Source organism: Anser cygnoides, chromosome 17 (genome assembly GCF_040182565.1).
Source record: "Anser cygnoides isolate HZ-2024a breed goose chromosome 17, Taihu_goose_T2T_genome, whole genome shotgun sequence".
Taxonomy (NCBI): Eukaryota; Metazoa; Chordata; class Aves; order Anseriformes; family Anatidae; genus Anser; species Anser cygnoides.
The window spans coordinates 48,584-292,376 of NC_089889.1; the positions used below are offsets into that span (position 1 = coordinate 48,584).

A 243,793-nucleotide genomic window follows, 5' to 3' on the forward strand; every position below is an offset into this window, starting at 1 on the left:
TCCTGCAAGCTATGCTAATTCCTCCAGGCTTTTTAAATATATGCTAGAAACTTCACTGTTTTATCTTAATGACCATCTCGGTGGAAGTCTCCGAGCTGCTATCTTTGATTCTGCTGTCTTCACAAATACAAATAAAACAGTACTTCAGCAACAATCTATGACAAACTAGGCAATACATGCATCTACCTCTTACATAAGAAAGGAAAGAATTTGTAGACAACATCCAGAAAGTATTACCTTGTTAGATATCAGAGTGGTGGGGCAGAATGACAATGCTACACAAGACTGTACTTACACTCCTGGGATTGCACAGGTTTGCTGGAATACAAAAAAAATAAAGTAAGGTCACTATGCGAACAAGTTCACTCACTCCATTATTACTGTGAATGACAAGAATATTTCAGTAAGCGTTCTTTTAAACCCATGGAAATTTTCAGATTTATGTCAATTTGGCTTCATGAAAACTGAAACTTGCAGTGCAAAGATCATTTATAAAAGCTGTAGCAGGTGAGCTTTTTAGGCACGGATTTTGTCACCTTTTTGGGTAATGTTCGTCTCTCTCCCCCATTACCCCCTTCCCTCCCCTCCCCCCCCCAAAAAAAACAAGAAAAAAGATTAAAGACCACAAACTGGGACTTCTCGGAGGTATGACTCCATTTTTCACCTTATACACACAGTTTCTTCGCTATGCTAAACTTTCACAATGACTGTATAATAGAATCTTACTAATATTGTTTCTGTCTGTGAGTTTGATACTACTTCCCCAGGTTGGATGAAACAAGCATTTTTCATTGTGACGGACATCAAAACAAATAATGTCTCTCGTCAGCTATGGAGTCCTGCTGGCAGTATTACCAGCTCACACAGAATCCCATCTAGTTTTTGGGGTCCACCCCATCTATCCTCAGCAGTGGGAAGTTCTTCCAGAAGCAAACAGACTGTTATTCGTTCCTCAATGGAGCTGAGGCTCTGTAAGGCTTTGCTTTTTTCTTCCCTCACTCCCTCTTCTATTTCCAAGCTTTAACTTAAAAGCTAAGCTTGTGGGGCTGGGGGGAATCCCCAAATCAAATCCCAGCCCCAACATCCCATAGTCCCCTACTCTCGGGCCCAGCAATCTACAAATGCACACAATGCTACAGACTGTGGTGGGCAGGTCCTTCAGGGCAGGGATGTTGTCATCTTTTCAGGTGACGTTCAGCTCCCTGAAAGGGCTGAAATACCACATCCATACTCACTTCCCCTACTTGATTCGCACAGGTGTAGTCAGAGGAACAGGGCCACACCAGCACTCCCTGCTCACAAAGCTCACTGCCTACCTCCAGGTTTGCATCGTTTCCTTGTATTACTGTTAATTCTGACACATTTCTGCTATAAAAGCATATCTCAGTGGCATTAAACAACCAAACGCGTGGACTGTGCTGTCTGCAGTATTTTATCCCACACACTCCAATTATTTAATCAGCTGTTGAGCCCGTGCCTCGAGCAAGCATTTTGCTGGGTAACCATCTCCTAGTCTTGAGGGGACACGTGAGAATAATTTTTTCTTGGATAGTATTTACTTCAAATACTCCTGCCAGGCCAGTTTAAGGAATCCACAAATTCCACGGGAGAGAGGCTTGCCTAAATTGATTCTGTCTTTCTGATAATTTGCTCAATGGAGCATTTCTCCCTTCGGTATTTCTGGGGTAATGACAACGACTTGGATTCCAGAGAAGCAAGGTTTGAAAGGATAGGTAGTATCTTGAAATAGATCAGATTTCAGGAGTACAATCTCAATACATTCCAAAACCTAAATTCCACAATGCTGCTTCTGCAATCTGAGGGACAAACTCTTCTGCCACAGATGGGCAGAGATATCAGACCAGCGCATAGGAACACTTCAGGAGTCAGCAGAAGTGGTAACGAGAGCTGCATCACTCTGTGATAGATACCTGTGTCCGAACAAGCTTTCCTTCTGCTCACAGAGGAAAAGAGCTGGCGTCCTACAAAACGTCTCGCGTCTACCACTTTGGAGTGTTCTCAGTCAGCTTGTCTGTACTTCAACTTCCCTTTGAAGGAAGTAGCAAAGTACATAAAAACCTCCTTCCGGTAGCTTGGCACTGACCTGCAAGCCAGCACCAGGAGAAGGGCTGTGTCACACTTCGGCCCGGAGAAGAGAAGGCTCTGGGGAGACCTCATTACTACCTTTAAACACGTATAGTGGACTTACAAAAGAGACAGGCAAGGACTTTTTACCAGGGCCTGTAGCGACAAGGCAAGACAAGTTTTAAACTGAAGGAAGATAGATTTAGATTGAACAAAAGGAAGAAGTTCTTCTCAATGAGGGTAGTAAGACACTGAAACAGGCTGCCCAGAGAAGTTGTAGAGGCCTCATTACTGGAGGTACTCAAAGCTGGGCTGGATGGGGCTTTGAGCAACCTGACCTAGTGCAAGACGCCACTGATCGAGGCAGGGGGGATGGACTAGATGATCTTTAAGCGTCCCTTCCAACCCAAACCACTCTACGATTACGTGAAAGGAATTGCCTCCCAAGTCATTCTTGACTGACTACAATTAGCATTCTGGAAAGCCCTGCAAGCACTTGTTCATTATTTCTAGGATAATTCTTAAAGCTGAAGCAGGACAAAGTTTTGTCAACAAAAGCCTTTCGGGAGACTACTGAAAGGAAAACCAAGCCAAACCAAAAAAACAGAAACAGCAAGTGGCTATTACATCAGTTTTGTTAACAAAGTAACATTAACGTACTAGGAATTTCCACGTTCTTTACCCTCCACCTTTAAAAAGTCACCCAATTCTGTCAGTGTTCACCATTAGCATTCTTTAAAACTTTCACATGGACATCTGAGAAAAACATTTCAAGTCCCTGTCATCGAGGGAGAAGAGGAAAAAAAATAGGGATGAGGGGGGAAGAAGCACAGCCATTCCTTTCCTCGGTAAGGTGAGCAAAAAGCTCAGGCGCTCAGCAAGAACATTCTTTGAAAGATAAAACAGAAGAAACTGCAGGTTATTTAACCTCAGCTTGTCCTGGTTTCAGCTAATATAGAGTTAATTTTCCTCCTAGTAGCTGGTAGGGTGCTATGTTTTGGATTAGGCTGAGAAAAGTGTTGATAACATGCTGATGTTTTAATTGTTGCAGAGCAGTGTTTACACCAGGCCAAGGACTTTCCAGCTTCTCTTTCTGTCCTGCCAGTGGGCAGGCTGGGGGTGCAGCAGGAGCTGGGAGGGGATAGACCCAGGGCAGCTGACCCAAACTGGCCAAAGGGGTATTCCATACCATCTGGCGTCATGCTAAACAATATATAGGGGTGGCTAGCAGGACTGGGGGGACCAGCTGCTTGCGGACAGGCTGGGCATCGGTCAGCAGGTGGTGAGCAATTGCATTGCGCATCACTTGTTTGTGCACATTATTATTAGTAGTACTATTATCATTATTATTATTATTTTCCTGTTTTTATAAGCTGTCTTTATCTCAACCCACAGGCTTCACTTTCCCATTTCTCTCCCCCATCCCAGAGAGGGAGAGGGGAGGACAAGCCAACGGCTATGTGGTGCTTAGCTGCCAGCTACGTTAAACCACAACATGGCTATAGAGTCACATGTATTTGTGCCTGCTCATTTATTCATCTGCCAGTTTATTTTGCTACAGACCGTAGAAACTGCAAGGTTACCACCTTCTGTAACCGATGGGATCTTCAGTAGGAATAGCTGTCTAAAAGAGCCAACAAAATCCCCTTCATCGACAGCCATTTGAACTTTCGTTGTCTAAAAATAGTCCTACAAACATTCCCCGGGATGCTCAACTTCAGCATCTTTCCATTCAACTTGAGGCAGAACAAGCCCTTACCCTGAACATCTTCATCTGGCTCTCCTCTGCTAGCAGAGTAGTACTCTGATACTGACCAGTACGTGCTGCAGCCTACTCGCTTACGTGTATTTACTGCAATCTGGTTCGATATGCTCACAGAGAAACCAATGAAAAATCCGCCCTTTCTTTCAGAAAAAAAATAATAATAAAATAACTATGACACGGTAAGGAAAAAAAGCTGAACATGCGGTCCTTTACCAACGGGCAGATCCAACATCAGCACAAGGAGTTTTTGGTCATGTGAGCAATCACCTACACCAGCCATCAGGACAAGCCAAACGCACGCACATGAGACTCCATTTAAAAAACATGTAAAGTTCCTTTATAGCTTATGGAAGTAACAACCTACATCTTAGATGCAGTTAGACTGCATCGGTTTAGGGACTGCCTCCTTCCAAAAAAAAAAAAATCCTCCAATCTGTTCATCCGTTCACAGTTCTGCAAATTCAATCAGGCCTTTGAGCCTGAGGTGCAGGAAAATTACTAGAGCACACCTGGATTTCACCCGGAGGTCGCTGCGACTTACCCGGACAGCTGGGACAGACGGGCTGCTCTTTCTCCCGGGAAACCTGCGACTGCAGCACGCCAGCTGCAGCTTTCCTCCCTTCAGCTGCTGCGCCACCTTCGCTCGGCGACAAACCCCGCGGGGGTCCCAGCGGCGGGGAGCTGCTTCTGCCCTGGTGAGCCGCAGGGAAAGGAGAGAGCCGGCCGTCAGCACGCGGGGGGAGGAAAACCTCCGAGGCGCAGCCCGACGATCGAGCGCAGCGAGGACCCGCGCCCGGCCGCCGCAGCCCCCACCCCTCCCGGCCCGACGCTCCGGGGAAGCGCCCCCGAAGGCTCTCGCTCGCCTCACCGCCTGCAGCCGCGCTCGCAGCCAGCGGCAACCTGCGCCTCCCGGCGCGCACGGCCCGGCCCCGGCCCCGGCCCCGGCTCGAGGAAAGACCGGCCGCGCACCACAGAACTACAGCTCCCAGCATGCCGCGGGACGGAGCAGTCCATCCGACGCAGAGGGGAGTCGGCCAAGCGCACGCAACCGCCCCCCCCCCGCCGCTTCGCCCCCTTCCCCCCCAGCCCTCCGAAGCCCCGCGCAGTGCAGACGCCGCCGCACGCCCGGTCCGCTCCGCTCCGCTCCGGCGCGGCGCCGCCCCCGCCCCGCACAAGGGCCGTTTCCGCAGAAGCTGCCGACCGCGTGGCGCCCCAACCGCCCGCCGCCTCGTCCCCTCCCGGCCCGGCCCGGCCCGGGGCGGCACCGACCACCAACCTCGTTGCGGCACCGCGCCTCGGCGGCCCGGCCCGAGCTGAGCCCAGCGCGGCCCGGCCCGACAGCTTCTGCCCATAGCGCCGGCAAGCCCTGCACGGCACCTCCGCCCTGCGTTCCTCCGAGCCAATCACGGAGCGTTTCCGCCCTGAGTTAAGGCTAGCCGTGACGCCACTTCCGCCCTCACGGTCCAGCCAATCACGGCGCCGCTTCCCTGTGGGAAGGCGACCTTCAGGCTGCTCCTGTGCTGCCTTTTATTTATTTATTTATTTATTTATTTATTTTAAAGAAGGCGCGGGTGTTCTTGGTCCTCCCTCGTCAACTATATCTGCGAGAAACGTCTCAAATAATTTTCTTGACACACGAACTTCTCTGAGGCTATTTTATTCGCGGTTGCAGTGGCGGGCGTCCTGCCGATCAGGAGCGCATTGCAGTAAGCACAGCATCAACTTTTATTCCCTATTCCCCGACGCCTGATCCCCTCCCCTGTGTCCTCATTGGCCGAGTACTGCAGGTTCACAAGCTACTCGACGCTCCTCTATACCATGTATGTACAATTTTACTTCTTTTTCAACCCTTTAATTGCTCCCTTCTTATTTCCTTTTTTTTTTTTTTTTCCCCTTTCTTATGTTTCAGGAACCTGTGATCTTTGTTTTACCGTTCCCAGCCTGCTCAACCTGTTTTTCCTCAAGCTTCTGCCTTATTTCGGAACAGTGAGGCCGCCTACTGTCCGCTTACCCACGTAGCGTTTCTCCTTATTATGACTGCACAGCTACCTCGGAATACAGAAAATTAGTTCTCTACTGCAAAAACACAACTTAGTTTCTCACAGTTCCCTCCTCTTCTTTCCTTACTCCTACTGTTGTTTTTGCACCTCTTCACGTACCGCGCTCTTGAGTTTCTCCAACGTTAAGGCGCAATAGTCTTCTTCGGATGTCACGGGGGATGGTAGGCGTACAATGCCATTATTTTTACAATACCAACAAATAGTGGTTTGAGCCAATTCTGTTCAGGTAACCACGAAGTTAGTTTCTCCCAAATGTTTCTAAATGCCCAGGAACTGTCATCTTGAGCTACTCTATGTAGGATCTTTCCTCCCCACGCCCCCCCAGTATACTTTTTTCCCCCCAAATATCAGTCAAATCCGTCCCATTTGATCTACATCTATACAGCAACTAGCATTAATTACAGTGCACGCTCCTCCTTATGAGGTTATTAATGAATCGAATACTATTCGATTCTACAGTCCTATTTTTGCAAACTTATCAAACTTATTTTCTAGTTCTTCAGTTATAGCGGAGATATTTACAATCGCTTTTTCTAATTCACCCACCCCTAACCAAGGTAAAAACCACCTTGCAAAGCTGTGAAATACTAGAGAATTTTACTAGAGAATTGTCTGGAGTCCGCTTAATCCTGCGTGTGGTCTCAAGGGGCCTTTGGCTTTGTGGGTCTTCAATAATAGTTACGTTTGGAATTATTGCCTCCAGGGTGCAAGCTCCCTTCCATCCCAGGGGCAACACCTTCCTGGCTTTATTGCCACGTAGCCAGTACCACCTCTCGCCATTTGGGACAGGCCATCCAGTTGCAGGATTCTCACGTTGCATCTGGCGTGCGCTATGTATATTGGCGTTCCTGTGGCTACCATATTTGGTGCAGCGTGGATTATTCCCTGCGTGGATAGTTCCACACCCAGGGTCAGTACTATCGCCCCCTGAGTTTCTATCAATGTTGTTTAAAAGGCACCTTCGATAACGCGGTATATTGTAGCCAGGATTACGCGCAGGGAGTTTGAGAAACACTCCGTAGCCAGTAGCTTAGGCTCAGGCGAGGATCTCAGTGAAGTAGTAATTTATTCGCGATCGCAATGGCACGCGTCCCACAAGCAGGAGCGCGCCTACTAGTCACACAGTACGGTTTATGTACTTTCTTTCTCGACAACCGGGACCCTCCCCTGTTTCCCCATTGACTGGGTATTCCGGGTTCACAACCTATCCGACGCTTCACAGACACTACGTGGCCTTCAGTTGCCGGCCTGTTCAATTTCAAATTTCTTTTGACTTTTTTACTGTTTGAAGTGGTAATGTTTCTTCACTGATCTGACTTGACACCGTGATTTTCACCTAGCTGCTCTGAGGAGTCCGGTTGTCTGCATTTTACAAGGTTGTCCGTTAAGCTTTCTTATCACTGCGAGCCTCAACACTGCATTACTTCCCTCTAAACAACGTAACTCTGCAAAAACAACATTTTTATTCCCACAATTCCCCCCTTTTCTTCTTTATAAATTGTTGATTTTTGCAAAACCTTTCTCTGCGGTGTAATTTGGTAGATCTCTTCCTCTTCTTCACCTTCTTTGCTTTCCATCCCCTCTAATATCATCACCTTACGGGAGTAAGGTGGTGGCTCCACGGTCATTTCTTTCGATAGTGCAGTTTCAGTGAATCGCTGTACTAGTCCTTTTACACAGGGGATAATGCAACAACCAAGGGTCGTCAAAACTCCTGCGATACGCACGCCAGGATCCCTTTCCATTTACCAAACCAAAATTCCGAACATCCCGCGAAGCAACAGCCGGTTTCTAATTACTCTGCCAATCCACCGGCAGAGGCGGGAAGCCCCTGCAACCCTCCACTTACAGCGCCACCCTCCAAACCACTACTGCTGGGCACTAAAGTGCAACACCCAAACATTCGCCCTCACACACACACACCCGATCCCGCGCCCACCACCCCTACGTCACGGCCGCTGCTCCACCGCCCGTCCCCGCCCTCCCGGGGCTCAAACCGCCGCCCTCGCCCACTCTCGGGCGCTCCGGTCGCAGCCGCGACCCCCGAACGCCCCGCCGCCGCGTCGCCGGGGCCTCCCAGCGGCCCCTTCGGGCCCCCGCGCGCCCGATTCGCTCGGCCCCGCGCGAAATTTGCATGCCCCGCCCCCGGCACCGCCTCTCCACCCCGCGGCTCGCCGGCCGCCTGCCCCGCCCACCGAGCCCCTGCGCCCGACCTCCGCTCCGCGCTGATTGGCGCAGCTCGGCCTCCTCCGAGCGTTCGCCCCGCCCCTTCGCCCGCTTTCCCTCCCCTCCCCTCCGGCGTGATTTGCATGCCCCGCCCATCTCCCCGGAGCCGCGCCGCCGCCTGCCGCCTCATTGGCCGGGGCCCCGAGCCGCCCGCCCCAGCGGCACCGAGCAGCGCCGCGGGACCTGCGCGCGGCCGACCGGGCCGGGCCGGGCCGGGGGGCTCTCGCCGGCAAGGAAGGCCCGGCAGAAGGCTGCCGCCGGCGGGGGTCCTCCGACCCTCCGTTCAGCGCCTGCGGACGCCTCCGGAGCGAGGCACGGGGCCGCGGGGCTCGGCCCGGCGCGGCGACCGGGGGAGCGGAGCCGCCGCACGAGGAGGGGCTGCGAGCGCTGAGCGCGCTCGAGCCGGAGGGGAGACGCTTTGTCTGCTCCGGGAGCCGGGAGGAGGCGCGACCGGGACGGCGACCCGAGCTGGCCGCGAAGGGGTGTCCGGAACCGGGAAGGACGGCCGGGGGGCGGCTGCTGCTCAGGAACCGGCCGGGCAACCGGACACGCGTGCGGCGAGCACTTGCGGCGTGCGGCGGTAGCTTTGCGTGTGCGTACACGTTGGTGTCGTTACTTTCTCTTAATTTGCTGTCCTATTAAACTGTCTTTATCTCAACCCGCACGCTTTACCCACCCCACCCCACCCCCTATTCTCTCGCCTTTCCCGGAGGGGGGGGACTGAGGCAGCGAGGAAACGGCTGCGCGGCGCTGAGCTGAGCTGTGCGGCAGGTTGAAGCTCGGCAGCCGGAGAGGCTCCCGCTGCCCCGGCATCGCGGCCAGACCCCGTCGCCTTCCCCTCCCCCGACAGCTGAAGCTGTTATGTGTTATGTAGCCCCGCTACATAACCTGCTCCCGTAAAGCTGGCAAGCGCCGTGTGCCCGGGGTGCACGCTACTCCGTGCCCGGGTCGGCACCGACCACCAACTTCGTTGCGGCAGCGCGCCTCGGCGCCCCGACCCGGCCGCTGCCGCCCACAGTGCCGGCAAGCCCTGCACGGCACCTCCGCCCTGGGTTCCTCCGAGCCAATCACGGAGCGTTTCCGCCCTGAGTGAAGGCTAGCCGTGACGCCACTTCCGTCCTGGGTTCCCAGCCAATCATGGAATGCTCCTGCCCTCAATGACGGCTCGCTCGGACACCGCATCCGCCCTCACGGTTCAGCCAATCACGGAGCCGTTTTGGCCCTCGGTGAGGGCATGCCCTGACGTCACTTACGCCCCCGGTTCCCTCCCACGTAATGGGTCTCAAGGCAGTTCGTTCCCTTAAAGCGCGGCTGTGCTTCAGAACGATTGCATTTCTTGAAATCCATAGGAAGCAGTCCGTGAAATATGATCTCGGAACCTCGCCTTTTAAGCATCAGAGGCAAACGTGCTATTTGTATATGCTCCTTAGAAGCTAAACTGTCAGTCTGCAATTGTTTTACCTTTACTGCGACTCAGGACTGCACTCGGAGCACTGACTCAATGCCGTGTGTGCTGTCTCCAGCTAGCTGTCAGGCACACACTGCTCCACGGAGAAGTCAAATTTCCTCTGAAATTGCTTACCCAAACCAGTATGAGACGCAATAGGAAACTACGGAGGAAGCAACCTCTCCTCTGCACTCAGAGTCCGTCCTGCCGTCAGCTACAGCATGGGACAGAAACCGTATTATTCAGATGCGGAGGTATCAAAGATGATCCTCTGAAGTCGCATCGGAGAACTTGAGGCTGGGGGCTGGCAGGAAGAAAAGTAACTAACAAGACGAGCCATCCTAAGTCTGTAAAAAAAAAATAGAAAAAAGGAAAAAATAGAAAAAGGTCGGGGGGTGGGGGTGGGAAGCCAGTAAGAATCAGCCTGATAAAAGGTTTACAAATGAGATGAAGAAGAGGAGAAGGGGAGAGATTGTCTATGCAAGGCAAGAGACCCAGGAGGCAAAGGCTGAAGTCTAGGAAGGCAGACTAGAATGTGACGAGGAAACATACTGGCTTTCTATGAAGAAAGCTAGCAGCAAGGAAGCTAGCAGCAAGGAAGTAATAATGGCAGACGAGGGAGACTAGTGCCTTTTCCTTTCACGTGAACATACTCCCTTCACTAGAGCATACTCCCCTTCAGTATGAAACGAGGACCAACGCTCACAAAATTCAGTTATAAAATAGGAAGCTGCCCTTTGGCAGTCTCTTTCTAAGTGCCCATACCCATCACTTGCTCCTCAAACACTTGCTCATATGTTAGAGAAATGCTCAATCCGTCTTGCTAAAAATACTAGCAGTGAGAGCCTAGACTCATCGCTCCACAAGTGAGTGAAAGCAATCATTCTGCCTCAGTGCAAACATGCAGTATCAGTATGGGACAGACCACTCACAGCCTAGAGCTTCTACTTTCTGTGCTTATTTTTTTTAGCATATATTCTTAACAGCTGCGATTTGTTATTAACAATCTATATTAAACATTTGATGTTTAATGGTAGCCTGCAACTCAGCTGCGTTCGGCATGGACAGGAAAGTGCTCATTGGTAGGAACCTCATAAATTGCAAGTTAAGCAGGGAACCTACGTTATAAGACACGTGCAGAAACCGCAGCACCTGAATGTAAGCTAACTCCTTCTCTACGCTGGGTATCAAAAACCAACCCTGCATAACTCTCGACATTGCAGAAGTCCCAAGAATGTGCCCGTAGAAAAAAAAAATTGGGATGGCAACAGAATTCATTTCAGAAGAGTCTTTTGAGGCAAGACTTCTTGCAGCCTTCCAGTAACTCACCAACAGAAATACGCTTTTGTTATCAAAGATCTCTCTGCATTACAGTTTGTGACGTGCCAGTTTCACACATTTTCTAACCCAAGACCAGCTTCTCGATGCACCACTCGAACACAAAAGAACGGATTTAGTCTATGCTGCCTGAACTGTACTTTCCTCGGTCAGAAGGTAATATGGTTCGTTCTGGAAAGCATCATTTTTAAGTAACAACCTTCCCCACAGGGGCCAAACATTACGTTAACCAGCCCAGGAGATACTCATGCTATTTCATACATGACGATAACAGGGCAGATACTTGCTATATTCAATTTCTAAAGCGAGCCTCCTTTGGCAAAAGAAAACGCTATTTATTTATTTATTTAGATTTTTATTTTTTTTTAAACAATGCCGTGGGTTGCTGTTTTCAAAGGCCTCTCTGTCTTCTCTGATGAAGACATCTCTCATGTAATTATGGAAGCTGCAGCTGTTTCCACTGACAAGCTCTCAAAGTCCTGGGCTCACTAACCTGTGACAGCCATAATATCCAATTGCAGGTGACAGAATATTCTAGTTCTGCTCATTTCCTTTGAGGCCCAGAAAAGCTCATGACAACAGGAGTACCATGAAAGGACCCATAATATTACCTTTATTTTCAGCTTCTTCTAAGTCCTTCTCGTTTGCCAAGAGAATTTCTTCTCTGTGATCAGGTAATAAGTCAGCAAGACGATAAATAATCTCCGCTCTCCGAAAGAGAAAAGCTTCTGAACTGCATCCTTATATGAAGTCCATGGTGTTTGACATCTGGCTCACTTCAGCTCATTTCTGCTGACACATCTTCTCACTGTCTTGACTCCCTGAATGCTTGGAGCCAGCTGATTTTTTCCAGGACCCATTTGTGTTATAAACCTGTATTTTAAGACTTGCCACGTGTTCCCAACCTTAAAGAGTGAGCACATACTGTTCTCTCACCTGCTCAGGCTGCAGAGCTGCCAGGGTCCTGCCACCAGCTCGAGACCTTTCACCCTGCTGCTCTGCTGGAGGGCCTGCCAAAACAAACAAACAAACAAACAAACAAAACACAACCACAAGACATGCAGACAAAGGTTACAGCCCATGTGGGAGGAAAGGAACGCTAACCTTTCATCTTCCAACTCCTTACTCAAAGCAGGAAAACAGGTACGGTCCTAATAGACATATCAAAGAAATTCACTGTATGCCAGAACAGGAAAATCTGTATCAGATACCAAAATGCTGCCACGGTCCCCGAGCACAGCCCTTTTCAAGGCATCACGGAGATTCAGCAAGATCATCCAGGTCATAGGGGACAAAAAAGCTTGTATCAAAGCTGCACACAGCTTGTATCAAAAAGACTTGACAAAGAGCAAAAGAATAGAAGGACGGCTAAATCTCAGGGCGTAGGAGAAAACTGAAAACAGGGAGGCATCCTTTGAAAAAGTTTAGTTAGACAACTAACGAAAAGAGAAAAGATTGCAAAACAACACGGGAATGTACAAACAGCACTGGAAGCCAAAAGCGGCCTGAGTAACAGCTTGCAGAATAGCTGCTCTCTCCACGCCTCTCCCTGTGCACACTGAAGGGTTCTTACAGAAGAAAGGTTTTCTTCGTGGCATGGATATCAAAGAACCTGTCTCAAACTGAAACGATACAGAACAAGTTTTGAAACAGAAGCAGAAGTAACAAGTCAAAAGGCTCACGCAGCATTTCACTAAGGAGTTCTCAAGTAGCTCACGGATAAGCTACGTTTTCATTTTTAACTCTCTTGAAATTGTCTGTAGGACAGATGACTTGAAATGTGACTAATAGGCCCGGACTTCTATTTCAGAAGCGTCCTACAGAAATTGCCAGAGCAGGAATTCCCACGTTAAGGAAAATAACAGGAGTTAAGAAAAGAACTAGCGGACACTTGATTAAGAAGACTTAATTAAGGAGTGTTAAAACAGCTTTTTAAAGCGAGGTCATACTTTATAAAGTAGAGCGTATTTTCGTGTTCTTTGAAAAAGAGTGACACACGCGAGGAGATAAGAGTTCATTTTAAAAAGTTACCTGAATATTTAAAGTGTGTTTTGGAAGACAGAAGACTAAAGAAAGAATGGGAGTAACCACGTTCCATGGTAGAGGAAGGGTCGCAGTAAGATTTCACCTTTACTTTTGCTGTTCACCATATTTGTAATTGTCTGAGACGTGGGGTTACAAGATGAAAAGCTTTATAGCTGATACAAATTTATTGCAGTAGGACAAAGTGAAAAGCGCTGATATCGCACTTTTTCCCAGAAAGGAACTTCTCGGAAAAGGAGCTAAGTTTCCTGGTGGACGCCAACTTGAACACGAAACAGCAATGTGCCTTTGCTGCAAAAGCAGCTGAGGGTATCCTGGGTGGCATTAGGCAAAGTATTGCCAGCAGGTCAAGAAAGGCGATCCTCCCCCTCTGCTCAGGAACGGTGAGGCCGCACCTGGAGTGCTGGGCCTGGGCCTCCCAGTACAAGAGAGACCTGGACACACTGCAAAGAGTCCAACGGAGGGCCACGAGGATGGTAAGGGACTGAAGCACCTTTCCTATGAGGACAGGCTGGGAGAGCTGGGACCGTTCGGCCTGGAGAAGAGGAGGCTTGGAGGGGATCTCATCGATGTCTGTAAATACACGAAGGGAGGGTGGAAGGAAGACAAAGCCAGACTTTTCTAACTGGTACCCAAGGAACAAAAAAGGAGGCAACAGACACAGGCCGAAACATAGGATGTTCCCCTCCTGTGGTTTCCTGAACATCAGTAAATACTTTTTCGCTGTGAGGGTGACTGAGCACTAGCGTAGGCTGCCCAGGGAGGTCGTGGAGTCACAGTCTTTGTGAGGTTTCAAAACCTGTTTGGACGTGGTCCTGGAAAACCAGATCTGGGTGGCTCTGCTTGAGCAGGGGTGTTGGACTAGGTGACCTCTGGAGGTCCTTCCGACCTCAACCAGCCTGTGATTCCTTTGCAGCCGCTATGCAACCAAATAGCAAGTACAATTCAAAGCAGATAAACGTGAAGAAATGCAGAGGCAAAAGGGGAAATCGGGCCTTGGTACTGCACATAATCCTATGAAAACATCACCTCAATGCTCATCAGCATCGAAGAGCAACTTACACGTTTAAGCTTTTGGAAAAGGCCAAGGAAAGGCAAGAAGAAACATCACCAGTCCGATCAAAACTCAAAGTTAGCCTTGCTATCTCATAAACTGAGGGTTCATTTGCATCTTGGATGCTACACAGAATTTTATTTTTGCCTATCTTAAAAAGGTCACAGTAGAATAAAAACAGTTTCAGCCAAGAGAAACAGGGATCGCCAAACTTTTGGAACAGTTTCTGTAGAAAAGGACTAAGAAAAAACCTTTTTCATGTGACAAAGAGACGATGAGGGAAAAGACGATGTCTCATATCATAGAAGTTGAACAGAGATCGATCACCCATGTTCTCTTTCCATACAGAAGGCGGGGGCATCAAAAGCTAGCAGGAAGCAAACTTCAACGCTCCTCCTGCCCACAAACGCACACAAAATAAAGGAAGCAGTTCTCCACATAGTGCTAGCTCCAGAGTTTACGCACAATACCTAGTTAAGGCTCGTGACTGCTGTGACCCACGGATGCTAAGTGTTTACATGGGTTCAAAGGATATGGCCGATTTTTACAAGAAACACATTAAGCGTTTTTATACTCAAAGGCATTGGCTTGTCTTAAAGTGCAAGTCACAAGTATCGCTCTATACTCGTTCCATTCTGCTAAGATCACTGATCTTTGGTCTGACTTTCTGCGGCCCTTGTTACATTGTCACAGCAACACAGAGGCAGGAAAACATTCCTACATACGGTAACAAAAGACCGAGTCATTAAAAGAACTTACGACAAAAACCCAAACTACACACTATCTTAGTTCAGCCGTACATTCTATATGCACGCTTTCACCCTGAAATCTTCAATAATAGATGATAACCTCTAAGACTAAAAGCAATACAAATTCTACCTAGTTCTTTGAATGCAAGTCTGATGCAGCAAGTCATCAGCTGGAAGGAACCCGAGCAGAGGATTCAAGATGTTCTATTCCAACATTAAAAATTACCTTTCAAAAGCCGTTTGTCAAGCAGAGCGTAGTTTCCCATTTGTTGAACAGGCAGGCCTAGCCAAATTTCGACCCTAAACTTCCAGGAAATCTCTACAGCTCCCAATGTACATGTTACTTCCGTACTCACCTGCAGGTTTTACCTCTGAAAAAAAAGTTCCAACTTTCTTCCCTTCCACAACATCTGTGATGACATGACCCGAGATCTTTGGGTGGGTTCCACTTGCAATCACTGCAGGGGTGCCTCCTTGGAGGGCCCGCAGAGCTGCTTTCACCTGCGATGAAGGATAGAGCCAGTTCCCGAAAATGCACTTGTTATTTGAATCCCCATGCTCAACACGAATTCTTGCTCCACTTTGATCGCTTACGTTTCCCACCTGGGATTTGGTTCCAAATGTCACAGATTGTTGGTCTCCTGGGTAGGATATGTCAGTGAGCTTTGCATCATCGGATCCTGGAGGGCTGTCAAAGAGTCCTGAAATGAATAATAAAAAACTGTTAATGTTACATATCTTCTGTTCCAAAGCTCACCAGGGAAAAAGAACTAAAGCCTTTGAGGCTAAAAACCTGTATTCCACTCTACAGGATTCAAAACTTCCACTGAACCCTCCTTTTGTGGAACTGAAAGGATGAAACACTAACATGCAGGCTCAAGATGTGTAACTTCACCGGAATTGTAGCTAGTGTGAGGAAACAGAATATCCACATGCTGAATAGTATCACGTACCCTGGGAAGTACCCACACTTCAGTGAGGTTAGAGAGAAAACCGGAAAGAAGTTTCCAGCTTTTATACGGTTCAGAATCAGGGCTGACACACAAGAGTGCACAACTGAACAAAGGACCGTCCTCTTCACCTAAAATCTCAGATGATATTCCCAAATGCTGTGTTGTACACTGATAAACCGGGCAACTTAGAAATATGTATAAAGGCTAACTATTGAGTTCTGCAAAGAAAGGACACAAGACTATAGACACACACTTATTCATTTTAAATAAATATTGTACTTTTATTTAACTATGTTCTGAGTTGAGCGATACTTCTGTTTACCTAACATGTAAACCCTAAACTCTACCGCCAAACTTCCCAGAAGTTCTATGCGAACAAACACGTCACAGATTAAAGCGCACAAGTGAAGAGTACCTGAACTCTTCCTTTACAGCTTGGGAAGGAAAGGACACTTCTTTCCATAAAGAAGATACCACAGCAAATGAATAAGCTGTGAGGAAATGGGAGCGGTGTTTTCGTTTGTTTTTTATTTTTATTTTTTTTTAAGTTGTTTGGACTATCATTTTTGTTATTTTTTTTCCTGAGGCAGTCATTTCAACTAGAATCAACCATGAAATCCATCTGAAACAGCTGGAAGAAACTGTGGTTATGAAAAGCCAACCTCCTTCCTTCTCGGGGCCTACAATATGGACCAAAGTCCAGAAGCCACCGAAGGAAACACGTCTGGAGATGATAAAAAGAGTACGTGATTTTGTTGATGTCCTGGTGTGAAACTGTACCTACCACCTTCCTCTTTCTAGAAAAGTACCTTCAGCATCAACAGGTGACAGACTTCACGGCAGCACAGCTCACAAGACTAGACCACTACCAGCCACACGTCTGGGAGACAGAAAAGCTAGCAAGCTCCAGGTATCTGGAAAGCAATATCCAGGACACGTAAAGTACCCATAAATCACTGAAAGACAGAATCCACTGCCAGAAGAAGCAAACGATTGTAGAATAGCGTTCGGCTTACATGCAGGGAAAGACTATGTATTTAGAATCAGGAGCGTTACTCGTGACTATATACAATTCCGAGGAGCTAGCAGAAGTACCGTAGCGTCCACACAGGGCGTGCCTTCCAATCCTTTTACCGGCTTTGTTGCCCTCCTCTGTACGCTTTCAGGGATCTTAACGTTCTTTTTATATTGTAGAGCCCAGAATCGCACACAATATTGAAGGAGAGGCTTCGCCAACGCTAAATACAGTGGGAGAATCACCTCTTTTGACCAGCTGGCTACGCTGTGTTTAATATATCCCAAAATGCTAGACGATAACCCGTGCTTCTGAATCCTTTAGCTATCTTCCCAGGGCCCTGAAATTTATTTTGATTGAACACAGACTTCTTGCTGCAACTTTGTTGGTACCCACGTGAAAGAGCAGGAGTAGGAAATAATCTGAAGTTTGAACTAAGCTCGTAAGCTCGCTAGCAATGTCCCTGATCCAAGCCCCAGGCTGGTAGAAAAGCTCTCGGTAGAGATGGTCTGGTCTGCAGATGGGAGCCTCTGTTCCCTTCAGAAGGCAGTCACCTGTGACTATAACTTGGCACTATTTCTTCACAACGCTGGCCTTGATCTCTCGATCACTCTGCAATTCCACGAAAGGAATTGCCTCCCAAGTCGTTCTTGACTGACCACAACTAGCGTTCCGGAAAGCCCTGCAAGCACTTGTTCATTATTTCTAGGATAATTCTTAAAGCTGAAGCGGGACAAAGTTTTGTCCACAAAGGCCTTCGGGGAGACTTCTGAAAGGAAAACCAGGCCAAACCAAAAAACTAGGAACAGCAAGCGGCGTGTACGTCGGTTTTGCTAACAGAGTAACACTAACGTACTAGAAATTTCCACGTTCTTTGCCCTCTACCTTGAAAGTGTCACCCAATTCTGTCAGTGTTCACCATCAGCTTCTTTTTTTTTTTTTTTTAAATTTTCACATGGACATCTGAGAAAAACATTTTGAGTCCCCGTCATCGAGGGAGAAGAGGAGAGGAAAAAAAAAGAAAAAGAGAGGGGGGTGGGGAAGAAGCACAGCCATTCCTTTCCTCAGTAATGTGAGCAAAAAGCTCAGGCGCTCGGCAACAACAGAATCATAGAATATCCTGAGTTGGAAGGGACCACCGAGGATCATCGTTAAGGATCACCGAGTCAAACAACGCGCTTTGAAAGACAAAACGCAGAAGAACCTGCACGTTATTTAATCTCAGCGATGGAGTCACGTGTATTTGTACCCGCTCATTTCTTCACCTGCCAGTTTATTGTGCTACAGATGTTACAGAACACGGAAACTACAAGGTTACTACTACTTTTCGTAACCGATGCGATCTTTGGTAGGACTAGCTGTGTAAGAGAGCCACCAAAATCCCCTTCACGCCTGGATTTCACCCGGAGGTCGCTGCGACTTACCCGGACAGCTGGGACAGATGGGCTGCTCTTTCTCCTGGGAAACCTGCGACTGCAGCACGCCAGCTGCAGCTTTCCTCCCTTCAGCTGCTGCGCCACCTTCGCTCGGCGACAAACCCCGCGGGGGTCCCAGCGGCGGGGAGCTGCTTCTGCCCTGGTGAGCCGCAGGGAAAGGAGAGAGCCGGCCGTCAGCACGCGGGGGGAGGAAAACCTCCGAGGCGCAGCCCGACGATCGAGCGCAGCGAGGACCCGCGCCCGGCCGCCGCAGCCCCCACCCCTCCCGGCCCGACGCTCCGGGGAAGCGCCCCCGAAGGCTCTCGCTCGCCTCACCGCCGGCAGCCGCGCTCGCAGCCAGCGGCAACCTGCGCCTCCCGGCGCGCACGGCCCGGCCCCGGCCCCGGCTCGGGGAAAGACCGGCCGCGCACCACAGAACTACAGCTCCCAGCATGCCGCGGGACGGAGCAGTCCATCCGACGCAGAGGGGAGTCGGCCAAGCGCACGCAACCGCCCCCCCCCCCCGCCGCACTCCCTGCGCCCGCCCGCCCGCCCCCCCCCCCTCCCCCCCGCGCCGCTTCGCCCCCCTCTCCCCCAGCCCTCAGAAGCCCCGCGCAGTGCAGACCCCGCCGCACGCCCGGTCCGCTCCGCTCCGCTCCGGCGCGGCGCCGCCCCCGCCCCGCACAAGGGTCGTTTCCGCAGAAGCCGCCGCGTTGCACCGCGTTGCGCCCCAACCGCCCGCCGCCTCGTCCCCTCCCGGCCCGGCCCGGCCCGGGGCGGCACCGACCACCAACCTCGTTGCGGCACCGCGCCTCGGCGGCCCGGCCCGAGCTGAGCCCAGCGCGGCCCGGCCCGACAGCTTCTGCCCATAGCGCCGGCAAGCCCTGCACGGCACCTCCGCCCTGCGTTCCTCCGAGCCAATCACGGAGCGCTTCCGCCCTGAGTTAAGGCTAGCCGTGACGCCACTTCCGCCCTCACGGTCCAGGCAATCACGGCGCCGCTTCCCTGTGGGAAGGCGACCCTCAGGCTGCCCCTGTGATGACTTTTTTTAATTAATTAATTTTTTTTTTTTTTAAAGAAGGGCGGGGTGTTCTTGGTCCTCCCTCGTCAAGTATATCTGCGAGAAACATCTCAAATAATTTTCTTGACACACGATCTTCTCTGAGGCTATTTTATTCGCGGTTGCAGTGGCGGGCGTCCTGCCGATCAGGAGCGCATTGCAGTAAGCACAGCATCAACTTTTATTCCCTATTCCCCGACGCCTGATCCCCTCCCCTGTGTCCTCATTGGCCGAGTACTGCAGGTTCACAAGCTGCTCGACGCTCCTCTATACCATGTATGTACAATTTTACTTCTTTTTCAACCCTTTAATTTCTCCCTTCTTACTTCCTTTTTTTTTTCCCCTTTCTTATGTTTCAGGAACCTGCGATCTTTGTTTTACCGTTCCCAGCCTGCTCAACCTGTTTTTCCTCAAGCTTCTGCCTTATTTCGGAACAGTGAGGCCGCCTACTGTCCGCTTACCCACGTAGCGTTTCTCCTCATTATGACTGCACAACTACCTCGGAATACAGAAAATTAGTTCTCTACTGCAAAAACACAACTTAGTTTCTCACAGTTCCCTCCTCTCCTTTCCTTACTCCTACTGTTGTTTTTGCACCTCTTCACGTACCGCGCTCTTGAGTTTCTCCAACGTTAAGGCGCAATAGTCTTCTTCGGATGTCACGGGGGATGGTAGGCGTACAATGCCATTATTTTTACAATACCAACAAATAGTGGTTTGAGCCAATTCTGTTCAGGTAACCACGAAGTTAGTTTCTCCCAAATGTTTCTAAATGCCCAGGAACTGTCATCTTGAGCTACTCTATGTAGGATCTTTCCCCCCCACGCCCCCCCAGTATACTTTTTTTTCCCCCCAAATATCAGTCAAATTCGTCCCGTTTGATCTACATCTATACAGCAACTAGCATTAATTACAGTGCACGCTCCTCCTTATGAGGTTATTAATGAATCGAATACTATTCGATTCTACAGTCCTATTTTTGCAAACTTATCAAACTTATTTTCTAGTTCTTCAGTTATAGCGGAGATATTTACAATCGCTTTTTCTAATTCACCCACCCCTAACCAAGGTAAAAACCACCTTGCAAAGCTGTGAAATACTAGAGAATTTTACTAGAGAATTGTCTGGAGTCCGCTTAATCCTGCGTGTGGTCTCAAGGGGCCTTTGGCTTTGTGGGTCTTCAATAATAGTTACGTTTGGAATTATTGCCTCCAGGGTGCAAGCTCCCTTCCATCCCAGGGGCAACACCTTCCTGGCTTTATTGCCACGTAGCCAGTACCACCTCTCGCCATTTGGGACAGGCCATCCAGTTGCAGGATTCTCACGTTGCATCTGGCGTGCGCTATGTATATTGGCGTTCCTGTGGCTACCATATTTGGTGCAGCGTGGATTATTCCCTGCGTGGATAGTTCCACACCCAGGGTCAGTACTATCGCCCCCTGAGTTTCTATCAATGTTGTTTAAAAGGCACCTTCGATAACGCGGTATATTGTAGCCAGGATTACGCGCAGGGAGTTTGAGAAACACTCCGTAGCCAGTAGCTTAGGCTCAGGCGAGGATCTCAGTGAAGTAGTAATTTATTCGCGATCGCAATGGCACGCGTCCCACAAGCAGGAGCGCGCCTACTAGTCACACAGTACGGTTTATGTACTTTCTTTCTCGACAACCGGGACCCTCCCCTGTTTCCCCATTGACTGGGTATTCCGGGTTCACAACCTATCCGACGCTTCACAGACACTACGTGGCCTTCAGTTGCCGGCCTGTTCAATTTCAAATTTCTTTTGACTTTTTTACTGTTTGAAGTGGTAATGTTTCTTCACTGATCTGACTTGACACCGTGATTTTCACCTAGCTGCTCTGAGGAGTCCGGTTGTCTGCATTTTACAAGGTTGTCCGTTAAGCTTTCTTATCACTGCGAGCCTATCTCAACACCGCATTCCTTCCCTCTAAACAACGTAACTCTGCAAAAACAACATTTTTATTCCCACAATTCCCCCCTTTTCTTCTTTATAAATTGTTGATTTTTGCAAAACTTTTCTCTGCGGTGTAATTTGGTAGATCTCTTCCTCTTCTTCACCTTCTTTGCTTTCCATTCCCTGTAATATCATCACCTTACGGGAGTAAGGTGGTGGCTCCACGGTCATTTCTTTCGATAGTGCAGTTTCAGTGAACCGCTGTACTAGTCCTTTTACACAGGGGATAATGCAACAACCAAGGGTCGTCAAAACTCCTGCTACTACGATCAAGGATGCAGATACGGACGCTAGGACCCCTTTCCATTTACCAAACCAAGATTCCGAACATCCTGTGATGGAAGTGCCTGTTCCTAATCATTCTGCCAATTCACTGGCAAGGGTGGTAAGCCCTTGCAACGCTCTAGTTACTGTGCCATCTGGGGCAGTATTGTTGGGTATAAAAGTGCAACAATGGTTGCTCAGTATCACACACACACACACACACCCACACCCACCTCCTTTCTCCGCGATCAACATATCTAATCTATTCTGTTTTCCCAAGCCATTTTGCTGGTGGCATCTAGTTGTTCAGCGATTTCTCTTATCGCATCCCTTGTATGATTTATGAATATCTGCTGACTATAATAAATACTCTTATTGATTGTTACCCACCAGAACAGCGACTCAAACCCTGCAGCAATTTGATTCCTGGCTTTCTGTTCATCGGGAACTCCTCTAGGCACCCCAAGAGAATCTATGTACCCTCTATCATCAAATGATATTCCTAAGCCTCTTTTACTTCTTCTGGGTATTTGTGATGTTTCTCTTTCAAATGCCAGGGTGAAGGGTATAGCTAATTGAACAAGTGCAAAAATGCTTCCCGAATTAGATGGTAGGGTGGACCATAAGATCTTCCCTCCGCAGTACCACCACAGATCTGCCCTGGGGATCTCAAGTCTTGAGCAGTTTCCCATCAGGTCCTTGGTAGCATTCAAGGTCCTCGTGCACAAGGCAAATTCTCCCAGATGCCGGGTAGCGCTCACACCCTGCCCTGAGAGGCAAGCTGCATGGTCACCTTTAGCTGTAGAGAATGCAGGGGGAACCCTGATATTGCTATCATGCAAGGAAGGGAACAGCAAAGAGAGAGACCTACAGGCCCCAGGCAGTCTTTTCTTGGTACAATGCAATCATACATCGCATCCCCTGGGAATCCCTGGTCCACCCCAATGGGAAGGGCACTATCCGGGCAGTCGGTCGTCCCAAGGCACAAGCATAGCAAGTGCTACGGTTGAGACTCTGGACAGCATATTTGACCCATTCTATCCAGGCATTCACATCCCCATACCCTGTTTCAATCTCAAATGTTTGAACTGCCACATTTCAAAGAGAGCCTCCTGTTTTCTCTCCTGTTTTCTCCTTGAGTTTCTCCCTTTCTCTGATGGCAATAGAGGATCGTTTCCATACAGCTGTTCTCAATCTGGCTGTTGGGTCTCTCCCAGTTACTTGTTCTCTCTGCTCAGTTGTCATTGGGCATTTAAATCTCCACAAGCTAACACCTCACAAGCATCAAACATGACAGATTGTGGTACATAACCCTCTGTCACATTCACCCCTATTTTGACGGGGTATCCCATCTTACTATTATCTGGTCATGCCTTTTCCAAGTTGCCAATTGACCAAGCCCTTCTCTGAGGCCTACAGTCACTAGAAACAAAATTAATAGTTGATTTTTCCCGGTCATTATTTTTAACCCTTAGGTTTCCAAATAATTACCAATACAAAGAGTAAGATATATGTACCCTACTACTAGAACAAAAACCCCTTGGGAGCACTTTGATTCGCTATAGGCCAGTCCTTTCTCTCAATCACAAGTCACACTCATTAGTTACCTGTGAAAATAAAAGGTTAGTTTACAACTGTAAGCTTTTATCCTGCTCACAGTCCACTACGAGACTTTTCTCTTCGATTTCAACTTCCAACAAGTCTTCTGTAGGAACAGCTTCCCAGGTACTAGGGTCGACGGATGCCTTCACTCGAGTATAGTGAGTCCAGCCTTTTTGTACAGTTCTTACGGCTGTTTCAGTGGTTAGTAGTACTTGGAATAGTCCTTCCCATTCAGGCCGGAGTTTTGATTCTTTCCAGGTCCGAATCAGGACCCAATTTCCTGGTTGATGGTGGAGAATGGGGAATTCCAAAGGTGGGGTTTGAGCCAACAACCCACGGGTCCTGAGAGATGACAAAGAAGAGGACAACCCCAGAATACAGTTCTTAGGAAACTTCTCTTGTTTCGAATTGTGGTATCTCATCCCTTCTGCCCAGATAGGGGAATCTGAACAGCATCTCATACGGTGAAATTCCTATATCGTTTCTTGGTGCTGTTTGAACCTGGAGGAGTGCTAAAGGTAATCATTCTACCCAAGGAAGTTGGGCTTCTAACACTAATTTAGTTAATTGCTTCTTTAACGTCTGGTTCATTCGCTCTACCTTCCCAGAAGAGGAGGGGTGCCAGGGGGTGTGAAAATTCCATTGAATCTCTAAGGCCTGCATTAGCCCTTGCAGTACTCGTGAAGCGAGATGACTTCCGTGACCTGAATCAATGTTTTCAACTATCCCATATCTAGGGACTATTTGCTCCGGTGATACCTTAGCCACCGTGTTTGCAGTGGCAGATACCGAGGGGAAAGCTTACACCCATCCGGTCAACTAGGACAAACAAGTACTTTAGTCTCCCTACTTTAGGTAACTCGGTAAAGTCTACCTGTATGCTTTGGAAAGGTCAAATCCCTGGCTCCCGTCCCCCTCTAGATGGGTTACGGATGACCTTTTTATTTACCTTTTGACATACGGTACATCCTCTGCATATTTGCTTTGCTACAGTGTATACTCCTACACAGACATACTTTCTTAGCACAACATCACACATTGCTTGCACCTCCCAGTGACTCTCTTGATGTAAAACAGTTAATATTTGCCTCATTGGTGCTTTATTCAGCATTTTTCTCCCATCAGGGAGTATCCGTTTTCCCTCAGACTTCGTGGTGCCTGATTCCTTAAAAAAAAAAAAAATCTCTCAAAACTTTTTAATTCTTTCTTAATTTTCAACAATTCCCTGAATCCTCTCTGGATTTATTCTTTGTTTTCCCTCAGACATTAGATGCCTTAAATACCTGACTTCTCCTTCTACATATTGTAATTTCTTTTTCAATACTCCCGAGCCGAATAGCTTGTCGAATAGCTTGTCAGTAGCTTCCTTCACAACTCTTTTCTCCTGTCCTGACAATAAATGATCATCTACATATTTGTAACAGTAATACCTCCTCGGGAGGTTGTAATTGCTCCAAAATCTGTTCTAGAACTTGCCCAAATAAATTGGTGGCCCTGTAAACCCCTGAGGTAAAACTGTCCATCTGTATTGTTGCTTCCGCCCCCATTTCAGGGTCTTTCCAGTCAGAGGTGAATAGATCTTTGCTCTCAGGGCCTGAGAGCACTCCATTAATAACACTGTTATTCCAGTCTAACAATTTGCTATTTGAATGCCCAATTTCATCATCAAATCCCTTCCTAACAAGTTAGTCCCTGCCTTTGGTACATACAGTAATTGCCCAGTAATCATTTTATCCCCTACTCTCAGCCTGGTATCCCCCAAAAGTGGGGCTGTTATCCCAGCCCCTTCTACCCCCATCACTTTTAGGGTTTCATTAGTTAATTTAATCCCTGATACTTTACAAGCCAGTAATGATCTAGCTGCCCCAGTGTATTAGGTTCACATACCAAGGTTTGGGGGGGGGAGAGGGGGGGTGGAGCAGGCTGCCCCCCTCCCCCCCCCCATACTTGGGAAACTGACCAAACACCACAGCAAATATACCAAAACTTCTAGACTGTTACTTAGATAATGCCTTCATCCTCTTTCCCTGCTCATTCAACTTCAAACAGCTCTGTCAAACACTACATACCCCACCTTTAACACCTTCAATAACCCTTTTTAACACTTCTATCTTTCTCCAGCCTGTACTTTCCCATTTTCCTTCTCTCCTCCTTCTTCCACTCTGGATATTCCTATTTGAAATGGCCAGCCTGGCCACACTTCAAAGCCTGTCTTTCCTTGCCTGCTATTCCTTCATCTCTCTTCCTCTCCTTTCCATCCTGGCCCTGACTCCCCCAGACGATTTTCTTCCTCTCTCTCCAACCCTCTGCCTCACTACCTGCTACGCTGTCAATACCATTAGTTTCGCTCTCTGCTTTTCCTTCTCATCTCCCCTCCCGATATACACCTCCAGGGCCTCCCGCAGGAGGGCCCCCCACAGTGACTGTTCACTACATCCCCCCACCTTCTGGAGCTTTTTCTGTGTATCTTGCCAGGCTTTAATCACAAAATGAACTTTCAAGAGACCTTGGGATACCAGGTCCTTGGGATTCATCCACGAGTACTTTCCCATTCTGACCCCAAATCTCTCATATGATTTCTGTGTTGTGCATTATTATTATTCCAGCCAGGATCAGCAAGGATCCTACTAGTTGTTACCTCACAAAGAAGGACGTACCTATCTCTACTTGGAAACGCATCAGTCCGTAGACTCTGACCCACCTAAAGACCCCTGCAACTGACTGAAGCAAAAACAAAGCACTTACCCCAAACTGCAGCCCAGGCAGAATGAGCTCTCTGATGGGATGCCTGTGACTCAATTACCATTAGGCCCTGCCTGGAACCCAAAGCCAATCACCTGGGAAAGGGGAGGGGCAAAGCACAAGAAAGTAGAAAGCAGAAAGAGAGCAGGAGAAGCAGCAGCTGTTTTTCTTTTATTTTTTTCTAGCTTATCTGAACAGCATGCAGAGTGCAGACCAGAGAACTAGCGTCTCTCTAGAAGCAACAATACCAATGCTTTTGCTTCAGCTTTGAATATTGAAATGACAATATGAGAAAGCAAGTTACTGAAGCTAACTGGAATTAGCTCAACCTTTCTTCTACACAAAAAGAAAAATCTAGCAGCATAACAGATTACACCCCAAAACCAAAATCAATGTAGTAACATCACTCGCGGGAAAAAAAGTAGTAAAAGATGTAGTAAAATCACTCGCAGCCCCGAGGCGCCTGCAGTACCCACTTTTCGCCACCAGGCGGCGGCAGAGGGCGCCAGGGGGCGCCACCGCGCATGCGCGGCCCCGGGGCGCCTGCAGTACCCACTTTTGGCCAGCAGGCGGCGGCAGAGGGCGCCAGGGGGCGCCACCGCGCATGCGCGGCCCCGGGGCGCCTGCAGTACCCACTTTTGGCCAGCAGGCGGCGGCAGAGGGCGCCAGGGGGCGCCACCGCGCATGCGCGGCCCCGGGGCGCCTGCAGTACCCACTTTTGGCCAGCAGGCGGCGGCAGAGGGCGCCAGGGGGCGCCACCGCGCATGCGCGGCCCCGGGGCGCCTGCAGTACCCACTTTTGGCCAGCAGGCGGCGGCAGAGGGCGCCAGGGGGCGCCACCGCGCATGCGCGGCCCCGGGGCGCCTGCAGTGCCCACTTTTGGCCACCAGGCGGCGGCAGAGGGCGCCAGGGGGCGCCACCGCGCATGCGCGGCCCCGGGGCGCCTGCAGTACCCACTTTTGGCCATGAGGCGGCGGCAGAGGGCGCCAGGGGGCGCCACCGCGCATGCGCGGCCCCGGGGCGCCTGCAGTACCCACTTTTGGCCACCAGGCGGCGGCAGAGGGCGCCAGGGGGCGCCACCGCGCATGCGCGGCCCCGGGGCGCCTGCAGTACCCACTTTTGGCCACCAGGCGGCGGCAGAGGGCGCCAGGGGGCGCCACCGCGCATGCGCGGCCCCGCGGCGCCTGCAGTACCCACTTTTGGCCACCAGGCGGCGGCAGAGGGCGCCAGGGGGCGCCACCGCGCATGCGCGGCCCCGGGGCGCCTGCAGTACCCACTTTTGGCCACCAGGCGGCGGCAGAGGGCGCCAGGGGGCGCCACCGCGCATGCGCGGCCCCGGGGCGCCTGCAGTACCCACTTTTGGCCAGCAGGCGGCGGCAGAGGGCGCCAGGGGGCGCCACCGCGCATGCGCGGCCCCGGGGCGCCTGCAGTACCCACTTTTGGCCACCAGGCGGCGGCAGAGGGCGCCAGGGGGCGCCACCGCGCATGCGCGGCCCCGGGGCGCCTGCTGTACCCACTTTTGGCCAGCAGGCGGCGGCAGAGGGCGCCAGGGTGCGACACCGCGCATGCGCGGCCCCGGGGCGCCTGCAGTACCCACTTTTGTCCACCAGGCGGCGGCAGAGGGCGCCAGGGGGCGCCACCGCGCATGCGCGGCCCCGGGGCGCCTGCAGTACCCACTTTTGGCCACAAGGCGGCGGCAGAGGGCGCCAGGGGGCGCCACCGCGCATGCGCGGCCCCGGGGCGCCTGCAGTACCCACTTTTGGTCACCAGGCGGCGGCAGAGGGCGCCAGGGGGCGCCACCGCGCATGCGCGGCCCCGGGGCGCCTGCAGTACCCACTTTTGGCCACCAGGCGGCGGCAGAGGGCGCCAGGGGGCGCCACCGCGCATGCGCGGCCCCGGGGCGCCTGCAGTACCCACTTTTCGCCAGCAGGCGGCGGCAGAGGGCGCCAGGGGGCGCCACCGCGCATGCGCGGCCCCGGGGCGCCTGCAGTACCCACTATTGGCCAGCAGGCGGCGGCAGAGGGCGCCAGGGGGCGCCACCGCGCATGCGCGGCCCCGGGGCGCCTGCAGTACCCACTCTTGGCCACCAGGCGGCGGCAGAGGGCGCCAGGGGGCGCCACCGCGCATGCGCGGCCCCGGGGCGCCTGCAGTGCCCACTTTTGGCCACCAGGCGGCGGCAGAGGGCGCCAGGGGGCGCCACCGCGCATGCGCGGCCCCGCAGCGCCTGCAGTGCCCACTTTTCGCCAGCAGGCGGCGGCAGAGGGCGCCAGGGGGCGCCACCGCGCATGCGCGGCCCCGGGGCGCCTGCAGTACCCACTTTTGGCCACCAGGCGGCGGCAGAGGGCGCCAGGGGGCGCCAACGCGCATGCGCGGCCCCGGGGCGCCTGCAGTACCCACTTTTGGCCAGCAGGCGGCGGCAGAGGGCGCCAGGGGGCGCCACCGCGCATGCGCGGCCCCGGGGCGCCTGCAGTACCCACTTTTGGCCACCAGGCGGCGGCAGAGGGCGCCAGGGGGCGCCACCGCGCATGCGCGGCCCCGGGGCGCCTGCAGTACCCACTTTTGGCCACCAGGCGGCGGCAGAGGGCGCCAGGGGGCGCCACCGCGCATGCGCGGCCCCGGGGCGCCTGCAGTACCCACTTTTGGCCAGCAGGCGGCGGCAGAGGGCGCCAGGGGGCGCCACCGCGCATGCGCGGCCCCGGGGCGCCTGCAGTACCCACTTTTGGCCACCAGGCGGCGGCAGAGGGCGCCAGGGGGCGCCACCGCGCATGCGCGGCCCCGGGGCGCCTGCAGTACCCACTTTTGGCCAGCAGGCGGCGGCAGAGGGCGCCAGGGGGCGCCTCCGCGCATGCGCGGCCCCGGGGCGCCTGCAGTACCCACTTTTCGCCAGCAGGCGGCGGCAGAGGGCGCCAGGGGGCGCCACCGCGCATGCGCGGCCCCGGGGCGCCTGCAGTACCCACTTTTGGCCAGCAGGCGGCGGCAGAGGGCGCCAGGGTGCGACACCGCGCATGCGCGGCCCCGGGGCGCCTGCAGTACCCACTTTTGTCCACCAGGCGGCGGCAGAGGGCGCCAGGGGGCGCCACCGCGCATGCGCGGCCCCGGGGCGCCTGCAGTACCCACTTTTGGCCAGCAGGCGGCGGCAGAGGGCGCCAGGGGGCGCCACCGCGCATGCGCGGCCCCGCGGCGCCTGCAGTACCCACTTTTGGCCAGCAGGCGGCGGCAGAGGGCGCCAGGGGGCGCCACCGCGCATGCGCGGCCCCGGGGCGCCTGCAGTACCCACTTTTGGCCAGCAGGCGGCGGCAGAGGGCGCCAGGGGGCGCCACCGCGCATGCGCGGCCCCGGGGCGCCTGCAGTGCCCACTTTTGGCCACCAGGCGGCGGCAGAGGGCGCCAGGGGGCGCCACCGCGCATGCGCGGCCCCGGGGCGCCTGCAGTACCCACTTTTGGCCATGAGGCGGCGGCAGAGGGCGCCAGGGGGCGCCACCGCGCATGCGCGGCCCCGGGGCGCCTGCAGTACCCACTTTTGGCCACCAGGCGGCGGCAGAGGGCGCCAGGGGGCGCCACCGCGCATGCGCGGCCCCGGGGCGCCTGCAGTACCCACTTTTGGCCACCAGGCGGCGGCAGAGGGCGCCAGGGGGCGCCACCGCGCATGCGCGGCCCCGCGGCGCCTGCAGTACCCACTTTTGGCCACCAGGCGGCGGCAGAGGGCGCCAGGGGGCGCCACCGCGCATGCGCGGCCCCGGGGCGCCTGCAGTACCCACTTTTGGCCACCAGGCGGCGGCAGAGGGCGCCAGGGGGCGCCACCGCGCATGCGCGGCCCCGGGGCGCCTGCAGTACCCACTTTTGGCCAGCAGGCGGCGGCAGAGGGCGCCAGGGGGCGCCACCGCGCATGCGCGGCCCCGGGGCGCCTGCAGTACCCACTTTTGGCCACCAGGCGGCGGCAGAGGGCGCCAGGGGGCGCCACCGCGCATGCGCGGCCCCGGGGCGCCTGCTGTACCCACTTTTGGCCAGCAGGCGGCGGCAGAGGGCGCCAGGGTGCGACACCGCGCATGCGCGGCCCCGGGGCGCCTGCAGTACCCACTTTTGTCCACCAGGCGGCGGCAGAGGGCGCCAGGGGGCGCCACCGCGCATGCGCGGCCCCGGGGCGCCTGCAGTACCCACTTTTGGCCACAAGGCGGCGGCAGAGGGCGCCAGGGGGCGCCACCGCGCATGCGCGGCCCCGGGGCGCCTGCAGTACCCACTTTTGGTCACCAGGCGGCGGCAGAGGGCGCCAGGGGGCGCCACCGCGCATGCGCGGCCCCGGGGCGCCTGCAGTACCCACTTTTGGCCACCAGGCGGCGGCAGAGGGCGCCAGGGGGCGCCACCGCGCATGCGCGGCCCCGGGGCGCCTGCAGTACCCACTTTTCGCCAGCAGGCGGCGGCAGAGGGCGCCAGGGGGCGCCACCGCGCATGCGCGGCCCCGGGGCGCCTGCAGTACCCACTATTGGCCAGCAGGCGGCGGCAGAGGGCGCCAGGGGGCGCCACCGCGCATGCGCGGCCCCGGGGCGCCTGCAGTACCCACTCTTGGCCACCAGGCGGCGGCAGAGGGCGCCAGGGGGCGCCACCGCGCATGCGCGGCCCCGGGGCGCCTGCAGTGCCCACTTTTGGCCACCAGGCGGCGGCAGAGGGCGCCAGGGGGCGCCACCGCGCATGCGCGGCCCCGCAGCGCCTGCAGTGCCCACTTTTCGCCAGCAGGCGGCGGCAGAGGGCGCCAGGGGGCGCCACCGCGCATGCGCGGCCCCGGGGCGCCTGCAGTACCCACTTTTGGCCACCAGGCGGCGGCAGAGGGCGCCAGGGGGCGCCAACGCGCATGCGCGGCCCCGGGGCGCCTGCAGTACCCACTTTTGGCCAGCAGGCGGCGGCAGAGGGCGCCAGGGGGCGCCACCGCGCATGCGCGGCCCCGGGGCGCCTGCAGTACCCACTTTTGGCCACCAGGCGGCGGCAGAGGGCGCCAGGGGGCGCCACCGCGCATGCGCGGCCCCGGGGCGCCTGCAGTACCCACTTTTGGCCACCAGGCGGCGGCAGAGGGCGCCAGGGGGCGCCACCGCGCATGCGCGGCCCCGGGGCGCCTGCAGTACCCACTTTTGGCCAGCAGGCGGCGGCAGAGGGCGCCAGGGGGCGCCACCGCGCATGCGCGGCCCCGGGGCGCCTGCAGTACCCACTTTTGGCCACCAGGCGGCGGCAGAGGGCGCCAGGGGGCGCCACCGCGCATGCGCGGCCCCGGGGCGCCTGCAGTACCCACTTTTGGCCAGCAGGCGGCGGCAGAGGGCGCCAGGGGGCGCCTCCGCGCATGCGCGGCCCCGGGGCGCCTGCAGTACCCACTTTTCGCCAGCAGGCGGCGGCAGAGGGCGCCAGGGGGCGCCACCGCGCATGCGCGGCCCCGGGGCGCCTGCAGTACCCACTTTTGGCCAGCAGGCGGCGGCAGAGGGCGCCAGGGTGCGACACCGCGCATGCGCGGCCCCGGGGCGCCTGCAGTACCCACTTTTGTCCACCAGGCGGCGGCAGAGGGCGCCAGGGGGCGCCACCGCGCATGCGCGGCCCCGGGGCGCCTGCAGTACCCACTTTTGGCCACCAGGCGGCGGCAGAGGGCGCCAGGGGGCGCCACCGCGCATGCGCGGCCCCGCGGCGCCTGCAGTACCCACTTTTGGCCACCAGGCGGCGGCAGAGGGCGCCAGGGGGCGCCACCGCGCATGCGCGGCCCCGGGGCGCCTGCAGTACCCACTTTTGGCCAGCAGGCGGCGGCAGAGGGCGCCAGGGGGCGCCACCGCGCATGCGCGGCCCCGGGGCGCCTGCAGTACCCACTTTTGGCCAGCAGGCGGCGGCAGAGGGCGCCAGGGGGCGCCACCGCGCATGCGCGGCCCCGGGGCGCCTGCAGTGCCCACTTTTGGCCACCAGGCGGCGGCAGAGGGCGCCAGGGGGCGCCACCGCGCATGCGCGGCCCCGGGGCGCCTGCAGTACCCACTTTTGGCCATGAGGCGGCGGCAGAGGGCGCCAGGGGGCGCCACCGCGCATGCGCGGCCCCGGGGCGCCTGCAGTACCCACTTTTGGCCACCAGGCGGCGGCAGAGGGCGCCAGGGGGCGCCACCGCGCATGCGCGGCCCCGGGGCGCCTGCAGTACCCACTTTTGGCCACCAGGCGGCGGCAGAGGGCGCCAGGGGGCGCCACCGCGCATGCGCGGCCCCGCGGCGCCTGCAGTACCCACTTTTGGCCACCAGGCGGCGGCAGAGGGCGCCAGGGGGCGCCACCGCGCATGCGCGGCCCCGGGGCGCCTGCAGTACCCACTTTTGGCCACCAGGCGGCGGCAGAGGGCGCCAGGGGGCGCCACCGCGCATGCGCGGCCCCGGGGCGCCTGCAGTACCCAATTTTGGCCAGCAGGCGGCGGCAGAGGGCGCCAGGGGGCGCCACCGCGCATGCGCGGCCCCGGGGCGCCTGCAGTACCCACTTTTGGCCACCAGGCGGCGGCAGAGGGCGCCAGGGGGCGCCACCGCGCATGCGCGGCCCCGGGGCGCCTGCTGTACCCACTTTTGGCCAGCAGGCGGCGGCAGAGGGCGCCAGGGTGCGACACCGCGCATGCGCGGCCCCGGGGCGCCTGCAGTACCCACTTTTGTCCACCAGGCGGCGGCAGAGGGCGCCAGGGGGCGCCACCGCGCATGCGCGGCCCCGGGGCGCCTGCAGTACCCACTTTTGGCCACAAGGCGGCGGCAGAGGGCGCCAGGGGGCGCCACCGCGCATGCGCGGCCCCGGGGCGCCTGCAGTACCCACTTTTGGTCACCAGGCGGCGGCAGAGGGCGCCAGGGGGCGCCACCGCGCATGCGCGGCCCCGGGGCGCCTGCAGTACCCACTTTTGGCCACCAGGCGGCGGCAGAGGGCGCCAGGGGGCGCCACCGCGCATGCGCGGCCCCGGGGCGCCTGCTGTACCCACTTTTGGCCAGCAGGCGGCGGCAGAGGGCGCCAGGGTGCGACACCGCGCATGCGCGGCCCCGGGGCGCCTGCAGTACCCACTTTTGTCCACCAGGCGGCGGCAGAGGGCGCCAGGGGGCGCCACCGCGCATGCGCGGCCCCGGGGCGCCTGCAGTACCCACTTTTGGCCACAAGGCGGCGGCAGAGGGCGCCAGGGGGCGCCACCGCGCATGCGCGGCCCCGGGGCGCCTGCAGTACCCACTTTTGGTCACCAGGCGGCGGCAGAGGGCGCCAGGGGGCGCCACCGCGCATGCGCGGCCCCGGGGCGCCTGCAGTACCCACTTTTGGCCACCAGGCGGCGGCAGAGGGCGCCAGGGGGCGCCACCGCGCATGCGCGGCCCCGCGGCGCCTGCAGTACCCACTTTTCGCCAGCAGGCGGCGGCAGAGGGCGCCAGGGGGCGCCACCGCGCATGCGCGGCCCCGGGGCGCCTGCAGTACCCACTATTGGCCAGCAGGCGGCGGCAGAGGGCGCCAGGGGGCGCCACCGCGCATGCGCGGCCCCGGGGCGCCTGCAGTACCCACTCTTGGCCACCAGGCGGCGGCAGAGGGCGCCAGGGGGCGCCACCGCGCATGCGCGGCCCCGGGGCGCCTGCAGTGCCCACTTTTGGCCACCAGGCGGCGGCAGAGGGCGCCAGGGGGCGCCACCGCGCATGCGCGGCCCCGCAGCGCCTGCAGTGCCCACTTTTCGCCAGCAGGCGGCGGCAGAGGGCGCCAGGGGGCGCCACCGCGCATGCGCGGCCCCGGGGCGCCTGCAGTACCCACTTTTGGCCACCAGGCGGCGGCAGAGGGCGCCAGGGGGCGCCAACGCGCATGCGCGGCCCCGGGGCGCCTGCAGTACCCACTTTTGGCCAGCAGGCGGCGGCAGAGGGCGCCAGGGGGCGCCACCGCGCATGCGCGGCCCCGGGGCGCCTGCAGTACCCACTTTTGGTCACCAGGCGGCGGCAGAGGGCGCCAGGGGGCGCCACCGCGCATGCGCGGCCCCGGGGCGCCTGCAGTACCCACTTTTGGCCACCAGGCGGCGGCAGAGGGCGCCAGGGGGCGCCACCGCGCATGCGCGGCCCCGGGGCGCCTGCAGTACCCACTTTTGGCCAGCAGGCGGCGGCAGAGGGCGCCAGGGGGCGCCACCGCGCATGCGCGGCCCCGGGGCGCCTGCAGTACCCACTTTTGGCCACCAGGCGGCGGCAGAGGGCGCCAGGGGGCGCCACCGCGCATGCGCGGCCCCGGGGCGCCTGCAGTACCCACTTTTGGCCAGCAGGCGGCGGCAGAGGGCGCCAGGGGGCGCCTCCGCGCATGCGCGGCCCCGGGGCGCCTGCAGTACCCACTTTTCGCCAGCAGGCGGCGGCAGAGGGCGCCAGGGGGCGCCACCGCGCATGCGCGGCCCCGGGGCGCCTGCAGTACCCACTTTTGGCCAGCAGGCGGCGGCAGAGGGCGCCAGGGTGCGACACCGCGCATGCGCGGCCCCGGGGCGCCTGCAGTACCCACTTTTGTCCACCAGGCGGCGGCAGAGGGCGCCAGGGGGCGCCACCGCGCATGCGCGGCCCCGGGGCGCCTGCAGTACCCACTTTTGGCCACCAGGCGGCGGCAGAGGGCGCCAGGGGGCGCCACCGCGCATGCGCGGCCCCGCGGCGCCTGCAGTACCCACTTTTGGCCACCAGGCGGCGGCAGAGGGCGCCAGGGGGCGCCACCGCGCATGCGCGGCCCCGCGGCGCCTGCAGTACCCACTTTTGGCCACCAGGCGGCGGCAGAGGGCGCCAGGGGGCGCCACCGCGCATGCGCGGCCCCGGGGCGCCTGCAGTACCCACTTTTGGCCACCAGGCGGCGGCAGAGGGCGCCAGGGGGCGCCACCGCGCATGCGCGGCCCCGGGGCGCCTGCAGTGCCCACTTTTGGCCACCAGGCGGCGGCAGAGGGCGCCAGGGGGCGCCACCGCGCATGCGCGGCCCCGCGGCGCCTGCAGTGCCCACTTTTCGCCAGCAGGCGGCGGCAGAGGGCGCCAGGGGGCGCCACCGCGCATGCGCGGCCCCGGGGCGCCTGCAGTACCCACTTTTGGCCACCAGGCGGCGGCAGAGGGCGCCAGGGGGCGCCTCCGCGCATGCGCGGCCCCGGGGCGCCTGCAGTACCCACTTTTCGCCAGCAGGCGGCGGCAGAGGGCGCCAGGGGGCGCCACCGCGCATGCGCGGCCCCGGGGCGCCTGCAGTACCCACTTTTGGCCAGCAGGCGGCGGCAGAGGGCGCCAGGGGGCGCCACCGCGCATGCGCGGCCCCGGGGCGCCTGCAGTACCCACTTTTGGCCACCAGGCGGCGGCAGAGGGCGCCAGGGGGCGCCAACGCGCATGCGCGGCCCCGGGGCGCCTGCAGTACCCACTTTTGGCCAGCAGGCGGCGGCAGAGGGCGCCAGGGGGCGCCACCGCGCATGCGCGGCCCCGCGGCGCCTGCAGTACCCACTTTTGGCCACCAGGCGGCGGCAGAGGGCGCCAGGGGGCGCCACCGCGCATGCGCGGCCCCGGGGCGCCTGCAGTACCCACTTTTGGCCAGCAGGCGGCGGCAGAGGGCGCCAGGGGGGGCCACCGCGCATGCGCGGCCCCGGGGCGCCTGCAGTACCCACTTTTGGCCACCAGGCGGCGGCAGAGGGCGCCAGGGGGCGCCACCGCGCATGCGCGGCCCCGGGGCGCCTGCAGTACCCACTTTTGTCCACCAGGCGGCGGCAGAGGGCGCCAGGGGGCGCCACCGCGCATGCGCGGCCCCGGGGCGCCTGCAGTACACACTTTTGGCCAGCAGGCGGCGGCAGAGGGCGCCAGGGGGCGCCACCGCGCATGCGCGGCCCCGGGGCGCCTGCAGTACCCACTTTTCGCCAGCAGGCGGCGGCAGAGGGCGCCAGGGGGCGCCACCGCGCATGCGCGGCCCCGGGGCGCCTGCAGTACCCACTTTTCGCCAGCAGGCGGCGGCAGAGGGCGCCAGGGGACGCCACCGCGCATGCGCGGCCCCGCGGCGCCTGCAGTACCCACTTTTGGCCAGCAGGCGGCGGCAGAGGGCGCCAGGGGGCGCCACCGCGCATGCGCGGCCCCGGGGCGCCTGCAGTACCCACTTTTGGCCAGCAGGCGGCGGCAGAGGGCGCCAGGGGGCGCCACCGCGCATGCGCGGCCCCGGGGCGCCTGCAGTACCCACTTTTGGCCACCAGGCGGCGGCAGAGGGCGCCAGGGGGCGCCACCGCGCATGCGTGGCCCCGGGGCGCCTGCAGTATCCACTTTTGGCCAGCAGGCGGCGGCAGAGGGCGCCAGGGGGCGCCACCGCGCATGCGCGGCCCCGGGGCGCCTGCAGTACCCACTTTTGGCCACCAGGCGGCGGCAGAGGGCGCCAGGGGGCGCCACCGCGCATGCGCGGCCCCGGGGCGCATGCAGTACCCACTTTTGGCCACCAGGCGGCGGCAGAGGGCGCCAGGGGGCGCCACCGCGCATGCGCGGCCCCGCGGCGCATGCAGTACCCACTTTTGGCCAGCAGGCGGCGGCAGAGGGCGCCACAGCGTATGCGCGGTCCCGAGACGCCTGCAGTACCCACTTTTTGCCACCTGGTGGCGCAGAGGGCGCCACAGCGTATGCGCGGCCCCGGGGCGCCTGCAGTACCCACTTTTGGCCACCAGGCGGCGGCAGAGGGCGCCAGGGGGCGCCACCGCGCATGCGCGGCCCCGGGGCGCATGCAGTACCCACTTTTGGCCACCAGGCGGCGGCAGAGGGCGCCAGGGGGCGCCACCGCGCATGCGCGGCCCCGCGGCGCATGCAGTACCCACTTTTGGCCAGCAGGCGGCGGCAGAGGGCGCCACAGCGTATGCGCGGTCCCGAGACGCCTGCAGTACCCACTTTTTGCCACCTGGTGGCGGAGAGGGCGCCACAGCGTATGCGCGGCCCCGGGGCGCCTGCAGTACCCACTTTTTGCCACCTGGTGGCGCAGAGGGCGCCACAGCGTATGCGCGGCCCCGGGGCGCCTGCAGTACCCACTTTTGGCCAGCAGGCGGCGGCAGAGGGCGCCACAGCGTATGCGCGGTCCCGAGACGCCTGCAGTACCCACTTTTTGCCACCTGGTGGCGCAGAGGGCGCCACAGCGTATGCGCGGCCCCGGGGCGCCTGCAGTACCCACTTTTCGCCAGCAGGCGGCGGCAGAGGGCGCCAGGGGGCGCCACCGCGCATGCGCGGCCCCGGGGCGCCTGCAGTACCCACTTTTGGCCAGCAGGCGGCGGCAGAGGGCGCCAGGGGGCGCCACCGCGCATGCGCGGCCCCGGGGCGCATGCAGTACCCACTTTTGGCCACCAGGCGGCGGCAGAGGGCGCCAGGGGGCGCCACCGCGCATGCGCGGCCCCGCGGCGCATGCAGTACCCACTTTTGGCCAGCAGGCGGCGGCAGAGGGCGCCACAGCGTATGCGCGGTCCCGAGACGCCTGCAGTACCCACTTTTTGCCACCTGGTGGCGCAGAGGGCGCCACAGCGTATGCGCGGCCCCGGGGCGCCTGCAGTACCCACTTTTTGCCACCTGGTGGCGCAGAGGGCGCCACAGCGTATGCGCGGCCCCGGGGCGCCTGCAGTACCCACTTTTGGCCAGCAGGCGGCGGCAGAGGGCGCCACAGCGTATGCGCGGTCCCGAGACGCCTGCAGTACCCACTTTTTGCCACCTGGTGGCGCAGAGGGCGCCACAGCGTATGCGCGGCCCCGGGGCGCCTGCAGTACCCACTTTTGGCCAGCAGGCGGCGGCAGAGGGCGCCACAGCGTATGCGCGGCCCCGGGGCGCCTGCAGTACCCACTTTTGGCCAGCAGGCGGCGGCAGAGGGCGCCACAGCGTATGCGCGGCCCCGGGGCGCCTGCAGTACCCACTTTTGGCCAGCAGGCGGCGGCAGAGGGCGCCACAGCGTATGCACGGTCCCGAGACGCCTGCAGTATCCACTTTTCGCCACCTGGTGGCGCAGAGGGCGCCACAGCGTATGCGCGGACCCGAGGCGCCTGCAGTACCCACTTTTCGCCACCAGGCGGCGGCAGAGGGCGCCACAGCGTATGCGGGACCCCGAGGCGCCTGCAGTACCCACTTTTCGCCACCTGGTGGCGCAGAAGGCCCCAGGGGGCACCACAGCATATGCGCTGACCCAAGGCGCCTGCAGTACCGGATTTTTACCAGCAGGTGGCGGAAGGGAGCATTCAAAGGCGCCACCGCGCATGCGTGGCCCCTCGCTGCCTGCAGTACCCGCTTCTCGCCGGCAGGATGCGTCCTGAGGTCAGCAGGGACGGCTTCCCAGACCATTTTCTCAGAGAAAGCACAAACGAAAACAGCAGAAATTTGCACCCCGCGCCGCCTCAGGGAGGAAGGGTCTGCCTTGAGAAACGTGCCGCTCACGGCTGGGAAGCTGAGCGGCGGCAAGCTGAAACAGTACATTTTTTATCAGGACAAAAAAGGCAGGGAGATAATAACAACGAACCCAACATGGGCAACGGGATGCTCTGAGCCCAATGACCACAACTCCCGGCTTGCTGGGGAAATGGTGCTCCTGGCGGCTTGACACTGCAAACACCACAGAGCCAGCCCCAGGCTTCCCCACCTGCAGCCCAGCACCCGCAGACCTGCGCCTGCCACCCCATGCCACCCCTGCCTGGGCTTTCCTTGCCCCAGCCGCCAATCCCCCGGGACCCGGCCTCCACAACGCCATCCCCTGCCCTGGGGGTCCTGCCGGGAACCCCCAGCCCCCTCCCCACTTGCGCCTCTGCAAGCAGCCCCCGCCACACAGAGCAGTCCCCCCAGCCCAGGGAGCAAAGACAGCAGCGAGCTGCCCCCCCCACCCGGCAGGGCTGGCCCCGCACTCCGAGGGGTCGTCAGCATCCTGCGGCCGGTGGACACGGGGCCACCCCCCCCCTCCACACCCACCCCGCTACGGAACCTGCACCCACACACAGACGGCGACAGCCACTTCCCCCGATGGCAACCACCAAAGGGGGCATGGGCCAGAAAGCAAACTTTATTGAACTGCTGTGCAGGACTCCCGGGAGGGGGTTGCGGTGGGGCTCCCTGCCCAGTCGTTCTCCCCTTCCCCTGGCGGGCAAGGCAAAGAGCGGCGTCCGTCTGTCCGTCCGTCCATCCCTGCGTGGGGAGCGGATGCTGGAAGTGGGCTTCTCACTGTCGCTGCTTTGGGCAGTTGCGGAGTAATTGCCTTAAGTAACAAGGCAAATTAAACTCATATTCACCTTTTAAAGAAAGTGTACAGCATCGAAGAAGCTTTCAGGGTGGAGGGCAGCTGCGCCACCTAAGCGTTCCCTAGGCCTCCAACTTTACGTGCTATCGCACTAGGGGAACTTGGTGTGCTGACTCTAAGGAAGGGGACGGAGCGTAAAGCGGAGTGGAAACACCACGGATAGGCTCTGCGACCAGATGGGGACCAGATGCTCTTGTGCACACTGAGACCGATAAGCTGCACGTTTGCTACCCTGAGCCAACGACCTGTCATGTTTTTAACAAAACACTGCACTCTAGGGAACTTTTGCTCATTCTAGTATCATCATAATACCAAAACTCCATCCCAAAAGCTCCGTATCTCCAAGGTGCGACCACCCCTCACTGAGGGCATGCTCTGAGTTTCTCAGACCCCTCTACCTTTAAACGAAAGCAAGAAAACTTTACACCAAACATAACCAAGGTATGCCTGACTAGAGTCACTCAAGCCCCACCTAAAGGAGAGAAAATAAATGTAAACTGTCTTAAGTGAAAGGGGGTGTTAGGGAAGATACCATCACCAAGGATACCTTTCTGACTTCCAGGATCAGTCGACTGGCTGAGCCTCTCTTCCCCCCGCACTGGGACGCCGTGGGGTAATATTTGAACGCTTGGTTGTACCAGGTGTCTCCTTGGAAACTTAGAAATCTCTAGAGCCTTTGTGCCTTTTAATGCGTTAACAGCCAGGACGAGTACCTGTGTATTTCATGCGTGCTCGCTTGCTTTCGCGGACAGTGAATTTATCGCTGGCGATCCAAAGAACCTGTGTCCTTGTTGCTGTAATAAATTGCTGTTCATTGCATTGTTCCTAGCCGTGACAGTTCTCATTGAACGCGACTAGAGCGAGGGCGTGCTACGTTATTGGTGAATCCATGACCGTGATAGTTCAGTAACCTGAATCCGACCAGACCCGTAACAGTTAGTCAGCTACGCCCCTTAGCGCGACAGTATTTCATAGGGAAAAACATTAAGCCTAAGATTTCCCATGCCTAAGGCCCTGGGGGTCAGGCAGAGAAGGAACCCGAGACTCTTAGCCATGCGACTCCTGAGAATCGCAGCTTACAGTTAGTCACTCACCGTCTTCCGGTCTCACAGGATGAGGCAGAGGTATAATCAATTCCTTCTCCATCTCTCTGGAAAGAGCTTTTCTCCTATCTATGACAAAGGAAAAAAAAAAAGTTGTGATCATGGGAGTCAGTACACAAAGCCACACGCTGTGAATTCACTACTACAGTTAAGATCATTTTTAGTCAAAAAACACCTCGGCAGCAATGTTACCACTGCAAACATAGCGTGGCAAGAAAAATTCCACTCAAGGTAAAGTAAAGGGCAAGCTAAAAGGACGAATGACGTGACCAAAGGCAACTGCAACAACCATCTACCAGATGGTTCCACAGCCCTCGTCCACAGCCCTCAGATTTCACGGTCGTCTTTCCTGACGAATGAATCCTGGAAGAACAGAAAAGATACACAAGGTGTCCTTTGTGGAGCCTTTGGGGAGACTACTGAAAGGAAAACCAAACCAAAAAACTAGGAACAGCAAGCGGCGTGTACGTTGGTTCTGTTAACAGAGTAACGCTAATGTACTAGAAATTTCCACGTTCTTTGCCCTCTACCTTGAAAAAGTCACCCAATTCTGTCAGTGTTCACCATCGCCTTTTTTTTTTTTTTTTTTTTTAAATTTTCACGTGGACATCTGAGGAAAACATTTCGAGTCCCCGTCATCAAGGGAGAGGAGGAGAAAAAAAAAAAAGAGAGGGATGAGGGGGGAAGAAGCGCAGCCATTCCTTGCCTCGGTAACGCGAGCAAAAAGCTCAGGCGCTCGGCAACAATGTGCTTTGAAAGACAAAACACAGAAGAAACTGCATGTTATTTTATCTCAGCTGTAGAGTCACGTGTATTTGTACCTGCTCATTTACTCATCTGCCAGTTTATTTTGCTACAGACGCTACAGAACATAGAGACTGCGAGGTTACTACAACCTTTTGTAACCGATGCGATCTTTGGTAGGAATAGCTATCTAAAAGAGCCAACAAAATCCCCTTTGTCGACAGCCATCTGAACTTTTATCGTCTAACAACAGTCCTACAAACATCCCCCGGGATGCTCAACTTCAGAAACTTTCCGTTCAACCTGAGGCAGAACAAGCCCTTACCCTGGACACCTTCACCTGGCTCTCCACTGCTAGCAGGGTAGCACTCCGATACTGCCCAGTACGCGCTGCAGCCTACTCGCTTACGCGTATTTACTGCGGCCTGGTTCAATACGCTCACAGAGAGACCCATGAAAAATCCACCCTTTATTTCAGAAAAGTAAATAAAGACATACATACATATGACACAGTAAGGAAGAAAAGCTGAACACACGGGATGCCGTCCTTTACCGAGGGGCAGATCCAACATCAGCACAGGGAGCTTTGGGGCACGTGAGCGATCATCTACACCAGCCATCGGAACAAGCCAAACGCACGCACACGAGCCTCGATTTAAAAAAAAAAAAAAACAAAAACAAACAAACAAAAAAAAGTTAAGTTCCTTTATAACTTATGGAAGTAACAACCTACAGCTTAGATGCAGTTGGATTGCATCAGCTTAGGGACTGCCTCCTTCAAAATGCGCGGGGGGGTGGGAAAACCAGTCTCGAAAACCTGTTGCCTAACAGGAGACTGTTGCCTGCTCCTCCATAGGTTACGTTCCTCCAAGCATCGTCCTGTTCCTGGATTTTACCAGCCACAACGGGATGGTCCCACTGGCATGATTCGGGGACGCTTCGCACGGGGTTTATTTGACGCTGAAGTAAGTCTTCTGTGGGTATAAGTAATGCAGCACAAGATGGAAAGTAAGCTAAGGCACCGTCTGCGGCACAACGCTTGTGCGATATTGGACCTGAGGGGACCAGTCGAAGCCTGCAATAATCACTGAACGGGTGGGTAAGTAGGGAGCCCTACGGGAAACAGAGCTCATGTTCTGCGAAGCTCTTTTCCCGTCAAGAAGAGGACCTTTTCTATTCAGCGTCTTTACCGAACTTTAGGCTACTTCCTATTCGCTTTGGCAAGTTAGCCTCCGTAGAAGCCAAGAGATTTTAAACTGCCAAGCACCATTTATAGTTCCTGTTCTCCAACGACAGGGAATTTCAATCGCGGCGCTAGTTAATAGGAAAGTCTGGCTCTGTTTCACGCAAATCAAGTACCTAAACCACAGACAGGAGTCTGCAGAAAGAATACTTTAAAAGGTGAATTTAAAGAGAGTGATAATACTCACTTTTCCAACATTTCTGCAATGACTGTGGCAAAAAAGGCTGAACCAGGGACGTCTCTATCATCCACTCTAGGATTTAGCAACTCCATACAGTTATGGGTCAAATACCACAGCTTCAACGCAAGGCAGACAGGGACCTCGAAGGTCACGTTTCTGTCTGCGTACTGAGTTCCACTGGAAAGCCCCCAGCCGCTCAATTCCCAAGCAACTTTGCCACGGCCAGCGCTTACCTGGAGTTTTGCTTTCTCTCGCTGCTCAGTACAGGCTCTTTTGTTGCACACAGGTCAAGCAAAACTCTCGGGACATAACCAGTAGACAGACAGACAGGCAGAAATTGCCTCTCACGTCTGTCTTGACCGACCACAACCAGCGTTCCGGAAAGCCCTGCAAGCACCGGTTTATTTCTAGGACAACTCTGAAAGCTGAGGCGGGACAAAGGTTAGCCTCTCGTACCAAAGACTGAGCAACAAAGAGACAGAGCTCAACAGGCCAATTCATTCTAGGTCTAAGAAGCTACTACAGCTTGGCAGGCACTACGAGGCTTTCCTTTGCGCTTCCCCGCGCCGAGCGGTTCGCGCTTCTGCAAATTCGATTAAGCCTTTGAGCCTGGGCTGTAGGAAGTTTACGAGCACGCCTCAGTTTCTCCCAAAGGTTGCTGCGACTTACCTGGACAGACGGACTGCTCTTTCTCCTGGGAAACCTGCGACTGCAGCACGCCAGCTGCAGCTTTTCTCCCTTCAGCTGCTGTGCCACCTTCGCTCGGCGACAAACCCCGCGGGGGTCCCAGCGGCGGGGAGCTGCTTCTGCCCTGGTGAGCCGCAGGGAAAGGAGAGAGCCGGCCGTCAGCACGCGGGGGGAGGAAAACCTCCGAGGCGCAGCCCAACGATCGAGCGCAGCGAGGACCCGCGCCCGGCCGCCGCAGCCCCCACCCCTCCCGGCCCGACGCTCCGGGGAAGCGCCCCCGAAGGCTCTCGCTCGCCTCACCGCCGGCAGCCGCGCTCGCAGCCAGCGGCAACCTGCGCCTCCCGGCGCGCACGGCCCGGCCCCGGCCCCGGCTCGGGGAAAGACCGGCCGCGCACCACAGAACTACAGCTCCCAGCATGCCGCGGGACGGAGCAGTCCATCCAACCCAGAGGGGAGTCGGCCAAGCGCACACAACCGCCCCCCCCCCGCCGCCCTCTCTGCGCCCGCCCGCCCCCCTCCCCCCCCCCGCGCCGCTTCGCCCCTCTCTCCCCAGCCCTCCGAAGCCCCGTGCAGTGCAGACCCCGCCGCACGCCCGGTCCGCTCCGCTCCGGCGCGGCGCCGCCCCCGCCCCGCACAAGGGCCGTTTCCGCAGAAGCCGCCGACCGCGTGGCGCCCCAACCGCCCGCCGCCTTGCCCCCTCCCGGCCCGGCGCAGCACCGACCACCAACCTCATTGCGGCACCGCGCCTCGGCGGCCCGGCCCGGCCCGACAGCTTCCGCCCATAGTGTCGGCAAGCCCCGCACGGCACCTCCGCCCTGGGTTCCTCCGAGCCAATCACGGAGCGTTTCCGCCCTCAGTAAAGGCTAGCCGTGACGCCACTTCCGCCCTCATTGTCCAGCTAATCACGGCGCCGCTTCCCTGTGGGAAGGCGATCCTGAGGCTGCCCCTGTGCTGCCTTTTTTTTTTTTTTTCTTAAAGAAGGGCGGGGTGTTCTTGGTCCTCCCTCGTCAAGTATATCTGCGAGAAACATCTCAAATAATTTTCTTGACACACGATCTTCTCTGAGGCTATTTTATTCGCGGTTGCAGTGGCGGGCGTCCTGCCGATCAGGAGCGCATTGCAGTAAGCACAGCATCAACTTTTATTCCCTATTCCCCGACGCCTGATCCCCTCCCCTGTGTCCTCATTGGCCGAATACTACAGGTTCACAAGCTACTCGACGCTCCTCTATACCATATATGTACAATTTTACTTCTTTTTCAACCCTTTAATTTCTCCCTTCGTATTTCCTTTTTTTTTTTCCCCTTTCTTATGTTTCAGGAACCTGTGATCTTTGTTTTACCGTTCCCACGCTGCTCGACCTGTTTTTCCTCAAGCTTCTGCCTTATTTCGGAACAGTGAGGCCGCCTACTGTCCGCTTACCCACGTAGCGTTTCTCCTCATTATGACTGCACAACTACCTTGGAATACAGAAAATTAGTTCTCTACTGCAAAAACACAACTTAGTTTCTCACTATTCCCCCCTCTTCTTTCCTTACTCCTACTGTGGTTTTTGCACCTCTTCACATACTGCACTCTTGAGCTTTTCCGACATTAAGGCGCAATAGTCTTCTTCGGATGTCATGGGGGCTGGTAGGTGTACGATGCCGTTATTTTTACAATACCAACAAACAGTTGTTTGAGCCAATTCTGTTCAGGTAACCACGAAGTTAGTTTCTCCCAAATATTTCTAAATGCCCAGGAACTGTCATCTTGAGCTACTCTATGTAGGATCTTTCCCCCACACAACCCCCCATATACTTTTTTTTCCCCCCAAATATCAGTCAAATTTGTCCCATTTCATCTACATATATACAGCAACTAGCATCTACATATATACAGCAAATAGCATCCCCCCCTGAACCTTGGTATGTGAACCCAATACACTGGGGCAGCTAAGTCACTGCTCGCCCATAAAGTATCAGGGCTTAAATTAACTAATTAAACCCTAAAGGTGATGGGGGTAGAAGGGACTGGGATAACAGTGCTACTTTTTGGGGACACCAAGTTGAGACTAGGGGATAAAATGATCACTGGGCAAATACTGTATGCACCCAAGGCAGGGACTAACTTGTTTGAAAGGGATTTGATGATGAAATTGGGCATTCGAATAGTAAGTTGTTAGACTGGAATAACAGTGTTATTATCGGGGTGCTCTCAGACACTGAGAGCAAAGATGTATTCGCCTTCAAGCGGAAAGACCCTAAAATGGGGCAGAAGCAACAATACAGATGGACAGTTTTACCTCAGGGGTTTACAGGGCCACCAGTTTATTTGGGCAAGTTCTAGAGCAGATTTTGAAGCAATTCCAACCTCCGGAGGGCGTGTTACCGTTACAATATGTGGATGATCTTTTATTGTCCGGACAGGATAAAACAGTTGTGAAGGAAGCCACTAACAAGCTATTAAACTTTCTGGGAAAACAGGGCTTGAGAGTATCAAAAAATAAAATACAGTATGTGGAAAGAGAAGACAAGTATTTAGGGCAGTACTGTGAGCAAATGAAGAATAAACCCAGAGAGGATTCGTGGAATTGTTGAGCTACCCCTACCCAACACTAAGAGAGAACTAAGAAAGTTTTGGGGGTTAATGGGATATTGTTGATTATGGATAGAAGCGTACAGAAAACATAAGGGTTTCATCTTACATTATTAGAGTAGGAGCCTAATATACTTGAATGGACCAAAGAGGAAAAGGAGTTAATAGAAAAATTGAAGCAGTGCTTAATCACAGCACCAGTCTTAGCTCTTCCCACATTAAATAAGCCTTTTTATCTATTCCCTACTGTGGATCGGGAAGCAGCACTGGGAGTATTGACCCAGGAGTGGGGGGATAAGCGGCAACCAGTGACTTATTTGTCTAAACTGCTGCACCCAGTTTCCAGAGGATGGCCTGAATGTGTTCAAGCTGTAGCAGCAACTGCTATTCTGGTAGAAGAAAGCAAGAAATTAACCTTTGGGGGTCTTCTGATAGTTACTACTCCACACCAGGTTAAGACGATCTTGACTCGGAGAGCTGGGTGCTGGCTGACTGATTCTAGGATTTTGAAACACGAGGCAATACTGATTGAAAAGGATGATTTAGTGTTAACCACAAAATCATGCTTGAATCCAACTGCCTTCCTATGGAGAGGATATAGAACATAACTGCCTAGATTTAATCGAGTATCAGACTAAAGTGAGACCTCATTTCCCCTCGAGGAAGGAGATAATCTATTTATTGATGGATCCTCAATGGTAGTACAGGGAAAGAGGTATAATGGATATGCTATAATTGATGAATTTAGTGAAGAAATAAAAGATATGGGCCAATTGCCAAATAACTGGTCAGCCCAAACACGTGAATGATACGCCTTGAATCAGGCACTCAAACTTATTGAAGGAAAAGAGGGAACCATCTAAACTAATTTGAGTGATGCATATGGGGTGGTTCATAAGTTCGGTAAAATCTGGGAGAAGAGTGGGTTGATCAATAGTAAGGGGAAGGAATTGGTCCACAAAGAGCTTGTAAAGTAAGTCCTAGATAATTTATTATTACCTACTGGAATTGCAATAGTTCATACATATCTAGATAATTTATTATTACCTTACAGAAGTGCAATAATGCATGCATACCTAGATAATTTATTATTACCTACAGGATTTGCAGTAGTGCATGCATACTTTACTGAGTGCACACATGCATACTTCATCCTCGCTTGAGCCTGTGTTATTGGCTGCAGATTGTTTCTAACAAACCAATATAGACAAGCCCTAAAGTGTAGGCAAAGGCCCCAAACACTACAACCAGGTGCCAAACCCTAGACACAGGCCACAAACACTACAGACAGCCCTAGACAAAGGCCCAAAAGCCTAGATGTAGGTCCCGAAGCCTAGACACAGGCCCCAAATGCTACAGGCAGGCCCCGAAGTCTCGACACAGGCCCTGAATCCTATAGAAAGGCCCCAAAGTGGGGTCTGTGTTTAGTGTCTGGGGACTGCATCTAGGGTGTTGGGCCTGTGTCTAGGGTTTGGGGCCTGTCTTTAGGGGTTGGGACCTGTGTACATTATCTCTGTCCCTCTCTGGATGATCAGCCGGGTGTCAGGTTTTTATGCCTTAGGCATCTCTAATAGGACTGTGGGTGACAAAATTATTCTGATAACATGAAGTGAAATGTAAACACCCCCTCCTTGCACTGAGAGTTCTTACATTGCTTCCTGGTACATTTACACCATATCCTTTATGTATTTATTTATTTTTGAGTCCTCTGAGCCAAATGACGCCTTTGTCCATATTGTCTCTAGTTCTGCCCAACCTGTAATCATGATTTTTGCGATGGGAAGAAGGTTTGTGCTTTTTCTCCTACCTCAAAATATAGCCACCAGAATAGCATAGCACTGCTACATTAAGGATAGCTTTAAAGAAGATTAGATATTAAGGAAATTATTTTGATGGCAATTAATCAAAAGAAGAGCATCATTTAAAAAAGGTCATCTCGCTGGGGAATTAATCTCTAAGCCAAACCTGAATCCAAACCCAAAGAGCAACCCGAACCCAAACCCTAAAATGGACCTTAACCATCATATCTCATAAATCTGCATTGCTCTCGGGAGGTGCGGTGCCAGAAAACTGCGGTTCCGTACGTGCCCTACATACCAGTACGGACACCTGGAAGTCCAGTACTTGAAAACTGCGCCTCCCGGTGTGCTGCACAAACCAGCGTGTCCTCCCGGCATCTTCGTGTCGGAACTACACCTCCCAGCATGCATCGCGCAGCAGCACAGTCACCAGGAAGTCCGGTACCGGAAGACTGCACCTCCTGGCATGCCCTGCAGAGGAGCACGGCTACCCGGAAGTTCGGTGCCGGAAGACTTAAATTCCCGCCTTGCCGTGCAGACGAGTATGCGGGAGCCGGCAGCCCACGCCGAACGCAGAGCTCCACCCCGGGGACGGACGGGAGAATTGCCTCGCGAGCAGCGCCTGCTCGGTTCTGTCGCTGCTACAGCCGATATACATGCTTACCCCCTCCCTGTCTGGTCCCACCCCACTCCTCTGGCACGGTCCCGACCTGCCGTAGTTCCCCTTGCACACGCTTCATGACACCCCCACCCGACGCATCCCACGGCCTGACCAAGGGTGCCTTGTGGCACTACTGTGTCCCTGCATCACCAACATCCCGACCAGGATCTGGCCAGTCCCAGCATCCAGGCAACCCTGCACCACTTGATGGTAAGGTAACAATGATGATATGATGTCTGATAAAGAGAATAAGAACTGGAGCCAGTTCTCTTTAATATCTTTATCGATGATCTGGATGAGGGGATCGAGTGCACCATCAGTAAGTTTGCAGACAACACCAAGTTAGGTGCGTGTGTCGATCTGCTCGAGGGTAGGAAGGCTCTGCAGGAGGATCTGGATAGGCTGGACCGATGGGCTGAGGCCAACTGTATGAAGTTCAACAAGGCCAAGTGCCAGGTCCTGCACTTGGGGCACGACAACCCCAAGCAGTGCTACAGGCTGGGAGATGGGTGGTTGGAAAGCTGCCTGGCAGAGAAGGACCTGGGAGTACTGGTTGATAGTCAGCTGAATATGAGCCAGCAGTGTGCTCAGGTGGCCAAGAAGGCCAACAGCATCCTGGCTTGCATAAGAAACTGTGGCCAGCAGGGCTAGGGAAGCGACTGTCCCCCTGTACTCGGCTCTGGTGAGGCTGCACCTCGAGTACTGCGTTAAGTTTTGGGCCCCTCGCTACAAGAAGGACATCAAGGTGCTCGAGCGAGTCCAGAGAAGGGCAACGAAGCTGGTGAGGGGTCTGGAGAACAAGTCTTACAAGGAGCGGCTGAGGGAGCTGGGATTGTTCAGTCTGGAGAAGAGGAGGCTCAGGGGCAACCTTATCGCACTCTACAGGTACCTTAAAGGAGGCTGTAGCGAGGTGGGGGTTGGTCTATTCTCCCATGTGCCTGGTGACCAGACGAGGGGGAATGGGCTAAAGTTGCACCAGGGGAGGTTTAGGTTGGATATTAGGAAGAACTTCTTTACTGAAAGGGTTGCTAGGCATTGAAGTGGGCTGCCCAGGGAAGTGGTTCAGTCACCATCCCTGGAGGTCTTTAAAAGGCATTTAGATTTAGAGCTTAGTGATACGGTTTAGTGGAGGACTTGTTAGTGTTAGGTCAGAGGTTGGACTAGATGATCTTGGAGGTCTCTTCCAACCTAGATGATGGTGTGGTTCTGTAAAACAGAATGAGGAGGAAGAGGATGCACAGCTTTTGGTATCTGATGAAAGAGATTTAGATCAGGGAAGTGTTGTGAATGAAAGACAGGGAAATGAGGAGTAGAAGGGGGCAGAAGGATTTAGTCCGACAGCAGAAAGAACGAGGCCTGACTGGAAAGATATGCAGGTTTTGTTGAATGTCAGAAGAGAAATGGTTGGTGTTAGAGAAGGGAAATGAGAAAAATTGAAGGATTAATGTAAGGGAAGGACCAGAGAGGTTCATGCCAGATCTGGAACCTACCTGGGATCCGAATACAGGCAGAGGTAAAATGCTTGTAAAACAATATCAGCAGTTAATTCTGTACAGAGTTAAGCATGGGCTACCAAAAACTAAGAATGCATCTAAGTTGTATCAAGTGACTCAGGGAGCAAATGAGAACCTTTCAGCATTCTATGAAAGACTATATGAAATAGCCAGAAAACAGACGGATTTAAAACCTGATGATGAAGCAAATAAAGTAACATTTAACATCCTGTTCATAGGACAGTCAGCCTTCGGTATCTGGAAGAAGTTGCAGAAAGTGCATGGTTTTTCACGAATGTCTATTTCCCTACTAATTCAGATAGCGTATAAAGTATATAATAATGGAGATGAACTGGAAAGGGAGAAAAGACAGAAAGAGAAACAGAAGAATGCAAAAATGCAAGCAAGTCTGCTTGCAACAGCTGCGGTTCAAGCTCACAGATTGTCACATAGTAGGGGATTTTAAAAAAGGGGAAAGAGGCAGTATAATGGGGAATTGAGGCAGAGGAAGAGGACAAGGGACAGGTACAATATCTACCCCCTGTCCAACTGACCCATTAGGGTTAAATCAGTGTGCATATTTTTGGGAGGATGGGCACTGGAAGAAGGAATACCCAAAAGTGAAACCAGAGAGCCAAAATTAACAAGTATTTCTGAAGTGGACTTGTTAATGATTGACATGGAAGAATCAGACTGAAGGGGATCGGGCACAGAATTATCCAGTACTCCAGCAGAGCCCCTGGTTCCAGTAAAGCTGGGGAATGAAACTGTAATTTTTTTAGTAGACACAGGAGCCACTTACTCAATAGTAAACAGCTGTTAAACACCATTGAGTAAATCTTCTATGCCAGTGGTTGGGGCCATTGGAAAGTGAGAAGTTAAGACCTTTTTGTAACCAATTAAGTGTGAAATTGGGAAGCGAGTTTTTACTCACAGATTTTTATACTTAACAGAATGTCCACTACCTCTGTTAGGATGAGACTTATAACGTAAACTGGGAGCCCAAATAACTTTCAAGAAAGGAAAAATCCAAGTACATGTTCCTGAAAATAATGCTTGGCAGGTGCAAGGATGTTTGTTATAGCAAAATTTTGAAGACGCTTCGGGAGAGGAACAGGATCCAAGTACTGACTGAAATTAAGGATGCAATGGTACCATTTGTATGGGCAGCTGAGAAATCTGGGAGAGCAAGATCAGCAGAACCAGTAAAGTAAGAGCTCAAGGCAGAGGCAAAACTGGTAAGGAAAAATGATACTCAATGAAGTTAGATACAAGAAAAGGATTGGAGCAAGTAATTGATATAAGAGGTGTGAAAATTAGCAATGGGACAGAAAATAACAGTACATGTGCCTCGTGCAGTAACTGCAGTTTTAGGTAATACCAGATACTGCTGCTAGAGCAAGATGATATTCAATTAAAAGCACATAGTAATTTGAATCCTGCTTCATTATTGCCATTAGACCAAGAGGAGGAAATTAACCATGATTGCTTTCAAGTTATTGAACAGGTAAATGCCACCCCACTAGATCTGAGAGAGAGACTCACAGCCCTTAAGAATCCGGATGAAGAATTCTACGCGGATGGAAACAGTTACATGGTGCATAAAGAGAGAAAAGCATGGTATGCAATGGTGACAATAACCAAAGAAAAAGAGGTAGGAACATTGTCATCTAATACTTCTTCACAGAATGCTAAATTAGTAGCACTCACAAGAGCCTTGGAGTTGGCAAAAGAAAAACAAGTTAATATTTATACAGATTGAAAGTTTACTTTTGGAGTGATACATGTATATGGTGCTTTTTGGAGAGAGAAGGGACTGTTGTTGCAAGGCAGCACGCTTAAAAACAGGAATGAGATTTTGAAAATACCTGAGGCAGTCCACCAGCCATTATTTGGCTTTCACCCCTAATATTAGGGTTCTTCCGCCCGCATGCTCTGTGCACCCAACATAGCCGCCCGGAAACGTAGTGCCCGAGAACGACACCTCCCAGCAATCTCCGGAATCCCAAAATGGCCACCTGGAAAGTGACTTCCTGAGAACTACACCTCCCAGCATTCCTCGGAATCCCAACAAGGCTGCATGCAGGCTCACTGTTCGAGAACTACATTTCCCAGTATTCCCTGCACTCTCAACACGGCCGTCCGGTAAGCAGCTTCTCGAGAGCTACACCTCCCGCAATGCTCTGGGAAGCCAACATGGCTTCCCGGAAAGCTAGTGTCCAAGAACTACATTTCCCAGCGTTCCCCGGAAAATTGAGCCTAGGTGCTGGCTGCAGGATGCCATTATTCGCCACCTTACATGACCCCTTCTGTGCCCCCCCAGTTTTGGGGGTTTCCCCTCAATTTTGGGGTTTCACCTCTCCATTTCAGGGTTCTCCCCACAATTTTGGGGTTTCTTCGCCTAACTTAGGGCTTCGTGCCGCCAAATTTGGGGGTCCCCCCCAATTTTGGGGTCCACCACCCTCCTATTTTGGCCTTCCCCCCTAATATTAGGCCTAACCCGTATTAACCCAAACCCCTAACTCTAACCCTTACACTAAGCCTAACCTTAACCCTAACACTAAACGTAACCCTAACACTAACCCTAACCCTAAATCTAACCCTAACCCGTAGCTAATCCTAACCCTAACCAAACCCTAATCCAAACCATAAACCCAATGGTGGATCTAACCCTAACCTTAACCCTAATTGTAGTCCTAACCCTAATGTCGGAGCTAGCCTGGAGATAACCCTAACCATAAACCCAACTTTAAAGCTAAACCTAAGCCCTAACCCTAACCGGCCCCGCGAAGCTCACCTTAACTGTAACCCTTACCGTAACCTTAAGCCTAACCCTAGCGCAAACCCTGACCCTAATCCTGACCCTAACCCTAATGGCAGAGCTCACCCTAACCCTAATGGAGGATCTAACCCTAACCAAAAAAAAAGAAAAAAGGGCTTCTACTGTAAAAGACTGTATCTGCCTTTTTGTTGTGATTGCACATATCAGAAATATAAAAGGTAGTTAAGTTTGTTTTTATTATGACAAATGCAGGCCTTTCTTTTAAGCTGTAAAATGCATTTGAGGTCGTTGGGGGCTATTTTGGATAGCAGTTGACCAAAATCTGTAGTGCTACTTGCAGCAGAAGCATAATGCTTTAGTTTTCTGTCTAACAAAGTATGTTTTTTTTTTTTTTTGTTTTTATCTAGCCTACCTATAGGTGGTGGGTTGGCTTGGCTGGTTGCTAGATTCTCATTATGCTTCTCTTTCATTCTCTCTCCTCAGCAGTCATGGGAGAAACAGACTTGGCTTGGGGAATGTTAATTTAATCTTTTGCTAATGAATAATAGTAGATCAGTGAGAACTAAACACAAACTAAAACCTTCTTCCTCTCATACTCCTTAGATCTTCTTCTAAGCAATGTAGGGGGATGGGGAATGGGGGTTGCAGTCAGTTCATAACAGTTTGTCTCCGATGTTTCTTCATCCTCATGTTCTTCCCCTACTCCAGTGTGGGGTTGCTCGAACAGGATGCAGTCCTGATCTGGTTCAATGTGGGCCCTTCCAAAGTGCTGCAGTTCAAGAACCATCCCAGCGTGGATCTATACCATGGGGTACAGTCCTTCAGTAACAGACAGCTCCAGTTTAGGTTGCCCACAGTCTGCACTTCCTGACAGACAAACTGATCTAGATTGGGCTTCTCTCTATGGACTGCAGTTCTGTCCCAGAGTCTGTGGACTAGGTCCTAGTGGAACTAGGCCAAAACAGGTGTGTCACATGGGGTAGAAGGCAAACAGTTCTCTGGAGCACAAGGAAAATGGGTTGTGAGGAAACTAGAAAATGAGTCCAAAGGGCAAAAGAAGGCTTGGGAACACAATGAGAAACTTTGGGGGGGATCCTTGCAGAGTACAGATGGCCTTAGTAAGTAAGGGACTGAATGAATAGAGTCATTCTAGACAGCAAGGGGGACCAAAGACTTCTCTGGGGCACAAAGAAGACCTCAGGAGATGTTCTGAGGGAACAAGAGGGGCCCAACTATGACCTACATAGATAAAAGGGAGCTGCAGGGCACGAGGATGTCCTCAGCAGGCATTATGACAGGAGCAGGGAAGTCCTGAGGAGGCCAGAGGGCAAAAAGAAAATTCAGGAAAAAATATGGGCCTCAGATGAGGGTCTGAGAGAATATGAGATGAAAGGGGAATGAAGAAGCCACAGAGTTGATGGAAAAAGTCCTAGAGATCTTGAAACAGACTCACCCACTGTAACCGTGATGGCACCAAGACCAGTGACACAGCATCGGCACACACACAATGGAGACCTAGACATGGATTTGGATTGGTGTTGTCTCAAACACATAGTGTCACCAGCTGGTCAGTGAAAACTTTTCTTTGGCCAAAGCAGTGCTAATCACACTCACATCCCTGAAAATGCTGCAGTCTTTGTAGGCTCTGTACTGCTTCTCCATGACAGCAGGCAGAGTGCCTCTTGGGCACTGACCTCTACCCTTTCTTGCAGGAGTGGGAATCAGGATGCTTGCTGCAGGGACAGTGTATTATGAGGAACTGGTTTCTGCTTTCAGTTGCCCATCCTTCTACTGGAAAATACTTATGTATTCTGAGGACTTCAAAGTAGCAAAGTGCCAGTTCGGATCATCCAGTTTCAGTAAAGAGTCCAACATAGAGTAGTATTTCTGCAGACAACAAACGAGAAGGGGAAAGAAGGAGAGAACATCCAAAACTCAAAGTTCTATAAATAGTTATTATATTCTCTTTCTACTCATCCTGAACCTAGCTGCTTGTAAGCTTTACTTGAAGAATTCTAACATGGTCTCTACTGCCTGCAGTGTTCCTCGCTGAATGTGAATCAGGTGGTCTAAATTTTGTACTTTTTCACTAACTACAGCTCAGGCTTATCTTAAATTTCAGTCATGAACAGGCACTGTTCCAACTCCCATAATCCCAGTGGGATTTTTTTAGACCAGCAAGGTCTAAAGGGATGAGACTGTGAAGAGCACTCCTATATCGCAAACTTCAGATGCAACTCTTTTGCCATGCCACGTGGCAGCAATGCCTTCCAAACAAAATTGCACATTTCATTAGGAACTGGTAGGCTACCTTGACTCTACCATAGCCCCTCTGTTACTGCAGATGCAATAGGCCTCAGTTATTCCTGGTGAAAATCTTCACTCTACAAAGTCAGCAAAAGAGCTGTTCCCAAGCTTTCAAGCAGTGTGAAGATTCAAAAAACAACCAACCAGCCTCTCTCCATCATAAAGTTTCTGTTTTGCTATTGTAGCATACAGTTACACAGTAGTGTCCACCGCATCAGCTCTGCCCTACTTTGCTGCCAGAATATCCTTGTGTTTCTGTCATAAGACTTCTGTAGTCCATTTCATTGTGCTAACACCATGCCGCTATTTTCAGTTAGAGCTGCTTTTGAATGTCTTTTTATCTTTTATGACTCCCATGCCAACAAATATTGTGCAGTAAACATGCTTTCTCAATGTCACATTATCTCCTCAGCAAAACTGTACTGTCAGCATCTGTTCTTTGTTTTTTCTTACTGATAGCCATTTTCAGTTTCTTTAGTAAAATTAAAACATAACACCACATGTCACAGACTCCGTGGTCCTGAACTTTGGAGCATAAGTGCTTGTAAAAAAAAATGCATTTCCTTTCATTTTAGAAAAAAAAGTGACTAATAAAATAATGTGTAGGAGTTCTTCTGACTACCTCTTGCACTCCCTTCATCTTTTCCTGAATGAGAGATGACCTCTGAAAAGGAGCATTTCCTTCAGTTTGTTTTGCTTCAGTAATTTACAACAAACCTTTGAACAGTGAGAATCTTGATCATTTCTGGACACGTGTTTCTATAAAAGGCTTTTCCCTGACGGGCACAAAGGCTATCACAATCAGCCGTCCTGAATCATCTGGACAAAATATGAAATTTGTTGGTGTAGATGTTTCTTTCTTCATTCTCTTCTCCCTCAGTGCCCTTTGGAATACAGGTGAGTGGCTTTCAAATTTTTTTTCTGCGTTAAACTACAAACTTTTTTGACTTCTGAACTTCAGATATATACTCAGTAATAAATTACTGATACCATTTGTACAAACTAAAGCAAGGGCACACAAGCTTGCGCTTATCAGTACCATGTAATTTTCAACCCCTTCCTCTGTTATTTCCAGTAGGATAGTGGATCATTTTTGTAAGTAAACAGACAATCTGGAGAACACTATTTTTAAAGACATAGGTGAAATTTCTAGTTCCCTTTATTGAACAAACATTTCTACTTCCGTGACAGGTAGTTGTTCTAGTAGAGAAAGAAGGATGACCTTTATTTCTGTTGTGGTTTAACCCGGCTGGCAGCTAAACACCACACAGCCGTTCGCTCACCCTCCCCCCTCCCTCTCTGGGATGGGGGAGAGAAACGGGAAAGTGAAGCCGGTGAGTTGAGATAAAGACAGTTTATTAAGACAGGAATATAATAATAACAATAATAATAATAATAGTGATAATGATAATGGTATTAATAATAATAATGTGTAAGAAAACAAGTATCACAGTATCACAGATTTCTAGGTTGGAAGAGACCTCAAGATCATCGAGTCCAACCTTCGACCTAACACTAAGTACTCCACTAAACCATATCGCTAAGCTCTACATCTAAACGTCTTTTAAAGACCTCCAGGGATGGTGACTCCACCACCTCCCTGGGCAGCCCGTTCCAATGCTTAATAACCCTTTCAGTAAAGAAGTACTTCCTAACATCCAACCTAAAACTCCCCTGTCGCAACTTTCGCCCATTCCCCCTCGTCCTGTCACCAGGCACGTAGGAGAACAGGCCAACCCCCACCTCTCTACAGCCTCCTTTAAGGTAACTGTAGAGAGCGATAAGGTTGCCCCTGAGCCTCCTCTTCTCCAGGCTGAACAAGCCCAGTTCCCTCAGCCGCTCCTCGTAAGACTTGTTCTCCAGACCCCTCACCAGCTTGGTCGCCCTTCTCTGGACTCGCTCGAGCACGTCCATGTCCTTCCTGTAGCGAGGGGCCCAAAACTGAACACAGTACTCAAGGTGCGGCCTCACCAGAGCCGAAGTGATGCACAATGCAATTGCTCACCACCCGCTGACCGATGCCCAGCCTATCCCCGAGCAGCCGGCCCCCCACCCCGGCCAGCCACCCCTATATATTGTTTAGCATGACGTCAGATGGTATGGAATACCCCTTTGGCCCGTTTGGGTCAGCTGTCCTGGGTCTGTCCCCTCCCAGCTCCTGCTGCACCCCTAGCCTGCTCGCTGGCAGGACAGAGCGAGAAGCCGAAAAGTCCTTGGCCTGGTGTAAACACTGCTCTGCAACAATTAAAACATCAGCATGTTATCAGCGCTCTTCTCATCCTAATCCAAAACATAGCACCCTACCAGCTACTAGGAGGGAAAATTAACTCTGTCCTAACTGGAACCAGGACAATTTCTGACTTCTATTCCTGTTCTCTGACCTATACTCACATATTATGTTAGCATGAAGGAGGCAGGCTGGCAGAGAGGGAGATGGGGGGGCGGGGGGGAGTTGGGGGGAGATTTTACTGCCTTTTCATTTTCTTGCTCTCTTCACCTTACTGAAAAACAAACAGTCTTCCCTGACATTCCCTGCCCCCTCCCTGCCTTCACCCCCCATACACAAACCAAAAATCTTTGGCATTTTCTCCTCCTTTTGACAGAAACTGTCCTATCTGAAACTGGAAGCAATTGCACTTCAGCTCCATCAGGTGTGACCATAATTCTTTCTTCCTCTCCTAGTCTTGTTCATACATCGTTGATGACCTTTGGGAAGTAGGTCAATCCAGTGGATTTTGGAATGAAGTAGATTTCTCCTCCTCAGTCCACTACAGCCAGATCTTCTGTACTTCCACATTCAGGAAATTCCTTATATGCCAGTCCCACATACGGGGTTACTGCTGTTCCTGTTTGTTGGTCCAGCCAGTACCAAGGATATTTCCCCCATTCCAAGGTGGCAGATACACATACTACATTCACCACGTTAACACAGCCAACCACGCAGACTAACACAGTCCTAGATTACCTAGGTCATGTCAGCCTGTATTATTGATATAGTAACCCAAGCAGTGTGGGTCTTGCAAGATTCCGCTCTTGAAAGGTCCACACAGATAATGCTCACAATTATCTGTGCAGTTTGTCCACCTCACTCGACTCCTGCTGGACAGTCTCTGAAATCCATCCGTTTCTTACAATGTTACTGTAACTTCTGTCAACTTCTCACTGCTTTATTTGTTGTGTTCAGCAGTTTTTCACGTCATGTCCAGTAGTTACTTCTGGTCTGTTCAGATAGGCCTCATTCGAGGGCGTAGTCATCTGTTCGCCTACCTAGTCATTTTAACATCTACATTGTTAAGGTTAGACTCATTTAAAATGCACAGAAGGATGACATTCCAGAAGCTTTTCATAATTTCATGTTGTAACACACTTTGTCTCTAATGCTAGCTTTTCATTCATCCAAGAGCACTAGCTTTCTGTTCTCATTGATCCCTGTGTAGGGTTGACAACAATAGGACCCCTTTCTGGTTTGCTCAGGAACTGTTTATAGAAATAACTATTAATGACCTATTAATGAACTATTATTTTCTGATTAATGACAGTATCTGGGAGGCTGCTTTGGAGATTTATCTTTCTACTAGTTATAAAAATACCCATGGGGTTGGTGAATTATATGTGGTCTGGGAGGTAAATAAGTGTATTTTTCTAATCAAAATGAAAGGTAATCATGTAATGCACAGGTGATTATTGCCATCATCTAAATACATTCTAAAATAATGTTCATCTGACATAAACAGCCTATTTCATTTACAGTAGTTCTTTAGATGTTTAGATGTTGTTTCAGAGAACATCTAGAGGAGCTCAGTGACATTCCTATGTTTTTTTTTGTTTGTTTGTTTTTCTTCCTTGTCTTGTTCTTTAATAAGGGGCTCAAGACTCTTGCTCACATCAATGTGGAGAGCTTCTTGGTACCTGTTCTTGCCAAGTGACGTGCCAGTCCTTGGGGATTTGTTGTCGTGATTATAATGAATTTTGTCTTCAAATTTCTCCGTACTCAGGATCTCTGATGGGAGGCAAAGACATTTTGATTGAAAATACAGCTTTTAATACCTCTGTGATAATGTGCAGGTGGGCCATGATTTTATATTCCTCTACCAAAGGGAGGTTACCCTTTCTAATCTCACTTTTTGACAATAGGTAATTACCACAAAACAAGACTTGTCTATGCACGAGTGAAAAATGTATCTTCTAGAGTTGTCAAAATTATGAAACATGCAAAGGTTCTTTTAACAGTCACCCTCAAAGATACATGTTGTCTGTATTTCTACACAGGATCATTTCCTGTAGGTCAGGTTATTGTGAGATATTGTGAGATAACATTGCTCTGTTAGTCCTTCTCTGAACATATCACAACAGTGACTTTTCTAAAAGGACTTCCTTTCAGAGCTCTTTGATGCTAGTATTTTTTTAACATTCAATATTGAGAAACAGAAATATTAATTTATTAAACCATAACAAGACTCAAGCAACAAGAAAAGAATGTATACAGGGCACTTTATCTTTTTCCTGTAAGACAAACCCTTGATCCTAAGCATGTCAGCCTTAGGTACACATCACACATGCCACATATATGGCACACTGAATTTTACCAGCCCTGATGTCCTGGCATTTTTTCCACAGAATGTTCTGTGTCAGATTTTAGTTCTTCCAATCTGCATAGCAGCACTTGAAAAGGTTTTTACTTCTTCATCAGGAAAACCTTTAACTTGGGTATTTGTTCTGTAAAATACAACCCTGTAATTCTGTTAATCTTATAACATCACCTTTGTCTTCCTGCTATCCCTTTGTTGTTTGTTACTAATTTATCATGTCCCTCCCATAATTAAATAGTAAATCTAAGGTTAGCAGTTTGCTCTGTATTTGTGCAGTGCACAGCAGAATCCCCACTGCTGTAATAAGCACAAAGTACACATGAGCTTTACCGGTTTATATTCACTGCAACGAGGAAAATAGCCACGGGACTTGGAATGATCAGCACATGACACAAGGTTACGTAACGAAACATAACTGAGACATTCAGAATTCTTCTCTCAGCAGGGGCTCTGAGAAATGTTTTCAATATCAACAGGTTCAAGAAGAAAATCAAAACCAGTGGCTATGTTGGTAAGGATGGAAAAGCCCACTGTATCTCCCCATTGCTGTATGAAACTGGTTTCATCCACTTTGAAGTTTCTACAGATGACGGGCTGACATTTCCGTACTCTGGAACTTGGTTATCAGGTTACTAAAATCTATGATAACACTCTTCTATCTGTATTCTCGCTCCACAAATGCAAGATTACATGAGCCTTTCCCTTTTGATCACTTCTCTTCTTCCTTAATGTTTGACCTCTAAAAAGTCATTCTTGCTCCTCTCATGGTGATTCATATTTTGAGAGATGAACTTTACAGTGAGTGAGTTCTGCTGCTACTCAGCATCAGCAGCATTAAGTCAGAAAAGGTCCTGCTCAAAAGTGAGGCTGACCAAACCAGTTTCCTTTTAGTAGGTATTTCTGTTAGAAAAGAATTGCACCCTGGTGTTGTAATCCGAGGACTATGTCACACGTTAGTAGGGGTTGTATTCTCTCACCTTCAGTTTGCTCTTTTTGTATCATTCACCATGTTAGAAAATATGCACAGAAGAAATACTGCTAAATCTTAGATACTAAGTGGCACCTTTTCATTGCTATGCAGATCAAAAATTTCATTAATTTTGTCCTTTTTCTTGTCATTAATTTTGACTGTGTGTGTGTGTGTTCTGTAAACCAGTACATCACAGCAAGGTTCCGGATGGAGAAAAATGCACGTTGGTAAATGAGACAAAATGGCAATACTATGGCACCCACAACATTGATGGAAACTTAACTCTCACCTGGACACACCAGGCACTTACAGCAACCCATATCAACATAGAAGTCTGGGGTTACCAGGAAACAGGTAAAGTGATACTTTTCCTATCTGTGCACAAGCAGTTGTCAGTTGTCAGCTTCTGTGCAGAGCTCTGTGCATCATGCTGTCACTTTCTCTGAAGATTCAAGAAGAGATCTGCAAGTATAGATAACTCATGCCAGTAATGCCAGCTTTTCTCTTAATTTGCATATGGGTGAAGGCATCTAATTTCAATCATGTAGCTAACTATTCTTTTACAGCATCCAAAAAGATTTTTTTCCTTTATGTGGCAGGTGACAGTTACTCAGAAAACTGGTTTGCCAAGTGGGAATATCTTTATACTTTGGCAAGAGAAACCCCTAATACTGGGACATTTTCTTTCATTCCCGTACCTGCTAAAGCAAATTACAGTACTTGGGACTTTGGAATTTTGAGAATTACACCCAGCACCTATTCTGATGGGCAGAGGCAAGTACATCATGGCATTCATTTATCATAGGTACCTTATTGCTTCCGATAATTAAACTGCTGCCTCCTTTGACTTTTAAAACAAGGATTCAGGCTCTGTTTCTCATGAAAAAAAAATAGTGTATCTCTTCAAAGATTATGCCAATTAACTTTTCAGGCATAGACCTTATCTAAAGATAAACGTGATTATGCAATTACGTACATTAATCATCAAAACCTAAAAATTAATAACCAACACACTATTGAAGATATCTAATAGGAGATACCAAAGTTCATTGCTCATTTTAGGTATGTTTTCTTTATCTTCTTATTTCTAATAGGAGTAATTTCTCTGAGGCTTAGTGTTGCCTTGTTGCAATTCTATTTACTATATTTAGCTTTGGTTAATTTTGATTTTATTTAATGCCAGGTTATTTTGTATTTATTTTTGCTAACAGAAATGATTTGCTTTCTATGCACTACTTGAACTATTAGCTTCCTATATTCTACTTATTGTTGTTAAATTTTTTTAATGACATCATGATCACTCCTTCAAATACAGTCAAATTAAATTATCTCCACAAATCTTCTGCTAGCAAAGACTTAGACTGCATGTTAGACTTATTCATTCCTTGTCATTGTTGCTAGGTGGAACTTTACAAACCATTTTCCCATTCTTTTGTATCAAGTTGATTTCACATACACATTTTAGTCCTCTGAGATCGCTGCTTGATTACTTAGTTTAATATACTTTTCTTGTTTTCAGTGTGGTGGGTTGAATACAGCTCACGCGTAATCCCTCAGTCACTCACTTCTTCCCTCCTAGGAGGATGGGGAGAGAATCAAACAGGCGTAAGTGCGAAAAACTCTTGGGTTGAGATAGAGACAGTTTAATTATTAAAGATGAAAAAAAAAAAAACACGCGAAGGCAATCAACCTCACAAGCACACGAGACCAATGCCTAGTCAGTCTCCCAGCAACGCCTGCTTTGGGACAGCCCCCCATTTTTATTGCAGAACATGGCATTCTGTAACACAGAATATCTCTCTGGTCAGTTGGGTTAAGCTGTCCTGGCCATGTTCCTTCCCAGCCTCTTGCCAACCCCTATCCTACTCCTCTGGGGGCAGAACGAGAAAGAGAAGGCCTTGATGTTGTGCAAGCGCTGCTCAACCGTAGCCAAAACATCAGTGTTTTACCAGCACTGTTTTGTCACAAGTCTAAAACACCGCACTGTTCACGCTGCTATGAAGAAAACTCTCTCCCAGCCAAAACCAATACACTCAGTGAACTAGGACATGCTGATTCTTGTTACAACTGTAAAGGAGGCCTTAACTGCAGATTTTTTTGTAAGATTTTTTATTTTCCCACAGCAGCAACAGGTTCTTCTCTGCATGTATTTTTTTCTATTTTGTATGTAAACCTTTGCATTCCTACAAATGATAAGTCCACTTCCTTTTATTTCATTAACTATTTCCTTATGATATTTGGTGAAATATCTCTGCAAGTGCTTCATACATATCCTGAGTTTGGGCAGATGCTCCTTCATAATTCTTCCATGTGTCTACAGTTCTTGATGTAGATAGTGTGGCACCTGTAAATACATGAAGTTCATGATCCTCAGTGTTAGACCATATTACTAATACATCAGAAACTATTTTACCATTTAGGAGCTGCTAACTACACCAGGGTTACTTTTTCTGGAGAGTTTATTACGACATTTTTGGAAACTATTGTTTTCAGGTATAGTTTCATGAGTGGATAGCAGAGTAGCCTTGGAACATTTCGAGGATTCTGAATGTTTCTTTCCCAATCTGTTGCTATTGGGCCTGTTAGTTCTGAGGCACAGAATTAGGTTCTGATAGAGAATCCAGATTTTCTTTGTTCTGGCCGAAAGGAAATATGATGTGAAAAGGCATGAAGAGAATATCTGTCTCTAAAAAAGTTTCATGTAAGCCAGAATCACAAATGCTAAAATATATTCCTGATTATAGCATACTTGCTGCATGCTGTCATGTCACCCTTTAAATGAGGAAAATTTTGTTTTACTGTAAATTTTTGCAGGAAAAAGAAAACAGCGACCTTCATAATCAAAAACAAAAACTAAACAAAACAAAGAAACCTTACAAGTTGTAAGATTATACATAATTCTAGTTAGTTATTAAGACAGTATGGCTGAAAAAACAGTGCTTGTATAACTATCAAATCTATTTTTTTGGCTCTTTTTTCTCCAGCAACACGCCATCAATCTGGAGCTCAGAGCATGCATTGGCTTGGCACCTTGGGGAAGACTTCAGAAATGACCCAATTGCATGGGCAACTGCAAAATGTCTAGAATGGGACAGGAAAGAGGAGAAGCTTCCAAATTTCTTGGAAGAAATTATAGATTGCCCTTGCACCTTGTCACAGGCAAGAGCTGACACTGGAAGGTTCCATGTAAGTTATTAATCCATCACTCTGGCCTATTACAGTTCCAAGTAGAAGTTTAGGGACTGACATACTCTTCTCCATAGCTCTGTTCCCTCTCTAAATGTCATTACAAGGAAATTAAATTATACTTAAATTTGCACAAGTAGCATGACAAATAGCAGAGGCAGATATAGTTTATTCAGGCAGTCTAAATAACAAAAATCCTGTAGGACAGCCAACAAAAACCACCTTCAAACAGTATTAAGACAATACTTCCAGTGGTAGACGGAAAACGCTCAGAGAGGGCAGTGAACCATGTAGAGCTGGGAGCACAGATGACTTCTTCAAGGTCCTACAAGATGGCAGTCTGTGTCAGTAGGTAATATATCCCATTCTGGAAGAAGCAGCTATGTTTCTACCTAGTATATCATAACTTGCTGTAAACCTTTGCATCTTACATTTTGGAGCTCAAGTCCACAGCTATAAACCATTATTTCCTGTCTCCTTCCTTCCTCCTTCTCAACTTGACTGTTAACAAAGGACTGGTAAAAGCCAAGAAATCAGTTGCCGTTTAATTTATGCTTTCAGACCTACACTACTGAGCTGAAGACCAAATAGGGTAACTTTCTCACCTGTATACAATACCAATGATGGCAGTGTGCTTATGCATATTAAAATACATATATAAGGTGGTTTTAGTTACCGTCATTTCCTGGTTATTAAACTCCAAACATTATGTGTATTTTAGATCATACACAAAAAAAGCACATGAAGAAAAAAGAATAGATACACTGCACTGCCACTGTCTAAAAGCATAAGACATAAGTTAATCACTGTGGCATATTCTATGTTTATTACAATTATAGCTGAGTTCTCCATTTAGCTCCATCTGTTCTTCAAGGTCTGTTGTAATAGACTGCAAAATGCTGAAGTTAGACTAACATGTTGATCCAATCACTTCAGTACTAAATTCACTGTTTTTCCTATATTCTGTGATACTCAGCACACAGCTGCAACCAGTTTGTTTAGACTTTACATATAACTGAGAAATAAAGGGTTGGGAGGGGACCTAAAAATAGAAAAGACAAAATGGAAGCTCCATTAAGCAGAACATTGATCTTTTTCAGACAGATTATGGCTGTGACATTGAAAAAGGGAGCGTGTGTACTTATCACCCTGGTGCTGTGCATTGTGTAAGAGCCATTCAAGCCAGGTAAAGAAAAATTTTTGAAACTTCATTTTTTTTAATGATCTATTCTGTCTCAGAGATAGCAGTGTCGCAGAAGTCACAGAGGTGTCTGGTCTCTCAGCTCTCAGGTTCATAGCAATCACTGTTTCCCTCTTATTAGTCTTCATTGCTGATATTACGTTATGGCCTTAGATTTACTAAGTCATTAATTACACAGTGCTGGATATCAGGAAACCTAAACAAGCGCTGATGCCTAAAAATAATTTGATTAGACTTAATTAAGCCTTTTTTATATGGGTCTACTTTAGTTCAACAAGTTATTCTTTGCACTCGTTCTATCAGAACAATTGTAAACAGTACTGTGTTTGTGTGGCTTTAAGTCCTACAGAACTTTCTTTCTGCCTTGGTTAAAGCTCCCTCCCTCATAATCCCTGATCCGGTCTATTTTATAAGAGCTGGGAAAAAAAAATATTTACTGACATATCATTTCTGGATGTCACATAGAGCTTAGTAACCAAAACATTTAGCCATAAAAAGAAAACAGGTAACCTGTAAGCACAAATAGACTTCGCAGGGCTGAATGATGACATTTTTCTCTCTTCATTTCTCAACCAGTCCTGTGTATGCAGCAGGCCAGCAGTGTTGCTATGACTCCACAGGGGCTCAAATCCTCACACAAGACTCCACAGGAGGCAGCACACCTGATCGAGGCCATGACTGGGGTTCACCACCTTTCATGAAGCCTCCCCGGATACCTGGCTTTTCCCATTGGCTTTATGATGTCATCAGCTTCTACTATTGTTGTCTGTGGTCTGATAATTGTCACTTCTATATGAAAAACCGTCCCTCCAGTGACTGCAGGACATATCGCCCGCCTCAAGCTGGTAACACCTTCAGAATTCCATTATGGATTATAGATTTTTTATACAGTTTTGTCTTTTAGAATGTTTGTGTATGTATGTGTTGTATCAGTTAAGAATGCGGAGGGCACAATATCCTGTAGAAAATTTCCATGGAAGGTTTCAATTGATCTGTCAGTAGCAAAATCTGTGTTTTTTAGCTGTCCTGCAAAATGTTCAGCTTGAGTACATCATTAACCCCTGAAACTTAAATAGCTGAGGTTTTGTAGTCAATGTCCATGGCTTCCTATCATCAGTGGGCTCTTTCTCAAAAATAAGTTAGGGATGGTTAATGACAGCTTAGCAGTAGCTAGAAAAAACTGTAATGCTGAAAAATGCTACTCGTATCAGACATGGAAATTTTAGTATTTGCTAGTGTCTATTTTTCCTCCCCATAGCTCTTAGGAAGTATTCCTTGAGTCTTGCCATGGCTATATTGCTGCCACATCTCTTGCTTTCTTCTATGTTGCTGGTGTGCTGTGGTGTCTGGTAGGATTGTGTCCTCTCTTAAAGAAGGAAAGAGCAAGGAGTCTTTGGTCTGCTTCAAGCAAAGAGGAGAAAATTGCAGAGGGCACTGAAAGTGAAAGTCTCTTCTGATAGTCCCCCATCAAATTTTCCTGTCTGGAAGCAGCAAAGGCTGGCTTGTCCCTAAGGAACATGGAGCTGAGAGCCAAGTGTGATAACAAAGCTGGCAGGGCAGGGTCCTTGCCAGCGTGAGGTCCACTCCAGCTGTACCCAAGCAAGGTGGGCAGGGTGGACACAAGGAAGGCAGCAGCGATCAGCTGAGAATCCAGATCTCCATAGAAGTTTGTGGTGTCAGGACAGGTCCAAAGTTAAGCTGAGAAGTCTGTCTGCCAGAGGGTCCAATATCCAGTCCAGAGATTGTTGGGCAAGTCTATAGTAACAAGACATATCTGAGGACAAGCCAGAAAGTCACTCTGCAGTCTGGGTCCAGTTCAACAGGGTTCATGGCCAGGCACAGGCATGGCTGTGTTGGAGATGGAGACAGGTACACCTACCTATGAGGTAGCTCAGTCAGGGACTCACGGTCCAGACTGATAGAAGCACTGATAACAAAATACTCACCAACCAAGCAGTTAAGGACCTACCCGTCATATGCGTGTCCTTACACAGAGATTCATACCTCAGATAGGATGGAACAACTTTATCGTTTTTTGCTGTGGGGGAGAGGGACCTTCCAACCTCTTTACTATTCTGGTAGGCAAAACCAAGGATATCTGCTGAGTTCTGTAGAGGCTTTAGGGCTGAGGATCACAGTCATCTCTCTCTCTTCTGGCCAGATGAGACTTCAAAGTCCCATTCCATTTCTCCTATTGTCACTCCCAGCTACATGTGAAAGCTTCCTTCCCTGGTGAGCTGCATCTGGAGTAGTCCTGCATTTGTGTCTAAGTCCTCCCGTACATTGTGTGGGAATCAGGCTTCTAGCTTGAGAGTGAGGATTGTGGTAGGGGGTCCACCAGGTAAACATTGCTGCACATAAAAGCATTTTAAACTGCAGTTCTAAGTGTTGGCTGATGAAGATGAGTAACCGGAATGACAATTGCTGTTCCTACAGTGCTGTTCAAGGTATGTTACAGCACTGCTCGAGTCACATTTACATGGATCAGACCTGTGTTTATTCCTTTGTTTAAATACCATTCTTTGGATCACCGCAATGGCTATTTTTTTTTCCTCATGTGAGCCTAAGAAAAGGAGTAATGGATTGCAGTCTTCACTTGTTCTTATGTCTCTTTTTGCTTTTAAAAAACAGCATCTGCCTTTGGGGATCCCCACTTCCTCACATTTGATGGTCTGAACTTCACTTTTAAAGGACAAGGGGAATACATGTTGGTAGAGTCTGATCTCACATCCCTAAGGGTGCAAGGAAGGACCCAGCAGGCACACTTTCCCAATGGTAAGTTGGTAAGAGGGAAAGTAGTGATGACAAATAATAGCTTCTGAGGTTGTTTGATTTTCTCTTTACAGCATTCCTCTGGGCTTTCCGAGTCTTCTTTTTCCTCTAAATATTTCCCAAACTATGACTACTATCTCTCTGGGCTGTAACAGTGTTCTTCCTCCATTCCCAGACAGATTAACACCTTACAGTGATGTTCTTATGAGTGGAAACAACTTTTTTTTGTCAATGTACATTTGTGTGTTCTGGCATTCTGCTGCTTTATTGTATAAATATGGACATTTCACTGTAAAATAACTGACAAAATAATGAGCTGAGTTAGTTGCACCATGTTTAAAAATGAATTTTAAAATGTAGCTGTGAAACACAGCATTTCCTCATATGCATGCAGAGTAGGGCCAGTATTATCAGTTTAACTCTATTTATTGACTCAAGACAGAAAGTAAAAACACAGGAAATCAGTAGTCAAAAGAGAGCTGATTATAAGTCAAACATTAAAATCTTCCAAAAGCATATTTCCTGCTGTAAATAAACAGATGAATCCTGGATCAATCACAGATTTCAAACTGAAGTCGGTAATACAGAGTACTAATTGAGAACAAATTCAAGCATTTACAAGATTCTTCTGTAATGATTACAGGATGCTGATATATCTTAGGCAAGTCAATAAGAGCAAGCTGAAAAGAATCACCTGTGAGACAATGTAAATAATTCCAGAACTAAGTAACAAGAAATAATTTGTTGGAGAATGGTTACTGATGAGTTGCAGAAGTTACTTACTGTTAGGATCTATTTTATGTAGTATAATATGACATGTTAAAGAGAGGTGGCTAGACATGGACAAGTTAATTCTGGTGTGATCTGAAGGAAAGGAGGCCTCTGAGAAATACTGAAGTGCAAATGAAGCAGTCAACTTCAGCCGTTGGAGCAGTCGTCTCTTTTTGGCCCAACACATATGCATGCAAGGAAATTAAAATAAATTTTTGGGTATGCAAGTGCAAAAGTACTTTAAAAGTATATAACAATACATAAAAAATAAACACTTCTCTGAGCTTTTCAGACAGTCTTTTTAGATACCCCAAACTAGCAGAAAAGTTCGGAATGTCTGATGAGAAGTTGATTAAGGGTGTCATTCTGTTTTTTTTTTTGTTGTTTTCAAAGGGCCTGCTTGTCCTGTTCTTTTGGCTTATTTGTAAACCAAAACCTAGGGCAGAAGAAACCGTCTGGAGGTACCTTTGTCACTTGAATGGGCAGATTGCAAAGGAGCCTGTAAGAAGGAGATGATCTTTTACCTGCATTTTGAAATGAGGGAAAAATAGGGCGTGGAACAGGAGAATGCTGTCCTGCTTCTCAGGACAATCTGAAAAGCTTCATATCAGATACTTTCATTTATGCTGTTCCTGGATCTAATGGTACAGATGGTGCATAAAATAGCCGGCTTGCCTCAGGAAAGAGTATTTCAGCTGAGCTCAGGGATCACAGAATCACAGAATTGTAGGGGTTGGAAGGGACCTCGAGAGATCAGCGGGTCCAGCCCCCCTGCCAAAGCAGTTTCCCTAGAGCAAATTGCACAGGTAGGCATCCAGACAGGTCTTGAATTACCTCTAGAGAAGGAGACTCCACAACCTCCCTGGGCAGCCTGTCCCAGTGCTCCGTCACCCTCACTGTGAAGTTCTTTCTCATATTGGTGTGGAACTTCCTGTGCTTCTTTTCGTGGCCATTGCCCCTTGTCCTGTCCCCACAAACCACTGAAAAGAGGCTGGCCATATCTCTTTGTTTCCCACACTTCAGGTATTTATAAACATTGATGAGGTCCCCACTCAGTCTTCTTTTCTCAAGGCTGAACAGACCCATGTCTCTCAGCCTTTCCTCATAGGGGAGATGCTCCAGGCCCCATATCATCTTTGTGGCCCTTTTCTGGACTCTTTCCGGGAGATCCCTGTCTTTTTTGTACTGGGGAGCCCAGAACTGGATATAGTACTCCAGGTGAGGCCTGACTAGGGCAGAGTAGAGGGGGATGCAACTGAAGGATTTGGAATGTCTGGTAGAATTATGAGGATGAATCAAAAAGTGTGGGTTTCAGCACCCACATAGACATGACTGCTTATACTGAATACAACATTGGATAGGATGGAATGTATCAAGGAAATATTTTGCCGTGGATACATTTTAATGTGCTTGTAGTAGAAGTGTCATGAGTCACTGAGAAGTTCATTCTGGAGATAATTTTTTTTTAATTTGTGTGCATCCCTTCTCTTGTCTGTTTCACTCTGTTTCCTTTTTGTGTCTCATCTTCCCTGAAAATTGGGTTTTCCCAGGCCCTACTCACAGGACTTAGTGTGCAAGAAGGAGATCAACTGGTCTTCTTACGTATCTCTGCCACCATCTCTGCCACCACCACTGGGATTTAGAATTTAGAATCTCCAGACCCTTTTTTAGCAGTAAACATTCTGCTTTCAATATACTACATTAGCAGGAGACTTATACCATGGGCTTCAATGCAATGTGATTTATATGCTTAGCAATTTCCTGAAATATAAATAATCATATTTAATTACTTTTAAGAAATGTCTGGTTTTTTTTGTTTTCTTATTGTGTTATTGTCTGTATCGTTATAACATTCCATATTTATTTTATATGATGTGAGGTATCTTGAGGGATTTTTTGTTTGTTTGTTTGGAAGGAACTGAAGCTCAGGTGACAGGCTTGTCTGCAGTGGCCATGCAGGAGAACAACTCTGATGTGATTGAAGTGCGCTACTCAGAGGATTTGAATCTGGAGGTCCTGTTGAACCAAAAGGTGGTCAACTTCTCTGAGCAAAGGTGGATGGACCTGAAAGGTTAATTACACATATCAGCCTTGAAACCTATTTTATTCCTGTGAAACCCCTGTATAATTAAAAACATCTCTAGATGCATGTATTTTGATTCTATTTTCAGTGTACTTTTGAGAAACAGAATGCAGGTCACTCCAAAAATAAAGTGGGAAATAAAACAAAGGGCAAGCGGTATCCCCGATAATTAAATCTTACTTTATTATTATCATCTGCCTTTCTTCAGTTTAGTTGCTGCCAGATTGAGGCAGAATCAGTGGTAATGCACAATTTGCATGGGCCTTGGTGAACAAAATGGAGAGCATAGGGAAGAATGTGATTTCCATCCAATCTGCCTTGCTGGCCCTATTTTTATACTAACCCAGTGCAGGGATTCCTCTTGCCTTTGAGACTGATTACAGCTAGGCTGTGGACAGGAATATAAATGCCAGAATTATGGGCTATGAATCTCCTTCCTAATAGCCATAGATCAAGTGTGCTACAGAGAAGCATAATGTGGCTAAGTTCCCATGGAGAGATGTAGCAGTGAGAACATCAGATCCTGAGACCTTCCTGCTTCTCGTCAGCATTTCTGGTAGTTAGCCTAGCAGTGACACCAACTGCTGGAACTCCGACACTGACTGGGAAGAGGCAGAGTCATCAGATTTCTCAGTAGTCTGGACTGGCACGTTCTTTTCTCTCAGAACGTACAAATAACATAAATGACAGCCTTTACCAACACATGGTGCCTTCCTGAACTTTCTGGGGTGTGTAGTGTATGAAGGGAATGCATGCAATCCTGGCAACGATACAGAGATATTTAACAGGTGGCTTCAATGCCCACTTCTTCCATGTCATCCTACAGTGGTTTGTGGAGTAATTGTTTTCCTTCTCATTCCATGGAGGATGAATAGAATTAAAAACTCTTTACTCATTCTGCTTTGAGCCTAGTGTATTTAATGCAAAGAAACCTACCAATCAAAATGAATGATAGCGAAATACAACCAATGTATACTAAAATATAGCTGAATTTCACAATCACCTATCAGGAGCTCTCTGGGTTGGTCAGATGTTACCCCTCTATTCTTCTGCCTGAAAAGACTATGAAAAGTTGCTTTTTCTTTTTTTTTTTTTTTCTTTTCCTCCAGGGGTGTGATCATTTGATTACACATTATAAAAATTTTAATAGTGAGCCTTCTGCTCAGCAGAGGAATTTTTCTGTGGCTCTCACATATTATTCCCCAAATGGCTGGAAAACGTATTGAAGAGCAGAGGGAAGGAAAAAAGTGGGACAGTGATGGAGCTTGGATAAAGAGCTGTAATAGGAAAGTTTTGACAAGATGATCAAGAAGCAGAGGAAACCTGTGACCACTGAGAGCAGTGTTCCCAGCTCACAGCAGCTCTGTGATGTAATTGTCTCATGTCGTGAAGTTTCTGCTCTGGGACACTGTCAGAAGGACATGCAACTTATATCAAACGTGGGCCCTTTTTGCTACTGCTCTGTAGTAGCCATCTTAACACATTTGTAGGTGTATGTGTTGGTCCTGTCTCAGCAAATTTTTAGGGCTGAATTCCTCTTGTCTTCCAAAAACAGATGGTATGGAGGTGTGGCCTCCTTTTAAATGCTTCTCAGAATGTAGCACAGAGAGGAAGGAAGGAAATGCTTTATAAAAAATGTTTAAAACTGATGACACATCAACCTGTTCACTTTAGATGATTAGTTGTTTTGTCCTCTTCCTCTCATTGTTTTAGGTCTCTTTCTCCATTCTACAGCTGATCAGAAGATTACAGTGATGTTCTCTTCTGGGTCTGGAGTACAGATAAGGGGAAGTGGAGGATTCTTGACCCTGACAGTTTTGCTCCCAGATAAGTTTATGAATCACACACAGGGTCTCTTTGGAGTGATGAATGGTAATACAGAAGATGAGTATACCTTTAAGAATAAAACAACCATATCAGTTAATGCAAGTCCTCAGCAGTTGTTTGAGTTTGGAGCTAACTGTAAGTGATTTATCTGGTCTATTATTACGTTTGTTTTTATAAATTCAAAGCCATTTCTGATTTACAGGTCAGAAAATTGTCTGTGCTAAGCAACCTATGCGGGGGGGTGGGGTGGGGTGGGGGTGGGGGTGGGGGGGGAGAAAAGTGAGTGAGAGAAGTATGCTCTTCCTTACCCAAGTGGGTAACATATCTAGCCACAATGGATTAAGACAGTACCACGATGGAGATTTCTGCACTTTGTTCCATCAACAGTGAGAGCTCATATTTCACCGCTTACACTTTCAGAATTCCATCTACAATGGTCGTTGGAACACAACATCGTGAGACTGAAGTGTTACAGAAGTCCAAAAATAGTCAGGGTCAGCCACCTTTTTCCAGAATATTACTAATGTTTCCATTAAGTACCTGACAGTTTTAAAAATCAAGTATTAAAATAAAAATTAACAATTGTCCTTGTCCTAACAATTTTCTTAAAAAAAGGCAAGGTGTGTAAAAGAATAGTTGCTTTCATTCAATGAAAGTGATTCAGCTGCTATATCTAGCCTGCAGACTAGACTAGATTGGTCTGCATTCCTCCTGATGTTAGGTTAGAAGATGGATCAGAAGAAACAAGGTACAAAATACCCTCTGGCTACCATTTGCTCTCTGTGTCAAGCACAGTAGCTGTATGCCACCATTCAGATCATACTCAAAAGTTTCACTGCTCTTACTTCAGGAATTTTCCAGTTCGTCTGAATGAAAATGAAAAACAGTGCCATGGCAGAAACAATACATTTAGGGATACATAGGATCAGGATTTGTGTTGCTTGTAACGTTTGGTTTAGCTAGCTCTGTCTGAGGTACTTTTTATCATCAATTTTCCAGCAGGCATCTAAAATCATCATTACGTAAAGTTGTAGCTACACATTTATTTGGATCCAGTTTTAACAAATTGATCAAAGACTAACTTTAGTATGAGGTTAAGATACTGCATGTAAAAAGGAAAATAATCTTGAACTGTCAGGAAGAGGTACTAGATATGACTTCATGGATCTGTTCCAGCTGTATATACATTTATGTAAATAAACACCTAGATTAGTAAGTAGCAGGAGGTGGTGTAGGTCTGTAAGCAATGTTACCTATGAATCTCTCTTGCTTTCTGTCTCCCAAGGGGCTGTTGAAAATGGAACTTCTCTCTTTACTTATGACACAGAGTTTTTATTGAACAATTTCTTTTATGGGGAAAAGCACAATACTTCCTTTCTGCCAGTGTTCTTTCCTTATGAAGACCCTGCTGATCCCTTGGTGAAAGAGATGGTCTTGGTCTGTGAGTCTGACCCATTCTGCAGATTCGATGTCCTGACAACAAGAAGTCTTCAAGTGGGAAATTTCACAAGATTATCTCATCAGAATCACAAGCAGTTGGTAGAAAATCTAAAGCCAGGTGAGATAGCATTAAACAAACTATCCCTTTCTGCAAGGCATCTAAATAGTTAAGACCATGTGAGGAGGCTTTGCTGAACTGTAAGTTCATACATCTGTGAACGCTTTTATCAGGCGTAAACATCCTTGTACTAGAAAAATTTTAACACGTAGGTTACTTAGACAAACACAGAATACATTTTTTTCCATTTCTTTCACTACTGAACCACTGTGTAGAACTCTTCATTTTCTGTGACTTCAACTTGGAATTAAAAAAAAATAAATCTGAAACTATTTTTGTTAGCCTAGAAATCTTTGTCGTTCTTTGAGTTGCCACTCAAATGCCATTTGAATAATTGTAATTGAGATTTGCTAGTTCAAACCCTGACTACTTCAACCAGATATTTCTCTTTTACTAGTGATTTCTTGTGGCTGGCTGGATCATCCAACCAACGGAAGAAAAGATGGAACAAACTACCTGCTGGGCTCAACCATCCATTTCATCTGCAATCAGGGCTATGAACTCATTGGATCAAAAGAAATAATCTGTCAAGTGACAGGAGTCTGGTCTGGAGACATACCTAATTGTATCCTGAGAACAGGTCTGCTTCCTTTTAAGTGTTACAAATTTTCATCAGAAATCATTTTCATTAACCAGGCAATCTCAGTATACAATGTTGGCCCTTGACAAAAGCAACTTCTTTTATTTGGGAAGACATTGGACATGAGATTCCTTAGCTTCTAGAAAGACTAATATTTAAATCTAAATAACAGTTTTGCTTTTTTATTATTATTATTTTTAATCTACTCATTCCTAGGGCTTGGGGCTATATGCTTCTGTTTCTCCAGTTTTGGCCTAAAGGAACTGTTTCTCAAGTGGACAATCTAAAATAATTTACAAACTCAGTCTTAGAAAATGGGAAAGCATAATTACTTAGCTAAAATTATTCCATAACATAGAAATACATAGGCTATAAAATGGATCTTATTTATAGCATTATTTTAATGTATTTTTCTTCTGTAAATAATATGATATTTTAGAAGTTCTGAAAATATGTAATCTATATATACATATACACAGAGAGCCAGAGATTATTGAAATCATCTAGTATCAACATAATTTGAACTGTTTTTCAAGAACAAATGATGGTACAGCCCCCAAGCATTTATTGTCATCCTTGGTTCTGTCATTGCTAATTTAATTTTAACTTTCTTTGGAACTGGGGCAAACGTAGATCCAGTCTAAGCCATCTGAGGGGTGGTTTATAATTTCACACATTATAAAATGAGCCCTTTAAGAGAAACTTTGCAGAGCAGGACCTGGGGATCTTGGTGGATGCAAGCTGAGTATTAGCCAGCAGTGTGTCCTTGCAGCAAAGAAGCCTAGTGGTATCCTGGGCTGCATTAGGCAAAGTATTGCCAGATGGTTCGAGAGAGTTGATCATTCCCCTCTACTCAGCAGTGGTGAGGTCACGCCTGGAGTGCTGGGGACAGTTCTGGGTTCCCCAGTACAAGAGACATGGATGTACTGGAGAGAGTCCAGTGAAGGGCCACAAAGATGATGAAAGAACTGGAGTATCTCTCCTATGTAGAGAGGCTGAGAGAGATGGAACTCCTCCACCTGGACAAGAGAAGGCTCAAGGAGGGATCTCATCAATATCTATAAATACATGAAGGGAAGGTGCAAAGAGAATGGCCCAAAGTTCTTTTCATTGATGCCCAGTGCCAGGACAAGAAGCAATGGGAACAAATTGAAACAAAGGAGGTGCCTTCTGACATCAGGAAATACTTTTTTGCTGTCATGGTGACTGCGCTCTGGCAGAGGTTGCCCATAAAAGTTGTAGCGTCTCTGTTGTTGGAGACATCCAGAAGCTGTCTGGGTATAGTGCTGGGCAAATGGCTGTAGGTGATCCTGCTTGAGTGGAGGGACTGGGCAAGATAACCTCCAGAGATCCCTTCCAACCTCATTCTGTGAAATTCGTTACTAAACAGCCTGTGATAACAGAGGGCAGAGAGCAGACATAGCATCCTTGTCTCTCCCCAAGCTTCCCCTTCAACACTTGTTGAAGGCTTCCACTCTTTATGGTTCCAAAGGACTATGTTATCTCAACACAAAATGTGTTACTCTATAACAGTAAAATTATTGTGAATCGTATAGAATAATATTTATTATAAACAAAAATTCATTACCCCTCTTGTGTCAGTACTATTAGATTATCAATTAGCCTGGAATTTTTAGACTTAGTACCAGTTCGTCTGTCTCTATAATTTTCAGAAAATTGCCTAATATTTACTAAGTTTCAGCTTTGATTTGTTCCTACACCATGTATACTCCAAACATCCTCAAGATGGCAGTGTTTCAAAGCACCACTGTGATGCAAGGCCATACAGCATGCTGAAACACTTTTAATGCTGACTTAATTGTTCCTGAAAGTACTCATCAGATAAATCCTATCAACGGATTCTCCATTCTGATCACCTTCCAAAAATCTGGAAAGTGCACAATACATCAGCAGTGAATTCTTGGCCAGCAGAAACATTTAATCTGCTTTTGAAGGCCTGCACCAGTTGCTTATTTCCAACACAATGTCTCATATTTAGTGTTATTAGTGAGATGATCCACAAATGAGTTTGAGCAACAGACTGTGGACTGTAGCATAGAAAATAATCATTGAACATTTGCACAGAACAAGTGTAAAATATACAGTGTTGCTAAATTTTAAATAGATGAGTGAACATTTTTGGAATTTTTTTTGGACCAGCTAGTGTTAGTAATCAGTACACAACTGATTCTATTCACAAGAGCCAATCTCAGTATTGAAGCTATTTTGTAAAGAGTGAAACTAGAAGTATTTCAAAACATTTCTATTTAATATGATAGACCGGAGTATACAGAGTACTTCAGTTAACTGTTGAAAATATGTAAGAAATTTAGAAGATAATTTAGCATCCTTCATAGTTCACGGTAATAATAGATCATTTGTAAAAAGACTAAGGAGAATTAAATCTTTACAAAGTAAAGCCAGATCTTAAACAGAGTCAGTGGCAGAACATTTTGCCAAGCTGAAAGCTAAGAACATTTTTACATTGCTGCCATCAACTGCGTACATACTGGATAGGAGCCAGTCAGTCTCAATAAGCAAACTGGATGCTAACATTTACACTAGAATAAAAGGGACAAAAAGCCAGCCTTGAGAGATCAGAGCAAAAGAGCTGGAAGATACACAGAAATTAACAGCATTCAGAATGAGGGAGACATGCCACTGTTTTATGGCTAAGCAGATAAAAAACTGAATGTTTTCCAGCACATGGGCTCCTGAGAGATGGCAAAGAACAACAAGGTGTAAAATTCTTTTTATCCAATTGTAAAAATAGCATTCCTTACTATTTGATATTTGGGGTTGTAGCTCATTTGTAGAGTGAGCCAAAATGATAATTTTTGTCAGCCTCAGGAAACTGGAGTATGGCAATGCTGCCCATAGCAGCAGGATACCATAATCAAGACAATATAACATTTCATATACAGTTCTTCACTCAGTTTTTCTAACTGCTGTGCCCCCATAATGGCATTCATATCTAGCCTGGTTCCTCCAGTATGAGAAGATTATTTTTTGACAGGTCCAAGTCTCTCCAAAGAATACGGGTAAAACAGTCCAAAATTCCTGTCACTTATATCTAAACCTCTAGTATTTTTATAGCATGGATATCTAGTACTTTCTTTCCGCTAAATACATTTCAGCCTCCAGTCTAAGACAGTTGAAATTCAGTGCCAGTTTTCCTTGTGCTAGTTCTGGATTCAGCATAATTAACAAAAAACATTTTCATGGTGTTACAAACAATTATTACTTATGCTAGCTTTCCATACTGTTTTCCCCTTTACATAGCAACATGCTGCTGTTTTGCTAACATCCATTTTATTAAACTCTCTGATAGAAGGCCTTCTTAATGCCAAGAAAATTCTGGCAAAATTAATGGTCAGTGCTTCCAAATTTCTGGGCGCCTGAATGGGTGACCACTGACCTTGCCACTATGATTAGTGGTCAGATTTTTATTTGCAGCATGAACTGTTAGAACAGTCTTTTTTTTTAAATAATGACTTCTTTCAAGCTGGTCAAGAACACAGGACCCAGACCTCTATTATTTTCAGGGGGTACTTTTCAGTGCTGTGCTCATTACACTTGTTGCAGTTTTGTGGCACATCAAATTCAGTCTCTCTACTACAAATCCTAGGGACTTTTAGTTACTTACATGTTTTTATTTTTCAAAAGCTAGAAAAATTACATTGAAGGCTTGAGAACTCTGAAAACTGGATAGGAAGAGAGACAGAAACATAAGAAGAAAACTAAACATCAGTTACTTTGCAAAATCCATTTCTGTATTACAAAAAAAAATATGCTTTCAGGCCTGCATATTGTTACTTTTGAGTTTTGCTTTCTTGAATTAAAGTTTCCAGGGAAACCCTCTGCTAATAATTATTTCTGCTATGCTTTTAATTACAATTCCACTGCAAGGCTTGCAAGTACCTCAGCAACCTCTCTTCATAGAATATCACATAGAGGGAGAAAAAGAAACCATCCAGCAAAAGCAGAAGGGAGACTCTAGTAAAATGCAGGTTTAAAATAAAAGTAAAATCTTAGCAATATGTATACATGTATATTCTGCTTGTGATAGACAATTATTTGGTGGTAAGTGCAATCTGTTTTTCTCTTTAATTTTTGCACTCCATATTTTTAGCTTTCATTTTCCAGGATCTGTGCAAATGCACTTTTTTGGGAAAGTTGACAGAAATCTCATTAATTTTCTGCACTTTTTTTTTTTCAGATGAGGGTGCAGAACAACATTAGGTTTTCTTATTATGGAATTATCTGTCTGTCATTTCCAAGAGACTGGCTGCAAAACACTCTATACTCAAGAAAAATAACCTGAGATTAACAATTAAATACAAAGATTTCACTATAAAGACAGGTCACCACTGAGCCAAACAAACAAGGCCAATGGTGGGTTCTCATCACTTGACAAAGACAGGGTACCTGTCAGTAAGGTGTATGTAAGTCAGACAGATGTTCTGGGGCCTTGTAAAAGAAGTTATTGAATAAAGGTCTGAGGCCTATGAAATAGTTTGTGTATCCCAGTTCCTTCCTTAAACTTCAGTATAAACCAATTTATAAGTTAAATTATTTATTCTAGTGTTGCGGAAAAGTAAGTTTTATCATTTTGCCATCACTGTATGCTAGGCAGGCTGTAGTTTTGGTAGTTTTTCCTGCAGGCATGACAAAGCTCTGGAAATGCCAGCAAAAGGAAAATTAAAACTCAGGTGCACCACTTCTCACCTATTTCTAAATAGAATGCATGCTCCCTTACACATGCTTATAATGCTGCCAATAGGCACACAAATAGGGCAGAGCCTTGAATCTACTTTGACCTTAGGACACTCCAGTGTCTCAGAGACATGGGACTATACTTCTCTTTGGCCTCCCCCCGTTGAGCCTTGGACAAAATTTCCTCACACTGGGACTTGCAGTTTTTCAGATGTGGTATTTTCCTTAAAGGATACAACATTCAAGAAGCATTGTTTCTCTTCTCTCTTCTGCATAGAGCATTAAACAACAGGTGCAGTTTCAAAATTTCGATGTCAAAATAGGGGCAATTTTTAAAGCTATCAAATGGGGAAAAGGATTGAAAAACTGTCAGTTGTTGGGTTTGGCAGTTCATGTCAGCTGCATATTAGCCACTAACCATCCCTTCTTTGTGTTAGAACAGCTGTCACAGCCACCTGCTCTAACTGTCAAATGTAGGAATTATGTGAGTTCCATTGCTCACTCTGTATGGGTTTGTTTCTCGAACACGATGAACAGTAAAATATCAGTGCTATGTACACAATTTTTAAAAAATGTCACACATGTTTATACTGAAGCAAATTGATATGAAGACAAATAACATCTTCCTGTTTTGTTGTGGTTGCTGTCTTTTTTCAGATATCAAACAAGTAATTCTTCTTGGTTGTGTATTTGGAATTGTCGGTCTTGCAGTCCTGGCACGTCTAACTTTCCTGTGTAGAAAGAAGGGGTAAGAACTCAACTAAACTGAAAACGAAAAGTAACCTGCTAAAGAAATAGGAAGTGCTATGATCTTTTAATCCTTTTACTCAATGACAAAGAAATCAGACGGGACATTTTCCTGCTACTATCTTTTATTGAAAACATCAAGTCTCGATAGTCCTTGTGTCCTGCTGGCAGACTATGAAGGAAAGTTGGAAGTTTATTAATAAGGCAAGCAAACATGATTGATTGATTGATTGAGACCAAACAGTATTTTTGGTCAAAATAATCTATTTGTTGAATAGTAAGGCTATCTAATGAAAAGTGTTCTGTTTCAGAGCAGGTGTGCTGATAATACCAACAGGTAAATTGCGTTTATTATTTAAGGAATGCATTGCATGATGCTGTAACCACACATCCTTGAACATATTCCCTCTTTTAGGAATGCATAAATTTGCCTTGAGAATGCTTATGTCTCTTGTGCCAAGAGGTGAATAGAATTTAAAGGATATATCAGTTTGCTGCCCATTCTTGGAACATTCCTACCAAACAGAAATACACTCACTATATAAACTACTACTTCATAAAGGAGATCTCTACAAAATGTTGTGTGGCTAGTAAATACGTTGATGTTTTAGTCCTATGTTTTAAAAGGTTGTTATGATTTCATATATTCTGTATATAATTCATTGTTAGCCAGCATTAACACTTTAAAAAATGTTTTGCTTTGTGGCTTTCCAACAGGTTCATCAGTGCAGAGACCCTTGAAACAGAACACACTATGATAGCTATGTCTCTCACTGAAAATACAGCCCATTGATTCTGTGCTCAATGATCAATTAACTGTGTGTATCAGAGGGCCAGAGTCACTCCTAAATTTTTCCCTGTCCCATTAAATCACGTAAGCATTGTTTTCAGTGCTTCACAGAGAACACTCAGACCAAAAATGTTTTTTCTTCCTTCTTTGTACAAAAACAAACAAAAAGGCTACTCAACACAAGGTAGATAACTGCAGATGCAGATGTTTTTTGCATACAAATAAAAATGCACAGACGAAGGACACCTCCTAAATTTGCCATATCTTACATGTACTAGATTCCCATGTGTATAGCTCACTGGCATAAAGCACTACTATTACAGCTGTATAGAATTCTCACATTTGGGAGCAGCTTACAGAATTGCTACCCTAAACTCACTGTATATAAATTAAAAAAAAAAAAAATCAGGTGTAAGCTCTTATATATTTTGGAATCTGTAAGTAATTGGCTACCAAAAGTTTATAATTTCTGAACATTCTGAGAATATTTAATAAAGCCCACAGCACTCAGTGGGGTGTGTGGTTGGATAGCAACAGAGAATGCAGTCCTCTGTATAGCTGTAACAAATTTTGAACAGATAAATCTTAATTAGGCAAGGCTAATTAGAACATCAAGTCAGTCATCAGCAAACCATCAGTATTCTCTAATTTCATCGCATGTTGCTCAAACAGAAGAGATGCTACATCTCCTTCAGTCATTACTTCTGGTAATTTAAATATTGTGAATCTTCAGCAGTATATAACAGGGGAGGGACATTATTCCTTGCACAGAAATTACACTGAACTGATACTTTAAAAACTGGCTCAATGTTACTATTCTACGTAATCTAGTATTCCTACTATTCCACCTAACCTAGTATTACTCTCACCTTCATCTAAGCAAAAATGTTTCGGTAACTGCTTTAACAGTCATCTCTAGCATTTTTAAAATTATTTTATTTTTAGTTTTTTTTTTCTTTTCTTCCCAAGACACAAAGGCAACCAGAAGCTTGTTTCAGAGGTTCCAGTAACATCCCAACAAGAAAGAATGAAATTTCAGAGACGTTTTTAATGAAATATGGAGAAAGCATAACAGAGGAATAAATTGTCCACAGCAACAAAGATAAAAGCAGTGGTTTTACATAGTATGTTATAATTTAATTTCTGCTTTCAATATAATGACTGTTCAATTGCATGGGAAATGCTAACTACCTTTCAGGGGTTTTATCATGGCAGGCTCATCCTACTGTGTTTCAAAAGCCAAGGACAATGCTTCTGAAAGAATCAAGGCTATATGCGTTAGTTTCTTCTATCAGTCACATCTCTGCCAGCAGAACCAGAGTTTTGACAAAATCAGAAGAATTTGTGATTCTCTGTACTTCTCTTCTTTTAGTCTTTCACTTGAAAGCTGGTGAAATGAAGATAATCCTAGCCCATAATGCTAGCCATTATCAGAGAGACACACGCGTTCTCTGGGGCCATGTAAAGCTCATCTAGAAAGATGTGAGAGTGGATGCAGTCAGATGGACTATTTCGCAAGTCAGGTTGAATTTGCAGATTGTTGGCTTTATGGTTTTTGTTTGTTTGCTTGTTTTAAGTAGGGAGGTAGATAAACTAAAGATACTTAAACATTGCATTCTTATATTTTGGCAAGTCACTGAGTACATGTTCCAAGTGGCATTTTTGTTTCATTACTGACCTAATTTTAAAAGGATGCAATTGAGGGGAAGGAGAGGAAGTATTCAGAAAATGAAACCTTTCCTTGCAGGCTAACTTACAATGATTTTTAAAATCGATTTTTATTCAATTGTCCAATTAGGTTTCACTTTCAGAACAAACAAAAAAAATAACCCTGTTATCTGCACAGTTCTGCTTGCAATGTTTTTTTCTTGAATAACATAAATATGCATAGTTGTGAATTAAAAGACTCCATGGTTACTTTTTAAAATATCTAGCTATATTACAGTAAGTTTCATTCTTGTAATTAAAGTGATTTCTGAACTATTAGCTTGTACAGAATATTTTTACCAAAAAAATGGACCTACATCCCAAAGGGTTTCTGAAATCAGTTGTGTATTGTGCAACTCTTTCTGATAATTAAATAAGAATTGCTAGCTTTTGCAGCTCACTGGGTCTGTTTTTTGAAAGTCTTTAATTCATAAGCAACTGAGAATTCATGGTGGTGTCAAAAGGCAAGGACAAACTACATACAAAATGTACAGGAGGACTAAATGAGTGAAACACTACAGATTTTATGTTATAATGGGATCAAGACAAATTGAAAGAAATGCTTCAGACTGTGTATTTGTAAGTATAAAATTATTAATTACTTATTAGCTACTGTTGCCATTGTTGTTATTTGTGAACAAAGACCACAAACCACAAGCAGAAAGTTACACAATGCAGATAAGAGATCTTGAATACGGTAAGTTGGAATACAAACAATTCTGTACGATAGAAAAAAAATGCTGTAGAAAGGAAAGGGAAGGGAAGGGGAGGGGAGGGGAGGGGAGAGGGGGGAGGGAGGGAGGGAGGGAGGGAGGGAGGGAGGGAGGGAAAGAGAGAGAAAGAGAGAGAAAGAGAGAAAGAAAGACTGTTGAATGATCATAAGTAACAAACTAGCTGGCTGCTACCAGTGTGCTACAGATTAAAAACAAATTATTGCAACTGATGTACACACACATACCAACCATGTGTATAAATGGTTGGTGGAGAATGTGGGGGGCAGAATGAAAAAAGGTGATTTTTGCCTAGGAGTGCTGGAAGACTGAAGTGGGCTTTTGGAGGTATATGAAGTTGATTGTATGATCTTCATAATCAATACAGTGTTAAAAATGTGTAAGCCTTCTGTGTTCCAGCAGCCTTAAGGAACGGGCTGCCAGATAAAATGAAATCAAAATTGGGTGACTGGGTTATACAGTGAGGTCTCAGCCCTTGGAGAGGAGAATTTTGTTAGTCATTAAATCACAAAGAAGCAATGTTTCATATACTGTTAGACAGCATGTACCACAAGGTAGTGCTGCATGCACAAACAGATTTGTAAATCAATGACACTTCATGTCAGTAACTCAGACTGGGATGGGAATATATGAAATAAATTGGAGTCTGGACATACTCCTGAAAAAAAATGTATGTTAATTTCAGAACACAATTAATTTATATGAATCAGAATTATCTGGTTTAGCCCACCATAAACAAAGCAGTGGTAAAAACAGTGTGCCCCAGCTGTTCCTTCTGGTCAGCCTTGGAAACACTCCCATCATAGCAATCTCTAATTCCTTTGCTGAGAGGGAGATATATATATACGTATGTATCTGTGCATACTTACATATACAGACCCGTACCTTCAGTAGTAACAAAATAACATATGCTCCCAGAGTGCTTGTCCAACCACAGCTCAGAATCAAGAATTTCAGCAGAATGCTTGAGCCAAGTAACTGAACATACATATATATATTGTATTCATAAGGAAGAACTAAATATTTCAGCATTCACTATTAAAAAACAAACCCCAGAAAAAGCTTAACATTATCTAGCAGGACACTGCTACTGTTTTTCATTATTTCATAAGCTTAAAAAGTTCTACACTGAGTAGGAATTTGGCTCAAAGAAATAAGAATATGACATTATTATGCTATGATATTAAAATATACATGTAAATCTAATGTTGGTATGCAATCTTTTTTTGTTGTTGTTGTTCCTGTTTTTTATATATCTCACAACAACCAAAATAGATTATTAGCATATTTTTCACCTCAAAAACAACATTACAACTGTGTATGATGGGATGTTTCTGCATACTAAAAGTGAGATAGATGTACCATAGCATGTACTGATGTAACAGCTAAAGCATAAAACCCATATTTGTTTGGTTCCTCTTTCAGAGCAGTAAAATGGGTCTACAGGGACATGGGTCTATGGGTATAGGGAAACTGTAAGGACAAGAATGTCTGCTCTCTTTCTATTCCTGACAAAGCAAGTGTAACTTTTCTGTTGTTTTAAGTGGTGTTTTTTTTTGTTTGTTTTTAATTTATTTTCCTTGTTGGTGTTGTTTGTTGTCTGTTGCTACGGTTTTTTGTTTGTTTGTTTGGGTGGTTGGTTTTAGCAATGGAGCACTGGCATTGCTGAAAAGTCAAACAGGTCAGTTAAGAAACCTTTGCAGAAGTCTAAACTACAGCTTCATAATGTTCCATCTTGACAAAGAAACACCTTTGCTGCCCTCATGTAGATTTTTTTTTTAAAAAAAAGCTAGCCCTGCATTTGTATTCACCATTTTCAGATAGCTACACTGAGCTTTTTCCTTCGGTTCCGTGTTCTGTTCCGTGTTCACTGTGGCGTCTCGTCTCCCTGTCCGCGTGTACGCACGCGTTTGTCCATGTGTTTGTCTCTGCCTATGTCTGTGCGTGTGTGTGTTCGTGCGTGTGTTCGCGTGTTCCTGTCCGTATGCATCTTCGCGAGTCCCCGCGTCCGTGTCCGTGCCGCGTCTCCGGGCCACGCAAGGAGCTGCGGTCCGCCTGCAGTCGTTCCTCCCCGCGCCTTCTGTGCACGGGCCGCACCAATATACTTTCACCGTCCCGTCCTCTCCGTTGGGCGGGACGTGCCTTTCTGCAACTTCAGAGCGACTCTCCCGCATCGCACCGCGGGGGGCTGCCACCTCACCGCCCTCGTGGACGCTCACGGAGCTCACGGAGCACACGGCCCTACCGCGCGCCCTCGCGGCCCCACCGTGCCCCCGCAGAGCGACCGTGCGAGCGCGGCGTTCTTTCTCCTTCCCGCGCCCTTCTCCGAAGGGAAGAGAGACACGCTGCATCTGCATGCTCCCATCTGCTGGCAGGCAGTCCCCACGGGACCCCAGCCTAGCAGAGGCCGAGCGCGGGGCCGGGACAGTGGCCGGCCGTAGCCAGAGCCCTCGGCTGGGCCGCGGGGCTGACGGGCTATGCCGCGTATCTTCCGCGGCCACAGTCGGGGGACTGTCTGCGAGAGGCCAGAGGGGGATGCCGAGGGAGAGACACGGCTCGCTGGGCGGTGCCGGGGCTGGTGCCGGGGGTGGCCCCGCCGCTGCCTCGCTGGTGGACAGGCGGCTCTGCCCGCGAGGAGGGCTCCGCGGAGCCCCTGTGCTGGCACCCGGGGCGAGCACCAGCAGCCCAAAACCGTCGGTGTCAGACGTAAAAGCAGCAGTTCCGCGATCCTCTGATGCAGCAGGACCAGCAGGTTGGGATGTTGGTTTCTTATCCTTTCCTGTCACATGGCTGGTAATAGGATCCCTCATCTGCCACTCGGCACCTCGCTGGGGCGCAGTTACAGGACACATGCAGTAGGGCCTCCGCTTCCCGCACTTTGCGCTCTTCACGGCCGTCCGCAACCACCTCTGCCCCGGGAGCGCTGCGGCTGCCGCCTGCCAGCGCGGCGCGGCCCGGCGGCCCCTTGCCATGGAGCCCCCCGCCCTCGCCGCCGTTCTGGCCTTCTCAGGGCTGGCGCTGAGCTGCTGCCGCGAGCCCGTTCTCTCCGGTGAGTGACGCTTAGCGCGGAACGGGGAAGGGGAGTGCGTTTGGGGCTGCTCCACGGTCTTCTCGCGGGGCTGAGTGGCGAGAGAGCTGCCCGGCGTGCTGCCGAACTCTGCAGACTTGCAGCTGGCACGCAGCCCGCCGCGGCACGGCTCTGCCGCCCGGCAGCACCTCCTGGAGTTCGCGACGACATCCCTTCCGGCTCACCAGCCCGGTGCACGGCTCGAAGCTGCTCGTACAAAGATGTATTTTCGGGCGTATTTTCGTGCGCTGTTTGTAGCGCGTCGGTATTTGCGGATCTCCCTGTGCTCGCAGAGATGGGAGTCTGGAACACCGTATGAAAGTGTATGAAGCACATTTCTCTAACGAAGTGGTTTGGTGGCTAGGTCTGCAGGACGGAGGCATCCGCAGGGAGAGAGGAGTGCAGGGCCTGGGTACACTTACTCACTGGGAAATGAAATAATTAGTGGCAGCAGGGCAGAACTGGGGCCACGGAGCCAGAGCTTGGACGGTGGCCATCTCACTTCTATGTAGCGTGCTGCCTCAGCTCCCTGCCAGTCACAGACATCTCTCGTTCAGCCAAGCAATCTGTGAAGCCTGAATCTTCGCGGATGGTTAGCGAGTTCTTCAGTGATTTTTCACATAAAATTTCTCTGCACCTTTTTGTGCTCACTTCGGTTGGTACTGATCATTTCAAGTACCACTCTGGTAAACACTAGTCCTGCTTCGCAAGATTTAGAGTGGCTGTTCTGGATGGTCACAGTGCCACAGCCATCATATGCATGGTCCTCCTGGATATGTTTTGCATATTCTAACCCTTTTTATAATTATTATTTTTTATATATTATATGTAATATATAATTTGCTCCTTTAGCCATGAACAGATATTTTCTCATTTTGAAGTTTTTGTAGGTGCACTTAATTAGACTTGGGAAAGATTTACATCAATTTTCTTTAAAAAGAAAAAAAAAAAAAAACCAACCTTTTTACCAGAAAGAGAACTCAAAGTGTAAACTTTACAACATCTCAGCAGAGAACAGCCTAGACAAGGATATACCTAGGCCATGTCTAGTGGTCTGTTCCCAGTACAATCAGGCCATGCATGTTGCACAGAGAAGGTAATCCTTCATTTACTTGAGTTGGAGCATGTCATCTTTTAAGGTTTCTGAGCTGAACTGTGGACAGAACACATTGCACAGGTGGCTGTATTCTTCACAGCAGGCTGCACATGAGCAAGTGGAGGATATATCCCTGTACGAATGTTTGGTTCATAGGCAATTTAGAGGAGGCTGTTTATGCAACTGCACTTCCATGCTTTAGCCAACCTCTAACTGCATGTATTCATAGCCACTAACGGTAACAGAGGTGCCTGAGCACAAGCAACTGTCAGGGGAAAAAATGAATGTTACACTGGGTGAATTGGTAGCAAAGGATAATGGATCTAGGAAGCACAGCCACCTACCTGTCTTCTGCTAATGAACCTGAAAACAGTGCACATCTGCTCTTCAATAATGACCTCTAATTGGTATGGCATGTACAATGTGGCATGTACAAAATCTGCAGAGTTGTTAATCTGTGCAAACCATACCTCAGAATCTTTTTCCTCACCCTTCATCCCACAGGACTGAAATGGGATCAGCTGGATCAAGTTGCATTCAAAGCTAGCAGAATTCTGAAATGACAAATGTTAATATTTCTTTCATAAGGCAGTTTGTCATATAGTGTGTTTTTAAGGCCTGTTCTTTTATTTATTTATTTGTTTGTTTGTTTATTTATTTATTTTTATTGAATACATGTCTTCATACATTTATTGTAAAAGATGCAGACAAAATACGGACTGCATCACACCATCATTTCCTAAGACAGGGAGAATCTTTAATTTCTGGAATTGCCTTATGAAAAACGGCTTGTATTGACAACAGTTTGAGTTAACAATACTTTTTTTGCATGTAGTACTGTGCTACTTTTCACAGTGTTTCTGCTTCATTGTGTGATGTCTAACAGTTTCTATTAATTCAAATACTGAAATTTGCAGCATTCAAACTTCAGTCACACCACATTTGTCAAGTGAATCAGAAATTTGAGACGGGTAATGGATTGCCTATCATTAAAGGACTGTCTGAATTTGGTGATTTTTGTATTACAAAGAAATTGAAGTCTGTGTCACATATTAGTTTCATTGAACAAATATTATTCTACATACTCAGTGCAATATATTGTCACTTTTAGTTTCTATATTTACATTGTTCATTTAATTTCCCAGTCAGAAATTTATATGATTGTCAGTCTTCTCTTCCTTTCTCTGTTATCTTCCTTTATCTGATATCTTCCTGTTTAGCAATAGTGGATCACTATGTCCTTGTCCTTCCCAGCTGAGTCTTTCCTTTTAAACTGCTGTTTCAGCCTTGTCTTACAAACCTCGTATCTCTTGTAATCTTTATCTGCCTTTGTCTCACTGATACAGTCAAACAGTTCCACTTGATATGCCTGGAGCAGTTGTCATGCAAATATCCAAAAAAGCATTTCTAACCAGACGGATACGAAGTGAAATAGTCAGTCCAGATACTTCAGCATATCATGCTTGTACATGCATAGAGTGTAACTCGAAGTCCAGAGTTATGTGAATGGATTTCAGTAGGGTGGAGCCAAAGAAGTGGGAAGAAGGCAGAGATTTCATGCTGCCAGCTGCAAAACTTGCATTCTTTGTCATATCACACCATAGTGGTTGTGCAGTTGTGCAGTACCACTCCCTCCATCCGCACAGCGGTTATAGCCCATCCTGGTAAAATTTCCAGAGGGATTCAGTCTGCCATGCTTGACAGTGGAACAACAGTTTTAAAACTTCACAAAGAAAACAAATGAGTGTATTAAGGAACAGAAATTCCTCTGGGGCTACATCATACATTCTAACTTCCAGTGATAAAGAATCACAAGCCAAGCAAGTGTGTTTATATTATCTTGTTGCTGAGAACCAGCCAACAGCTACAAAGTTGTGACTAATATAGCATGTTTGTATTGTATGAATTAAAAAAAAAAAAAAGAAAAGAACGTGCAAAATACATACTTTTAAGCATTAGAAGTAATGAGCTGCTCATGCTCATATCCTAATTTGCTTGCTCCAACTGGCCATTCAGATAGCATATTTTCAGATTAAAAAAAAAAAAAACAGAAAAGGCAAATATGATGAAAAAGTGATTAGATTGAAGGTCAGTAATCAAATTTTCCCAAGAATAGCAAGCTCGCTTATAACAACTCATTCACTGCCTGGGAGCACAAGCATGGAACTGCATATCTGTACATTCCCAGGCTCATATTTACTGTGCAGACGGATACTTAAGACAAGGTTCGATCAAATGTCAGGTGAGTGTTCACTGTAACTACTGTCTGCTTTGGACAAACACTAAATAAGACTATTTTATTGCAGATGAGGACCTCAAAAGATTATTTGTGCGTGTCTGTGTGGCTATGTAGCATGAGAGAGATTTTTAAACCACGTACAGAACGACCCTATACTGCGTAGGAGAAATTTTCAGCTGAGTGCTCTCGTAGCATCACATCAGACTTATAGTCGCTGACTGAACAAATGAGGAGTTATTTTCTAGCAATTTTTAAAATCGCAGTTTTAAACAAAGATCATTCTTTCCTGTGTTTTTTCTTTAGTTCATGTCTGCTGTTTTTTGTTTGTTTGTTTGTTTCCCCTGTTACAGTATATGTACCCAAGTCTGGTAGATTTTATAAGGATTTTTTTTTTTACATTTGTATTAATTTTAGTAGCAAAGTATTGAAATCTAAAAATACTACACTAATTTTTCAGCTGGGGAGGTATAAAACAGTTCTATACTACTCAGATTCATTTATTTTACATCATAACATAATATAGAATAAGATTTTTCAGACCAATCATATGAAAATATGCAAATGAACATTTGGTTAAATTGATAAAACTGCATTTCAGAGAAGACCATTGCACTCCTAAAAATATTTTTAATAATGACCACAGAAGCCATATTTGTCTCTTTGATCTCCTGAAGCTTCTTCTGGTTTTAATCAGTGTTCCCACATGAAGAACTGTGGCAACCTATGATAATAGAATCTCTACTCACATATCCATAAGGAAACAAAAATGCTCTCATCAGAGGAAGGTAATTTGGGTGTTCTGCCCTTTCCATCTGTGGGCCCCTGCCTCTGTTACTGCAGGGGTATCTTGGCATCAGTTAAGTGGTTTCTGTCCTTTCCTCTGTGCATTACTCTCTCATTGAAGTGTTTCTGCTGTCTAATTATACCCTTTCAATCAAATTAGAGACTGCAGCATCTGGTTAGTGCCTGTAACTGTTGCCATCTGCACCTAGATAGAGTGCTTTCATTTAAGGAGGAGTGCTCAAATTGCAGAGTCCCGCAAGAACTAGGAGAACAGTTTGGTAGAACGGAAATGTCCTAAAACTCTTCTTAAATCAATATTAAAACAAATGCATCAAGCAACTGACACCTAGTCATTATCAGGCCTGGCACTTTTGGTTCCATACTCTTATCCATATAAATTCTAGGTATCTTTATTTCTTGCTCGAGCCTCACGGAACATTCAAAGTTGTGGCTATCACGCCACTGTAATGAAACATAATACTTAAATAGCAGCCATTTTAATTTACCTTTAATTATTCGTTTATCTACAGATTATTAAAATAAAACCTTGCTTCTTTTTTGACTGTTGCTGGTAGGATAATTTCTGGCCTGTGTAGGCTAGTTTTCAGCTGATAATTGTTGTTAACCTTTAATGTCTCCTGCCGCTAGTTAGCACTCTAAGTAGCTTCCAGAACTTAAAGCAAACAAATAAAACCAGTAACTTTTTTTTTCAGTTAAATAGTAATGAGCTTGTTGTTCTGAATTTTCAGTCTCCCACAAAAGTTATGTATGCACCCCAAACTTACAAGTATACTCTAAGATGTCATTTAAACCATCCTGAATCTCCATCTCTTCAGTCTGCGATTTGTAATATTACTAAATATATGTTTTTGAGAAGTGATGGACTTTGAGGAATGATCAGAGATTTCCTATTTCTTAGCCAGAAGAGGAAGAGTTCTTGAGTAGCTGTTTTCTTTACTTTTCCTCTCATTTGTACCGAGAAGACTGCAGATGAAATTAAAATGTTTGTACTATTTCCATCAGTCATGATGAGACATGAAATATAGAATTTCTCAGGTAACTGGGCTTCTTGCTATCAAGGACTTCAGAGATTAAGACCAATATTTGTATGTCCATCTTAGAAAATCATTGGAAGCTAATATAGGCTTGGAAATTTCAGTGTTTTATCAGTAGTGGTTCATTCAGTATAGCAGTCAGTCTGTTATATTCTGCACTACCTTAATTTTGCAAATGATTTTAAAGTGGTGCCCATGTGGAGTGCAGGCAGTCGTACAGTTCCAAAGTAACAAAGGCAAAAATGATCATTGTAAGGTCCCTACACTGAAGAAGAAGAAACTGAGACAGATGGAAAAAATTTCTACTACAGCTGCTGTTTGATCTTCCAAATGTTGATCTGGCTCTAATAAAACTAATTGTGAACCTGTATCTCACACTGAGCATTCACTCATGGTGGACAACCATCCCCAGGCTTATTTTCTGCTTTTTGTTTCTAGCAGTTGCCACTCAAAATGTACTTATCTAGTCTCAGTATTCATTTAAAAAAAGTTATTTTTCTGTCAATCATGGCACCGGATGTATTGGAAAAAAAACAGTCCTGACAGCACACTGCAGTCCATGTTTTCTCACTGAGTCTCATAAGCATTATCCTGAACAGGACCTGTTGTAACCTTTCAGCTTTTCATGAATAAAACCTCTGCAATGGGTCTGTCTCTGTTTACTGCTGTTTGCAGACTTCTCCACCATACAGTAGACGCAACAGGGTCGTTCGGTAGTTAATAGAGTGAAATCATCATGGACACTTTGATTTTAATCATGGATTTGACGCAAGCTTCTACTTCAGATATTGTCTGAAACCCAGCTGACTAGCATCTTAGAAATACGAGAAGTCTGTAGACTTCAAACTTTGACTTGTCACAGCTTTCTCTGTGTACTTTCTAAAAAATCTGGTGATTTAATACAGGTTTATGGTTGGAAGGATGTTTTAAACTGAGCCTTGGGTGCATGAGCAGGAATCGTGACAAATCTGTTAACCACAATGACACTCCAGTCCTTTCCTGCTGTTTGTTGTTTTTGTTGTTGTTGTTTGTTTGTTTGTTTGTTGCCCCTTTTTTCTATATGATCATAATCTACCAAACATAAATCAGGTAATTTGCGTAAGCCCAACTGTTGTTACTAATACTGTTAAATCTACTCTTTCCTGACTGTTTCATTTAGATGATTTCATTTGGATTAGTTTTGTGCAGACAAATCTGTCTGACCTTTTAAGACTGTCTTTTCACAGAATCATTGCAGCAGTAGTGTGAGACAAAAATAAGGACAAAGTTTCTAACCTGCTCCCCTGTAGAATCTCTTAGGCCTTTTGTCTTGAAAGTACAGCCTGCAGGTAAAACACTCACTTCTCACCTTTAATACACTGAATATTAATTTCATAGTGAGATCTCTAAGGTAGTGTCTTGGCTGTCATGCAGAACATACAGAGAAATTGCTATGTATGCTAAATGGAAGCACTCAGCTATTTACTGCCAAGATACTGAATATGCTGAGGGATCTGGAGCAACGTTACTAGGAATTTTATAGAAAACCACACAAAGTATATCTTAGTAGATCTCAAAGATGATTGTTTAAGGTAAAAGAGAGTAGGACTGAGGTGTTTTTTTTGTTTGCTTGTTTTGTTGTTGTTTTTTTTTAATGACAATACTTACTTGAAAAATTTGTATGTCAGTGCTTTGGCAAAATAACTATTATCAGTCATTAAATAAATGAAAATTTCCTACCAGATTGCCTCTAAGAAAAAAAAAAAGGTATGTATTTCATTTGGTAACAACTGCTAAATGCCATGATTTAAAATAAAGTTTTAATTTCAGGTATTCTGGGCTAATTGATCATTTTATATGGGATCTCACTCATTCCCCTTTCCACATCTAACAAAAATGCCAAAAAAAGCAGGGGAGCTTCACTACAGCTCAGCTGGCTCATTTTCCCCAAATGTCTTGGCCAGGCAAAGAAACAAAGGAAGCACTGTTACAGATACCTGTTATCTTGAGAACAGAACACTATAGCTAAAGGGAATGAAGCAAGCTCTGACTCTTCCTTCCATACAATATCCTTAAAGTACTAGTGCAATGAAGTTTGAAGAAAGCCATTCAAAAAAATAAGAAAAAATGCTGAACATGAAAATGAAAGGCAGTTGCTACTTCAAGTTAAAGCATGGGCCAGTCTTAGCAGAGCCTCAAATGGCCTGATGTTAACTTCAGTTTAGCCTGTGTGCTACATTACATTCAGGTATTGTAGCATTCCTCACATTTCTGAGTATATGTTAGTACATATTGCTTCTAGTTGAGATTTGAAAAGAAAAAAAAAAAAAGTAATAGCACTAAACTGAAGAAGACATCTTTTCTGGCTGTGTTTATCACTCCTCACAACTGCATGTTTATACTGTACATTATTTAGTTTGTCCAGTTTGATTATGTTTTCCTCCCTTTTCTGTCAAATTCATCCGCTTATATTTTTCAGCTATTTATTTTTCTATGGCATAGAAAAACTTTGACATTTATTGCAAAGCAAAAGAATTATTGAAGAAAGTAGCAACAATGTGGTGACTTCGAAAGTTTTTTTGTGTTTATAAAAATGTCTGTGGTGACCTGAATACTGGAAAACAGGTTTGCATTTTGAAGTAAATGTATGTAGTTCACCTGCATGGCTGATGAGGTCAGGTAAATTAAAGTAAGGATAAGTATTAATCTGAAGCTTGGTTTTGCTAGATTAGATAGCTTTCTATCCAGAGATGGTATCAGTATCCATTAATAGCTGTGCATACATGTTTTCTGTATATCCTCAGCAATAAAGCTTCATTTAAAAGAAATTCTAACTTGCCTAGGCATGATAATGCACACTGAAGGCACAAAAAACATCAGCTTTCATTTTCTGTTTAACAGAACTGTGAAATAATCATTATAATTGCACCATTTTGATATATGTGAGCCCAAATTAAACTGATTTCAAAGGCATGGTTTTAATAATATATTTTCCCTTCTGCCACAGTATTTCTAAATGAAAAATAAAAAATAAAAATAAAAGCATACAGATTAATATGACTAAGATAAGTTTCTTCCTCTTTCATTTGCAACCACATTTTTAAGGGTCTTTCTAGCCCTCTTTTGTAAGGGACATCTGACGAGGACACCTGAGATGAGCAGACAGCACTTCAGGGCTGGTACAACAGCAGAACACTCTCCCTTTCCTTCAGGGCCATAGAGTAGAATATATATGTAGCTGTTACATGAGAGAGAATTAGATAAAAAGAGAGAATGCTATCAAATAAAACAGAATGTTGCCCAGCCTGTAGTTAGTAAGAGGTGTTTCTGACTTTCCCCAGTAATGCTACGCAGTACTAAGAAATGGTTACAGCAGTGTAACACAGCAATTTTTATTATATAATGGAATGTTGTATTTTAATACTAGTTTTAAATAAATGCATGGATGACAAATGTTACCAAGTATTAATTATAAATAGGATTGACTTATTTACAGTGGTTACTTCTGGAAGGTGATCACAGAATCACAGAATGGTTGATGTTGGAAGGGACCTCTGGAGGTCGTTTTGTCCAAACCCTCGGTTCAGGCAAGGTCACTTAAAGCAGATTTCCCTGGACACAGGATGTTTTTTGAATATCTCCAAGGAGGAAGAATCCACTGCCTCTCTGGGCAACCTGTTCCAGTAGTCAGTCACCCTTACAGGGCAACAGTCCAACAATGTTTTATTTTTAGTAGAAAGTAAAAATATGCATGCTTTTGAATATTTATTTGATCAGAAGATGTCATTATTAAGACAGAGCAAAGCCATGCAGCAAGAGATTTGTAGTTCAGCTGAAAAGTGGGTAGTGTATTTCATGACTAGAAAATCATTCTCTGCTTTGATTTCTAACTTACTGAATATTAGGAAGCTAGGAAAACAATCATAAATAGGAGAAAATGTGAGTGAAGCAAAAGAATATTGACTTGTAAGTTCTAATCTGAATGCAAATGCTTCTATGGCAGATAGGAGTATGATGATTATATTGTATACAGGGAGCTCCCTTTCAACTGAAATTCAGTCCAGAGGAAAAATGCATAAGAATTTTTCTAAATCAGGATATGTTTGCAAGATCCATGCCTACAAAATCTTTCACTTTATCAACTACAGGTGTTCACAAAGTTAGTTAAACTAGAATGAGATTTGGGCAATATGCTGATAAGTGGCAGACTGAAAACATCACCTACTTTTCTTTTTGGAAAATTAACAAGTTACACATTCAGCCTAACTAGTAAAACACAGAGAAAACAGTACAAAATGTAATTTGCTCACTCAGAAAATGTATTTTAATTGTCTTAGTCACTCTTCAGCCATAACCAGGATATCTTATACATTGTTTAGTAAAAATAATAAAATCATAATCCCTTCAATAGGTGTTTGACTCTAAGAGAAAATGTAGATCTCAAGCAACATCTTTAGCTGCCTATACAATGCAGGAAACATGTTAATTGAAAGGAAACTGGATTCTTGGAGATGGGGTGGAGGATAAGGGAAGAACAACCAAACGCTAAGCCTACATACATTCTCTCTCTCTTTTTCCATTTCCATTTCTTCCCAGAATGTTATACAGCAAATGGGGCTGACTATCGTGGCACTCAGAACCAGACCTCCCAATACGCAGGGAAACCTTGTCTTTTTTGGAATGAGACCTTTGAGCATCCATATAATACTTTGAAATATCCCAATGGGGAGGGAGGGCTTGGAGAGCATAACTACTGCAGGTAAGGAATATCTCATTGCTACTAATGTTGCTTATATACCCAGTTTTACTTTAAACAGCTGACACAAAATTAGAAAACTTCCTGTCAAATAGTGAAGAATGTCATAACCATAAATATCTAACAGATTTTGTTTTCTTTTGTAATTAGTACCCTGGATCTTTGGTTGAGCATACAAGCACCATTAGTAGAATAATATTTTTCAACCCAGCTCTCACCCACAGTCCATATCATATATCCAATCTGTAATTTGGCGCAATGGAGAAAGACTAAAGATAAGGTAGAGATAATTAAAAAACAAACAAACAAACAAACAAACAAACAAACCCTGATCCAAGTAAGTAGTAAAAAGGCATTAGTGAGTCTCTGGAACATTTTAGTTTTTGTCCTCACATACAAACGTGGTTCTGTTATACAATATGTCTCAAGAGTTTTGCATTAGAGAAAGTTATATAGTCACTAAAAATTATCAGCACAAGCTGTTCAGTGACTTAGAGCTTGTATTAGACATTAAAAGTTCAACTGTCAGAGGTTACAATACCTTTTCAAACCGTGGCAAATCCACTCTTATTTCATTGCATTCTAGAGAAGTCCTCCATAACTATGGATATAATTCAGAATGAAACCTAAATAAGAACTTCAGGATTTAGGAGCCAAATAAGAATTCACGATGCTAAAAACTAGTATACCCCCTAAGTTCAGAGATATTTAGATTCTGCAGGCTCTTCAGCATTCAGCCTGCAACATATAGCTTTCTGATGTTGCGCATGTCCAAATAGCACTTCTGCCTTTGCAAGACTGACCAGTTAAGTCTTTACTCCCACCTGCACTTGCTGTGGAAATAGGTGGCGAAGAACCTGATAACCTGATAGATACATTCTTTTTATATCCCTTTAAACAGTGATAATCATCAGCTCATCTAGGATGCATATGGAGTCAGAGACGTTTAAACCAAGAGATTCAGAACTGAAGCATTTATCAAGGACATAGCAAGAAAAGCTGTAATGTCTTCTTCATGAAAAGATTCAAATCACATCTCAGTTCTCCCAGAAGATGCCTTTGTTTAGCAAGTCATGGGCTTTTCTAGGGAAGAGCTTACATACTTACCACCTTCATGTTGAAATCATCTCACTGTGAATTATATAATTCAGGGTAACTGAGGCACAATGAATTTTGCAGGTGTTCAGCACAATTGGTATGTCACAAACACAGGGTCCTGTGTAGTTTTTCTGTATTTCATCAGAACTAGCCATTCAAGAAAATATGGCAGAGACAGTCAGCCAGTTAACAGGGAGTAACTAAGAAGAATAAAGAACAGAAAAGATCAGCAGAAAAGAGGTCTGCCTGCTGCTTGATATGCAGCAGACAGATGAGCACATTGATGAAAGAAGTCAGTGGCATTTGATAACCTAGGAGGAGATTTCTTATTGAATAACATTGGTGAAGTTTAGGGAGGAAAGAGACTTACTCAGGATCTTTTACGTTGGTTTCATCGGTGCTTCAGTATAATACTCTTCAATGTGTTGTGCCTGTGGACTCTGTTTTCAGCCATAGGAGGAGAAAGCATTATTGCCAATTTCTGAATTGACTCTCTTCTGAATCACTTCATCTTCTTACTGGAGTAAAGAAAAATACACCTCCCACAAGAGAAACTCCATAGAAATTGAGCATTCTCTTTAGAAAATAGCCTGGAAAACAAGTAAACCCATCAAGCTGTCTAGTATTGTATTGGTATGTGAGTCCTTCCACCAAAAACATGCCATCTTCACAGCTTCCATTAGTCCAACAAGACCAAAGACGTAACAATTCTCATCACAGAATCACAGAATCACAGAATCACAGAACGGTTGAGGTTGGAAGGGACCTCTAGAGATCATCTGGTCCAAATCCCCTGCCAAGCAGGGTCACCTAGTGCCCATTGCACAGGATCACGTCGAGGTGGATGGAGACTACATTTTTTGGAAGTCTCCAAAGAAGGAGACTCCACAACCTCTCTGGGCAACCAGTCCCAGTGCTCTGTCACCCTTACAGTAAAGAAGTGCCCCCTCATAGTGAGCCGGAACCTCCTATGCTTCAGTTTGTGCTGATTGCCTCTTGTCCACGGGGCACCACTGAAAAGAGTCCAGCCCCATCCTCTTGGCACCCTCCCTTCAGATATTTGTACATGTGGATAAGATCCCCTCTCAGTCTTCTCTTCTCCAAGCTAAACAGGCCCACATCTCCCAGCCTCTCCTCGTATGAGAGATGCTCCAGTCCCCTAATCATCTTTGTAGCCCTCCACTGGACTCGCTCCAGGAGCTCCATGTCTCTCTTGTACTGGGGAGCCCACAACTGGACACAATACTCCAGGTGTGCCCTTGCCAGGGCTGAGTAGAGGGGCAGGATAACCTCCCTTGACTTGCTGGCAACACTCTTCCTAATGCACCCCAGGATACCATTGGCCTTCTTGGCCACAAGGGCACAGTGCTGGCTCAGGGTTAACCTGCTGTCCACCAGGACTCCTAGGTCTTTCTCTGTAGGGTTGCCTTCCAGCAGGTCAGCTCCCAGCCTGTACTGGTACATGGGGTTATTCTGCCCTAGGTGCGGGACCCTGCAATTGCCTTTGTTGAACTTCATGAGGTTTCTCATTGCCAACTCTCCAGCCTGTCCAGGTCCCTCTGAATGGCAGCACAGCCCTCTGGGTTATCAGCCACTCCTCCCAGTTTTGTGTCATCCGCAAACTTGCTGAAGGTGCACTCTATTCCATCATCAAGGTCATTGATGAATAAATTGAACAGGACTGGACCCAGTATGGACCCCTGGGGGACACCACTAGCTACATGCCTTCAACTAGACTCAGCACCACTGATCACAACCCTCTGAGCTCTGCCATCCAGCCAATTCTCAGTCCACCTCACTGTGCACTCATCCATCCCACACTTCCTGAGCTTGCCTATGTGGATGTTATGGGAGACAGTGTCAAAAGCCTTATTGAAATCAGGGTTGACAACATCCACTGCTCTCCCCTCATCCACCCAGCTAGTCATTCCATCATAGAAGGCTATCAGGTTGGTCAGGCTTAGTCATGGTTGGTCATGAACCCGTGGTGACTACTCCTGATGACCTTCTTCACCTCCATGTGCTTGGAGATGACCTCCAGGATGAGTGATTACATCACCTTTCCAGGGATGGAAGTGAGGCTGACTGTAATTTCCTGGGTCTCCCTTCTTGCCCTTTTTGAAGACAGGGGTGAAATGGGCTTTCTTTCAGTCCTCAGGCACCTCTCCTGTTGTACATGACCTTTAAAAGATGATGGAGAGTGGGCTAGCAATAACATCTGCCAACTCCCTCAGTACTCGTGGATGCATCCCACCTGGGCCCATGGATTTGTGGGTGTCAAGTTTGCTTAAGAGACCTCTGACCTGATCCTCTTTGACCAAGGGAAAGTCCTCCTTTCTTCAGAGTTCCTCTCTTCTCTCTAGGGTAAGAGATTCCTGAGGGCTTGTCTTAGCAGTGAAGACGCAAGCAAAGAAGGCATTCAGTAATTCTGCCTTTTCTGTATCCTTTGTCGTCAGGGCTCCCACCCCATTAAGCAGTGGGCCCACATTTTCCTTAGTCTTCCTTCTGCTATTGATATATTTGAAAAAGCCCTTCTTGTTGTCCTTGACACTCCTTGCCAGATTTAACTCCAAATGGGCCTTGGCCTTCCTTGTCACATCCCTGCATCTTCTGTCAGTATCCCTATATTCTTCCCAAGTGGCCTGTCCTCTTTTCCACATTCTATATACTTCCTTCTTCCATTTGAGTCCTTCCAGAAGCTCCTTACTCATCCAAGCAGGTCTTCTGCCCCCTTTGCTTGCATTTTGCTCATAGGAATACATAGATCTTGACCTTGGAGGAAGTGATGCTTGTATACTGACCAGCTCTCTTGGGCCCTCTTTCCTTCTGGGGCCCTAACCCATGGGATTCCTCCAAGTAGGTTCCTGAAGAGGCCAACGCTGGCTCTCCTGAAGTCCAAGGTTGCAATCCTACTTCTTGCCCTGCTTCCTCTTCACAGCATCCTGAACTCCACCATCTCATGGTCACTACAGCCAAGACTGCCCCCAACCTTCACATCTCCAACCAGTCCTTCTCTGTTTGTAAACACAAGATCCAGCAGCACACCTCTCCTTGTTTGCTGCTCGACTACCTGTGTCAAAAAGTTATCATCAGTGCTCTGCAGGAACTCCTGGACTGTTTGTGCGTAGCTGTATAGTCTTTCCAGCAGATATCCGGGTGGTTGAAATCCCCCATGAGAACCAGGGCCTGTGATTTTGAGGCTACTTCCAGCTGTCTGTAGAAGGCTTCATCTACTTCCTCTTCCTGATGAGCTGGTCTGTGGCGAACTCCTACAACAGTATCAGCCATGGTATCCTGCCCTTTAATCCTTACTCATAAGCTCTCAACTTGCTCTTCATCCACCCCTAGGCAGAGCTTGATTCATTCCAGTTGCTCTCTCACATAAACTGAAACTGCACCACCTTGTCTTCCTGGCCTGTCTTTCCTAAAAAGCACGTAGCCCTCCATGACAGCATTCCAGTCGTGAGCTATCCCACCACGTTTCTATAATTGCAGTGAGATTGTAGCCTTGCAATTTCACACAGATCTCCAATCCGTCCTGTTTATTCCCCAAGCTATGTGCATTGCTATACAAGCATTTCAGGGAGGTGATCAAGCCTACAGGTTTCCCAGAAGGGGTGCAAGAGGATCCTTCATAGTCATGTCCTGCACTCACTTCCCTGGCTGCATGCACCCACTGGAGACATCCTGACTTGAGCCACTTATTGCTGCCTATCCCATCCCTGTAATTCTCCCCTTCCCCCATCTTTTCTAGTTTAAAGCCCTCCTTACCAGATTGGCCAACCTGTTAGCAAAGACACGCATGCCCCTCCTAGTGAGGTGGAGCCCATCTCTCCCCATCAGTTCTTGATCTCCAAGCAGGGTTCCATGGCTGTAGAAGCCAAATCCCTGTTGCCAACACCAGTGGTGCATCCAGTTAACTTGGAATATCTGTCTCGACCTCTTCCCATCCTTCGTCCTCACTGGAAGTATTGAGGAAAAAATGACCTGGGCTCCCAGACCCTTAACCACCATGCCCAGATCTCTAAAGTCCTGCTTGATGTTTTCTGACTTACCTTTGGTGTTATTAGCACCCACATGGAAAAGCAGAAGAGGGTAATAGTCTGACTCATGGACAAGCTTTGGCATCCTTTCCATGATGACTCTTATCCAAGCCCCTGTCAGGCAACAAGCCTCTCTAGACAAGAGGTCAGGTTGGCAGATGTGTGCCTCCATACTTTTCAGCAGAGAGTCACCCATGGAGATCACCTGCCTCAGTCTTCCTCAGAACTTCCTCAGACCTCAGTCTTCCTCAGAACTTTATCAGATAAATGTTTTTGTCCTTATACACAGAAAGATGGCTTCTGGACTACTTTGTACTGAGGCAGAAATCAAGTTTAGGAGTCTAAGGAACCTGTACACAGGACATGGTGCTCAAAATCTTCCTCTCTGTCAGTACTGTCCAGAAATAGCTCTGCACCTTTCAGAGTTAAAGAAAAAAAAAGTTATATTTTAGACATCACTAGCCTTTTATGCTTGCTGCATACTATAATAACCAAAGTTATTTGAACATCCTGTTGGCTTTTTCATTTTTGCTGGCATGTAAGTTCAACAGGTTAAATATTCAGTAGGCATTAGAACAAAAAACAGCGGTGAAACTCAGGTTTAATATATTTAATACAGTCTTTGAAAACATTTGATTTTTCACTCACTTTCTCAGTTTTTCTCTCCCAGGAACCCCGATGGAGATGTCAGCCCGTGGTGCTACATTGCAGAGCATGAGGATGGAATATATTGGAAATACTGTGAGATTCCATCCTGCCGAAGTAAGAGAACCACGTAATTATTTTAGGCCCACATCTCTGCTCAACAGAGACTGGCAGTTATACAGCAGTGGGTAGTGATTTTCCAAGACCAGTCAGCTTATTTTCATTTGCAAACTAAGCAGTATTTTTAACATCTCTAGAGTTAATGACAAGGTTACTGTATAGTTGTCCCTCCATTGCTATGTTCTTTATCTCCTCTCAGAATTACTGGCTTATATTATTTACATTAAAATACAAGACAGAGAATCACTCAAAACTTATGAAGTACTGCTAGTTTTCTGAACCCATAGAAATAGGCCATTCATTTAGTAAAGTCTAGAGGAGAAAAATTAATAGGAAATGATTAATGAACTTTTCAAAAGGATACATATGTCTCCATCATTTGCAAGTCATTTGTAAAATGAATGGCATTAGTTTAATGTGTGTAACAGACCACAAACAGAATTGTTGGAAAGAAATAAGGACAGTATGAGTGACACAGGGAAAAGATGGCTACTTGTTAGTTATACTAGAATTCTGTTTTTTTCAGGTGCATATACTTAGAATTGCTGTTAATCCAGAAACACAACTTTGTTCCTTTTTTCTCTTTTTTTTTTTTTAAACAGATAATTCACAAGCTATTCACCTGAACATTCCTTCCAGAATTTATTATTATTAATATACTATATTACTTAACTTGTCCAAAATCGATTTCTTTTTCCATGGTTCATGTCAATATATTCCCAAATTTTCATTCCTGAAGGCTCCAGGATAAATGCCTAAGAATGGCATTTTTAACATATGCCTAAATATTAGCAACCATAACTTAACGTTTTATTGAGTCTAATCATTAATGCCTTTACTTGCTCTCTGTGCTCTACTTCTAAGAGATCATTTATGTGTATACTGTTAAGTATCAGATAAGTTGTCTTTCTGTAGGAATACTTCTGAGTGAAAGAAGTACATTTCTTACTTGAAGTTAAGGAAACAAAACCAAACAAAGCAAAATAGATCTAAAGTGATTTTTTTTATTATTATTATTTTGTCCACAGTTTTTTTTCTTTTTGTGAATGTGAGCAAATGATTCATATCTTCAAGTTAGGCAAACATATATGTAAGTGTGACCCTGTCAGATGACTTTTACCTAGACTTAAATGCAGATTAAGGAATCTAATTTAAGTAACACAAAATTGTTTGACACTCAGATGCTCATTGTTCAGAGGACATCTTACTATCATTTTCTAAGTTACAAAGGCCTATCTAAGAGGCATGGTCCTTATAATTAATACATTTGTTTAGGTCTCAAATTAAAGAATTTGCATTTCTTTAAAGACCACAGATTTTGCAAAATCTCTGGATATGACACCAGTAAAAAAGCTGGAAGGCAAATTCTCTCCACTTCATTTGTTCTACACAAAGAATCCTTTTAAAACAAGCCTCAATCATTTTCTCTGTGGTGGGGAACTGGGGATTTAAATTTGGACATTTACTTGCAAAGATAATCCAGACTTATATTTACAAAATGTCCTTTTGACCAGCAGCAGCTGCTTCAAGCACTGCACTGAAACAGGATACTAGAGAAAGGAATTACAGCAACTTAGAGCAAACTGTACATTGCAAGTCCTTCCAAGTCTTAATACAAACCTTATGGTTAATGAAGTTGTGTAAGTCAAAAAAACTTTTATTCTTTACCATATTTTCTGTTTTCAGTAGGCATGATGATAAATCATAGGACCATCAAAACTAACTTGTGGAGTACATAAAACAAAACTGGGTCTTATGATAGAGTAAAAAAGCAGTTGTGTAAAAAAAGCCCATTTGAAAATTTTAGAAAGTAAAAAATTGTCTCATATAAGCTTCTTTTACATGATTATGTTTACTACTAGAAAATACAAGTATCTGGAGTATAATGTACCTATAAGCTATATCTACATAATACCAGTACAATGCCAACAATATGAAGCTTCTTTATTATCTAGAGACATTTGCATACAGTGATTCACTGTAACAATTAGGAATCTACGGTTAAGACATTTTCATAGACAGTGATTGTATCATATGTCTTGTTCACTAATATTTAACATGAAATGCTTAATTCAGAAATGTATTATGCACATGTAAACACACTGTATAGAATTTAGCAATGTTAGCTGAGAATGGATGGTCATAAATGCAAAAGACGGTGGTTGCCCCACTAGGAGCTTAGACTTTCTTTTTCTTCCTCTCCTCTCCTTTTCTTAATGTCTTGTCTGATGGAGTCGATATAAACAAAATAAAAGGCAAAAAGGCAGCCATGAGTCCTCAGAGAACATGTGTATCTTATATGAACTATTCAATGCATAGCTATGTCTGAATGATTTAGATGGTTTATTTTCAACGCTGCAGCTATTCCTGGCTTTTTTGGTCTCTTTTCCAACGAGGTTAGACTGAAATTCAAATACGAGCATACGCACACTAAAGGTAAAAGTAAGTAAGGCTCACTGTCTTGCTGAATTGCACCTCGGTGTTTATGGCCCACATGTGTCTCTTACTACAAAAAGATTTCATTACTGTAAGCTTATTTCCTGTGTGCACGTGTGTCATATAATAAATTTGATAAAGTGTTAAATGGAAGAGCCAGGGTAGTTGTACAGAGCTGTACTGATCACTTGGTAAGACTGATATATACATTTTAACACAAGAACAAAGGAGTATCTCACACAAGATCTACATATTGAGAGAGTATTCTGGCATATACTACCATTTCACTAGGAGGATCTTCAGGCCACTGGATAAACACATCTGAAACATGGCTTTGAGTTCAAAATCATTAATTTTATATGTTTTAATATGTGTCTTAACATGTAGCATCCAGAAGCTCTGGTGTTTGTCAGGACCTCATTGTGTCAGGTACTGCATAAAAGAAAAACAGCATACTTGCACAAAAGAAGTGACCTTTTAAGCACAGGAGAACTAGATACAAACAGGAGAAGGCAATGTAACAGTAAGACATCACTGATCAGCATGACTATTAATCACAGTACATTGACTAACACATTTTTGTCAAGCTTCTTTAGTAAGCTAAACAGTAAGACCAAATTAAGGCAAAAGATAATGCTGGAAATTTTTGAAGGTCAGACTAATTATTCAGTTGCTACTTATTAAGAAACATTTTGATTCTCCATTGATTTATATTTAATACATACACATAGGATTGTGAGATACCATAGGTTGGAAGGGGCGTTAGTACATCATCTAGTCCAGTCCCCTGCTGAAAGTAGAACCAGCTCTAAGATTACACCAAGCTGTTCAATTGAACAGGTTAGACCAAGTTTAGCTAGTCAGATCTTGACAACTTCCTTGCAACCTCCAAACATAGACTGCATGGTCTCTCTGGGCTCCTGTTCCAGTGGTGACTGTCCTCATAGATATTCTTTATATCCAGTCTGAACATTTCAGATTGCAGAATGAACGAGTCCCACTCCCTCAGCCTCCTGTCACAGGGTGAGTGCTCCAGCTCTCTGAGCATCTTGGCTCTCTGCTGAACTTGTTCCAGTCAACCAAAACGTTTCTTGTACTGGTGGGCCCCAAACTGGACACAGTAGTCTAGATGTGGTCCTAAAAAGTGCTGAGTAGAAGAAAAATCACTTTTCTTGGTCTCTGGCTGTGCTCATCTTAATACTGACCAGGATGCTGCAGACCTTCTTTGCTGCCCACTACACTCTTGGTCATATTCAGCTCCCTGTCTAAGTAATTTGAAGAACTATGCATTTGCTTGGAACCTGCTCTTCAGTATTGGGCTAGATTAATGCTTTTCCGTGAATGACTGTTTATATCAAATCCCATGACACTAATTTTGTTAGCTAAACATGAAAAAGTTAAAATACCACTGGAACACTAAAGAGGCTGATTAGCTTTAAGATGTTACCCAACTGGTATGCAATATATGAAGTTTTCAAATGGCTGAGTCTGTTTTCTTAGCATGGAGATCATGGGAGAATTGATCCTCTGGAGACATGGATGAAGATTCTCACCAATAAAGCTCCTTTTCCCCCCCCAAAAAAAAAAAATTTACTATGTGGTTTTGAAAATCCCAGGTCTCCTAGGAAAATGCACTAGACTGGTGACTAGGAAGCATTTTCTGGGCAGTGAAGTCATGTTCTGTATGGAAGACTGAGCTTTTTGAGAGTTACCTGTCTGTTTGTACTCAGCTGGGGTGGGGCTGCAAATGAAAATTTCCAAAGGTATGTTAAATCAGGCTGTAACTTGAATTAACAGTACTTACAAGCATATTGCCGCAAGACATATCCAAGATATAAATATATGCAAGCATTTACTGTTGAAATTGTATCATTCTTAGAAAAAAAAATACTTTGTCAACAACATTTGAAGCACAATTATCTAATTATTAAAAAAAAACTTTATTTTTTTTCTTCCCACCTTCATAATTTCTTTCATTCTTCTTTATAATACTATAATCATCCTCTTTAAGAGTATAAGCATATGCACACCACTATAGTTGCTGGTCACTACCGGTTATATTAACTGTCTTCTTCACAATGAGGAAACTGCCATGAGCAACATAGTCTAAGTCTGGGACGAAGTTCTCAGACCTGTTGCTGTTCCAGATGTCAAGATGATTCAGATATTAATGGTAGGCTGACACCAGTTCACAAGCTCAGTATATGCTAAACCAAAAGAATAGGGAAGAGAACATCTTTATTAGAATTAGACAAATAGAAAGGTCTGAATTTAGGCCATTATTTCAATGCCTGTTGCACATAGACATGTATGAGAAAAGTCAGAAATGGGACTTCCAGAATCCAATGAAAAGATACTTTCAGGATTGCCATTCCATTCTTACTGTATTTATGTGAAAATACAGTAATGCAGAAGCAGTCAGTTTACTAAAACACAGGTTATCTGATGGAGGAAATGGCCACCTGTTTAAGAAATGGCTAATTCAAAAGGAGCCACAAAACACCTAATCCATGTGCTATCAAACATCAGAGGCTACAAAACCAAAACCTGGGTATTCCCTTTCCTGGAAAAAAAAAAAACAACAACAAAACTATAAATAAGTCAGAACCCGAAACAGTACTGTGCTGCAAGCTGTTAGCAAGAGAGAGGTCAGAGGCATCATAACTAAGGAAAACTCTCTTACGATTCTATGATCACATCACACACCATACAAAGTTGTAGTGGTTAGCTGGATGATAATAATCCTTGTCAATCTGGCAAGGGCAAAAAAAGCCCTGACTGTAGAACTTGGTGATACGCAGACAGTCAAAAGAGATGATTCTTCCACTATGTTTAGCCTTGGTGCAGCCTCAGCTTGAATACAGTTCAGGTCTCCACAATATAAACAGGATGTTAAGGTCCTTAAAAGTATCCAGAGGAGGGCAACAAAGCTGATAAAAGGGGCTGGAGGGCATGCCCTATGAGGAGAGGCCAAAGATCCCTGGTTGTCTAATCTGGAGAAAAGAAGGCTGAGAGATCACCTCGTTGTGCTACAAATTCCTGAGCAGGGGAATGGAGAGGGAGGTGTCGGTCTTTGCTCCCTGGTGACCGATGACAGGACGTGAGGGAATAGCACAAAGCTGTGCCAGAGGAGGCTCAGACTGGACATCAGGAAACATTTATTTACCGCGAGGGTGGTCCAACACTGGAACAGGCTTCCTGGTGAGGTGGTTGATGCCCCATGCCTGTCAGTGTTCAAGAAGCATTTGGACAATGCCCTCAATAATATGTTTTCATTGTTGGTTAGCCTTGAAGTGGTCAGGAAGTTGGACTAGATGTGGGTCCCTTCCAAATGAATTGTATATTAATTTCTATTTCCATTTCCGTTATTTCTATTTCTATTTCTATTTCTATTTCTATTTCTATTTCTATTTCTATTTCTATATTTCTATTTCTATTTCTTTCTATTTATTATTTCTACCTCTATCTCTATTTATATATTTCTATTATTTCTAATTTCTATTTCTATTAATTCCAAGTATTTTAGCAGACATGACAATTAGGGGATAATGTTATGCCATTAACACAGCAGTCTATTGGACCACACATACTGTCTCTAGTAGTAGTAGCTAAATTCCAGTGTTTTGATGAAAAGTGCAATAATAAAAGAAAAATAGAAGACAAATCATGCACTGAAGGGGAAAATCTCTCTTTATGACTGCCTAGTGTGATCAAAGAGCCTCAAAACATTGTATCAAAACAGTATAAATAGATGTGCTATTTTGTTGTTGTTTTTGTTTGTTTTATGTTTTTAAGCAGCTTTGCTCATAGTAAATCTCTACATACATACTATAAAATACTGAGAATTCATATCAGATTTTTAGTTTTATATATTAGGAATCTCTCATGTAAATATACAGCCCCTCCCATAAAACTTACCAAACTCCATCCTAAAACAATTTAGTTTTCCTTTCTCAAATACTGTGTTTAGAAATTTTTTAGAATGTAACTATTTTGAAGATCTGATGGAAAACATTGTTTAATTTACATTGTTATAATGTACATGATCCTAGTTGAAAGAAAAAAAAAAGGTAAAAAACCCAAACACAAAACTTCTGAACCCACTTAGTACCCCCCACCCCCCCATTGTTTCTATTACGAGAAATGAACCAGACGGTTATCTTGTCTGTACTCCTACAGCTTACATATTGCAGAGTATTTTATTATAGGTTTATTGCTAAGTAGATGTGAGGCTGTTTCATCACCTGTCATTTATCCCTGGGCGTATTTGTAAAACAAGGCAAGGATCTAGCTTAGAGTAACAGGAATTGCTTAGTAACAAAGTGGTAGATAAAGTGGTCTGTGTCTTGGGTGTATTTAGGAAAACCTTTAGAATGACTGTTGTCTGTTATTTTTGCCAGTGCCAGGGAATCTAGGGTGTTACAAAGACCATGGAGAGCCACCACCTTTGACTGGCACCAGCGAGACCTCCAATAAACTTACTATCCAAACATGCATTAGTTCCTGCCGAAGTCAACAATTTAAGGTGATTTATTTGATGTACATTTACAAAATGTTTTCAAAGACAAAACATTTATGCCTAGAGCCCTCTGTTGCCTTTCTTTCTTTCTTTCTTTCTTTCTTTTCTTTCTTTCTTTCTTTCTTTCTTTCTTTCTTTCTTTCTTTCTTTCTTTCTTTCTTTCTTTCTTTCTTTCTTTCTTTCTTTCTTTCTTTCTTTCTTTTTCTTTCTTTCTTTCTTTCTTTCTTTCTTTCTTTCTTTCTTTCTTTCTTTCTTTCTTTTTCTTTCTTTCTTTCTTTCTTTTTTTTTTCTTTCTTTCTTTCTTTTTCTTTCTTTCTCTTTCTTTCTTTTTCTTTCTTTTTCTTTTTCTTTCTTTCTTTCTCTTTCTTTCTTTCTTTTTCTTTTTCTTTTTCTTTCTCTTTCTTTCTTTCTTTCTTTCTTTCTTTCTTTTTCTTTTTCTTTCTTTCTTTCTCTCTCTCTCTTCTCTCTCTCTCTCTTTCTCTTTCTCTTTCTCTTTCTCTTTCTCTTTCTCTTTCTCTTTTCTCTTTCTCTTTTCTCTTTCTCTTTCTCTTTCTCTTTCTCTTTCTCTTTCTCTTTCTCTTTCTCTTTCTCTTTCTCTTTCTCTTTTCTCTTTCTCTTTCTCTTTCTCTTTCTCTCTCTTTCTCTCTCTTTCTCTCTCTCTCTTCCTTCCTTCCTTCCTTCCCTCCTTCCTTCCTTTCTTTCTTTTCTTCCTTCTCTTCCATTTTTAAATGTTAAAATGGTCTAATGTTTCACTCCCACTCCCAGAGACCTAGCTCTCTCTCTGCATCCAGAGCAATTTGGGCAAGCAACCAATTAATAATAACTTGGATACCAGAAGAAAGTATGTTTGCTTATGCAGTTGTGATTGACAGGGTGCCCTAGTTGTGCTTCATTCCAGCTTTCTTTCTAGTTTTAAGTAGGATTCTAACAGATCAAACAAATAGAGTTTGTGATGGGACCTCTGACTGCTGACTTAACATACTTCTCCAAAGCATACATAATCTGCTGCCAGCTTTCTTGCTCATACAGCCTCCTGGTGTTGCTCCTTTAAATATCCCTCCCTTCCTTATGCATCTTTGTTGTCAAAGTTTGCAGGCATGGAATCAGGTTATGCCTGTTTCTGTGGCAATAATCCTGACTACTGGAGATACGGGGAGGCAGCCAGTACGGAATGCAACAGTGTTTGCTTTGGAGACCATACTCAGCCTTGTGGTGGGGATGGCAGAGTCATTCTTTTTGACAGTAAGTATTGAAACAGGCTGGGGTTTTCCCAAAGGACAGGCTTCAAATGCTGAACAAATGAGGGGAAAGGGCTTAAAGGCAATGAGAACTGTTGCACAGAAAACAGCAAAGCACCTAAATTCAGTGTAAAATAAAGCTGCTTTCCACTTACATATAAAATTCATTTCCATTAATAATGTGAAACAGATCTTCCAAGAAATGATGCTTGCTCGGGCAACTGACTCATGGTCCAGTGTCTCTTACTTCCCCAGAAGTGGTGCTGCCTCAGCTATCACAAACAGCATGTCACAACAAGACTTCTTCAGAACTGATCTTACCAGAGAGCAGATATGTAATCAAGTGACACACCTCAAATAAAATTTCCATCAAAATCAACTTATTTTTATGAAAACACTTTGGTTTTCCTTTCCAGACAAGACTTGCTATAACCTTGTTACATAATACAAAGCAGTGTAATACAATTGAGATTGGGAGGTGTGTACAGCAAAAGTACAAACAAGTTAGGTTGCTGTTATGATCACCACTGATTTCATCATTTCTTATATTATGAAATCCTCCTTTCTACTACACCTTTCAGTAAACATACCAGCACCAGCTGTATAATGTAACTGGTTGACAGTGTGAGTACTTGGTTGTCTGGCTGCTGTACAGGCTTCCGGTTTAGTTGGGGGTACTAGAACAGTCCACAGTATGTACTGATACATCACTGCTTCTCAGATCTCAACTGCCTTTGGTGTTAGCTACCTCTAGCTACCTTTAAAGTCAAGTTATAAGTTTTCTGTCACTAAAAGCAGCATGATTTTCCAGCCTCTGAATACACAACTTTCCACCTCCTCACTCTAAAACTCTGGTTTCCATCTAGCAGGACAGAAAGATGTTTCACTTAGAGCAGGAATTAGTCATTCTACTCCCTCACTTCCAACTTCTCCCCAAGATATGAAAAGAAGTATTGGAGTTGTATATTGCTTTCAATATTGTAGTAGCACGTAGGTTCATACTGCTATATCCTTTGTTTCCTTCTGCTCTTGGCCTCCCAGATTTGTCATGGTTAGAGGTATCCTTCATAGTTTTTCTTTTCTGGAATGGCCAAGGGCTCAGCAAGGTGTTACCCTGAGCACCTGCATTGTCTTTTCTGGTATGAACCAGAAATGAATGAACTGGTATGAACCAGTTATATATTTTCTGGTATGAACCAGAATGAACTGAGAGAGGGAAAGCATTTTCATTCCATATGGGGAATGCTGTGCTTTGTGGAGCATTAGTCATTAGCATTCATAGTTAATATTGCTGGTTTGAAGAATGCCTTCTGGTTCGGTAGTTACAAACAGCACAGCCAAATATAACAATGCCTATAAGCTATTTGCAAATGATATCTCATTGTCAAATTTCAATTCTATCAATTCAATCTATTCAAGCAATTCTGTCTACTCAATTAAATCACCAGCTCTCTTAGCTTGGAGTAAGTGCCAAACACAGATTCTCTATGGGGCTTTGTATCTCTGTGGGATCTTTCACATTCTTTCAATTCTTCTTTCATATTCTTTCAGTTTCTCTATGGGGTCTTTCATAGTGCAGCACTGAAGTGTAAGGTTTGTTGTTATGATCAGGCCTTGCTCCAGAAAAAAGTGAAGTGTTTTCACTTTATTTTCCAGCATACATGTTCTACTTTTGCTCATTCCCCCAACTCCCTTTTAATTTGTATTTATCAAAGCTCTTTCTGAGAGGCCTGTGAAAACTGAGACACATCAAAACACTTCAGTTCCTGTATTTCCTTTCTCACAGACCACTATTACAGGACTTCAATTAGGCTTTCAGAGGGAATTCTATTTTGATCCTTCAGAACTTCAGGCTATGATATGGGGGAGTGATAACTCTGATCCAAACAATTTGGTCATGAAATAAATTATTATGTAATATATATTACATATATAATGTATATATGTTATATATATGTTATATTTTATATATATATATATATCCCTTAAATACACAATATATATACAGCTGTACTGATATACTACATATATATGCATCAAGTCGGTTGGCATTAGAGTTTCTCTAGATTCATTGATGAATAAGTTTGCACTGGGAATCTGGACAGTTGTTAAGGAATATAAAAAGTCACTGGGCACATACTTGTTTGACTCTCAAGATAACACTAGCAACAAATTGAAAAGATTTTTGCTTAAATGTCATAACAGGCACTTGTTCATGTTACTTAGTGAAGGTATGGTCAAACTTTAGTTAGACAAGATCAGGAGAGAGAATGCTTAAAAATACATATAAAAGGTCAAAGAAATTATTAAGGAATTAGAGCATCATTCATATGGGGAGATCATTTGGCCTTGAGAAAAGAAGTCTTTGGGGCTTGGGGTAGGAGTTAATGTGTATAAATACCTGATGGGAAGGTGTAAAGATGAAGCCACACTCTTCTAAGTGGTATCTAGTGCATAGACAAGGCAATGGACACAAACTGAAATATAGGAAATTTCATTTAAACATAAAGAAAATCTTCTTTTTCTTGAGGGTAACAGTGGAAAAAGTTGCCCAGAGAGGTTGCCAATCTGTAGCCTTGGAGACTCAAAACACAACTGGACAAAGTGCTCTCCTTTGACCTTCTTTTGAACAGGGGAATTGAACTCGTCTCCAGAGGCCCTGTCCAACCTCGGCTATCCTGTGAAGACTTATTTATTTTTTTTTCATTAAAGCTGGGAAAGGATTTAAATGAGTCAACACTGAGAGTTACTAATCTACCTATCTGTCTGATAGAAATGGGGAAGTCCCTGAATCAGTGATTTAGCTTTGATCCCAGTCCTGTAGGGGTGTGGGAAAAGGACCATACAAGGACAAAGGATAGTTGCAATATTCCATATTGATACTTAGGTCTCAGAGTAAGGAGCCAGGATGAATGTATCCCAAGCAATAATGTGAGTCTGAGAGCCATCTTTTTTGGGGTAGCAAGTATGTTCCATAAAGTCACATGAGTGTTAGAATCTTATAAGAGTACTAAAGTTGTGCATAAATAATGTATAACCTGCACTAGTTTCTCTTTTTTTATTTTTCTTGCTCTCCTCTTTGTTCTTCACAGCCCTTATTGGTGCCTGTGGAGGGAATTACACTTCTGCTACAGCTGTGATCTATTCCCCAGATTTTCCCGATACATATGGCACAGGCAGAGGATGTTACTGGACCATACAAGTCCCAGGAGCATCTCAAATCCACTTCAGCTTTGTCCTTTTTGAAATCAAAGATGCTACAGATATGGTGGAATTACTGGATGGCTATACCTATCATGTTCTAGCTCGTTTTAATGGCAAGAACCGTCCTCCCCACACCTTCAACATCTCTTTGGATTTTGTTATTTTGTATTTTTTCTCAGATGAAATCAATCAAGCCCAAGGATTTGCTATCAGGTATAGAGGTAAGAAGCTAACTTTGCTCTTTCTACATTTCAATATGTTATTAAAGCATGTAATTTGCACAGGAGATTTCTGAAGTGGCAAAAAAAAAAAAAGAAAAAAAAGAAAAAAAATAATTTAAACCTCACATCCACAAGTTTTTAATCCATCTTGTTGCCACTGTTCAGTAAGTAAAAGCTTCTGCTAAAATTTCTCTCAATTTGGAATACTCCAGTCATCTGTATCATAAATATCAAAATTTACATTTTCAAAAAGTCAATCCTACACATACCTGCCTGTCAAAACAGGTTGGAAAATGGAAAAGAAGCTGGGGAAAAAAATGGTAGTCCATCTGCATCTTTGGTTCATCTCAGCTCTTTCCAATAATCTATTCTACTCAGCTATAAAGTCCTCAGGAGATCAGGAGAAAACATTTCAGTCCTTGAGTTGTACCTACTCTTATGACGAACAATTAACTTGCAGAAAAATTCTGAGAACCCTAACTTGGTGAAGCACACAATTTTTCTGGCATCAGACATAATATGATTATTGGAGTTCTCTAAGTAAACCAGAGGGAAGCATATGCCTGTTTACAAGCACAAAGTAATGCCCAATTACATCTGTTAAGAAGCTGTTTATATAATCACACTGTTTTGTTTTCAGCTGTGAAGGACAGTGTGCATCAAAACAAGATTACAATGAATCAGACCCTTTCAGAGAAGATACATGAACATGCAAATCTCAGCATCAATGCAGCTCGGTCATCAAAGATACTTTATGTCATCACAACCAGCCCAAGTCATCCTAGTAGCTCCATGCCTGGTAATATTACAAGGAAAATGTGAAAACAGGAAAATTTTGTTCTGGCACAATCTAGAATCATTATCACTTTTGCCTCCTCCCCCATTTTATCTGATCCACTGTGCCTCTTACTAATAGATGCCTGAAGAAGAATTTTCATGTAGTCTAATAATCACTAATTGCGCTGATCTCACTGCTTTTCAAAACTGACTTCTCAGCATAAATCATTTAGAAATAATGTGAAAACGAGTCTTTGAGAATGAAAGCATATCAGAAAGATATTTATTTACTTTGATTTGTTACTTTGTGTAAGTAGTAAAACCAAATGGCAAGTGAAAGCAGCCTGCTTGCTAGAATCGGTTTCAGTGACCAGGGCATACTGTAGGGGTGGCAAAAGGTGCTGAAAAAAAGCGCAAGCGTTTACAGAGTCTGGAATTAGCCTGAATGCTAAGTGCAGCCCATTTATCCCAATTCACAAAAGCCAGAGCAAAACTACAGAGAGGGCTAGGCAAAAGTGAAGCAGGTTCATCTTTCAAGAGATGTCACTGAGAACTGTTATGTGTCTTGAGCTCATTTTCCAAGACATCCCTTCATTCAGGAGATTGTTAAGTTGCAAATAACTGAAGACCGGAATATCATTATTGGTCTCATTTATCTTTAAACTACCTTGGGCACCTGCTTTTACATATTGATGGAGTTAGACTTTGGTCTCTCTATGCACACTCTAATAGTTCTGTAATCCTGAAGCTATGTCTTCATTCCTGAAGTCTAAAAATGTGACTGCACATTAGCTGCAATACCCAAATTAGACAAATTATATACTGATATAAGTGTAACTCCTGACATTCCTGCATGCAGCATGGGTTGGAGACTATGGGAGTCAGAATGAACAAGTGATCTAATAATTTAAAAATATGTTCCCTTCCAATCTCAGTCTTTTAAGTAGTTCAGATGTTACACTGCGTCAAGCTATTCAAGTCCTGCTTGACCTGATGGTACCAAAAAAGACAACTAAACTGGAATGCGAAATACAATGCCCAAGAGCCTTCAGCATAAGGTAATAAAATAGGAGAGCACAAGTACTGATCAACTGTCTCAGTAGATTCTAGAAAGGAAAAAATAAACAGTGATTATTTTCATAATTACTGATAGAAAACTAGGCCACCTGCTTACAAACATTAGAGTTACTACTGGCAGCATATATTCTAGTATATTCTTAGTCTGCTTTTTAATATTTCCTCTGAGTGAGTTTTGTTTACTTTCATAGGTATATTAGAAAATTTTATTGGTATATGCTTTGGATTTTTGCAGTTTTGCTTTTTTACAGGGATTAGTCCTCCATAGGAAAAAACACCCCAGACTGAGTTACACAGTTTCTGCCAGTTGTTTCCTAAAGGCTTAACGTGTCTTCAAATTACAGCTTTGAATAAAGCATACAAAGGCTATGTGTTTCTTTTCTGCAGTATACCTACTTTAAAAATTGTAAGTAAATGAATGCACTGAGAGTCCTCTCCTCTCCTCTCCTCTCCTCTCCTCTCCTCTCCTCTCCTCTCCTCTCCTCTCCTCTCCTCTCCTCTCCTCTCCTCTCCTCTCCTCTCCTCTCCTCTCCTCTCCTCTCCTCTCCTCTCCTCTCCTCTCCTCTCCTCTCCTCTCCTCTCCTCTCCTCTCCTCTCCTCTCCTCTCCTCTCCTCTCCTCTCCTCTCCTCTCCTCTCCTCTCCTCTCCTCTCCTCTCCTCTCCTCTCCTCTCCTCTCCTCTCCTCTCCTCTCCTCTCCTCTCCTCTCCTCTCCTCTCCTCTCCTCTCCTCTCCTCTCCTCTCCTCTCCTCTCCTCTCCTCTCCTCTCCTCTCCTCTCCTCTCTCTCTCCTCTTCATTCCCTCTCCTCCTCCTCCTCTCTCCTCTCTCCTTTCTCCTGCTTTTTGTTTTCATTTTTCTTTTTCAGAGTGGACAATATATAGTCTCACGGCACTGCTCATCCTAAGTGTTACAGCCATATTGGCAAAGATATTTCTCCACATTAGCATGAAGTAAGTGTGAAGCTCCGTACCAATTCTGGTACACCTAATTTCTCTGCATTATGATACTGTGAAACTAGTCATATTTAAAATCAAGTTATATGTTACATATTTGTATCCTCAATAGGATACTAATCAAGCACATTTAAAAAAAAAAATCTTCCCTGTTTGCTAGGGTAGCATCTACTTACTCATTCACTGAAATGATGGGTGAGTTTTGAACAAATCATAAACGTTGTGCTGTATTTACACACCACAAACTAACTTAAATATACAAGGACATGAATTAATAGTAATTAGTAATAGAATATGTACAGACAGATTAATTTAATTGCTTTCATTAGGGTAGCAACTATTATAGCGACAGTATGCCTTATTTGTCATTTGGTCCAAAAAGCAACCAACAAATCCTTCAAAAACTTATGCAACTATGTAACAAGTAGAAAAAAAAATACGGTCACAGACATAGAGGAACTCGTTAGCATTATCAGTGCAGCAATAATGCAAACGTACTAATAATAGCAGCTTCCTGTGCACCTTAATACTTATTGTGAACTAACTCTTGTTTCTTAGATCCCATCAAACACCATCTGCAAATGAAATGGAAGATTCCAATGAGGTTACTGCTGCTGGTGAGATCTGGAGTATATTTTACCAGCCATCCACATCAATATCCATCTTCAAGAAGAAGCTTCAAAGTCAACAAGATGATTGCAGTCCATTAGTGGGAAACTGAAGTGTCTTTTATTTTACAGGAACCAATCTTCTTAAAATCCAGGTGATTTAGGAATAATTCTTTTTTTTTTTTCTTCCCAAACCCATACTTGTCTTCCAAAAAGTCAATTTCCAAAGGCCTTTGAAAGACTTTGCTTGATCTGCTGTTTTCTTGTGTATACTAGTGATGATGGATTTAATTGATGCAATAATTTTGAAATATTTGGTGCTCATCAAACCTGCAGTACTGTTAACTGCTGCCTTTAAACCAGTGCACTTAAAATACAAGTGAAAACCTGTAAAATTCAAAATATCTCACAACCCTGCAAAAAGTAATTGAATGAGTATCTGCAGGTTGAGGACTTTTTGTCTTCCTGTGTCACTGTATTGTATCAGGCCATTTTAGTCTCTTTATTCTCAAGGCTGAAGACAGAGGTAGATACTGATAACCTGTTCAGGTGCCACAGAAGCCAGAGCTTATTTGGCTTTAATGTAAACATCTCTAAATGTCACTATACAGTAAATTGGGAGTAAAAGACTGAGGAATTATTAGGCTGGTTGCCAATGCTCTATTTCTAGATTTTTCTGTTTCTACAAGCAGAGATACACAAACAAAAATCAAATCAAATTCAGGAGGCACACTCTCAATGGATCTTCAGCTGCAAATGTGTCATTGGACTAATTCTCACTGGGTCAAGGTGTGTATTACACATAAACAAATATGTGTGAGCAGTCAGATTCACCAATGGTTATGACGATTTTGCTCATAGAGTGTTCCTTTCAAAAACTATCATATGCCAGTCTGCAGTCCTGCATTAACTTTGGATGTGAGTTTAGGACTTCTTAAAGGCTTGTTCAAGGAAATTATAAATCAACTAAATTTTTAGATAGTGAGGCTAACACCAATTCTCACTCCAAGGTTAAAGGTATTAATCCCAGCAGCCTTAAATATTTACAGAGTTGTATTCTGCTGTCAACACCTATGCCAGGCTGTGCACTGGAAAACATACACAACAGTTGCCTTGATAACTAACTGTGCGAAGAAAGTGTTTCCCTGCCTGCAAAATTAAAACGGCACTGCGTTTTTAAGACTAATTATAGAAGAACTAAAAGATCAGTGGGGATCTGATCTGTGAAATAATTTCTATTTGGTTGTAACAATTAACTATTTTTTTCTCTTTAGTAGAACATCTGTCTACCTAAATTGCTCAGACTTCTCATCCCACCACTGGGGATCAACAGTGAGTCTTTCAGCTTCAAGTCCAGCTCAGCAAGATACTTAGGAAAAACTGACAATACAGGTCAGATAGGTAGACTGGAAAGGTTTGCATTAGTGAGCAGTTCCTTAAACTATATTAGAGAGACATTAAAGTACAGTAATTCCAGTTAGAACAAAAGGAATAAATATAAGTTTAAGCATACCAATACTCTATACACCAGACCTGTGGTCTGAGAACAACTGCTCAACGCATCTGCAAAAGCTAATGAAGAAAAGTAAGATAACTGACACTGACTTTGAATTCATTCTAGTATTTGCCATTCTGTTTTTAAAATCTAAAGCCCCTATCTTCATGGGGACTATAGTTTTCCTTCAAAAAATAGGGCATCTAAAAATTAAACAATGAAATATTGTGCCTTACTTGCCATTCTACATCTAGTCTTTTACCTGAACTGAATTACTTCCAGCTCCATTTATGTACCATAGATGACCGCCACAATTGCACAATAAGTGCTTAATAGAAAAAGGACTTCACTAAGCTAGCAATTATGGAATTGTTTATATCAAAATCAGAATATTATGGAAACATCTAGCACATATTGCATGAACTGCTGGAAAGGTTACAGGAAAAAATAATTACAGTATTGCCAAAAATCAAGATAGGAAGTGTTGTAAAATATGCCAGTTCTCTCTTATGTGTCATCAGCTTGGACTAAAAAATATTGTCTGTTTCAGACCCAATGAAAAACTTAAAATTGCCTTTTTAACAATCTGTGTTTGCATCGTGCTGTGCAGTGAAAGAATCCTTCAAAGATTTGTAGTGAAGCAAATTAGTTTACTTCCTCTAGATGGTTATTCTGATTCATTAACGGACAGCTAGGATGGAGCCACAGAATAAAACTAGATCTGTAGGAGTTAAATTACGAGCACATTTTGAGGAAGCTTTGTTTTCTTATCAAATGTTCTTGAGCAGTTAAATATACAGTCAAAGGAAAATTCATACAGCAGTTAACTAATGCTGATAACCTGAAAAAACATAAGGAGCACCCCATGACTGATTTCTACCCACTGCAAAAGGAAAAAAAAGACAGAACATTTTTTTACATCTCTTTTTCAGTAAGGATTTTAATTTTACTATTAAATTGGAGAAATCCCTTTACAAACGGCAAGAAAAAGACTGATGATACTAGTGCAAAATTTAGAGAATCTAGAAACTATTTTTTGCATCAGTTCCTCAGCTACTTTTTAAATAATTAAATATTTCATGTGCCTTTCTTAGGGAATGTTTCTCTTATTCCCATACACAAGAGTCAGAAAAATAGCAGTTATAGCAGATCAACTGGCCATGTCAACAATGAAAGACTAAGCTTATGGTATTGCACAGTACATTGGAAAATGCACTGACAAAAGTGTCAAGGAAACTATGTTCCCCAAAGTCTTTCAGATTGCCCAGTTCTAGATACCTCTTCTACTAGGAAACAGTAATAGATCGAAATGCAGCAAGAGGGTCCTTGTAGCACTTCTTACTGTATGTGCCTGAAACCATAAAGAACAGGCAGATCTCTGAAGTGTTTTTTTTTTCAAAACTTGGTATAGTCACCTGTAAACCTAGCACAGACACTTCAGTGGTATGGTGGTATATGGCCAACATATACGTTAATACAGCACTTTATGATGTTTGCTGTAAGGCTTTGGTAGAGGAAGAAGAAAAGACTGACACATGCAACTGTTGTAATCCCACATGATTCAGCACACAGCAATGCATACCCCTATGACATTAGCAGCTGAGCACTGACAGCTGGATGATGCACATAGCTCTGAATGTCATCATGTTTGTGTTTACAGCACTTCAACAAATTGAAAATAGCTGCAGAATGGGAATTTCTCTGGAATTTTATCTGAATGGCCTTCCAAACTCCTACCTAGTAGTTCTCTCAACAGGATGGACAGGCTGCAAATGTATTATTGGCAGCATAATGTATTATTGGCCACAGCTTCAAAGGCAACTGTTTTGACAACAATACCATCATGAGGAGTTGCTTCTCACATACACACATTCCAGCCCCTGCCCCCTTCCACGCTTTGTTGTGCTGGTATGCCTGGCTATGTGGTAGTGCAATAAACTGATCAGGTTAAAAATTACCATCATTGTTTCTTCACTCAGTTAGACTAGAGTAGTTCATTTGGAAGGGACCTCCAGAGATCATCTAGTCCAACTTCCTGACTGCTTCAAGGCTAACCAACAATGAAAACATATTATTGAGGGCATTGTCCAAATGCTTCTTGAACACTGACAGGCATGGGGCATCAACCACCTCACCAGGAAGCCTGTTCCAGTGTTGGACCACCCTCGCGGTAAATAAATGTTTCCTGATGTCCAGTCTGAGCCTCCTCTGGTACAGCTTTGTGCTATTCCCTCACGTCCTGTCATCGGTCACCAGGGAGCAAAGACCGACACCTCCCTCTCCATTCCCCTGCTCAGGAATTTGTAGCACAACGAGGTGATCTCTCAGCCTTCTTTTCTCCAGATTAGACAACCAGGGATCTTCGGCCTCTCCTCATAGGGCATGCCCTCCAGCCCTTTTATCAGCCTTGTTGCCCTCCTCTGGATACTTTTAAGGACCTTAACATCCTGTTTATATTGTGGAGACCTGAACTGTACACAATATTCAAGCTGAGGCTGCACCAAAGCTAAACATAGTGGGAGAATCACCAGAAGTGACTGGCTATGCTGTGTTTAATGCACCCCAAAGTGCGGTTTGGCCTCTTGGCTGCCAGGGCACACTGATGATTCATGTCGAGCTTCTTGTTGACCAGCACCCCAGATCCTTTCCTGCAGAGCCGCTCTCCAGCCACTTGTCTCCCAGCTGTTACTTTTAGCAATGAGAAATTCTCTTATCTTGCTTATTGGGTGGTTTCACAGAAATGTGAGCTATCTTAGCTATGTGGAGCATACGCCATAGGAAAAAGAGAGGAGTGCACCAAAAGCAGGGGCAGTGAGTACTTATGGATGGCACTGCCACTGTAGCATTTTGTGAAACTGCCTCTTAACTTTATGCAGCATGTCAGTTACAGTAGCCTACAGAATATATGGACTTTGGATGGTAACCAGCTGGAAAGGTGGCCTTCCTAATTCAAAATCTACTTTAAAAAAATTAGGTTTGTTTGTTGACTAAATGATTTTATATGTACTTTTGTCTTAATATTGTTATGTTGGAGGGAAAATGGAGACTGTAATTTAAAAATGTGTGATCTGTTATCATAGTAATATATATATTTATATATGTATAGGAAATGCATTATTTAATACAGCATATTATGCTTGTATCTTGCTAACATTTCATAGGAAGAAAAGATGTTAGTTTACATTCTGAGAAAAAAATAAATATTTTATACATTGTAACCACAGTAAAATTCAAAGATAATTTATTGATGTATATAAGACAGAAAAGCACTGAGAATAGAGTAACGCAGACTCTCAATTTTGTAGCAGAATAGGTGCTGATGAAACAATTGCTTAAGATGCACTGTCTTCCTTTGAATCGCATGTCTAGATTGTAATTGTATTTGGCCGTTCATCAGATTCTGGAAATCCATGTGCATATATTCTCAGGACCATTTTAACATCCAACACCTTCATCTGCTTTTTCAATCAAGCATTAACAACATCATCTTATTTAAGACATGTTTCTGACAGTTTTTCTATAGCCAGTAAAGTTTTGAGGAGCTTTAAAAACACTGCTCATCCAGACAACCCAACAGTATTGCAGAATTATGGTCTCTGTATTCCAAGCTCCCCAGGCAATACTATAAATACGAGATTTTTTACTGATAGCCCTGGAAAATGAATCTACTTTCTGTATGAGTATAGGCCAACACATCAGCAGACACTTGGACTGCCACTAAATGAGCAGGACTAGCTATTCCAGTTCAATCTTCTGCTTAATAAGCTTTCTCAGGCAGTGGAAAAGACTGCCAAATATTTTCTAGTGCACTACTTTGCCTAATGGAAAGGTCTACTACAAAAACATAACTCCTGACAAACAGTTGTCCAACTATTACTTAATAGCCTGCAAAAAAGTGTTTCACAATCCTCTGATGAAATACATTTCAGTGATAGTTTCACCTGAAAATTATTCTAGACATTTTTGAACAAAGTTATCACTCTACTACCTTGAGATCTTGAGAGTGAAAAATATAATTGCCTTCAGATTGTGTCATTTTTCTATAACAATATCCCCACAACAAATACATTTAACGCAACTCATATTTTCTCATCTTTACTGAGCACTTGTGCTTTGGGATAAAATTAGGCATTCTGAATCTCAGTCTCAAGACAATTTACTGTAAATCCAAAAGATATCACATGAACCAAATAAGACTGTCAAGAAAACAGAACAAATCAAACTTGAAATGACTCACCACTGAAACATGTGCTGTGCCTACATGTGGTCATCTTGTGTTCAACAAATGGCTGTAATTAACAATTATAAAAAATTAAATACAGTGAATTTCTGCATGAGTTCAGTTAGCATTGCTACGCTGTAGAAGAGCGTTGCATAGCAGAGGCAGAAGCACTGTAGTTTACCAGTGGATTGTTTGCTGTGGGGGTTTTTAGGACTATTTGAGCTGAAAATGAAGAGGATGATTACATATGGAAAATATTTTATTGCTTTGAAAAGCTATTTCTGATGTAACAGAATATTGAAGTTTTCGGATATGTTTTCAAACTGTTAGAATTTGTTATAACAATTATTTCAGGGTTTTCTCTACAAATTGTAACATCATCATGTTGCTAGCTAAAGGTAATGCTGTTTTCATTTTCTTGCAAAATTATTCTTTCAGTAATTTGTCCTTTGACCAAAATAATGCTACATTTGCTCACAGGAAGCTTCAGCTTCATTTATGTAAATGTCTAAATACCAGTGTCAGGTACCAAAATCGTCTCCAGCTCCACCTTTTCATGTCAGGACTCAAACTCTTATTTTCATTTTGAAACGCTACTGTCATACAGGCATTGGCCTCTTATGTAGAGGGTGTTGCTCTGCTCTCCTTTCTTGCCATTAGGGTTCAGACGCCTCCTAAACCTCTGTTTATTCTGGGAACTGTTGCCTTTTTTTTTCTTTTTTTTTTTTTTTTTTTCCTAAGCAGCAGTTTCATTCCCCAAGAGGGAAATGTATTCTTTACTCTGAAAGAAACACTTTTTTACTAAGTTGTGGAAGCACAGAACCTCTATATCCAGATAAGGTATCTGATTTCAGGTATACTGTTGTCTGAACAAAGACTTAGGGCAGGCTGGCTCCAATTGTATGAACACAGGCATATTTAAAAGATACTCTTAACACAAGGATCGTAAAGAGCTTGTAGGCATAGAGAACACCCATAAATGCTGAGCACTGTGCTCTGCATGCACTACTGTGCAAAATATAGATAACCACCTGTCAGTATGACAGATGCACCCCATGTTGCTAAAGCAAACATGAGATAATATTACAGAAGTACCAAGTATTTCTGTAATACACAATCTCATTAAGAATATTCTGTTCCTTCTCTTATTTTCCTACATGGAGGATCCATGTAGGTTTATGGTGCCCATAGACCAATTTTGCCACAAAGTTATTCCTTAAATACTTAAAACCTCAGCAACAAAAAGAACTTCCCCTTACAAATATATTTTTGTAGCAACTATTTAGTCATTAAGAAAGAGTCACAACTAAGAAGAGACAGAGTACCCCCCCCAAAAAAGTGCAACATTCAAGTTAAGCAAAAGAGGGGCATTTACTTTGAGAAGTGAACATGACTTGCCAGTGCTGCTTAGTTCCCTCTTGCCTGTTGCTCTTCCATTATTCTGCCCGTCTTCTCACACAGACCAGGCTTTCCGATAGTACCTGAGATAAGGATGCTAATTGATCCTCATGATAGGATTCCCAGCACATCAGCCATGGTGTTTTCCCATACAATACAGATGGTTGGAGAGAATGCTCTCTTCTTGGGTGAATTCTGAGGTGAACGAATTACAGTGCAGTTGAACAGACTTAGATGAGAGGTGGGGAATAGTCCAGGGAATTACCAGGTAAACATCTTTGTGAGATGGAAGAAATTGAAGGAGGAGATTGGAAGGGTTTTTTTTTGTGTGTGTATTGCTGTATTGAAAATAAAAACATATAGAGGCAAATGATTTCAACAATGGCATATATACATATATCACATACATATGTACGCACATGGAGATTGCTGTCCTCTAGCTGTTACATACCTGCAAGTCACTCTCTTCTAATGTTTTTGGTCAAATTATGCCCTCTGCTGACAAAATGACTGATTTCAATTTCAGAGGAGCCTGTGATTTCATGATCCAGGGTATGGGCTTGGGTCTATCTTGACTATTCAACATCATTTAACGTAATTTATCTACTTGCATCATGCTGGCTCAGGTCCTGAAATAGTTCTAGTTCAGGACAAAAGATTATTTTTACCTGAAATTAAACCAGAAATAAGTTCCTTTGCTACACGGAACATGCAGGCTCCAAACATAAATGAGGATGCCTTCCAGCAAGTGTGTGACACTCAATTGTGATTCAAGGCTTCAGTGGCTTCTATGACCCCCTCAAAGAGCCTACATACTATATAGAGTCCCAAATGATACCTTTTTAGTTAACTACCACCTTGCAGCCTGAGCTTCATTGTACTTCCTACCGTTTCCTTCCCATGGCAGAGCTCTTAACCCCATCTTTTCCACAGCATACTCTGGTGTGCTGACTTCCCAACCCTTCTCCTTTCCTTCTGTGTCCTATACTTTCCTTCCCCTTCCTTCCTGTGTAGTCTTTGTTTTCCTGCAGTGAAAATGCCTAGCTTCCCCCTCCTCAATAGCAAGATCAACCAGGTGTGAGTAGAGACCCTAAAGTGACAGGCAGCCTCATGCAACACTGATAATGGGTGAGACTACCTGGGGACAGTACTAGGAAGGAGCTAAAATTGTCAAGTAATAACCTTATACTAAGCACAAAACCATGTAGATAAGTTAATCTGCTGGATATTCAAGTGTGGCACTTGCCTGGAAATTTAATGGCCCTGAGACAGAACATTGTGGGTTGCTTCCAAAAAATCCCACTTACAAATTTTTTGTGATCATTTTTGTTAGGATCTGTATGTGTGTGTATGCATATATTTGTTTACCTATTATTAAAAACAAAACAAGACCCCAAAACAAACAAAAAAACCCTGCTGTTGAAAACAGTCCACCTAGGACTGTACTTTGAGAAGCACAGCTGTGTCCTTTCCCCACAAACAAGAAGGACAACTTCCACACGTGTATGCAATAAAACTGTATTTTTGTGTGTTTTTGAGTGTTTTTTTTTTTTTTAATACAGACATTTGTACACTTTCTTACAAAACTGCAGCTAACTACAACTTTTCTTAAATCATTTTTGGTCGGCAAGTACTGTAAAATCTTTGTGTGCAATTATAATGTATTTACAGGGCCTCATGTTAGTGATTTTCAATGATTATTACAATAATGTCACACACTCTCAACATAAAACATGGCTTAAGATAAATATATTAGTAAATAAATATTCTGAGAACATATTTCCATAAATGAAATGTGCTGCTATACATATACAGAATATATACAAGATGTTTTCTAGCTTTTAAAACATTTTGAAAATGGTAATGAAGGAGAAAGAGCCCTTTGACCATATTACAAATCTTTACAGCAAATTTTATACAAAACAATTTTAAGTGCTATAAGATAACTTTTAAAACATTTTAAATAGTGCCTCATGAGCCAAACACAATGACAACTTTTCATGTAAGTAGTAGAAAGGCATTTTGTTATAAAAACCATCTATCACGGCCGGCTGGCCTATAGATTGTATAGACACATACAGGTAGCAGGGAATTAACTAAATGTTGAATATAAAACCAAACACGGAAACCAAGTGTAGGGTATATCTGTATGGTAAGGCCTGCAGAGACTGTTGTACTGGCAAAGATTTCCACAACATGTGAATGAGACCAGTACATCCAGGAACACCCTAAGCCAGAACATTCAAATACCGTTTTTTATAACCACATTTTACCACAACATGCTGTGCAGTTACAGAGTACAATGCATTGTAGGTGGCCTTAGATAATGCCGCACAAAACACCAAGCAAAATAACCCAGGCAGTACACCATAACTTGTAAAATGATTTTCTTTTGAGTGGAGGAAGGAGAAAGGTAAGACTTTAAAAAAAAATCTTTTAGAGTTTATTCTCCCAACACATACCACTTAGTACAGTCATTCAGAGAATGAGTAAGTTTTCAATAAACTTCATACACAGAAAATGTGTTTATTTTAATTATTATTTCAATTTTATACCCAGATATTGTCTTGTATGAATTCTCTGAATAGCTGGATTTGGTTGTTCATTTAGAGAGATCTAATGTGAACTCCTTTCAACACAGTTTTTTTTCCCTAATTTATTGAGTATAAAAAGTAAAAGTAAACAAACATATTTGTTGTTTCTTGGTTATTTGCTTCTTTTAAAATATTTGGGATTATAAAGAAAACAAGTTAACTTTTCTGGTTCTCACAATTAGCCCAGTGCTGTCAAGGACATTTTGTTTGAAAATGTAACATGAACTTTTTTTCATGTCTTTTAAATATCTCCCATGTGTACTGAACTTTAGTCAATTTTTTTTTTTTTTTTGGAAGACTGGCAATGTGGGCATTAACTAAGCAGTTTCCCTTTAGGAGAATTCCTGCTGAGAATACACCAGACACTGTGTCCTCAGGCACATGCAGCATGACAGGCAATTTAAACCATGCTATGGTAGCCTCTTACTCAGAAGCCGCTGTTTCCACAGGAAACAATTGCTATCAGAAGTGATGACGTACATTATCTCATGATAACAAACGTCCCCACTAGTACAAGAACAAAAGGATGTGCCCAGGCTAATGGAGTACAGAGAACACTCTGTACACAAGACAAAAATGAAACACAACTAACTGGGCCCAAGAAACCTTTAAAATAAATCAATCTATGGAAGCTACATCAACCACAGCAAAGAAGGAAACAATGACTAAAACAAGTCCTCATTTTCCCACGTGCACAACGGGTGACAAGCACTGCTTCCCTTAGGCGTGCTTGCAGGCTATAAGGAAACAAGGCATCAGACCAATTCCCAAAATGAGCCAGGCAAGCTACAAGCCCCCCTGCAAACTCTGTTTTCCTGCATATGCCAGCATTTTTCACATCCAGAAGAGGGGCTACAAGTGCCTGAAAAACTTCCTATGAAAGGCAAGATTTGTCATCTACAAAGGTTTCACCCTTTCTAAGCACTTTCTTCTACCATCTGTTTGAGGGAAGGGCCCACAACATTCTTCACCAGTCAGAAGATACAATGAGGTCTGTGTTTTAGCAGGAAGTGGGAATGAGAATATTCTGAGCTACCTGTTTCCCTACCCCCAATCTGTTAAAACTAATCACAATGGCAGGAGACCCTTCCTAGCCAAATCATCAGAGCAGCATGAAAGGGGGGGAGGGGAGAGGAAGAAGGAGACAGTCCAATCCTTCACCTCCCTCAAAATCGCTTGTATAACTTGTTGGCTACTAGGATTTGCTACTAGGATTAGTTGGTATCTGAACATCCATTCAGCAGCTGTATCCCTCTGGACTACTTTATTTCAAGGTGCTATCTGGTTTCTAAGGCAGGTGTGTAGCCCTGAGCTTATCAAAAGCTGGACTCCTTTAAGTAGGAGGTAACAGCATCTACACATAGCCTGGCTTATTTAACAGACCATGTTACTTCTCAGCAAGAGCTGACATAGTCACTTCTAAAAAGAAAATATAAATAACACTTTGTCATTAATATAGAAATGGCACTAGAGCTCAGAATGCTCCATACCATGTCCCACATGGGCTTTGCACACCAATGGAGGCCTGAAGGCTTCAGGCAAGACGGAGAAAGGAGATCAAGGTGATGTGGACACAGAGGAAGAGAAAGTGGGGAAAGTGGGGGAGGGACTTCTCCACATTACCACTTTTGTGTGTTTGTCAAAGCTTAAAAAAAATGGAGTCCATGAGAATTTGGAGTCTTTCATAAGCTCCACTTCTCCACCTGGTGTCATCTGGACAGGTCTAATCACTGATCCGGCTTCTCTCCATGGGATGAGATCCAGCACCTGAAGGATAAAGAAATAGTAATTGGTTAAAACTAAGGAAAATTGCATCTAGAATATTGCATCCTATTTTGGGGCCCCCAGAACATGACACTGGCTGAATCAAGTTCAGCAGACAGACAAGATGCTCAGAGGGCTGAAGAACTTGCCCTTTGACAAGAGGCTGAGGGAGTGGGTTTATTCTGTCTCCAGAAGAGAAGGTGTTGGGGGAACCCCCTAACAGATTGCAACACCTATGTGGTGAATGTCATGGAGATAGAGCCAGAGTCTTCACAGTGATGCACAGTGGACAAGAGGTTAACAGGCTTTAGCTGAGACATTAAATGTTCAGACTGGATCTAAGGAAAATCTTTTCACCACAAGGACAGTCAGTCACTGGAACAGGAGCCCTGAAACTCTGGCAGTTTCCATTCAAACCTGCCAAAGCTGTCAAGAGTGGCACAGTGTTCCTGGCTGTGAGAGCTCTAATGGGGACCTGATACTAGCAATCACTTTTCACCCTCTCCTCCCTTCCCCACAAAGTATGTGTATGAAAGCTCTTAAAGTTAGGTGGTAAACTATAATCTATCCCTCTAGCACTGGCCAAATAAGTACAGGTAACAGGAGAGTAACACTCTTGGGTGAAGAATTCGTTGATAACCCACTCTTAAGAAAAAGATGGCAGTAACCTCTATGTCTGCATATACCTGTGAAACTAGCAGGGATCTTGCATATCATATGCTAGAACAGAAAGGTACAGTAATGAAAAAAGCACACAGATTACCTGTGGTCTTTGTGGTCACTGTCAGCTTCTGGGTGTTCGGAATGGGACTAGGAAAGAGCATTCTGGCTTCCTCTTCCTGAGAGCAGTTCTGCTGAAGGAAAGATGTTGCCTCGTAGCACACCTCCCTCTCATCCTGTACCTCTCCTATACCTTGGCAGTGCAGGTAAGTATCTAGTTCAGGTGTCCCATCCCAGGAACTACAGCTACCTGTGTGGGTCCCTTGGCACTCTGTAGGTAGGATCAGCTCACAGTCTCTGTCTTCAGGAATGATGGGGATGCGTTGACCCAGATCACATATACCCTTATAGCAGCTTGGCAAGGTGTCATCAGGAAGCGTGTACTGCACATTCACTGCATAGTCTTCTGTATAGCAGCCACCACCTCCACTGCCACTGTTGCTACTACAGGCTACCTGCTTCTCTTCATAGAAGCAACAGGGCAACCCTTCGTATTTCACCCCATCTGTCCTATGCAAGTGGTCTGAGTTAATACTGTACAAGCCTTGGGTATTCCCTGACTGTGGTTCTATCCCTGGGCCACATGCCCCCCACAGCGGAGAGCTCAGGAAGAGTGCACTACAGTCAGCTGTCCCATTTCTAGGCTCCAGGGCAGAGTGCTGGAGTTCAAGGCAGCATGCACATGCTTGCTCCATAAGTGGCCCTGCTATCTCTGGATTCTTCCAGTTCATTTTAACATCCAAAGCAGCACCAGGAGCAGCCTCAGGTCCTCCCTCTGAGGTAGTGCCATTTAGATCCCTGTGCTCTAGTGAGGAATTACTACTATAGTTCATATCCATGCTGCAATTAGACAGTTGGTCCCCTGAGGAAGAAGCTGGCACAGGCCGGCAGTCAGCACCCACCAGACTGTGAGCATGAGCTGGAAGCTCGTCCTGATGGGGGCCCTCCAAGAGAACAATTGCACCCCTGTTTGCACCACCAACCTCACCCACTCGGCAAGGGCTCTTACTGCGGTAAATGTATGGGTCATAGTCACTGCTCAAAGAGCTGCGGAAGGTGGAACAGCTCCCATAAACACCTTGGTTGCTGACCTCGGTGCAGTCAACCATGGAATCACTAGAGGAACAGTGGCACTGACCAGAACTGCTGCTGCTGCTGTCACTCCCAGGGCAGTCAGCCAAATATCCACTGCACACTGAACGATGACCGTGATAGCAGCTAAAGCTGGAGGTACTGCCACTCTCCAAGCGAGATGAGGGCACTACGTGTACCACAGGAGGGAAAAGCATGCTGCTACCAGGCTGAAAGGCACGGGAAGGACCCTTTGAGGAAATGCCAGCTGAAGGCTGTCCATCTTGCTCAGGGTAACTAAGGCCTTGGAAGTAGTAGTGCTGATACATGGTCTCATATTGGGAAAAGCATGCTGCTTTGGAAAAGTTGCGCCCTCCAAACTTGGGTCTTCGGAAGTTGTGAGCTGGAGAATAAGCCCTATGTTCCAGGCTACAGTGATGTGTGTTTAAAGCATGGTCCAAATGAATAGGCTGATAACTTCGGATATAGGCTGCAGACTGGGCTTGGTAGAGGCTCTGTTCACCATGTCTCTCAACTGTAAGTACCGTGATAGGGTTTCCATGAGGGTCCATGCTTGTCCGGGTGGGATATGCAGTTATCTGGTTTGCTCTGTGCACTCGGCCTGGGTAATGGACAGGTAGAATCACCCTCTGCTGCCGGCTGCGTGCTGAGTTGATGGATTCCAGACAGACTGGACCTGTGTTTCCCTTCTTCTGTTCTGAATGTGAGAAGTAAGAGTGGAGAAGTAGGAGTGCAAGGGAATAAAGGTAAAAGACTTTATGTAACAAAATATATTGTTCTGAATTTAGTTACATTATGCATACAACAAAGTTTAAAAAAAAAAGTACCAACATTTTGCGGAAAAGAAAAAATACGATAACTCTCAAAAATAAGTCAAGAGCATCTGTCTGAAAGCCTTTGAAAAACTCAATTGTATTTGCATGAAAATGAAAAAAAAAAAAGTAAATAATTGCAGATACTGTTCTTGTATATGGAAAGTTTTTTGCTTACACAGCAATCCTGATCTTGCAGGTTAAGAGCATGGCTGGTAGTCATTGCTTTTGTTTTCACCTTACACATCTGTACTGGGTCTGGCTGGGATGTAATTAACTTCCGCTGCAGCGGCCCATATAGTGTTATGCTCTGTACTTGCACCTAAAACAGCATTGATATCACACCATTGTTTTGTCTATTGCTGAGCAATTGCTGGCACAACATCAAGACTTCCTCCAACCCCCACCCCAAGCCAGTAAGCTGGGGGTGGGCAAGAAGTGGGGACGGGACATCACCAGGGCAGCTGACCTAAACCAACCAAAGGGATATTCCATACCACATGATGTCACACTCAGCAATAAAAGGTAGGAAAGGGGAAGGGGGAACTCTCGTTATGAAGATGTCTGTCCTCACAAAATAATGCTATGTGTATTGAGGACCTGCTTCCAGGGGTGTGGCCAAACATTGCTTGTTGATGGGAAGTAGAGATATTTTTTTTTCTCTCTGTGCTACTTCACAGACTTTGCTTGCTTTTTGCTTTTTCCTTTATGTTTCCTTTTTTTTTTTTTCTCCTTTCCAGCACACTTTCTTCTACCGCTCTTCTGAGGAGGAGGGGGAATGAGAGAGCAGTCGTGGTGGAGTTCAGCTGCCCAGCAAGGTAAAACCACCACAACATTACATTACGTAAATCTGTATTAATATAAGACTTTTCAGACTTACCAAAAAGAAAACATACTAAATTATTATAAAATAATTCTATTAAACTTAAGTGTCCTAGCTGTGTTCATAGGTCACATGCTGCCCTCTGCTGGACATAGCACCCACAAGGAAAAGACCGAAATGTGGCCTGTTATTTCAGGGTACGTAGTCATTTTTTAAAGAACTTAGCCCTAACTGTATTTCTAGGGTTGCATTACAATAAATACTATGGGCTGTATGGAGATTTACATATAGGCACTATTTCATCTTGTAAGCTTCGAAGTCCATAGTGGGTGACACAGCTGAGTATCTGCACCTTAGCAGCAACACTTACCTATGATGTTATGACGGCAGTGAGGACAGGTATGATGCTGCAGTAACCAAGGATCCACACATTTCTTGTGAAATCGGTGAGTGCAGGGAATGACACGCAGCTCCTACAGGAACAGATAAAGGGACATGAAAAGTACTGGTGCCTAATGAGTGAATCCTCGCAGATTATTCCTACTTTTTTCAACCTAGCTACTGAACAGATTTGGAGTTCCTAGTCTCCCCAGACTAATTCCTAGTCTTGAAGCAGAAATCATTACAAATCTTTGATCACTTTGACTACCCATTTCTGAAACACCTTCATTTCCAACATACCTTCTGTGAAATGAGTGAATCAAAAATGCAGTATTCAATGTGAGAGCATGACTAAACTTACAATTGACATAACTGTTTTCTGTTCAGTTCTCCAGACTTCCCCTTCTCATTCCTTATAACCGATTTGCCTTTTTGACCACCACAAAGTACTGAGTTGCTTTCGCAAAGCTATCTAGAACATTCTCAAGATCTTGCTCCAGAATGGTGATGCTCACCTCACAACCCATCACCATATAAATGCGAAGCTACCCTTTGCTCTTCCCTTCCCTATGTGCATCACTTCACACTGAAGTTCATGCATGAATCTACTGTCCAGTCAGTTTTGAAGAGCCTTTCCGAAGTTCTTGTCTGCCATCACCTTTGCTACTCTGACTAATTTCCGATCAGCTAACTACATTAAATTTCTACAAGCTACATTAAATTGTAGCTTGTAGCACTCAAATATTGCACCTTTAAAGAGTATGGATCTTTTATGAATCATTTCAGACTAAAATGTCCCCAACTCATTTTTAAATGGAAGTTTAAAACTTATTGACTGCTTCTATTCTAAGGCGCCTACCTTCTATTTCATCCTTTCATTACTTCCTCTGTATAGAACCACGTCAGAGAAGGCAAGCATTGACATCAATGCAGAGATGCTAACTAGGAGCTGAAAACCAGTTCCTAACCCTTGGCAGGAACCCTGCTTCTCCTCTGGTTTCTCAGTGCTGTGTACTTAACACTTCAAAGACAAGGTACCATCAAAGCTTGAGAAGCAAAACACAAAATGTATCCCTTATGTCCAACAGAGCTTGCATGTACCATCACCTTAGATAGCACACAATTTGTTAAGAATACCCAGAGAATTAAATGCTGAGGCTACCCTGACTTCTTTACCTGTTCTTCCTCAAAAAAGCAGCTTGATGGAAGTATCAACTTGAAAAATGAGATCCCTCACCTCTCACAGAATCATCTAGGTTGGAAGAGACCTCCAAGATCACCGAGTCCAACCTCTGACCTAACACTAACAAGTCCTCCACTAAACCGTATCACTAAGCTCTAAATCTAAACGCCTTTTAAAGACCTCCAGGGATGGTGACTGAACCACTTCCCTGGGCAGCCCACTCCAATGCCTAACAACCCTTTCAGTAAAGAAGTTCTTCCTAATATCCAACCTAAACCTCCCCTGGTGCAACTTTAGCCCATTCCCCCTCGTCTGGTCACCAGGCACGTGGGAGAATAGACCAACCCCCACCTCGCTACAGCCTCCTTTAAGGTACCTGTAGAGTGCGATAAGGTCGTCCCTGAGCCTCCTCTTCTCCAGACTGAACAAACCCAGCTCCCTCAGCCGCTCCTTGTAAGACTTGTTCTCCAGACCCCTCACCAGCTTCGTTGCCCTTCTCTGGACTCGCTCGAGCACCTTGATGTCCTTCTTGTAGCGAGGGGCCCAAAACTTAACGCAGTACTCGAGGTGCAGCCTCACCAGAGCCGAGTACAGGGGGACAGTCGCTTCCCTAGCCCTGCTGGCCACAGTTTCTTATGCAAGCCAGGATGCTGTTGGCCTTCTTGGCCACCTGAGCACACTGCTGGCTCATATTCAGCTGACTATCAACCAATACTCCCAGGTCCTTCTCTGCCAGGCAGCTTTCCAACCACCCATCTCCCAGCCTGTAGCACTGCTTGGGGTTGTCGTGCCCCAAGTGCAGGACCTGGCACTTGGCCTTGTTGAACTTCATACAGTTGGCCTCAGCCCATCGGTCCAGCCTATCCAGATCCTCCTGCAGAGCCTTCCTGCCCTCGAGCAGAGCGACACACGCACCTAACTTGGTGTTGTCTGCAAACTTATTGATGGTGCACTCGATCCCCTCATCCAGATCATCGATAAAGATATTAAAGAGAACTGGCCCCAGTACTGAGCCCTGGGGGATGCCACTAGTGACCGGCCTCCAACTGGATTTGACTCCATTCACCACAACTCTTTGGGCCCGGCTACCCAGCCAGTTTCTAACCCAACGAAGCATATGCCAGTCCAAGCCAAGAGCAGCCAGTTTCTCAAGGAGAATGCTGTGGGAAACGCTGTCAAAATCCTTACTGAAGTCAAGGTAGACCACATCCACAGCCTTTCCCTCATCCACCAAGCGCGTCACTTTGTCATAGAAGGAGATCAGGTTCGTCAAGCAGGACCTGCCTTTCATAAACCCATGCTGACTGGGCCTGATCACCTGCTTGCCCTGCAGGTGCCGCGTGATGACACTCAAGATAATCTGCTCCATAAGCTTCCTTGGCACTGAGGTCAAACTAGCAGGCCTATAGTTTCCCGGGTCAACCTTCTGGCCCTTCCTGTAGGTGGGCGTCACATTTGCTAGCCGCCAGTCGCCTGGGACCTCCCCTGATAGCCAGGACTGCTGATAAATGATGGAAAGCGGCTTGGCCAGCTCTTCCGCCAGTTCTCTCAGCACCCTCAGGTGGATCCCATCCGGCCCCATCGACTTGCGTACATCCAAGTGCTGTAGCAGGTCGCCAACCATTCCCTCATGGATTGTGAAGGCCACATCCTGCTCCCCATCCCCTTCCACCAGCTCAAAAGTCCTTTAGATTTTCATTGGGAGCTGCGGAATGCATTTGAGGCTGAGCTGGCTACTCAATGGAATTCATCTGGCAAATGGCACAACTTCAATATACAATGCATCTAACAACCAGCCATATATCACAGTGCTAAAGTAAATCAGCTACTTTCTCAGTTTACACTGAAGAAACCATCTATCCTTTACCTCCCCATCAATGTACTTCTCCAAGCAGATGGCACAGTCAGAGGTGGAGCTGCTACTGAGTGTATCCAGTGCACCACAGCTATCTTCCCGGTGCCCCTTACTTTTGGACTTAAACTTCCTGGTCTCCATTTTTTCCAGTGCTTGCACTGCAAGCCTGTTCATGGAATTCTAGAACAGAAGAAGAAGAAAAAAAAAAAAGGCAATGCTGCTGCGTATGAAACTGTAGTGTAGTAGCAGAGAAACACTGCCATATCAATTTAATGTATCTTACCAAATCACATCAGGCCCAAACTAAGGTACAACTTAATAAATGAACCAGAGAGTATCCTAATTAGAATTTAGATCAGAAGCCTCATGAAAAGAATGTATGCCACCTGCAGTAGTGAGAATGATGAGCTGCTTTGGACTGAAACAGGGTGAAAGTGCTCACAATTGGGATACTCTGCAACTGTTCAATTGATAGGCAACAACTATACGAGGCATCATACAGGATGTGGTCTGGTGCTTTTTAAAACTGTAAATATTGGCTGTAATGCCACATTATGCTGCTATAACCATATTACCAGAAACAGTACTTCAGACAGGGATTAAAATGAAATGCTACTGAATGAACTGCATTATTCCCCCAGCAATTCAGTAAGATCAGTAAGATCTTAAGAAAGATCAGTAAGAAGAAAGATCATTAAGAAAGATCGGATCAGTAAGAAAGTTAGGAAGGGGATGGATTACTTTTCACTATAGAATTTATCCTCTCTCTTTCTGAGACTCATACTATATGCTGTTGGCTCATAACATCTTTGAACTCCTGCTCAGCATGTCCAAGGCAATATTTCTAAACATCTGTTGGGCTTTGCATTCCTTTTACATGTATATCCATGTACTGGACTGTTTAAAACTACAAACTTCCATTAGCTTCCATTTGCTTTCCCTTTCATGTTTAACAGGACAAATTCAAAATATCTCATCTAGAGTTACTCCTAAACAAACTTTTTACCTTGCAACCTTCTCCGATGAAGAATCAAAAGATATTATTCTATTGAAAAGAGTTGTGATTTCTTCTCATTCATTCCTGATATTCTCCTCACAATACATCATTTGAGCTTGGACTTCTGTTGAAGCACACTAGTGTTACTGATAAATCAGCCTCTGAAAAAACAGAAATTCTCTTCCTTCCCAAAGGCTAAATGGACTGCTTCTGTACTCATTTAATTTCTGCATTTAACTGAAGAGACATCACAGGTCAATGTAGCTATCATTTAAAGACATTTCCAAATCTTTTCAAAGGTCTACATCTGTGAATAAAACCCTTTCCACAAAGATGGCTATTCTAAGTTAGTGTCCTGCATTCCCAAAGGCAGAAAGTAAATTCTACGACAAAGTAAAAGAAGGCAAATTTCAGTATTTGATAAATATACCATTACTGCTCTTACCTGACTACGTCGCTGTTTCAGTTTGATCTTGACAAGAAGAATGAGGCAAACAAGAGACACAACCACAAAGAAGGCCAGGAAAATTCCCATATCAAAGTACTCGGTGGGTTGCTTAAAAATCAAAACAAAAATATTTTGTACATGTACACAGTGACAACGTCAAAATTCAATGCACTCTGTTCATTAACTAGGATTCTATGAGACAAAACCTGGAGTATCTATGTCACTGCAATTGAATGAAACACACAGAATGCCAACCATGAGATGTCTGATTCACAGTGTCTCTGAACTGATTCTACGAAAAAATAAAAACTTTTTTTTTTAAACTGAATCACACTAGTACAAATTTTTATGGGTTATTGCTTTTCTTGTATATCTGAGCAAGTAAAAATCAATATATGAGTCTTCAGTGATGGCATACTTCTCACATTTCTTAATGGAAATAGTCCATAACAATAAAAAAAAAGCAAAATGGTAACTGGGTCATCGTTGACCTCTAGCTTTGTTCTTCTGTTAACTACATGCAGTAGTGTTCAAAAAAATATCTGGAAAAACAATTTTATATTAAAATTACAAATATCAGATATCAAATAATTAACCCATGTTTAAAACACCATACACAAAATATTAGTTAACATACCTACTTGATGTATCTGAACTACCAGGTGTGTTTAATAACTAATTTATTTAAGAAAAAGGAAAGCCTCCATTATATAATTTTTAGCTGTTTATAAATGTAGAAAAATCTATATGAAAGACATCAGGTGTCACACTGTGGAAACTACACTTACATCCAGTGTAGCTACTTGTTCACAGTGCAGTTACTCAGTTTATTTAGGTCAAAAGAATTTCTCATCTATTATTGCTCATTGGGAGCATCAAAACAATGTCACACTCAGTGCACAGCAGTGTAATACCTCGATAAAATTTCTTAAAGACTCACCCGTGGTGGGCGATGCTGAATCCTTGCTCGTGCGACTTTCTGCTTGTTAACTATGTTCATTAGCTTGACAGCATCAGCACCCTTCACATATACCACTGGTCTCTTCAGAGGGTCTTCTAAGCCCTGGTTCAGCTAAAACAACGATAACAAAAAAGTCTACTCAGAAGGCACATTTCAAGACAACTACCTTTCTTCTGAAATGCCTCACCTCTGTGCCTGGGAAGATCATGGAGCAGATTCTCCTGGAAGACATGTTAAGGCATGCATGAGATAAAGAGGTGATCCGAGACAGCCAGCATGGCTTCACCAAAGGCAGATCTTGCTTAACCAATCTGGTGGCCTTCTATGATGGAGTGATGGCATCGGTGGACAAAGGAAGGGCGATGGATATCATCTACCTGGACTTGAGCAAAGGCTTTGATGTGGTCCCTCACCACATTCTTCTGGATTTGAAGGATGGACTGTTAGGTGGATAAAGAATTGGTCAGCTGGTCGCAGCCAAAGGGTTGTGGTCAACGGTTCTATGTCTGGGTGTAGGCCAATCACAAGTGGTGTCCCTCAGCGGTCAGTCTTGGGACCAGTGCTCTTCAACATCTTTATCAATGACATAGACAATGGAATCGAGTGCACCCTCAGCAAGTTTGCAGATGACACCAAGCTGAGCGGTGCAGTCGATACAACAGAAGGAAGGGATGCCATCCAGAGGGACCTGGACAGGCTGGAGAAGTGGGCCCATGAAAACCTAATAAGGTTCAACAAGACCAAGTGCAAGGTGTTGCACTTGGGCAATCGCAGGTATTTATACAGACTGGGTGAAGAAGAACTTGAGAGCAGCCCTGCGGAGAAGGACTTGAGGGTCCTGATGGATGGATGAGAAGCTGGACTACTGTGCTCTTGTGAGACTCCACCTGGAATACTGCGTGCAGGCCTGGGGCCCCCAGCACAAGAAGGATGTGGAGCTCTTGGAACGAGTCCAGAGGAGGGCTACTAAGATGATCAGAGGGCTGGAGCACCTCTCCTATGTAGAAAGGTTGAAGGAACTGGGCTTGTTTAGCTTGGAGAAGAGAAGGCTCTGGGGAGACCTCACTGCGGCCTTCCAGTACTTGACGGGAGCGTATAAACAGGAGGGGGAATGCCTGTTTATATGTGTTGATAGTGACAGGACAAGGGGGAATGGTTTTAAAATAAGACAGGGGAGATTTAGGTTAGAAATTAAGAGAAAGTTTTTTACTCAGAGGGTGGTGAGGCACTGGAACAGGTTGCCCAGAGAGGTTGTAGATGCCCCATCCCTGGACGCATTCAAGGCCAGGCTGGATGCAGCTCTGGGCAGCCTACTCTAGTGGTTGGCAACCCTGCCCAGAGCAGGGGGATTGAAACTAGATGATCTTTAAGGTCCTTTTCAACCCAGGCCATTCTATGATACTGGTAAATGGATGGAAGAGTAAAAGAATATGAATGTGGAATGGATTCAAACACCCATTGCTCTCTTCTAGCACAAACTAAAGTGTTCACTTAAGTGTGAATTAAACTTTTAGTATCAAACTTTTGAATTAAGCTGGTTTTTACTGAATAAAACTAAGATGTGAGGATAAGCAAATGTTATTTCTGAACAGCAGCTTTAACTAAACTGTACTAGGTGCCAGTGCATATATTAATACTGTCACATGTTAAAACCCATAAGGAAGAAGAGTAAAAATCTTCACATTCCAATAAAAAATTACCTTAGTATATTACCGTTTTCTGAACTTTTGATTATTTCAACTTTGCAATTTTTTTATTCACATACAATTTTTTTGGCTTCCTGTACAATCTAAGGTCAAGAGTATGAATTCCTGTCTTCTGTGTTCTTTGTACCTTACCAATTTGTTGAAGTCCGTAATTTCTGCTGCATAACTCAGCAAACTTATTCAAATAGTTATTTGGATTCTATCAGTTACTGGAGGTGTAAGAGTAGATACACTAATTCACTCTGAAATTGCCTTCTAGGTTCAGCTGAGCTATTGTGAAAGGCTAAATCATAGAAGTGTAAAATAACATGGGTAGGAAGAGACCGCAGGAGTCCAACCTCCTGGTCAAAGTAGGGTGTTTTATCCATAACCATTATTATGCTTTATCCAGACAGTTCTTGAAAACCTTCAAGCATGCACAACTTCTGTGGGCACTAAATCCATAACAATCTCCTAAACTATATACCAGGTAAGAGAATAAAAAGACAACAGAATTGATCTGTTACAAAATGGCACCACATTATAAAGTCAAGTAACTTATTGTGACCCACAAGAAAAATCTTACTATAGACATTGTTTGATACAAGATAAGCACTGACAAGCAGACGTAAATGGTATAGGGAAAGGAATGAGATGACAGGAATGTAAGCAAACTGAACAAGATCACAGATCATAGAAAGGCTTGGCTTGGAAAGGACTTCAGTGATCATTTAACTCCAACCCCCCTGCCATAGGCAGGGATGCCCTCCACAAAAAGAGTAGCATATGGCAGAGATATCATATCTACACTGTGTTGATATCTACCTGCTGTTTTTGGCTAAATCATGTAGAAATTACCAATAAACTGGTCTATCATCCTACTTACAAAGTATCGTTTAATCTGTCCAGATGATGGTGACAGATTTCACCAAGCCTTTAAAACACAATCTTCGGATCGTTTAACTGGGTTTCTGAAAACATTGATCAAGCTATTTTTAAGACCGACATATTCTGAAGAACTCAAAACTAGCTGAATTACTCAATCCAACCCAGGGATCCTACACGTCTGTAAGGCTTGCTAGCCTAAGGCCAAATTCAATCACTGTTGCTACATTCCCAGACACATATTCCCCCTGAAGCTTTCTTGTCTAGGAACGAGTCAGCTCCTTCCCCAGTAGCTTTTGCACACTGACAGACTTCTGCTAAACATGATGATCTGGATGCTGTTACTCCCCTTCACATTATGCAAAATTAAAACCAAGAAACAAATCTGACTTCACAGAACAAATTCTAAAATTAAAGCTTTGTTCTTAGTCTATAGCAAAAGATACTCAAATCTATGGGAATTAAACCCACAAAATCTCTTTCATTTTATTTGTACAACTAAAATATTCGATCATCCACTAGACTGGTTTCCCAAATACTATGCACAGCTGCACCCAGTTAATTAGCAAGAGTCAAGGAAGGAGAGCTGTTGTTGGTAGATGGAAGTCAACAAGAGGCAGTAAGGGAGCTTCGCTACTTCTGAGATGGATGACAGAAAGTAATTAGAAGCTGTAATACAGAGAAAAAAATGAAAAAAAAATCCTTGTGCAGATAATTTTTCTGCGTATAAAGTGGAGAAAATGGTATCTGAGAATGTTTGCAAAATTAAGTCTGTAGCCTTGATGTACAGGCAGACCAAAGTTCTTAAAGCATCTATTGCAGAATCCGCATTCCTTTGTCCAAAAGATGCTCATTTCATAATTAAAGCCAGCTTTTTAAATGTAAACATAGATGGTCTCTCTTTTCCCAAAGAAATTCAATGCACTTGAAAACACTCTGCTCACTTGTTTCTGCTGTATCTCTATGACAACAAAACAAAACTGAAACAAATACAGACTATTTTCATGCCTGTTAAGCTTCTTCTCTGTACTCAATTCAGAATTGGCTGCTAGAATCTTGTCAAAGTTTCTCACAGAACTATTAGTTTACCCATCTAAAATGGAAGTTATATAGAACCCCCACCCCCCAAAAAAAAGAAAAGCTCCAATTGTCCACATTATACTTAGGCCAGAATACATCAACTGTGAACAAGAAAAAATGTGTAAGTTTTGTAAGAATTTGTTTGAACAAGGTTTGAAAGCCATTTTGCAATCTCAAAAATAATGGATGCTCAACAATACTACTTATCACAAGCTGTGTTCTGTACGCAGAGCTAGGCAAAGAAATCCTTGACTGGAGGGCCAAAAAAAAATATGCCTCTATCCTTTCTCAAAACCTTAGTACCAGTCCTGGACTCTGGACTCTAACAAAGGCTAGAAGAAAAATAAGTCCCCAAAACTCTCCTCTTTCTACCATTCTCAGCACGCCCATTGCTTCTTGTCTGCCAGAGAATGAGTAGGAAATCTACAGCACCATGTTAGCCAGGGTCAGAATCTGCATGTCATGATCTAAGTGTGCTCTGAGACCTGTATGGTCTCAAGTCCTGCCACAGCACTTCCAAAAGAACCCAGCAGAGGTTATAGTAAAACTAGGCTCCCTTGTTCATACCTAGCCTCCCTTGTTCATACCTGATCAATGGCATCTGGGTTTTCAGAAACATCAAAGATGACCGCTGTGGCTCCTCGTTGCACTGCTCTTTTTGCCTGCGAAAAGAAAGACAGCATCCTCAGACTCGTCCCAAAGACCACTTCTTACCTCATAAACTACTCTCTCTACTCACTCCAGGTAATGAACTTAACACTGTGTGTTTCTGTGTAGTTAAAACAAATAACAGAGTAATTTCAAACATAAGAGTTACTGAACCAACATGGAATTGTAGTTAAACATCACTGTAACTTCTGCAATCTCTCTGCCCCTTCCCACTCAAGGTCCTTCAACAAAATTTAACATGAATTCAAATATGATTTATACCCTCTAAAGACTTTAAATATAAGAACTTTTAATTTTTTTTTCCATATTACTTGGAATCACCATCAAAACAACCTACCCTGTGATTTGGGGTAGATATACAAGCTCACTGGTGTAGAATATAAAGGTGGACTAGGTTCTTTACACCTTTTAAATGTCCTAGGTCATTCTCTCTCACAGTCATGACAAGCTCTAGGTACCACAATCTGCGTACAAAGTGCCTGATTTTTTGTCCTCATCAGAGAATAATGCTTTTTCTGACCACTAGAGGTCAGAACTGTTGCATAAAACATTTCTTATGCAAATCAGAACTTTCTTATAAGATTAGTTGTTTAAATACGAGGCTTTTAATCTAATACAGTCCAAAGCTGGAGTTAGCACAGAAGAGATATTAGAACATATTCAAATTCTCTATGATAGATAAAACAGTATTTAAACCACCTAGGCTAAGGCATTTTTACCAGTTTCTGCCACGGTGCCTCTCTACATTCCACTGAGTATTGCTCAATGGCTCAATAGAGCGAACTATCTTGGTGACTTCAAAACCGTTACTACCGTCATTGGATGCAGACTGCAAGTAACTATTTCTCTGAGTAGGGACAGCTGCCACCATCACAGACTAAACAAGATGACACTGCAGAGACCAGCAAAACCTGAACTTAAACATAAGAAAGTGGTAGATTATGAAATATTAGTCAGTGTTTTACTAAGAAGACTGTTGACCAGGTCAGGGCTGTTAATTTGAACATCTTTGGGTCATTTTCTTTGCTCCACATAACAAAGCCAATCAGACAGTACACAAGGGAAAACAAGTCCCAAACAGGGTCTCTTTCTCAGCCCACCAGGTATTTGTCCTCTTTGAAGTCAGCACACCTGGCTAATCACTAATAGCTGTTGGGGAGGAAAAGTTGAAAGGAACCTCCACTGAAGAGACATGGCCCTGAGGTGAAAAGGCATCCAAGTTTCCCTAGGAGGCATATTTTACAGACATGCAGCAAATGCTGTTCAGGATATTTAGATTGTTCTTTCAGAATGGTCAGCCAACAAGCAAAGCACTTTGATCTCTGAATATATATTTTAAGAGAATTTGTAGGTTGGTTCATAAAACAAACAAACAAACAAAAAAACACTCATTTTGTGAACATACTGAATAAACAGTTTACAGTACAGCAATTCATTAAGTTTCCACCAACAAGACAAAATCTGTATTTCTTACCCTGTACTGCAAAATCAGGTGTTTGAAATGTAAAGTACCAACTGAGTTCAAAAATTGTGCTGGACAGAATGGTAACATTCTTTTCCAGTTTATCAAACTTAATATTAAGTAGCGTGAGACCACTGGAAAGAAACCCAAGTAACACAGCTTGAAACACTTTCTATAAGACCCTTCAAAAATAGTGTTGTACTTGTCAGGAAGACCTCCCTTACTGTTCCACCTGTATTTCACAGAACCACAGAATCATCTAGGTTGGAAGAGACCTCCAAGATCACCGAGTCCAACCTCTGACCTAACACTAACAAGTCCTCCACTAAACCGTATCACTAAGCTCTAAATCTAAACGCCTTTTAAAGACCTCCAGGGATGGTGACTGAACCACTTCCCTGGGCAGCCCACTCCAATGCCTAGCAACCCTTTCAGTAAAGAAGTTCTTCCTAATATCCAACCTAAACCTCCCCTGGTGCAACTTTAGCCCATTCCCCCTCGTCTGGTCACCAGGCACGTGGGAGAACAGACCAACCCCCACCTCGCTACAGCCTCCTTTAAGGTACCTGTAGAGTGCGATAAGGTCGTCCCTGAGCCTCCTCCAGACTGCAGAATCCCAGCTCCCTCTCCTCCCTCTCAAATAATAACCACGTCACAGGAATATTATGGTATTTTTGGTACCAGTACCGTGAGAAGACTTAAATACTCAAATAGTATAATTCATCATTACCACCGTGTTCCTTCTGCTGTAAAATTATTGAGTTCCACTCCTCTGGAATGCGTACAGTACTAGCACTGAATAGATTTAAGGGGGCTTTTCAGGGGTAAGGGAAGAAGGGTCTTTCGAGGGCAGGCGAATGAAAATAATGGGGAACAAAGGCATATCTTCATGTTCTAGAAGCAGTGAATATTGTTCTAAAGAGCAAGTGAAAAACCATCTGTGAACTATGCATGTTTACGAGCTTAGTGGACTCATTGCTGCAGCTCTGTCCCTACAGCTCTGTGGTGACCCACACTTCTGAACCGGCTCTAGATGCGAGCACTTGTACCCAGACTCCGGTCCCCCTGCAGAAACTTTAACGCGCTCAGCTTGCTGGATGAAGGCGGATTCAACCTCCTCCTCGACTCCTAACTCCAACACTAACACCTGGGGCGAGGCCAGCGCTGCCCTGCCGCGGGAAGCCGCCGCAGCCCGTGCCGCAGCCCCGCCGCCCCCGCCGGGCAGGGCAGCAGGCGGGGCTCGGGGCAGCGCGGGCACGGGACCCCCACTCACGCAGCTGGGGCGAGTTCAGCCCTCTGCCGCTTCCCCTTTCTTCTCCGAACTCGCTAAGCTCCTTCAACGCCGGCAAGCCGCAAGCAGCAGTTGCGGACGAGCCCCGAGCAAGGACGACGCGCCCCGCCTTTCGACGGCCCCGCCCGGCCAGCTCCGCTACCTCGCCCGCTCCGCACCCTCCCCGCCGCCGCCTGGGCGCTGCACTGACGGGCGCGCGGGGCCAGCGGCGCCCTTCCGCCCCACCCCGGGAAGTGACGCGTGCCCGGGGCCGCTCGGCAGCCGGCGGGGCCGCGGGCTTCGGTGCTGGCCCCAGGGAAAGCGGCTGGGCGCGCACCTGGGAAAAGCCCTGAGCCTCTCGCCCGAGTCACCAGAGAGCCTGGCCCTCTGTGAGTCCGGGCTGCTAACGAGGCTCGTTCGCACGACGGGACTCCGCAGGGGAGGCCGGTGGCAGGGCGAGCCCCGAGCTTCCCGCGAAGGGAAGGCGGGTGCGCTGCCGCTCCGCAGCGGCCGCTCCGGCGCTGCCCGCGCTCCGCTCCGCCGCTTGGCGGCAGCCCGGCCTGACCTTCCAGGTTGCGCTGGCAGGAGATCAGAGAGCAGCCGCAAACGCACCACAGCCCGCCGCTTCTCGCCACCCCCTTCCTCCTTCTCGCCTCCTAAAACTCGTTTTTAAAACCACAGCACTTTGTCGAGAAGCAAACGTGCGTGAGCAGGCCGGGGGCTGAGCGCAGACGCTTTTTTCATCTGGTGTTCGTCTCCTTCCCTTCAGCTGGAGACAGGCACCTGCGGCCCCGCTGCCTGCCTGAAACCTCGCGGCTCCGCGCCTGGCTGCCCTCCTTCCTCTGTCCCTGACCGTGGGCAATTACAGCCAACGCATCTTTCGAAATACCCCATCCGCTCCCCAACAGTCAGGACAGTTCAAAATAACGCAACCGATACAAATCCCACGTAAAATGATCCCGGTCTGTAACAACCATGCGACTTTTTTGTGTTAGGTTTAAAGAATGCCCCTAAACACATTTTTCTAAGCAAAGCGGCCAAAACCTAGATTAAAAAAGAAAGACAAGTAGGTAGAGGGTGACAAACAGAAGTTGTATTGGTACATGCTTTGCTTTTATAGTACCGATGGTCAAACCAACAGGTATTTCCTCAATTCAATTCCCGTGCAATTGACAGAAAGCAGTAAAGAATGCCAGGCATATCATTTTCTGACATTAGTTCTCTTCAATGGTGTAAAATAAATGACTTGTCACTGCATCACAGTATTATTCCTCTTTCGTAAAAAGCAATTCAAAAAAAAATAAAAAGATAAGATAACTGCACTTTTAGTACTTCAAATGGTCACTCTCTGGTTCATAATGACAGGAACCTTCCTATCTTTCTTTGCATTCAGAGTTCCAAAAGGCTCCACTATAGAACAATGGACTCTGACCTGTTTGCTCTACAAGGCCACTATATATATAGAAGCATCACCATCTTAACTTTTACTCTTTCTGTAAAGTGCTGCCACATCCTGACTGGAGCTGCAGGGAATTTATGTATTTTCTTTGTACATCAACAGCTAACTAACTGCCCGACATGCAGAAACATAAGGCTTAGTTTTGCAAAACTACTCATTTGAGAGTACTAAGCACACCTTTTTCCTAGAAGCAGGACTGAAGATGACAAGCAAGCCCTGTACTGGCAATTCCTGAATTCTTTTGTCCTCAAGTACAGAAATAACGAATCACTAAATATAAGTTAGATATAAGTAGCTCTCTATATGATAGAGACAAGACATTTGGTGTCTTTATTTGACAAGCACAACCTTCACTCCTTGTCTGAAACCACACTGATTTTTCTAGAAGGGAGACAGGTTTTTTACAGGCAGCAACTAACTGTTACTGGCATTTCCCCCTTGTGTTATATGTAATGATATAAAATAGTGATGCTTTGCACTTGCAACTTATGTCACTACATCTAAGTGCTGTGGTTGGGAAGTGCTTAACTTTAAAAACCATTTCTGGCAGCACACAGCTAGTCAGCAAGAGAGACCTGAAAAAAACTCTAAGTACACATCTGAAACAAACAAACAAACAAACAAACACAAAAATTCTCATCAGTTTCTTCTTTCATTATTAGGAATGAAGTTCCAAATGTGTTACAAAATGTTGTAACACATGTTCCAAATGTTGTTACAAAAACAAGGAGTCCTCCTGTATGCATCTTGTCATGATCACAGGTGGTAATCCCTAGGAGTGAAAAAGGTTCGTGCTGCTCACAGGGTGGCCCTCTTCCCCTATATGAGCCCTAATGAGCTCCCTGACTCTGTGTTCCCCAAATGAGCAAACTGAATAAGCAATCACAACCTGAATCTCAAACTGCTCATTGTATGAATGCACAGATAGTTGTGAGAAAGTCAAGTTTTTTTTCACACATTTGTCCCTCCTTTATGCCCCCTCAATAGTGATTAAAGTCCACTGGGAAGGCCCTCACAGGTCTGTACACCTAAAGAAGGAAGAAAAAAACCTCCAGTTCTGGTTTTCAGGTCTTCTGTGCAGTGATATCTTTAGCACATTCCCTTCATAGACTTGTTTCAGAGTGCTCCAATAAACACAGCTACAATATAGCCAGAAGTCAACAAACCAAAGAGAAGACAGAGCAACAACCAGCATTTTCAGTGGATGCAGGTAAAAGACTGGCCATGCGGAAGCACAATTAAGAGGGGAGGAATAAATCTTCAGAATTGCTGAAAGGGCAAAGGAACAGGATGAGGCCCATGTACCACATGATAACATCGTGGAGCGGTAATACAGGCAAAGCAAAACACTTGATGAGGAATAACACGTATATTTAAAATTTATCCTAGCAATATAAAAAAAAAAAAGTAGCAAAGCAAGTAGAGAGAATTTCAGTCGATAACTGCACTGAAAATGTTGCAGCAATATATGTCAACCATGACAGCAGCAAATACTGTAAGGTGTACTCCAACACAGAATCACAGAATGGTTTGGTTCCATGGAGGGGGGCACCCACTGGGCAACCTGTTCTGCCTCACCACCCTCATAGTAAAGAATTTCATTCTAATATCTAATATAAATCAATTCTGTCTGTCTAAGTTTAAAACCATTACCCCATGTCCTATCACTACACCCCTGGATGAAGAGTCACTCTCCAGCATTCTTGTAGGCCCCTTTAGGTAGTGGACGGCCACTGTAAGGTCTCCCTGGGGCCTTCTCTTCTCCAGGCTGAACAACCCCAGCTCTCTCAGCTTTGTTTCATAGGAGAGGTGCTCCACCCTGCAGGATCTTCCATTCTAACTTTTTCTTGTGTATGGATTTTACTTATATACAAACTCCATTTGAACTAATGTTTTTCTGTGTTGGTTGATTGTTGGTTGCTGTGATTTTTTTGGTTGCTGTGATTTATTTCCCCCTGAAAATACATGCAAAAATCATATTAGCACAGAACTATACATATATCCCTATTTGTCTCAATAACAAAATTAAAACTAAATGAGTTTTATGAATATTAGTTCCATTTTAAATAAATATGTTCAAATCTTTGCAGCAGTTTCTATGGGATTATTTTTCTTTGTCTCTAACATAGTACACAACAGGTTAAAACTGCTCCAAGAATATTTAAGTTAATCATAAACCAGGCATGGAACAATCAAACAAGTTAGTTGTGTCTTCCCCTAAGAAAGCCAAAACAGAAAACAAACCTACTGTGTTTTGTGCATTAGTGATACTACAAAACTAAATGTAATAGGTAATGTGAATAGGCTGAAAATAAAAGTCAAATGGCAAGGATGACAAAGATCTAGGGGTTCTAATAAAAAGAGATCAGCTCTGTTATAATTTATTCAAACACATGGTAGACATTTGACTTTTGTAACTGAATGTTGGACATAGGTGCCTCTAAAACAACTAAAATCATCAGAGATACAATACCCACCTTTTGATTTACCTTTCCTCAACCCCTTAAATATCACCAGCTTCCCACTTTAGCAGAAACCCTTTGCTGAAGGCTACTTTATACTCAGAGAAAAATGAAAACAGAAAGATATGATGTGTCTATTACACATTTGTAAGGGCTTTTTTTATTGTAAATACATTTTATTGCCTTCATCAATGTTTCTGCAGTATTTTAATTTGCACAGAGATTGTCATAGCTCATTGAGAAGGCTGACAAAAAGTTACTTTTGAATATATTTTAGGAGTATTTTTAGGCCTGCTCGTTATGAACTCGCTGTTGATAATCATTACCAATAACATGCACATTAAGTACTGTCTCAGATGAAAACATGAAAGAATTTACTAGACCCTGCAATCCAGAGAGGATGAGAGGTGACACATACGACAGAAGTGGGAGGAAAGTATCTCTTCATATATCCAGGCTCAAGGGAATTCTTATTATTACCTCAGAGAATAACAAAAAGATTTATAGAGCTTTGCATTCCTTTCCCGTGGGCCACACAAATACAGTAAGGAAGCAAGGACTTGCTTGATGAGACATACTTTTGACCCGAGGGGACAGATAATTATGAAACAGGTGCACTGCTTCCTCTCATTCATTCCAATCAGGCAGGAGGACAGCAACAATCGAGACAATAAGGAGGTCTGCTACTTGCTGACATATTGTCAAGGTTTTGGCTGGGATAGGGTTAATTTTCTTCATCGTGGCTTGCATTATGCTGTGTTTCGGATTTTTGATGGAAATAGTACTGATAACAAAATGATAATTTAGTTGTTGCAGAGCAGTGCTCAACAGAGCCAAGGACTGTTCAGCTCCTGCTGCACAGCCAGCAAGGAGGCCACAAGGAGCTGGGGGCGACACAGTTGGGACAGTTGACCACAACTGTCCAAAGGGATGTCCCATCCATGTGGTGTCATGCTCAGCAGTAACAGCTAGAGTAAAGAAGGGGTGGGGTGGGGGGGTGTGGAACGACAACATTTGGAGTGATGACGTCTTTCTTCCCCAAGGAACTATTATACATGATGAGCCCTGCTTTCCTGGAAGTGGCTGAACACCTGCCTGCCACTGGGAAGCAGTGAATGAATTCTTTGTTTTGCTTTGCTTGAATGCAAAGCTTTTGCTTTGCCTAGCAAACTCTCTTTATCTCAATCCACAAGTTCTCACATTTTTACCTTTCCAATTCTCTCCCCCATCCCGCCTGGAGAGAGTGAGTGAGTGGCTGTGCGGTGCTGAGCTGCCTGCAGGTTCAATCAAACACATCTGCAAGGACCCTGCATGCTTGCAGAAACAAACACATCTCAGAAACAAGCATCTCCTGCTCTGCTTTCTAGTATGGCCCCATTCCAATAAATGTATTCGTTATTAGGCAGCATTGGTAAAACCACCATAAGAAGATCCCCATTTAAGAGAAAAATCATACCAACAACATTAGCCTTCATTCATTACCTTTACTTCTTTGTCAGAGTCAGAATTCCCTCTCAATATACAGCTGCATTTACATGTGAGGACATGACATTCTAATATAATAGGTTGCAGAGAGTAAATAAATTACAGATGAGAGAGAAGGACTGAGGCTTGGAACCATAGGTGGGGAAATCAAAGTTCATTAATCACCGTTAGCTCTGCCATTTACATCAACATATTAATGAATTACACATTTATTAAGACAGTAACTCAAAACCCTTAGTTGAAATGGTTATTAGTAGAGCCAGATTACTATCTGGAAGTAAAAATACATATTTTTTTTTTAATTTGCATTCTAGATAAAACTGACAAGCTGAAGGGAGGAGCAGATGCTTTAGAAGTATCTGCTGCCTGTGTAAAACCAGATATGTCTAGCCTGTCTAGCACTATGTCCTCACAAATACTCTTACATTTAGAATTACGTATCTGTCTTCCTGGATTAGCCTCTACAGATCATTCATCCAACTCTAAGAATTATTTTCCTGGATGTTAGTGTACTGTAAATAAAAAATATTAATTATACCTATGGTACATGGTACATGAGGGAGTTGATTTATTCTCTGGGTTATGAAAATGTTGAAGATTGGGAGGGAGGGATTGGCCAATGATTTAGGTGGTAACTACAGTACAGATGCCAGTGATCTGCTTTTAACAAACTATCTAACTCTATTCCATCAGGTGCCACCATGTACTATTAGCTGGTCCTCCAAAATAAGCAAGACTGGCAGCAGAAGAGTAAAGATACAACAGCATGCAGAAGACAATCCTACGGATCCGAAAGCAAACCACTGCTTTCAGTCAGAACTCAAGGAAACAGCACAGCTGTAACAACTGCTGCCTTTTTCTTTCTGTTTTAAAATACGTCTCATGCCTTTTTTTTTTGGGGGGGGGGGGGGGAGCAGCAGAAAATATGGCAACTGGTTTGCTCTAACTCTGTGCAGAGATCAGTGAATAGAACAGTCAAGAAAATTCATTTATATGTTCTTATTTAGTTGATAACAGAGCCAGCCTGACCAAACTTGCACTCCACAGATGATAACAAATTGAGTGGAGTTGTTGACTCCATCAAGGGAGGTGAGGCCTTGTAGGGAGATCTGGACAAATTAGAGAGCTGGGCAATCACAAACAGTATGAAGTTTAACAAGAAGAAGTGTTGGACTCTGCACCTGGGAAGGGGCAAGCCTGGTTATATGTCCAGACTGGGGGAAGAGATGCTGCAGAAAGCGATCTGGGGGTTTTGATCGATAGCAAGCTGAAACATGAGCCAGCAGTGTGCCTTGGCAGCCAGGAGGGCCAACCATATCCCGGGGTACATCAAGGACGGCATTGCTAGACAGTCAAGGGAAGTGACTATCCTGCTCTTCTCTGTGCTGGTGAGGCCTCACCTTGAGTACTATGTGCAGTTCTGGGCACCACAGTATAAGAAAGATATAAAGCTGTTAGAGAGTGTCCAAAGGAGGGCAACAAAGATGGTGAAGGTCTAGAGGGGAAGACATATGAGGAGCAGTGGAAGTCACTTGGATTGTTCTGCCTGGAGAAGAGGAGACTGAGGGGAAGGTGCTGATCTCTTCTCCCTGGTGACCAGTGATAGGACCAAAGGGAATGGCTTGAAGCTGTGACAGGGGCGGTTCAGGCTGGATATCAGGAGGATATCACCAAGAGGGTGGTTGGGCACTGGAACAGGCTCCCCAGGAAGCGGTCACAGCACTGAGCCTGCCAGAGTTCAAGAAGCATTTGGACAACACTCTTGGACATACGGTACAATTTTTTGTGTGGTCCTTTGGGGACCCAGGAGTTGGACTCAAAAATCCTTGTGGGTCCTTTCTAACTTGGATATTCTATGATTCTACCATTCCTTCTGTCAGCTTTTGAGGTTTTTCCCCCTTGGTTTCTCTATGAACTAAAAATTACTGAACTTGAGGCGTATCTTCTGTTTAATCCAGCCCATCAGACCCAATATTCCATGTCAGAACTCTCCACATCATGGAGTTAGTGGTCATTAATCTGCCAGAAGAATGGCATTATGCAAACTGCATGAGATCAAATCTTTTGTAGTTAATTCTTTCATCAGTTATCTTTGGTCCTCTGAAAAAGGCAGTCAGTCTCTCACATAGCATACTGATAACATGTAATCAACACTCACTAGCAATCAATCTGTATATGTTGTGACTCTAAGGTACGTGATTTTTGATGAAAAGGTCCAGTGCCTTGATTTACTCCTCTGGAAAGCCAGGTCAAGGATTTCAACAATATTGATTGCAAGGGAATACAACTGAAGTGAAGAGGTTTTCATCTTCGATCTTGAAGAACTTTATTATAAACTGAGTAGGGGGTATGAACTGCATGCCACATTCTATGGATTGCAGCTATAAGTGTGCTGAAAAAGGCTCACATAGACACAGCATTAGATTTTCAAGATGATAGAAATGGCATCAATTGAAACTGGGCAATAAAATCCAAAACAGTTTTGTGATACAACTGTGAAATCTGCATGGGTCGAAGCTTTTTGCTCTAAGCCAGGTGTAATCTCCTGTCAAGAAAAACACTATACTGGCTGCTAAAAATCAACTGAAGTGGATATCACTATGTAGACGATTTTAGAAATACATCTGGAACACTATCTGCTAAAGTAAGCGAGGATATGTGTTCCCTATCGACCTTTGCCTATCCATAACATACTCAGTTAGTAGAAGCTATTTTGGGGGAAAATATGTTATTTCATTAGCAGAATAAAACTTGTTTCTAGCCTAGACTTACAATCTTACTTGCAAAAGCATGGAACATGAGCAACAGGCAAAGATATTCCAGTGTAACAGTCTGCCGCACTCTGCTCATCATTGAGAATCTTGCACAAACCCCACAGCATTACGTGAAATATACTTTTTAATCACAGCAGACAAACTCACAAACCTCTTTTTCATCTCAGAACTACAGAATACTGACTAACAATTTCTGAACAATACAGGCATCCCTTGTATCTCCCCTACATTGCTATCAGGCTCAGACAACCACCAAAAATACCTTGCCCCTTGAACCACCACTGTAGCTAGAAAGTCAGGCCACTGGCCAATTCTGCAGGGCACAGGAGGAAGGAGAAAAGGAGGCAAATCTACCTTACTAACAGCAAAAGTTACAAATTAACCAACCGATGCCTCAGCCCTGTTAATGTACAATTCCCCAGTAATTCCAGAAACACTGAGTTAAGCAAAGCATAAGCAGGATGTCATTTCAAACCTTGTTTGAGATAAAGAAAAAGGAGCTTTCAAATTCCTGCCTCAAACCAAAAGCACACAGTATCACAACAAGAATGTGAAACCCCAAAGCATCACACTAACATAAAACCACTTCCTGACTGGAATCCTCAACTCAGCTCCTCTGCCACTCTGGAATATATTTTATACATGTGTCCTATAGATACAGCATTATATGGTGCTATGACAATTGCTTTAGCAATGAAGCAGCATAGAAATAGGAAGTGCAAAGTGGTATTTTTAAATTCAAAAGTATAATCACCATTAACATAATACACTGTACTTCTGATTTAAGAAAAAAATTACCTTGTAGTATGTAATCACATCAACAATATATACCAATGTGATCCATACCACTTAGTACTGAGTGGCTCTCAGATAGTGATAACAGGAGGAAAAAATACAAGTACCTCTCCTTTCTGGTATTAGGAAGAAACATCATGAAAGTCCATAGTCTCAACCAAGTAAAAAGAATATGAAAAAGACATTCATTTAATCCTGAACACAGCCAAGCCTGCTGGTTCCAAATCTTTTGTGATACATTTCAGTCAAAGGACCCCATTCCCAAAAACCTGCCTTCTGCTATCACAGACCATTCTGTGGGCCAACAGTCTTGTTGCTACAATAGGTCACAGTCACAGAGAGAAGGGTGAGCACTGGAAAAGAGCACAGGAGGTGACTATGCTCTTGAACTATGTAACAGCACATTCAGCAAGAAATGGGCACTCACCACTATTGCTGGTAGAAATCCTGCTACATTTTATGAACAAGGGTTCTTCAAACTTTTTCAGGGCATTAGAATTCCTACACACAGTTGCCTCCAAAATGTAATAGTCACAAGCTGAGTGCATTTTGGAAATTGCGTAGTAAAGAATCATACACTATAAAATACCACTGCAGCCAACCCAGATAATTCTTAAATTTATCTTTGCATTGAAGCTGTACTGCAAGCAGATGAACTAGAAAGAGCAAACTAGAAGATAATTCAGTAGAGCATACACAACAGCATGCTGTAATACATAGAGAAGCCATTAAAAACAGAGGTATGGGAAGGTGCTGGAGGAATTGTAAAGTTAGGACAACTAATTAACCTAGACCACTACAAGAAACCATCCCTATAGTACCCAAACTGTGTGTACAGTTAGAATGTTAGAAGTTATTCCTATCACAAATAAACAAGGCAAACAAAGAAAAAAAAAATCTCAGTGGTTTAAAAAGGATAGGATAGGATAGGATAGGATAGGATAGGATAGGATAGGATAGGATAGGATAGGATAGGATAGGATAGGATAGGATAGGATAGGATAGGATAGGATAGGATAGGATAGGATAGGTCAGTTGGAAGGGATCTACAAAGGTCACCTAGTCCAACTGCCTGACCTCTTCAAGGCTAACCAAAAGCATATTAATGAGGGCATTATCCAAATGCCTCAAACACTGACAGGCTTGGGGCATTTAACACCTCTCTAGGAAGCATGTTTCAGTGTTGGACCACCCTCACAATAAAGAAATTTTGTCTTATATCTAGTTTGAAGTCCTAGCACAGCTTCATGCCATCCCCACGTGTCCTGTTCTTGGTGATAGGATGTGTGGATATGTGGAAATGATGCAATGACCAAGCAAAATATGAAAGCATTTCATAGGAGCGTAAAAATTCCAGGTACCCACTTCTTCTCCTATGGGAAGTAATATACAAATAGCCCAGTACAGTTTCCTGGGTTTTCTTCACATAATTTTGGCTACACCCTTGCACTATACGTATGCAACTTTTTCATTCAATCTTCTGGACTCAATCTTCAACCCAAATGAATCACAGAATCATAGAATGGCTTGGTTTGGAAGGGAGCTTAAAGATCATTTAGTTCCAACCCCCCTGCCATGGGCAGGGATGCCACCCACTAGATCAGGTTACCCATGGCCCCATCGAACCTGACCTTGAACACTTCCAGGAATGGAGCATCCAAAACATCTCTGGGCAGCTTGTTACAGTGCCTCACTGCCCTCTGGGTAAAGAATGTCTACTTAACATCTAATCTAAATCTCCCCTCTTTTAGTTTAAAAGCATTACCCCTTGTACTATCAGTATCTTCCCGTGTAAACTGTCAAGTTAGAGTTTGCAGTTATAGCCATTACCTTGAGGACTCCACTATAAAAAACAGGTAGATTTTCTGAATGCTAGGCTGCAACACTACCTGATAATCATAATTTATCAAGACAGGTTCCTGCAAATTTTGAAGTCTACTAGGCAAATACTTACAGTTACCTCATCTGTTTCCAAAACCTGCCTTAATATGCCTTGCATGTACATAGATTTCTAACTCACTTAAAGCTAACATTCTGGGGTTGAGTTATGGTCCTTCAAAAAAGCAGCACAGAATAGAAGATCAGAGTCTTTGCACACCTAGAGTCATGCAGATGTAAGCAGTCAGAACTCAAGCACAGAACAAATGCAGCTCCTGATCTAGTCACATTAAAGAGAAACTGAGACCCCAGAGATAAGCTAATGTCGAAGAACTATGCCCTAAATCCCTTGTGTTACCCTACAGGTAAACTCAGTTTTTCATTTTGACATCCACATTTTTCTGATAACAACAGAGTGACAAGTGGCTGGAGAGCAGGAAAGGATCTGGGGTGCCGGTCAACAACAGACTCGACATGAATCATCAGTGTGCCCTGGCAGCCAAGAGGCCAAACCGCACTTTGGGGTGCATTAAACACAGCATAGCCAGTCACTTCTGGTGATTCTCCCACTATGTTTAGCTTTGGTGCAGCCTCAGCTTGAATATTGTGTACAGTTCAGGTCTCCACAGTAGAAATAGGATGTTAAGGTCCTTAAAAGTATCCAGAGGAGGGCAACAAGGCTGATAAAAGGGCTGGAGGGCATGCCCTATGAGGAGAGGCCGAAGATCCCTGGTTGTCTAATCTGGAGAAAAGAAGGCTGAGAGATCACCTCGTTGTGCTACAAATTCCTGAGCAGGGGAATGGAGAGGGAGGTGTCGGTCTTTGCTCCCTGGTGACCGATGACAGGACGTGAGGGAATAGCACAAAGCTGTGCCAGAGGAGGTCCAGACATTAGGAAAAGCTTCTTTACCATGAGGGTGGTCCAACACTGGAACAGGCTTCCTGGTGAAGTGGTTGATGCCCCATGCCTGTCAGTGTTCAAGAAGCATTTGGACAATGCAATAATATGTTTTCATTGTTGGTTAGTCTTGAAGTGGTCAGGAAGTTGGACTAGATGATCTCTGAAGGTCCCTTCCAAATGAACTATTCTATTCTATTAACTGCTGCCTGGGAAACATGACAGATTCTTTATCGATCTCATTTGCCTCTACAGCTGCAGGACTACCTTCCTGTATTGTATTTACTGTCTTAATCATCTCTTTGTTCTCTCTTCCTATCCACAGATACAGAAGCATGTGTTCTAACCGCATACTACCTTAGAATTATTAATTGGTATATATATGCAAGAAGAGGGAAAACAGACAATTACTTTTTGCATTTAGAAGGGGAGATGGCGAAGCTTTTGAAATTCTTACGACCTGCAGGAATTCCACCCAATCTCAGTCAATCCAGTGGGGAAGTACAATATTTCTAAGAAACAAACTTCACCTTATTGTGGAATGTTCTTTTCAACAAAATGACAATTTTGAGCAATGGTTCCCAACCCACAGCTTTACGTAAATATTTAAATATTTTAGGAAAGATATTAAACTTCAAACAGATTCAGCTTGTGTGAAATTATACATAAAAGAGGTCTGAGGCATTTGCAGTAATCTATCAAAGGTATGCTGACACAACTACGTCAACCACAAATTATTTGAAAAGCTGAGCATATTGAGCCAGAACCTCCTGTTCTTCAGTTTGTGCCCGTTGCCTCTTGTCCCATCACTGGGCACAACTGAAAAAAGCCTAGCTCCATCTTCTTGACACCCTCTCCTCAGATATTTATATACGTTAATGAGGTCTCCCCTCAGTCTTCTCTTTTCCAGGCTAAACAAGCCCAGTTCTTTCAGCCTGTCCTCGTACAACAGGTGCTCCAGTCCTCTAATCATCAGAATAGATCAGATTAGATAAGATCAGCAAGTTCAGAGCTCTCCTCTGAACTTGCTCCAGTAGTTCTATGTCGCTCTTGTATGGGGGAGCCCACAACTGGACACAATATTCCAGGTGTGCCCTCACCAGGGCTGAGTAGAGGGGCAGGATCACCTCCCTCGACCTGCTGGCAATACTCTTCCAAATGCACCCCAGGATACCGTTGGCCTTCTTGGCCACAAGGGCACAGTGCTGCCTCCTGGTCAGTGTGCTGTCCACCAGGACTCCCAGGTCCCTCTCTGCAGAGCTGCACTCCAGCAGGTCACCACCCAGCCTGTACTGGTGCATGGGGTTATTCCTCCCTAGGTGCAGGACCCTGCACTTGCCCTTGTTAAAGGCAAGACAAGGCACGAATATGACCAAAGCCCACTAGAACTGTTGAAATGAAAGCAAGCATAAACATGAAAAACTGTGAGTTATTAAGGCCAATTTCAGCTGTATACCTATCTTCAAATGTAAGAATATGATAGGAATGAAAATTCACAGTGTCTTCTGCTTAGTGTCATCTGTTTTGCTTGGCCTTACCCTCAAGTAGCTGGCCTTCATCCATAGGTTGAACCCTACTGCAAACGAGCACATTTCAGAGATAACACAATCATCATCTGAGGTGATGGAACAGTAGATCCAAGTCTCAACACTAACAGAAAAAACAGTGCTCTTTGCAGGGTTGTTATGTAGCTGCACATAGTCTGTGCAAGTATGGTCAGACAGACCTCACGTAAGTCAAGGTGAGTTGTCAAGCAGCAAAAGTATTTTCACTTCTACATGTATTAGAGTCAAAATGCTTTAACACGTTCCCCTGGAGCTTCTGTATTCTACTGTATATGCATGTAGCCCCTAGTCTGGGACTACAGTCTTTGAAAGAACAAAGGCTTGTAAAATTCCCTTTGTATCCAGTAGAATACTACTGGTGCTTCAGATAGGTTCTTCAAACTTGTACTTTCTTTTTTAGTAAAAAACAAAACAAAACAAACAAACAAAAAAAACTTTAGAACATAGAACTTAGTAAAAGGATGCATGGCCCACCTTAGTACTCATTTATATCTGGCAGCTTTCTGTAGGTTGGCTAATAAAGATGACACGGACAGTCTTACAGATAGTGGTCCCTGGTTTAGGATTAGGTTAGTTTCAAGGTCTCAAACTGCGGTGGTCCTTCATTGTTAGTTTGTAACTTCTTTTAAGAAAAAAAAAAAAAGGAATAAAAAAGGTAGAGGATTCTTATTACAAAGGGAAACTGGAAACTTCTCTCCACACAAGCAGCGACATGGCTGTATTGCAGAGGCCTCAGGGTAAGGATTAAAGAAAAACAAAATAGAAACCCTTCCATCTCTAATTAGGGTCTTCATTTGCCAAAGAGCCATTCCACAGCAGGAGGAATTACATTCAGCCCGTTGCTTGGATAACGTCTCCCAGCAGGTTGGCTCCTCAGAGCAAGCTACTTTGAGCCAACAATTTCTGGTTACTTGGAGGCAAGCAGCCTGCATATTGTTTTAACTGGCTTGGCTTTTGCAGCCAGTTTTGCTGAAAAACAATCTTCTATTCAGAATGCAGAGATAAAAGCTTTACTTGGTTTGAATTTGTCCCCAGTTTCTTTCTCCCTTTCTTTTTTTAAACATGGGAATTATAGGTTCTGGAGTTTGCATTATTTCTCTCGTAGACATCAGTGTTTTTCCCCCTCTAGCCACTTGATTTTTTGCCAGCGAAGGCTGCTGTCTGGAGTCCAGCCATTCATCAGCCCCTACCTCATCATTAACACTGTGGTGCTGGCGGTCACAGCCCACTGCTGGCGACAGGAAATCCTAACTTGCAAGAGGTTAACCACAGCCCATAAACAGCCAGGCTGGCTCATTAGTCCCTTACAGTCAGCTGAAGGGTCCAGACCCTCTGGGAGTTTCAACACTGTTCATGGACTCAAGAGTCTATGCATTCTGTACCCTTAGCAAAATAGCTTGATTTCCTCCTTCCTGAAAAGCTTGCTACTTGGATTCTCTGGGCTAAGGTCCATCTTTTTTTCCTATCCAAAGCTGACCAAGTCATTTGAGTACTTTGAAAAATTAAATGTCTGTGATATATTCTCTGGGCTTACCAATTGAACAAAACAGTAATAGGCCCACAACTGAGACAATAAGGCATAGGTTTAGTCAGAGTTGCAAATCCATAGTGAGTGCGTCTAAGGCAAGAGCTATACAAAGGGCTACAAAGATGGTATGAGGAGCAGCTGCGGTCATTTGGCCTGTTCAGCCTGGAAAAGAGGAGGCTGAGGGGAGACTTCATTGCAGTCTACAGCTTCCTCACAAGGGGGAATGGAGGGGCAGGAGCCGATCTGTTCTCTCTGGTGACCAGTGATAGGACCTGAGGGAATGGAGTCAAGCTGCAACAGGGGAGGTTCAGGTTGCATATCAGGAAAAGTTTCTTCACCGAGAGGGTTGTCGCACACTAGAATGGGCTCCCAAGGGATGTTGTCATGGCACCAAGCCTGTTGGGAGTTTAAGAAGCGTTTGGACTGTGCTCTTAGTCATGTGGTCTGAATTTCTGGGTAGACCTGTGTGGAGCCAGGAGTTGGACTCGTTGATCCTTGTGGGTCCCTTCCAACTCGGGATATTCTATGATTCTATGAAATGTTGATAATATATGCCTAATCTGTCTAGAAAATTCATACCACAAATATGTCCAGCTCTAATCTTCAAGAAATAACCTGCTAGTATTGCAAATGGCTTCGTCAGTGCTCCCTACGTTGACCAAAAAGCCCAGTTCATACTCAAAATATTTGCTACTTGACCAATTTGGAGTTGATTCCTTGAACTTGGTACAAACATTAAATTGTCATGTTATCCAAACAGCAACCTCTATAAAATAGCCACCTGGCAATCATGAAGACATGTATAAAGCAGAGAAAGTTTCTAGCAAATTATTTCAGAGAGGTAGGATGTGAAGCACATTTTTTTTTTTTTACATCAACCTTTTCTCTTTCCTCCCTTTCAATCTTGTGAAAATCATTGCAAAACATTCCCACTTTAAGTATGCAATTTCTCTGTGATACATTATTTTCTACCACTGCTGATTTTATCTGCACATCTATTACTCTGTATATCAGAATCCCTCTGATGCAGCTCTGGTTACATTCCCTAGTTCTCCAATTTCTTTCAAAGCCTTCTGTCTTAGTGCACTGAAATTAGGCACGTCACTCATCTGTGAAGTCCTAAATATTTCCAGTCCCTGCCTCCGTATCTGCTCCCTATTTTCTTCCCTTTCTGATCCTTTTATCTGATTCTGCTTGCCAGCCTTCTTTTGTGCTCGTCTCTACTCCAACAGAGCCACACTTACTCGCCCATTCAGTTTTACACTTCAAACTCTATTTCTGTAGTTCTAACATGTATGCAATGGTGCATTTTTCCTGTTATTCTGTTGGTAGTTTCTGCATGGAAATTAGCGCAGAAGGTCTCTCACAATGTTTGAGAGGTTCACAAAGTATGTAGAATACACAGACTTAAAGAGACTTAAAATATTTACATGTTATTATTATTTCTTTGTTGGGTATATCTTAAAAAAAAATTTACCTTAATCTTTACTCAGCATGAATTTCTGTTAATTTCCCTGGGATTACTGACTGAGCAAAGACTCCAGTAACACGTGTTGTGCAACAACAGCTGCTTCTCCAGCTTAAGAGAAAAGCAGCTGTGTTCCACAGTTGGTTGGAAAGGAGTGAAGATGGTGGTGGGGACTGCTAAGGACTCAACTCTAAAAGCAGACATATATTTAAAGTAATCAATCCAACAATAGCAAATCTAAGGAGTGCCCAGAGGGGGAAACATCAGAGACTGCCTTTCTTCATCAATAGCTGTTGCTTTTCATAACAATGCACACTGAAAACAAAAAGGAAGTTAGTAAAACAACATAATAACAGATTGCTTGCACTAGTTGCTAATGGAAACACCCACCGCCCGAGTATTAAAAAGCGATAGATCTACTTCTTCGTAACTTCATGACCTGATCCAGCCCTTCTTTGCCCATTCCTTTGAGTGCTCCCCTCTTTGGATTTGATCCATCTCTTTTTTTCCTTCACATCTTTCACTGTATTACCTATACACAACAGAAACCTTTCCTCTGTCTCCAAAATTTAATTGGCTTGCTTGTCAGTTCTCCTACCTTTTCTCAACCTTTCCCTTCTTTCTTAAAAGTGCTACTGAAATTAAGGTGGAAATTAATCATGCAGTGAGAGGGATAAAGAGAAGGAACACAGAAAGATACATATGAACACAAGATTTCAGCTATAGTGATGAGACTGCTGCTTGCCTCCAAACATTTTCTCCATGTTCTCTGCTGCCAAACACTCACACATGCAACCTTTCATCCTTTTTCCTTTCCATTCAAATTCCTTTTTTAGTTTGTTAAAACAGGCTTGGTGTTTAGAATGTGGTCTGTTGGGACTGAAGAAAAAGCAAGGAGATAGGAAGCAGAAATGCAGTGAGCTTTTGGCAAACACATTTTGCTTTATGTGATTTTTTTCTTGTTCAAGAATATACATTTATCCCTATCAGGAAAATTATGAGGACTATTTCTGTCTCTGTCATTATGAAAATTCCAGTTCTTCTTGAATAACTGTATTTCCTCTCTTCTGATCTTGTCTATGCAATTTTCTTAAAATTCCAGAGATCATTATGTCTATATGCTGCTGAGGTCTGGTTACACTGCTAGTGCTGGGGAAATGAGAAACAAGAATGTCAGAAGATAAATGACACCAAAAATATTTGCACAAATAGCAGTATAACTTCAAATGATTATTGAACATGTTTTATAGTTGTTTAAAATGTATGTTAACTTTTCAGGTGTCCTGGACATTATAAATGGCAATGAAGTGGGGAACAACAAAAAACAATCAGTTAGACTTTGCAGAGCTATGTTCTTCAGTGTTTTAGAAAAATGGTCATTCTCTCTCATAATTCTTGAGAACAAATACAGTAAAAAAAAAACACATGCATAGCAGGAATTAAAATTATATGTACTACCTCCTTTCACAGTTAACTCTAATTTTAACCACTGCTAAGACAACGGACCATGAAAAATGAAAAATTACAATGAAAAGTTAATGGAGAACATAATAGATTTTGAAGCTTAGTGTCTTTAACACAAGCCAAGATGCTATTTTTCCCTTCAAAACAAACACTCTTTTTGCATCCAAAAACACTGGAATTGATAAACAATGTAGTTTGTCTTTTGATCAGAATTTTGGCATGTGCAATGTATTTCTACCAACAAGTCCACAGCCAAAAGAGTCTAATACTATTCCAAAAGCTTCTGCTGTTTAATAACAATTCCACCATAACACAGAGTATCTGGGAGTTCAAAATAACAAATATTAAGTTTCTACTGCTGAACATCTTTTCTTTATCTGTAATTGACATGCATTTAGGTTAGCATTGCCATTAGAAAATGCATTTCCTCTAACCTTCTCCTTTTACTTGTTCCTACTTCCACTGACTCTACACTGACAACACAAACCTTCATGTAGCCACACAATGAAACAAACAAACAAAAGCTTACAAGTCATCCATTCTATTACCTACTTTTCACCAAGACCAATGAAATTTTGCCTTACGTTTTGAGACTGCTGCCTCCAAATGAATTTTAAGTGCTTTTTAGACAGTGTTTACAAAGAAGAAACAAACACAGGCTGATAAACAGAAAGCAGCAAATGACCCCAAATTGTGGAACAGATACTACAATGTCAATTACTTCAATGGACATAAGAAGTTTTCCTGAAGTGACAGTATCTTCTACTGCACGTGCACAGGACCCATCAAAGGGTGGCATGACATTACTGCAGCTGTCACTACTAGTTAGAAATAACCGAAGAAGCTAAGTTTTGTAAACATTCATCACTGGCTATGAATATGCCTCTCATCACTTTTAGACCTTAATCTACTACATAGCTCAATCCTAATTTCTGAATAAGTTTATCATGAAAGACTGTTTGCCTATGTTCAATATGCATTTCCACAACTGAACTGAATCCATCTCGACAAGAAATTATCTGAACTTGATATAGCTAACCAAGTTTGATACACATATCAAGTTATTGATGATATACAGAAAAAAAAGGTATGTTTATGTAGTCACTGCAATTCTAATTTGCACACATAACTGTATGCTTAATTAGGCTATGAATATCAAGGTATAAAATTGATTTCATTTAACTTGCCTTTCTTAATTTCACTAACTCCAAATGAAAAGGACCAAAAATACTTTTTTTTTTTTTTTCAAGTAAAGATGCCACCAATTCTTTACAAATGAGCAAGATATAATTCAAAGTTATTTTCAATCAACAGATAAATTCAGTCATGGTAAGAAGGAATTTAAAATAGTTTAATTTTCTTGTAGAAAGAATTGGACCCGTTTTTTTTGCAATAGGTTTGTAGGAAATCAGACAGAGAAAGTAGTAACTTAGCACACAGAACTATATATAAAAGTGTTACTATATGTGTTTAGAGCACAACCTACCATATCTGAGATCTGTATTTCCTTACCTGAAAAGGGCCTCTCACTCAACTAGAATTCGCTCAAATCATTGCTCACACACATCAGAAAAACAAGGTGGAAAGAAATTAATCAGACTGCATTTTTCAGGCTTTATTTTCTGTGACGAACCATTACTGCTGTGGAAGAGTCTTTTTTTCAGAAAGACACATCTTAAGAGGCATTTTGACAGAAGTAAGTTCAGAGGAAGTTCAGACTGGTTATCAGGAAAAGGTTCTTCACCAAGAGGGTGGTTGAGTGCTGGAACAGGCTCCCCAGGGAATTGGTCTTGGCACTGAGCCTGCTGGAGTTCAAGAAGCATTTTGACAATGCTCTCAGACACATGGCCTGATTTTTTGGGTGGTCCTTTGGGGACCCAAAAGTTGGACTCTATGATCCTTGTGGGTCCCTTCCAACTTGGATATTCTATGATTCTGTGATTCCAAGTAAGGAGATGCACCAGCCGATTACTTGCTCATCCAGGTATGTTAATTTAATCAGCATATATTACCGCATAGGGCATTCGTGATTCCCGTAAAAACATGACTTACAAATGCATTGCAGTGTCTTCCCCTCTCTCACCCCCAACAAACCTCCACCAAAAACCTTACTAAGTAACTTCACTGTTAGGACAGGAAACTAAACAGGCCTCCACTCAACAAGAAAAGCACCCATGCTGCCACAGTTAGTGCAGGTGTCTGAGCTCATGATGGGGTTTACAATATTCTTGGATAAAAGTATTGCACAAGTTAAATATAAGCCAGATGATTAGTTTAAGTTCATTCACTAAGTAGAACAAAACTCCCCATAAGGCCCTCTTGTCTCGGTTCCTCAAGTTTTAGATCACTCTTTATTCAGCTACTAAACTACCAACTAAACTGTCCTACCATTTCACATTTGAATACCTTACAAGAATTTTTAAATTTAAACTAACTGTTACGCAAAAGGTTAAGAATCATGGTTGACTGTTTAAGGCAGACTCAAGTTATGATGATTTCAGCCCCATCTTCAGTAATATAATCTTAATGATGATGTGGCAAAACAAGCAATTCTTCTAGTTAGTATTTGTGTATATGTTTTTGTAAACAAACTCTTAAAACAGAGATAAGAAGTGAATGGATACTGGAAGAACTGTGAGGAATTTCCTCATATTACGGATTCCTTTGATCTGAAGAAAACAGGAAGCTGTAGTAGCAGGGACATCCTCTCTTTGTTAGGTTCTACTCAGATGCACATCCTTAATTACATATATCCTATGAATATAGAAGAGTCTCTTCAGCAGTCCCTGGAAGAGAAATAAGAAACAAAACCCCTCCCTGTGGACTTCCAAGCTTGCAGAAGAGGGAAGAAATGCTAGTTTTAAGCAAGTCTTCAGTATTTTCTCAGTATCTATTCTGTACTGAAACAAATAAGTGACGGTATTGCTAGGGTGTATTACACCATCTTGACAGAAGTTATTACTTCAGAAATAACTGGGAGGGGGAGGGCAGGGTGGCTGCACTTCAGTATAAGCAGGACACACAGATGTAGTGTGACCACAGCACAGTGGATGCAAACATGCAGCAGGTAACTGTTGCAACACTGCTTTTCCCTTCCTCCAGAGTAAAGTTGCTCTGCTGGAGCATGTGCGCAGGCAGGCAAAGGAAAAGGGGTTTCATTGTGCTGTCTGCAGAGAAGGCAGGAATTCCAGGAGGGGAAAGGTTCCCTTTGAAGCACATGGCACGAAGCGCTTCCCAGCGACCATGGCAACAGGCTCAGTGGGTTCCCAGCCTGAGAACCAAGTTACTGCGGCCATGCCTCAAAAAACAAAAAAGTCTGAAAGAAGGAAAGAGAGGGGGGAGGAGGGGTCGGTGTGGGGGAGTGCGAAGCTGAAGCAGAATTAGCCTGGCAGAAACTGAGCGGCTCCCTGGTAGGCAAATCCAGCCAATAATGCTCGTTGGGTTCACGGGGTTTCCTTTTCATTTCCAAAGCTTTCTTCTTCCTCTGTCACTCCCCTTCTAGCCCTATTCAGGAGCTCATGAGATCAGTAAAACCCAGGCCTTTGCTTCGCCTGCATGCAGCATTGCCTCAAACAGGGCTGCACTGTGATCAAAGGCAATGTTAAATCATGGCTGTCACACACACCCTTTCCCAATCAGAGTCCAGTTTTCACGGGCACTCTAACAGAAGAATTTAAAAAAAAAAAAAACTTGTGATTTTATTACACCACATAAATCTGACAAAGAATGATGAGAAATTCAAAAATCTATATGGAAATGGACACATTAAGCTCTGTACATCTACAGATCCTATTTAACAAATGGATAAACAAGTGAAGTGAAGCTACTAAGAAATACAGGGTAGGGTTTTACTAACAACAACCACAACAACTGAAAACAACAGTAAGAAAAAAGAATATATCTTTGTGCCAGACTTATGTGTCATGGAATTTAGCACTACAGACATCTTTTTAGTATTCTCTACCTTCTACTTTGCAACATTCCAAACTTTCCACAGTATCTTAAACACATCTGTTTTCCTTCTCTTGCTATTATACAAAACCTCATCATTTACGCTTTCACATATGCATGCAATTCTATCATAGAAACACAAGCAGTAACCTTTTTGGTTCTACCACCATATTGCTCAATGCAAAAGTTCACTAGTATTAGTGATACGACTTTAAATCAGCTCCCTTGAAGAAGCACTTATACATTTTTTTATGGTTTGTCCTGTGAAATTGATCTGAGTTAGTCTCAGCTTTCAAACACATTAATTTAAGATAGGCTTAAAGTCACAAGGTTACCCATTCCTTGTGCACATAAGAGAGATGGACACAGCTATTGTCAGCTGAGCCAGGGCAGCTCTCCATGTGTATCGTCTTAGTTCAGAGCAAAGGTAATGACATCCAAACTAGCTTTCTCAGTAAAACGTGTTCAAATGAAAAAGAACTCCCAGCACGTGCCATAAGCTGGAAAGCAAAGTGTATACAAAGACAACTACCCTGACAGAGTCTGTTTACTTTGCCAGAAATTGTTGAGGCGAACTTCCAACTATGCCCATGTCATTTTTAAAAGAAAGCAAGTCCTTAACTTCCTGGCAGAAGACTGAGAGGGGATCTTATTAATGTTTACAAATACCTTAAGCGTGGGAGACAGAGGGACCTGGCCAGCCTCTTTTCAGTGGTTTGTGGGGACAGGACAAGGGGCAATGGCCATGAAACAGAGCCCAGGAAGTTCTGCACCAACATGCGAAAGAACTTCTTCACGGTGAGGGTGACGGAGCACTGGGACAGGCTGCCCAGGGCGGTTGTGGAGTCTCCTTCTCTGGAGATATTCAAGACCCATCTGGACACCTACCTGGGCAACCTGCTCTAGGGAACCTGCTTTGGCAGGGGGGTTGGACCCGATGATCTCTTGAGGTCCCTTCCACCCCCTTGAATTCTGTGGTTCTGTGAAATGTCAAAATATAATAACCTCAATCCTAAAAAATTCCAATCTAAGAACAAAAAAAAAAGGTCATCTTCTTGCTCTTCTTTTTGAGATATCTGGCAGTAGTAAAGATATGGTATTGACTTCACTCCATTAAAAAAAAAGGACAATGTTTTGCACGGAATTTAGATTCCAGGGGCCCTATTCCAAAGGAAGATTTCAGCAAGAAGAAAATTTGTATTTCTTTGACCAAGACAGTAAGATTCACTTTTATTAGCAATGTCTATCCTGAAATTACAGCAAAGAAGTCTCCTGTAGAGGACTCCTCTTCCCAGAAAAAAAAAAGAAAAGAAAAAAGAAAATATCCTCTGAGAAAATTGTACCTGAGAAAGAACAGTTAAATGCTTTCATTTTAACTGCTTTTGTTAACAAGATTTCTTCGATCAAGTTAGCATCATATTGGCAGTTCACCCTATTTCTACTCAAATACTGCATCTGCTAAACATCCACTTTTGCAGAAGTCTTTGTTAGATTCCTGTAGAGCTCAAAAAGGGAACGTATGCACTCAGTTTGCCATCACTATGTTTATCAACTGAGTTATGACATTATCCTTTACTGAAGCACCCAGTGTGAAATCAGGCAAAATGGGAATATTTTGTGGAGTACAAGTTTTTTTCTCCATTTATTTATTGATTTTTCTCAGAAAGGAACTAACTCTTCCACAAAACAGTTGCATGCAGCAGTTACCCCAAACTATTCAAACCATATGCCCCCTTACCTTTCCTAAGACAGTGAGGCATGGCTTAGGTTCCAGCTCTGGCTGTTCCAGCTTCACCACTCCTACCCAGCCGTATTCATACAAATCTTCCTCATCGTTGCTATTACACAGTCCAAGTGGATGCATCTGAAACAGAATCAATACGAAACCTTTAGAAAATCAGTGTAATTCAAAGAACATATACAGATTGCATTTGAATACCTTAGTTCACAACAAATACACTAGAAAGACTGTAACATAAGGACGCATATATGAAGAATGTTTCTGAAGCATACTATCAGTTCAAAAGCTTAGAATGTTATGTGAGGTCACTGTCATCTTGCTTACGAAAAATCATTTAAAGGCTTACGATTAAATGTCATTATAAATGATCATCTAAGATACAGAGTACTTAAATATAAAGCTCCACTTAGTTCTTTCCTTGCAAATTGACAGAAAAGATTCAAGCTCTTTTGCAGAGTCACTTATAAAAGCTTTATGTGACATAGATCCAGAACCAATGTTTGAGAAGCATTATCACTTTTTTTTTTTTTTAATATCTGCACAGTATTAACTATCTGTTCTTTGGAACATGCCTATCACGTTGTTCAAAGCAAGGTTTTTGTGACTATTTTGAAACAGTCACTAGTTTTTTCTGAACTCAAATGAGAGGGAGGCATCATGAAGTGAGAAACTTCAGTCTCGTTTTAGGTATTTTTTTTTCCTACACCATGCAACAATACCTGTTTCAGATATCCAGTATCTTCCTCCACCCTCCTCCATCCAACATTGCGTAGCTACTCTTGTTTTATTAATGGCAAGGAGCTTACTATGCACCAATGTTTTAAACTTTCTTTATCTGTTCCAAGTTTGATATCCTTCATTAGCATAATTTCTTTGTGTATAAACTAGGCTATGGAACATTAGTTTTTTATACTATTTCCTACACTCTGCCTGTTCCCTTTTTTCCTCAACTAAAATCTCAGATTTTTCAAAGACCCTCTGAGAGTTGCCCAGACTGTAACATATATGCAGAAAAAGTACTCGGCAAGAAAGTACTTTATCTAGCTCCATGTCTTCTCTTAAATCTTCTCTTTGCCAAACTAGCTAAAGAAAACCACTAACTGGTATCAACACAACAACAATTTTGTTTTCTGCTAGTTGATCATACTAGAAGATTATATTGCTCTGTAATTTACATACTTATATATCTCATTAGTCCATGCAAAGCAGCACCATGTAATGATCACTAATTCTGCCATCACTTCTGCTTCACCAGATTGTCATCTCATCCTTTCTTTCATGTGTTGTACCTTGTCTTTCATTTTGCAAGTGATTCAATACAAGGATAGCTATTTCTATTACCTTGTGGGCCTCTGGCTTTCTGAATAACTTGAGCTGTTACTCTGAAATATGGGAAACATGATGGCGATCTGGCGCAATACAGAGGTTTTCCTACCACACGTTATTAGTAGTACATCTGTATTGAGAGGGGAAAAAAAGCCACCACAATACTATGCAGATAGAGCAGAATCTTAATCCTTAATTCAACCTTACTTTATTTTTTTGTTTTGAGTTGCTACTACATACTACTGAGATGTTTACAATCTCACATGGATGAGCAGTTCAACTGCTTAACAGCTTGGGACAGGTACTACCACACGAAGATGAACCTTAAGCTCAGCATCCAGTAGATAAATCATTCAGCACAGACATAAAAACAGGGAAGTCAGGCATCAAGAGGGCTCTCTCCAAAATTGCCACTGCATATATCCCAATGTAACTAGGCCCAAAAGGAGTCCATGGTATTCTTAAGTCAACAGAAAGCTTTAATCCATATTAAAATCTAAAGAAACAGTGAACTATTCCCTTGATGTATGCTGTATCAATCAAGCTTTGAAACTATCTAAGAAGTTTTAAGTTTAAAATCCTTGAAACGTACTGGGGCACTTTCCACATGCCTGAAAAGGCAAAACTGAAACCACTACTCAGAGGTGCTGTTATCCAAGGTTACAATATCTGTATACATTGCTGAGGGTTTAAAATAACTTCAAAAAGAGCCGCACACATTTTTAGTGGGTTACTGTTAGAGAGCAGACAAACAGTAAACCAACAGGGAAGGAGAAACATTTTACTCTGTAATTCAATCACCTCCAAGAAGTCCTGATGATTAAAAGACAACTTCCACCCTTTGTCCTTTCCTTCTGAGTTCCAGTGTAGAACATTATAGTGTTAAAAAACACCATATGAACAGCTCAGGATCTTTCTATACACAGTTGTGAGATTAAAAGTCTTGGTCTTTTTTGCTCAGCCCTACAAAAATAATGTCTCTATCCACTTTAGTCCAGAAAGCATCTTGGAAGGAGGCCAAAAGGAACAGAAAATTCTTTCTGTTGCCACTTTCCTCTAGAATACTGTTTTTCCGTAACAGCTTCCAAGTGTGAATAGGCCTTTAGATCATAGTCACAAAACATATTCTGCAGTTACAACCCTGGAAATCAGGATAAGACCAATGAAGTTAAAAGAACCACTTCTCTTCATTTTACAAAGCCTGTGCTTCCTTACCTTTAAAAAGAAATTGTTATTTTGTCTAGTTCTGAATGACAATACTCTCTGACATCTTGTCTCTGACAAGAATGCCCCAAATACTTGAGAAGACAGTCTTCCTATTTAGAGGCAAAAAAGCTGCAAATTACACATAATTTCAAAGACAGGAAAATGTGTTCAGTATAGAACAAATGTCCTCTGAATACGGTTTTCTAGACAGCCGGGAATTTACAATGTCAGTCAAGCACTCAAGAGTATCCTAGCTCACGCATCTCACCTTCATACACCAGATGTGTGTTCTATGTGGCACAGGGCTCTCAGGCATTTGGCAAATCAAAGCTGCCTTTCTGAGCGCACTCCTGTCTTCCTCAAAAAGTGAGGTGGCCTCGAAAATGACCTATGCACAGTTCAGTAGTAAAACATCATAGGCCTGAAAGCAGCAGAGCCCTCAAAACAAACTACCTCCGTATTTTTATCAAGAACTGGCAAATCACTTCAACAAAAATCTTCGCGAGACCTTTGGAGCTTCACAGCTACCAATTCCTTATGACTTTAGACTTTGTGAAATAGAAAACAAAAGCTTTTCAGCCATGATATGAATATTAAAAATTCAGTTTGGGAGGGGAAGGACAAGGCATGGGACTTAGAAACCAAAGCAGTTATCAGCAAACTAATGTTTATAGGGCTCAGGTGAGCTTCATGCTTAGAAGCCCATGGAAGGAGTGAAACTGTCCAGAACAAATTGTTTCTTTCTATTTTTCTGCAGTAAGAGGCATGCCCCGAAGAGACAAACATGGTAACAAACCAACGAGGAAGATGAATGGTAGTAAAAATATGGAGCAGTCTGGGACACAATAAGGCAACAACAAACCCGTGGCTCCTGGAAGTCCCATTCCAGGTTCATATCGCACACAAAGAGCAGAGGTGTGCTGAAATGTAGACTGCACCATCATTTGATCCCTGTCTCTAGCAGGCCATAAGCCAACAGAAGCTGCTGAGGCTGACATTACTGGATAATTTTAACTCTAGTTTCACGTAAACTCAAATGGAATAATGAGATAAAAAGGCACTCATCTCTGACAAACCACTAACCACACTCACTGTCTCCATGGTTCTCCAGGATAGAACTGCAGGTTTCTGTCTCCTGTTGTATGAAAAAATTTGTAGGCAGCTTCCAAAATGACAAACACTGGCCACTTTTGTAGCGTTAGTTTGCTACTCCCTGCTTTCCAGTCAGAAGAAGGTAGGAATAGACAGGATATCCGTTGTGTTCTCCCATCCAGCAGAGATACTTCAGCAGGTACATGTTGACCAAAGACCAGCAGAAAATCTTCAGAAAAAAATTCTCTCACCTCACCTTACCAGATTTACCAAGAAGACTGAGTAACTGCATGCATTAAGAAGGATGGGGAGAGTCCCATGTGCTTACAGGGCCTTGGACAAAATATGCATGATGATCATGGCTAATACTGCCTGAGGCATGTAAATCACACAGGAGGTACGAGGCACTACATTTGAAATTCAGAGACTGAATTTCAGAATATGCAGTAAAAAGAAGACTAGTATGTGTAACAAAATGACCTGTCCATTTGAAAGGTTGCACAAGACTATAAACTGTACATGGAACTGGAATACAAAGCTGGACTGGATAATTGGTAAGAATGAGGAACTCTATGAGATCTAGGAAATACCAAGATTTTTCTGGCAAAAGTTGACTTTTACTCAGTATTTACTGATCACTATACTGCACTCTGAAATGCCTGTCTCAAACATCACCAGTACCTGGTTTTTGAACCTAGTCCAAAGAACTAGGTTTCTTAAGAAGTTTCTGAAGTCAACTCTAATGCAAAAATCTTAAAAAATGGAATCTCTGGAAAATTTGTCAATGAAGTGGAAAAAAATGAAGCAGGAACTCATTGTCTCAGGACAGGACTCAGGCCATTCACATAGTTGTATTCACCCTGCGGGAAAGAAAGTTTCATATTCTTGTCCAAACCCATTAACCGTGCCCATGTACACATGTACTCATAAGTCATAGAAAGGTTGCACTATGAACTACTTATTAGAAGAAAGCTGTGCTCTGGCTAGCAAACAAAAACAAACAGCTGTCAGAAAAGGAGAATTCTACTTCAACATGGCTATGATGGCTACTACCATTGCTGCCCAAGGACAAACATGACCCAGAGTAAGTGAACTCCATAATATAGTCCAATGACCCAGGCATGGAATGTTTTCTACCTTACATTTCTTAGCAATACATAGAAGATCGAAGCAGGGAGAAGAATGAAATGTATTAAACCACCACACATTGGCAAAATAATATTGCACATAAGAAACCTCAAACCCAAATGCAAAATCCAGTGTAAGCAGTAAGCAAAACAAATAGGGTGCCTCAGGCTCTGTGCTGGCAAATATAGAGAACTTACTAGGTACATCTACAGGCTACATAATCCCAAGGATTTTGTTGCATCACACTGGAATTTCACCAAAGTTATTCATGAAACAAATTACATTATGCCAGCAGTACTCCCTCAAAGTCTGTATGTTTCAGGAAGGGCCAAATGACATTGTCAAAAACATGCTACTGTTCAATTAAAAACACATGCATTGCAAAGCCAAACTGTTCCTAGACTATTTGTTCCTGTGAATTTGAAGATTTACAGGACCAACACAGTTTTGTGTAACCATTAACACATCGAGGGAACTCATATTCAAGTACTCAGTGTCACTGCTGTGAAATTTGCATTGGGAAGTGGCATTAAGAACTCAATGCCAGGTTGTACAATTTATCAATTCGCTAATCTTATCATGACCAGAACTTGGGAGCATGACCTCTGTCCTCGACCTCCATGACTGTTAGTCTCTCTTACTCTGGGTTCTTTGTGTATTTCAGTAACAGTACCCTTCTTATCTTCTCTCTTGGTGCTCTCATCTGTTCACATTATTCAGATTTCATTTTTTTTTAATGCATATTACTTAAATCTCCACTCAGACCAGATTCTCCATCATCCTCATCCTGATCTCATGGATATGCTGCATGGATAAACTACCAATGGCAATCTGATCGCCTTCCTCAAAATCCTGTCCCTATCCCACCTGCCAAGAGAAGACACTCGATTCCACCATTTCAAAAAACTTTTTTTTTTTTGCATAACATTTTTACAACAGTTCAAAAATCTGTTATTTTGTTTGTTTCTGTAGGGAATGCACTTCTTTATGTATCTAATCATCAGTTCCCATTTTACCTACTGCAACTTTCTTCTTCCTGAACACAACAAACCCTATAGTAACCTTTCTGACTCACATTGTTAGTCATCCTTACAGTCCATCACATGTCCGCCACTCTGAGCATGCAATTTCTACCCAGAAATCTCTTCTCTGCATAAAATTCTGTCCAGCTTCACATTTCAGCCAATTTTATTTCATTCACATTTCATATTGAGACTCCAATGCCTAAAAGGAAAGCCAATGTCACTGGTCCATTCATCTTTTTTTTTTAAATAACAATTTGCACTAAAAGTAAGGATTCCAGAGGTCCTGAACAAAGAAAAAGAGACAAAGGATACATTCACACCATGCAAAGATCACAAGTGAGCTGCAACTCAAGCAATTAAATCCACATTGCACATCATGCCACCAAATATTTATTGGCTTGGGTGCAGATGCAGGACAGTCATGTTCACACACACCATGGTGATCCCAATATGTTGCTCTGGGGCCTGTGCTAAGCTTGGATAAAACCAAGCTGGCATTTGGACGTTTTACACAGTTCCAGGAGTTTACAGAGACAGCGCATGTCAACACTGTAAACAGATTCCCTAATATTGGTTCTACTGAAAACAAAACACCACCACCGCATTAACAGATTCCAACTATACCTCTTCCCTGCCAAGTCAACAGTTCTAAGGAATACAAACCAGGTCTGAATAATGAGACCTGGAAAGTCTTAAAAACTTCAATAGCATGCCTTTAGAGAGTCAGCATTACCTTCCCAAATTTTCTTGTCAAAATCTTTGTAAGTTCTCTTTCATAAATCCCACATGCCACTAAACATCATTCTTCTCCTCCACCCTTTGAGCAAAAAACAGCTAAAAGATTGCTCATGCTATAATGCATGCCTTCACAGAGCAGCCATGCAGCCTTAGTGATAAGACCTTCACTCCCTTCTCGAAGGGCTTCTGGAGGTGTGGAAGTACAGAAACATAGCAAGGCACGCACAAAGTTAAAAAATTTGTGCTCTCTGGGTCACAGCAACATAAGATTAGTAACAATAAAATTAAACATGAACCTCTTCACTCAAATTACCTATGTATTCTTCCCATTCTTTTCCTAGCATGGTTTGGTCTTACTCCAAATAGAGCTGCCAGTGTCTCCTTCTGTGCTTAATCCTCTATTTGCAATCAGGTGTTTTATGTTCTGACCAACAAGGGAAGAGATACAAAGCACAGGATATTTTTCACTCATTTTTGATTTTTGACCCCACATTTCAGGTTGAACTGACTTAATTTGAAAAACAATACATCTCGGATTTATTAATAGATACCTTTTTACCTTTTGATTTTTCTCATCTTTTCACTGAGCAGAGCACAAAAGGTAGATATATCCACTCATACACAATGTAAAGCACCAGAACCTGTTGCTGATTTTTATTGGTAATTTGGCATACAATGAATAAACATAGCTCTGTGAAACCAGATAAAGATTTACATATATGTTAGAGGGTCCTAAATAACTACTTGCATTGATCTGGAACTTGAGTCGATAACACTGCCATAACGACTTCAATGCACTCTGCGACAGAGGACTACCGGGGCAGAGAAGCATTACACAATAGTTTCCAGCTCATGAAACAAAGGCCAGATTACCAATGAACCTCCCTGCTTCCTCTAAGGGAAAAGACATTCACAAAATTGAAATATGACCTCCTCATTGCCATGAAAGAATATAACCACATTTGATATTGCCTGTTTGAACTGAAGTTTCATACCTATTATAAAAAGAAATATACACATTTGAGAAAAGTTTCCCCAAAGATGTGAAAAAGAAATCGAATTATGGCATTTTACAGAAGAATATGGATCTGAATTATCTTGCCTCCTGTAATACTTAGCTCTCACAACTGCTGTGGTGTCAAGATTAGAGAAGGAAGGTGTAATTTTTCCATTTCCACTTCAGCATTCTGGGAGCTTCACACATAGGTAAGCATCTCTATTCTTTTAAGGTTCTCTCTTGCCTAGGACTTACCAGAAAATAAATTTAAAAAAAAAAAAAAAAAGTATTTTCCCCTTGGCTTAGCCATATATTTGACAGAAAGATGTGGATAACTCATGTATAACAAATTCTTATAGTTTTGCAACAGTAACCAGAAATGACACTGCTGCCAGGGTGGGGATAGGGTGAGGGTCTGACATTACTTTTAGCACCCACATCCCATTCTCCAGGCAACCACCATCCCTTTGAGCGTACAGACATACAGAATTGATTTACTCACGCAAGTGAAAATTTACCAAGCAGGAGAAGAAAGGGCAAAAGTGACAAAAAAAAGAGATTTAAAAATGGCTCACAGATATATACTGGGAGCAGGGAAGAGTGAAATATGCTTTCACAGTGAGGAAGTGGTACGACTTCAAGACCACCTAAGTCCACAAAGGAACACAGAAGGGCTCTGGGGACCTATTGCTGTCCTAAAGACTGTAAAAGAGAGGGTGAGAAGACAGACACATTTATGTCTGTGTTCTCATATCAAAATCAATGTTATGCTCAAGGCGCAAATCAGAAATGTCAAGCCAGTAGCACAACTCTGAAAAATGTACTTAAGATACAGAAAAATCCAGAGGCATCACCAAAGCTAATAAAACATGGACTGCATTGACAGCGTGAAAGAAGGTGCTGGTTTTGTTTGTTTTAACATGGGGGAAAAAATGCAGCTCTAGCACTAACTGCACCTTGAGCAGTGGATGCAACTCTTTATCGGGTTCTCCAGTGGGCTTAAGACATACGGTGCATTAATTGATCTCCTTCACATTGGTCTCCTTCAACATCCCCGCTGACAAGCTGTGAAGATATGGACTAGAAAGGTGGACCACAAACTGGTGGAAAACTGGCTAAACTGGCTCAAAGTCTTCAGTTAGCTCAAATAATTTTGGTTAACTGTTTCAATTTGAAGTGGTAGCAGGTCACAATCAGAGTTCATCAGCAGTCAATACTATGTCTGATACTACTCGGTACCTTCATAAACAATCCAGATGAGAGGATTGAATGAACCCTCAGTAAAGTTTGCAGATGACAGAGAACTGGGAGGAGTGGTAGATATGCCAGAAGGAAGGGCCACAAGACATACAAGACAGTGGCAGGCTGAAAGACTGGGCCACCAAGAACTGCATAAAGTTTAATGAAGATTAAATTTAAAGTCCTGCATGTGGAATGGAATAATACCAAGCAGCAGTACAGGCTGCTCACAGTCTGAAAGGCTACAGTGTACCTCTGCTGAAAAAGACATGAGGCTCCTGGTGGACAGCTAGCTGCATGTAAGTCAACAGTTGAGACTGCATCTGGAGCACAAGATAATGAAGCCACATCAGCATGCATATGGCCAGCAGATCAAGAAATATAATTATTCCACTCTACTTGGCACTTTTTAGATGACATCAGAAATAACGTGTCCAATTTTGGTTGGAGAAGGTCCAGCGAAAGTTCACCAACATGAAAAATGGGTTGGAGAATTTTACATATTAAAAAGGTTGAAGGAATTACATTGTTCACTCTAGAGAAGAGAAGGCTCTCGAAGCTCTTATCTCTATTCCAGATAGCAATAGAGAAGACAGAGGTAATTTTTTCATGAGGGTCCATAATGACCAGACAAGAGGCAAAAAGGTGGTTCAGGGAAAATTCTGTTTGGATACATGGAAACAATTTTTCATAGCAACAAGAAGTAAACATTGCAACAGGTTGCCTAGAGAAGTGGTGGAATATCCCTCCCTGGAAATATTTAAGAATCAACTTGACAAGACCCCAGATAACCTAAGCAAAGGATGTGCTTTCAGTGGAAAGCTGGATGAGATGATCTCCAGAAATCTCTTTGAACCTAGACCTTTTTAAATCATTCTTCAATTCTAATCTCTGTCCTCCAAATCAAGGTTAAAATCATTTGCAAAAGCTACAGACATGCTTTTCTGCAACTTCAGTGAGCTACTGTCAAACACCTAAAACAAATTGACATACATACCCCATTAGACATATAACTGTTTTATCAACGAGTATCCCATTATATAAAAGTTGTTTGCATTAAAGTGATTTATTGTTGCACCAGGCTGAACAAGAAACTGCATATAGAAGGAAAACTCGATAGTGTACAAGTTTCCAATTCTCTGCAAAGCTTCAACCCCAATTTACTGTTAATGGAAAGGAGTAAACAAAGAATCATAAAAGTGACAGGAGTGGCTGTGAGACTGAGTAAGAGAGTTTTTAACATTAAATTCAGCTTCACCAATAACTAAATTGCAAAGGAAGGGAAAAGAGAATCCCGGAGAACAGAACTGCCGCTATTTGGTGTCCACACCTTCCCAGCTAGCCGGGTGTTAGCTATTTTCAGACCACATACTGAATTGCTAACTAATTGTCCAATTCCATACAGCTGTTTGCATGTATTGCAGGTGGGGAATGGAGAACAATAGGGCTGGTTCACTCACACTGTCAATACAGTTGTCCCAATGAATTGAGGTAACACAGATTTAGAACGTTATCTGGAAATGACTTCCACAAGACACATACAAGAATTCTGGCATGAAAGTCAAGGACTTCCAGCTTTCTTGGAAGATTCTGCTTGAGATTTTACCTTTTGCTGGGGTGGTAATACTGTCTCATCATTAATAGCAAATGACTGTATTGGGTATATACTACTAAGACAGTTCTTTGCACACCTAAAAGAGCAGCTAATCTCCCTGATTTAATTTTCCTCATCTATAGTCTCACAGGTACAAGATGTATGTTTAAGATTGCCAACAATTATTCATTAGCATTAAAAAACATTTCTGGTAGCCCAAAAGCAAGGTCCAACCCAAAGAGAACCTGACACATGAGTAAAGCCAAATATACAAATACTCCGGAACACTGGATTGCCAAAAAATGCAAAATTTATTAAACTATATGAAAAACAATTGCCTGAGCAAATGAAGTTATAACAATTAATTCAGTTTGTCCTTGTTCCTGTTCCTATAGAACAAGACCTCTTTTGATGAAAGCCCTTCTTCCTAATCAGGTTGCTCCAAATTACTTGTTTTTAACTAACATTTTGGTTCTAACCTGAAGGTTAGCATCTTTCAGTGCCCACAGATGAGGAATCTGTGAGATACCATGTATATAGTAATGCTTGAAGTAAGGAATGAAGAACTTGTTGCAAGTTACCAGTTTCCGACTTAAAAAACATTAGAAAACAAGTGAAGGATCTTTACCAAGATGTAGGGAACTTAACCAATGGAGTTTCACTATAAGGGTACTGGTTCAAAGAAAGCTATTAATTTTTCCACTCATAAGTGACAACTACCCCAACAACAACAACACAGAGTAATACCATGTATTAAGACAGAAACATAGAAAATTTTTGTCAGAAACAGATCACTGATGAGAGCTCAGCTCACCACATACTCTGCCTTGCACCAAGGTGGCCTAAAAATTGGCCCCATCCTGTATAATAAAGCCTGTGCTTTGCCCCAGCAGGAACTACAGATTTGACAGCTCTATGACATAGAAAAATTACCCATGCACTTGTTAACTCCACTGAAAAGCCTAATTTCCACCAATATCAGAACTCTGAAAGAATGCAAGATTGCAGGAATTCGGAATTTACTCAATGGAGCTCAAATCACTTAAGTTGAGCATCGGAAGAGAGATCTAGAGCTCAGTGGAAGAACTGCTTCTCTCTTCAATCTACTTCAGTGGCAATATCAAACCTTTTCAAACTGCCATCACTAAAAAAATAAAAATGTCTCCACTTTCTTCATGTGACAAGAAATGCAACTGTGACAAGACACAGAGCACTGTGCTAAAAAGTGGCCCTTCATAGAGAGGAAAATAGCGGTGATACATGGAGTTTTCCATCTTGTGAGAACAGTGACTGGACTGATTGTATAAAGTATTCCAGTGGAATTTATATATTAAAATAATCAATATAAGACCAGAAATCTGCAAAACAGTCAAGTTAGCGTCACCAACAATCTTTTTTCACATTTCCTCTGAAATTTTAACTTCTTAACTATTAAAAAAGAAACCGCTTAAGGACTATAAAAATTACTTTGTACTCATTCTTCAGGATAGGCTTGAGTCATCTCAGCTGAGAGAGATTTCCATTTTTGCTAGTGATATGGTTTTGATCTTCAGCATACTGCAGCTACTAATACAACCGCATCACCACAAGACGGCATTTGTTCCTAGTACTTACAGTGGAATGAAGAGCTAAACGTTTGCATCTCAGTTTACTCTTCTGTATTAGCAGAGCAACCTGTAGCCAAAAAATTGCTTTAAGGTCCCTGACTGCAAGATCCAATCCAGTAGTACTAAGAAAAGGCTCAGGTTGTAGCTTCTCTGTATCGGTCTGTCTAAAGAAGATATAAAATTATGCCGTTACAGATGGGCAATCCAGAACTGTACAAGTTGGAAAACATAATCTTTCAAGGACTAAAGAGTCATTAAAAAGATTAAAAAGCTAGGAGTTGCTATTGTCTCTCCAACCTGATAAAACATAAGGTGTCTATGCTGGCTGTAGCTAGAACACAGCAGCCCTTCTAACAAGGTGAAAGCCAGAGGCATCTCCTCATCACCTTGTGCTTCGTTAGAACGCTGAGGTTAGCTGTGCAGAGAGTAACATTCAGCCTCCAGCACAAGTACAAAACTTAGCTGTTATAATTCAGTTTCATTTCTCTTTCAGATTTGTTTGCTTGTTTTCAGTTTTAAAAAAGAACATCCTGCCAAAACCCAAATTACCACAAAATGTAACATTATAGGACTTGAACATTCCAGCTGTGTGCTGTTCTTGGCCATCAATTATGACCATGTGGTTCGACCCAGTGGTGAGCAATGAGCCCACAAGTGAGTTCCACCGAACTTTTTCTATACCAAGAGCATCAAGCATTCCTAAAATCCTCTCACAATCCGTTCTACTCCAGGAAGTATGCCAAGAGGGATGATGAGAAATCCAGTCTAAGCTGCAATTAAATGTAAAAACAGAGATACACAGTTGAACAAAACCACCATCCAGAAAAGCCCAGTAAAATTCTACAACACAGACAGGACAGTATTATATACACAACCCGTCAGATTTTTTGAACGTCATTGGTAGTCTTTGATAAGCAGCCAGAATAATTAGGGAACCAGATATTGGCACTGATCTAATTGATCTGGACACTTATCACCTTAACCAAGAAGGAGCATCATTCCTGTATTCCTTTGGACACCCAACCTGTGACTAACAGAACATGTAAAGTGGATGGGAACAATTCACCTGTGCCAAGGCTCAGCTTCAAATTCCTCAGGAGAGGAAGAAAACTGCCAGCTGAAAGACACACCTAACAGTAGCAGCATGCTCTCAGACATTCTCCTGCTAGGGCTGCTGCCTCAAGTCAGAGAAACTCAGCAGATACCTGTAGCCCATGCACAGTAACAGATGTGCAGAACACTGTAATTTCAGCACATCAGATTTACTGCACAGTCAGAGATCAACTGTAGCCAAGTGATCTACTGCAACAAAGCAGTTGGACACCAAATATTCCAAACACCTTGCAAGAGAAACCCTCAACCCATTCTAACAGAAACCTGGCCTCTCCCTCCTTCAAAGGGTCACAAACACGGAACTCCAAGAAGAGATGCAAGTATCTGAGATTAATTTGAGGGTAAATTTCTTCTCTCAAGAACTGAAGTGCTTTAATTGCACCAAGTTCTCCTAACACGGTATTGACAGAGCACAGTCATGTTGACTTCCAAAAGTAGTCAGTGTCTGTGCAAAATGCAACACAGCCACAGGGTTCTAGAGCCTCTCTTTCCATTTCACATCATAACATTCATTAACAAGATGATATATTTGTGTTGTCTCTGAGAGGGTGCATTCACTGGGGCCAGAGGAAGGGAAGAGGAACATGTAGATAGAGAAAGGCTGCCTCATAACTAAGAACAAAGTTGTCCTTAAAATGGGGGTGTGTGGAGAATGGAGCTTATGGGAGTAGATTCTTACAGGAAGAACACACTGGCCTCACCACAAAACTAATCAAACTTCCATTTTCCTACACACAAATGCCAAGCAGAAACTGTATGTTTCTACCAGAAACCATTTTCCATGTGTATGACAACATTTTAGCCATATACAGAGGTAAAAGCCACAGAAAAAAAAAAGCTGAGAATGCAGAAAGAAGTGAGGCTTAAAATGCACAATATCCCATCCCCCTCCTCTCACGCCAACCTCTCATCTATAATCCAACACAAGAGAGACAACAGGCAAACAGCAAGAGGTCATCTTCAAAGGGCTGGTTGCCAAGGGAGGCCAGTGGAAAGAGCACAGGCATGTCCCCATCAAAGTCCAGCAGCTGTGAGAGAGCCATAGAGGTGCAGCTTCCCCTGAGGCTGGAATGAAGTTCAGAGACAGAGGATAGTGCTGGAGCTGCTCTAGCCAGCAATATAAAATGGGTAGCTTTGCAATTTGCAAGAGGGAAAGTGCAAGGGAGAAAGGGCTATGATATTTTAATCCTTCTCTCCACCCAGTTTTGCATTTCAGATACTTGAATTACTGTTTAGACTCATCCAGATATATCCTGTTGAATCACTGCAGCAGTAGGCAGAAGTAGGTAGCAGGCAACACCAAGGATGAACTTTCTGCTCAGTTCAAAATTAAAACTGGCTCACTGACTACAAGTGAAACAGACAAAGAAGGTACAGCAGACAATGTGCAGCCAGTTGTAGTTTCATTACTTCTCAGAGAAAATAAATATGTATTGTCATAGTTGCAGCTTGGGAGATAGTTCCACAATAAAAACTGCCTTCAAATATAACCCAGCAAAGCATGTATCACTTTTCTTCGAGAAAGAAGGAGATGATAATACAGACTTCTAGCCACCTGCACCATTTGCATTAAAAAACAAACAAACAAAAACCTAGAATCCAGCTTACAACCACAGATTCTTGTTCTGATAATTCTCTGAACTTCGAGTCTTTGTATTAAATGAATACATAAGGATCTTACATAAAAATTAAAAATTAATCTCCTAGTCCTCAAATGTAGGAAAAACATCTGCAAATGCAAGCAGCGAAATCTAACAGTTTAAGTAAAATAATAAAGAATAATCAAAATTGTGCTATTATGAAAAAAAAAATCCAAATTACAAAATTACAATTCTGAGTTTTGTAATTCCCAAAAGCTAGGGACTATTCTGTTTTAGAAAAATGACTGTCAACCTCCCTAGGCAAGTGACATAATTAGCCTGCATAACTTTAAAATATAATTGTTGAATTATCAGGTAATGGTAGGACAGAAATAATTTCATTGCATTTACCTCCCAATTCATGCCTAGAATCCTCCCCAAAACACACAAAGACAGAAAGCAGCTGGCACTTGCTAAGAATGAACAGACACACTTCTATTATATGCATTTTGGATGGAGAACGGCATGAAGTTTCAGTTGATGTCAGCAGAAAACAGTAACTCCAGTGAAAATTCAAATGTCACAGTTATACATGGTCTGAACAAATACTCTAGGTTGCAATACAAAGTTTGATGGAAGTTTTAACATTTAGAAAGTTCTTGATTACCACCTTGACCAAAAGTCAGTCTGGAAGCACCACCAAGGAAGCAAAAGTTGCATCAGCGATAAAGTATTACTCCTGCACTTCTGTTAGTCATCATGAAAAAAGTTTTCAAGGCCAAAACATGATAGTTAATTCCCTAAAGATGCACTATATTTCTTTGGTCAACATGTGAATTAGTCTTTGAATCACAGAATCATAGAATCGTTTGAATTGGAAAAGACCTTCCAGATCATCCATATACCATGTCCATTAGTGCCACATCCACACATCTCTCAGATACTGTCAGGGATGTGGACTCTACCACTTCCCTGGGCAGCAGGTTCCAGTGCTTGACAACCCTCTCTGTGAAGAAAGAATACTTATATAAAGGCTCAATCAAGATTCTATAAACCATACAATCTTATAGGTAAAATAAATTTCTTCAGCCTGTGTCTCAGATGCTCTACGTTTTTGAATATTACAAAAATACCAATGACCTTCACATCCACAAGGCACATTAGACAACCTAACACAAAATACTGAATTTCTGTATTTCAAAGTGATGTGCAAATGCTGATAAAAAAAGCCTGTTGTTAGCAGACAAATTTAGTACACAGGAGTTCATATCAGCACTGGAGGGTTTTAAGAGATTGAAAACTCAGGAGATGTTGAAAACCTTATATACTGGATATTTATTCAGAGTTTTATATCTTTAACAGCAGAGCAGACAGTAAGGAGGAGTTTGTGTGCACACAGTGAACCAGGCTCTGCCTAGACCACACAACAGGGTGACCAAATGCGTGGTGTTGTGCTTAACTGATGTTTGCTACTACGGTTTCAACATACTGAGTACCCCAGAGAAGAACTTCCTTGACAGCTGAAACAGTGTATACCAGCTCTGTTTCCTTCTGTGAGAACTCCTAGAACGGCTTACTGTCAGGAAAAAAAAATTACCATCTCTTTGAGATTGTACTTCAGAGATGTGCTCTCAGTTCAGTGGTGACAGAAACAATTTCTCCATTCTGAAAACAAGTATCACATTCCTGAACCACAGGCCCAGCTGAGGTCATCTGTTGCATCCGTTTGTCTCATCCCCCAGACTAGATTTTCCAACATCCAATTTCTTCTTCTACATTGTCTCTCAGTTGCTCCCCCTACATTGCATTACTTCTAAGAGATCTTCTTTATTCCTCTCTCTTGATATAAAGCTATTTGCACTGCATACTCTGTCCAGTCTTTCCCCACTCCTCCACCATAAATGACTCCCTATGTCCCTGTTTAGACCTAGTCTACTGAAAATCCCTTCATAAACCTGTCTTATGACATATGAGGAAGAAAAATACTGAAATCAGCTATAGATTTTATGGGTATTAACCACATATTTTCCTTCATTATGTGGCTACAGAACTACACCACTTTGGACACCTCCCCTTCTTAACTTTTGCAAGCATTTCTCTAAAGTTTAATCTTTAAATTTTCTAGATGAATGAATAAGTACGTGACTTGAGGATAATTATCATATTCCTGTATTGTTTTATCCTAAATTAGAAAGTACTCTCCCTCTCTCTATATTTAACTTCAGCTTACATTGCAGCAACCAAAACACTCAAGAATATGTTTGTGATGTTTTTTCCAATCTGCAGATAGAGTTCAATCTTAAATAATTTTTCAAAGTTTACCTTTAAGTCAGATTTGTGTTTACGTTTCATGGGCTTTAAGCCATCCTGGAACAATACACAAACAGCAAGAGCATATAGGTCAGGTAAACTTTACTTAAGTTTTTTTTTCAAACTATAGCTGTTACATACCTTCTTATATCTCTGCTCTCCTATTTGGTTGTGCTCCAGCTTTTCCTTCTCTCTCCTCTCCTGTCTCCAAACAGGTATAGCCTCCTCTTTGTTTCTAGAATGTCTCTTCTTCGTTCAGCATCTAGTTGTCAAGAACTTATCTCTGCAGCATCCTTCATGCTCTGCCCCTGCTTTGCACTCAAATCCACTGGACAAAGTCCAAGCATTGCATCTAGTTTTAAACACAGTTATGTCAGATCCAATGTCACCAATACCAGCACAATTTCTCTGACCTATTTAAAATGGAAATAGAGATGAAGTAAAAGTCTCTGCTGCAGTTACCTGAGAGGAGGCTCTGGAATAGGCTGTATGCAAAGGAACAGAACCACCTTTCCTGGAAGACAAGGTGACTTTCTCATCATACTTTGGCTTATCTAACAGTAGGAATTTGATGCATTTCCAGACTGCTCTGACATCCCTTCCAGCCCTAAACTTCCAGGATTCTGTCAAGGCCTCTCCGCTTCTGAGCCTCTAAGTGTAAGCAATGTGGCTCTCAGGAACACACCGGCCAACCTCTGTTATGCATCCGTGTTATGTCCTCACTGCTCACTTGATGGCTCCTGAGATCTGGTGCCCCCAGGAACACACACACACACACACACACACACTTGTATTACATGGCTGCATTACTTCATGGTGGGAGGAACAGACAGTGAGAACTACTCACTGGATTTAATCCTAACAGAGGATGGAGGCAACTGGATTTCTGCTCTAGCTAAGTCATTTCCCTTTAAGACTGGATAGAAACCAATCCTCTCTCCCTTTGCTTAACTTCCTCATTCTCAGTATAGGGAAAGCATGCACACAACCAGAAAGGAGCGGAGTACTTAAAAAACCAACCAACCAAAACAAAACAAAAATAAACATGAGTTGTGGCCAGTATTAAGGCATATAAATCTGGTGCAAAGAGTTGTTCCTGAAAACAGATTACAGATTAATGTATTTTTTTCCCATTAAAGAAAATACCTGGTATACTGGCTTCTTCATTTCAGATAAAGTAATGAGTAACAGCACTGTTTTCACAAGAATTTAGTGAACATTGAGACCTTCTACGCTATCAGATGGGAAGAAACACTCAAATCCACCAGAAAAAAAAATGCCCTTCTTAAAAACAGCCACCTGATGGCAGCCTATGGCTTTAGTCCTATTGTTCCAAGTGGCAACTGGCAACCATTTTGAATGAGATTAGCTCTACACTGAATCATCGCGGAAGAATGTTCTGTAGTAGGGTGCAAAAAGAAGGACTTTGAAATAAAAAGCTATTCTATATTCTAACATAGCATACTGTTGAAATAGTCACTGCAAATATCCCCATTTCGCATACTGTGAAATGCTTCTTCCTTCTTCCAACCTCAATTTGATCTATTTCTCACAGTAAATAACCAAGTCAGATGTAAACTGCAGGTCTCCACAACTCAGTCCAACTCAGTCCAGTGCACTGTTCAAAACACTTCATCAGCATACAAGGCCGATGTATGGTTTCACAGTACAGCTCACAGTCTATGCTTTGACATCTTGAACAAGAATTCTATTCTGCACTCAAGAAACTAGCAAACCTTCTTACTCTTCAATCTTTCAAAGGCACTTGTAGAAACTTAGCACTTCGTTTCTGAAGGATCCATTTTATATTACTTAAACCAACAGTAATGAAAGTCTCTGAAATTCTGGAGGCCTGATACATTTTGTTTTCATTACAAAGAGGTTAATTCCCTCATCTAAGAGCAAAATTCAACTGCACTTTAAATACAGAACTGCAACTTGTAAAATAGAACAGCTTTCCTCAGCTTCTTCTCTAACACAATATTAATGTACATGCTTATGATATTATGACACCCTTAAGTATGGGAGGAAAAACAAACATTCCAGAACTTTCTAAACTTCAAAATTTACCTAAGAATTTTTTTTGGTCCACATAATTTTCTCTGACATTGCTGTTCTAAATGTTCGCTTTTATCTAAATTGTATAGGAATGCTCAGGCTGGAGTATCCAGTGTCTCATACTTCAAGTGCTAAATTTAAGGTAACCCATTCAGCCTTAGTTTAGGTTCTTGCGCTGAACTTTGGGATATGAAGAAAGTTTTCCCTCCTTCCTTTCCCATCTCTTGCTGGATTCCCTCTCCAAACGGCCACGAATGTGGGACCTACTCTCTCTTTGAGACTACTCCATCACTTCCTCTCTTCCACACAGACTTTTTTTTTTTTTAAAAAAAAAAAAAAAAGCTCCCGTACCACTGGCATACAGCCCACTCTAGTAAGTCCAGCAGCAGAGCTTACTGGCTTGGTTTTAGTGCTATGTATCTACAGTTGGCACTCCTCACCACTGAGGTATGCCTCGCTGATTGGCAAATCAGTAGTGTAAACTGTACTCCAAGAATGCAGTGGTGTGGGACGAATGACTGCCGTCTGTAGGATGTTTCACTCACATATTATAAAAATTGGACAGTGTGCAGCGAATGAGGTAAGATTCTATGAGAAAAGAAAATACAATGTTGTGGTTAAAGCAGCTGAATGCTTCCCAAGAGAGTGAATTGCTTCCTCTGCCACAGAGTTCCTACGCAGTGTTGGGCAAGTCATAAAAGCAGCCATAAAGGGTGTGACCAAAAATCCAACCGGCACAGTATCGTATCTCCAACAGCGGCCAACTGCCTAAGTATAGAGAACAGAAGCAGAACAGATGCAGAATGATTCTTCTTTTGATACAGACTCTTAACTGATGTTACCAATAACTAAAAAACTTCCAGACTTCACCAAGAATACTGTGTTTAATAGTAAGTAACACATCTATGTTCCATAACTTTGCCTAATCCCTTTTAGACGATGCTCATGCTTTTGGCTTTTACACCATTCTACAACAAGGTAACACAGTTTTCCATGTTAAAAATATACACCCTTTTTCTAATTCTAATGCTGCTTCAAGAATTTCATTCATTGGGCTCTCCAAGTCCTTAAATTGTAAGGAATAGCCAATAATTAATTGTTCCTTAGTCACCAGACTTTATTCAAAGTCTGTTACCAACAGTCTCTTTTCCAAGCTGTTCTAAGTCAGTCTTTTTTGGTGGATGCCACTCCGCTGAATCATGAGGTTGCCCCACACCGTGTGATCTTCCTGCTCCTTTGTCTAGTCTGCCTTTCCAATTTGAAGATGCACTGACTTGTACTGCATGCAATATTCAGGTGCTTGGAGGCCACTGGTATCCACGAGGACTGCTGTTTTCCTCTCTGCTCCTTTCCTAATAACTCCAATATTCTCATAAAATTTTCAGTGCTGCTTCTACTGAGGTCATATTTTCAAAATAAACTTTATCCTTAAGATGGAAAAGAAATTTTAGCCACAACTTTGAGAAGTCTTTTAGAATCCCTCCTTGCTCCTCTTGGTGAATGTCCCTGGGTATGTATTACAATTAACCAAGATCCTTCCCAGGATGAGCACTGATACTGAACCCACTGTATATACAGCTGTGACTTGCAAATGAGAATCCCTTTGACCAAGGTCCTTGCATGGCGCATTCAGCCAGAGATATACACAGAGCACGGTCTATAAAAGCAAGTTCAATGGGATCTGTGCCTGCTAACAACATAAACAGAAAAGGCTAGGCATTGTGAAAATAACAACCACACACACAAACAAATCTCTGTACTCCTCAGCTAGGGAACTGCTAACTTTGTCTATAATATTAAAAACACAAATAAAAGTCCCTTCATTTAATCAGGGATTTTAAATATAGGTTGGTTATATGTCTACAGAAAGCTAATATACATTGTGAGTACCAAAAAAAGGTCACAGGAAAAAAACACCTGTGTGAGACGAGCTGGGGTTAGGATGCTTTGGTGACTGTCATACCATGTATGGCCTCTGTCAGTTAGCTAAAAGCAGGCAAACCTACTTGTCATCAGTCTTCAGAGAGATTATTGGTTCTAACATACTATACCATATTTTGGCTTCTTGCTAGTACCTAACGCCATGAGATAGCGTTACCCCCCCCCCTTTTTTTTTTTTCAGAACACCTCAAACCATCATAGCTACTACAGTAATAAACTAACTTATTACTGACTTCAAATCTTTCTCTTACTGCCACAACAGGAAGCAATTTCAGGCCCAGGAGCCTGAAATAAGTTAGTAAAGATTTTTCAATGTTAAGGAGTCAGCCCCTTACCCCCACTATTCTTCATTGCTGTCAGCCCGGTATTAGCATTCAACTCGCCATTTAACACGTTCACCCAGACTAATAAAGGTTTTCTGTGCAAGAACACATCATCTTTCAGTAAATAACTTTTTAAACTAGCTTGCTATGCTGGAACTTGATCCTGTGCACTGTAGATACATGCATGCTAGTACTTCAGCTGATAAACTCCTCTTTCTATCCTCTGTCAATCCAAAAGACAAAGGCCAAGACCTCCACAACATTTAATGCTGTTCATGTCAGGCTTTAAGGATGTGTTTCGTTATCAGCCTAAAGCAATATGCTTTAAAACACGTGGGTGGAGGAAGAGCTGTGGGGAAGATCTCCCTCTTCCCTCATACTGACCACTGCTACCTGGGCTGCTGTAAGTAATCTTCCCTAGTTTTTCTTGGATGTGCATGGTCCTGTTTTGTCATCAGCTCTGATCATACATAACTGAACTCATTATTCCGAAGATAAAAACAAGTGATTGACAACATTCATGGATTTGTATCTGCAATGTCATTGCTCAATTAAAAAAATATAGCACACTCTTTCCTAGATTACTAATCTTTTCCAGTTTCTTTAAACAAAGAAAATTTAAATGAACAAATCTGACTGCAGTTAACAGTGGTACAGCTCAGTTCCTATAAAACTCTCTAAAGCTGAAGTCTGAGTAAAACCTGTTCAAGATCAAACTCATCTGCTCACTATCATCATCAACTTCCTGTTCATTCACAAGTATAGGAATGGTTACAATAGGGCCATCCAGACAAAAGATGGCTTCACAGGGAATGTATTGCAGAGCAAGACATTACATCAGACTAACACTCCTTTGTACAAAGAGCTCTAAACATTAAAAGCAGCTAAAGACCATGCAGCTGCTGCACAGAATTTGAAAGACAGAAAGAACAATTACTTCCTGGCAACACTTTTTCCCCTGCAGCTCAAAAAAGATCTATGGAACTTATGCTGAACAGTAGAGAATGAGACAAAATTCTGGAGATTTACTCTTCTTCCTCCCATTCACGTTAGCAAGCAATTTAACTAGGTGCCAACTAAACTGTTTTTCTAGACCTCCTGCACTGTGACACAACAACTCTGACACTTTTGCTCTCCAAAAATAAGTACAGTGTCATAGTATGCCCTCACAAGGCCAAAGCAGATCTTCCCCTTGCTCTCTCAAATTCAGACAAGCAATCTACAAAGTAACAGGATGGAAAAAATTGTGGAAGAAAAAGACATCAAGAGCTCTTACGTATTAGTTAATGCTAATAGGAAATTCTAAGGCACAAGCTGGCGGAGCCTGGAAGCATGTACTGCAGAATCCTCACCATGTGCTTGCTCTAATCTTATATTCCTTCATAAGTATCTGCCACTAGATTCTGCCAGAGAAAGTCATTGGAGCAGATAAATTTTTAGGTTAACTTGGTGTGGCAGTTGTGCTAATTCACTTGGTTGGATGAATCAAAAGATACTGCTGACAGAATTGGCAGCCCAAACTCAGTAAAGCACTCAGGAAATAAGCTAAAAACTCTTTTTTCATTCTATTGCTCACTAGCAGCAGAGGCATGGGGATGCCATATTGATGGTAGAACTTTCCAATGCATCTTCTTCTTTGGATAGAGAAACCTCTGCTTTACCAACTGTTGTCTATTAAAATAGACCGGAATCATGTGTCCCCCACAAATCTGGTTAGGATTCCCAGAAAGGAATTATTTTAAACCCATTGCATACGTTCCCAGAAAGCCATGGTAACTGCTAGGATTCCCATCCCAGAATTTCTCTCTAGCCTCTCCATTTCGTGAGGGTAAAGTGCCTGCAGCATTAACAAAAGTGCATGTCAGAGCCCATCTCAGAGCACTGTAAGATGTGCAAATTTACTGGTGCCTGAAGGTTTGGTAACTAGAAACCAAAATTGGTGTATTTCAATTGCACTGACGCTCTTTTACTAGTGTCAAGTATCAAATCAGACACATCTGTGGAAGAGCACTGCAGAAGAGAGGTCCAAGGAGATGGGGGATAGACATTTTGATACTAACCAGAAAAACTGAGAGACTTCCACATGAGACAACACAGGAATGCCACTATCATCTCAGATACTCCACAATAAAGAGGATGCATCCTTTCTTGAGCCAGGAGCTCTTATTAAGGTAATGAACTGAGTTAGCAGACTATAAATGTAGCTTCAACCCTGGAAAGAAGCATGAAAGTCAACAGTCCTCCTTTCCACCATGATAGATTTTCAGACTTCACAGTGCCACAATTTTGGGTACTAATCTGAACTGCACTGTAAATAGTTTCATGGCCATGGGAGAAGGAAAGCTGGAGATTTTATCCACTAGAAATAACCACTGTGGTTTTTGTCATCCTACGATACATTTTGGGACTGAGTTAAACCCATTAGATCTGTCTTTTAAACAATAAGTAAATGAAATAATGAAGAATAGTGAAGTTAGTTTTCAGTTTCAGAATTTTAACAGCTCTCCAGAAACTAACCGGAGAAGCTCTCCCTCCAGTGAGGACTGGTTCAGGCTGTCACACATACATATCCTACGTCTATACCAAGAGCAGACATATGTATGGAGACTTTACTCACGATCCAAGCAGATGATCTCGTTCTGCCTGAGTTTCAAATATGTGGAATCAGTGCAACTACATCAACTAATATACGTTGCCTCTCTGGCAATACTTACTCATTCAGACTTTGTATCATGCCCATATGGTCATATAGGTTTTGCATACCGGCCTGTACTAGCTCTCATCATCTACAAATACACCTTTGGGTGGAAAAGCTGTACTTCCATGCTGTAGCTCACAATTTCACAAAGTTCCCTTTGAAAAGCTGTTCTTTATCACTCACCTTTATAATCAGAATAGAGGTTCAGAAACAGCTCTGTGGCACTTCTGCAGCTGCAGCATACAAAGAGAACTGAAGTTTGTAAAGGAAAAGATTGGAAACTCCTTCCATCCCTACACATCTGTTACAGTAAAGTCACACCTCTATTTTACTTCCTTCTTTCCACACACACGAGAGGGGAAAAACTGTGTCTTATTCATAGTTTGTGCTTGGACAACCCATGCTTCTTGTCAATGAACAAGGTTTATCACTTTCCCTATGACTCCAGCTTGCCTGTACTCCTTTACAAGCAAAACCAAGAAATTTTTAACTGGAGTTCTCAAGAGAAAACAAAGCAGTTTCAATTTTAATAAGGAAGGCAGTCTGAAAACAAGCATTCCTTCCATTGCCATTTTCCTACTTGATCCCACATGGACACCGCAAGTGAGAGAATACCACATGCGGAAGCTGTACACAGTGAAGTAAGTAAAACTGCAACTTTGCAGATATTTCAAAATGCCTGGGCTCCATGCACGGAAATCTTCTAAACATTCAGGTACCCCTGCCCTACCTCCATGGCACACGCTTCACCTCTCTAAACAAACAAGGACCGTCTTTGTGTCTTTGTTTAAATTAAAAAAAAAAAAAAAAACTTGTCTCACAGGCTGTGATTACATCAGCAAGAGCTTTCTCGTTCTATCAATCCTGCCTTACTCAGGCTTTGAAGAGCCTCTGTGTGCTGCTGCCATATGCTTTGATCTTTCTATTTTATGCCCCAGGGCCAGCACTGATAATATCTGCTTTGCCTGCACAGTTTTGGGCAAAGCAGTAGCACCCATTCCTGCCCAAGAGCGGCTTTGTTAACACACTGAGACAGCATGCATGCCCCTGTGACCCCTGAGAGTCAGACACATAAAAACATATGGTAAACATACATATGCCACTGTGACAACATTTGAACAGACTGTATTTTCCTCCTGTTAGGAACTTGTTGAGTGTGACAATTTAGTGTTAGTCTTTCAGCTATGCACAGCAAAGTCACTGTATACCAGTTACACATTCTTGCTTCTCTAGACTCCATTTGGTTAAAGATATTCAGTAATAACACGAAGGCCCATCAACTTACCTCTCTCTTAGCACAGAAGTGGGAAACATCCCTGGCATCAAACTGAAATATGATAATTATTACAAATTGACAACATGGCAAATGGATTGAAGGTTTTCTTTAATTCTTGCACTTGCGAAGCCATATAAAAAGAGCCATGCAGTCAACACATAAGAAGCCAGGCAACTAACTCCTATTTCAAACCAAGGTTCTAACAAAAGGAGCAGCTACAAAATAAAAATCAAATAAAACAAAATAAAACAAAATAAAATAATGAGCTTACAAACTTACTTATATGAGGACAGGGACAAGTTACATAGATTCAGGTAGGAATTAAATGTAAAGCAACTTTCCACATTCCCCCACCCAAAGACAGCAGTATATGAATTCCCTTCAGTTCCTGAAGAAAGAATTTGACAGACTGATGGTTGAGAACCAAGGAAAATAAAGTTCTTTCCTGAAGTCATAAACAGACAGAAGGCTTCCGAGCACAGACCAGTCAAATAAAGCCAGACATTTAATGTCAGCTCCTCATTAGTTGGTTGATAAACTGCTTTTGATCGTCCTTTCTTTGGCAGTGATTGCTAACGGGAATTTTCTTCTCCACAGTTTCATATAACGGTTAAAAAAAAAGTATCTCTCAGATTCAAACCTTCCCCCCCAAAAAGCATACAAGTGTTTTCAAGAACTAATTACCAGAATGCCAAGCATTACCCTAGAAAAGCAGAGAGCAACTACATTTTGTCTAGTTTCACTGCTGGCAGTGGCAGGAAACAGCAAGTGTTCTGGAGCTGAGCTTGCATCAAGTTTCATCTATGAAAAGATTTGCTTTTAAGCAGTATCAGGCAATTTCATTCATAGTTAGCATATAACTATGAAACTAAACATTTCATTCCTAGTAGCATGCTGTATTCAACAGAGAAGAAGGCTTCCTATTGTACAGCACTATAAACCTAGTGGCTTTCCTCAGAAACATGATGTCCCCCAACTTGATTTCAGCCATCCAGGGCAGGTGCCAGAACTCCCATCACCATGTCAATGGTTTCACTGCTAAACTGAGAGTCTATCACGTTACAGATATGGCACCAGGTCTAAGATTTTGCAGGTTCAGGCAAACCAGGGAGAAAAAAAAAAAAAAAGAAAAAAAAAAAAAGACCTCTGAAAGGTCTTCCTAGCACGCACATTATTCAAAGGAGTTTGACCTCTTTCTCACCATTCAGCAGAGGTGAATCTGTGTCACTACAAACAGCAGCAGTGTGTACTTGTGCGTATTTCACTACCAGATCAAATCTGAAGCAGCCAAGGAACTTTCAGTAGGAACCCTATATTTGTCCTGTCTTTATGGGAAAGGATATTTTTAATCTACAATTCTTGCAACCTGTCCCAATCCAACAATTTTCCAAGAATAGCATTTGAAGAATTTCATAAAGAAAGCCTTCACACTGAGACTTTAAAGGCAAGAGAGAAAGAAACCCTGACCTTCTCTGCCATCTCATACTACATTTGCAAGCACAGCTGCCTGTTGCACAGTTAAGCCCACTACAAGCTGCTAGCTGCAACCCCATTCCAGGTTTTACCCTTAGCCGCTCCGCCCGGGACTTCAAAGGAAAAGTATTTTTGTACAGCCCAGCAAGGAGTGTAAACTGCCCAGCTGCTTCCAAAGCAAGATGATTTAACCCTTAAGTAACCAATATGCTATACCTTCCATGGGGGATGTGTGCGTAAAGAAAAAAAATTCACTAGAAACGTAAAAATTAATTTTTTGTGTTAATGTCTTAACTAAAAAGTAACATACCAATAGTTATCTTCCCCCAGCACCACCACATTTTTGGTGGGGAAGACAAATGTAGAGAAACTTTGAAAATAAATTTACAATAGTTACACAGATATGTTATGAAAACTATCAGAATTTAGCTTACATAGCTGCAAGACCCCATCTCTCAATAATGCAAACAGCCAGCTACAAACACCTAAATATCTTCTCAAGTTGAACCCTCCAAGAATCCCAGACATTCAGCACTGTGGTGCAAACCCCAGTTAATTAAATGCCTCCCCTTGGCCTCCCACTCATTCTCACAGCAGTGAGAAGCAGGAGGGCTGGCTTCATCACAAAAGAAATCTCAAATAACACTTTGCAGAAAATATTAAAGCAGCCTGGGTGACTTTATGCTGGGAAGCAATTGGAAAGGTACAGGAAGAGACTAAATGCTGTTCTTCTTATTGGAAAACGGGATTGATAAAATGTCCTTCACTGTGTTTGGGGTTGCTCTTGAAGTTTGAATTTCTATGCTTTGCAATTATTTTCCTGCCATGTGGCACATGTAACGGGTGGACCACACCCCACTACTTCTTGTGTTCCCTTAGTTCTCAATTTTGTTTCGGGTCAAGGTGGTTCACAGTCATTTGTATACAAACACTTATAACTAGCCTTCCATCCACACAGACTCATAGAAAGGCACTCATCTTTATGTTAACTGGTGATGGGTAAACTTTGATCTCAAACAAGCCACTTCATTTTGTCTCACATCAGCATATTCACTCAGGCATTTCAATTCTAGAATATGCAAAAGCTATTAGGATTTAATGGATCCAAACCTCTCTTGGTTATTAAAGAACAGAGGTTTCTACTACATGCAAAACTCTTGCTTATGATGAGGCTGTCCATGCTACTTTTCCTGTTATGCTTTCATTCTACACTTTGCTTTTTGTACTGGAGCTTGTTTGACTTTTGGTTTTGTACAATGTTATGGGCAAATTAAAGCAGTGCCTTCTTTACTAAGGCACATCTGTACTCAAAACACTCAAAACCAGAGTAGATGTCAAAACCTGGTTTGTTGTCAAAGCCTAGTGTCTAACAGAGGGTAGGATATATTTGTGTTCTGAGTTTGGCCATTTCACTTACGAAATTTTCTCTCATACATCTAGCTGATACATCAAATAACTGCAATGTTACAACATTGAGAATTAAATGCATCCAAGTCAACCCCTAGCTATAACTCCTTGCTATGTCAGTTGTTCTCCTGTATCTGCAGCATAGCAAAGGAGTTCATTGGGATTACGCTGCAGATACATAAAAGATGCAAACCCTTCCTCCAAAGGATGAAATGAACACCATGTGCTGCAGCACGAGCCCTAGTGGGGCACAGTGGGGGCTGCACTACCTCCAGGAAAGAGATGGCAAAATGGTTAGAGCACACCATTTGTTTCTTATCATTGTCCAGCCAGAATACTATTTACTCAAAATGTATTCGGAATAGCTTTAATAATAAGGGTTCAGGACTTATGAAAGTAAATAATTGCATGCCAGTTAGCTTCCCACATTGCCTTCTGTCTGTTGGTACAAAAATTTCTCCTTTCCTCCTATTTCTTTACAGTAGCCTCTTCTACTTGGATTATAAATCCCCAGGCTCTAAGAGCAGGACAGAATGATCACTAGAGAAGTCAGGGATGTATATCCCTGCATAAGCAGGGATAAGCAATAAGCATTATTGCTTAAGCAATAAAACACCAAGGGGTCTGTGCATGTTAACTGCACACACCTTGGGTGTATTAAGGAATGAAGTATAGCTGAGTGCCTTTACCCCAGACCTGTGTTTTCTGAATGGCAGCACAGTCTGGAGATATGTTCCTAAAACTATCAGAATCTTAAACATTCAGCCCCATGAGCTGTCTCTCCCAGTTCCTAGGGGTACTGAATTGGTCTCCAGTACCACAGCATCATAGAACAGCTTGGGTTGGAAGACACGTTAAAAATCATCTAGTTTCAACTCCCTGCCATCGGCAGGGATGCCACCCAATAGATCAGGTTGCCCAGGAGTATCACTTCAGTATTTATTTCAGGGAATTGCTGTAGGGAGACTGGTATCCCAGCACTGTTCTCTGCAGGGGTCCTCACATTTCATGAGTTCAGAGGATGTCTTCCCCTCCCTGTGGGTTATCAATCTCCTTTCCACACTCTAGAGGTACAAGCAGCAATATTTGCTGGGGAACACTTAACTCTGAGCAATATCCCTATCTCTCCTGCTTCCCAAGCAGAATGTTGAACACAGACACCTCTCTAACTCACTGGTTCACAACCAAACAGATGAACCATGTGGTGTAAAAAGGAGCAAGCAAGAACAAGAAAGAAAAGCCAGAAAACAGACAACTTATCCTGATATTCAGACCTAAGGACTTGCTCTCAGTTTTTCAGAGCATCTTCGACTCCTTTTTGTGTCCGAAGTAACAGCACAGAGGTAAATATACAGCCATTTTCCATCTGTCTGCTTTTCACCATGGAGTATGCCTGCAAGTGAGACACTGCTGCTCTTGTTCCTTACAAAGGTATAGAATTACAAAGTTTCTGCCAGCAACATCCCTTTCTGCATAGATACGGCTTTGTAGTCCAGGTGTGCATTCACTGGCTGTCAACTGAACAGTTTATTCTTCTACTGCATGGCACCTTTCTTCCCTATTTCATTAACCAGTTAGGCATATTTCAGTTTAAATCAATTGAAATGCTAAGCACAGGTCTGGCTATAGATTTGACATTAGAATCCACTTAACCTATTTGTGTGTCTACATTTTTTTTCTCTCTTCTCCTGAGATGAACTCCAAAATTCTTGGCTGATTCAGAATTTGCCCTTTATGTCTCTGTTTGCACTAGAAAAAAATATGAGTCAGATATGTAAGTTTTCCAAAAAGAAAAAAGCTATCACAGGTATGTTTCTATAATAGTTTCTATAATATGATATGACCATTGTCTTAAGCACTTTTGAGAAGTAGGCTGTTGGGATTAACATACTTGGTTACAAACCGAGTAAGATGTGGCTAAGCTCAGGTGAAATTACATCAATTCAGTGAGACCAACTATAACACATTTTCTAATAACACATCACAGTCTAGGGATTTTGATTGTGTTATCTGCTTTAAAGCGAAAACTGCTTGTATTTGCAATAAACATGTTGAAGTTGACCCAAATACTTCTTCGGGACTTAGTTGGGTGGAACTCTTTCAGCTGTTGGAGAGAAGTCAGCTTCACTGCTTCTTAGGAAAACATTTGTATGCAAAGGCCTTCAGAAGAAGGATTCATGCTGTGCTATATGCATTTTTCACTCTGCACAGGTTCTGCCCTCCCATTTCTCTTTCCTTTTGGCCCTTTTATCTTTCCACCAACAGGTGCTGTGCAGCAAAATGTCAAGTAAGTCCTCAATAATAACATTCTCCTCCAGGAGGCATAAGTGACATTAAAAAGCAGCAATTGCTCTTTTTTTTTTTTTAAAGTGCACATTTGAAAAATTACCAAGGCAATACTTTTTTTACATAATGCAACATAGCATTCATTGCTATACATATTGCAGCAGAAGTACAAGTTGTTTCAAAAAGTATTAGACAAATTCAAGGAGAAGAGGACAATGAAAAGTTAATAAACACAGAACTGTTTCAGGACATTGCTAGGTGCAGCAACTGTTTCAAAAGTTTTCCAAGCCACTGACTGTTAAAAATACCTTCCCTGAACAACCACACTGTTAGCTAAGTGTTATGAAGTGCACTGGAATAGACAAATCTTCATTTTTATTCATCATATGACATAATATTTCGGGAAAGACATCATCCTTTCACCCCCAAAATATGACATCAACTACTTAAGTCTAGCAAACAGTTTTATGGATTTGCCTTTAAACTTCAAATCAGGAAAACAAGAAAACCAGTCATGATCACTGTACTACAAAAGCTCCTAACTGTAATCCTGGTGCAGAAGACTTGTCACACAGCCCTACTAGCAGAGACAGGCCCCAGATGCAGAAAGAGGTCAGACCCAGCATGCTTCTATCAGCGCTGAAAACACCCCTTCTCTGCAAATACACTTGCACCAAAGACTTGTATTTGATAAAGAGCAGAAGTCACAGACCCATCATTCTGGTGCTCAGAGAATTACTTTTAAGTGGGGGAGCAGGAAAGGAAGTGGGAAGACTGGTCTCCGAATGTATCCACTGGTCCAAAAAGAAACGAGTGTCATGCTGAATTCTTGAGTATTGACAAATGCAGGGACAAAGACTATTATAAACACATTAGCCTTCAAACTTCAGCTGTGAATACATCAATTTAAATTCCTGAATTCAAAGCAGCACAAGTCTGAATTATTCCTAAATTGGCAGTTTTATATTTCTCTTCATATTTGTCACTCTAAGGTATATACAGCAAGAGACAGATCTTTGCATTAAAATTGCGAATTTATTTATAACAATGGTACCTCTAATCTCCAATATCCAATCTAACTCCTGCACACAAAGGGGGTTGGGGGTTAAGATTTGTCAGAAAACCTACACAAATTTTTTCTTCATAAATGAATCAGAGAAGCATAACTTCAGAAAAATGAGAAATTCTGTTGCAAGAACAGAACAACACCTTTCATACAGTTCAGTTACAAGAAGAAACACAAAGAAAAACTTACATTTTTCTTCAGAAACTTTTCAAAAATAAAATTCATGAACTTTCGACCAGTTCATGAATAATCATCAGTATTCAAAGCTGATTAGTTTTCTGCTTTTTTTTTTTCCTTTTTCTTTTAGTTGCCAACAGATTTAGCATACAGACTACTGAGATGCAAGAGACTGCATGACAGGATAGTTTCTAGATCTATATCAAAATGGATTTTAATGCAAAGAAAAGATCATGGTTTCAAAGTTGAGAACGGTCAGAACTGAAGATAACCCATAGAAATCTGACCCTCTGTGAACATTCACTATGATAAAGACACTAATTTCTCTTTAATATTTTTCTACAACACCTATCTGTGTATGCAAAATGGACAGACAAAGGAAATAAGGGTTACAAATTTACAGAAGTTTCTTCCTGTAAGAACTCCTTATTTGACTACAGGTTAAAAAGCTACATGTCAAACAATTGTACGCAAACATGAAACTGGCTAAAGTGTATTCCTAGTGTAACTGAATCACACGGCTAAGTAACTTCTTCACAGACCTTCTCTACAAAAGGTGGGTAAGTAACTCACACCAGATCGTAAGGAGGTATCAGCCAGTTCCATGTTATTCAGGATTTTGAATTCCAACTGAAAATATTTAATGTTCCAGTTTCTAGACTACTTCAAAAGTACTGGTAAACGTTTACAAAAGCTGTGCCATTCACTCACCGGCAGCCTGAAGATGCAACACAACTCAACAGATAGAAGACCCTAAAATTCTAATTCTTTCTTCCACAGGCTACTGGAACAGCTTTGGGTAAATCACTACAGCATTTCTTGTACAGAAAAAACAGAGACAACTCAGTCAAGCTGTAACATGAAAACATAGTTGTCACTGTTTCAGACACTTTGGTGCTAGGACTGAGAGCTACAAAAGAAAGTAAGTCACGGGGAATTTGAATGTCATGCAGTAATGTCTGAGCCTGAATGTCAAACATGGTACTGAAGATAGATCCTCATGCTCCAAGCATTACCAGTGCTCAAGTGCAGGCAGGACAGACTCCAAAATATTTGACAACGTCACAAGAAACCACCCATTACCTGGAAGCAGTATTAAGTTTACACAGGCAGTCTTTATGAATGGATTAATTATTATGGGTGCAAAAAAAAAGCAATACAGATTAACTGTTTTGCACAGGTTACTTAGGCAAGGGGATGAGTTGGGCCCAAAAATGCCATTAGGTCATATTTTGAAAATTAAAAGATTGTTTCAATATTTAATTGTGAGAAAATGAAGCTATGACTTTGCCAACAACTTCATTCTCTAATCGTCTTCAATCCAAGCAGCAGCTGGAAATTTTGTATTACAATTTCAGAAACTTGGTTTGGGCAAATTGGCTGGGGAAGGGGGCAGCTGAACACTTCATATTACAAGAATTGCAATACAATGAAAGTTAATGACAAACTTTTAGCACGTGATATGTGCTACAAGACTACTCGGAGGGAAGAAGCCTATTATGCTAACATACTACTGTACTGATGCAACTGTTTATGCAGGAGATACCTTCTTTATGCAACACTAGAGCTAAAAGATGTAAATCTTGTTGTAACTTTGCGATGTGCATGCCCAAGTAGCTAACTTTTGGATCTGCTTTATTTGAACTTTAATTCTATCTGTCAAATCCATCACTTTGACTTTAAACCTTTATGAAGGGCACTGTACTAATTTGCCTTAATCAAGAAAGGTAACGTCTCTTGATATGAGAAATACCAACCCCAGTTTCTCTGCCTGCAACCCATCTGGAATGTAACTTATTTGTGAAATATTGGAACATGCCAGAAATAGTCCCATCTGTAAAATCATCATGAAGGATAACCATGATTCAGCCACCAGTGATCATACTGCACATGACATGCACAACAGGGCTGGGCTAAGAATGCCACGGTTCTAGAACACCTTGCCATTTCCCTTCAACGCCCTTTTACACCTGCTCCATCACAAAACACTATAGAGAAGGCGTTATACTAAACATGGCACTTAAGGAGCAACACATGTAAGAAATTCTCCCTCTCTTCGATTCCCTCTCACTACACCCCGTATCAAACAATAATGAGGGCAACCAGCTTGTATCATGTACATCCTCTGCAAGACTAAAAGCATCACATTTCAAAACAAACCAAAGCTTCATTCTTTCCCCTTGCAAACAAAGATCAATTATGAGGAGATAAATTCTGAATTAGAGGTTTACTGTCATTTTTTCCTGTTTTCTACTTCAGTGTTCACAGGAAATACTTGCAAATATCTTTCTACAGAACCATGAATTTAAATGTCATGTAACACATCTGACATCAAGGATGTAACACATCCTTGAAACTGTTCTCCAAACATAATACTGCAAACTCTAATACACCTTTGTATCACGAGTTACAGCTTAGATTCTCGCAAGTAAACAGAATGTTCTCTCAAAAATATCCACATGTATATTGAAGATTGTCAACAGAAGGAGAAAGAAATAAGAAATAAGGCATTTATGCTGCCTGCTTACTCAGAGGGGGGAAGCATATATAAACTGTCATCTTACACCAGAAACAAGTCTTATTTCAGATGCACCATACAAATTCAATGCACTATTCAGTGCTGTGACTCCAAAGGAAGAAAAAAGGCAGACACCCACTATTTATTGACTCCCTTCAAGACTGGGCACTGGACCATTCCATCAGAACATCCTCCCCACCCCCAGCATCTACTCAGCTGAAAACATTAGGGGTCCTATTTAAATTAGGTCAGAGACCTCCACCATGGACCTGTTCAAGAAAGACCTCTGATGCGGGATTTTCCTTTGTACAGTCCATTTTAAACTGTATTTTTAGAAGTATATTGCTTGAATACTCCAAGTTTCCATCTTCTCCAGTCTTGCACCAGTTTCATTTTGGGGGTTGGTTTTCATTTATTAATATAAGCTTTATTTTCACATCATGTCACATTCAAAAGAAAGCTAAGGTTGCAATACTCCCACAACTTAAACAAACAGTGCACCACTTACAAATGGGCAGAAACATTCTTTAGGTCACTTAGACACATTCTAATAATCCCCTGAGAAGGGGAAAAAATTAAGATAGACTTGAGGATATACCAAGTGTTTGCTGCCTTGTGTAGAAGTTGTTTCAGAAACAGTGAATGCAAATTCAGATAGCTTTTCAAGAGCAGCAACAGCCCCACCTCTCTTCTGAGAATGACTCACAGAGGACCAAACATGGCTCAGAAGAATAAACCATAGCACACTTGTAATGCAGAAGGCTACATCTCATTTCTTCTCCACAGTACACTAATCACTATTATAAGCTTCCCATCTCCCTTTTCTTAGCATCCTATACAATTAGCAGTTTTATCATTTTCCCTTTCTTTTCAAACCTTATCCTTCAGGGCTCTTGTTATGATGCTTGCAGCTGCGGAAATGATACATCCCAGCCTACAATCATTGAAGGAGCCCCTCTTCAGAAAGCTATTTCTCCCCATCCCCCAGGAAGTGCCAGTTACTCCCACCTGGAGAACAATAAAGTAGGCTTGCAAAAGCTATCTCGATCTCTGGAGGACAGCAGGGGAGCACTGCTTTTTTTGCCAGAATTAGCTGCCAAGTTTTACACAGCTTGAATGAAGTTTATTCACCCACTACCTACCTCAGTAACAGAAATATGATCCTAGAGTCTTAACATCAGAGATACAATTCCCTACCAGCTAAGCACAGACAGCAACAAACCAACATCAGAAGACATTATTATGAATATTGTACTACCAAATGCGTAATTTAAAAGCTATACTTCCTAGCACTTCAGATAGGCAGCATACGCTCACCTTTAACAAAGGAGAACATATGTTTGTTTTGTTCTAACCCATTTCATTCATCTTGCAATAATTCACCTAGTTCACTGTTAAGAGTAATCCCTCATTCTGCAAGGACACTTCGCTGACAGTTTTCTAAATGGAGAGTAAAAAAAAAAAATTACAGGTACCCATAAAGTCCCAATCAAATGGTCCATTCTTAATTGCTTTCAAAATGATTATATGCTTTTTATATGATTAATATATATGATGTTAATATGATATAATATGATATATTATTTAATTATCTATTTATCTATATATAATCTGTATATATATTTTATATATATATCTATATCTATATATCATATACATATAGACAGATATACATATATATCATATATATTATTTAATAACAGATTAATATGATATAATATGATAAATCAAAATGATTATATGATGAGATAGATCTTCTTAAGAACTAAGATGCTGACCAGGAGAAAGAGTGAATACGCCTGCACTTTTTTCAAAAAAATAACTGCAAATATAAGAAAATATAAGTAATTTTATTTCTGAAGAGCCTTTTTTTTTTTTTTTTTTTAAACTTGCTATATTCTTCTAGCACTGACTTAATTTTGGATATGTAGAGAAAGCCATCCCCTCTGAATGTGGTGATTTGCACAAACTGCAAAAAAAAAGTGAATTCATTTTTAGATTCTCTTTCAAACCAAGAGATGCTATTCTGCGCTGAGAAGTAGAGAACTATATTTGGGCATGGATATGCCACATTACCATGCTGATACAAAGATTAAATTCTTCTATCATATAGCTCATGAGCCATTCCTTAGAGCAGAGTAGCCCTAACTACCACAGCCTCTGAAGGCAGAAAAAGTGCTACAGGGTATTCTCCAGCTGTTCAGTTTTTACAGCTTGTTATACACCCACTGACTGCTTTAGGACTTCTCTCTTCTAACGATTGTTCGTCTTCTCTACATTATATGAGTGTCTTGTTATTTTCTTTCTGGCAAGAATGCTATTAAAAAGTGAAGTTCCCTTCCCCACAACCTTCCCTTGACGGCTATCGAGGACTTCTACTACTTCTCTCAACCCTTCCTAACTGACCAGCTAGTTCTAATCTACGTCTGAATTCTGTCTTCTTAAGAGTGTGATCAGCATTAATCTCCAGTATATACAGCATCAATTTATATATTTTGTTTTGAAGAATGCAGCATATTTATCAGGAATATGTTTATAGTAACTAGATTTCAAGACTCAGCAGCACTTGGATAGTACAGCTGCTAAAACATATTCTTCAGTTTCCCAGGCAGTGCAACTGTGTTCAGCTCTGGAGCCCCCAGCACAAGGACTTGGACCTATTAGAACGAGTCCAAAGGAGGCCACAAAGATGAGCAAGGGGCTGGAGCACCTCTCCTATGAGGACAGGCTGAGAGAGTTGGGGTTGTTCAGCCTGGAGAAGAAAAGGCTCTGGGGAGACCTTACAGCGGCCTGCCAGTACCTAAAGGGGGCCTACAGAAAAGCTGGGGAGGGACTTTGTGTCAGGGAGCAAAGTGATAGGACAAGGGGTAATGGCTTTAAACTAACAAAGGGTAGATTCAGATTACATACAAGGAAGAAATTATTTACTCAGAGGGTGGTGAGGCACTGGGACAGGTTGCGGATGCCCCATCCCTGGAAGTGTTCAAGGCCGGGTTGGATGGGGCTTTGGGCAACCTGATCCAGTGGGAGGTGTCCCTGCCCATGGCAGGGGGAATTAGGCGGAATTAGGTGATCTTTAAGGTTCCTTCCAACCCAAACCATTCTATGATTCTATGAACCTAACCCAGCAAAGATCTTTATATAGGAGGTTATTACCTAGCAATATCTTTATCAGCAACAGTATGTCATATTGCTTACATAGGGAGCAAATACTTCCCTAGCTTCACCAATTCCAATTCAAAGAGACCGACTATAACTTAGGACACTGGAATAGGCTGCCCAGAAAAGCTGTGGATCATAGGAGATCATCATAGGAGATGCTCAATAACCTTCATGAGACGGAGGTAACTCCTTCTAAAGTAGAAGAATTTTCCAAAGTCCATTCCTTCTCTAAACATAAGGTAGAGCAACATTCGTCAAGTGCAGCACTTACTATTTAGTTCCCTTACAGGTTACAACCATTTGAATAACCTGAGAAAAAAACTATTGTAAAGCTGTGGACTCATTGGCTCAGCCACAGGGGCTCCAGCTACTGCTTGCATGTGTGTTCATCAATGACTTCAGATCCTGAAACATCCCTAAAAAAATATAGTCACTAGAGAAGCAGATTTGGAAACTGGATGAACAATTAAACAATTAGAACACAAACTTCTCATTTGTGCCAATAGTTAAATATGGATGCTGATAGGACCAAGGTCTCTGCTATGAGCACAGTAACAATTCTTCCCCAGCATAACTTCTTTACCATGAAAGGTGCACCTTGAGACACTGTGCTCACAAGCACAGCACTCCTCTACAGAACACTGTGTTAGTGTAAGAATTTATTTAAGTCCATCCAGCCCCTGAACACTTGATACTATTCCAAATCACTTTTGAAAAGGGCAGGAAAAGAGTAAGGAAAAGCAGACTTTTTACACAGAGAAGCCCATTTCTTCCCCTCTCCTTTGTATCATGGGATATTCATGTGTCAGAAGCCCTAGGAGCATTTGGGCCCTTGTAGCAATTTTTCCTCTGGTCTTGATGATGTCAGGCAAGATAGCTCAGCAGAAAGGAGGGACCAGCAGACCCTGGAACAAGGACGAGGAGACATCTGTCTCAGTTACAGAACATTGACAATGATGCTGGTTGTGACACAGGACCACATGTAGAGGAAGCAAGCTCTATCAAGAGGAGTTCATTCATTTGAAAAAGAGGTATCAATGTAATCTGAGTTACTACCACAAAACCAGGTTTTACAGTGCCAAAGCTCTTTCCAGAGATGTAAGCTCAAGTAAGAAGATAATCACTAGAAAAGAAAATGTGGTGGCTTCAGGCTGACATTTTACTTTTCAAATGGGGAAAGGGAAGAGTGAGCATATAACGTGCTAACCTTTCAGTTCATGGATGGCAACTTACAGTATAGCAGCTCAACCTCTTTTGTTTAGGTAATCATTCTGCAACAGGTTGTACAAAAAAAAACCTTGTGAAAAAAAAGCAGGTAAGTGCACAGACATGTCAATGGCAGCCACCAGCCCTGAAAACTGATCTTAAACCAGCAGCAGTAAAGAAATCACAGAAATTAAAAATCTTGTTCTACAAAGCTAAAAATCAGAAAGATTTTTTTTTTTTTTTTTAATTTGACCTGCAGTTTCATCCTAGTATTACATACAGATTGGTATTTCCATGTTGAGAAGTGACAAGGAAGAAAATATCCCTTTCTCCTTTCTACTGTTCTTTTAACTGAAATTTTGGTACTGGGTTATTTGGAATTGGAAGGGACATACTTCAAAAATCCCTGAGAAACTTATTTCAAAAGAAGCTCTACTCACAGCCTTGAAGAGGCATACTAGTTTTTTAATTACAATGCATCTTTTGTTGACAAAGATACTTGAAAGTTAAAACTTCAGGTGGCAATGCAGTTCCTGTTCGAGTCACAATCTTGGTATTACTGCTCATTCCTAAGTGACACAAGTTTAGAGCTGTTTCTTCAATCTTAGTAAGTGCTTTTGTTGGATAAAAGTATCCTTTCTAAGTTGTGTAAGCATCCAAAAATGTCTTTTAAGAAGTTACCGAATCTAGACTCAAGTAATATGTAAATTCTATATGAACTGTAAAGCCTCAAAAAAACTACCCAAATACTCAGGGTATTTTTCTATTTTCTCAGGAAAACGTTGCAGAGCTGGTTAAAAATCTCACACGTGCCATACACAGCTTGCATTTTGTTTCTTTTGTATTCTATAATTCTTTTTGACTACAATAGTACCATATGCCAGAGGTAGGAGGGAGGTCCAGCTTTTTTACAGCTTTACCAAAGCTCTACCAAAACCAAACTAAAACTAAACTGTGATCTCTGGATAAATCCTTCTCAGAGAGAAAAGCATTGAATATTTTAATACTTCAGAAATTTTCCTGTCTCACAAGACAGAAAAATGAAGTGACAACCACATCCATCCATCTCTAGATGCAAGCACTGAAAATTGTATTGCAGCAGCCACATAATTTAGACGAGGACTTCGTACCAGCATTAGTAGAATGCACACAAATGACGCTGACTTCCTGAAGACACTACACAGCTGCTTCACTTTCTAAATAGCTCTTCCCTTAAAATTAACCATGAAAAAGTAGTATTTAGATGCCATAGGCAATTTGTTTTGTTTTGTTTCTTCTAGAAGAAGCAATACCAAGATCTTTGCCCAGTTTTGTACGTTAGTAAAGTTCAGTTTATTAGTATATTTTAGAAACTCTACGTTAGTAAGTTACAGGTCTTTTTTCCTGCAGAATTTCCCTAACAAGACACATTACTCTCTGAGCAAACTATTTGCATCAAATAGACACGCAGGCAGTGTGGATAATCAAGCACTCTTCTCCTGTGCTTGATTCTTGTCACTATTTACCTATGTAGGCAGTGACATAATTGATTTCATTCGCTGAACTAGAATAGGCTGTACCAACAAAGAGCTTCTATAGCAGGAACGTCTAAATTTACAAACTTTTTTTTCACTGTAGGCAATGCTTTAGAACAAGTTACCATCAAAAAGGTGTAAAGACATAATATCTACATGAAAAATCTGCTGCTTAAATAACTGAGTTCCCAATTAAGCATATGAGAAGAAAATTCTAATTAGGAGATCATCATATGACACAAAACACAGTGAAGTTCACAACAAAACCAAGGCACAGCATAGCAAAATACAGAAATCTGCCTCAACATGGAAAAGTTCTAGGAACAACAAAACAAAACAAAGCTTTGCTTTCCCTTCTAACTCAGGATATTCTACGGTTCTGTGATTTTATTCTATGATTCCATGTCCCAGTTGACCATGACAAGGTTTTCTCTGGGATAAGGCAGTCTACGCGAGATCCACAACAGAAAGTTGGGAGGATAAAGTAGAACAGAAACATCGCAGAAAAAGGAAGAAAAAGTTTACTGCAAAAGCTAGTCTGGGGAAACACTTTCATATGACATATACACTTCCTCCTCTGCCATAAACAAGGCAAAGATTCAAACCACAATCAGGCCTTTCTATGACACCAAAACTACTAGAAGTGGCAAAACAAACCCACCATGTTTCCATTTTTGAGAGGACCCACAGTGCTAGCTGTGACAGAGACACCTCCTGGTCTGCATGGGTGCTGGAAGGCCTCAGAATTAGAGACAGTATGTTCAGGAAGCTACTGAGGCAAAAAAGAAAAAGCCGCAAAGTCAAAAAATTAGCTGATAGCTGATTCAATGGGTATCTTTTTTAAGATTCCTGCCTGAGTTTGATCAGAGTTTCATGTAAGTCAAATATGACTGGAATTGTTCATTTTTAGAAAACTGGCAAATTCCAATTAAAACTATTTTTCCATAATTTCTGATCAGTTCCCACTGAGAGCCTAACCCCAAAGTTTCAGTTCCTCTTTAAACCACAAACTAATCTGAAAGCTCCTTCCTTGGGGTATCTAAGAGACACCTCTGTGCATTCCTGAGAGGGCTCATGATGACCGACTCCAACAGATCTCAGGTCTGATCCCCTGTGGATACACGAATGTTCCCAGAGAAAGGGGAGAAGGCTGCATGATAACTGCATTTTGCTTAAGTTCTATTTTTCTAAATCTGTCTCTTCCACAATGCAAGTATCTGTACTTTGTTTCAAACAAGGAGCTAAAAGGCAGTAACTGGACTACCCCAAAACTGCAAAGAGTAGAAGGGAAATCGAATGTCTCCTCCCCCACATAAACAGTATTTTTGTAACATAAAACTACTCAGATGAGTGCAAATCCAAAAGAGACCTGAGAGTAAACGGAGGGAATGAAAGTTTGTTATGTGAGGAGGAACTTCTGCTCCAGTTAAAAAGAATACATACTGCAGTGATCTGAAGCTTCCTATAAATATTTGAGCACATCAAAGCCGGTCCTGTTAAATTAAAAATGCTGTCACACAGATAGGAACTAGCCTCTAGCACTGCCAGCTTCAACATGTGAGCCTCTGATCTGAGAAGCAGAGGCTCAGCTCAGCTCTTCAAGAAATTTTGTTCACCATAAGAAGAAAAAAAAAAAGTGAACCAGCAGTTGAGTTTAATAAGGATATTAAATACCTTATGAGTGAGCTAATTAACTTAACTCTTTCAGAACACTTCAGACCTCTTGCTGACAAGGACGGTAGTTTCTTCCCATATTACCTGCACAGTTGGAGCGTGTCTCTAGGCTTCAGACACACTCCTATCCAAGCCCCGAAAACAAATACTTGCGCGGTCTTAATATATATATAAGATTTTCCTGGTTTCATCTTTGTGTAACTTTACTTTAATTGTACTGCATACATCACACATACACACACATGAGCAAACGTATCAGCTGACTCTTCCACATCAGCGTTCTACACTTAATACTAAAGCTGTCTGAAAGACTTCAGATCTCCTGGATCTTCCCACGGTTGTCTGAAGATGGCAAAAGGGGTAAACAAAAGGAGACCTGATCTCTTTCTTTGACTTCTGTTACTTGGAGAGACTCAGCTCCCAGAGTCAACTGAATATACACAAAATACACGTGGTTGAGAAATTTATCCCAATGAGCTGCTGCAACTCCCTATAGAAAACGCTCTGTGAATTCCATGTATCAAAACCTACAAAGAGATCACTGAAAGTTATAAATGTGGTGGGGAAGGAGGAGCTCTGGCAATACAGTTGTCTCAAATAAGCAAAAGACTGAGAATTTTTTCACATCAACTACTCTACAATGTCTTTCCCTCAGACACAGTCTTGGGATGCAGAAGATACTATCATTTAAAGAGACAAAACACAGCCAGCTACCACCCAGGGAATACCTTGCCTCTGAGTAAAAAGAGGTCTACAGTCCTTGGCTCCTATTAAGTACTAAACTCAACAGCATTCTCTGGCTCTGTTTCACAGGTTCATTTCTCAGCTCTCAGCTTTGCTACACACCATTCAGGATGTCTGCCAGCTTGGCATCCAGACCATAAGGTGTTCATTTACCCTTTACCATCAGAGCATGCTAGACAGTATGTGCTCTAAAGGTCTTCTAAATAAATACAAAACAGGTATGGGAAAGTATGCTGGACAACTGTAAAGTACAACACTGGAATGGGAACCAATATGCTTGCCGTTTACAGAGTACATACCATCAATGGGCTTTAGATGCTGCCTTAGGAGAAATGCCAGTCTGCTTGAAAAAAGGCAGCAACTGCTACATTGAGTATCCCAACCACTATCCTTATCTCCAAAATCAGCAAGAACAGATAAAACTTTGGTGGAGAAGGAACAGAGAGCATGAGTGTGCACAACTAGCACACTACATATAACTATATATATAATATTGACATTTCTTCTAGGAGCTACAGATTTCATCATCAACATTATATTGTTATTATTACCACTACTACTACTACTACTATTTAGGTAGAACCTGTCAGGGCTTAATTGCAACTGCCACCATATAGCCAGGCCCGAAGAAATAAATCTTCAAGGACAGTCTCTGCAGAAAATAAGTAAATAAATCACAGCCTTTAAAATAGATTCTTCTCCATGAACTACAGACTTTCAGGAGAATTGACCCATCGGTATATAAAAAGAAACAGAATAATATCTATAATTCCAAGTCAGTTTTCCAAATCCACACTTCTCTTAATCTGTCACCAAAGTGGACTGTTCAGTTCCAAAGGTGAATTCATTGAAAAGTTTGGCTGGAGTCTCTTCTGTGTTGGGGGGAGGGGAGGAGAGAGAAATAAAGGAGAAGGATTTTTCCCACCCAAAATTAATGCACTTTTTGTTTTTTTAAAGCAGGCAAGCATCAGAAGACTTAAATTAGGAAAACAGATGTTGGCAGAAACTGCGCAAACTAGGGTCTTTCCTGAATCAAAAGCAACTTCTAAATGCTTCTGATTGTAGTGTTGCAAAAGTTGCTTACCAAGCACATGCAATAAATTCACAGCAGGAGGCACATACTTGCAACATGCATGCCTGTAAGATAATTAAACAGTTGTACTCAAATCATGACTGCAGACTCTAAAATATGCCCCTTACTTCCTTGGCAGGAGAGTCACCTCCTCACTGATTCTTCTGCTTGCTTGACTACTAAAGATGATACAAAATGATAAAACAGCTTAAGCTCAAGAAAACGAAAAAAAAACAGTTTAAGCTGGCCAGCAGCTTTAGAAAACAACAAAAATCCTTGCATCAATGTACAGAGTAACATACGTCTGGGAAGCTAGAGTGTCTGCATATATTAAGCTGCATATTTATGGGTGTACTTGTGTCTGGAACATAACAGGCACCTAATCAACCTTTGTAAACTGGCTTTTCATCTTAAAGCCAAATGCAACAACAAAAGTCTTTTAAAGCACCATGAAAACGAAATAAAAAAAATGAATGACTGCAGTTCATCACCGTGAGGAGGACACTCTAAGACACCAGAACCTTATTTTCTAAGCACTTCTACTCAAGCCTACCATAAAGATAACTTCACCGATGGTGTAAGTGCAGTAAAGAACAAATTTTGATAGTCTACGTGGTATCCAAAAGATCACACTTCCCCGGTCATTTCTGGTTCAAGTGTCAAACAGTCAACAAAAATGCAGAAAAATGATTTATTTTTTTAACGTAAATCTTGTGTCACTGTTACAACAATTTCAAAACATGTCTTTGTTTAAAAATAATCTCTTTTTCCTTTGCCTATCTTCTTTAATGTGAAGGGCTCTCCATTCAAGTCAGGAAACATGAGAAATCAGGCCAAGCATTCAACTTGTATTCATTCTGTTTTCATATGTAGGCACAACAACCTCTGATCTGACCACGTGTATACTGAAGATGCCCAAAAGAAGAGATAATATGTACAAGTTAATATTTAACACATCCTAAATGGAGCACTTTTAATATATTAAGTATTAATGCAAATACACACGCCACTTACATAATTGGCTAAAGAAATCTCACATATACAGGAGATTACTGCCTCCAGATGTTACCTTTCCTTAACCTATAAGATGCTGGCCTCTTGGAAGCATTCACACTTCGAAAAACTATGTTTGTGAAAGTTATTTTGGTCCAGAAGGGCCTCACTTTGAAATTCCAAAACATGGACTAGAGAACTGTAATAAAAAAGGGAGCATTTTTAAATACACGCTCCACCACAAGATGGTATAAACTGGAAGAAAATTACTATGTATGCTAATCAATGGTTTTATACAACTACTCAAAACTTTCCTATAAGATCTGCTTAGAGAAAAGCTGCCTGCATTTCTTTCTTACCAAGTTATGCCACACCAAATCATGACCTCTACATGCTTCATCTAGAAAAATTTCAGAAGCCCTTCACTAGACAAAGCAATTAAAACAAAGTTACCCTGTCCCATAATCACATCCACCAGTGGTGTGCTCAGAGAGAGCATGTGCCAATTCTATCCGTGGGGCATGGCTGGCCACAAGTGTTGGTAATACTACGAAGCAGGCTGTAATTACATCTAAACCATTATATTCACATACATACAGTCTTAACATAAATACATATAAATGAAAAAAGTTCTCCAAAAGGCTCCATGTTTAACAATTTTGAGTGTCTCTCCTCTTTCGGATTTCTTCTTAGTTCCACCTCCCAAATGAGCAACAGGAGTACATGGAAGAGGAAGCAGGCAGCATTCTGCCAACTAGCACAAATTTCACAGCAATGCAGACCTTAAAAGGCTGTGCGGAGGTTTAGCTAAACTTATGAGCTATGCTGAAAAAGTTACCTGAACTACCACAAACGACATTTTCATCCATTATATTCCCCACCTTTATCTGGAAATTAACAGAAATTGTACTAGTTGGCCTGAGTTCAGGATCCAGCGTTGTAAGCTTTCCGCTTCTATTTACTTTCTTAACTTACTTCATTCTTATTCCTCTAGATAGGTCACATAAGCAATTTTTGCTCTTTCCATTGTACCTCTTTCTCCGTACTTTGATACCTTTTACCTCATTTTCTTATACGGTGTCTCCTACCTTGCCCTCAAGTGACTGTCTCAGCCTCGAATGCTGACAAGGCTCTGGTAGAAGGATTCAAGTATTGCTGTAACTCTGAGCCACTACAACAGACACTTCCTCCAGAAACAGCAATTCACCACTGAATTTGGTACCTTATATTTTGGACAACCGTTCCCCCTGTAGCAATGCTTAGAAACATTTATTTATTATTCTCTTAGACTCATTGAGAAACAGTTTTCGCTGGTACCCTTATGCTCCAAGGTCTAATGAATCATATGTGTAAAGATTTTAAGTTCAAAGTTTTTAACTAGGTAAATACAATTCGTCAGCCCTTAAAACTCCATGATAATTTTGGCCTTATACTATTTTCATAAGGTGATTCTTTCTGCGGAAGTTATGAAAGCAGGTATGAAACTGTCCAAAGGATGACGAGAGCATGATGTGCTCACAGAAGGTTTAAACAGCCAAACGTCCCTTTTCAGCATGGTCTTTGAGCCTTGCCTCTTACGTTTTCTTAGTGTTGCAGTATACCCTAATAGGACATTGCAAGTACAGGACTCTCAAAGCAGAGCACTGTAGCTGTATGGAGACATCACGCAACAGCAGAAAGCTAGCACAGGAGTTATCGTGCACTTTTATCCCCATTCCAAAAGACATCTTGGATATCGCAATACTGAGGAGTTCATAAATACAATGATCCTTCTTTATAATACTGTGTTCAGAAGCGAAGGAGAAAGCCAACCTCTTGTAAATTAAAGCAGCAATGACATAACTCGGTTGGAGCTCACAGCATGAGGACAGTGCACAGTATCAAGATACAACAGTGTAAGAGAACGAGAAACCTACACAGAACACTTTGACGGGCTGTCTTCAGCTCTCCCCAAGTACTACGGTGCACCACAGTATGTGACGGACTAAAGCATGATGGAAACTGAAAAAGAGGAGTGGGCGGAGGGAACAGAGGGAAGGATGGGAACAGTGAAACAGCCAGGCTAATCTAATCTGAAATCAAGCCCACTACAATACCTTTACTGCAAGCAAACTGCTGTTGCGTTACACAAGCTGAAGGCTGCCCAGGTGCCCAAACTGTGCATATCTTTACTTCAACAATTGCCTATTTTAAATGTGAATTATGCTTCCTTTATCATCTTAGCCTTCTCCTGCAGAACACTTAGTAGCACCTGTAGTTACTCATTCCATTCACACAAAAAATGCCTTCCTTTCGCAGCACAGAACTTAACAGGTAGCGATAGAGTATGGGACCCCAGCCCTGAGAGCAGCCACACAACTCTGGGCGTAGGCAATCTTCATTCTTCTGTCCAACTACTGAAGAATAAGCACCAACCAAGCTCAGATGAGGCACAGAACACAGCAGAAACTGCAGCAGAAGTAGCGTGAGGTCCAGAGCACTAAACCTGCATTTTTAATCTTTTATTCACCTATCAACACTCTTCCAAAACAGAGAGAGATTACAAGCCCTGCCAACTCAGAGAACAATTTGAAACCTCCAGTTCAGGCTTCAAAACTATTTGTATGTTTTAAAGAACTGAGATTTTAGAAAATATACGATTAGAAGTGGCAAAATATTTTGCTATTCCAAGCATGTAGCAAGGCTGTAGTATAGAAGAGTTTTGTTTCCACCAGCTGGATAACTCAAGTTAAGACTTAAGCGCCAAGATTAAGTAGTTAGTACACTGTACTAAGGTACAATGATAACCAGAAAACAAAAGGAAAACTGAAGCTTAGATTAGACAAGGTTTCTGATCCACAAAACAGCAAAGCAACAAACATAGAAATCATTCGCTGCTCTGAGCACATAGCAACAGACACACACCCGATGCTGCTATAAACAAAAAGGAGGTGGAATTAAATTGCCTTTATTTAAAATAATAAAAAATAAAACAGGAAACAAGTACTATGGAAGCTCAGACATTTATTTACTTATTTATAAAGACGGCAGCAATTAAGTCTCTTCCATCCATGATTCAGCCTAATTACCTGTTTAAAGTTAACTCGTTAACTTGGGTCAGGCCTTCAGAACGATGGGACTCACAGTTCTGTCTGAAACAAGTTCAAATGACAAGCTCAAGCAGGATAGTGTTCACATTCAATGGCTTTTCAGACATTGTCATGGACATCTCATTTGCCTTGCAGCATTTGCCCAGTGAGAGGATTTGTTCACAACATCAAAGACTAAGATCAGAGAGAACAAAATCCATAACCTAGTCCCGCTTTCCATATAAGACAAAACAGAAACATTCTAGGTCTTCCCTCTGTGTACCAAAACTGAGAAACACAGTAAATGCTCAACAGCCTTTCCCCTCATCCTATTCTAAGTATCCACAGAGCGTCAGTTATTTAGGTCAGAAAGACAGCACCACATTTCAATGACTGCTCAACTCCAACATACTCCACTCCAAAGACATGATGGCAATGCAAACCTGAGCCTTCCAAACAGGTACCAGGAAATCAGTTTTATCAGATAAATCTATTATCCTTGATGTCCTTGGGACCGTTACTGGGAGCCAGCGCTTTACATTTAAGGTATGGGAACTAACATAAAACCAGTCACTGTTGTCTTCATATTCTAAGAGCATAACTAGCAAAGAAAACATCCAACAAGGTGGTGACTCAAAGCCACAACTAATTCCACTTCCTCAGTTTGAATGGCCTTCAGGCAGTCAACTCAAGCAAGAAGAAAGAAACTCAACCTGCCTGCTCACAAAATAAAACAAAAAAATATGATTTTTTTGGTGGTGTTTTCTATTCTCAAAGGATACAACCATTTCCTTGATTCAGTCTCCTGTGATTATTGCCAGACTTCTACATATCCACACAGTTGTCTCAAGTCACTGTTTTCGACACCGTTAAAAACTCTGCTAATACTTTGGAGTGAAAAGCCTACCTGGCAATTTTGCAATTTTTGCATTTTGAGAAAACAGATGAAAGATCAAAAGTTATTCAAGTAACTAAGGGGTGGGAGGCACACTGAAGAAAGGAACACACAGGCACATGGTGTTGCAGTCTAGTTCTAAGCTTCCCCATCTTCTGCAACTGGAAGATGGGCAGTGGCACTGCTATAAGGAACGACTGCAAGAAGTTCAAAAATGCCCTACTTCTGTTCTCTTTCTGGAGCTTAAAGCTCAGAGCTATGCTTGTTCTCCTGAGACTGTTAACTTTTGAGCACAAAAATATAAGCAACTGGAGATTATGTAATCCATATGTCACTTCTGTTCAATGGCTACTTGAAGTTCATTATTCCCCTACTGAGGCTTCCAAGCAGAATCAAATCAACCAAAACCCAAACTTTTATCACACATGAAAAACCATGAATAATATTCCTAAATCTTTCCTCCATACTGCTTCTCTTTAAAAAATGTATATATTGGTAAACTATCTATATGACTGTGTTCAGCAGCATACCTAAAGAAAGACTTAGAGAACTAACAACAATGAATGTGTATCATTTTTTAATAACCCAGAATTTTTTATACAATCCAAAACAAAGACTCAGTTCAATTCTCTTTTCCCAGCACCTCACCTGACCAGTATCATCATAACAACAGTTTTGCAAGAAACAAGGCATTTGATGTTCCACACCTTAGCTATAAGACAGAAAAAGCAACTGGAAGAGAACCTTGCCCAGTACAAGCAGGACTGAGATATATAATCCCTCTCCAAGCAAAAGAGGTGCTGCTAGTCAAATCAGTGATGCCTGCTATCCTAGCACTATAAGTCTGTGGCCATGTAGTATCCAGTTTGACACAGAACTGCATCTGAGCTTTTGGTCAGAGTGCTGCAAGAAATCTCAACTGTAAGGACTTCATTGGTCATAACTTCATTTTAGAGGTTTCAACAAAGTCTTGTTTTCCCAATCACTCTCTAATCAGAAGTTTTCAATTTCCAGTCTCAACCATCCTAATGTCAGGATATTGCCCCAAGAAACACAAAATATTCCAGTATGCCAGATACCACTGAGACAGTTAGACTTTTGAGCAGTTGAAGGACCAGCTGACACAGCAACCTAGGGATGAGTTTGCCGAATACAAACTGTGGCCACATTAAAGAAGGCATATGAACATTTCATCTCTCTGAAGAGTTATTCTGGTAGACACTTGACCCTAATAAGACTTGGTCATAATAACATGAGAAAAAATATAATAGCACACCACTGCTGGATAGGAATCTGACCAATAACCAGTTTAAGAGTGAATGTGTGACCTATCAAAAGCTGAAAGTGCATTGTTTTTTAAGGTTTTTTGTTGTTGTTGTTCAGAGACTTTCAACACCAATGAGTAATTGATGCTATTAACATAAACAAAAGTAAGTCTTTCTGTAGTCCAAAAACCACAATTCCTTTGATTCATTCTTTAATGCGTGCCTGATTTTCAAGAATTTCTAATATTTCATTTTAATGAAAAACACATTTTGAAAGATCCATGCACATTGACAAAATGGTTGGGGCCAAGAGACGCTCGTTTAACTGACTGATGTACCACTGCTGAACAGGTTCTTAATACCATGAGCTGCACGATCCCTTTCTAAATGTCACAGTGAGCTTTAAATGATGATCCAAACCAGCAGATTCATACAGTTTCATAAATATACAGCCCAGCTGAAAAGCAGAGGCAAGACAACATTGTGAAAATGTTTGTGAGTTTTGGCTCTGAAAAATTCACTTTCAGGAGATGAAGGAAGCTTGACACTGACAAGGACGCGATGTATAATCTAAAACATCAGTGGTGAAAATGCAACTGATAGTATTTAGTCTAGCTGCTCTGGAGCAATGTTTGACGTTTTCTCTTCTCCAAAACACAACTAGCATACCCCATGGCTCAGAAAAAAAAAAAAAAGAAAAAAAAAAAACAGGCTGTACATGATGTAAGTATGTTATCTAGCAAACATACAGATGAACACGCAAAACAGTTTATTGAGTGGTAAATGACTGTAAAAGATTTGTCACATAATTTAGTAAATCTTTTTAGTCTTTCCTATTTTGGAGGCTGTCTATTCAGGTATTAGAGGAAGCAGATGGTTGATGTTACACATAACAAGCCTCCAAAACTCCATTTAACACATCTCCTTAAAGTTATTCAAACCTGAGTCTTGAACAAAGAGTGTATTTTTTTTTGTCCACTTTCACCTACAATCTCAAGAAAAGTATGACCTCAGCAAACAGCCTCTGTTCTACTCTTAACACCAACACCTGACGCATAGTGAAACTTTAGTGTTTCTTGCTTTCCCCAAAGTTACAGAGTTGAGTCTAACACATATTGTTTTATAATGTACCAAAAGGATAGAAAATGTCAGTATCAGCTTCAGCCCCTAGTAGCATTACCTTTTTTAAAATGTCAGAAGCATGCATTAATTGTTCCATCCCTATTTTCTCTGGAAGGATAAATAAAAATGCTTATCAGCAGCTTGTCCTCACAACTCTTTTGCCTGAAGTGAATTTTTACAACAAAGCCTCCTGGTTGAAACTATTTTGAAATTACATGCACTAAAAATCAGTATTCTTTACTTCAAAAGAAGAACAGAAGTTTTGAGACTCGCGTATTTGCGGTTTTAGCGTTTTACTAGTTTTTAGAGCTTACTTGCCACTAGATTTTTTTTTAATTATATATACACACACACGGACACATGTATGTATGCATACATATACAGAACTCCGCAGCTGTTAATATGGACTGCTACTAGCAATTGCTTAACAGTCAAACTTATTAAAACAGCATTTAAGTCATTTTTCTTTACTTAGCCAAAGGCAAAAAAAAATAAAGTCAACAATTACAAGTGACTACAAAGAAATTCGATAAGCACTTCAAGAGTTTCACACAGAGCAAAGCACAGTTGCCTTCCGATTAACACAAACATTATTTATCCGGGGAAGAAGTCAAGAGAAGCTTTCATAGGAAGGAATCACTTCACAGAGATCCCAGAGCAGGCGTACCGGGCACGCGAACCCAGCGCTGCACGCGGAACCGACGTCCAGAAGGAAACAAAGATGAGAAGCAAGCGCCTGCCGCAGCGAGCCTTCTCCACGGCGCCTTCGCACCGGGCTGCTCGCTCGGGAGGCGCTGCCCCGACGGCGCCCCGGCGGCCGGGCCGGGCGGCAGCCGACCGAGCGCGCGCCCCGCAGCCCGGCGCGCGGCGAGGGGCCGTCCCCGCGCCGCGCTCGGCGGAGGGGCCCGGGCCCGCGCCCCCGCCGCTGCCCCGACGGCCGGGCCGGGCGCACGGCGCCGCGGAGTGGCCCGGCGCGGCCGCCCCGCCGCTCCCCGGCCGCAGACGGGGCCCGGCGCGGCCTCGCGCCGCGGACCGCGCGGCTCGGTCCGCCGCGGGGCAGCCGTCGCCGGGAGCCGCGGGCTGTCAAACCGGGCTCCGGCGCCGCCGCCGCCGGCAGCCCCGCGGGGCTCCGCGCCGGCCCGGCCCGGCGAGGCCCCGGCTCATCGGACCCGCCGCCGGCGCGGAGCGCGGCGGGGCCTTTGTGCGCCAGCGCGAATCTGTCACCGCGGCCGCGGCGCCCCGCGCCCCCAGGCCGCGCGGCGCACGTGGGGCCGCGGCCCGGCCCGGCCCGGCGCGGGCTTTGTGCCGCCAGGTGCCGGGCGGCCGGGCCCGCGGAGCCATCTTGGGGCAGGCGGCGCCCCCCGGCTGGCGCTCACCTGCACGATCTCGCCCTCGGCGCTCAGCGTGGCCCCCGCGCGGGAGAAGCGGCCCTGCAGCCCCGTGGTGTAGGTGGTGTAGTCGCCGCTGGGGCTGGACTCGAAGAGCACCACCTCCACGAACGCCGTCTCCTTGCCCAGCGCCGCGCCCGGCGCCGCGGCCAGCAGCAGCCCGAGCAGCAGCAGCGGCGGCGGCGGCGGAACGGCCAGCCCCGCGCCGGCCCCGCAGCCCCTCATCGCGCGGCGGGGGGGAGCGGCGCCCCGCCGCCGCGCATCGCTCGCGAGCGGCTCCAGCTCCGGGGCCGGGGTTCCGGGCGGGTCAGCGCCCCATGGCAGCGGCCCTCCTGCCGCGCTGCGCTGCGCCCCGCTCCTCGCCGCCGCCAGCCCCGCGCTCCCCGTCCCTCGCCCCGGCTCCTCTCCGCCCTGCCAAGCCGCTTCCCTTTCATCTGCTCCACGTGACGGCCACCGCGGGGTTATCTCCGCCCTCCGCGCGTCTCTGACCCGCTCCGTCCCTCCCTCGGCGCACACACGGCCCGCGGCTCGCCGAGCCGAGCCGGGAGGCGCTGGGCGCAGCGTGCGGGCGGCCGTGGGGCGGCCCGGCCCGGCCCGGCCCGGCCCGAGCACCGCCGGAGCCGCGAGGGCGGCCGGGCAGCACCGCGCCGCGCGGCACTCGGGAAGGCCCTGGCAGGGCCGGGCTGCCCGCGCGGGTCAGGCCTGCGGGGTCGGGAGCGCCTGGGCCGCGAGAAGCGGCCCGTGGCGCCCGCCGGGGCCCGACCCGCGGTGCCGGGGCTGTTGGGCTGCCCGGCCCCCGAGGCCGTCGCGAAGCGGCGCGGGCGGTCTGCGGGCCGCGGCGGCTGGAGCGGGCCGGCCGCAGCCGCCGGCCGCCGGGCTCCTGCTAGCCTGCGCCTGCGGAGTGCCCGAGTGCAGGCGGCACGGAGCTCCTGGGCGCGATGGCTTCGCGGCTGCTGGTGGTACACGTCCCGTGAATGGACGCACCCTGAGCGGCCAAGAGCCCTCTTTATATCTTTATGACCAAATGCGCCATTCTTTCTGTGAAGGAGAGACGCTGCTCCTCTGCAGCATGTGTGTGGCAGTAATCTAACGTTTGCCATTTCCAGCATGCTGCTAGCATCTGGCATGTTCCTTATGCGCGTGTAGAGCAGGAATGACCCAGCTCCTTGAACTTGGTACTCTGCAAGAGTATGAGACAAGACAGTCGGATTCTTAGTGTGACACAGTGAGCAGCATTAGCTTAACAAGTCACGGAACATTTCCCCATTGAGGATGGGTCAAGAAGGGATCAAAGAAACGTACGTTCTGAGCTTCTACCACAGGCCACAAAATACCCCCACAACCAGAAAGACAAGTACAATGGATCCAAGGCTGCCAAAACTACTACATGCGTAGAATGGTAGCTGGAAGGAGCATCATTGTGGTGCTCTAGCCAGGTTACAATAGAGAGTGCACTACGCAAGCTCAAATGTGGTCAACGCGCATAATTTTTATATTATGAACTTATGGTTCAGTATGATTTCAGAAAGGCATAGCATCTAGTGCACTGAGTAGATCTAGTGTGCATTAATCCCTTACTGCAAACTACCTCTACTTGAATTTCCTTCATCTGTGAAACAAATGGCTGATATTTGGATATCATAGGCTGCCCTGCATCATAATCAACATGGGAACAGGTTAAGCGATGAGACCTCTGGGAGATTTTCTCCCAGTCAGCTACGTTATCTCAAAACATGTAGCAAAAGGTGAGATGTGTGCAGGAGTGACTGTTACTATGATGAGGGTTGCTGTTATCTGGGCCCTCCTGCATTTATCACGAGGAAAGTCTTTTGATATTCAGCTACTTTTCTTTCTTCAATAACTTCAGTGGTTTAAGCAAATGACATCTGGACTTTTTAACCTGATGCCTTCTCATTCCTTCAGGATTCCAGAAGAGGTTCTGTAGGCCCTATGCTCTTCTGTTCTTCTTCCCTCTAACGAGAATAGGTCTCTAAAATGAAGAATCAAAACATACCATTTCCTCTTGCTTCTCCATGGATGACTCACTTTTCTTACACCCTATTCACCTGTTTCAAGAAGTCCTTTCCAAAAGTCTTGAGTAGGATTTTGTATCTCAAGGAAAATATTTTAGAGATAGCTCTGCTCCCCAGTGCTGTAATAAATGCATTAGGCTTCCCTGTTTATCCTACCTGACCTGTGCCAAGGGGTAGATCTGATCATGGGGTCCTTCCTACCAGCCCAGCCACATTTTGCTTCTTTCAGGATAGGAAGAACAAGAAAGGAACAGGAAGCCATGAGCTGCTGAAGGACAACTGCCTACTTCGCAAATCTCCCCAAACAGCTGCTTCCTGTATCAGAATGGGACTTAATCAATCACAGTGCTGAAGGAACCATAAACTACTATAGAGCAGACAGCACTGAGGACATGCAGCAACAAAGCGTTAAAGGAGTAAACTCCTACCACATGGAATACCTATCCATTTGCATGTGAAAGGCAGTGAAGCAACTCGTTTTTAGTTAATAGTTTTATTTCTACTTAGAGTGTTTGAAAGCAGCTTGCTTTTCTAAATCCACCCTCCATCAATGTTTTGAGATCAAGTCACCATTAAGAACAACGGAATTTTTTCCTGACATTCATCTGACCCATTTATGACATTGTTAAATTCCATAGACCCCTCTTTTTATGTGAATTGTCTTTAATTTCTAGTCTTTGGCAAGTTTTTATACCCTGCTTGTCAGAATTGGGATGTCTTTTTTCACAACGTATTTTTCTTGTAAAAAAATACCTGTGCCACTGTAAATCAAATTATTTCAATGAATGCTTTATTATTTAAGGTAAACAGCTTAAGTTGTTGCAGGTCAATGCATCTCTACTATCCTAAACTCAATGGGTATCTAATCAGAAGACGGGCAGTAGAAAGAGTTGGAATTTCAGTGTCAGAAGTTAATGGGGTGTGCGCTTGTTGTCAAATAGAAGGTAACAAACAGTGCCTCTTGCAGAATACGTTGCCCAGTAGGACACCTTTACATAGCTTGGAGGAACTGCCCAGCATTATGATATTTGTTCCCCACTGTTGCAGGCACATTCAGAGCCCGAGGACAGTTTCAGACCGGATGTGCCGACTGATGAGTTTTGTACTGAGCACACCTTGCCATACTTCGCAGAAGTTTGCCTGTTTTGGTGGAAGTACTTATTTTAAACAGCTCTTCCTTTATCACCTGTTCCACTTCAGTGATGCCTCCTTAACTATGCCAATGTAGCTTTTGTGGAGCTGTGTGGCAAATTGGATTAGGGAAGAGACCCATGCTAAAAACAGCCCAGGAGGGGAAAGATTATTTTTATATTGAAGCAGCAAGCTAAAATAGTATTGGGAAGGGTAATTTTAGGTGTGGAGATGTGAGCTGGAAATCTAGGAGTTCTAGGAGGCCTGGACAAGAGCTCAGCGTGTGTGAAAGACAGCTTCAGTCCTACAAAAACTGAAAAGAACTTGACATCCCTGATTCCTAGCTGTGAAACTGAGAAGTTGAGAATGCTGTGTCCTTTGCTGGTCAGCAAAGTGGATTTGAATTTACTGCTGCAGTCTAAGGGTTCAAATGTTACGCAACTCTGTAATTTTCATTGCATCAAACTTAAATGCCCTCAGTAAGCATCCATGAACACTACATTCCTCCCCCCCCCTTCTATTTAATCTTTTAAAATTACATAAACACCATACCCTGAGATATTAGTAAGATTTCAGATTTAAAGATCAAGAAAATAGGGAGTACCCAGATTAGACAATTTAACAGTGATCTTGTTCCCTGTCCACACATACTATGAAAGTCTTCTGTTACATGGGTACATTTTTCCCCATAGGGCTTTGCTTCACAGAAGGATCCCATTGCAGATAAAAATCAAGGAAGTACAGGGAAAAAATATTATAGATAAGACCCTTGCCTTAGCTGTTAAAGAAACACAATCATCAGTACTCTTTGGATATTTTCTAGGAATAGGCTCTCTTATATCCACCTAGAAGTGGTGTCTTTCCAGATTAGGTTGAGAGTTAGGAATGCAGAAATGGCAGGACAAATAAATCTGGAAACTAACTAGTGAAAAACATAGGAATGGGGCTCTATACAACAAGTAGACAGCATCCTAGCCCCAAAATAAAAGCCAGTGAAGGTACGATCCACCCTCCAAAATGATCCACATCTGTGGACTGCAGGCACAGCAAAATCTCCCCACAGTAAAATACCGAAGACTGACATGAGGCACTAGGTCTCAGGTCCCTGAGTTCCCCCTGCTTGGGCAGAAATCCAAGCAGGAGGTTGCAGAAAAAGAAAGGACTGTCTATCATTAAAGCAATCAAATATTTCTAATTGGCTTCCTTCCCAGCTCGCAGCATATAGCTGCCAGTTCAGTTCTGCCATAATACTTCAAATACATTTTCTTTTTTCCCCCTACACAGCAAGCCAAGGTACAAGTTCTGAAATACAGAAGCCTCAAACATTTATAACTGCAACTGAGGTCAATGAGAGCTGTGATTTTAACATAATGAAATGATATATAACGCCAAATGGTCTGAGAAAGTATGTCCTGAAAAGAGGGCAGTCAACATCAATGGATGCTTTTGACACTAAACTTCCTACGTCTCATTTTCCTGGCAAAGAAATGGGTTCTATAGGGCCCTCCTCCTCCCACAGTGCTCCTGAGAGAAAACAATGCTAGTGTAGTACCCACAGACTATTGTGATTAATGTTACAGAAAAAGCCCAAAACAAAATTAATGATTTTGTACTGAGAGCAAAGATGGAATATTGTGCAGGAAGTACAGCTCTGCACATCAGACAAGAAGAAAACAAAACACTGATAACCACTCATAATGTGATCACCAGCCATTCTCAATATTAAATGAGGCAGTAATCCAGCTTCCTTGATCTTTGCCATCTCTACATTTGAAAGAAGACGTCTGAAAGCTGCTTTCTGTCACATCCGTGCAGTCAACCACAAGTACAGCACACTGGAGAACCCCTTGAGAACCTCTTTTAGCCTCATTTCATAATGAAGTTAAACATGTGTTATCTGCCTGACAGCCCCGTCACCCTTATGAACATATTAGCTACTTTTAACAAAGCTTAAGGGCAGATTGGAGGTCTTAAGACAGTATATTCTTGCAAATTTTGTGAAAATCAGATGCTCTGGACTTGGTACTGCAGCAGCATCCAGAAGGACATGCAGGAGACAGGGAAAGCCAGGGCAGCAGAAAAACATCTAGGAAACTGAGCTTTTTCAATTCTACTGCCCAAAGAACAGTCTGTTTGTTGTTGATCTTACAGGTTTGTTTGTTTGTTTGTTTGTTTAAAAAGGATCCTTTCTAATGTATCCCACTTAATTAACATGACGCTTTTGTAACTAATGTGCATTTTAAGGAGTTACCACTATGAAATGACATAAAGAAATGTGTGCATGTAAATGTTTGGTATAGAACAGTGTCCCGGGGGGGGGGTGGGGGGGGGTGGTGGTGTTCAGCTGTTACACATTCTGCATGGCAGAAGCCAGAAAAAACGTATGTGCACAGCAGCAGATTAGCCACAGCATATGTTGTCTTCTGCATGATGGGGATGCTTAAGGAATGTGAAAAGCAGGGAAGACGAGAACTCAGGTTGCTGAAGGGAGGCAATAAGGGCAGGGGCCCAGCACTATTAAGAAAAAATATACTGAAAACAATGTATCTTTGGGTCTACTGTTTTGGCACTAGTTTGTTTATCCTCCTGACTACTGAGAGACCCTGGCTGAAACCTAGTATCAGTTATTAGTATAGCAAAGAGCAGATGACATTTTCGATTAAGTGCTTTCTTATGACAAATTACCAAAACCCAACCTCTTCTAAGCTACCTGACAACCTGCAATGCTTATTTAGTCTGTGATAAGTAGAGCAAAAACAGCACTCAAAAGATTGGCTGAACTTTCAGCCAGTAATAATGTGAACTTTTAAAGAATTTTTCTCAGATATCATCAAAAATTTTAGCATAACAATGGAAAATATGGTCCCTTCTCAAAGAAATAAAGAAACTGACCAATGAGCATGGATTAAAAGTTTACTTCAGTTACTGTGAATTTTGAATTTGTCTGATCGAGACTGTTTCCAGTATCAACAAGACCTTGTGTGGAGCATAATTCATCTTTCATTTACTTTGTAAAGAAAAAAGAAAATCTCTTAAAAGGGGCTGCTTGAACACATGAAGTAGTAAGAAAAACACGGTTCTTACTCCTGTGACTTATCATAAGAAGTGATCTGATAACACCAGATAATTCAGACTGGCGTATTTCAGTGGGAAATCCATTTGCGATGGTAAGGGCAACATGTCACTGCAGAGTCCAGTGACTGTCTCCCCCCACTGGTGAGCAATGACCTTTTCATATTTGTGCTCTAACAACTGAAGTAGTTGCAATACTGTACCCACATAGAAGGTAATGGCACTCTTTTTCCTTTTAACTAACTGGTATTCATCAGAAGTTTCACCACAAGCTGCCATTTAAGAAAAAAAAAAAAAAAGAGAGAGGAGGGGAGGAGAGGGGATTATTGCTATCTCCAACTAATAAAAAATTTCTGATCATACAGGACCAAAAGAGAACGCTAGATGAGAATAACAATTTAATTTGGGGGAGGGGGAGGAGCAAAGTCCATTAAAGAATCACCTTCTTTCTCCCCCCTTGAAGACCAATAGTATTTCACTTCGGCATTAGACTTAAAATAATAATTCTGACACACCTTCAGGTTGAAAAATCAGTCTCTGTATGATGACTGCAGACAGTTGTGCTAATTCCTAAATTATCGCTCCAAAGCATTTGGAAAAGGATTGAGAATGTGAGCATAAAAGCAAGTTACCATGAAATAACTGTGGGCATGAGATTACTTCACATTAACTAGAGGATGTAAACGTGCATACAGTTACCTCAAATTGCTTCTAGGTTATAAATTCACACAGTAGCTTAATCATAGTCATTCACTTGTTCATCCATGCCTAAGACACTGCCTTTTCTTTCAAAGTCCATGTCAGACACAAGAGAAACTGAGAAAAATATCACTGACTGATCAAAAAGAAGCACGCCAATACAACTGGATTAAAATGAAAGAATTATGATTAAACATTACATTTTAAACACTGTCAAAATAACAAAGTCTGGATAGTACCAGTGGATTTGTTGGTAACTCCTGTTTAAAAATTAGTCAAAGTATTCTAAGCATTCTTAATAATGGTTTATAAATACCATAAATGCCTGTTTTAACTGCAACTAGCAATTTTCCTTTGAAGTTGATTTGCATCTCCGTTTCTATCTGCTGGCCTTCCTAGAGGAAGAACTGTCTGCCATTTCCTTTGATCAAATCATTAAACTGAAGCAAAGGAAAAAAAGGGTCCCACAGTATAACTGTAAAATACATTGACTCAGCATCTTCCTTCTACATTACAGATATTTATTTAGCATTTACTTTGGTATTCTGGGCTGTTATGCTACACTCAAGTTTAAGAAGCAAGTGGTGTTTCAGAGGCCCCCTTGTGTAGATTAAAGAACATCATTGAGGGATTCAGGACATACTTTGATTGCACTGTGCAGTGCAGTGCAGTGACATCTACCCTTGCTTTAAATGGGTATCAGAAGCAATCTAACATCAGCAGCAGAGTTCTGTACAACTGGATAGAGGTTCTGATGACCAGAGGGACTTACTTGATTCTTAACTGAGTGAGAAGGTAAGTTTTTCATTAGAGTAATTCTTAAACCAAACTTGAGAACTGTGTTTTCACAGTAAACTGTACCTGAGAAGTCCTCACAGCAGAACAAGTAGCCATATAAAGGATGAAGAGAGCCACTTATCTCAGTCATACCACCACATGTGCCTTTCCAGATGATTTCAGTAACTGACAACTCAGACTTTCTATTGTCCATGTTCCCTACATGTTTTAACACCACCCTCTGCAGAGACCAGGACTACAGCATATTTCATAAGCAAGTGAAATTGCTGTACCTCCTAATAAGCAAGTAAACAGGAGATACATCATTTTCTGTGTAAATTCATGTACATGCCTGCCCATTTTAATCACCAGGTAAAATTGTTACCCTACTTCTCTGGAGACATGATTGCACAGCACAAAGGCTTAGGCTTGACTGAAAGCTTTACTCAAATATGCCTGAGTGCCTGATGAGTTTCCATTACTGAAGCAGCATCAACAGTTATCATCTTTTGGTACATGGAAATGTATCTCCAACACCCCTTATGTCACATCTGCTGCTGCATTTCAGGAAGAGATGCTGAGGTGCACTAAAGCAGAGCAACCAGTAGGTGACCTCCTACACTTGAAAAGCTAGAGAAGTTCCTTTGCCCACTGGCAAAACACACCAAGTATGTATGAAATGTGCCAAAATATCTCCAGAAACGTTAGTCTGAATTGAAGATGCCTCTCATACCCTTCATTTTCATGCACTCAAATTTTACTACTGCAGTTATGAACAAAAGGCCAACTGAAATGGGCAAAATGTTTTTAATATTTATGAAAGATATGTTTTCATCATTATCATCAATTACTCTAATTTAAATTAACAAACTATTGTCCCTTGTCAGCTCAATTAAAAAACAAAAAACAAAAAGCACTGTGTCAATTTATGTTAAGAAAAAAATGTCATCTAGCTGTGACTTTCTCTTGCTATTTAAAGTTAAAATTTGGAAACATTTTTTTTAAGTTAATCAGCATTGAAGCAATCCAAATTAATCAACAGACTAGTCACAACAGCTTCAATGACATTAAAAAAAAAAAAAGTGAACAAAACTCCCCGGTAATGTTTGAAAAATTAAGGTTTCCAACGTCTTGAACAATGTGTATTTATTTAAATCTGTATGAAGTGCAAACATTCTGATTTAGGAACCCTTCACTCTTTCTGTAAAAGTACAATTGTCTACTGAAGGGAAAAGATGATAATGAATCAGACCTGCAAAACTGAAATATGTTAAACCATACTAAAAATATCCTTATTTAGTTAACTGCAGCCTTTTCTTTTTGCAAACTGTTGTACAATATACAGCACATGTTTATATGAGAGTTGCAATGCAGCGCAGATATGCATGATGTACTGATTCCTTCAGGGCAGGCACAAGAGATCATGTAAGCAAAGAAAGAAAAACGAGTACTAAGAAATAAACTAAAATTGTTACTATATGCTATTTGCTCATGTAAAATCTTCGCAAGGACAGACAGGATCAGTAAGAACATCTGGAGCCAAATTTTCCAAAATTATCTTTGGAAGCAATATCCCTTCATTCTGCAAGAAGTACCTTCAAATACATCCACACAAATGTCTTCCTCTGTATTCTTAAACCTGCCCCCGCAATTGCTATACATCAGCTCTACTCAGTTCCAGTTACAACTTCACTGAATTCTAGATTATTGTTAATTTTATGTGTTCATCATGGCATCATTGTAGAAAGCAGACTGCTTAGCATTAGCTAGCATTAGCTGCTTAGCACTAAAGTTAATCAAGCCTTAGGCCGTGAGAAACTACACTTGTAACATTGGTGTGAAACTGCATAGCTAACTAAGATCAGAAGAACTAGCTTTGACCAGCAGATAAGGGAAATATGCATAAACTTGAAAAGGCCACAGGCCAAAGATACCACCAAGGAAACCACAGATGAATGAACTGAGAAGCAAGGAGACCCCAGACAATAATGACTGACTGGAGAACAGCAGAGCACTGACAGTGTCGCTACAGGGAGGTTACTTCAAAAAACTACATAAAACCAAAGCCAATATGAAATGGGGTCCCTCTTGAGAGGCGCCCAGCTCAAGCCGTAGAATTGTGTGAGACTAATAACCATCTTTCAAAAGATTACCTGATTCTTAAGCCATGGGACCCTAGGGTCAGATCAAAAGAATATTGACAGTAGAATAATTCTGCATTAATTCCTGTATTAATGGGGGCAGTGGTGTAACTCCTTCAACGGTTTTGGTGACCCAGGTAGGCTGCTGGGCAGCCACCATTAGACCCTCTCACCTCCAACTGTCTATTTGCTGGTATCAGGTGAGTTCACCCAGGGCCTTGGGGATGGGAGGTGCTGACTGGTGAGTTTTAAATTTACGCTTTAAATACAGGTTAAATTCTGGGAGCGTGCTGAAGTGGGAAATACACCTACCATAGAAAAGGGGACACCTTTAGCCAAAGTACTGGGAAATTAGAGGAAAATAGATGAAACTACAGGTGGACCACAGCATATGGGTTATTATCTTTGCAAGTATCTCTATAGGTATCGTTGTATGTATACAGTACTGTAATTTGTGTGATTTTGGTGTAACCAAAAATCAATTTATGTTAGAGGCTATTGTTATTCAACACCGATATAAGTAGCCGGTATGCTAATAAAAACAAAAGGAGACTGTAGAAAAAGAAATATGTAACAGCTTAGCACTAGTAACTAAAGCTGAGGAAGCCTTAGGCTGTGGGAATGTACTTTTAACCTTTTGTTTTTAAATGGAGAAAACAGTAACCCAGAACCAGTTGAAACTAGAATACAAGGGAGTAGGAACAAGACTAACTACAAAGTTTCCTAACTTTTGAGATAAGAGCAAGAGAGAAGTCATAAATACAAAGAAAGGCCTGGAGACAGAAAGAGACCTATAAGGAGAAGGTGAAGCCCCAGGCCCAGAAATGCTGTTGGATAACATAGATGGCGTGCAAAGGAGATGTGGAGGAGTGAGGACTATAAATCAGAAGGCTATCGGACAATCTAGGTCACTCCTTGGAGGCACCCAGCTCAAACTGTCAAGCGTTCTATTAATAAATGATCACTATTATAATAATGAGCTGATTCGATTTGAGGCATTCAGTTAGGGTTGAACCAAGTGAAGTCGGAGGTGGTGACAGCATAATTCCTGCAACAGGTGGCTACAGCATAATTGGAACCATGGTCCAGGTGGCAGCTGCGTAATTCCTACAATAGCATGTAGCAGTTTGTTCTCTTTGAAAAAGCATCCAACACATAAATAACATACGTCACATATTTCTGAAAAACACATTTACATACAATCTAAATACTAACTGATGAGCAGCAGAGAGAAAAAGTTAAAGGTTAAATTTAACATGCCTTGAGAAAAAAAGAAGCAAACAAGGGCAATTTAGTTGCATCCCCCTGCATAAATTCACATTCTAGTACCAGTAATTCCTAATGAAAAGTTGGTTCTTGCTACTGCAATTGTCATAAACAAAGTTTTAAGCAGAATTAGATACATGGAGTATTTCCCGTGCTGTCGCTGTCTATTCAAGCAGAGCTTGGTCTTGGCAAGTACTGCACACCTGGGCAAGTTTGGTCCTGATACGGCAGCTAGATGTGTGTCATTGAGCTGTCTTGTGAAACCTGATGGTTTCCACTGAGCTTTGCATAAATAGTGATTTTTTTACAATAATCGAAAGTTTTTATTTATCTGATGACTTGGAAAAGCAAAGCTACTCACAGTCTTGGTATAAAGCCCACTGAAAACCATGAAGAGCCTTCACAACTCCAACAGTATTTGAAGCCTTAAGACTATAAACGCTTCTCTATTTAATTTAACATTGTGACTAGTGTTTCTGGAGTCAATGTATGGTACAAGTTGCTGTTCTTGCAGCCCCTACCTCAAGCAACCCACTATTTAAAGTGAACAACATATAAACAATACAAAATAATTTCAAAGCATGTAATTAATGTGTATAATGTGTCAGCTGTTGATACTAATTGCAATGGACAAATCCCACACTACTAAGTTTAAAGCCAACAAATAGACTTCTGAATTCCAAAAAAAAAAAAAAAAAGCAATTAAATTGGGACTGGCTAAAATGAAAAAATTACTACATTAAAAATTGATTCATTCATGCAAAGGTGAATTAAGCAACTATTTACTCTATTTCATCTTATGTATTAAAGACTCACCTAAGTTACAAACTCTGACAGGAACTTTTAATTAATCACCCTAAAGCACTGCATTTTCCACATTCAGTTACTAGTATACAATCCATTTAATTAGAATAGAAAGAGCTTCAACCGTCCCAGATCAATTACTTGAAAATTATCATTAAGATCAAGTGCTAACAGAGCAAATGAAGTTACCAGAAAGGAATGATAATAGACTTGTCCCTCTGTGAGCACCAGCTGTTATCCTTCACCCCCAGAGCATTCAGCAAAATAAAAAGGTATGAGGTAGGAGGCATACAATTCTGATAACGCTCCTCACATTTTGGGTCATGCTGAACTTATGATGAGACTGAACTCATTCCTAACGTGTTATTTCCTGATAATTTTTCTCTGCCCCTTTTCATGGTGGCTCTCTTATGACAGCTGGATACAGGCTTCTGTGTACAAAAAAAAAATAGAATTAGGTGAAGGCACTCAAGCAGAAGAATGTATAGAAATCATTTCAAAATTACAAAACAATAAAAGTTGCCAGGACTCTCAGGGACTCTGAAGTTCTAAGAGAATTCCAAAGCCTAGGGAATGAAGCCTAAGAAATAGGAGAAGGTATTTCCTTTCAAAAGCTAGCACTGCTCCAAAGAGCTAGGTTTTGCCAGCAGGAAGTAGTCATCAAATTTTCCTAAGCACAGTTGTTTACCTCCCAGAGTATTTCCAAGCAGAGGCTCCAGTTCTGAACCAGGATGTGCAAACAGGAAAATTTACTGGAACAGGAGCTTTTAGGTATGTGAGATTTCAACAGTTGGCTACTTTCCTCAGATCTCACTCAGTACGTTAAATATTTACACAGAATCCAGAACACAGGCTGCCAGTTCACTGGGACAGTAAAACAGCGAGTTCGGTCTCTCTTTTATTGCCTGTTCTGCAACATCACCCCTAAAGATGCACTCAAAGTATCATCTCAATTGAGTATAGTACTTTTATCTTTGTCCTTTTACTTGTAACTACCACCACAAATGCATCATCACGCATCAATGTACAGAAGTGGACACAATACCTCTCAAACAACATCACTTCTAAAGAGAGCTTGCAGCACACAACTCTATCCTTTAGTTTGGCCAAGACCGTAATCACATCTGGAAATTATGTCAAAATGGGGCATCTTCCAGAACCTCAAAATCCTGCATAATCAGCACAACTTTCAGGTCCACATTTTCTCATCAGCTGTATTGGCAGAACTTTGCAGTGGAACACCGTGCTTAGGACCAAGCTAGAAAGAAAACAGCCAAGGAGCTGAAGTAGAACTACAGCATGGAAATAGGTATTACAGTCAAACAAGTCACAGCCAAGCACCAGAGATGCCAATAGTGGAACCTTTATAAAGGAAAAGGGAATCCATGCAATGAGATAGAGACAAGGATGAAGGCATGGTGTTGGAAAGGGATGGGCTCAACATCCCTTAAGCAAGGTAGTTATAAACAGAAGCCAGAACAAAACACACACCCAAAGCAGGACACTGAACAACCACCTCCCCTAGCCTGTGAGATTCATTCACAGATCAGATAGTTCCCTGATACCCACCAGATTCCCTGAACTGAGCCTACTTTCCTTGCCAACTGGTCCACTGCTGTTCAATTCCCAGTTGAGTCTCTCAGGGACGGGCAGATGACATAAATCTTGCCAAGGGCATCCAGTCACTATTTATAAAACTCTGTTTACACGAACAATGTTTGCAGAGCTTTCCAGTAGTGTTTCATTTTTACAGAACTAGTAGCACAGGGTTGCTGGTAAACATTCCCTTCCCTTCACTGCCTTTCCATTTACTGTGTTGTCTATAACTTTTCTCCTTTTAAATTCCCATGAACTTAAAAGGAGAAATTACTCCAGTCTCTGAATATGCAGGAGAAATTTGTTTCTGTCAGACAAAACACGAATCAGGCTAAGAGCTCTTTACCTCAAAATTCTGAAATTTCCTTGTAAACAAGTAAGGTTTGTCTTTAATAATCAGTATTCTGTGACTGGTGGCTGGGGGTAATCAGCTTTCAGATGAGAGCAGCAGGGATTGGCAGGCTACCTCTGTACTGAGACCTCTGCTACTGAATACACATGCCAGTTTTCTGAAAAAAAAGTAGTAAAATTACAAAAAAATGCAAATATTACTTAACTGTATAGATTTCTTTATTTCCGGTCTTACCTAAGACCAGGTAATTCTTTAGTTTTAGAGGAAACTAACAAAATGAAGCATATGGAATTATAATGCAAGTGAAATCCAGTGAACAGAAGAAATATATAGATGCAGGGAACATTCTGACCTCTTTATATAGGTTGCTTGGTCTTAAATTTACTGTTACTACTCCAAAAAGAGACAACATATCATCAGAGCATGTTAAGATAAATCTGCTGCCTTGTATTCTGTTACAGTAAAATAAGGAATTATACAAAATGTAAGAAGCCATGAAGCATGAATGATTTTGCTGGCAAAAAAAATCTGTGGTGCAAAAAAAGTTATTACAAGACAGGGTAACAATGGGGGATCATACTTAAAAAAAAAAAAAAAAGTCAATCACTTTCTATACATGCACCTATTGTCAGTCTTTCAGAACTTGCCTTTTCACCTGCCTGTTTTTATAAGGTCCTGCATGAAATTTATGCCTACTGAGCTACCAGCAAAACTTCAAATACGGCACAACCTCTTTGAACATGGGCAATGCTGCTAAACTGCCTAGAGGAGCTGCAAGATGGGCTTCCACGCCTTTGGCTGCTGAGAATTCCAATGAAAATGGTTGAAGACCCTCCTTTCCTTGAAAAAAGCCCTTGTAAAAGGTCCAACCTCTAGCCAATCTTCATGAATGTCTGAGTTAACTCAGACTTCTCTTGTGAATCAGAAGCAAAGCTTCACTATAACGGTGGGAAAAAGAATTCTATTGGGATGGGGAGACAGAATTCCAGTACCAGGGCATGTGATCTGTATCACAAGATGTACACTCTCTGAATGAACATACACTGTCTGTAGTGGCTAAGACACAGCTGTGGGAGAAAATATAGAACTTCAGCATGACGTTCCAAAGGCAATGGAAGAAAAGGTGTAACAAGATTCCCTCAAGGTACAAATGTGATAGGATCTCTCCCTCAACCACAAAAGCCACTTGGGTCAAAGTACTGCACTATAATGATGACCAAAGTAAGAATCTCCAGACTATACCTGTGGCTCCCAAACATGTCTAAGATGGAAATGAGGCAGACCTACCATTGTTCATTGTAATTCTGGGTAGTAACAGGTGCCAGTAACGTATGTGGACAGAACATCAGGGTGAAGAAATAGAATGCAAACTTCTTAAGTGTTTGTAAGATGCTTGCATGAGAACCAGGGTTTGAAGCTGGACTTAGTCTTTTCCACGCTTTTACGGCGACACACTGGAAGCAATCATAGAAGCCAATGAGGCAAAGTTTCAATAATAAGTATTAACGGAGAAAGGGTGATAGCTGAGCAAAAAATCACCTTTCTGCAGCACTTGCTTGAGACGCTGTAAAGAGAAGGCAAAGCCAACCTCACTTCCTACAGAATGCAGACAGGTTGGCAGCTCCACGCAGTAAGCAAAGGATGCAGATTCTGCATAATTCATCTTAGTATAGCAGTACCACCTTTCTGCCGAGGAAGAGGTATCTCACTGTTCCTGCTAGGCTTGACAGCCTTTGCTGAAAAGTGCTATACCTTTTATTATCACCTTACCTGTAAATTGTTGTGACCCACTACAAGAATTAAGAGCAGCCCTTCCATTCAAACCCAGAGGAGCAACAAAAATCCCATGTTTCCAGGAAGCCTGAACTGATAAGACCAGAAGAAATAGTGTTGCCAGTACCCCCAGAAAACCCAGTAATATGGCTGAAGCGAAATTTCCCCTGCTCCAGCTAACAATAAACTCAGCAGCTATGTTAGTAGAGTTTTTTATAGAAAGATAAGGTGAATTTCCGCATGAAGACTGAAAGAACTAGAATTTTGAGAGATGCACTTTTCCATCCCAATGTGTATTGATGAAATTTAAGAATAAGTAAAATGGATACAAAGCATATTACAAACATTATGGGTTTGGAATAACCTCATTTTAGGCTGCAGAACAGTTCCCCTTCTCATTTATTCAGCTATTGATACAGAGCTGGGAATATGCCAGCTGTTGACATGAGCTCGACGCCCTAAGCAACCTTCCAAGTGTGTTAGACACGCATTGGGCAAACAAGCTCCTTCTCAGACTATTAGTTAAACCTATTAGTTAAACTATATTTTCTCTATACTCTCCCATTTTCTTTCCCTCCTTTATTCACCCTTTTTTCACATGTAGATAACATTCAACTCATATTTCTTTCTCTGTATCTGAGAAAGGGGAAAGCCTATCCACCTTTGTTAGACAAAACTATTTCCTTCGGTGGGTCAGCCACCTGAACATACCACATAAAAGTGTGTTGGCAGGAACTAATGTTGTTTCTGGCAGGACAGCCAACAGTATCCTCACTGGCACATCCTTTAGATGGTGGTGCTGAACTAAAAGGCAGGGTAAGAAGCTTTCTTGAATAACTTGAGTACTGTCATGTGGATCACAGGCTTGAATCCAATGCCTGAAAAAACAGAAATATGAAAAAAGGAACGTGTAAACAGCAAGTTTGAAAAAAAATGGCAAAAATCAGAATTAAACTTGAAGTCCTTTAATTATAACTTTCAGAAAGGGTGTCTCAGTTCAAGACAAGCTTTATTTAACTTTTTAGTTTCCACTTTTTTACCCAGTAGCTTACCATATAGTTAATAAAAGATTCTACGTATCCTAAGGCAGTAACACAATATTTATAAGCCTAAACATATTCTCAGTAACTATACCACTGCTAGCCTTAGCAATGCTACTACAATTACTCAACAAGACAAGACTAGAGGGTCTCAGGGCTTTCTTTGCCATATGTTACCACTAACACCAAGCATGTTAATGGATACCATTATTACATTCAGTAAGAGTGGAAACCACCAATGCCAATGGCAGCTTCCAGTTCTGTCACTGTTCCAGCCTGGTCACATACCACTGTTACATGGCTCTTGTACCCCTAGCAGCACATATGCACTTCTGAAGTTTACTCATGATTGTAACTGTTGGTTGTAGAAGGAACATAATGCTTTTACTCTGGTTCTTTTTAAAATTAATCAGAAAAATTAAGTCACATAGAGACACAAAATTAGGGTTTTTCTTCAGCCATAATGCTAAGAAATCTGGGTATCTATATGACAAATCACATCACAGCTAGTTTTAGTAGTATAGCTACAAATATCAGAAAGCAGCACAAGCAGGGGCAGCCTGTCTGCTTTAAATGTTCAACATTTTCATTTGCTGTAAAAATGTGCAACTAATTTGACACAAATGTCTGATATTAGCAAAATATATTAATATTGGTCCGCATTTTGTTAGAAAACAGTAAAGCTTTTAATTTTGATTATAATTAGAGAATAAATATGATTACAAACCCCAAAGAGACATACAAAGGAGAAGCAGTTAGTTTTTAACAATAGGTATCTGAGGGGCCAAGCAGGACCAGAACAAATTTTCTGCACTCAGAATAAAAGGCTTATCAAAAGTTGCCACAATTTTCACAAAGGCATCAAAGTAGAAATGTGAACTATCAGACTTAACTAAATGTCGTACTGCAGTGAGTAAGGAAAGAACAAACAAAAACTTACAAATGCAGGGTTTGTTCTTTGTTATCGTGAAAGCCTGGCAGTACTCCAATACTGGAATAATTCCAGACAAGCACACCAGTTGTGCAGTGCCTTTGAACTTTTAAAGCTAATGTTTTTCCTTTAATGTTTAACATCTTATCTATTTTAAACTCACTGTATGGGTGGATTTCAGAAATAAACTCAAGGAACCAAAATTTTAACATTTCACAACCACTTGGTAACAGGCAACTAACTGCCTGTGAGCAAATCCTGGGAAGCTTAGGGCACTGAGGTATGGCTGACATTTCAAAACAGCGTGCCCTAGGAAGCTGCCTATTATTGCTCGCACATTGTTGAACAGCTGAATTTGTACGTGCATGATATTGCGAGGCTTCCTAGCTACCAAACCTCTAGTTGTCTGGGTCTGAAATAGCTTGGATTTAACGTCAACCCATTACATTTTGTCAACATTCCCCATTAGATAATGTGAAAAGGGTGCTTCTCACTTATCACATAGTATTGCTGCTGCTTAGAAACACATTCAATTCAAAATAGAACACCTGGAGCACTGCTGCAGGCTCTCTAGCAGCCTCTCCTTGCCTGTCACTAACCTCTTCCCTGTTTTCAGACCCTTTGCGCAGCATCCAGCATAGCTCCGTTCCCAGCAGTTGCGTTCCCACAAATGCTGGCCCTTTCCCTGCTTTCTGTTGGGATTTGGGACGGATGGTATCCGGGATGCCAGAAAGGGAAGTTTTGCTGCGCTGCCACCTCTAACCCTGCTCGGTCCCCGCGCCCCAGACGCTGCTCGAGCTGAGCGCCCCCCACGCCCGCTGCGCCGCAACCAGGCCCAGCGGCCGGCGCCGGCGAAGGCCCCGCGCGGGCCCGGCCGCGAGGACCCCCCTCGGGCCCCCCGCTTCCGGCGTCCCCCCCCCCGCTTCCGGCGCCCCGCGGCCTCGCCCCTCCGCCACGCGCCGCCGCTCGCCGGCCGCCCCCGCGTCTGATGCAATCGCTGCCCGGCCTCGCCTCCGGCCGCGGGCGGCCCGGCGCCGCTCGTCACGGCCAATGAGGAAGAGCCACGACGGCAGAAACCCGGGCGGGGCGGCAGCGCCCGCAGAGCGCCGCGCGCGCCGGGCCCGGGCCGTCCTCTCCGCGCCGGCCATGGCAGCGCTGCCCGGGGCCGCGGCCCCGCGCCTGCTCCTCATCCCCAGCGAGGCGGCCGAGCCCGCCGCCGGCCGGCGCCTTTCCGTCGTCCTGCCGGCGGGAGCGGCCCCTAGTCCCCCGGGGGCTCCGCAGCCGGCCCGCAAACGGCAGCGGCTCACCCATCTGAGCCCGGAGGAGAAGGCGCTGCGCAGGTGAGTGGGGGGCGGGCGGCGCGGCTCGGCGCGCGGGGCAGCCGCCGGGGCTGACGGCCGCGCTGCCCCGCAGGAAGCTGAAGAACCGCGTGGCGGCCCAGAGCGCCCGGGACAGGAAGAAAGCGCGGATGACGGAGCTGGAGCAGCAGGTGGTGGAGCTGGAGGAGGAGGTAAGGAGCTCGGCGGCCCCGCGGGAGGGTGGCTGCGGCGGCACCTGCTGCGACCCCCCTGCCTGCGCGGCTCTCTGCAGAACCAGAAGCTGCTTCTGGAGAACCAGCTCCTGCGGGAGAAGACGTGCAGCCTTTCCCTGGAGAACCAGGAGCTCCGCTGCCGCCTGGGTTTGGATGTTCTGAAAACAGAGAAGGAAAGCGAGTCTAAGGTGAGCATTGCGGCGTTCTCGGTGGCTGTCTTGCTCTGTTTCTCGGCAGAGCCTGTCAAGAGTCGCTGTGCTCTAGGAGGCAACTGCGTGGCAGCGCCAGGGGGCACTAATCCCAGTGTTGAGAGTCTCTAGGCTGAAACAGGTATGCTCTGAAGAGAGCATGCTTTGTGTGCCAGAAATGCGCTTGTCTTCCGAGCGGAGGCTTTCCCACAGATCGAGTAGTTGTTGAGTCTGAAGCGAGCACCATTGGTAGTGTGGGAGATAGTGAGCTGGTTAGTCCCAAGCTGTTTTACGTCATCTGCATTTCTGTGTTATACTGTGGAAGCGAAATAAGAATTCTTACAGTTATGTGTGGCTGTCTCAGAAGAACAGGGGAGATAGTGAGGGGCCAGGCTCTCATTTAAAAGTGGTGAACAAGATGGGTTTGCAGAGGTATAGAAGTTTGAGTCACCTTTGCAAGCGGTCTCATCTCTTCAGGCTGCTACTGCATAAGCAAGAAGAGACTAATGGGGGAAGCCTTTGCAGAGAGAGCATGGTCTTCAGGATGCTGTATTGTCTGCCAGAACATCTGTGATGACTGACAGAGCTTTTTCTTTGGTCCAGGTCGTGATGGAATCACAAGTGGATGAGATCGGGTTGGTGACCGGGTCCGCTGAGTCCGCAGCACTCAGACTACGTGTTCCTCTGCAGCAGGTGCAGGCCCAGCAGTCACCATTTCTGACAAATTCCACATGGATTCTGATGGCAGTGACTCTTCAGATTCTGAGGTAAGCATCTGCTCCTGTCCTAAATGCCCATGAAATTCAGAACCACTGTGGATTTAAGACTCAGTTGAGAACTTCTTGATGTAAAGTTTCTTGATGACTTTCCACAGTTAGCTTGTTTTTTAAGCTTTGGAATATTGTACCTGGGGCTCAAGACAGCTAGGGATCCTGTGAGTACAAGACAAGTTAATGCAACTTAAACAAGTCTAGCTTTTGTAATCTGAGATAATATTGCACAGAACAGTCTCTTAGTTCTTACAGCAAAGCATACAAATACAAAATGCATACTGTGCTTTTACTGCTGTTGTAAACAGATAATTATTTTCTTGATGTCTGATACTTGACAAGGCTGTTGGAACTTAAAGACTGTCCAATATGAATCTCTTTTAGAAACTTAAAGACAGGAAGGTTACACACCTTTTGGTCGTGGGCGTATTTGCCTGCACCTGGTTCTGGTACTTGCTCTGTGGACTCAGGAGATTCTATGGTGCTTTTATACAATAGGTCTAAGATTTAGAGGAGCTTCTAGTAGAGATTGAACATCTAATCCAGAGTTTGATAAAAATCTGTAGTACCCTTACAAGAGAACTAATGGACAGAAGTTCTGAACAATAAGTAACTTTCTGTTCTGATAAGTGGTGTTTGTAGTAAAACTCCTAGTTTTGTGATGTTAGCATATTTTAACTTCCAGGTGAGGGTGGACTGATGCTGCAACAGATGTTTTGCTGTAATAGTTCTAGGCTGTCTTTCTAAACCAGTGTTTTATTCTGCAGTCTGATCTCCTGTTGGGCTTTCTGGACAGTCTGGACCCAGAGATGTTTCTCAAATGTGCTGATTCAGAATCAGCATGCCTGGAAAAGCTGGAGGAAGAGATCTGTGGAGAAACAAATTCCATACCGACCTCCCCCTCTCCCTCTTTGGGGTCCCCATCAGCTAAGCTGGAGGCCATTAATGAACTCATAAGGTTTGATCATGTATACACAAAGCCCTTAATATTGGAGATTCCTGTTAAAATGGGCAACCAAACCAATATGCTAGTGAAAGTTGAGGAAGTATCTCTCTCTCCGTCTGAAGACAAAGCTATTGCTGAGATCCCAGCCTCTGTGAAAGAGGAACCTGTAGACAGCTTCATGCCAGAACTGGGCATCTCTCATCTGCTTCCCTCTCCTTGTAGCCTTGCAGCCTCAAGCTATCTGTTGGATGCTGGTAGTGACTCAGGATATGAAGGATCCCTGTCACCTTTCAGTGATATGTCCTCTCCACTTGATACTGACCATGCCTGGGAGGATAGCTTTGCAAATGAACTATTTCCCCAGCTGATCAGTGTCTAACTCAGTGTTAACTCTCCCTGGTTAACTATTCTGGCAGGGTAATAGGATATGCCCCTTGAGGGGTGTGTGTGTGGGAAATCAAGTGTATACAGAAAAATGATCGTTTCTACCTAAGAATGCTGGTAGGTGGGGTGATGGCCAATGTATTATGGCCAATGTATTTCTACTGGTATGAAGAAAAAAAACCCTAGGGTGTTGTCCCTGTGTCTGTTGCCCCCCCCTCCCCCAGTGTTGGCTTATGAGAGAAGTTGGTTTCTCAGTAACTTGGCAATTTGGCTGAACCTGAAAATCAAAATACTCATTTTCTTTAATGCTGAAAGCTTTAATGGTCTATTCAGGTATAGACAGCTGGGTTAAAACTACATAGTCTGTACATCTTACGGATTTACTGTGTAAATGCTTGTTTTCCATTTGCTATGTAGAGTTGCTTTCTCCATTTTAATATTTAACTGTATTGGTGCAATTAAAGTGCAATGCAGCTCACTTTTTGTCTTGTATCTCAATGGGGAGGGGAGAGTGTCTGGACCTGCTGAAGTTTGAAACTCTACAGAAATTTCTGGAGGTTAGATCTTTCAGTGGCTGATCTACCGCCTTGATGCACCCACTGATCCAGTAGTACTGCTGTGGTGCATGTAGCTGTGTGCTTTAGCAGCCTTTGTCATGTCTTGGAGCACATGATGTTGCAAGCTGTTCGGTGTAGATAGGTTTGTATGGTGGCCAGAGCTGCTAGAGCAAGATCTGCAGCCATAATAGAGAATGCAAGTGGCAGTAGCTTGATGTCTGAATAAAACTAATTCCTTCTTCTTGGTAACTCTCGTTGTACAGAATACTCTAGTCTGAGTGAAGGTCGGTGCTTTTCAAGTGACATGTTTAGTACTCACGAAGTAGCGAGACAGGGTGAAAAAGGTATAGATTCTGCATTCCCACAGGAATTCCTGAAAGAAAAATCAACTTCGTAGGAGCTAATTTCAAATATAACAGTATGACTATGTAGTTTTTGTTGTTCTTGGCCACTTGTTGCAATGGCACAGTATGGAAAAATACTTGGAGTGATAGGGAAGAAAATGATGTTGTACCCCAAGTGAGAGCTGTTCCAGGTGTTTGTACAACTGTTCTTGTTTTCAGTTCTGTTTCATGTCTTGCATTCTATTTGGACAGAAATAGCTTATGGGAGGTAAGCAGGAGTGTATTGGTCACTAATGTTTGAGGCGACAGGACTGTCTTTTACAAACTTAAGTAACTTACTTTGTAATAAAATATCTTGTCTGAATACTGGATAGTAGTAAAAACTAAATGTGCAAAACAAACTTGGGTTAAAAAACAAATTTATGGTAGACTGAAAACAGCTTGTTACGCTTTCACACTGGAAAACAGGGTGACTGCAAGAGGGCCCTTAGTACATAGTGCATGTTGCAAGTCTGAAAAGCAAGCAGTTAAATGAGGATGACAAAAGTAATACAAAATTATTAATTACTATTATTGGAACTTCAATTAAATTCAAAAAAAAATCAAAAAGAATTAAGAAATAATGTTTTGGACATGCAAGGAAAAAGTTTCTCACCTCTTTAAAATTCAGCTCTATGGTTTCTAGCCTAGAAGTCCAAAACAGTTCACAGTGTAAGTATACAGTACTTGAAATAACACCTGGAAAAGGACTGAGATTTCACATACCTTCCTCAGGGCTATAGAAAGGTTGAGGCTAGCACATCAGAGATGTGCAGCCCATCCCGTTTGGTCTTGTGGCCATATATCCTGTTTTCAGACATCTGGCCTTTAAAGGGTAGCACATTGAAGACTAAGCATAGTGATGACATAGCAGTATTTCTGTTCAGTGCTGCATTACTTCCAGGCAGCGTGTGTGTTCTTGTGAGTTTGTTGTCTGAGACATTCAATGTAGACATAGTATTGACTATTCCTGTATGAGGTTTTTAACTATTTTTCTAGGAGTTGATCCTAAATGTAGATTGAAATGTGTTTTTTTTGATAATACGCTATTTTCCTAAAGATAACCCAGGTTATTACAGATTTTTCTCATTCTGGTTTCACTCATGATTCTTACCACTTGAACTGCTTTTTCTGTGCACCTGGAGAGGCTAT

The 243,793-nt window shown here is 43.6% G+C and overlaps 4 protein-coding genes and 2 long non-coding RNA genes across 42 annotated transcripts; 3 read left to right on the forward strand and 3 right to left on the reverse strand.

Moving 5' to 3' along the window:
* Positions 1–38,750: 38,750 nt before the first annotated feature.
* On the reverse strand, positions 38,751–43,942 carry LOC136786543 (uncharacterized). Of its 14 annotated transcripts, none has more exons than XR_010825483.1 (5): positions 43,691–43,942; positions 42,945–43,086; positions 41,669–41,825; positions 41,354–41,500; positions 38,751–40,176 (listed from the first exon to the last, which is right to left on the reverse strand). It is a non-coding gene; the product is annotated as an uncharacterized lncRNA (long non-coding RNA). The 14 variants fall into 14 exon arrangements; XR_010825482.1 differs by lacking the exon at positions 41,669–41,825 and adding an exon at positions 42,509–42,662; XR_010825476.1 differs by adding an exon at positions 42,509–42,662 and having other exon boundaries at positions 41,354–41,825.
* A 3,518-nt stretch (positions 43,943–47,460) lies between these two features.
* Positions 47,461–82,478, forward strand: SUSD2 (sushi domain containing 2). Of its 8 annotated transcripts, XM_066978778.1 has the most exons (16): positions 47,461–48,209; positions 50,989–51,637; positions 58,577–58,646; positions 59,647–59,798; positions 60,327–60,494; positions 60,740–60,914; positions 63,125–63,326; positions 64,427–64,512; positions 65,104–65,372; positions 67,159–67,302; positions 69,986–70,141; positions 71,867–72,115; positions 73,266–73,538; positions 73,936–74,118; positions 79,492–79,582; positions 81,341–82,478. In XM_066978778.1, exons 3-16 carry the CDS (start codon positions 58,585–58,587, stop codon positions 81,420–81,422), a joined length of 2,292 nt encoding a protein of 763 aa, XP_066834879.1. In that variant the 5' UTR covers positions 47,461–48,209; positions 50,989–51,637; positions 58,577–58,584; the 3' UTR covers positions 81,423–82,478. The 8 variants fall into 8 exon arrangements, with proteins under 8 accessions (XP_066834879.1, XP_047929897.1, XP_047929895.1 ...); XM_048073940.2 differs by having other exon boundaries at positions 47,461–51,637; XM_048073938.2 differs by lacking the exons at positions 47,461–48,209; positions 50,989–51,637 and adding an exon at positions 51,659–55,478 and having other exon boundaries at positions 58,445–58,646.
* LOC106043914 (uncharacterized) lies at positions 62,333–65,177 on the reverse strand. Its single transcript, XR_001211964.3, has 2 exons — positions 65,038–65,177; positions 62,333–62,484 (listed from the first exon to the last, which is right to left on the reverse strand). It is a non-coding gene; the product is annotated as an uncharacterized lncRNA (long non-coding RNA).
* A 2,363-nt stretch (positions 82,479–84,841) lies between the features above and the next one.
* Positions 84,842–125,370, forward strand: KREMEN1 (kringle containing transmembrane protein 1). 10 transcript variants are annotated; one of them, XR_010825485.1, is made up of 11 exons: positions 84,842–85,561; positions 95,625–95,787; positions 101,596–101,687; positions 108,527–108,651; positions 109,734–109,887; positions 112,976–113,308; positions 113,949–114,107; positions 116,027–116,111; positions 116,673–116,877; positions 117,415–117,511; positions 119,878–125,370. XR_010825485.1 is itself a non-coding variant. In XM_066978792.1 (10 exons), exons 1-9 carry the CDS (start codon positions 85,165–85,167, stop codon positions 116,833–116,835), a joined length of 1,671 nt encoding a protein of 556 aa, XP_066834893.1. In that variant the 5' UTR covers positions 84,842–85,164; the 3' UTR covers positions 116,836–116,877; positions 117,415–125,370. The 10 variants fall into 10 exon arrangements, 6 of the variants coding, with proteins under 6 accessions (XP_066834893.1, XP_066834894.1, XP_066834895.1 ...); XR_010825484.1 differs by having other exon boundaries at positions 116,673–117,511; XM_066978792.1 differs by having other exon boundaries at positions 117,415–125,370.
* A 1,311-nt stretch (positions 125,371–126,681) lies between these two features.
* On the reverse strand, positions 126,682–238,774 carry ZNRF3 (zinc and ring finger 3). Of its 8 annotated transcripts, none has more exons than XM_013193644.3 (10): positions 238,482–238,774; positions 236,623–236,789; positions 167,984–168,109; positions 141,705–141,779; positions 137,447–137,578; positions 136,504–136,614; positions 135,074–135,241; positions 132,013–132,115; positions 128,959–130,704; positions 126,682–128,198 (listed from the first exon to the last, which is right to left on the reverse strand). In XM_013193644.3, exons 3-10 carry the CDS (start codon positions 168,107–168,109, stop codon positions 128,155–128,157), a joined length of 2,505 nt encoding a protein of 834 aa, XP_013049098.1. In that variant the 5' UTR covers positions 236,623–236,789; positions 238,482–238,774; the 3' UTR covers positions 126,682–128,154. The 8 variants fall into 8 exon arrangements, with proteins under 8 accessions (XP_013049098.1, XP_047929622.1, XP_066834890.1 ...); XM_048073665.2 differs by lacking the exon at positions 238,482–238,774 and adding an exon at positions 237,892–238,469; XM_066978789.1 differs by lacking the exons at positions 236,623–236,789; positions 238,482–238,774 and adding exons at positions 185,083–185,293; positions 220,256–220,383.
* An 82-nt stretch (positions 238,775–238,856) lies between these two features.
* XBP1 (X-box binding protein 1) lies at positions 238,857–242,179 on the forward strand. Its single transcript, XM_048073925.2, is given in 6 exon segments — positions 238,857–239,222; positions 239,296–239,392; positions 239,473–239,601; positions 240,205–240,258; positions 240,261–240,368; positions 241,139–242,179. Coding segments are annotated over 6 exon segments (1,236 nt in total). The 5' UTR covers positions 238,857–238,932; the 3' UTR covers positions 241,697–242,179.
* The last annotated feature ends 1,614 nt before the right edge of the window (positions 242,180–243,793 follow it).

What these genes read in the sequence shown, in the direction of transcription:
- SUSD2 (XM_066978775.1), top strand. Translation starts at nt 56,986, where the DNA reads ATGAAGGAGGCAGGCTGGCAGAGAGGGAGATGGGGGGGCGGGGGGGAG. An exon ending in ACCTATTCTGATGGGCAGAG is followed by an intron (nt 60,915 to 63,124) that starts GCAAGTACATCA and finishes TTTTTTCTCCAG; the next exon opens with CAACACGCCATCAATCTGGA. An exon ending in AAGGTGGATGGACCTGAAAG is followed by an intron (nt 70,142 to 71,866) that starts GTTAATTACACA and finishes TCATTGTTTTAG; the next exon opens with GTCTCTTTCTCCATTCTACA.
- KREMEN1 (XM_066978791.1), top strand. Translation starts at nt 85,165, where the DNA reads ATGCTCCCATCTGCTGGCAGGCAGTCCCCACGGGACCCCAGCCTAGCA. An exon ending in GCCGAAGTCAACAATTTAAG is followed by an intron (nt 108,652 to 109,733) that starts GTGATTTATTTG and finishes TTGTTGTCAAAG; the next exon opens with TTTGCAGGCATGGAATCAGG. An exon ending in ATTTGCTATCAGGTATAGAG is followed by an intron (nt 113,309 to 113,948) that starts GTAAGAAGCTAA and finishes TTTTGTTTTCAG; the next exon opens with CTGTGAAGGACAGTGTGCAT.
- ZNRF3 (XM_066978785.1), bottom strand. Translation starts at nt 220,492, where the DNA reads ATGAGGGGCTGCGGGGCCGGCGCGGGGCTGGCCGTTCCGCCGCCGCCG. An exon ending in GCCTCACTGTCTTAGGAAAG is followed by an intron (nt 141,780 to 167,983) that starts GTAAGGGGGCAT and finishes TTCTTTTCGCAG; the next exon opens with GCAAAAAGAGCAGTGCAACG. An exon ending in AGTGACCACAAAGACCACAG is followed by an intron (nt 128,199 to 128,958) that starts GTAATCTGTGTG and finishes TTTATCCTTCAG; the next exon opens with GTGCTGGATCTCATCCCATG.